General features: G+C 41.7%; 5 protein-coding genes, 2 long non-coding RNA genes and 3 pseudogenes across 23 annotated transcripts; 6 read left to right on the top strand and 4 right to left on the bottom strand.

The window, feature by feature from the left end:
* Nucleotides 1-3,920: 3,920 nt before the first annotated feature.
* On the top strand, nucleotides 3,921-58,418 carry SYN1 (synapsin I). 2 transcript variants are annotated; one of them, XM_019716710.3, is made up of 13 exons: nucleotides 3,921-4,546; nucleotides 15,159-15,216; nucleotides 15,320-15,411; nucleotides 16,855-17,011; nucleotides 17,183-17,272; nucleotides 52,425-52,487; nucleotides 53,254-53,396; nucleotides 53,494-53,568; nucleotides 53,665-53,767; nucleotides 55,012-55,152; nucleotides 55,475-55,562; nucleotides 55,658-56,249; nucleotides 57,317-58,418. In XM_019716710.3, exons 1-13 carry the CDS (start codon nucleotides 4,170-4,172, stop codon nucleotides 57,450-57,452), a joined length of 2,115 nt encoding a protein of 704 aa, XP_019572269.1. In that variant the 5' UTR covers nucleotides 3,921-4,169; the 3' UTR covers nucleotides 57,453-58,418. The 2 variants fall into 2 exon arrangements, with proteins under 2 accessions (XP_019572269.1, XP_019572270.2); XM_019716711.3 differs by having other exon boundaries at nucleotides 3,922-4,546; nucleotides 57,355-58,418.
* Nucleotides 43,446-47,440, bottom strand: TIMP1 (TIMP metallopeptidase inhibitor 1). Its single transcript, XM_019716717.2, has 6 exons — nucleotides 47,282-47,440; nucleotides 46,313-46,441; nucleotides 45,503-45,582; nucleotides 44,878-45,004; nucleotides 44,558-44,682; nucleotides 43,446-43,719 (listed from the first exon to the last, which is right to left on the bottom strand). Exons 1-6 carry the CDS (start codon nucleotides 47,415-47,417, stop codon nucleotides 43,549-43,551), a joined length of 768 nt encoding a protein of 255 aa, XP_019572276.1. The 5' UTR covers nucleotides 47,418-47,440; the 3' UTR covers nucleotides 43,446-43,548.
* On the bottom strand, nucleotides 58,409-69,445 carry ARAF (A-Raf proto-oncogene, serine/threonine kinase). Of its 3 annotated transcripts, none has more exons than XM_074324015.2 (16): nucleotides 69,310-69,445; nucleotides 67,836-67,990; nucleotides 67,576-67,679; nucleotides 66,705-66,807; nucleotides 66,460-66,614; nucleotides 66,250-66,348; nucleotides 64,642-64,798; nucleotides 64,511-64,538; nucleotides 64,286-64,431; nucleotides 63,991-64,193; nucleotides 61,438-61,614; nucleotides 61,292-61,338; nucleotides 60,657-60,775; nucleotides 60,281-60,412; nucleotides 59,187-59,321; nucleotides 58,409-58,984 (listed from the first exon to the last, which is right to left on the bottom strand). In XM_074324015.2, exons 2-16 carry the CDS (start codon nucleotides 67,929-67,931, stop codon nucleotides 58,850-58,852), a joined length of 1,836 nt encoding a protein of 611 aa, XP_074180116.1. In that variant the 5' UTR covers nucleotides 67,932-67,990; nucleotides 69,310-69,445; the 3' UTR covers nucleotides 58,409-58,849. The 3 variants fall into 3 exon arrangements, with proteins under 3 accessions (XP_074180116.1, XP_019572273.1, XP_088651013.1); XM_019716714.3 differs by having other exon boundaries at nucleotides 64,642-64,783; XM_088794887.1 differs by lacking the exon at nucleotides 69,310-69,445 and adding an exon at nucleotides 68,970-68,991.
* An 82-nt stretch (nucleotides 69,446-69,527) lies between these two features.
* LOC141569709 (uncharacterized) lies at nucleotides 69,528-75,856 on the top strand. Of its 2 annotated transcripts, none has more exons than XR_012493471.2 (4): nucleotides 69,528-69,631; nucleotides 70,644-70,815; nucleotides 72,515-72,761; nucleotides 73,203-75,855. It is a non-coding gene; the product is annotated as an uncharacterized LOC141569709 (long non-coding RNA). The 2 variants fall into 2 exon arrangements; XR_012493472.2 differs by lacking the exon at nucleotides 69,528-69,631 and adding an exon at nucleotides 69,638-70,291 and having other exon boundaries at nucleotides 73,203-75,856.
* A 31,609-nt stretch (nucleotides 75,857-107,465) lies between these two features.
* Nucleotides 107,466-136,250, bottom strand: LOC141569711 (uncharacterized). The gene is made up of 4 exons (XR_012493475.2): nucleotides 135,742-136,250; nucleotides 112,072-112,252; nucleotides 111,274-111,496; nucleotides 107,466-110,621 (listed from the first exon to the last, which is right to left on the bottom strand). It is a non-coding gene; the product is annotated as an uncharacterized LOC141569711 (long non-coding RNA).
* On the top strand, nucleotides 135,146-195,814 carry ZNF41 (zinc finger protein 41). Of its 2 annotated transcripts, XM_074324012.2 has the most exons (5): nucleotides 135,316-135,375; nucleotides 159,628-159,873; nucleotides 180,836-180,962; nucleotides 181,228-181,323; nucleotides 189,479-195,814. In XM_074324012.2, the coding sequence occupies exons 2-5, from the start codon at nucleotides 159,802-159,804 to the stop codon at nucleotides 191,524-191,526; spliced, it is 2,343 nt and encodes a 780-aa protein (XP_074180113.2). In that variant the 5' UTR covers nucleotides 135,316-135,375; nucleotides 159,628-159,801; the 3' UTR covers nucleotides 191,527-195,814. The 2 variants fall into 2 exon arrangements, with proteins under 2 accessions (XP_074180114.1, XP_074180113.2); XM_074324013.2 differs by lacking the exon at nucleotides 159,628-159,873 and having other exon boundaries at nucleotides 135,146-135,375.
* LOC109437461 (tRNA-splicing ligase-activating factor archease pseudogene) lies at nucleotides 191,764-195,814 on the top strand (annotated as a pseudogene).
* A 5,758-nt stretch (nucleotides 195,815-201,572) lies between these two features.
* On the bottom strand, nucleotides 201,573-275,128 carry ZNF157 (zinc finger protein 157). 12 transcript variants are annotated; one of them, XM_074324023.2, is made up of 8 exons: nucleotides 238,880-239,246; nucleotides 236,894-237,100; nucleotides 223,126-223,195; nucleotides 216,191-216,317; nucleotides 215,804-215,899; nucleotides 213,726-214,903; nucleotides 212,616-212,786; nucleotides 205,730-211,730 (listed from the first exon to the last, which is right to left on the bottom strand). In XM_074324023.2, the coding sequence occupies exons 2-7, from the start codon at nucleotides 236,953-236,955 to the stop codon at nucleotides 212,655-212,657; spliced, it is 1,665 nt and encodes a 554-aa protein (XP_074180124.2). In that variant the 5' UTR covers nucleotides 236,956-237,100; nucleotides 238,880-239,246; the 3' UTR covers nucleotides 205,730-211,730; nucleotides 212,616-212,654. The 12 variants fall into 12 exon arrangements, with proteins under 12 accessions (XP_074180122.2, XP_074180123.2, XP_074180121.2 ...); XM_074324021.2 differs by lacking the exon at nucleotides 238,880-239,246 and adding an exon at nucleotides 275,001-275,128 and having other exon boundaries at nucleotides 201,573-212,786; XM_074324022.2 differs by lacking the exon at nucleotides 238,880-239,246 and adding an exon at nucleotides 242,980-244,047 and having other exon boundaries at nucleotides 201,573-212,786.
* LOC109437481 (NADH dehydrogenase [ubiquinone] 1 alpha subcomplex subunit 12 pseudogene) lies at nucleotides 223,208-225,265 on the top strand (annotated as a pseudogene).
* On the top strand, nucleotides 229,671-231,283 carry LOC141569705 (UBX domain-containing protein 4 pseudogene; annotated as a pseudogene).
* Nucleotides 275,129-286,122: the final 10,994 nt, after the last annotated feature.

The raw sequence follows: 286,122 nt of genomic DNA, 5'->3' as shown, positions 1-286,122 counted from the left end.
CCCGCCAGAGCCTCTCTGCTGGCGGATTCCATGTCAGTCCTGAGGTGATTGGGGTGGGCGCCTGGCTGCTCCACAAGCACCTGCACCCACCCACTCCCAACAGCCCAGCTCCAACGCTGCAGTTAGCTGGGACAAATAGCTCCAAGGGGCCGGAGTGGGGGCGGTGGCAAGGAAGTGCCTGTGAGAAGCTAGAGTCAGCATCTGCCAAGAGGAGCCCAGACACACCCAGACACAGATTCCTGTTAGCATTTTTTCGTTCATTCAACACTTATTAGTGTCTACTGTATACTAGAGCTAAGTCTGGGCATCTGGGGTGGAGGAGGGCTGGTAGAAGGTGAGGACATCTGAGCGAGGGAATAGACTCAGACTAGGTGATCCTTTCCTTTAAATATTGAACACATCAATGCCTACTACATACTAACAATAGTCTTGGACATCATGAGGGGTAGGGAAGAAGAGTCAGAGTGGTTTGTGTCTCCACAGTGCAGAGAACAAACCCAGACACTAATGCTCTTAGCATTTGGTCATTCGTTTAGCACTTACGAATGCTGGGCTCCTTGTAATGAGACAAAACATAAGAATCATCATAATTATGGTAATAGCTAGTACTTAGTACTTTCTTTGTGCCTGGTAGTGTTTTAAGCCTCCATATCATGAATTTGTTTAATCCACCATGAACCTGTAAGGATCAGTAATGTCCCCATTTACCAAGGAGGAAACAAAAACACGAAAGGTAATAGGCTGGCCGTTTCTGAAGCACCGCATCAGGAGCAGAGTTTAGGACTTCGTGCTGTGAGTGGACGGGCATCACTGTGGGAGAGTTCAGATGGGAGATTTGTGACACCCGGAGTCTGTCAGCGTGGTCACTTCCCTGGGTTGACTTCCCCTTGTGTAAAATGGGCCAGTTGATGGGTTGAGATGAAGACGGGGTTGATGAATATTTGGTCATCTTGGGAGGAATAAGCCAAAGTGAGGGGTTCTGGTTGCTACTACAGAGTACAAGAGAGCGTTTACAAGACAGTGGAAGTTCGTGTGTGCGCATTAGGCAGTGCATATCCTTGTGCATGTGTGATATGCACACCTATGGGTCTGTGCAAGAATTAAGGATGTATTGAGTGTGTGCAGTGTGAAGTTACAACCATGTGTGCACCATAACAATGTGAGTTATGGGGGGGTGCACATCAAGGCAACATGGATATGTGTGTGTGTGTGTTATAAACATAGGTACAATACTGATTACAAACATGACGTGTGGGTTTCACAGTCGTTCACCAGGACACAGCAAAGAAAAGCATTCTTGGAGCCTCTTCTGTACACTCATTCCTGCTGGAGAACATGGAAACAGTGTAGAGGAGCCTTACCTCTGCCTCAAGGAGTTGAGACACTTCTGGGGAGGAATCCTCATTCTTCTGCAAAACAGTCTACAAAAAATTAATCTCTGGAAATTGAGCCACCTGGTGAAAGGGAATGACGCTGAGGTCCACAAGTACTAGGAACCTGGAAATGGGGCCCCTAGGAAGAGGCAGTCTAGCAGCAGATTCCTGAGGAGCCAGAAAAGTCTAGACCTGCAGTAGTTCCTTGCCCTCAGAAAAGGCACCATGGGTCCAGCACAGCTTGTTTGTTTCAGTTACTGAGCAAAAAAACTGGACAGCACATATTGGAATGTTGGGAAATGCCCAATTCGTGGGGAGTTTCCCATATGGGGAATGCTGGGATATGAAATGCCGGAGAGGGTGTTGGGAGAGAGGGGAAAGGAATGGCCAAAGCAAAGGCCTGGAGGTTCGACTGAAGGTGTCGGGGATGGAGGAGGAAGTAGAGGATGGTTTGGAAGTATTTGACTTGACTGGGAGCCTCAGGGAAGAGGGGATGGAATCTGAGTCCTGGGGGAAGGGACTTCCCAGAGACCTTGGTCAAAGATGATCCCTGAGAGGAACAGGACATGCCTGGCAGAAGTCACAGCACTTGCAAGGATAGAGGTGGTCTCCCCCCACCTCCTGCCCGCCTCCACACACATCGCCTTAGAGGTGAGTCAGGTGATCATTTTTAGTTTGAAGGCAGGCACTCTGACTCCAGACCCCACACCATTACTACCTCGTTTAATCAGGCCAATGATTTAATGAATTAAGAGTGGACACGTGAATAAGTGAATGATTCACCTGAAAATCCTGCGGGCAGAAGAGACTCCTAATCCGCCTACTTCTTGCCATATCTTTATCCCCCTCAGTTGGTCTCCCAGCATCGCTCACTATGCCCACAAGGCCCTGCTCAATCCTGTCCCTGCTAGCCTCTGACCCCATCTCCTGCCAAATGCCCTTCTCTCGATTTGCTCCAGCCACACTGGCACCTCGTCTGGCACATTCTTTTTTTTTTAATTTATTTTTTAAATTTATTGGAGTGACAATTGTTAGCAAAGTTACATAGATTTCAGGTGTACAATTCTGTATTACATCCTCTATAAATCCCATTGTGTGTTCACCACCCAGAGTCAGTTCTCCTTCCATCACCATATATTTGATCCCCCTTACCCTCATCTCCCACCCCCCACCCCCCTTACCCTTGGCACATTCTTAAAAGGAAAAAACAATGTGTGGATCACAAATTGAACGTGACCCTCTGGTAATGAATTGGAATTCTCAGGTTCCTTCATCTATAAAACGGAAATGATATTACCCACCCCATATTATTGTTGTGAGGATTGGATGAGACAATACACTTCTCAAAACAGCTCAGTTAAGCATTGGGTACAATCAATCAACAAATAATTATTTTAAAATGAATTTGTGCTTTCATTGTAGTCAGGATCTCACAGGAGCAGACAGAATGACTTTCACGGCCCACCTCTACCTGGACTATAAAAGTCATTTGTTTATGTGGCAAACATTATTTGGCACCAACTGTGTGCATACCATAGGATGGGTCTGCCTCTGCCTGTAGAAAGTTCTCTGGTGCAGGGGGAGACAGCCATGGGCACTGATAATACCAGGTGGTTATCGTGATTTTTGGCAGACGAATGGGGGCGTACAGACCGAGTATGTATGTAGAGGGGGATAGATGGACACACGTCAGGGCTAGAGCTTCAGGGAATGTGCCGGTGTGGCTGATCTATGTTCGTTATCGTCTGTGGGTATGCCTTTTATCTGGTTGTGCATACTCGTGTGAGTTTCCCTGGTTCAGTGTGTTAGTGTGGTGCCCGGGTGCGTGTAGGTGTATACACGTGCATGTATGCATGTATGTCCATGTGTGTTACCCTGGACTTGGGTGTGTATAGATTCCTAGATTGGTGTGTCTTCTCTGTCTGTACATGCCTCCGTGTGTTTCCTTACTTTTGTGTGTGTCATTCCCTGTGCGTCTCCAGCCCCCCAGGGCAAGGGTGTGTACCCCGCCCAAGTGTCCAACTCCGCCTGTCTGTTGCTGTCTACACCACCCCCGCATGCCTCTGCCTAGCTGAGCCTGTGTAGAAGTGGGAAACTGATCACGCTGCGGGGTACTAAGTGTGACCCCCACCCCTCGCCATGAGGGAGTTATTTCTGTACTTTTGTGTCTCTGTGTATGCCTCCATTCCCACCCCCCCATACATGCCTTCTGCGGTGAATATCAACACTGGAAACCAAGTATCTGCGGAGGGTCCTGCGTGTGGATGCGACTGAGTCTGAAGACCAGGATGAAGTGGGGTGGGGGGCTTGACTGACCACCCACCCCTACCCTTCGGACAAGCACCTACCCCCGCCCCCACTCCCCAAATTGCGCATCCCCAATCGGAGGGGGGGAGGGGAACAAGATGCGGCGTGGCGCGTGCGCACTGCCACCTTCAGCACCGCGGACAGCGCCTTCGCCCCCGCCAGCCGGCGCGCGCCACCGCCGCCCCAGCACTGAAGGCGCGCTGACGTCACTCGCCATTCCTCCACAAACTCCCCTTCCCGGTCGCCTTGGTCGCGTCCACGCCGCCGGCGGCCCTGCCGGACTGCACCACGCGAGGCACGAGATAGGGGCGCACGGGCGCGACCATCCGCGCTGCGGCGGCCGCGACTAAGCGCTGCCTCAGTCTGCAGCGGGCAGCGAAAGAGTCGCGTCGTGCCTGAGAGTGCAGCTGTGCTCCTGGGCTCGGCGCGGTCCGCCCCCGCGGCTCCTGACCAGACTGCTCCTAGGACCCCCTGCCCCGCGCTGCAGCCATGAACTACCTGCGGCGCCGCCTGTCGGACAGCAACTTCATGGCCAATCTGCCAAATGGGTACATGACAGACCTGCAACGCCCGCAGCCGACCCCGCCACCACCTGCTGCCCCCAGCCCCGGAGCCACGCCCGGTCCCACGACCGCCACTGCCGAAAGGGCCTCCGCGGGCGCCCCTGTGGCCTCTCCGGCCGCCCCTAGCCCAGGGTCCTCCGGGGGTGGTGGCTTCTTCTCGTCGCTGTCCAACGCTGTCAAGCAGACCACTGCGGCCGCGGCCGCCACCTTTAGCGAGCAGGTGGGCGGCGGCTCTGGGGGCGCAGGCCGTGGGGGCGCCGCCGCTAGGGTGCTGCTGGTCATCGACGAGCCCCACACCGACTGGTAAGCCACTGCCCCATGTCTCTCCATGGGCCTGGGTCCCCAGATGGTTCCGTGACGAGCAATTATCGAGCACCACTTGTGTGCCTAGCACCTGAGCCCCCTCGCCTAGACCCTTTTCCTTTAAATTATTATGCTGGCCACTTCCTGTGTACCCCGCCCTTACCCCACCCCAGATCCCCTCGATCCATACAGGGGGAGGTTATGGGGCACCTGCTGTGTACCTCCTTCCCAAAAGCCTTGGCTTCAATGTGTCATGTGAACATTTGAGAGCAGAATGTTCCCTGCCCCCCCCAACCCTCACACCAAAGGCCTTATTTATCCTCTAATGGATCTCGTGAGCATGTATCAAGTACCTGCAGTGTGCCTCAACAGGAGCCTTTCTCCAAGGCCTTTGGCTTTATGAATTTTGTGATCATTCGTTGAGAGTTTGACATGTGTCTTGTCCCCTGCAACCCTTGCTCTAAGGCCTTCTCTCTAATAGATCTTGTGAGCATGTATCCAGAGTGAGCTGCGTGCCCGACCCCAGCCCTCTCCTCAAGGACCTTTAAAACTAGTCAGTGAACTTCGAGTGCCTGCTGTGTATCCCACCTCAGCTTCTCACCAAAAATGTTGCCTTTAATGGATCCTGTGAGCCTTCATTGAATGCCTTCTGTGTGCCCCAACTCCGGACCCCCTCTCCAAAGGCCTATTTCTCCAAAGAATCTAGAAAGCGTTTATTAAGTGTTTGATGTATGCCCCTTTCTCAAACATATCATTTTCCTCAAATGAACATTTTTTAGCCGTCTGTGTGTGACTCATCCTCAGACTCTCTCCCCAAAATCCTTTTCCTACAATGGCTCTAGAAGGCATTTATCGAGTGCCTCCTTTATCCCCCATTTTCAAGCTACTTCTTCACAGACCTTTCCTTTGATGGACCCACCTAGTACTTATCAACCGCCTACTGTGTGAGCCTTCTCTAAAGACTCTTTTCTCCAGTGTAGTCAGCAAGCTTTAATTGAGTGCCTTCTATTTACCCCATCCCCAAACCCTTTCCCCAGTGCCTTTTCCTCCAGTGGCTTCAGTTTGCATGTATTGAGCACCTTCTGCACGATCCAAACTTAGACCCTCTCCATAAAGGGATTTGCCTCCAATTAATACAGTAATCAGATATCTAGCACTTGCTGTGTGTACTATTTCAATCCCTCTTTCCAAACACCTTTTCTTTTTAATAACTCCTTGGAGCATTTATGGAGCACCTGCTGTGTGCCTGATTCTGTGCCTCCTCCACAAAAGCCTTTCCTCCCATAGATGGAGGATCAAGCTTGCATAGATCAAGTTTCTGCATCCCCACTCCCGTTCCCCAAAAGACTTTTCCTCCAATGGGTCTGGTGATTGTATGCCCATCCCTAGCCCCGCCCCCCCCCAAAGACCTTTTCTCTTAATGGATTCACTATGCATTTATTCCTTATGTGCCAGGTGCTCAATTCTAATCTCCTTCCCCCAAAGGCCCTTCCCTCCAATGGGTTCTGTCAGCATTTATGGAGTGCCTTCTGTGTGCTCTGTGTTCACTCTTCCTCCCCAAAGTCCTTTTCTTGCAGTGGATCCAGTACCTATTGTGTGTAGGGAGTACACCCCACTTCATTACCCCTAGGAGAACTTGCATCAATCATAAAGCCTCTCCCCAGGCTCCTTTACTTTGATAAGTCCAGAGCCCAAATTATAAAGGTTACCCCTTTCCCACTCCCTTCAGTGTCCTTAGGATTCCCTCTCCCAATCTTAAGTCCATACTTCAAAGAGCCTTTCTTCTATTTAAGCTGCTAAACACTTTTTGAGCACCTACTAACTATATAAGAGCCATTCCAAGTCTGGAAGTTCTGCCCCTATCTCAAGAGCTCCCTGCCCAAGGGTCTACTTCAGCCTAAATTTATTGCGAATCAGCTTGTTACTGGTTAGAGAACCCCTCCCCCCCAGGAGCCCTTACCCAGCATCCTTTCTCTCTTTTCAGAGCCAATTATTTATTTTACAGATACTTTTCATGTGTGAGTGTGGGAGGCTTGTGTTAAACACTCCTATATACTAAGACCCCTCCTTCAGTTTTTCTTCCTTCTAATCCTCATCACCAGCTGGATTCTCTATACCTTTTCCTCCATTTAATGTCACAATTGTTTAATGAACACTTATTGTATACTACTAAGAACCCCATATTCAAAGCCTCTTCTCCTCCCCCTCTTGTAGCCCTAATTCCCCCTTCAACAACCTTCACCCTGCCTTCCACACTACACAATCCTAAAAGCTCATAATGTGCACCTACTCTATGCTGGCCAGGTTCCCTCCCCCACTCAGATGGCTATCTTCCCAATGGCTCCTTTCCCCCAATTAACCCAACGAGCATTTATTAATCTCTTAGTGTATTCTGTTCAAACAACCACATTCCCATCCCTGCATCAGATCCTCCAGTCTTTTCTCCATCATTCCACAAAGCATTTACTGAATACATGCTAGGATTCCTTCACCAACACCCACTCGCACAGCTGCCATCTTCCTGACTAAATTTGCTTCACTGAAGTCAACAAACCTTTATGAGTCCCCTCTGAATATTGGTAACCGTCATCCTTCAGATCCCTTCTCCACTCTGACCCTCCAGGCAGGTTCTTTGCTGCTTTTTCCTTTATTCCAACAAGCATTTATTAATTATCTACTGAATACTGACAAGACCCTTCCCCTTCCCATAATCATAACTCCAGTGTTTTCCATTTTTTCTTCTAATTTGTCCAGGAAGAATTTATTGAGAACCTGCTAGATTCAGTGAAAGATTCTTCCTTCCCCTTCTGCATTGCAGAATCAGCCCCCCTCCTTTATCCCAGCAGCTGCTCCAGTCTTTTCTTTCAGTCAATGTAGCAAATATTTATTTAGTGTCTACTATAGGTGGGGTAGGACAGATAAAGGGAGAGAGCTTATATACACCAGCTCAGTGTGGGGACAGAGACCTCTGCGTCACCAACTTGCAGACATTCAGAGCTATGCAAGTTTTAGATATCTCAGCCTGGAAAAAAAAGAGGCGTTGTGCAAACTCTAATAAATTGTACACATAAAGTCTGACGCCTTTCCCACCAAATCTCATTGTCATTCCTTTCTGGGTCTCAAATCCTCTGCGATTGAAAGTTGCAAATTCTGGAGCTGAGGCTCATCTCCCATTTTTAGAGATAATTTAGTCCAGTGTTTTTCAAACTGTGGGCCATCTATTGGCTTGTGACCAGCATTTCATTTTGTTAATGAAGTAGGATGAATGAAAATAGAAAATAACCAAGTATGTTGCACATAATAAATGGAATTATTATTTAGCAAAACTGTTAATCCAATATGAAATATAATCAATAATGTATGCCATATATTATATATGACATATACTAATAATACATTTATTATATAATGGGTTTACAGTATATAATACATACATGTGTGTATATTTTGCTTCATGAAATGGAATAAAATAGAAAAGGAAGTTTCAGACTCTATTGCACATAGTAGGGGTAATTATTTTCTGAAACTTTCATTCTAATTATATATATATATATTTAAATACATTCTACTATACAGTCTAGATACAGCTACACATATGTAATAAACAATATATTGTATGTTATATATCATATAAGACATCCTATATTATCCAACATTGTATTTGCTATATAATATATATGTGTCTTATATAATATATATTATATATGTAGGGTGGGTTCTTATGTAAATATGTATATGGTGGGTTATATAAACTATATTTGTTACTGTGACTTCTTTTCTGAGACTTCCCTGAAAGCAGACCTTGAGACTCTGAGATTTGCATGCAGATTTCTTGGGGAGAGCTCTGGGGAACACCTGTTGTGGGGGAGGAGTGGGGGACGCAAGAGTTGGCAGAAGGAAAGGCTGAGCTCTGATGCAGCCACAACAGAGGTCTCAGCCAATCCTCTGGGGAGCTCTGGAGCTGGGATGACCGTCCAGAGCTATCCCAATGGGGGGGGGTGGCCAGGCTTCTGCATTCCTGCATCAGTCAGTCATGGAGGCCCCCTGAGAGGAGGGACAATCTTGGGGAAGGCAGATCAGAGCTGCAGAGGGCAGTTCCCAGGGCGGGATGGCACTGTGAGCCTCCAGCAGCAGCTACTCCCAGAAGCTGGGGGATAGATGCAAAGGCCTGGGGAGGAGGGTGAGGGTCTGGGTGGAGTACACGGTCCACCCCTTGTACTGCTCAGATTCACTCGCTTCTTAGAGTACATTCACCCGATCTGGGAACAGCATTTCCAGGACTGCAATTGGCCTTGTTTTCTGAGGGAAACTTGAAAGTGCATGGTTAGTGAGACGAACGAGAGCCTCCACTGCTGCAGCTGATAAATGTGGCATAAATAAATAATATGTGTTGTCTCCTTCTACTATACATTCTAGATTCCCCTCACCCTCAGTTGGTACCTGTGTTGGTCTTGGTGGCTCACCTGGTGCATGATCCGTCCCCTCATCCTGAGACCTCCCTGAGCCCTTGGTCCCCATGCTGTCTTCAGGCTGTGGCTGCTCTACTTGTCCATGCGCTCTCAAAGTTGAGCAAGAAGTACCAACATGTGTGCAAGCAGATCACCTGGGTGCCTCCCTGCCCCCCCTGTGTAACAGCAGCCCTGCCTCCTCCTGACGATCAGGGTCATGTGCCAAGACAGTGACTCCTCTTCGTGTCCGTTGGTGTGCGAAACCTTCCGTGTCCGGAGAGCAGTCAAAGCTTAGAATGTAATGGGATGCTTGCTGTGTTCCCTGGTAGCAGTGTTCCCCCTTAAAGAACCAGGACCTCTAACCCTGTAGAGCCCTGAGGGAACAGAAAGCACACATTCCAGACGTGGATCACTGGGATTGGTGGTAAGCTGGGCTACTTCCACTTTCACTTCTGGGTTCCCAGACCCGTGTACACACATTGTACCTATTAGAAACATAGCACGAACGATGGTCATTGATTTAGGGTGTACACTGGGTTTTGGAGGATGGTGCCCCATTCTTGCATGGTATCACCTCCAAGCTGGGGGCTTAGCTGTGGCTACAACAAGTTGTTCCATCACTCTACCAGGCCAGCAGCTTCTGGGTAGTGTGGTATATAATGTCATCGGTTGATTCCATGGTCATGGGCCCACTTTTGCACCTCTTTTGCTGTTTGATGCAATGTTATGTGGGATCCCATACTCGTGGGTCAAATACTGTGTAAGCCCTTGGATAGCAATGCTGGCCAAGGTCCTGCAGTTAAGAAAGGAAAACCCATATATAGACTATTCCATTCAAAATTAGTCATTACCCTTTACGGGATGGAAAGGGCCCGATGTAGTCAGCTTGCCACAGAATAGCTGGTTGGTCTTCATGAGGGACAGTGCCACGTCAGGGACTCAGTATTGGTCTCTGTTGCTTGCAGGTTGGACATTCAGCAATAATTCTGTAGGCCCAACATGTAGCCTCTATGTCTGTTACTCTTACCACTTCATGTGTGTGCCTGTCTCCCAGCACTGGGATGACGGATTCCAGAGGCTGGCTGACGTCATCGGCTAACTCATCTGTCTACCTGGTAGCTTAGTGCCACTTCCATGGCGGATGCTGTCTGGTGGGTGTTAACACACAATACAAAGATCTCTGCTCCTCACTCTACTTCATCTCCATGCCTATATGTCCACCTACATTTTTGTGTCCCAGACCTCCTTGTTCCAGTCTTCCAATCGTTTTTCTTCAAGGCCTCTGACTAATCAGCCAAGCCATTCACCACTGCACATCAGTGAACATATATTCTAATCTTGGGCCACTTCTCTTTCTCCACAAAGTAGGTGAACAGGTATACAGCCCAAAGCTTTGTCCAGTGGGGGCTCTGCCACTATTTTCAAGGCCACTCCGAGTGGGCCGATAGTGCAGCCACTGTCCGCTTTTGGCTTCCAACCACATACCAAGCCAACCCATTTGTGAAGCAAGCTTAGGCTTTTTCTTCTTTCATCTGCTGGTTGTAAGGAATCCCCTTAGGGAGGTGAGGGAGGCATGAGCACAACAGTTTGGCTGACCTGGACATCTGGGCTACCTGCTCAGGCAGCTTGGTTGGTCCTACTTGGGTGCAACTCTGGCTGCTGGACCTGTTTGACTTTATTAGTTGGCAGGCCTGGCACAACCTAGCTTATAATGGGCACTCTGGATGCACACTTACTAGGTGCCCAATGGTCAAGCATTCTGTCTCTATCAGGGCCCAGCACTGCACCAGGATTTGTTTCTCAAAAGGCATGTAATTCTCTGCTGCAGATGGCATGGCCTTGCTCCCGACGCCCAGGGGCCTCCCACTTGAGCTTCGCATAAGCTCCACACTGCATCTTTTCCCACTGTTGACACCTCCACTATCTTAGGATCTGCCGGATCATATGGCCTGAGTGGCAGGACTGCTTGCATCGAGCCCATTTCTGTTCTGGCTCCCACTCAGGGCTGGCAGCCTTACATGTCACCTGAAATATGGCTCAGAGTAGTATTTCCAGATGTGTAATATGCTGCCTCCAGGATCGGAAAAGACATACCAGATGTTGGGTTTTTTCCTCATTGTGGGAGGTGCAAGATGGAATGCATTATCTTATTATTTGGACTGCTGTTCTGGCATGCCTTGGATCCCTAACCATTTTACTAATGTGGCAGGCCCCTGAGTCTTTGTAGGTTTTACCTCCCACCCTCTGGAGTGCATGTGTCTTATCAAGGCAATGTACTAACCACCTCTTGCTTATCTTGCCCAATCAATATGATGCAATCAATATAGTAATCCAGTGTGATTTTCTGTGGGATGCCCAGATGGTCCAGGTCCCTTTGCACTATATGATGACACAGGGTGATAAAGATAACATAGCCCTATGGCAAGACCATGAATGAATGTCATTGTCACTCCCCCTGTGAGTGTAAAACATTTCTGATCCTCTTTTCTGATCAGAAAGGAAAAGAATGCATTCACTAACTCAGTGGCCACCTGCTGTGTCTGAGGTCTTCTTAATCTGTTCTCGCAATGACAGCATGTCCAGTACAGTAGCTTCAACCAGGGCTACTACTTAGTTGAGTTTGCAGTAGTCTACAAACATTCTCCAGGATCCATCCAGCCTCCTCAGGGGCCGAATTGGTTAATTCATTGGAGATATGATGGGACTAACACTGCTGCGTCCTTTAGATCTTTGAGTGGCACTAATTTCCACCATCACCCCTAGAATAGATACAATATTATCTTTGATTTCCTGTTTGGATTGGAGAAGCGGGGTGTAGTTTCAGAGGCATCCATTTAGACTTCCGTACTACAATAGCTCTTACCCACAGGCCAGGCCAAGTAACCCATGTAAGTGTTCTGACAACTACAGATATATGAGTTCCAATTATGCATTTGTGAACTGGGGAAGTGACCACCAGATGGGTCTGTGGACGCAATGGAACCACTGTGCACAGGACCTGGGCCAGGACTTCATTTATTACCTACAACTACTGTGCTCCTCAACATGGCTGGTGCCACTCTCACCAGAATCTTCCTCATTGATTTTGTAAGTTGGGTATATCCTCTGGGCCCTCCCATAGAACATAGTCAACTGGTGAGTTTTCCAGACTTTAGTAGAATATCTACTCTAACATGTCTGCTTCTTTGGCCCTTTGATCCTTTCCTCCACAGTTTACCATAAAGTTACAGTATTTCCGCTTCACTTGATGTGAGCCGTTGTTTTCTCCAAGTTTCCATAAGCCATCCAGCAGTGTATGAGTAACATCTGCTAGAGTCGTTGTCAGGGTTTTAAGTTCTGTGTCCCGGGAGGGTGCCCCACCTTCATGTTCCACCCCCGGGATTCATCATCCTCAGGATCCAGTCTCGTGCAACCTTTCCCAGCTCCTGCCAAAACACATTAGCCAGACTCTTCAGCTTCTGTGTATTTTTGCTTTCCTTCCTTTGCAAGCTTACAACCTCTCCAGTCAGATGCTAGGATTTGACCCTGGTGATTGATCTGGTTGCTGAGAGGGGAAGGAGGAGGGTAGATTCTGAAAGGGGCAAGCAGTGTTTTATGAGACACCTGCTTCATTCGAGGCTTCTGCATTATCTTCAAGGAGAGGGAAGGTCTATATTTTAACAAGGAGGAGTGGGCTACTTCTGCAGGTGAATCTTTAAGTTCAAGGAGTTACATTCATCTTCCCAGGTATCCCCATCCCAAGTCTCAGGGCCCCACTCCTGTCCTATTATGGCCCTGAATATGGCATAGGAGACATCCTGGGTGTGAGAATTCAACCTTCTCTGAAGTTCTACTACACTTGCAATTAAGTCCTAAGCCTGTTCCTCCCCTCTGACTACCCTCTGGTTGCAGAAGCTTGGGATTTCCTTCAATGCAGCCAAGGAGGGGGGGCGGACGGTTAGCTCAGTTGGTTAGAGCGCAGTGCTCTTACAACAAGGTTGCCGGTTTGATCCCCACATGGGCCACTGTGAGCTGCGCCCTCCACAACTAGATTGAAACAACTATTTGACTTGGCGCTGATGGGTCCTGGAAAAACACACTTAAAATAAATAAAAAAAAATTTTAAATGCAGCCAAGGAGGTCCTCTGGCTTTTACATTTTGCTTTGAGTTGGTGATTATTCACCCTGAGCATGTCAGATCTTTCTTCAGCTAATCAATGGTGTTTAGTGAATAGTCACCCAAGTCTGGTTACCATTTCCCTCACACCTTTCAAGTACCAGGGATATTTCACCAGCTACTGTATTCCTCTCCACCAGCATCTCATTACAGCCCACCATCAGTAAAAGTTACTGCTGCTCCAAAACCGCAGGGGCCTGCACTGTCATTTTCCCACTCGGGAGAATAAACTCCACACTATCTTTTCCCACTACTGACACTTCCAGTATCATGGAATCTGCCAGATTTCATGGTTCAAGTGGCGTTTTGCTTGCGTCATAGCCCGAACCTGCTGCAGAGCGCTTTGTGTCACTACAGCATGTCAGGGGCTATCTGTGCTCCACGCCCCAACAAGTGATGGCTCCTCTGCTAGTCTGCTGGCTGCTGGGTGACTCAGCTCTAAAATGGCATTTGTGGTTTGACTTCTCTGGCCCACTGTTTTAGGTTGGACTCTCTGGAAACAGGTTTTGAAACAGTTGCATGTCGGAGGCTTACTGGGGAGTGCCTTTGGTATCAACACCTGTAAGGAGGGCAGGATGGGGCAGGAGAAGCTGCTCCACGATGTGGCTGCATCAGTGGCCACAGCTGTTCCTAGAGGGCGCTCTGGGGCTGGGATGGTCCTTCAGGATCAGCCTAGGTGGAGGCAAAGAGGCTGGCCTTCGTGCTCACTCAGACCAGATATAAGCCATGGACTGCCCGAGGTAGGTGTAACCTTGGCCAAGGCAGTTCCCTGGGACAGAAGCCAATTCCCAGTGGGACACAGCTGTGAGCTGTCACCCTGATATTCAGGTGCATTGGCCCCAAAGAGGACATCTGAACAAAGCCCCACAGTACTCACGACCCTTATGGTCAAAAACGTTTGAAAAATAGTGATACAGTCTACACTCATCTCCATGTTATAAATGAAAAATGCAGTTCTAAGAAAGATTCTTTCCCAACACTTGTGAGGGGTCAGTATCAGTGATGGAGAGAGAGAGAGAGAGAGAGAAAGAGAACTGTGCTTGAGGTCTTTTGGGTATATCAGTCAAGCCAGTAGGGCCCCTTTGTGCTGTGTGTGTGTGTGTGTCCGAGACCCTGATTGTATGCATGAAGGTGACCCCAGGAGTGCCTTCTCCCCTCATCCCCCTTCTATGAGAAAACTGATTGGGGATGAGCTTCTGTCTGTGAAGAAACCTGTCAGGTAGGAATCCTGAGCCTGGGGGAAGATGCCCCTGGAAACCTGGTCCCGCTGGGGATGGGCCCAGGGACAGTGACATAGCAGTTAGTGCTGTGCCTACGGCTGCTCCTCCTCCTCTCCTTCCTATGGCTTCCCCGCCTCCTCAATGCATTCCTCCTCACCTCCATCATTGCTGGCTCCAGCTTCTATAGCACCACCACCAGCCTGTGCCCCTCAGTCTGCTCCTTCTTTTCTGATACCCATGCCCACCCGTGGCTGTTGTGTCCCTCACGGCACAACCACATGTGGTGAATGTGCTCCTCCTTGGGAAAGGGCCAGAGAGCAGAGAGATGCTTCAGGCCACACAAGCGGACTCAGGCCCTGAGACAAATCCAGACAGACTTCATTTGTATGTATTCTTTATGGTTCTTTGACATTTACAAACCTCTGTGCAATTTCAAAGTATGTTACAGTTTACACAGCACCCCTTATTTTCCAAAGCTTTCCAAAAACATTACAATAGCAGTGTGACGAGCAGACCATACTTTGGGAGTTGCCTGATTTCTGAGGTTTAAGGACTTATTTTAAAGCCTGCAATGGTCTTTGACATTTATACACCTCCACGAGGATTACTTTATTGTTTTTTTATTGTTCACAAAGTATTGTTTGAGTTTTTCAAAGTATTTCAACAATCATAAATCACTCTATGGTTTCTCTAGTGGCACCAAAGGGACAAAATGGGCAAAGGACAGGCCTGGGTTCTGTCTTCCTGAGATTTGAGCATTGATGGATGTGCTCTCCTTTTCTCTCCAGGGCGAAATACTTCAAAGGAAAAAAGATCCATGGAGAAATTGACATTAAAGTAGAACAGGTTAGTTGGGGCAGGTGGACTTGGGGGTGAACTGTCCAGATTGCAAACTGAGTGGTCATTTTTGTGCGATGGGAGTGAATCACTGATTTTTTTTCCTTTCCAGGCTGAATTCTCTGATCTCAACCTCGTGGCTCATGCCAATGGTGGATTCTCTGTGGACATGGAAGTTCTTCGGAATGGGGTGAAGGTTGTGCGGTGCGTATAAAAAGGGTAGCTTGGTGTTATGGGAGAGGCCTAAGGCCTCCCTTAGAGCTGAGGCAGAGTCCCCACCTCCCCACCCATCCTTCTGTGAGCAAGAACTTAGGCACAGTGCAATGGAATGTTATTCAGCCACGAGAGAGAAGGAAATCCTGCCATTTGTGATGACATGGGTGGACCTTCAGGACACTGTGTTCAGTGAGATAAGTTAACAGAGAAAGACAAGTGCTGCATGATGTCCCTTATATGTGAAATCGTAAAAAAGTCAAACTCATAAAAACAGAGAGTAGAATGGTGGTGACCAGGGCCTGGGGGATGGAAGAATAGGAGCGATATTGTTTAAGGGCACAAAAATGGTAGATAAATAATCCTAGAGATCTAATGCACAGTATCGTGAATACAGATAGCAACGTTCTATCATAGTGATCAAACGTGCTTACAGGCTAGATCTCAACTATTCCTGTCACAAAAAAGAAATAATAGTTATAAGACATGATAGGCAGTGCTAACTAATGCTACAATGGCAATCACATTACAATATATAAATGTATCAAATGAACATGTCATACACCTTAAACTTACACAGTGTTATCTGTCAAATATATTTCAATTTTAAAAAAAGAGCTTAGGAACAGAATGTGGAAGATAGCTTCTCTTCTGAAGAAAAGCCAAGGATCCCAGAAGACCACAAGCCAAACTTTTCAGTTATTAATTCAACAGACATTTCTTGAGTGTCTACTGTATGCCAGGTGTCACTCTCAGCATTTGACATTCAACAAACATTTATTGAGCACCTGTGGTACTCCAGGAGCTGTTCTACGTGCTGAAGACCTGGCAATGAACAAAACAGACCCCAAAAAAGACCAAAAAAAAACCCCACAAACCCCTCTGCCCTCATGAAACTTACATTCTACCATGGGATACACACAATACACAAATAAATAAAAGAATGCAAAAGTGCTAAGGAAAAATATATAGAAGCAAAGGGATGTAGGGATTTGGGCTGGTGGAGGGGTCTACAATTGGGATAAGGTAGACCTGTAGTGTAACAGACATTTGAGTAGAACTACATGCAGATATCTAGGGGGAAACTGTTTCAGGCAGAAGGAACAGCCCAGGTGGAGGCCCTGAGGCTGGAATTTATTCTGAGCAGCATCTTTTGAGGACAGCTAGTAGTCTGAGAGACCTACTAGGTAAGCTGCAAGCTGACCTTGTTGAGGAGAGGAGCAGGTAGGAAAAGCTTAAGGGGTGGGGGTCACCAGATGGGGAAAGGGTAGGAAGGGTGCTTGTAGGGGAGGGAACCGCTTGTGCGTGTGTGCTGAGGTAAGAAATCACTTTGTAATTTCTAGGAGCTGTGGAGGTTTAGAAACTTGGTCTTTGTTCTGAGGGAGGTGGGAAGCTTCTAGGGGGACCCTCAACACTCCTACCCCTGAACCCCAGGTCTCTGAAGCCAGACTTTGTGCTGATCCGTCAGCACGCCTTCAGCATGGCGCGGAACGGAGACTACCGCAGTTTGGTCATCGGGCTGCAGTATGCTGGAATCCCCAGCGTTAACTCTTTGCATTCTGTCTACAACTTCTGTGACAAGCCCTGGGTGGTAAGTGACAGGAAGGATGCTATTGGCACAGGGAATATCTCATGCATGCAGGTGGGAGCTCAAAATCACTGTGATTTTGGGGGACTGAGGAAGTGTGCAAGCTTGGACTCCCAGTTTGGAGACTTCCCCCAGGTGAAGGACTTGCTGACTTGTCTCTCCTGGCTCTCATAGTTTGCCCAGATGGTTCGGCTGCACAAGAAACTGGGGACACAGGAATTCCCTTTAATCGATCAGACCTTCTACCCCAATCACAAAGAGATGGTGAGTCTGGGGGAAATAGAGTGGGCAGAAGGGAAAAGCATCATGCCTACTGCAATAGTATTGCCAATGGATGTGTTACCAATGGGATGCTATCAGAGAGCACAGCTGGCACGTGCTTGCAGAGGGCGAAGTTGCTTTGGGAGGGTGTATTAATACTGTGAATTTAGTTAAGTGATTACAAGTGTGATTTAAATCATTAATCCTATTATATACAGTATGTATTCTCTTACCAGTATTAAAAATCGACTTCTAATGTAAATTAACAGAACTAATGTAATGAATCAGATTATATTACATATAGAAATCAAATCATTGTTACTAACATTATCAAATATTCCTCTTGATAGAAATGTTACCAATGTCTCAAATTAGGATTGGCAATAAAAATTATCAATAGCAGTGTTAGAAATTAAATTGCTTACAAATGGTAATTAAATTGTAGGCTACTATTATCATAAAATATAATCACTAATATTACAAATTATCACCAATACTACAAATTTATATTCCTGATATAAATTATGAGTACCAATGTTATGAATTAAACTATAGTTCCCAATAGAAATTGAATAATCATGACTAGTATCATCAAATATTATAACTATTATTACAAATTATTATCAACATTACAAATTATAAATTATAAGTCCCTGTTTTGAATTATATTATACTTAATAATAGAAATTGTACTATCATTACTAATATCATCAAATAATCTAACTAACATTACTATTTATTACCAGTGATACAAATTAAGATTATCAATATAAGTGATTAGCACCTATGTTGTAAATTAAGTAATAATTACTAAAAGAAATTAAACTATTAGTAAAACATTGTAAAATGTTGTTAGAAATTATTGCCAGTGTTACAAATTAATATTACTAATATAAATTATGAGCATGTTATGAATTCTTAGTTACTAACAGAAATCATTATTAATATGATTAAATTCCAATTGTTATTATAAATAATTACTAATATTGAAGTTATGATTAGCAATATAAATTATGAGTACCACGGTTATGAATCAAATTTTAGTTACAAATAGAAATTGAATCACCATTATTAATGCCATCAAATTTTACTACTAGTTTAATATTTTTAACAATGTTACAAATTACATTTATATAATTTGTGTCTGAATAATATATAAATAATCATCACCAGTTTTATGAATTAAATTACAATTAAGTATCAATATTGACCCAACATTACCAGCTTACTTAAATAACATTGGTACTAATATTAAAAATTCTTATCTGTATTACAAATCATGGTCACTGATACAAATTTGCAGTGTTATGAATTAAGTTTACTTCCAGATGAAGATCAAGTCATTAGTTTTCAGGAAACCAAATTTGTTTATCATTATTATTATTCCATATTCTTTGAGAGACAGCATAGTTGCTTGTGATTAATAGTGTGGACTCTGTGGCCAGAATTTCTTTATTGGAATCCTAGCTCCACAGCTTATTAACTTTCTAACGTAGGAAGCATCACTTAAATGCTTTGTGCCTTCATGTACTCATTTGCGAAATGTGGGTAAGAGTAGTTCTTGCTCATAGAATTGCTGTGAGATTTAAATTATTTAATGAGTGAAAGTGATTACAGCAGTGCAGCTAGCATATATGACGTTGCTACCTATTCCCTTCTATTCCTAGCTTGTTGAATGTTTTTATCATGAGAGGATGTGGGACTTTGTTAAATGCTTTTTCTATGTTTGATATGATCAAGTAGGTTTTTTCCTTTATTCTATGAATATGGTGTATTACATGAATTGATTTTCATGCAAGTTGAGCCACACTTGCATCCCTGGGCCAGATCCCACTTGGTCTGATGTATAATCTTTTTTATATATTGTGGGATTCAGTTTGTTAGTATTTTGTTGAGAATCATAGTAGGTGTATCTATAATCATAAAGCATATTGTTCTGTAGTTTTCTTACAATGTCTGTCTGGTTTTGGTATCAAGGTAATAGCCTCAGAATGAGACGGACAGTGTGTTGCCTTTTCTTCTATTTTTAGGAAGAGTTTGTGAAAGTTTCGTGTTTATTCTTTTTAAATGTTTGTTCAAATTCACAAGTGAAGTATATTTGATCCGTTAGTATAGCCATTCCACCTCCCTTTTGGTTACTATTTGCATGGTAAATCTTTTTCCATCCATTTACTTTTCTTTTCCCCCCTACTTCCGCCTCCCCCGACACACACACACACACACACACACACACACACACACACTCTGGTATAAGCGTTGTTTCTCAGTCTAGTTGTGTAGGACACAGCTCCTTGGCCCATGCTGGTATTATGCGCCTTGCGCTCCCCCCGGCTGAGGCAGTCGGTCACCAGTCATCCATGGGCCGCTCACGGCAGCTCACGGCAGCTCACGGCAGCTCACGGCAGCTCACGGCAGCTCACGGCAGCTCTCGCTGGCTGCTGGCCTCTCACGGCAGCACTCCGCAGCTTGCTGATCACAGCAGCCCACCTCCAGGAGAGCTGTTGTTCAGAATCTTAGCTGTAGAGGGCGCAGCTCACTGGCCGGTGTGGGAATTGAACCAGCAACCTCGGGCGTAAGGAGCACCACGGAGCTCCAACCACCTGGGCCACCAGACTGGCCCATGCATTTACTTTCAACTTATTTGTGTCTTCGAATCTAGAGTGTGTCTCTTATAGAACAGCATATAATTGGATAATATTTTTCATCCATTATGCCTAGTTCTACCTTTCAATTGGAGTGTTCAATTCATTTACATTTACTGTAATTAGTGATAAGATAGAATTTCTATTTATAATTTTGCTATTGGTGTTCTATATTTCTTACGTCTTTTTCTGTACTCCTCCATTAATGTATACTTTTGAGTTAAATAGTTTTTTTTAATTAAACTTTATTGGGATGACAATTGTTAGTAAAGTTACGTAGATTTCAGGTGTACAACTCTGTATTACATCATCTATAAATGCCATTGTGTGTTCATCACCCAGAGTCAGTTCTCCTTCCATCACCATATATTGATCCCCCTTAACCTCATCTCCCACCCCCCACCCCCCTTACCCTCTGGCAACCACTAAACTATTCTCTGTGTCTATGAGTTTTTGTTTCCTCATTTGTTTGTCTTGTCCTTTTGTTGTTTTCAGTTTTATATACCACATATAAGTGAAATCATATGGTTCTTGACTTTTTCTGTCTGACTTATTTCGCTTAGCATTATAATCTCAAGATCCACCCACGTTGTTGCAAATGGTACTATTTCATCTTTTCTTATGGCAGAATAGTATTCCATTGTGTATATATACCACAACTTCTTTATCCATTCATCTATCGAAGGACATTTTGGTTGTTTCCATGTCTTGGCCACCGTAAATAAAACTACAATGAACATTGGAGCACATATGTCTTTATGGATAAATGTTTTCATATTTTGGGGAGCAGATACCCAGGAGAGGGATTGTTGGGTCATATGGTAATTCTGTTCTTAATTTTTTGATGAACCTCCACACTGCCTTCCACAGTGGCTGTACCAATCTGCATTCCCACCAACAGTGTATGAAGTTTCCTTTTTCTCCACAGCCTCTCCAACATTTGTTACTATTTGTCTTGTTGATGACAGCCATTCTGACTGGGGTGAGGTGATATCTCATTGTGGTTTTGATTTGCATTTCTCTGACGATTAGTGATGTTGAGCATTTTTTCATATGTCTATTGGCCATTTGTATGTCCTCTTTGGAGAAATGTCTCTTCAGGTCCTCGGAGCATTTTTTAATTGTATTGTTTTTTCGTTGTTGTTATTGTATGAGTTCCTTATATATTTTGGATATTAGCCCCTTATTAGAGGCGTTGTTTGCAAAAATCTTCTCCCATTCGGTTGGTTGCCTCTTTACTTTGTCAATGGTTTCTTTTGCTGTGCAGAAGCTTTTTAGTTTGATATAGTCCCATTCATTTATTTTAGCTTCTACTTTGTTGCCTTTGGGGTCAAATTCATAAAATGCTCTTTGAACCCAAGGTCCATAAGTTTAGTACCTATGTTTTCTTCTATGCAGTTTATTGTTTCAAGTCTTATGTTTAAGACTTTGATCCATTTTTAGTTAATTTTGGTACATGGTGACAGCAGTCTAGTTTCATTCTTTTGCACATGGCTTTCCAATTCTCCCAGCACCATTTGTTGAAGAGGCTATCTTTTCTCCATTGTATGTTTTTGGCTTCTTTGTTGAAAATTATCTGTCCATATTTATGTGAGTTTATGTCTGGGTTCTCAATTCTATTCCATTGGTCTGTATGTCTGTTTATCTGCCAATACCACGCTGTTTTGATTATTGTAGCCCTGTAGTACAAGCTGAAGTCAGGGAGTATGATACCTCCAGCCTTATTATTTTTTCTTAGGATTGCTTTAGCTATTTGAGGTCTTTTGTGGTTCCACACAAATCTGATGATTTTTTTGTTCTATTTCTTTAAAAAATGCCATTGGGATTTTTATGGGGGTTGCATTAAATCTGTATATTGCTTTGGGTAATATGGCCATTTTAAGTATGCTAATTCTTCCAATCCATGAACATAGAACCTCTTTCCATTTCTTTGTGTTTTCTTCAATTTCTTTAAAAATGTCTTTTAGTTTTTAGTATATAGGTCTTTCACTTCCTTGTTTAAGTTTATTCCTAGGTATTTTATTCTTTTTGCTGCAATTGCAAAAGGAATTGTTTTTTGTATTTCTTTTTCTGCGATTTCATTGTTAGTATATAGGAAGACAATGGACTTTTGTGCATTGATTTTGTAGCCGGCAACTTTACTGTATTCGTTGATTGTTTCTAATAGCTTTTTGGTGGAGTCTTTAGGGTTTTCTATATATAGCATCATGTCATCTGCAAAGAGTGATAATTTAACTTCTTCATTCCCAATTTGGATGCCTTTTGTTTCTTTCTCTTGCCTGATTGCTCTGGCAAGAACTTCCAACACTATGTTGAAAAGCAGAGGTGATAGGGGACAGCCCTGTCGTGTTCCTGAACGTAGAGCAAAGGGCTTCAGTTTTTCACCATTAATTATGAGATTAGCAGAGGGCTTGTCATATATGGCCTTTATTATGTGAAGGTATTTTCCTTCTATACCTATTTTATTAAGTGTTTTAATCATAAATGAATGTCATATCTTGTCAAACATTTTTTCTGCATCTATTGATATAATTATATGATTTTTGTCCTTTATATTATTTATGTGGTGGATCACATTGATGGATTTGGGTATGTTTGGGTGTGTTCATCCCCCTTGTGCCCCGGGGATGAACCCCACTTGGTCGTGATGAATAATCTTTTTAATGCATTGTTGCATTCGATTTGCTAGAATTTTGTTTAGGATTTTTGCATCTATATTCATCAGAGATACTGGTCTCTAACTTTCTTTTCTTGTGCTGTCCTTACCAGGTTTTGGTATCAAGGTAATGTTGGCCTCATAAAATGAGTTAGGGAGTACTGTCTCTTCTTCAATTTCTTGGAAGAGTTTGAGCAGGATTGGTATTAGATCCTCTTTGAAGGTTTGGTAGAATTCACTAGTGAAGCCATCTGGTCCTGGACTTTTGCTTTTGGGAAGGTTTTGGATGACTGATTCAATTTCGTTACTGGTGATCGGTCTATTTAGATTTTCCAGTTCTTCATGTTTCAGCCTTGGAAGGCTATATGTTTCTAAGAACTTGTCCATTTCTTCTAGGTGATTGAATTTGGTGGCATATAGTCCTTCATAGTATTCTTCGATGATCCTTTGTATTTCTGTGGTGTCCGTGATAACTTCCCCTTTTTCATTTCTGATTTTGTTAATTAGTGTCTTCTCTCTTTTTATCTTAGTGAGTCTAGCCAAGGGTTTGTCAATTTTGTTAACCTTTTCAAAGAACCAGCTCTTTGCCACGTTAGTTTTTTCCATTGTCTTTTTGTTCTCTATTTCATTTAGTTCATCTCTGATTTTTGTTATTTCCTTCCTTCTGCAGACTTTGGTTTTCATTTTATCTTCTTTTTCTAGTTCTTCAAGGTGTAATGCGAGGTTATTTATCTGGGATTTTTCTTGTTTCTTGAGATAGGCCTATAATGTTATAAACTTCCCTCTTAAAACTTCTTTCACTGCATTCTAAAAATTTTGGTAGGATGTATTTTCTTTCTCATTTGTTTCTATGTATCTTTTGATCTCTCCTCTTATTTCTTCTTTGAGACAGTTGTTCTTTAAAAATATATTGTTTAATCTCCACATATTTGTGGGTTTTTTCCTTCTTTCTTTTTGCAGTTGATATGCGATTTCAAAGCCTTGTGATCAGAGAATATGCTTGGTTTGATTTCAATCTTCTTAAATTTGCTGAGGCTAGTTTTATGTCCCAGTATATGGTCTATCAAGCAGATATTTTCTAATGCACCATTTCAGTTATCTTGTTTCTTTTCCATGTCTTTTTTTTAAAATAAATTTTATTGGGGAATATTGGGGAACAATGTGTTTCTCCAGGACCCATTCCATGTCTTTTTAAAAATTATATTCTTAGTAGTTTCCCTGGGGTTTACAATTAACATCTTAATTTATACCACTCTTATTTGAATTGATAATAATTTAATTTCAATAGTATTTTTTAAATTTCTTCTTTATAGCTTCATTTCCTCACCCCTCCTTTGTGCTTTTATTGTCATTATAAATTACATCTTTACACATCATGTACCCATGAATATAGACTTATAATTATTGCTTGATGCCATTGGCTTTTAAATTAGATAGAAGAAAAAAGTGTTACAAACAAAAAAATGCATTCATACTGTCTTTCATATTTACCTATGTGGTTACCTTTATAGGTACTCTTTATTTCTTCATGTGGATTCAAGTTACTAAGTAGTGTCATTTCATTTCAGCCTGAAGGACTCTCACAGTATTTCTTGTAGAAGTATGCTAGTGATGAATTATCTGTTTTTGTTTATTTGTGAATGTCTTAATTTTTGAAATATAGTTTTGAAGGATATAGAATTCTTAATTGACAATCTTTTTCTTTCAGTGCTTTGAATTTGTCCCACTGCCTTCTCGCCTTTAAGGTTTCTGATGAGAATTCAGCTATTAATCTTACCAAGGATCCCTTGAATGTGATGAGTCACTTCTCTCCTACTACTTTCAAGATTCTCTCTTTGTCTTTGGCTTTTATAAGTTTGCTTATGATGCATCTAAATGTAGATCTCTATGAGTTTATCCTGCTTGAATTTCAGTGAGCTTCTTAGATGTATAGATTAATATTTTTCATCAAATTTGGGAGGTTTTTAGCCATTGTTCATTCAAAGATTCTTTATTGCACCTTTCTCTCTCCTCTCTCCTTTTGGGACTCCCGTTATGTGTGCATTGATATGTTTGATGGTGTTCCACAAGCCGCTGAGACTCTGCTCATTTTGTTGATTTTTTTAAATTTCTGTTTCTCAGATTGGATAATCTCAGTTGACCTATCTTCAAATTCACTGATTCTTTTCTCTGACAGTTCAAATCTACGGTTGAGCCCCTCAAGTGAATTTTTCATTTCAGTAGTTGTATGTTTCAATTCCAGAATTCTATTATTTATAATTTCTGTCTCTTTATTGATAGTCTCTATTTTTTAAAACTCTTTCTTATACTTTCATTTAGTTCTTTAAACGATCTTCTTTAGTTCACTGAAACTATTCTAAATGGCTGACTTGTAGTCTATCTATTAATTCCAACATCTGGGCTTCCTCAGGGATAGTGTCTATTGACTGCTTTATTTTTCTGTCTTTGGCTCATATTTTATTGTTTCTTTGCATGTCTCATAAACTTTTGTTGAAAACTTAACATTTTAAATAATATAATGTGGCAACTGTAGACATCATATTCTTCCCCATCCCCAGGGTTTGTTTTTGTTGTTCTTTGTGAGGTATTTTTAGTGATACTCCAGAACTAATTCTGTAAAGTATGTATTCTTTGTCATATATGGCCACTGAAGTCTCTGCTCCAGTAGCTTAGTGGTCAGCTAATGATTAGACAGATATTTCTTTAAACACCTAGAACTAGTAAGTCTCCAAGTCTTTGCTGATGGGTTCAGTGTGTATGTTTGTGCATGCTGTTAATGCTCAGGCAGGCTGTTTACAACTTTGCCTTAACTTTACTTCCAACTTGTGCAGAGCCTTCAAATCAGCCAGAGATCCTTGGCATGCACACAGCCTTATGCATATTTGTGGCTCTCTAGGTTCCTAGGAATATGTCAGAGGTTTTCAAATCCTCCTATGGAGATCTCATTACCCAACTTTTCCTGTTAGGTTTTATTGGTCAGCTTGTTGTTTGTCTTAATTGTAATCACTGCCTCACACACCTGCTATGTTAAACAGCTGCTGCTGATTGTTTCTGAAAAGTACGACCAGGCAAAGCTGTTCACACCAGATGAACTCTGAGTCAGGTCAAATAGACACGTCCTAAGTGGAGTTTTCTAGGAAAGTGTAAGACAGGTCAAATAAAGATAGTTCTCTAAGAATGGAACTTAGGGGGGACTCCAACCCTGTTCTGCCTCCTCCTGTGGTTGCTAGGCTGCTGGTTTTCATCAGGATTGCAAGGTTGTTGATTTTCAAGACTGTTTGTTGAAGTGGGAAGAAGGGGATGGGAACAGGGAAAGTTCAAATGCCACAAAACTCACTGTTCTTACTGAGATTCAACCATTTTTTTAAATTGTTATAGACCTTTAGTCCATTTTTAAAGCTCTGACAAAACTGATTTTGACAATTTTTACCAGTATTCTCATTGCTTTTATGGAGGTTATAGGCCCTTACTCTAGTATTTCCACTGATATCACCTCCAGGCATATCTTGTTCTTTCGCTGCCTCAGCCCTAGGATAATGGTATCTCAAAGCCAAGATCTGGCAGCCAGATGTACTCATTGCTACTAGAATGTCCTTCCTTCTTGGCTCCCTCGCTGTACAGAACCAGAAAAAATACACACACACACACACACACACACACACACACACACACAGTACCAAAAACTGTATACACATTTTAAGAAAGGAAAACTATATTAAAATTGTAATACTCAATATATACTGGGGGTGCCAAAAAATGTATACACATGACTCATCTTTTGTTATCGGTATGTATTCATTTTTTTGTTATCGGTATGTATTCAGTATTACAATTTTAATACAGTTTTTCCTTTCTTAAAATGTGTATATATTTTTGGCACCCTCTGTGTGTGTGTGTGTATAATGTTTTCATACTGATACTTCCAATTATAATTCAACACATTACACAGTTCCTTCTAGCCCTCCTTCATTCTATGTTTATATTTCTCTTCTCTAACAGTGAGAACCCTAACCTCCAACATCATCAATATACTTACTCATTTCTTCAATCCTACAAAACACAGAAAGTATTTTTAGAATTTCAACACCCATACCATTGTGAAAAACAAACCTAGTAACGTAGAGCTTAAGATTTGTTTGCCCTTTTTATGCCTATAGATGAGGATATACCGTCAAAGTACTGCATTCATAAGTTACTTGGTGTAATTCGTGTTATTTCTCATTCACCATGGTTATGTTATTCAGTTTATTACAAATGTAGTTTCTCTCTCTTTGTATTAAATTTTAATTTTTCCCTATCCATGCTGATTTAATTTTATATTTTTTAAATGTAAGACAGCATGATTCCAAGTCAAAATACAAAAAGGCATATACAGATACAATTTAAACCCTAAATAAAATGGATAATTTTCTAGGGAAACACAGTTAACAAAAAATGACCCAATTAGAGTGTAACAGACCAAATAGAGAAAATCATGAAGAAAATATCCCATTAAAAAGCATCAGGCCGGCCGGCCCACTGGCTCAGGTAGTTGGAGCACCGTGCTTCTAATGCCACAGGCCGCCGGTTCGATTCCCACATGGGCCAGTGAGCTGCGCCCTCTACAGCTAAGATTGTGAACAACAGCTCTCCCTGGAGCTGGGCTGCTGTGAGCAGCTGGAGGTTGGCGTGAGCTGCTGTGGGCTGCTGTGTGCTGCCATGAGTGGCCAGCAGCCAGCGTGAGCTGCTGTGTGCTGCCGTGGGCTGCTGTGGGCTATTGTGTGCTGCCATAAGTGGCCGGTGGCCATCATGTGTGGCCGGCAGCTGGCAAGAGCTGCCGTAAGCTGCCATGAGCAGCCAACCAATGACTGGTGACCAACTGCCTCAGCCAGGGGGGCGGGGCGCAAGGCTCATAATACGAGCATAGGCCAGAGCTGTGTCATACACAACTAGACTGAAAAACAACAGCTTGAACTGGAGGGCGGGGTGGCAAAAAAGGGAGGAGGGTGAAAGCATCAGGCCCAGATGGTTTCACAGGGGAATTCTACTAAACTGTTGGAGAGCAGTTAATTTCAATGCCAAACAAGTTGTTCCAGAGAACAGAAAATGAAGAGAAACTTCCACATTATTTTTCTAAAACAATTATAACATTGATAGCACAAAGAAAGAAAATCATAGACCATTTTCACTCATGATGATCAATGCAAAAATCCTAAGTAAAATATTAGTGAATGAATTCACAACTACATTAAGAAAATAATATAGCATGACCAAGTGAGATTACTTCTAGGAATGCAAGGATGGTCTGTTATAGGTAGTTTATTAATATAATACAACATATTAATAGATCTAAGGGAAAACCATATGATCATTTCCATAGTTATTTTAAAAGCCTCTGACAAAATTCAACACCTATTCTGATAAAAATCATTCAAAAATAGAAGTCAACTAATACCATCTTAACATGGTAAAATGTGGATACCTCAGTCCTAAAGTTGTCATCAACTTAATGAGATAACATTGAAGTCATTTCCACTAAGATCAGGAATAAGGCAAAGGGCCCACTGTCTCCACTCATTTTCAGTATTGTATTTGGAGGTATTACACCAATGCAGTTAGACTAGGAAAAGCTATTAGAGATGTAAGAATGGGTTAAAAAGACATAAAAGTGTTTCTATTTATAGATGATATGATAGTACACCTGGAAATCCCCTAAAGAACCAATAATAAAGCTAATTCAAACAATAAAAGAATTCAATAACATAGCAGAATATAAAATCAACATACAAAAATCAATAGTTTTCATGTACACAAGTAGCCAGATAGAATGTATAATGGAAGAGACAGCTCCATTTGTGATTACAGTAGAAAAAGATAAAATACCTTGGGATAAAGTCAACAAGGGGTATGCAAACTTATATGAGGGGAAGTTTAAAACACTCCTAGAAGATACAAAGGTAGGCTTACACAAATGGAAAGTAATTCCTTGTTCTTGGATAGGATGAATTAACATCACAAAGATGTCAGTTCCCCTTCTCAGGTCTTTATTTAATTTATAAGTTTAATGTGGTCCCCCCAAAATATACCTAAAAGCTTTTATCTGCAGCTGGAAAAATTGATAGTAAAGTTCATACAACAGCCAGGAAGACCCTGAAAAAGAAAATCTCAGGTTGGGGTGGGATTAGCCATACCAGTCTATGTACAAGGAGTCTAATGCCTCTGCCAGCAAATATTTTATGAAGCTTTTCTTTTGTAAGTTTTTTTTAATTGAAGTTTATTGGGATGACAATTGTTAGTAAAATTACATAGATTTCAGGTGTACAATTCTGTATTACATCATCTATAAATCCCATTGTGTGTTCACCACCCAGAGTCAGTTCTCCTTCCATCACCATATATTTGATTCCCCATACCCTCATCTCCCACCCCCCACCCCCCTTACCCTCTGGTAACCACCAAACTATTGTCTGTGCCTATGAGATTTTGTTTCTCATTTGTTTGTCTTGTTCTTTTGTTTTTGGTTTATATACCACATATCAGTGAAATCATATGGTTCCCTGCTCTTTCTGTCTGACTTATTTCGCTCAGCATTACTCTCTCAAGATCCATCCATGTTGTCACAAATGTTCCTATACCATCTTTTCTTACCGCCGAATAGTATTCCATTGTGTATATATACCACAACTTCTTAATCCATTAATCTATCGAAGGACATTTTGGTTGTTTCCATGTCTTGGCCACCATAAACAAAGCTGCAATGAACATTGGACCACACGTGTCTTTATGTATAAATGTTTTCAGAATTTTGGGGTAGATACCCAGGAGAGGGATTGCTGGGTCATATGGTAATTCTATTTGTAATTTTTTGAGGAACCTCCACACTGCCTTCCATAAAGCCTGCACCAGTCTGCATTCCCACCAACAGTGTATGAGGGTTCCTTTTTCTCCACAGCCTCTCCAACACTTGCTACTATTTGTCTTGTTGATGATAGTCATTCTGACTGGGGTGAAGTGATATCTCATTGTGGTTTTTATTTGCATTTCTCTGATGATTAGTGATGTTGAGCATTTTTTCATATGTCTATTGGCCATTTGTATGTCCTCTTTGGAAAAATGTCTCTTCAGGTCGTCTGCCCATTTTTCAATTGGGTTGTTTGTTTTTATGTTGTTGAGTTGCATGAGTTCCTTGTATATTTTGGATATTAGCCCCTTATTGGAGGCACTGTTTGCAAAAATCTTCTCCCATTCAGTTGGTGGCCTCTTTATTTTGTCGATGGTTTCTCTTGCTGTGCAGAAACATTTAAGTTTGATAGAGTCCCATTCATTTATTTTAGTTTTTGCTTCCCTTGCCTTTGGAGTCAAATTCACAAAATGTTCTTTGAACCCAAGGTCCATAAGTTTAGTACCTATGTTTTCTTCTACGCAGTTTACTGTTTCAGGTCTTATGCTTAAGTCTTTGATCCATTTTGAATTAAATTTGGTACATGGTGACAGATAGGAGTCCAGTTTCATTCTTTTGAACGTGGCTTTCCAATTCTGCCAGCACTGTTTATTGAAGAGGCTGTCTTTTCTCCATTGTATGTTTTTTGCTTCTTTGTCAAAAATTATCTGTCCATATTTATGGGGGTTTATTTCTGGGTACTCAGTTCTATTCCATTGGTCTACGTGTCTGTTTTTCTGCCAGTACCATGCTGTTTTGATTATTGTTGCCCTGCAGTACAAGCTAAAGTCAGGGAGTGTGATACCTCCAGCATTGTTCTTTTTTCTTAAGATTGCTTTGGCTATTCGTGGTCTTTTGTGGTTCCAAACAACTCTGATGATTTTTTGTTCTATTTCTTTAAAAAATGGCATTGGGATATTGATGGGGATTGCATTAAATCTGTATATTGCTTTGGGTAATATGGCCATTTTAACTATGTTGATTCTTCCAATCCATGAGCACAGAATGTCTTTCCATTTCTTTGTGTCTTCTTCAATTTCTTTTAAAAGTGTCTTGTAGTTTTCAGCATATAGTTCTTCCACATCCTTGGTTAAGTTTATTCCTAGGTATTTTATTCTTTTTGCTGAAATTGCAAAAGGAATTGTTTTTTGTATTTCTTTTTCTGAGATTTCATTGTTAGTATATAGGAATACAATGGACTTTTGTACGTTGATTTTGTAGCCGGCAACTTTACTGTATTCGTTGATTGTTTCTAATAGCTTTTTGGTGGAGTCTTTAGGGTTTTCTATATATAGCATGATGTCATCTGCAAAGAGTGATAATTTAACTTCTTCATTCCCAATTTGGATGCCTTTTATTTCTTTCTCTTGCCTGACTGCTCTGGCAAGGACTTCCAACACTATGTTGAAAAGCAGAGGTGATGGGGACAGCCCTGTCGTGTTCCTGAACGTAGAGCAAAGGGCTTCAGGTTTTCACCATGAATTATGAGATTAGCTGAGGGATTGTCATACATGGCCTTTATTATGTTAAGGTATTTTCCTTCTATACCTATTTTATTAAGTATTTTAATCATAAATGGATGTTGTATCTTGTCAAATGCTTTTTCTGCATCAATCGATATAATCATATGATTTTTGTCCTTTATTTTGTTTATGTGATGTATCACATCTATGGATTTGCAGATGTTGAATCATCCTTGCGCCCCGGGGATGAACCCCACTTGGTTGTTATGAATAATCTTTTTAATGCATTGTTGCATTCGATTTGCTAGAATTTTGTTTAGGATTTTTGCATCTGTATTCATCAGACATATTGGTCTGTAGTTCTCTTTTTTTGTGTTGTCCTTGGCAGGTTTTGGTATCAGGGTAAAGTTGGCCTCATAAAATGAGTTAGGGAGTACTGTCTCTTCTTCAGTTTTTTGGAAGAGTTTGAGCAGGATTGTTATTAGAGCCTCTTTGACGGTTTGGTAGAATTCACTAGTGAAGCCATTTAGTCCCAGACTTTTGCTTTTGGGAAGGTTTTGGATGACTGACTCAATTTCCTTACTGGTGATCGGTCTGTTTAGATTTTCCACTTCTGCATGGTTCAGCCTAGGAAGGCTATATGTTTCTAAGAACTTGTCCATTTCTTCTAGATTATTGAATTTGGTGGCACATAGTCCTTCATAATATTCTTGGATGATCCTTTGTATTTCTGTGGCATCCGTGATAACTTCCCCTTTTTCATTTCTGATTTTGTTTGTTAATGTCTTCTCTCTTTTTATCTTAGTTAGCCTAGCCAAGGGTTTGTCAATTTTGTTAATCTTTTCAAAGAACCAGATCTTTGACACATTAATTTTTTTCTATTGTCTTTTTGTTCTCTATTTCATTTAGTTCTGCTCTGATTTTTATTATTTCCTTTCTTCTGCTGACCTTAGGTTTCATTTGTTCTTCTTTTTCCAGTTCTTTAAGGTGTAACGTGAGGTTATTTATTTGAGATTTTTCTTGTTTCTTGAGATAGCCCTGTAATGATATAAATTTCCCTCTTAAAACTGCTTTCGCTGCATCCCAAAAATTTTTGTAGGATGTATTTTCATTCTCATTTGTTTCTATGTATCTTTTGATCTCTCCTCTAATTCCTTTTTGACCCAGTCGTTTTTTAAAAGTATGTTGTTTAATCTGCATGTATTTGTGTTTTTTTCCTGCTTTCTTTTTGCAGTTGATATCCAATTTCAAAGCCTTGTGATCAGAGAATATGCTTGGTATGATTTCCATCTTCTTAAATTTGCTGAGGTTAGTTTTATGTCCCAGTATATGGTCTATCTTTGAGAATGTTCCATGTACACTAGAAAAGAATGTATAGTCTGATGTTTTAGGTGAAGTGCTCTATATATGTCAATTATGTCTATTTCATCTAATGTGTCATTTAGGGCTGCTATTTTGTTATTTTTTTCTGTTTGGATGATCTATCCATAGCTGTCAATGATGTATTTAGGTCCACTAGTATAATTGTGTTTTGGTCAATTTCTCCCTTTAGTTCTGTTAGTAGTTGCTTGGTATATTTTGGTGCTCCTTTATTGGGGGCATAAATATTGATGACTGTTATGACTTCTTGTTGTATAGTCCCCTTTACCATTATGAAATGTCCATCTTTGTCTCTTGTTATCTTTTTCACCCTGAAGTCTGTTTCATGTGACATCATTATGGCTACACCTGAATTTTTCTGGATACCATTTGCTTGGAGTGTCAATTTCCACCCTTTCGCTTTGAGTCTATGCTTGTCCTTGTAGCTGAGATGTGTCTCTTGGAGGGAGCATATGGTTGGGTTTAGTTTTCGCTCTCTTTTTTTTTTTAATTCTACTTTTTTTAAAAAAATATTTTATTGGGGAAGGGGAACAGAACTTTATTGGGGAACAGTGTGTACTTCCAAGCCTTTTTTCCAAGTCAAGTTGTTGTCCTTTCAATCTTAGTTGTGGAGGGTGCCGTTCAGCTTCAAGTTGTTGTCCTTTCAGTCTTAGTTGTGGAGGGTGCAGCTCAGCTCCAGGTCCAGTTGCCATTTCTAGTTGCAGGGGGCGCAGCCCACCATCCCTTGCGGGACTTGAGGAATTGAACTGGCAACCTTGTGGTTGAGAGCCCGTGCTCCAACCAACTGAGCCATCAGGGAGGCAGCTCAGCTCAAGGTGCCGTGTTCAATCTTAGTTGCAGGGGCGGAGCCCACCATCCCTTGCGGGACTTGAGGAGTTGAACCAGCAACCTTGTGGTTGAGAGCCCACTGACCCATGTGGGAATCGAACCAGCAGCCTTCAGAGTTAGGAGCATAGAGCTCTAACCGCCTGAGCCACCAGGCCGTCCCTGGGTTTAGTTTTTTGATCCAATCTGCTACTCTGTGCCTTTTTATTGGTGAGTTCAGTCCATTTACATTTAGGGTGATTATTGATATGTGAGAATTTCCTGTCATTCTGTCTTTAGTTTTCTGGTAAGATTGTGTCTCTATTGTTTCTTTGCCTTTTTGTTGTTGTCTATTATTTCTGTATGGTGGTATTCTATGATGTTTCCCTCTGTTTCTTCTTTAATTAGAGTATGTATTTCAGTTCTGGATTTTTTCTGAGTGGTTACCATTAAGTTTATGTAAAAGAAAGTTTGATATTTAGAGTATTCCATTTTCTTCAGCATGCCTACTTTCTCCATTCCCATATTCTTGTTCAGGCCTTTACTCTCCTACTTTTTATGTTTTGGTTGCCACAAATTGTCCCTGTTGATGGTGGTCTAATAGCCTCCTTTAGTATTTCTTGTAGTGCAGGTCGTGTATTAGAAAATTCCCTCAGCTTCTTTATGTCTGGAAAGGTCTTTATTCCTCCTTCATGTCTAAAGGAAATCTTTGCTGGATATATTATTCTTGGCTCATAATTTCTCTCTTTCAATAGTTTGAATATTTGGTTCCACTCCCTCCTGGCTTGTAGAGTTTCTGCTGAGAAATCTGATGATAATCTAATGGGCTTTGCTTTGTAGGTTACCATCTTCTTTTCCCTGGCTGCCTTGAGGATTCTTTCTTTGTCATTGATTTTTGACAGCTTCAATACAATGTGCCTTTGAGAAGGCCTGTTGGGATTGAGGTAACTAGGTGTTCTATTTGCTTCTTGGATTCGAGGATCCAGTTCTTTCCACAAGTTTGGAAACTATTTGTTTGAATATACTCTGTTCCCTTCTCTCTTTCTTCTCCTTCTGCTATGCCCATTATTCTTATATTGCTCTTTCTGATGGAGTCAGAAAGTTCTTGTAGAGTTCTTTCATTTCTTTTAAGTCTCAAGTCTCTTTCTCCATCCATCTGTGTCATTTCCAGGTTTCTATCTTCGATGTCACTGATTCTTTCCTCCATCTGGTCAACTCTACTTCCTAAGCTGGCTATTTCATTCTTGATTTCTTCTATTGAGTTCTTAATCTACAGAAATTCTATTTGGTTCTTTTTAAAAATTTCAATCTCTTTGGTAAAATGCTCATGTTGGTCTTTGATTGTGTTTCTGAGTTCATTAAACTGCCTTTCTGTATTTTCTTGCATCTCATTGAGGTTTTTCAGAACTGCAATCTTGAATTCTCTGTCATTTCAATCACATATTTCCATATCTTTAAGTTCCTTTTCTGGAGACTTTTCACTTTCTTTCTGAGCTGTCTTGTTGCCTTGGTTATTCATGGCAATTACTGATTTATTATTTCTCTTCCTAGACATCTATAGGAGTGGCTTCTGTAACAGGTTGATAGGAAGAGGTCTTTCTTTTGTTTTCCAGTACGTGTTGGTAGAATGTTTTATTTTCTCTCCGACTGCAGCCCTTTTTTCTCTCTCACACGGTAGTGCTATGTTTTCTCTGCACTATTCCAGCTTCTCACACAATAGGGGGATTCCCTGGGAGACGGGCTTCTCCTCTGTTAATAGTTCGTCTAGGTCACAGGGCGCAGTGTCCTGGTGGGTATGCGGAGAGCTTTTGATGTTCCAAAGCTCTTCCAGCTCCTGATTCAGAGCCCGTATGTTTCAGAAGTTCTGTTTACTCCTGCAGGGATCCGCCCAGATAGGTAGGGCCTGGGGCGGGGTGAGTTGTGAGAGGTGGCCCAGAGCAATGGCGGCGACCACCACCACAGCCAGTCCTGCTTCCACAGCTCCCTCCCCTTTGGCAGAACTAGTTGGGCTGCGAATCTGTGTCCGCGGTCCACAGTTCTCAGAACAGCAAATATTCTGTTCCTTTGATCTGACATTGCTACTGTTCCGCTTCTAGCACCGGGCAGGTGGGGGTGGGGTGAGCTCTGGGAGGGTAGGGAGGGGGCGGCTAGTCTCAGTGCATAAGGCTTCTGTTCTCTGCTTGGCAGTGAGGGCTTAAACCACCGTTTCCAGCCTCCTTTCCTCAGTCTTTTCTCTGAGGTCTCTGCTGTGAGCGTTGGGTTCAGCCGTGTTATATGCTCTCCCCTCAGCCCTGTGGGAAGCGGAGCCCTAGCAGTCCAAGTTCTGCCCTCTCCCGCAGCTGCGGTAGTTCCGGGATGCAGCGAGCTTGGAGCACTGAGCTAGGTCTGCGTCCTGCGCCCTCGCGGCTCTGTCTCCGCACTTCTCCCTTCCCTCCTCCCCCGCTCGCGCGATTCGCCCACCTGTAGGTGAATTCAGTAATGAGACCCTTCGTCTTGCCTGTCTGCTGTGCAGGGAGTCCTTTATGGAGTTATAGCTATTTAATTTGTTGTAAATTCCAGGGGAGATTTCCAGAGGCTCACCTCACGCTGCCATTTTGATGACGTCCAATCGAAGCTTTTCTAATTTAAACAGTATGATGCAGACACGTGACTAGAGAGTGACAGACTAAAGGAAGAAAAAATGAAAATCCAGATATAGATCCGTGTACATATGGAAATATAGTGGATTATAAAAGTGGCAAGCTTTCTTTTTGACATTTAAAATTTTCATCCATCTGAAATTGATGTTCTTGATTTTAGCACTCTTACAAACATCCTCATTACATGTATTCTTTAACACTTCTCTGCATGCATTACAGAATGGCCCTCACATCCATTCACTTACATAACACTGTTCTCAACATAGCAAGCAAGGAGCTCTCTCACAAATATTTTTTATTTGATGTGTTCATTGAAATTGATTTTCATATGCAGTGTGGTAGGTAGGAATCCAATTTCATCTTTTTCCTTACAGGCAACCCTTTTTCCCCCACTGATCTGGTATGCCACCTGTGTCATATACTAAACTCTCATTTATGTGTGGGGCAGGTTCTGGACTCCCTGCTCTAGTGCACCGGTCACTTTCTCTATACCTGTACCAATGCAGTACTATGTTGAAAACTATATTTTCTCATTAGCTCCTGATATGTAATAGGGCAGTCGCACCTCCCGGCTGTTCTGTAGCTGTGTAGAGTCTATTTTTGTCAGGGACAGAAAGAACAGAATTTCCGAAGCCAGGAAGAAGAAAAAGTTAATGGTGGGTAATGGTGGCGGGTGGTGGCAGAGGCATTAGACTTCCCACAGGCCAGCTTGCCATCCCTATTTCTTCTTTTGTCCCCCACCCCACTGTGCAGCATAGAGGGGCAAAAACTCGGCCTGGATTTGTGGAAGCAGTTTTCCCCCACCCTGTACTTTGAAGCTCTGGTGGGAAGGTTGCCCAGCCTCCATCATGTGGTAGAAGACACATATCGGGACTCTGGCTCTGCTACCCCATCTACTCCCGTCCAGGTTGTAGAGCGTCAGGAATCCTCAGGGCTGCTCAGCTCAGTCTAGGTTAGGGTGCACGGGAGGACTTTGTTAAGCACAGTTTGACTTCTCTGCGGCCCAACTTCCCTAGCCTGGTGATCTGCTTACATCAACCTAATCACGTAGACCTAGGGGTAGGAGGTGCTGTGGGAATAGGGACTTCACCTCCCTTGCCACCTGTACTCCAGGTGATTTGTGGCTCAGCAAATATTTAAAGAGGTTTCACGATGTGACAGGTGGAGTCTGATCCCAAGGTCTCTCTGGATCCAGTCTCTCCAGTGGGCCCAGGATTCATGCTCCCTGTGCAGTAAGGAAAAAGAGGGTGCTTTGGGGTGAGAACCAAGAGGGTCAGGGGTGTGGGGACTATGCAAAAGAGGGAGGGCAGGAGTGAGTTTGGAAGTGAAAGAAGGAGCGGGGAAGATGTGTCATAGGGTGCAGGGTTTTCTTTTGAGGGGCCAATTTCATTGAGATATAACAAGTCCAGAAAAGGGAACATATCAGAGGGAGGCAGCTCATTACATTTTCACAAAGTGAACACACTGCTGTCACCTGCACCCAGATCAAGAAACAGAACATGATCAGATTTCCAGCACAGTTAGCAGTTGATGGTCTTTGGGAGGCTCGAGGGGACGGACAGTTGTGGGAGGTTAGTGAGATTAGGGCGGTTTCGGAGTTTCAGGCAGGTGGAGGGTCCCCTGCTCACTGTGGCTGAGTAGAAGTTTGGACCCAAGGCGGGAGGCTTTTGTACCTGATGATTCAATAGCAGATATTGAGTCACCAGGGAAGGCCACCAAGTTCATGGTTTCATGTGCTTCTTGCCAGTGCTCAGTCAAGCAGATGTCCCTCCATAGACAGTGCTAGGCTGGGGTTCGGGTAGGTGGTTTTGCAGGGCTGGCAGGGAAGCACCTGGAGGTGGTTGGGCAGAGCCCAGTCCCACATGCTTCTCATAATTTGTACTCCTGGAAGAGAAGGGCAGCAATGACTAAGGATGGGCAGAGGGGGCAGGGAATAGCACATGGTGAGACAGAGAGGAGTAGGGAGCAGGGCGGGAAGAAGAGAGCAAGGATGGGAAGCAGGAGGAGGGAAAGTGAGCGGGAACATGGAGAAGGAGCAGGGGACAGGGAAAAGAAGTAAGGACTGGCAAACAGGAGCAGGGAGCAGAAAGAACAGGGGCGAGCTGGCACTGTGGCTGCAGGCATACTTGAGAAGCACACTCAAGGCCTAGTGGCATCCTTTCCTGCAGATGTTCAGGAAGCCTCCCTGATACGCTCCTTCCTGAGCCACTTCCAAAGATACACCAGTCATTTCCTGAAGTGCAGGTTTCCATCCCTCAAGGAGCCTAGAGGGGTCAGACACCATGCCCTGTGACCAGATGTCCCTTGGCTAGGACAGACTGTGACTCCCCTCCCAAGTGGTCAATCCGAAAGATTCAGGACACTATAGGTCAGGGACAGAATGTGTTGTTGTTGGCTGAAATTAGGAAACTCAGTGTCCTGGGGTGGGGGGTACTTTGTGAGAGAGTGTCCCAGGGAGGGGGACACTTTGTTCCCCTCCCTGGGACAGAGGGAGGCCTGAGGATGAGGAGTCCATGTAAGGTGAAGACAGGCTGGCTGAACTGTGATGAGGAATTCCTAAAGGGGAAGCTCTCCTCATAACGTCAGCGCAGCTGTTCTTGATGGGCATGAGACACAACCACATTATCCTTCACATTCAGATACTTCCATGAGCCAGAGGTTCAGGAACCCTTTAGGAACCTTGAATGTCTGTGAGGCAGGAAAGGGACACTGAGGCTGAGGAGCATTTATGGGTTGAGGGGCTGGGATGTGAGTATCACATCAGTAACCTTTGGGTCTCAGAAACCCACCGCATTCCCTCGGCTGGAACAGTCAGGGATTTGTATTTTAGTGGCAAGACAGGTGTGGGGAGGAGATGAGCAGGAGACCCTGGTGATTTGAACTCATAATGCCTCATGGTCTCAGTGAGGAGGATGAGCGCTGGGAATTAAGCCGAGGACTAGAGTTGGGAGAAGTGTGTCAGGGTACCCTTTGGGGTTCAAGCATTCAAGATTTTCTCTATTCCCCAAGACTCCTGAAAACAAAATGAAAAGTTTGCAAAGCACCTCCCTGCCAGCCTCTACCACTTCAGTGGGCTTAAGCCACACTTCTGGAACCTTGCTGTGAGCCCCTGTGCCGGGGGCCTCTCTGAGGCCTGCCCAGACTTACCCCTATCTGAGTTACAATAAACAACATGGGGATGTTGTTGCTAGTACCTGAAGGGCTACCTAAGGATGGTCATGGACAGAGCCAGGAGCAAAGCAGGGACCGGCAGGAAGGTGGGACTCATGGCAGAGCCTGAGGGATACAGGGGTGGGGGGCAGTTAAAACATAACTGTTCCCCAGCCTAGCTCACCCCCAACCAGGAGAGGATCCATCTAAAACTACTGCTTTCTAGGGGGCTGGGTCAGGAGGAGGCCCCCATGCTGCAGTGAGGGAAAAGGACACTGAATCTGGGCCTCTGATACCGATGGTCCCACCTCCACCCGTCAGAGCTGTAGCTCCCCACAACGGTTCAGCAGGAGGCCCAGGTTCAGTGGCGGATGGTCAACAACAGGGAGGTACAGCCTGGGCGTTCCTGCCCACATGAACCTTCTATTTTACTCTTTCAAGAGATCAAAACTTCAGCCTTCTGGGGCGGCCGGATGGCTCAGTTGGTTAGAGCGCTAGCTTTGAACAACAGGGTCGCCGGTTCGATTCCTACATGGGCCAGTGAGCTGTGCCCTCCACAACTAGATTGAAGGACGACTTGGAGCTGATAGGCCCTGGAGACACAAACTGTTCCCCAGTATTCCCCAATAAAAAATTTAGAAAACGAACAAAAAATCAAAACTTCAGCCTTCTATTGGAGTAGGGATTGGTAATTGGAAAGGATGTTTGGAGTTCTAACAGCTTGTTATGCAGACTTTCAATTAATCTTTTTCTTAAGCTCCACCTTCACCTCCACATCCACAAAGAACTTGTGCCATAATCATTTCCTTTGGTGGGGCTCTATAGAGTCATTGGAGTTGGTCCTCAGATTTCACCACTACTGGCATAGCAGGTTTCCAGGGCTGGAGTGAGACATCAGTGTCAGTTACTATTAATAAAAAGAAAGGGTTAGTCTTATAGAAATCTACCTCTTCATTGGTCATGGTGGGGGTTGACATATGGAGTAATATATTGGGAGCTGTTCCAGCAGGGAGATTTTCCAACTGGAAATATCTAAGGATGGGGAAATGTGTCAATGGGGGTCAAGCAATAAGGACTATATGGATGGGTGGAATTTTATGAATGGAAAGAATTTCAAACAGGCTTATCAATGAACTAGATCACAATGATGGATATTTCTGAATGGGAAGATTTACAAGGGGGCTTTTCAATGGGAGTAATTTGGTGAGCATGTATGAATGGGGAAGTAGATTTGCCAGTGGGTCAAGATGTATGAATGTGGAGATTTGTCAATAGAGGTTGTCAGTGGGAGTTATGTCATAGAAAGATATTTATGGTATTTATGAACTGGGCCATCAGTAGGAGATATGCCAATGAATGGATAGTTATGGAGAGAGATATCTGTCACTGGAGTCCATCAGTGCGTGATGGATTGCTGCTGGGTATTTGTGAACAGGGAGATTTGTCAGTGTGGGTCATCAATGGGGATATGTCAGTGGGATATTTATGAATAAGGAGATAGTTCAACAGAGGTATTTGTTAGTGGGGTATTTGTGAAAGAATGGATTTGTACAGTGATAAAAGGGGGATTTTCAAAGGAAAGATTAACCAAAGGCTTAGAGATTTGTCACCTGTAGTTTTGGCGACAGTAGGGATTTATAGACGTGATGGTTTGCCCACAGCAAGGGCAGCATAGTGGGGAACTTTATCCCTGGGGAGTGGGGTTGTCCTTAGAAGTCTGAAAATGTTGGTATTTTTCAGTAGGAGGATTTGCACACTGGGGAGCAGCGTACAAGCATCATAGTAATAGGAAAACAAATGAGCGTATTAGATCTGTGTGACATCTCTGCGGGAGACTAGCAGGATCGCAAGTTAAACTAAGGTTTCCAGGGTGCATTAAATTATTACTACTGATATTATATATTATTTCCACTATTGTAAGTTATCATTCCTGCTATTTAACATTATTTGTAATATTGCAAATAATCATTCCTGATAAGAATTATCACTACGAATGTTATACATTATATTTATCATACTACTAATAACTAATACTCATAAGTGCTATGTGACTAGCACTGTTCCAGGCACTTTACATGTATGACCTCATTTAATGCTCACATTGTGCCTATGTATTAAGCATTTTTCAATCCCTATTTTACAGGTGAGGAAACAGGCAAAAAGAGGTAATGTGATTTCCCCAAGGACACAGAGTTAGTACATGGAAGGGGCACGATTTAAAAGCAAGTGACCTGGCCCCAGCATTCATGCTCTTTCTCACTACACTACCTGTCTAGAAATTAAACCACTGTTAGTCATACTGCACATGAAGTTATTGTTATGAGAACTTCATGTGTTTTGACCTGAAAAAATACCCAAGGGGAGAAGACACCCATGGATCACCCTCCAACCCTAGCCTCTGCTTTGGAAGGATACGGGGTAGGGACTGTGAGGCCCATTTTTCAGGGAGAAGTACTGAGGCTCCAGTGAGGGAAGGGCCAGCCCACAGGCTACCCTCACAGGGCTGTCACCCCCACGTACTTCCTCTCAGGCATCAGTGACTCTCCCAAGCAGAGATTTATCCACAGACACTCCAAATGCTAGGGTGGGGATTAACTCACTTTCCTCACTTTAGTGGATTTTCTAAAAAGAGTGATGGGAAGATACAGTGACCCCAGGACTGCAGATATCCTGCCAGGAACTCCTGCCAGGTTGTGGGGCAGGCGGCCTTGTACGCTGCTCTGGACACTGGAAAGAGCTGCAGTCGGATAGCCCTGGCCATGAAGCACTGATGTATTAATCTGGGGCACCACCTGTAGGTAGGCAGGTTGGCAGGAGAATGGCCTCCACACTGGGCTCCATCCTTTCATTGCCACTTTCTACGTCTCCTTCCTCCCCAGGGTTAAACCAGCTGAGGGCTCAGGGAACTGCCACTGGGGTCAGGGAACCGCCTAAGAGTGCAGACAGCTGTTAGTACTAGGATTCGGTGAAGTGTCAGGAGCTGCCAAACTCTTGCAGGCAACTGAGGCAATAGTGACATGGCCACCAGGGCCAAAGCAGGGCCCGGGCCCTTCGCTTACAGTTATACCTATCAGTGAAGCCTGCCATTTAGCCCTTTTGGCGGACGGGGTTCAGATCCCCCCAGGGCATAACCAAGGAATAGATGTTGATGTAAAACTTGCTGGAGTGAGGTGCTCTGCCCCGGCAGATGAGCACTGGGTGTTCAAAATGCACCCATCCCATCCTAGGACATCCCTTGGGCCCTGGGGGAACCTCTAGGAGTGCAAAAGGAGCAGGCCACAGAGGATACAGGGGCCACTCTGAAGGAGACCTGGGTTTTTATTGGCAGGAGCAGTGGGTAGTCTGATGGGAGGGAATTGAGGCGTCCTTTTCTCCACCAAAGAAGATATTTTGCAGCCTTTTTTCAAGCAGATTCAGAGCAACAGGTCACTGGAGGGTTCCACGGAATGTTTGCACCAATCTGAATTTCTAGTTCCCAGGGCCCTCAGCTGACTGAGGACCTTCAGAGTGTAAAAGGCAAGAGTCAGGGACTGGAGGGGCCTGGGACCAGCTGTGGGAGCAGGAAGGCCTAAGGAAGGGAATGTTGGGTGGGAGGGTCTCTAGCTAAGGTTTTATGGGGGAAGATGAGCCAGAAAGGTGAGGCTTCGATCTAGAGGCCCCAGTTTTGGTGAGGGGACAGCTGTATAAGGGGAGGTGTGTGTGGGGGGGGGTTGGGCTAACGTACCTGGTTGGTTCTGATTTTGAACCCTTATCTGCACTTCACTGCTGTCAAAGTTGGTCAGAGAAGTGAGGGAAGGAGGGGTAGGAGAAGGGGGGAACGGCAGAGATTGGGGATTTCCAGATCATACCTTCTCCCCATCTTTCCTATTCCCCAAACAACCACTTCCAAGGAGTCTCCTGCAGGCCATGGTAGGGGGCCATGCAGGGCCACCCCTTCTTCCAGAGTCCTTGGCTGGGTTATGTGGTTGGGGGGGTCTCAGACCCCTGGGGCTTTTTCCCTTTCACTCAAGTCAGACTCACAGTATAAGACCTAAGGGTGGGGACAGTAACAGCCACAGATTTGGATGGGGCAGAATGCCCTCACTGGATGGCATCAGGACAGTGCCCGAAACAAGAACTGTTAGCCCATTGATGGGGCATTTGTCAATGAGCCTGTGGACCCGAGGGATTTGTGAACAGGGCAATTTGCCAGTGAGGTAGTGATTTGGCAGCAGTGGGTAGTTTATGAACTAGAGTACCTTGTGCAAATAGGAATTATAAATTAATCAGTAAAATGTTTTAAAGTATTGAGTAGAGAGATTATCCAGTAAGCTGTGGTTGATAACACAGGTTAAATTGCTGACATTGCAGATCACGAATGCTAATGCCAATGTGTAGAATTATTACTGATACCTCAAATTTTGTGTAAAATATAAAAAGCCAACATTTTACACCCTTCATCCCCTCAGCATTGGTCCCAGGGTACTCCCACCAGGTCATCACTGACATAAGTTTGTTCCCAGACACTGCACAGGGACACTGCCTGCTGAGTGGTAGGTCTTTATTTCATTGTCTAAAAGAAAGAAAGACAGGAGTGGGAAAGGGGGTGAATACTGTGCAGGTTTGGGCTTCTGCTGGGGGCAGAACTCAGGCGATCCGGGGCCGCAGGGACTGCCAGTTGCACATCCCTGGCTCCTGTGGCAGGCAGGCAAGGTGACGGCTCTGGAAGCCCTTGTCAGAGCCTGTGAGGATCTGGTCTGTCCACAAGCAGTGAGTGTCACTCTGAAGTTTGCAGGGGATTGATGAGCAGGCATACACCTGGAAGAGGGAAGAGACACGCATCTCTGAGGGCTTGTCCTCCTGCCCCGCCCTCCCCGACAGAACAGAACTTCCCCTCCTCAGCTTTCGACATTGAGCTGCTGGAGAGACCTGGTATCACTCCATCTGGGTACAGACTCAAGAACAGTCCCTCCCATTGGGGGAGCAGTCATTGGGTTCGGTGATGTGACAGTAATCTAGCAAAAGGATCTATTTCCTGGTGGTTGGGCACAGACATAGGGGTCAGTCAGGTGGCTCTCCTGAGGAACTGTCCCATGGGATAGGGAACAACTGGCAACAGCAGGGAACAGCTAGCGGGTGGGGAACTTAAGCATAGGAAGGAGCCGTGGAGCTCAGACAGTCACTGGGTCAGCACACATTCAGGGCCATCAGGGAACAGTCCTGGATAGTCAGAGGGCAATGTAACTCGCCCTTGTGTGTGGAACGGTCACAGCTGGAAAGCAACAATCACATGTGCTGGGGAAGAGTCAGTGGGTTGGGGAACAGCACTTTGGGTTCTTGGAGAACATTTTAGAGAACCAAGAAACAATCCCAGGGGGTCAGGAACAGACATCAGGACTATAGAAGAGTAGCAAAGGAGAGTTAGAGGGACAGGAAGCAGCCAGAAAGTCCAGGGAAGCCACGCAAAGGTACAACCAGAATGTTAGGGGAACGGTCTCAGGCCTGGGGGAACAGCAAGAGAGATCAGGGACAGCACAAGGATTTGGGGAGCAGCCAAAGGGACAAGGAATGGCTAGAGGGAGCAAGAAACAAGCCCTGGTTTGGGGAAGAGTCCAAGGAGCACTGTCCAGGTAGTGGGCAGGGCCCAGGCACTCACTGTGCATTCCTCACAGCCAGCAGCATAGATCTTGGTGAAGCCCCGGCGCTGAGCAGAACTCAGACTGTTCCAGGGAGCCACGAAACTGCAGGTGGTGATGTGCAGGTTCCCTTTCCACAGTTGTCCTGCGTGGGGGGGGGGGAGGCAACAGGCAGCTTCTGACTGGCTAGGCCGGGGTCAGGAGGCACGTAATTGGCGTCCCCCCGGGCGGCCCCCATTTCAACTGAGACCCTTCCCTCAGAGCCTAGCCGGGCCCAGGTTGCCCAGCAGCGTCTGAGGAACGGGTGGGTGTGGCCCAGGGCGAGGGGGCGGGGCCTCACCAGCGATGAGAAACTCCTCACTGCGGTTCTCAGACCGGTGGTTGTATCCACAGACGCTCTCCATGGCCGGGGTGTAGACGAACCGGATGTCATGGGCATCCTCCAGGGCATTGAACCCCTTGAACATCTGTCGATGGATGAGGGGAAGAGTCTCTTTTACTGACATAATCCTCCCACTATCTTCTTCATATACCAGCATCCTGAGATCACAGCTAACTTCCTGCTCACCAACCAACAGCCAGAGGCTTTTCTTTTTCTTTCTTTCTCTTTCTTTCTTTCTCTTTCTTTCTTTCTTTCTTTCTTTCTTTCTTTCTTTCTTTCTTTCTTTCTTTCTTTCTTTCTTTCTTTCTTTCTTTCTTTCTTTCTTTCTTTCTTTCTTTCTTTCTTTCTTTCTTTCTTTCTTTCTTTCTTTCTTTCTTTCTTTCTTTCTTTCTTTCTTTCTTTCTTTCTTTCTTTCTTTCTTTCTTTCTTTCTTTCTTTCTTTCTTTCTTTCTTTCTTTCTTTCTCGCTCGCTCTCCACCCCCCTCTCCTCCCTCCCCCTCTCCCCCTCCCTCCCTCCTTTCCTTTTTTTTTTTGACAGGGAGAAAGCTGTTAGGAACTGCTGAGGAAAGGGCCGTAGGGGTACCTTGGTCACTTTGATCTCATACCGCTGGTATAAGGTGGTGTGATTGACTTCTGGGGACCCCACGAACTTGGCCCTGATGACTGCCGGAGAGGAGGGGGTAAAATGAGTCAAATGAACTCCGTGAGCCAATAAAAATAAAACGATCACAACAGTCATACTAACAAAGCACATACTTAGAGATCAATCACTGGATGCCAAACAACACACTAACAGTTCTGTTCATTGATTTACCTATATACTGAGTGCCTACTCTGCCAGGCACTGCTTTAAGCCTTTTTCATGTATTCATCACGTGTTCATTCACTCAACAAATATTCTAGAGTGCCTGCTGTGTGGCAGGCACTGTTCTGGGTGTTAGGGACACAACAGTGAACAAAACGCAGAAATCCCTTCCCTTGTGAAGCTCACATTCTAGCCAGAAGGAGGCAGACTAAACACAAGCAAAATAGATCAGTCTATGGAATGTCAGCAGGTACTAAGTATGACCGGGGACTTCAGAGTTGGGTAAGGGGGATCAGGAGTATTAGGGAACAGGGATTAAAATTTTGAGAAGGTGACTTTTGAGGCAGCCACCCATATGGATACCTGGGGGCAAGGGGGTACCAGGCAGAGGGAGCAGCCAGTGCAAAGGCCGTGAGCTGGGACTGGACCTGGAGTAATCAGGGAACCACGAGGATGCCAGTGTGGCAAAAGCAGAGTCAGGGCAGGGCTGAGTTTGGAACTGTTCTAGAGGTGAGCCTCGTCGTGAACCCCAATGGACTGAGGGGGAAACCAAAGCACAGAGCGTGTGGGCAGAGTAGGGTAACTCACCAAGGTCGGAGCTACAGAAGGCCATCTGTGGGTGGGGTGGGGCACAGGTACATGCCCTGCTGGGGGCTGTCAGCCACAGTAACAACAGGATGCCGGAGGTCAGGGGCGCAAAGGGGGCCATAGTGGGTTCTGCAGAGGTAGGGAGGAGGGGTCAGGGAGGCCTCCCACCCCATCCTGTCCCCCCACCACCACCAAGCAGCCTGGAGGGGGATGAGGTAACTGTACTTGGAATAAGGGGTTGGGGAGTTTGGGGATTTTAAGTGGAGGTGGGGATTTAAGAGTCCACAGTTTAGGGGGTCAGGAGTTTCAGAGTTGTGAAATTTGAGTGATTTAAGGGACTGGGTGAGTGGGGGAGATTATGGGGCTGTGGTGTTTGGGTATTTAGGGGGTTCGGGGAAGTCGGAAAGTTGAGAGCAGTTGGGGTGAGAAATTTGGGGTTTTTGAGCTGGAGGAGTTTGGGGGAGGTTGGGAGTTTCAGAGTTGTGCATATTGAGAGATAGAGGAGGTGGGGGAGTTGAGGGAGGCTGAGGGATTTGGAGGAGGTTGAGGGTTTAGGGAGTTGCGGGACTTGGGGGGTTTAAGAGGGTGGGGGTGCCAGAGGGATTTGGGAGCAGATGAGTCTCCAGGTTTAGGGAGTTGGGGATTTAGGAGTCTGGAGGATTGGGGGGCAATGAGGGAATTCAGGGCAGTTAGTTGGCCGCTTAGGAGGCTTCTGTTGTATTAGGGTTTCATGAGTTTGGGAGAGTGGGGATGGATGTCAGGGGTTTGGAGGAGTTTGGAGTGCCGGGATTGGGGGAGCAGTTCCAGCACCCTCCCCCCCTTTCCCTTGACCAGCCCAGGGTCCTGGTACCCCACTCCACCCCCATCCAGCCTGGCTGAGCAGCCAGGTGTCCGGCAGCCAGCAGCCGAGGCAGGAAAGCTCGAGCTCTGCTTTAAGCCCTGCTGCCACCCAGGCAGGCCCCTGCCTACCTTTGATGTAGCTTCTCTGGGCGCTGGGTCTGCGGTGATGGCGGCAGGGCCAGAGCAGCGGAGGATAAATGTCCACTCGAGGGGCGGGGGTGGCAGTAGTGCGGAAACCACAGGCCTCCAAGCTTCCTGGACGCATTACTCATCCGCCCACCGTCAGTGGAGGCCAAGGGGCGGGCCGAGGGCTGCCGAAAACGGGCTTCAGCCTCCTCTCCCTCCCCCAGGGCCTCGCCTTGGTCATCCCCCTCCCCCATCTCCAAATCGGCCCCAGTCCTTGTAGGCGGCCTCAATGGAGGGCTTAGAGGCAGGATTCCCCCAGTGCAATTCCCTAAAGCTTCCAAACTTTCTCCAAAGTCTATCCAATCACCCACAAACCCACAAACTCCCCATGGCTGAAGCCTGAATTAGTTTGTTCATCGGTGAACATTTCTAGTGCACCTACTGTATGCCAAACATACACAAAAATTCCTCTCTGGAGGGGTGGTCGGGTAGCTCGGTTGGTTAGAGCATGGTGCTGATAACACTAAGGTTGCCGGTTCGATCCCCGCATGGGCCTCCGTGAGCTGCGCCCTCCTTAAAAAAAAAGAAAAAAAAGCAAACATTCCTCTCTGATACACCCGACATTCTGGTGAAGGGTTGGGGAGGCATAGAGGAGGCTAAGAAGAAGTAGTGGAGGGAAATAAAGCAGGTGAATGGAGGAAGAATACAATCTGGGGTAACTGAGGCATGGAGAGATGAAATGACTTAACCAAGATCACAGTTAATAAGGGACAGAACTGGGATTTGAACTCAGGTGGCCTGGAGCCAGAGCCTGGGTCTTAATCCCTCTCAAAAAACACAGGCAAATAGTCAGCATTTACATACCACCAACTGTGTACCAGGCACTCAACATCATTTATCTCACTTAAAGCTCACAATGTTTGTGACATGGGTGGACCTAGTAGAGGGTATTATGCTAAGTGAAATAAATCAGATAGAAAAAGACAAATGCTGCATGATTTTACTTATATGTGGAATCTTAAAAACACAACCAACCAAACCAAACAGAAACAGACTCATAGATAGAGAACAAACTGGTGGTTGTCAGATGGGAGGAGGGATGGGGGGTGGACAAAATAGGTGAAGGGGATTCAGAGGTACAAATTTTCAGTTATGAAATAAATAAGTCAGGGGACTGCAATGTACAGTACAGAGATTACAGTCAATAATATTGTTATAACTTTGTATGGTGACAGATGCTAACTAGATTTATCATGGTGACCATTTCATAATGTATAAAATATCAAATCACTATATTGTACACCTGAAATGAATATAATATTATATGTCAACTATAATTCGTTTTTTTTTAAAGCTCACAATAAGCCTCTGAGATGGGTACCAACATTATTCCCATTTTACAAATGAGGAAATAAGAGGCAGAGAGGGATTGAAGAACTTTCCCAGGATCACAGGGAATGGCTGGGATTTGAACCTAGGCCAACTGGAGCCAGGATCTTAACCCAGGCTTGGCAAGCGGGAAGGTGCTGGTGAATTAATGAGCATTGGGGTGGGGGGAGTTGAATGGTGGTGAAAGAGGCCAGTGAGTCAGGAGAAAACTGATACCCTCCCGTCCTGCCCTGCCCCTTCCCCACCAACCCCCGACCAACGCCCCAGTAGACTAGACAGTGGGGTGAGGCAATCCCTGCCCAACAGCTTCCAGATGCTGCCTGAATCTTCCCTGGGGTCCTGGGAAAGGGCTCTCAGGGCTGATTAACATCCTTCGTTAGTTCAACGAGGACAGACCAATAATAACAATAATGGTAGTTGTTAGCATCACTTATTGAGCACTTACTGTGTACTGTGCCCTGAAGTCTTTGTGTAAATTCTCTCATTCAATCTCCAATACCCCCTTGCTAATTAAGCTGGATTAACTCAGTCAACAACAATACCACCACAATAAAAACTACCACCAGCTCTTGTGGAGTGCTTACTGGTTATCAAGCACGGTTCTATAATCTTAGTATTTTATCTCTCAGTCAATCCTGATTGCCTCCTTGTTAATTAGTATTGGCTTACCAATAATAGTACCCAGCACTATTATAATAATAGTACCCAGCACTTTAGAGGATGCAGATTTCCTGTGTGCCAGGTATTGTGCTGAGCATTTTTCACGACAACTAATTGGCTCTTCACAACATCCCTGTGAGTTAGAGACTGTTCATATTCTCATTATACAGATGAGGAAACTGAGACACACAAAGGATTGAGTGACCTGCCCAGGAATGAGAGTGAAGAAATTACTCTGAAGTGGGGGCAGAAGTAAACCAGGAATTTGGAGAAGCTGATTGTGAAAGTGGCGGAGTGAGAGTGAATGAGACAGGGGGCTGAGTAAGTCAGTGTCGGGACCAACGGGAGAAGTGAAAGAAGGGAAAGTCCTGCTGCAGCACTTCACTGACCCAAAGCTGATTCTGACGCCAGCTTTGTGATTCTGAAACATGAGTCAGCACAGAGTTTCGCCGACTGTCTACACGTGAGGGGTTGTGTGGATCTGGTTTATTGCGCAGGTTTTGAAACTGATAGGGTTTCGTGGAGGGGTGTCCATGTGTGTGACCATCTGGGGAGCTGGGTGGGGGCCATGGGGACCGTGGGACCCACCTGAGTATGCAGAGCAGACACCTGGCAATCCCCAGAGCAGACTAAGTGCTTGTGCCTAATTGTACCCTTTGTACAGATCAGGAAACTGAGGCCCAGAGAGAATTAAGTGACCTGCCTAGGGTCCCCCATGGCCTTAGGAGGAAGAGAGGCCAAGATTCAAAGCTAGGGCTCTCTAGGGCATCCCAGAGTACAGGGCACCCTGCACGCACACATGTGCGGGCACACACAGACAGAAACAGGTGCGGGCACACACACACACATACACACATGCGGGCACACAGACACACGTGCGGGCACACACATACACACGTGTGGACACACACAGACACACATACACACATGCAGACACACACAGACACACAGACACACATGCAGGCACACTGACACACATACACACGTGCGGGCACACAGACACACAGACACACATGTGGGCACACAGACACACAGACACACGTGTGGGCACAGACACACATGCGGGCGCACACAGACACACAGACACACATGCGGGCACACAGACACATACACACGTGCAGGCACACACACGTGCGGGCACACAGACACACATGTGGGCACACACACAGACACACGTGTGGGCACAGACACACATGCGGGCGCACACAGACACACAGACACACATGCGGGCACACACAGACACATATCCACAGTGTTGTGTTCAGGCTCAGGTCCAGAGGAAATAAGGAGGGTTTAGGAAAAGAGGAGCCTAGAAAATTTGGGCTTGTGTGTGTGCATTTGTGCACAGCTCTCTGCTGTGTCTCTGCCTTTGAGAGACGAATGTTTGCTTTAGGTGGTGGTATGTGTGGTGTATTTGTGGACCTGGGTGTGTTGTGTAGCCCTGTATGTTTGTGTTGCTTCTAGGAGTTGTGTGTGCCTCTGTAAAGCCGGTCTAGGTTGCACATATCCTTGTGGATGTGTCACTCCCCTCTGAGCTGAGTGTTGCCTGAATGTTACGTCACACATCAGACGCTGCTTCTGCAGTGTTTCCCTGCAACACTACCTAGACAATCCTCACAAGCCCGTCCCAACATAGTTCCTCTCAGCGCCCCATAATGACGACAGTCATTTGGGAAATGAGGAAGGTGGGAGTGCGGGAAGGAGGGCGGGCAAGGCCTGAAGGTCAATCGGTCACTCTGAGCCTGCGGGCTTCCTGTGCCTGTCGGGAACCGCCACCGCCCTCGCCACCCCTCCGGGAAAACCATCTCTACGCTGTGGGGCAGCAGTCTACACAGCAGAGGGAGGGCACGGCCGGCCCCATGTGCATCCTGTACTGTGTGGGGCTGGGGTCGCCCAAATCAGCTCCCTCTCTCCCGCCCAGGATCAGGGAGACTTGACATATCCCTGTACCTGAATGTGTGAGCAAATGAGTGTGTGTGTGTGTGTGTGTGTGTGTGCATGCATGCACACACCCAAGTGTTGTGTGTATGCTTAGGAGGGATGTGGGTGTCTCTAGCTGTGTGTATGCCTCTCCGTTTGTACATATGGCAAGGCAGGTTGTGTGCATGTCCCTAGATACTCTTTTTGTGTGCCCAGGAGTGTGGTGTGGGTCTCCGTGTGATGGGTCTCGGTGGCTCTGTGAATACCTAGAAGTGTGTGTACCTCTGTATGTGATGTGGGTCCTTCTGTTTGTTGTGAGTTTGCCTAGGAGTGTTGCGTATGTGTCTGTGAGTGTCGACTACGTGTCCAGTTCTGTTGTGTGTGCCTGTCCAAGTTGTGTGTGCCTTTGCGTTCTGTGGCTGTGCCTTGAGGGTTGTCTCTGTATTGCATGGGTAATCCTTCATGTTGTGTGTGTCCCTCTAACTGTTGTGTGGATTTGGGTGATGGGAAGAGGGCTGTGTATGTGTCTGCGCCCAAAAGAGTTGTGTGTGCTGCTGGGCAAGGAGGCTGGCCTGGAGCGCCGGCCCCCGCCCCGCACTCTGAGCGCTGGGCTGAATGACTGGGTGCTGGTGCAGCTGGAGAGCAACGTGGGCTCTGGAGCCTGTGTTGGTTGCAGGTCTCTCCGTCTCATGGGTCTCAACCTGCGTGGGCATCTCTGGGTTTGTTCGTGTAGATCTGAGTTCTAGGGGTTTGTGTGTGTGTCTCTAGGTTGTGTATGCACGTGGACAAGGCTAACGTGCAAGGCCTGGCTGAAGGGTCCAGTTGCTACATGCTCACCACCACAGCCCCAGGCATGCACTCACTTTTCTATCATCCAGTCACTGTATAAACAAACTTTCCCTTTTCCGGAAAAGGCTCCCACCCTTATCCAAGCAGAGGCAGAAAGTCTAGAACTTGGAGGTGGTGGAGGGGGGGCCAGACAGACAGGGCTCTGGGTTTGATTTTGAGTTAGGAGGCGCTGTGTGACCCCCAGCTGCTGTATGCCTGTCTCTGACCTGCCTCTTCTGTGAAATGGCTCCTAATGTGGCTCCCACTGGATGGGCTCCCCTCAGCACCACCCCAGCCCTGGCCATCAGTCGTCCTGCCCTGACCATGCTCTGCCTTTCCATCCTACCAGCTCAGCAGCACAACATACCCCGTGGTTGTGAAGATGGGGCATGCACACTCCGGGATGGGCAAGGTGAGTCCCCAAGTGGGGGGTGTCCATGTGTGTTTGTAAATGGTGTACACTCCTGGCATTGTGCACATGTATGTAGATGTATATTGTATATTCAATGCACATGGGTAATTTTGATTGTGTCCTGTGGTGTTTTTATCTATTTGTATCCTTTCCCTCACATTCTTAGATTTTGTTGGCCCAATTTTGTATCATGCACTCAGCCAAGTTTATGTGTCCTGTTATTTTGTTAGTGTGTATAGCATTCTATCTGTGTATATGCATGCCTCTGTGTTGAACACACACTATGTAATCTTTTACATTCAAGGGTCTTGTGGTACTGTATGCTTTCTATACATCTGATTTTGTCTCGTGTACGTAGAAAGCAGACTTGTAATTTTTATGTTGGAGTGTGTCCATGCTTCTCTGTTTGATATTGTGTGTACAACTGATTTTGTGTCTGTATGCATATATTGTATATACACACAATTTTCACACAGCTTTATTAAGATATACTTCACATGCCATAAAACATACTCACATAAGGTAGACAATTCAGTAGTGTTTATTATGTTCACAGAGTTGTATGCACCCAACTTTGTGTCTATGTGTACATGTAACAACCAGGAGGCCCAGAATTATGCATGTGTGAGCGCCTTGGTGTGCCCACCAAATTTTTCTGTACTCAGCTCACCTGTGCCATTTGTGTGCATGCCCCTGCTTGAGGCAGCCCCACTGCCCACTGCTGTGCTACCCTGCCCAGGCCCTGATCCCCACCCCACTCCCATAGGTCAAGGTGGACAACCAGCATGACTTCCAGGATATCGCAAGTGTCGTGGCACTGACCAAGACATACGCCACTGCCGAGCCCTTCATTGATGCCAAATATGATGTGCGCATCCAGAAGATCGGGCAGAACTACAAGGCCTACATGTGAGTGGAGAGACCGAGGCCCGAGCAGGGGCCCCTGCCCTGCCCTGCGTGGCCCAGGTCCCCTTGAGTCTCTGTCCTCTCTCCTTTTGCCCGCCAGGAGGACATCAGTGTCAGGAAACTGGAAGACCAACACCGGTTCTGCAATGCTCGAGCAGATTGCCATGTCTGACAGGTGGCTGGCCCAAACTCGGCGGGGAGGGGACGTGAGGATGGGGAGCGTGGCTGCCCGGTAAGGCACTGACAGGCTCCTTGCCCTATGTCTTGGCAGGTACAAGCTATGGGTGGATACGTGCTCAGAGATTTTTGGGGGACTGGACATCTGTGCCGTGGAAGCGCTGCATGGCAAGGACGGAAGGGATCACATCATTGAGGTGGGAGCACCCAGAGATTGGTAAGAGGAATAAAGGGAGGAGCAGGTGCACGGCAGAGGACTCCGTGGCCCAGAAGGTCCTCAGCAAATGGCAAAATGTGTAATAAACTGTAAAGTGCCTTGTGAGCTGGGACACGCTGGCAAATGGAAAAATACTTAGTAAACTCTAACCTGCTTTGTGAACTTGGACACCCTTAGTGAATAGCAAAATACTCGTTGAACTATAAAGTGCTCTGTGAACTGAGCCCATTTGGTGAATGGCAGAGCACTTAATAACCTTTAAAGTGTTCTGTGAACTGAGAGGCCCTTGGCAAACAGTAAAGCACTTTGTAAACTATACTTTGTAAAGAGTACTGGCTGATACTAAAGCATTCTGTAACCTGTAACGTACCTTATAAATTAGGATGTGCTTGGTGAACAGCAAGGTGCTTTATAAAACTATAAAAAAGGAGCTCTGTAAACTGGGAAGTCCTTGTTATTGAAGCAAAACACTTTCAAAATTCTAAAGTTCTTTGTAAACAGCTGTGCCCCTGATAAACAGTAAAGCAATTTGTAAACTGTGAAATGCCTTGAAAATTCGGAGTGCTTGGTAAACACTAATGCTTTATATGAGGTAAAGCATTTTGTAATCAATGGTGCGCTCTGCAGAGCACTTTCTAAACTCTAAACATACCATATATTTCACAGTCCTTTGTAAAGGGCAAGGAGCTTTGTAAACTGTAAAGTACCATGTCAACTACAAAGTTCTTTGTAAAGAACAGAGCACCTAGCAAACTATAAAGCAGGGATTAGCAAACACTGTCTGTCAAGGGCCAGACTGTGTATTTTAGGCTTTGCCGCCAAATGGTATCATTGAAGTGATTCAACTCTGCAAAAGCAGCCACAGACAATATGTTAAAAAAATAATGCGCTGTGTTCCGATAAAACTGTATAGACATTGAAATTGAAATTTCATGTAATTTTCATGTCATGAAATCTTTCTTTGATTCAAAAATATATATACAACCCATCCTTAGCTTGGGGCCATACAAAAACAGGTGCTGGGCCAGATTTGGCCCATGGGTCCTAATTTGATGACTCCGTACCTTGCAGATCAGCCTACGCACTGCGCCTCAGTGCCTCTCAAACTGAAGCTCATTTCCGTGGCAGCCACCATTCTTTCTGCCAACTTAAAGTACTTTGTCACTGTCACCCTCACATGCACCTCCTACTTCTCTCCTCACTGGGTCCCTTTTCCTCCCCAAGGTTGTGGGCTCCTCCATGCCACTCATCGGTGACCACCAGGATGAAGACAAGCAGCTCATCGTGGAGCTCGTGGTCAACAAGATGGCTCAGGCCCTGCCCCGGCAGCGGGATGCCTCCCCTGGCAGGGGCTCCCACAGCCAGGTCAGCTAGGGGTGGGCATGCCAGCCTTCGGTCATGCTGTGTCACAGAGCACATCAGCAGGCTAAGGGTGTCGCCATTATGTGTGGTGGCAATGACCAATTGTTTTAAAAATTGATAAATAGCTGCTACCCTGACTTCCCCCGAATGCTTCCCGACCCCTACCCTGGGAAGGAGTCCCCACCCAACAACCTGACATCCCCTCAGCTCAACCACAAACACAGGCAATACCCAGCACACAGGGAACCCGTGTTATTCTGATTGGCTGATGCTCCCCTGGCTGGTAACTATTTTTAACCTCTCCTGCTCCACTCCTCTACCGCAGACGTTGTCCCCAGGGGCCCTGCCCTTGGGCCGCCAGGCCTCCCAGCAGCCTGTGGGGCCCCCTGCTCAGCAACGACCCCCACCACAGGGTAAGTGAGGGGCCAAATTCCTGGGCCCCTACCATCCTGCAGCCCTCCACCCAACTTGCTGGCTTTCACATGTGTACTCTCTCTCTGTCCCTCAGGTGGCCCTCCACAGCCAGGCCCAGGCCCCCAACGCCAGGGACCCCCGTTGCAGCAGCGCCCACCCCCGCAGGGCCAGCAGCACCTTTCCGGCCTTGGACCCCCAGCTGGCAGCCCCCTGCCCCAGCGCCTACCGAGTCCCACATCAGCGGCCCAGCAGCCTGTGTCCCAGGCCCCACCGCTGACCCAGGGTCAAGGCCGCCAATCACGGCCGGTGGCAGGAGGACCCGGGGCACCTCCAGCAGCCCGCCCACCTGCCTCCCCATCTCCCCAGCGACAGGCGGGCCCCCCACAGGCTACCCGTCAGACATCTGTCTCTGGTCAGGCTCCACCAAAGGCCTCAGGGGCTCCACCGGGTGGTCAGCAGCGCCAGGGCCCACCCCAGAAACCACCAGGCCCTTCTGGCCCTACCCGCCAAGCCAGCCAGGCAGGTCCCATGCCCCGCACTGGGCCACCCACCACACAGCAGCCGCGGCCCAGTGGCCCGGGTCCCGCTGGACGCCCCACCAAGCCACAGCTGGCCCAGAAACCTAGCCAGGACGTGCCGCAACCTGCCACCGCTGCTGCCGGGGGACCCCCGCACCCCCAGCTCAAGTAAGGGGACCCCCACAGCAGCCCTTGCCTTGCTGCTCCCAAAACATGCTCCTGCACCAGGAGGGCAGCCCCAGCTCCCAAGCTCCTCAGACCCAGATCCTATCCAGGGGTCCTGAGAGCTCTCTCTCCAGTCTGGGCCAGACCCCTCCAGTCCAGAGAGGCTCCTGCCTTCCATCCCAGGTCCTTTTCCCTCCATCGCAGAGATGCAGCACCAGAATCCCAAAGAAAACCCCTTTCAGTTCAGGCTTCCTAATAGGTCCTGGGAGAGTCCCCTCCCCAGCCCCTCTGGACCCACCGCAAGCACCTTGCTGACCCTCCTTCCGTAGGGCCCAGCCCACTAAGTCCTCCTCCCATCTCACAGCCTTTGCTGCCAGACTCATCCTCTTCCTGCCCAGCCTGACTCCTCCCAGCCAATGCCCCAGACTGCCCCAACCCACCCCACCTCCGGCCCAAATCACAGTCCTCTCATGTCACTTCACACCCTTCCCAGTTGTCCGCATACTTTTCTTCCAATCTAGGCTACTTTCTGCTCCATCCCCAAATTCCTTCTGGTCCATTTCAGTCTCCTCCCAAATCATCCCACCACCCCCTCTGCCTCTTGAGGTCCATTCCTCATCTGCCCCCACCTTAGCTCAAGTCCTCACTGCCCCACCTCACTGCTCCCTGTGGATTTCCCCCACCCCGCCTGTCCTTGCTGGAAACCCCCCACTCCCTCCTGGACTCCTCACCCTTAGCTTGGAAACTGCCCTGCCCCTCTTCACCTTTATATCAAACTTCTCCCAGTCGGAGCCTAGATTTGAGGAGAAAATTCAGCCCAGGTCTCTTCTCATGAATCCCAGACTTCAACTTGGATCCAAGTCCTCCCAGCCTGCCCAGGGCTCCCTGACTACGTCTGAGAATCCATCAGGGTCCAGGCCCATGCTGAGGGGGTGGGAGGGTCGCAGGCACCGCCCCAGGACCACAGGGGCAGGGCTGGGGCCGGGCCTGGGGTAACGTTGTGTTTCTCTCCCCCTCCTCCCTTCCTCTCCCCCCCCCTCCTCCCACGCCTCCACCTTGTCTCTCTCTAGCAAATCCCAGTCTCTGACCAATGCCTTCAACCTTCCAGAGCCAGCCCCGCCCAGGCCCAGCCTTAGCCAGGACGAGGTGAAAGCTGAGACCATCCGCAGCCTGAGGAAGTCTTTCGCCAGCCTCTTCTCCGACTGACACCCCACCCTGAGAACCCCCAAATCCCTGGGCAACCCCTCTCTGGGCCCAGAATCCATTTCTCACTTTTGGAATCTCCAACTGTCCTGGTTCACCAAGATCCCTCTTCTGCTCAGAACGCCCAAGTCCCTCAAGAAACCTCACTCCTGGTCCTAAACCCAGTTCTCACGTTTGGAATTCCCAAGACCTCTGGAAGCCCACTCCCGGTCACCTCAAGACCTACTTCTCAGTTTCAGAACCTCCAAATTCCTAAAGACCTCCACCCCTGGTCCCCCAGAGTACGTTTTCCTTCCCAGAAGCTCCCAAACACCAGGCAACCCATTCTGGCCCCAACACCACTGTGTCCCCTCCTGGAGCCTCCCCTCCTGGAGCCCTGAAATTCCCGGAAAACCCTACTCCTGGTCCCAGATCTCTCAAGCACACTTTGTTCCCCATCAGAATTTCCCAAATCCTTAAGAAAGCCCTACCTTTGAGCCCCCTTCCATGGATCTCCTATTTCTGGAGACCCACCTCCTCAAATGCCACCGCCCAGCCCCACAAGGATTTCCTTTCACCTGCCCCCAACCCTATTCAACACATTGAGAGCTCCTCCCACTGCTAAGATCCCTCAGTTCCCCAGGGACCCCTGCCCCACTTTCCTGCCTCCGACAGCTGTCCTTAAATATGCAAACTCTACCCATCCTCCCAGAATCCTTTGCACACGGAAGGCCAGTGGTCCCCCACTTCCCCACCTTTGCCGTGATGTCTGTGTCTGTGACTGACGTGGCCTCCTCTTGTGCCGTGCTTGGCATATGTGGTCCTCGTTCATCGTGCCGCCTGTGGTGATGCGTGCAGTGGCGCTGTTTGTGTGGTCCGCAACTCCCCCTAACCTCCACTCCTCGCCTGGACTCATCCCAACCCCTCAGCGGCTCTGAACCCCACGAGAAGAGTCGGGAAGCAAAATAAACAAGCAAAGGCCCAGCAGAATTCTGTGCTTCTTGGTGAAGAAAGGAGGGAGTCCTTGAATGGCGGGGGAAACACAGGGGACCCCCAAATCCACATGGGGTGCTGGGGACCCCAAAATCCAGTGGAAGGCACATCAGGCACAAATTCCAAAGAGGTTCTGAGTGGAATCCCTGCCACAAATCCCAGCCATTGGAGATGGAGGAGCTCCCAAATTTAGAAGTATCCCCAAAACCAAGAGGAAACCAAACTATGGAGGAGGCAGGGGTTTCAGTCTTTGGGGGTCCCCCAATTCCAGAAGAACTGGAAAAGCACATGGAGACACCCTCATCTCCCAGGGCAGGGATGGGGGATCCTGAGGCAGTATCAGGGCAGACAGAACATTGATTGGTTGGTGGGCAGGGCTCCTTGGCGTGGCAGGCTGAGATTGGCTCCCTGGTGGCTGGGGGCGGGGCCTAAGGCACAAGGCGGGCTGCGCTGAGTAGGCAGGCGGGTAACTCATCAGCCTGGGTGCGGTGCAAGGAGGGTTCGGAGGCACTCCGCTCAATCTTGGGGAGTGACCGCTGCAGCAGCTCAATCGTGGCCAGGATCTGGGGGCAGGTGCGCATGAGGAGGGGTGTCCAGAGCCACACAAGTGCCCCAACACCACCAGACCCCATTCTTACAGAGAAGCATACACACACATTGCACACCTCTGAGCCCTGAGCACACATGGTTCACACTCACACCTGGGAGTCTTCCTCCTTCTCAGAGTCTCCTCCCCAAGGTGTCTAGCCCTGCTACCCGGCCTACCTGGGGGAAGAGGGGCCGCTCCTCCCGCTGGAACTTGAGGCAGTCAGACAGCAGGCGCCGCATGGCCTTGGGGCAGTTGCTGGAGATTTTGCTGAGGTCCGGAGACAGATAGCCACGGCCCACCATAAAGATAATCTGGGGGTGGGGCACAGGAATGGCTGATCCGGGCTGTAACGCCCAGGGGAATTTGGGGTCTCCAGGGACTTGTGAGGCTCCTTTTGGGGAACTGGGGCATTCTGGGTATTGAGGCTCTGAGGATTGTGGTATCTTGTGAAGCCAAGGATTCTGGGTCTCTGAGGCCTTGGAAGGATTCTCTGCTTGCAGAACACTGGGATTTAAGCTCTGGGCAAGTCAGGGATTGTAGCTGTCTGGGGCCCAGAGGATTATGGATCCACAGATTTCTAGGGGGCTTAGGGACCTGGAAAGTACTGAGTCAGGGGGAAATGTGAACTTCTGGGTCTGGAGGGAGCTAAAGGATTCCAGCCCTCAGGAGCTTGTATTGCTGTGGGGCTCTAGGGCCTGAGGACTATGGGTGCACGTAGCCTGTAGGACTATTGGTATCTGGAGCCTGGAGGATCCAGTGTTTCTGAGGGCCTGGGAAATTCCAGGCCTTGAACCTGGAGAACTGAGAGAGTCTGGGCCCTAGAATATTGTGGGTCCCAGGGCCCCGAAGACTGCCGGACACCCAAGGCCTGAATGATTGTGGGTATCTGTGAGTATTCCAGAAGTACAAAGGGATTCTGTTTCTGGGAGAAATGGGATTCTGGGATTTGGGGATTTGCAGGATTTTGAGTACCTGGGCCAAAGGACTGGCAGTTATCTAGGGGTCCAGAGGGCTTCTGGGTATTTGGGGGCCTAAAGGGATTCTGGGTATAGGGGATTCTGGAGATTCCAGACTTTGAGGACCCAGAGAATTGTGGATGTGGGGGAAGGAGAGGATTCTGGGTATGGGAGACCCAGAAGATTCTGGGAGTTCAAAATTTGGGGTTTGTGGAAGAAGTGTGGCATTTTTGGTCTGTGCAAAGGGGATCTGCGGTTTGGTGGCTAAGGGACTCTCTTAGCCTGGGAAATTGCGGATAAGGTGTGGGGCTCACCTGGTCACGGCTGCCAATGTGGCTATAAGGCAGGGAGCCGGTCATGAGCTCATACAGCACGACCCCATAGGCGTAGACATCTGACTGGAAGCTGTAGGGGTTCGGGTCCTGCATACGGATCACCTCAGCCGCCTTCGATAGGCCAGACCAGGCAGGGGGACCATGGAGGTCAGCAAGTGGCCGGCCCATAGTCCTAGATCCCACTAGCCACACTGGATACAACTCAGAGCCCCCCCGAGGTGACACGTGAGCAGTCCAGACATCCACACCTGGCATCGGCATCCCCATCCCCACTTGGCCCCCCACATCCCAGCCCTGCAGCCCACATCCCTATATACTCCCAGTCCAGCCCCGGGCCCAGCCTGGCCCGACTCACCATCCACAGCACAGAGCCTGATGGCTGCTCCAAGGGCTGAGCCCCGCTCCACCGTGTCTTCACCGTGGCCAGGCCAAAGTCACCGATCTTCACTGTGAGTCCCTCGTGTAAAAAGATGTCCACCGAGGTCAAGGGCCACTACAGAGACTCCCAATAGCCACGCCTCTCACTCTGACCGGGAGGCTGTCATTTACGCCTCCACACCAGGCATGCCTCTGACCCTGACCAGAAGGCCCCCAATGTCACACAAACCCGCCACAACCTTGACTTGAGTGGGGAGGTCCTATGAGTGCCCCCTACACTTGGCCCTGGTCACTCCCTACCAGGAAGTCCCTCTCAGGGCACCCATACCTGCCATGCCTGTGACTGATCAGAAACTGTAATGCCCTCCACAAGGTCACCCCTCAGACTCTCACCAGAGTTCCCAAGGACAGCACCTGAACAAGCCACATCTCTGACTCCTGACCAAGAGACCTCCATTACAGGCTCCCCACGAGCCCCAGCTCTGCCACCTGGCAAAGGCCATGTGACACATGTCCCTCCCTGTTCACTCCCAGAAGCACCCCCCCCACACACAGAGCCATCCATCTAAGTCTTCACCCCACCCCAGTCCTTAGACGGGAACAGGTAGATACTGTTCGACTTGAGATCTCGGTGGATGATGTTCTTGGCATGGAGGTAGCTGTGGGGGTGGAAGCAGGTGCAAATTGGCTGGGTGCTACCTCATCTCCCTCCCCAGGTGCCCCAGCCCCCTCCCTCGTCCCTGGGCTGGGAGGCTCACTCCATGCCCTGGGCCGTCTGCCGGGCCACATCTATGAGCTGGACCATGTCGAAACGTGTGTCGGCAACATGGAGGTGGTGGTAGAGGCTGGAGCCCTCACACCACTGTGTGATGATGGCAAACCCAGGCCGGGTCATGAAGCCCATGAACAGCAAGATGTTGACGTGACGTGTCTTCCTGTAGGCAGGGAGGGCGGTATCAGGGCAGGGGTGTGGGTATGGTGGAAGCAGCAACTGTCACTCACTTTCTGAACATCAGGAATGACACTGCGCAATGCTGACTTCTGTCGTCATGTCCACCCTATCTTTCAGGAGGCTCAAGGCCAGACTATGGCCAGAGTCAATGAATTTGTGCAATGTGTTTGCTGGGCTGACTTGGTGAGGAGGCGTCTGTCCTGAGCTGCCTCATCCGAGTGTCCCAGCAAGAGCAGGACGGATGCATTAGCGCCCCCACACCTCTGCAGTCCAGTAGCACCTTAACCATCAACACCCGCCACACCTGGCCCTGACCAGGACCTGGGCCTGTGACCATTTTACAGACGAGAAGGTGGAATACCAACCTTCTTCACGGTATAGCATCACAATATTGATAAATGCCAGGTAAAAATATCAGTGGTGTGTGATTATATCCTGTTAATCACCATGAGAGGCTCAGAGGTAAAGAGCTTGGGGTTTGGACTCAAGTTAGCGCCTATGTTCCAATCCTGGCTTCACCAGGTACTCACTGTGCAACCTCAGGAGGACGCTTAACCTCACTGTGCCTCATTTTCCTCAACTGTAAAACTGTGGCAGTTATATTAGCTACCTTATGGACGTGTTGGGAGGAGAGAGCAGATAATCTGTAAGGAACTTAGAGCAGCACTGAACACAAGTAAACCCTCTGAAAATTTCACTGTCCTTGTTGTTAGTGCTCCTGGGTACCTGGCTCCCTGTCATGTATGAATAGATCTGCCCTAATTTAGAAGAACCGTCATTCCTTAAAGAAGTATTGACTCCAATTATAGTAACACAAATGCAAATACAGTTGACCCTTGAACAACACGGGTTTCAACTGCACTGGTCCACTTATACACGGATTTTTTTCAATAAATACCTATATTGTTTTCAGTCTGAGGTTGGGGTCCGTGCATGCAGAGCTCCAATGGCATGCACTGATCTACGCTATTTTATATAAGGGACTTGAGCATCTGTGGATTTTGCTATCTGGGGGGGTCCTGGAACTAAGTTTTAGGGGAGTCAAAAGTTATACATGGATTTTCGACTGCGTGGGGAGGTTGGCACCCCTAATCCCTGCAATTATTCAAGGGTCAACTGTACCATCAATGACGCCCTGCCATTTTGTCACGTCAGAGCAGATAATACGGCACATGAGCATTCTTCATAGCAGTCAGATTATGGTTAAAATTGTAATAAAATGCAAATTACCAACATGTTTAAATCATTGCTATTTCACAGAGAGAAAAGAAAAGTTTTCTTCCTGTGGCATCCATTATGAAGATAAATGTTAAAATAGCATGAGGAATGATGATAATATCAACTCTGCAACGTAACTGTGCCCATTTGTCAGAGGGGAAAGCCCATGCTAGCAACCTTAGGAGTGGCAGTAACTAGAGTGGCAAAAAGGGAACACCAGGCTTTCTCAGTGCAAATGAATTAATATAGTGTTAATGCTATATTGAGTAACTATAACCATGAATTAAATAATGATTAAATAATGGTTATGATTACAGTTAATACAGGTGACCTCTGAACAATACAGGGGTTAGGGGCACTGACCCCCACACACACACGCAGTTGAAAATCCACACATAACTTCTGATTCCCCAAAAACTTAACTACTCATAGCCTACTATAGACCAGAAGTCTTAATGAAATGATGACACAAACAGTTGACCAACACATATTTGTACGTTATATGTATTATATACTATGTTCTTACAATAAAGTAAGCTAGAGAAAAGAAAATGTTAAGAAAATCATAAGGAAGAAAAAAATATGTTTACAGTATTTGTTGGGAAAAACATCCATGTATAAGTGGACACATGAAGTTCAAACCCATTGTTGGTCAAGGGTCAACTGTAACACTGTTCTTTAAATGATGGCAGTTTTATAATAAATGACAAGACTGTAACAATAAACATAATACAAATGATGCAGTACAAGCAGAGGGGAAGGAAGGATGCAAGCCTTCCTGGCGATGCAGTTCACTAGCATGATGCTACTAATGTAAGTGCAAGCAAGTGACAGTCATGGGGTCGTACGGCCATACCCATTGCACAGCAGGCCAACGAGAAGACCCACGTTTTGGCGGCAGAGCCACTAATTAATATCAGTATTAACCCAAACACAAACAGTAACATCATCAGAGGTCCTCTAAATATACCCATTTCCCAGAGGGGAAAGGGATGCCCTTGATAACCAACTTACGCTTACGGTTATCACACGACACAAACATGGGTGATGTGCAGAAGCTCCCCGAACACAGCCTTTCCCCGGAGGTGCCAAGGCCGTACCTGCTGCCCTCGCCCCCCTCCACATACATGGGCAATCTCACCTGAGCACCTGCATCTCGTTCTTGAAGGCCTGGGCCTGCTCAGCTGTGGGTTGGGCCACCTTGAGCACCTTCACAGCCACATCGCCATGCCACCGCCCGCGAAACACGGTGCCAAACGAGCCCGTCCCGATCCTCTTCAGCAGCTGCACCTCACTGGGTGGTACCTCCCAGTAATAGCCCGAGTCCCGGTACCCCAGATTCTTCTGTGGGCCATATGGGCGGCATCTCAGGGGCCTGCCCACTCCCCGTATCACTCAGCCTGTGGTGCCCCCCACAGGTTCTCCCTGGAGCTTACCACTTTCTTCTTGTCATCAGCCACGGACTTCCGCTCCCGCTGTTCTGACGGGGATTTGGAATGTGGGGACTTCCTACCCGAGGACACACTGGCTGGACTGGGGCTCCCCCGGGGGGCTCCATCACCACCACCTCTACTGCCAGCAGCTGTGATTGTGGAGAGAATGTCAGTGGACGCAAGTGCAGTGGGGAGGGGGCGCTCAGGATGCAGGCAGTGGGGGCTCACCGTCAGTGTTGAAACTCTGGGTACTGAGCTGGAAGAAGAGGGACAGAGTCAGACAGAGGACGCTGAGGCCAACAGGAAAGGTTCTCCCCTCTGCCCAGTGGTCCCCCGACATTGCCCCCCTTGACACCAACCTGGATGAGGCTAGAGTCCATGGGGGCCGTGGTGCTGACCATATGGACATTGGGGGTGGACGTGGAGCGGATGCGCTGGAGGGGGGCATTAGCCGGGGTAGAGAAGGGGAAGTGCTCAGCGTCACGGTGCTGGGTGCAGGAGCTGCCAGGGGAAAGGCTGTGGAATCACTGTCAAATGAACAGAAGCAGCCACACCACCCTCGCCCCGTCCTAAACATGTGTTTAGCTCACAGAGTATATATCCCGTCATTACTATTATTCATCTGTTCTAGAAACATTTATTGAGTGCCTGCCGTGTGACAGATACATGCTAGGTAGTGGAAATAAAACTGGGGGCAAAAGAAATAAAGGTTCTTGCCCTCATGTGGCAGAATTCCAGAAGGGAGAGAGAGAAACTAAAAAAACAAAATATTTAATCTGTCTGATCGATTCGATAAAGAAAAAAATAAACCAAAATGAGGAGACAGAAAGTGTCAATATGATGTCAGGAAAGGCTTCTTTCTCTAAGGAGGTGTGACATTTGAGCAAAGACCTAAAGAAGGGACAGTGAGCCACACAGTGGGAGAAAGAGTAATATATATCATACTTTATAACAATATGTACTATTCAAATATATTATGTACTATATAATGTATAACATATGCTCTATTTAAAATAGCAATGTTTCAAAATATACGTATTATAATGTTATATGTTATACATACATGTTCTACATATATATAATGTTACAAAAACTTTTTTTTTTAAGGAGGGCACAGCTCACAGTGGCCCATGTGGGGATCGAACCAGCAACCTTGGTGTTATTAGCACCACGCTCTAACTGAGCTAACCGGCCACCCACAAAAACATTTCTTAATGTTCCCTTCCACTATTCTGAAATTCATATTTAACTAATTCAATTACACCCCCAATTGAATATAACATAATACCCTAACTTTACTATTTTATATATTATATAAAAATATATGATGCTCTACATTATATAAAAATATTATAAATATAACACGATACATTAATATATAATATACCGTACAAGTATAAACATTATAAAATATATAATACAGACATAGAAAACACATGTTTTATAAACTTATGATATATTAGAGCAATAATCTTTTTTAATATAGAAATACTATATAGTCTTATAATACTTAACATAAAGGAGAAATAAAAGGGAATTTATGATAAAATATATATATTTCAAAATGGGAAGGCCTGATCATGATTATACTGGAAGAATTAATAAAGTAGTTAGATGCTTTGATATACATATACATACATACATATATATTTATAATTAATAAGGAAAACCTTTATACTCTGTATCAGATCTTGTTCTAAGCACCTGACATGTCTTAACTCACTTAAGTCTCACCAGAACCCTATGTGGCAAAAAGTAACATTATCCCCTCTTTACAGATGAGAAAACTGAGGGCCAGAGAGATTAGGTGACTTGCCCAAGGTCCCACAGCTCCATGCCCCTACTCATACTTGCAGGTGTTCAACAAATGTTTGTCAAGTAAATGAATGAATAAAGAATGGCTTGTGGTCTACAGGGGCCTCCAGATCTCTCTCCCGGCAGCAGCTCTTCAGCTGAGGTATCCTTACCTGGGACCCTGGGGGGTAAGCGGCTCATTCAGGGGGCGGTTCAAGAGAGTCTCGTGCTGTCTGGAGCCTCCGGACAAATCCTGGACACTGTGGTAGAACCTTGAGGACATTAAGGGTATAGAGCAGGGGATAAGGGTCAGCTCTCTGTAAGAACCTTGTGGCTGGGCATCTGTCCTCCCCATCCCCCCATCCACCCCAGGCCAGGCTCACTGTCGGCGGTTGGTACTCATGTCTACACAGACTGTGGGGACCTTGGAGGAACAATGCTGGTGGAACTTGTAGCCACAGGTTTGGCAGCGGAAGCCATGGAACAGAAACTTAAGGCAGAAGTCACAGAACGCCAGGCTGAAGAACGTCTTCCGTACCTGCTGCCACAAAGCAGGGAAGGTTGAGGCCTGGTCAAGGACCCTCCCCACACACCCAGGGTCTGCACCCACTATCCACCCTGCACTCACAAAATTGTGCATGGTTAGTGGGACGTCTTCAAGGACCTCCACAATGAGCTCCTCGCCATCCAGGGGGGCAATGGCAGTGTCCCAGGAAGTGACTGTCTTTCGCCTGCAGGAGGTATGAAAGGAGTGAGTGGGAGGGTGGACAGGGCCTCGGGGAGGCAGGGAACCCCTAAAAGTACCTCCAAGTCTGCATCCACGGAGCAATATCTGCCATGTTTCATTCCCATCACGGCAACCCTAGAACTAGTTACTATCCTTACCCCCATTTTACAGATAAGGAAGCTAAGGCTCAGAAGGATAAAGTGACTTGCCCAAAGCCACAAGGGACTATGAGTAGCAGGACAGTGTGAAGAGGCCATGCTCTCAACCACAAGGTGAGAAGCAAATGAGATGGTGAATAAACAACTAAATTTCCGAAGTGCTAAGGAAGCCCCTGAAAAAACAGCCAATGAGGCAGTAAAACAACAAATACACAGCAATGTGTGAAGTGAATAAAAAAATTAAGGAACCTCAGAACAGAAGAATAAATGGAAGGTCAGCAAGGCCCAACTCAGCAGACAGATAATGGGAAAATGGAGGTAGGACAGAGCCAACAAATTGATGAAAAAGTGAAAGAACAAAAGAGATGAACTCTGGGAGGAGGTGATGGAGCAGGGTGAAGACTTGGGGGTCAAAGAGAGAGTGAGATGTTGACCTTACAGGCCAATGAACTAATGAAGTAATGAAACAAAAGCTGGATGGACTCACGAATTCACTGAACTAAGGCAAGACTAACGGAGACTCCACAACAGAGTGAAGGAGTCGGATGACGCTGAGGAGGGGCTGGGAGGCTGGGCACCCAGTGGGCAGAGGGCGAGGTGTATGCCACACTTACCCCTTGATGAGCCGGTAGACCACGCAGCAATCCTGATTGAGACCCCGCACCTTCAGGGCCTTGTCTAAAGAGTCGTAGACACTCATGCCATCCCGGACAGTCACCTGTGCAGATGTGGGAGATCAGTGCCCAACAGGGGCCCCAACTAACTCTCCCACCCCTCGGCCAAAGCCTCCTCCCAGCCCTAGTTACCCTTTTGACCCACGATTTACAACTGGGTCCATCCACACCCCTACCACGTTTGCTCCCTTCAGACTCACTACTGTGCGTTGCTTGTTGGGCAGGTACACTTTGACAGTGCCCACTGCCCGGGACGGCTCAGCCCCGTTGGCAGGGGGGCCCCGTGGTGGCTCCATGGAGCCTAGGACTTTGTCAAGACGGGCTGAGGCGGGGCTGGGCAGGTGCCATGGGTCTCCTAGAAGACAGAGGAGGAATTCAGAGGTCCAGTAATGATAGTCTGGAAGCACAGTGGCAGGGAACAAAAAGAATTTCAACCTCCAGGCTCCACGTCACCCCCCGTAGCCTAATTTCCACACAGCAGCCCAAGGGAGCCTGTTAACACTTTGAAGCCGATCCAGTTCCTCTGCTCAGCCCAGCCAAGATCTCGGATTCACTGCATGGGGCCAGGTGGGGGTGGGACGACACAACGAGAGACAGCACACACTGTCCTGGAGGGAACAGGAGTACACAAGTCTGTGCTGGGGGCTAATGGGGAAGTCAGCACACGGTGCACTGGGGCGTGTCAGGTACATAATGGACACAAACAGTGTCCCAGCTTTTCAATGGAGAAGGGGGTTACCAGATACTGTGCTGAGGGAGGAGTCACAGACAGAGTGAAGGGGAACGAATGAAAGATCATCAGCTATTGCCCTTAGTTTGGGGAAAATGGGAAATTGTACCAAAGAGTGTTCTTAAGGGTACTGTGGGCATCCCTAAGCCCTGGCCTGCCATAATGATGGCAGGCTCACAACCACTGTTAGATGGCTAATGGGAGTCACCAGACTGTGACGGGAGATCACAAAGCTCAGCCAACATTATGCTGAAGGAAGATGTAATAGAGGTCACTAGAAACTGTAATGGGGAGAAGAATGGATAAGGTGGTCACCGGACACTGTCATGGGGAAAAGGAGGGTAAAGGTGAATCATTAGTCATTGTTGAGGTGAGATGAATGGAGGTAAAGCAGGGAGGCTCCAAAATTCTCGCTGACAACTAAGGGGTGACAGACATATTTCTAGTGATAATGGAAGGAGGCTGGTGAGAGTTAAGGAGGAGTAAGGGGGTAATTCTCAAACATTCTCCTAGTGGCTCAGACACTGATCCAGAAGAAGCATGCAAGTAGTGAGCCGCGTCCCCATGCATTCCCCGTTGTTGGTAAAGAAGGGTCATCAGATACCTTAAGAAGGTTTACAGGGGATCTGGGAACAACACACCACAGCCCAGGCCCCATTCAGCCCTGTCCCGCCTACCGAGTGCCTTCCAACTCTGCGCAGGCGTGCTACCACACGCGGCGGGCGAAACCATCCCCCGCAGCCTTGCACCCCTATTCCTGTCTACCCACCACTACCCCCCGCTGTCGATGATGGTCTCGCCCCGGGTCAAACCACTCCTCCGGTTCCGGGCAGGGGGCGCCGGGGCCCAGGCGCAGCCACCCTGGAGCTAGGCTTTCGGTCCCGGCTCCTTGCCCATGCCCGGCGGTCGCTCCAGAAACCTAACCCTGCGGGGCCCGCCCTCACCTGTCAAGCTGCAACGGCCGCAGCCGCCTCCATCTTGGGCCTGTCTTCTTGTTTCCTCATAGAGTCCGCCTCCACCGCTCCTCGGACTTCCGCCATTGGCTCCACAGGACTCAGCCCTCTATCCTTATTGGATCAGGGTCACGCCTATCAAGGCAGGATAGGCGGAATGTGGGTCTTGTTCCGGATTAGGAGGGGCTGCCTGAAACGTCAGGGTCTCGGGCAAATTCGCACGTCCTGAATCGCGCAGGCGCAGTCAAGAGACCTGCGTGCCAGGGGCTTTAACCCAATCGTACCGTGGCAGAATAAAGCGGGGCTTTTTTCGGTCAGTTGAGTCTGACTTTAGGGCTTCCTGAATCTGGGCGGAGAATCCTTAAATGCCCCTTTTTGTTCCAGTGACCCGGAGGCCTAAGTAGCCGTTTGGGAGTTTCCTGGGTCTCCGTTTTACCGTCTTTGAAATGGGCTGGAATCAGACCAAATATCACCAACGTTTACTAATTCTGAAAGACTGAAGTCCTAGCCTTAGATAACAGCGGGTCTCTAGTGTGGCCGGCCTGGGGGTCTGGCCCTAGGAAGAGCGGCCTGCTGTTCTGAGAGCTCTCCTTTAGGATAGGAATGGGGTTGATAAGGATTTTGTAAGGCTAGTCATAGATGGCCAGGTGAAGAGGGGAGGGAAGTGTGGACCTGGAATGGGGCACAAGTGCAGGAAAATGTGTGGAGGAATTGAGGGGTAAATACAATTTTTTAAAAGATGACTTTTACCTGGTGTCAAAAGTGAAAGAGACTTTCCACCCTCCCTTTTCTTAGAGCATTTCCTTTAGGAAACTTGTAAATTTTTTTGTCCCCTCGAGATGTATGTAAATCTTTTTACAAGCTAAGTAGGCTTCCTGCCAGTTTTACAACCCAAGGATGTTGTTCTTAGGGGCCTTGGAGTCATCTCTTTGAAATGTAAACATCGACAAAGATAGCGCCCCGTCTCTGTCAGGTAGGAATTTGACCTAGGCGTCTGGCGCCAAGTTGTTAGCTGCTTGTCAAAGAGATAGGTGTTTTATTTTTTATTTTGGGTAAAGACAGATGGCTTCCCCAGTTACCAGGTGAATTTGAGATGAACTGTGTAGCAAAAGGTACTGTCAAGTTCTCTTACTTAAGGACAAGTTATTGTCTTTCTTGAGAACATGTATATAATGGCTTGTATCTCCCCAGCCATGTAAAGGATGAGGTTTTACTGTCCTTGCAATCTCTTTAGCGAATTGCTTGTGATGCACATTGCAGTCTGGTTTAACACTTTTTGATAATATAGTGCTATCTCGGTTTTCTAATGTAATCCGTTCCGGAAGACCCTTCGAGTTATGAAACGTTCGAAAACAGCCGACAGCTAGGCGTCGGGATCCTGCACTCAGAGGAAGCCGCGTGATATGTTTGACGTGTTCGAAAACCGAAGCATTTACTTCCGGGGTTACAGCATTTGTAAACCGAAATGTTCGTCAACGGAGACGTTCGAAAACCGAGGTACTACTGTATAACTATTTAATTCTTTTCTACCTCTGTGGGGAGGATTCACCGGTTCGCACGAGATTTCACTATTAATTTTTTGAACAGCCTGTTGTTTGAAGTGACTCCATTCTCCTGTTTGGAGCCTCAGCATCCCTCTGATGAAGTGGGAAGGATCAGAGAAAGGTCATTAGGTGAGGGGGTCTCAGCATACTTCAACTTGTATTTATTAAGTGCTTTCTCTGTCTATAAGAGACAAAAGTTCTGCTTACTAGGCTGTCATATAACCTCTATTTCCCATCGTTTCTTTTCTATTGGGAATCTTCACCATTCAATGGCTAAAATGAAAAAGACTGAGGATAAATACCACACATTTATGAGAATATGGAGCAATAGGAACTTTCATGCATTGCCATTGGGAGTGTAGAATGGTACAACCACTTTGGAAACAGTTTGGCATCTTCATATAAAGTTAGACATACACATACCATGCAATCTTGCAGTCTCATTTTTCAGTATTTACTCCAGAGAAATGAAAACATGTCCCATGGCGTGCTCGTAAATGTTTAACAACCAGCTATCCAAGAAAAAAGCTCTAATTTGTAGTGTTTGCCAACTAAGACATAAACACTCCCACCATGGCTTATTTCAAGCTACTAATATGACACCACTGAACCAGAGTTGAGATTTGCAAAATTGGCTCTGGTGAGCCAGCCACAGCATGCTACTGCAATGTACCCACACAAAAATTTGTACTCCAATATTCATATTAGCTTTATTCATAATAGAAAAACAAAACAAAACTGCAAACAGACCAGGTGTCCGGCAACAAAAGAATTGACAAAGAAACACAAAAATGGGATCCTGGAATACTACTGTTAACCTAAAATTAGAAGGCCAGAGTGAGAGGCAACGAGCATTTATTTGAGATCCAAAGAAGAGCTATTTGGAAAGCACTGATTCAGGCAGAAACCCAAATAGTGTTCCCATTAGGAGGCAAGGCAAGAAGTATTTATGAGAAAGCTATGGGGAACAATTACATCAATAGAAGGAAGGCGGTTCTGTAAGTGGGGATAAGCTAACAGTGATGCTAATGCTAAAGAATGTTTTGAACTTTTCAGTCCATTAGTCATATTATCTGCTTTCTTGTTATCTTTGCAAACAGTTTTTTGGGGATTCCATGCTGCTTTAGGTCCAGTCCAAAGGTTATTTTGCCCAGTTTATGCATCCCATAGGTTTCAGGCGTTAGATGTGCAAGGCAGTTCCTCTGGGATAGCAGCTCTGACTCCATTTTAAAGTGGCTCCATTTATATTATTTTTCACACAACTCAGCAATGAAAGGCAACAATCTATCTTACAGACATAAGATCGAGTGAAAGAAGCCAGACACAAAAGAGAAATACTATATTATTCCATCTGTATGAACATCTAAGCCAGGCAAAATTAATCTATAGTGAAGGAACACAGAGTAGTTGTCTTGCAGGAGAATAACTGAGAAGGGCATGAAGGAACTTTTGGAGGTGACTGGACAGTTCAGTATGCATTTATCAAAATTCATCAAACTCTGTATTGAAAATGGGTACATTTTATTGTATGTAAAATATACCTCAGTTTAAAAGAGCATGGCAAAAAAAGGGGCTTCAAACATAATTTTAAACATGTTGAATTCTTACAAATTCTTAGTGATTTTTTTTTTATTCTCTTTTCTGATTCGAAGCCCTAGAGCCGGCATCCCCATCTCCCAGTGGAGCAGCCCTGGCACCACATGGGGTCAGAAACAACTCCTGTTGGAGCTCAGTGAGGGGCTCCAAAACGCTCTCCAAAAGGAAGAATAATGTCGGGGGTGAGGAGTGCGTTTTAAATTTCATTTCATTTGAATATTATTTAATTTATTTTAGAACTTTAATTTCTAGGCCGTATTTGAAGACAGACTTCTGGCTCCGTTGCACAACGTTTACAAAAAGGTAAGCAAAATTCGACATGCTGTGCCAGAAAGGAGGGATGGAGGGTGGAAGAGGGTCATGGCTCACTCAAGGGCAAAGCTTTCTCCTTCAAGGACTCACTCCAAACCCATCCCAACTGGCACTACTTCAGCCAAGTACTTCACAGGTACTTAACAAGTCATGAAGGCCTTTAAAGTGATGTGGGTTTTTATCATCATCATCATCACCACATTAAAAACCATCAAGCGCACCATATATTAAAACAAAAGTTAAAACCTGAACTAGCTGATTATGGTTTTTCTGACACTCCCCTCGAAATTATCCACCTAGAAATTTTAAAAGATTTTAAAATGGTTGTTGGTTTTTATAATTGTTGATTTTCAATTCTTTGAAACATGTCTGAAAAACATACAAAATCTGAAGTGTTCACCAACCACTGTTGTAACCCTACCCATTTCACAGTTGAGCGAATTGAGGTTCAGGCTGCCCTAACCGGAAGGACAGAGGAGAGAGAACTCCAGCAATTCAAGTTTGGTAAAAAGTGTTTGAACAAGGGTGTAGGCCAGGGGCACGCCCCTCTGTAAGGAATCTTGGATCCATCCCAGCAGTCCAGCGTGCCTGAGGCTCTCCTCTAAACCAGCCACTCCCATTTCCCAACTTCACCACCCTCGCCCGCCCTGCCGCCGCCTGGAGAACGCCACATCCGAGAGCCCATCGCACAGCCTCCCGCTCAGATAGCTACCCGTGTCGGGAGAGATGACCCCGCACAGACCGAGACAAAACTCAGTGCCTCACGCCCAACTGAGCTGCCCCAACTATCCGCTCCGCTAAGCCCCCGCTGCTGTTTAGAGTGAGACACTCAATGCTCCAGGCCCCCGACAGGCAGCGAGGTCACCCAATAGCGATGCAGTGGGGGGCGGGCTTTGGGATGCCACGGGCATTGATAGGCTCTACTTCACCCTAGCATTTAGAACGAGAAGAGACTGGACTTTGAGACTCCGAGGAGCCACTGGCAGACCAATAGCTACGCAGAGGACGTGGGCTTTGGGCCGTCCCAGCCAATGGGAGTAATTGTCCATCTAAAGCAGAGTATGGAAGTTTCCACTTTTGAATTTTCCTTGAAGAGATTTTTAATACACAATCCTGGGGAGTCAAAATGTGGGAAATTTACAAGTGAACCTAAACATTCCTTTTAACAGTCATTATTAAAAAGTCTTTCCTAACAAAATGCATTGAGCAGTAATTTGAATTTGTGATCACTGCGATCCAAATTGGTGAAAGTCACACTATTAAACCAACAGACACGGTTCTTTTGTTTTCGATTAATTTTTTTAACAGTTCATTATATGATATATATGGTATTTCCATGTGTTCATAAAATTAAACAAGTGTGCAGGTTTGTATATTTTCAATTTCCAAACCCAGTGATCAAATGAATAGAAAAAAAATAATTGTCAGTTACCTCTCAATAAAGGGAGGGGAGAAAAACTAATAATTAAACCAAATAACAGTCCTGTAATTTTTTTATTAAAGATTTACTCTGATGAGGAAATTATTTGGTGAGTATGATTATTTCTTATAAATAAAACAAGGCTCAAGTATGAAAATATTTAATAGTCAAGCAAAAGGATCAATATAAACCTACAAACTGAACAGTGAAACCCCCTTTGAGATGCAATGGTCAGTGAAAAACACCACTGGTCCTCCCAGGTAGCCCCTTTGGTAGGGATAATAATCTGATATGGTCCTTGGTAATTTTTAAGTTTTTAATTAATTAATTAAACTGACAGCATTTACCCAAAGGAAGTAATTCTGAAATGTCTACTTTTGGTTTTTATCAGAAATGCATTTGGTACACATTTTCTCAGAGTTAACATATTTATTCCAAGCACATATGGACTGATCCACAGTCCCATCACAGGTGGGAAAAAAAAGTTTAATATCTGTTGGCTTACCTCACACATATTTGATAAATCTCTATTCAATTTATAAAACCACTGTAAATGAGATGTCAGACAAATGTACTCCAAGTAAATTTTCATTATTTCTGGATAAATGACCCACATGTGATCTTTACTTTATATCAGTCTTGACACAATGCACATGTTATATATAATCCTTTGTATATATAAAATAATTCCTTACATATAAAATAATTCCTTATAGTTTTTTTTCACTTTATATATGTTTATTTGTATTTTTAAAAAGCATAATGGGCTCCTCCTCTGTGCCAGGCACTGCCAAGAGATTAAAAAAAGACATGGTCTCTACCCTCAGGGGTTCCTGATCTAATGAGGACTTCAGCCACAGGGAGAAAATTTCTATCTAACAGGCTCTGCTGAAGGGACATTGGATGCTGTGGATCCCTCAAAAGTCTTCCCCTAGGAGGGAGCATTTGCGCAGTCCTGAGTCTACAGCTGCATTGGCGGGTGGGGGTGTCTCTGGCCAGTGGGTACAGATTCTGTTCAGGAGTAAAGTCGCCACCTCTAGCCATGGCACCTGGGACTCAGGGGAAGAGAGGACAGGCCTGAGTCAAGTGGCCTTGGGATGGAGGAACCGCAAGGGGTCAGGCCTAGGAGGCAGGGGAGCATGCATCATTGCCCCTTATCCTCCCCATGGACGCCAGGGCTTCTACTCCCAGGGTGGGGGTGAAACTGGTATCCCAATGTGCTCAGCCAAGGGTCAGGGGTACTCCCAAAAGACAAGCTGGAACCTGGGCCTCCTCACAAGGAGACAGGCTTGAATGACTGTCATTGGGCACATAAAAACCTTGGGCATTGTGTCAGGTCCTGATGGTGGATGTAGTAGCCCTGCCAGTATGCCTGGGGCCAGGCTCCTTGGCAGTTCAGCTCCAATCTCCCCAATTCCAGTTTAGGGTGAGCATGCCAGGCAACTCAGAGTCCCTCTTGCAGGCTCAGGGCAGCATAGCTCCGCGGCGGGACACCCCTTCCACCCTGGGCTGGGGAACGATGCAGAAAGTTCGAGGGAGAGAGGTCCCGCTCTTGTCCGCCCCCCTTTCCATCCTCCCCCCCCCCATCTCCACCAGTATGATCCTGCACCTCGTGGCGCCGTCCCGTTGCTGGGCTCCATCTTTAACCCTCTGACTAATTCCTTATAGTTTTTGTTCCATGTAGATGTTGTGTACCATCATGTGGTATGAGAAAATCAATTCTGAAGTTACCCAGAATGCCTCAGGACTTGACCACTGTCTAGAGTGTGTGAGTATCCCTATGTCCTGCTATGTAACTGTATGACCTTGGATGAGTTGTTTCCCCTCTCTGTGTCTCTGTTTCCCTATCGTTAACATTTTTAAAAAGTACTTCCATCATAGGCTTGTTGTAAGATTCTGTGAACTAATCTATATCAAACTTTACACAATGCCTGATACACAGTGAGTACATGATAATTTTTAGCTGTTTCTGTTATCACTATCATCACCATTAATATTATTAAAGTATCAAAGCAAAGATCTATGTCCCTTGGCAGAACTCGGCTGATCCAAGTTCAAGGATGCTGCCCAGATTACAAGTGATCAGATTACAAGTGATTAAACATCCCTGGTAGAATCCAGTATGAAGGCTAGTTTCATTTCAGAAGGCTCAGTCCCAGCGTTGACAGATGTTTTAGCAATTCTGGCAACCTGCACATACCCAGCTCAGCCAGTCCTGTCTTTGAGGAGGTCTGCTCCTTTCCTTCACTTCCTTCCCGCTCCCTCACCCTCCCTTTAGAAAGTACCCTTTAGAAGGTTTATGAAGTTCCCTTTTATCCTAATTTTCTGGGAATTCTTTTTTTTTTTTAATCAAGAATGAATGTCACATTTGTTTTTGTTTTTTTTAGATTTTTTATTGGGGAAGAGGAACAGGACTTTATTGGGGAACAGTGTGTACTTCTGGGACTTTTTTTTTTCCAAGTCAAGTTGTCCTTTCAATCTTAGCTGTGGAGTGTGCAGCTCAGCTCCAGGTCCAGTTGCCTGTTGCTAGTTGCAGGGGGCACAGCCCACCATCCCTTGCAGGAGTGGAGGAGTCCAACCCGCAACCTTGTGGTTGAGAGCCCCTGCTCCAACCAACTGAGGCATCTGGCCACCCAGGAGCTGAGCCGCAGCTCAGTTGGCCCATGTGGGAATCAAATCAGCAGCCCTGTTGCCCAGAGCACGCGCTCTAACCAACTGAGCTACCCATCCACCCCTGAATGTCAGATTTTGTGAAATGTTTTTCTGCATCTATTTAGATGCTCATATGGTTTTCTTTTTTAGTTTGTTATTGTGGTCATTGTGATGAATTACACTGATTGATTAACAAATGTTAAACCAATTCTGCATCCCTAGGATAAAACCCACTTGGTATAAGGAATTATAATGTATAATATAAAATATTTTTTAAATATGTTATGGAATTCGATTTGCCAAAATTTTGTTTAGAATTTCGCATCTTTGTTTCTGAGGGATATTGGTCTGTCGTTTTCTTTTCTGGTAATGTCGTTGTCTGATTTTGGTATAAGGGTAACACTGGCCCCATAGGATGAGTTGAGAGGTATTTCCACCTCTCCAATTTTGGCAGAAAATTTGTGTAGACGTTATTATTTCCTCCTTAATATTTGGTAGATTCACCAGTGAAGTCACCTGGGCCTGGAGTTTTCTCTGTAAGAACATTTTAAACTACAATTTCAATTTCTTTGGTAGATATAGGGCTACTCAGGTTATCTTCTGGAGTGAGCCTTGGTTGAATTTGCCAATTTCATCCAAACTGTTAAATGTATTGCCATAAAGTAGTTAATAATGTACCCTTATTATCATTTTTAATATCTGAAGAACCTGTCATGTCACCCCTTTCATTCCTGATTTTGGTAAGTGGTGCTTTTTTTCCTCATCAGTGTGACTAGAGGTTTATCAATTTTATTGCTCTCAAAACAGCTTTTGGTTTCATTGGTTTTCTCAATTGTTTTTCAGTTTTCTGTTTCATTGAGCTCTACTTTGATCTTTATTAACTCCTTCCTTCTGCTTACTTTAGGCTTAATTTGCTCCTCGTTTTCTAGTTGCCTAATGGAGAGGCTGAGATCATTATTTGAGATCTTTCTTCTTTCCTAATATAGGTCTATTTCTTAAACATTACTTTAGCAGCAGCCCACAAATTCTGATATGTTATATGTGTGTTTAGATTTTTAAAATTTCCTTTTGATTTCTTCTTTGATCCATGGGTTACTTAGAAGTGTGTTATTTAGTTTCCAAATATTTGGTGATTATCCAAGGATCTTGCTGTTACTGGTTTCTGCCTGCTGGATCTGTCCATTTCTGAGAGAAGGGGTGTTGAAGTCTCCAACTATGATAGTGGATTCATCTGTTATTGATTTCTAACTCGATTTCATTTTGGTCAGTGCACATACTTTGTATGACTTTAATCCTTAATAAATTTATTGAGATTCTTTTATGGTACAAACTATGGTCTATATTGATATATGTTCCATGTGTACTTGGGAAGAACATATTCTGCTATTGTTGGGTGGACTGTTCTATAAATATCAGTCAGGTCAGATTGATTTGTAGTGTTGTTAAAAACTGAATTGTGGGGTGGCCAGTTAGCTCAGTTGGTTAGAACATGGGCTGATAACACCAAGGTTGCTGGTTCAATCCCCACATGGGCCACTGTGAGTTGCACCCTCCTTTAAAAAAAAGCAAAACTGAATTGTGTTCCCCTCAGATTCATACATTGAAGCCTTAACCCCCCAATATGACTATATTTGGCAATAGGGCCTTTAATGAGGTAATTAAGTTTCAATGAGATGATAAGGATGGAGCCCTAATCCAATAGGACTGGCGTCCTTAGAAGAAGAGGAAGAGATACCAGGGATGCACACACAGAGAAAAGGCCATGTAAGGACACAAAGAGACTGTAGCCATGTATAAACCAAGAAGATAGGCCTCAGGAGAAACCAAACCTGCCAACATCTTGATCTTGGACTTGCAGCCTCCAGAACTGTGAGAAAATAAATTCCTGTTGTTTAAGCCACCCAGTCTGTGGTATTTTGTTAATGTAGCTTGAGCCAATTAATACAGTATTATTCTACTACTGTATATCCTTGTTGATTTTCTGTCTACTTATTCTATCAGCTTTTGAAAGAAGGGTATTGAAATCTCTATTTCTTAGACATATGAAAAAATGCTCAACATCACTAATCATCAGAGAAATGCAAATCAAAACCACAATGAGATATCACCTCACCCCAGTCAGAATGGCTATCATCAACAAGACAAATAGTAACAAATGTTGGAGAGGCTGTGGAGAAAAAGGAACCCTCATACACTGTTGGTGGGAACGCAGACTGGTGCAGCCGTTATGGAAGGCAGTGTGGAGGTTCCTCAAAAAATTACGAATAGAATTGATGCAGCAATCCCTCTCCTGGGTATCTACCCAAAAAATCTGAAAACATTTAGAGATAAAGACACGTGTTCTCCAATGTTCATTGCAGCTTTGTTTACAGTGGCCAAGACATGGAAACAACCAAAATGTCCTTCGATAGATGAATGGATAAAGAAGTTGTGGTATATATACACAATGGAATACTATTCGGCGGTAAGAAAAGATGATACAGGAACATTTGTGACAACATGGATGGATCTTGAGAGAGTAATGCTGAGCGAAATAAGTCAGACAAAAAAAGCAGAGAACCATGTGATTTCACTGATATGTGGTATATAAACCAAAAACAACAAAAGAACAAGACAAACAAATGAGAAACAGAAACTCATAGACACAGACAATAGTTTAGTGGTTGCCAGAGGGTAAGGGGGGTGGGGGGTGGGGGGTGGGAGATGAGGGTAAGGGGGATCGAATATATGGTGATGGAAGGAGAACTGACTCTGGGTGATGAACACACAATGGGATTTATAGATGATGTAATACAGAATTGTGCACCTGAAATCTATGTAATTTTACTAACAATTGTCACCCCAATAAATTTAATAAAATAAAAAAATAAAAAGAAATCTCTATTTCTTCTTTCAATTCTATCAGGTTTTGTTTCATATATTTTGAAGCTCTGTCATGAAGTACATGCATGTTTAGAATTGTTATATTCTCTTGATTAATTGACTGCTTTATCACTATGAAATGACCTTGCTTTCTGTGATATATTCTTTGCTCTGAAATCTACATTGTGTGAATTTATATAGCCACACAGTGTTAGTACAGTGTGTCTGTTCCTACTCTTTTACTTTTAACTTATTTCTGTGTGTTTCTTGTAGGCAGCATAGAGTAGTGTCTTGTTTTTGTGTGTTTGTTGTTCGTTTGTTTTTATCCTATCTGACAATCTGTGCCTTTAATTTAGGTGTTTAGACCATTTATGTTCAATGTGATTATTGATATGGTTAGGTTTGAGTCTATCATCTTACTATTCATTTTCTATATGTCCCAGCTGTTATTTGTGCCCCTTTTCTCTTTTTCTGCCATCTTTGGATTGAACATTTTTATGCATTAAAATTAAGGAGGCAATGAAGGAAGGTTACATGAAGGTGGAAGAAAGCAAGGCAGGGATTGGATTACAGGATAGTTAACAAGATTATGTGTTTTCCTGAGGGTGGTTATGCTTATTTCAAAGGTATATTAACCTAGAAGCACAAAAACAGTGACAGGGCTTGCTTAAGGCAAAGATAAACCTTTTACTTTTTACTAAAAAGGTTATATGCCTGGGGCAAGACTACCTTCTGTGACCTGCCCAGTTAGGAATTTATGATTAGATCACCCTGTAAGGTTACATCTGTAGAATCCATTTTTCATTATTATATTATATTATTTACTAATGTATATATCTATATGGGTAGAGCTAGAGAGAGGTATGATGTGTGGATGAAAAAAAGAAGTTCTATGGAAAGTAACCTTGCAAGATGATCTGATCATAAATTCCTAACTGGATAGGTCATGGTGGGTAGTCATGCCCCAGGCTTATAACTTCTTTAGTGAAAGGTTTTAAGCCAGTCCTGTCCACTCTTCTTGTGCATTTAGGTTAACACACTTTTGAAATACCAGCAGAAATACCCCTCAAAGGGTGTATTAACCCTCAAGAGAGCACATAATCTTGTTAACTATCCTGTAATCCAATCCATGCCTTACTTTCTCCCATCTTCTTTAATGCCCTTCTTAATTTCAAATACATAAAAGGAGCTGCAAAACTATTATTCTCGGGAGCATTTGAGATCTTACTCCCTGGCACGTGTCATCAGTTTGGCTCAAATAAGCTCATAAAAATTCTCTACAGGTTTGATGTTTCTTATGTCAACAGATGAAAGAGAGAGAAGGATGAAGCAAATAGTAAAAAATGTTAATAAGTGAGGAATCTGGATGAAGGGTAGACAGGAGTTCTTTGTACTATTCTTGCAATTTTTCTGTTGTTTGAAATCATTTCAAAATAAACATTTAAAAACTGTAAAATAAAATATAGTGGGAAAGACAAGAAATACCCCATCTTTGAACTAGGGAATGCTTACAAACCTACTTATTCTATAAGTACAGTCCACTTATACATACATGGGACTTCCATGTCAGTACGTTTGGCTCTAGAGTTCCCTGACCCTTCTTTCCTCCTGTCACAGTTCAGTGGAAAACATGGTGTCTGCAAAGAGTTTGATGAGGGTGTCCATCCAAAAGTACTGAGGAAGCAAATATGCAAAGGACAAAAGCCAATTGGGTAGGGGGAGATGAGAAGGTGTCCTTGAAGGATAGTTGGACAGCTAAAGAATGAAGGGGTTTAGCCAAGGGACATCTGGGCTTGGGGAGATAGAGAATCTATCTAGAGGGCATGAAGTTAGTAACAGTGCTAGTTTTCTGATAAGAAAGCCCTTTGCGATCTAGATTAGGCAGGCAAGCTTTTTGAGGGAGAGAGGTGGGGGGAGAGTTCATTGTTTGAAAAGTGCCTGGCACATAAAAGGAATCTCTAAATATTTGTGGAATAAATGATTAAATGATCTTTTAATTCAAAATATACTTTAATGGCAGAAAGTCATCAGACAGGGTTTTTTCCTCCCTCCTTGAAATCAAGATAAAAACAACAGCACTTCACGGTGCAGTTTTTAATATTTGTTTCTGGAAAAGAGATCCATAGTTTCTGCACATAAGTGGATTCTTCCACTTCTTTGCTGAAAGGATAAAAATGACTAATTAGATAAAGGCTAAATGAGTCATTTTCACGTACATTATTTTATACTGTTCTAAAAATTCTTTTAATAAAGATTTTTTAATTGGTCCAAATGTTTTGAATCTTTTTGATAAGCATGTATTACTTCCTTTCTCTTTCCTTTTCATTCTTCTATATTTCTCTTTTGGAAAATGAAATATTCAAAACAAAAGAACTGTGCTAACTGTAAGACCTGGGAAATAAAATAATGTAGCAAAATAAGCCATACTATCTTCAGTAATAACCACTGTTTATCATTGTGATGTATTTTTTAATGTATTTTTCCTGAGCATTTATGTTATATGCATATGTCTGTATATCTTTCAAATACATTTTTAAGTCAGAATAGAAATCTAAGGGGAATAAAACTGCAATATAAAATACTTGCATGGTAATTCACATGATGGGGATATTTTCCCAAGCCACTAGTTATTCTTAGAAACCATTTCTTCTGCCTCCTTGATTAAAAGGAAGTGCAGACGCCATCTGTTGTTAGCTGAACAGCTGTGACTGGAACCTGATAGCCCTGTGGGTGGAGTGTGGGAGGTGAGGAGCCCTCATTCCTGATTTCCTAACTGGTGTCTGCGTGTCTTCTATGCATGCCTGATTGTGGGTGGCTCAGAATACAGGGCCCTCTGCTGGGGTATGTGCAAAATTACATCCAGGGAATTTTCTGGAAAAAAATAAGCCATGTCGAATGTAGGAGAAAAAATCTGAGAACCAAAGAAAACAACTAAGTATTCATTTGATTTTGTATACAATTTGGGAACTGCTTGGAAGATACAATATTTAGATCATGAAATTAGAAAGCTCATTGTTCCTCTCCCCTTATTAGCAACAACTGAGATATATTGATGTATTAAGTTTATTTTTTTAAAGTTAATTACTAAAATGAGGCGTTTTTATCATCACTCTGGAAAGCAAAACTATGTAATTTTCAACATCCATAACTTTGTCTTCAGAATCTTAATTACTATTGTTTTATAAAAATGTTAAACTTCATATCCACCTGGAGGTGGGATAAAAAATATGTTCTGTGACTCTGAGCGTTTTTTTTTTTTTTAGAATCACCTATCTCCAGCTACACATTGAAGCAGAGGGGGTCACAAAACCATTGGATTAAATGCTTTAAAACCCTTTGATAAAAATCTCTAGGCATTATAAGTGTTGGTGTAAGTTTACTTTCTGCTCCTCCTATAACCTAGTTAGTTAAGGTACTAACAAAAGAGAAGAAATACAAAAAATTTCCATGTAATGAGATACTTATATATCCATTAAAATGAAGGCACTAATTTGGAAATATGCTGTTATTTTATTGCCAAGTGAATAAGTTGCAGAACAATAAGCATTCATTGATCTCATTTTTATTTTAAAAAAATTATGTTGGTATAAGAACAGCAAAATGTTCAGAAGTACACACAAGCAATTATATTTTTAGGAGGCCTAATTTATCAATGTTTTCTTTTCTTTCATGACATCTGATTTGTCTATTATAAAAATACTCACCCTTGTTTTAATTTAATACTTCCAAGGGGTTTATTTCTTTAGTTGTTTTTTTTTTTCCAACATTTAAAACTTCTATGTAGATGGAATTTCTTTTGGTATAAGGACTAAGATAGATACTGAGTTTTCGTTTTTCCCCCCAAATAACTACTAGATATCCTGGAAATATTTGAAAAGTATGTGGATTTGCAGGAAAATGGCATATAAGGAAAATGGTGAAAACTTTTAATGGAGGAAATTTTTCAGAACCCTTTAAATATCTGCAGTTTTATAAGTAGTGAGATGTAGAGGAAGAAAATGCTATAGAACAGGCAATTAAACTAATCACCACCCAAAATAGAACCATGTCAGGACATTACTTGAATAAGGAAAAGCCACATGGAAATTCTGATACATGCTATTTTAGCATAAAAATCTCCAAGTTGGTAAGGGAGAAAAAGGCTTTCATTGCCTTCATCTTAAGTTTATAAGAGATGAATAGTTTAAAGTAATTAATAATACAAGTAAATTTTGCTCTGTGGCTTTATACCAATAGAATGTAAAGCAGCTAACTGAAATATGTGTTTCCTTTATCCATTTGTTGGGTAAAAAAAATATTGCCAGATATACACCACTCACAAAAATTAACTCAAAATGGATTAAAGACTTAAATTTAAGACCTGAAACCATAAAACTCCTAGAAGAAAACGGGGAAAGTGCCTTGACATTGGTCTTGGCAATGGTTTCCTAGATATGACACTAAAAGCACACACAACAAAAGTTAAAAAGTGGACTACATCAAATTAAAAAGCTTCTGCACAGCAAAGGAAACCATCAACTAAATGAAAAGGCAACCTATGGAATTGGAGAAAATATTTACAGTTATGTATATGATAAGAGGTTAATATCCAAAACATAATAAAGAACTCGTACAACTCAATAGCAAATAAAACAAACAATCTGATTAAAAAATGGGCAGATGAAATTAATAGAGTGTACCAAAGAAGGCATACAACTGGCCAACAGGTATATTAAAAGGTGCTCAACATCAATAATCATCATGGAAATGCAAATCAAAACCACTGTGAGATATCACCTCACAACAGTTAGAATGGCTATCATCAAAAAGATAAGTATTGGCGAGGGTGTGGAGAAAAGGGAGCCCTAGTGTACTCTTGGTGGGAATACAAATTGGTGCAGCCTCCATGGCAAACAGTACAGAAGTTTCTCAAGAAATTAAAAATAAAACTACCAAATAATCCAGCAATCCAACTTCTGCATATTTACCCAAAGAAATTGAAATCAGGATCTTGTAGATATATTTGTACACCCATGTTCATTGCAGCATTATTCACAATAGCCGAGGTAAGGAAGCAATGCAAGTATCCATCAATGGATGAATGGATAAAAAAAGATGTGATATTATTCAGCCATGAGAAAGAAGGAAATCCTGCTAGTAGCGAAAAGTTGGATTGATCTTGAGGGCATTATGCTCAGTGAAATAAGTCAGAAAAAGAAAGACAAATACCGTATGATCTCACTTATATGTAGAATCTAAAAAAAATAAAACAACACAAACAAACTCAGAAAGTAGAGTGGTGGTTACCCGGGGCTGGGAGTGGGGAAAATGGGGAGATATTGGTCAAAGGGTAAAAATTTCCAGTTATAAGATGAACAAGATTGAGGATCTAATGTATAGCATGGTGACTATAGCTAATAATACTGTATTATATACTTAAACGTTGCCTAGAAAGTAGGTCTTAAATATTCTCACTACACACACAAAAATGGTCTCTATGTGATGGGATGGAGGTGGTAGCTAATGCTATGATGGTAATCAGTTTGCAATGTATAATGTATCAAATCAAAACATTGTACACCTGGCTGTTATATAAATGGAATCATACAGTAATATGACGTTTGGCTTTGGCTTTTTTTTACTCAGCACAGTGCCCTGGAGATTTATTCAAGTTGTGTGTAGCAACATTTTGTTCCTTTTCATTGCTGAGTAATATTCCATAGCACGGATGTACTACAGTTTGTTTACCTGATCACCTGTTGAAGGACATCTAGGTTGTCAGTTTTTCACATTACTAAAAGTTGCTATGAACATTCATGTCCAGGTTTCTGTGTGAACATAAGTTTTTATTTCTCTGGGATAAATGCCCTAGAGTACAATTGTTGGGTCATATGGTAATTATATGTTTATAAGAAACTGCCAAACTGTTGTTCAGAGTGCTTGTACCATTTTACGTTCCCACTTACAATGTATGAGTGACACAGTTACTCTGCATACTCACCAGCATTTGGTATTACTATTTTTTATTTTAGTCATTCTGATAGGTGTGTAATAATAACTCATTGTGGTTTTAAGTTTTGTTTTCCTAATGGTTAATGATGTTAAACATCTTTTCATATGCTTATTTGCTATTGTATCTACTGTTCAGTGAAATGTCTCTTCATACCTTTTGCTCACTCTTGGATTTTGTCAAATGCTTAACTCTCTGCAAGTTAGGAATAGAGGGGATTACCTCAAGCTGATAAAGAGCATCTACAACCGTGTTTCCCCCAAAATAAGGCCTTCGTAGCCAGACCATCAGCTCTAATGTGTCTTTTGGAGCAAAAATTAATATAAGACCTGGTCTTATATTGTGTTATATACGGCCCAGTTTTATATTATAGTAAAACAAGACCTGGTATTTTATATTATATTGTATTATATTGTATTATATTATATTATATTATATTATATTATATTATATTATATTATATTATATTATACTAAAGACCTGGTCTTATATTATAGTAAAATAAGACTGGGTCTTATATTAATTTTTGCTCCAAAAGACACATTAGAGCTGATTGTCCAGCTAGGTTTTATTTTTGGGGTAACACGGAAGAAACCTATGGCTAACAACATACTTAGTGGTGAAAGACTGAATTTGTAATTACTTGTTGAAGCAGTTTTATGGTGTCTGCTTTAAAATCCTTGAAAGATAATCTGAACATATGGTTTAGCTCAGTGTCAATTGTCTTTTCTCACTGAAGTTGTTGATTTTCCTGGTTCTAGGTATGACAAATGATTTCTTTTATTGTATTCAGAACATTCTGGATATTATACTATTCAATCTTCTTTTTGGGAAATATTATAGCGTGAGATTTGCCAGTAGTCCCCTGTTGAGGTATGGCATGAGAGGAGTGGGATGGGTATGTAAGTTCAACTTCCAGCTGGGCCGTTCCCATGCAAACCCAACAAAGGTGGAACACTTACCGCACGCTCAATGTGGGTGGGTGGGGTGGAAACTCATTTTCCCGTCCATCTGCTCCCACCTTCCTAGCAAATTTAGGGCACAGATTGGCACCATCTCCTTGTTCTGGTTTGGGGGTATGAGCTCACCTGCCTGCTGGGCCGGCTGGGCCCTGCTGACGCCAGAGGTGAAGAGAATGTGGAATCCTGATTAGACCCAACTGGCATTGCCTTCTTTAGTCTGTTGCTGCCAGTGGGGGTGGAGGCTCAGGTCATTTCCTCCTGCTGAGGGGTGGGGTGGAATATCAGCTCCCTGCTCCCCTGAACCGTGGGATTCGGGTGGGCGGTTGTTCCGTTGGTGTTTGCTTGGTGTAGGGCTTGTATTACTTAAAAGGTTTTCTGTTGTTAGGCCATGCTTTGCTCTGGCCTTTGGCTAAGGGGAACAGGCTTTCCTCGTAGCATTTTTTCTCTTTATTTTTCTCTCTCCTCTCTCTCTTTTTTGGGTTGTAGGCTTTTGGAGCCCCTTGCCCAGAACTTATGGGCGGCAATAAGGAAGCTGAGGAAATTCACTGCTGTGTTATTCCTCAAGTCCCGAGGGCCCTAGTCAGTCTGCCTTCTTCTTTCCATCTTTCAGAGTCTTCCTATGCCTGTTTGTTGTTATGTACAGGGGTTGTTAGTTGTAAGAAGGAGGGCTTGGGAGGAATGGGGAAACTCCATCTCCACCGGAACTGGGAGTCCTGTTATTTACTTTGGTGCTCCAATTGTCCAGATTTGGTGCAGTGAGAGCCTCCTCAAGCTGCATCCTGTATCATTCGGATATGTCTCCATCATTCTCTGAGCTCTTCCTTGCTTTCTGCCACAAGATGTTCCAAGCCCATCTTGTACTTTCCCTGCTCCGACCCTAGAATAAACCGTTTCTCCAAAGAGCCCTTAAGTTGAGATTGGTATTTAGAAACCATGACAGAAGCTGGCAGACACCCTCCTCATCCGTCTGAGGCTCCAACACTTAGCTTTTGTTGATTGAAGCTGTGTGAAGCACAAGATTACATGTGCCTCTAATCAGGGTAAATTCTCTTGCAGCACCTGAGGCCCTGACTAGGCTCTCGGATGACCCTGACGTTGGTCACTAAGAAGGTATTGGCTTGGCTTTGGGGATAAGCTTGCATTTTGCTAACTTAGCAGGAGGGTTCAGGGAGGATCTAAGGGCTGAACAAATGAACGCCTTAGTTTGCTCGGGGGGCCGGGATAGGTTACGTGATGTGCAAGGAGCCTGCTTGCATGATTGGTGCCTTCCTGTTTCGCGCAGTCGGGAGCTCACGTGCCTGTAAGTCATAGCCTGGTGTTGGGCCCAAGGGGTCTGACTTGGAACAGCCGAGAACCTATTCCTGGAACCTGCTCCTGCCTTAGGTGCCACGTAGCCCCCTTCAACATCTCCCCCTCTCTCGTACCCTCTACCATCTCTCTCTCCCACCCTCTCGGGTCTCACCCAGCATCTCCACCGGCTGTTCACGTCCCACCCTACAGCGTCCTTTCCAGGTCTCCCCTAGCCCTCCCCCATTCCCCGCCTCTTCGAGTCTGTGAGCAGCTCTCATTGGTGCCACCTGCGCCGCTGAGACCGGCTGGCGCGCGCCTGATGACTCAGCGCGGGAGGCGCCTTTTGGCGCTTGTGCCCTTGAGGGTTGCAGGGAGCTGCGGAGATGGCGAGTTAGTCCTTATCTCATAGTTAACAAATAGGAAAGTATTAAGGGCTTGCTAAGTGCTAGGTACGCACCATGTAGGCTTCGGATACATGCTCAGTCCTTTAAGACCGCATGAGGTCTCATAATTATCTGGATTTTCTGTTTTTAAAAGCTTTACTGAAGTATAATTAATATACTAAAAATGCGCATATTTAGTGCATACATCTTGATGAGTTTGGACATATGCAATACCAGTGATATCATCACCACAATCAAGATACTAAACATTCTTCACCTCTAAAAATTTCCTTGTGTGCGTCCATCCGTGCGTGCGTGTGTGTGTGTGTGTGTGTGTGTGTGTGTGTTTCGGTGATAAGAACACTTAGTATGAGATCTGTCCTCTTAATAAATTTCAAAAAGTACAATACCTTATTGTTAACTACATAGGGTACATATAATTAATGATATATTGAAAGTATGTTGTGTAGCAGATTTCTAGAACTTCATCATCTTTTTTTTTTTACTACTCTACAACTATACTTAAAATCCTATTCTGTGCTGACATTAAAAAATATAGATGAGCTGTTAGTGATAGGGTTACTGGTGAAGGTGTGGATGACTCAGAGCAATTTTTTAATAGCTTTTGGGGGAAAGAAACCACAAAATAACAGTTTCCATTGGTAAATTAGCTTATAATATGGAGCTTAATATTTATTTTATTTTATTTTATTTTATTTTATTTTTATTGCACCTTATTTTTTTTCAGATTTTTTTTTTAAAGATTTTATTGGGGAAGGGGAACAGGACTTTATTGGGGAACAGTGTGTACTTCCAGGACTTTTTTCCAAGTCAAGTTGTTGTTCCTTCAATCTTAGTTGTGGAGGGTGCAGCTCAGCTCCAGGTCCAGTTGCCGTTGCTAGTTGCAGGGGGCGCGGCCCACCATCCCTTGCAGGAGTCGAGGAGTTGAACCAGCAACCTTGTGGTTGAGGGCACCCTGGCCCATGTGGGAATCGAACCGGCAGCCTTTGGAGTTAGGAGCATGGAGCTCCAACTGCCTGAGCCACCGGGCTGGCCCAAGAATGATATTTTTGATGTGAGCTATGGTAGAGGTGATAGAATCACTCCTGTGGTTCCTGGACACTGAGCTTTTGATTTTTCATACACCTCTCCGAGTAGCTCATTCAGCATTTTATTCATCAAGTAACTATTGGAAAGCTACTCTGTTCCAGGCACTGTTACAGGTAGTTGAGTGCATAGCAGTGAGCAAATCAGAGTCCCCTTTCTTATAGATCAAACATTCTCATAGAAGGTAGCTCCTCCTTGGAATTTTTAATGAACTTCTTATGCTAAGTGCAGTCCTTATACCTGGGGTTCTCTAGCATTCTGTTCTTGACCCTCTGTCTTCTCTCTACCCACTTTCCTTGGGCAATCACCTGCTTGCTCATTATTTTAAACTTTTACTTAACTGCTTCTCACTGCCAAATGTATGTCTGCAGCTCTGATCCTGCTTGACCTATGGGATATTTCAAGCTCAATATATATAGAATGATCTCGTCACCTTACAGTTTGAACCCCCTCTACTCCCCTTCCTCATCCTCCTTCTCTGGTACTAACACCCAAATAACTATGACATGAAAGTATTCCAAACCTGGAAATTGAACTCTCCTTCCCCCACTTTTCATGAAACAGCAAGACTTGTGGATTTTATATTCTCAAATGATTTCTATTCTAGTCCTCCTTTGTGTCTGTTCCTCATGGCTTTAGTTCAAGTCCTAAACTCCTAATTTATTTTCCCTCTTTGTTAGGGGCTGACCTGTGTCCCTGCAAAAACTATATGTTGAAGTCCTAACCCCCAGTACCTCAGAATGTGACCTTGTTGGGCGATAGGGTCTTTACAGAGGTAACCAAATTGAAATGAGGCCATTCGGGTAGGCGCTAATCCAATATGCTTGGTGTCATTATAAAAAGGGGAGATTTGGACACAGAGCAGGCACACAGGGAGGACACAGGTGAAGATGAAGCCAGAGATCAGGGTGATGCTTCTACAAACCAAGGAACGTCAGATTGCCAGCAAGCCACCGGGAGCTGGGTGAGAGGCATGGAACATATTCTCCCTCACAGTCCTGAAAAGGAATCAAGCCTGCCGATACCTGATCTCGGACTTCTACCCTCCAGAAGTGTGAGACAATAAATTTCTTTTGATTAAGTCACCCAGTTTGTGGCACTTTCTTACAGCAGCCCTAGGCCACTAATATGCCCTTGTATTTTGGATCTCTCTCCCACTCACTCTCAACACTGCAGTCAGGGGACTCAAATCTGAAAACAAACATTCCCATATCATTCTCCTGCTAAAAGCCATTCATTCAATAACTCTTCCTTATCTCCAAAAAGTGGTTCCAAACTCCCTGGCGTGCAGTTCAAAGCCATTCCTACTCTAGCCGTTCCTAACCCCCAATGCCTGATTTTTCAAGCCCTTCTGCTCTCCCACTCCAGTCTTACAGATCTGCTGGTGGGCTTTTCACCACCTAGTGCTGTTGTTTCTGCCTGTGAATTCTTCTGTGCTTTCTTCTATTGGTTCATTCTTATTCCTTCAGTATCTTATTCCTCCGCTGCGGTATTTTGTTTCAGAGGAAAGTGTCCCCCTTCCTTGGGCCTGATGCAAACCCCTACCTTACATGGTACTGAAATAAATGTTCTCTTAGGAGCACCACGTTCCCATGAAAAATGTCATCTGAAGGGTAAAACTTGTGTTGGCTTCATCTGTATGTTATAGTGGCCCTGCACAGTTCCTGCAGGACACAAATTAGGGACTCATTAAAAGTTAATTTAACAGGACTAAAAATACCAGGAGATACCCTAAAGACAAAGTGACAAAGGGCCTGAACAAACAAGTATTAAGGTGATTAAAAGCTGTGGGGAATTTTTCATCTTACTAGTGAAAAAAGAAATTAAAATGAACACAACCAGAAAAAAAATCATTTTCAAATATCAAAGTAAAATTAATTAGAAATAATGATACTCAGTGCTGAAGGTGGAGTATAAGTCAGGTTGGGAGTATAAAACAATGTACTTGGAAAGAAAGAAATATTCGCTTGGCAGCTGAATAAGAAATCTTCAGGTGAGTTACACCCTTGGGCCTAGTAATCCTTCTTCTGTGGCCATAGAGCTAAAGGGAAAAATAGAAAAACAGGAAAACCTTTCCACATGAAAGTGATTCGCTTCTACTCCATACTGCAGCGTCAGTGTTCATGTCCTAGCCTGCCCTGCAGCACCCTGACACGCGGCCTTGGGCACATAAAAGCTTAGCTCTTTCTTCCCTGTGATTCTGAGAGCTGGAGGGCAGAGCCCCAGAAGGCAGGCACATACCATTTTCCTGTCACTGAAACCTGAGGCCGGAAGAGCCTGCGCTGGGGGTATAGCAGTGAGACCGTCTTGTCTGAAGGCCGCCAGGAGAACACCTGGGAGTCACACCAAATGTTACATCAGCCTTCTCTGTTGGGTAGTGGATCAGGGAATATATGTGGGATGGTTAGGGGGACCTTTCTTTTTAATTGTGGAGGGCTGAGTAGGGAAGAACCCAGGAGAGAGGCCCAGGATGAAGCAGCTCATGTCGTCACTGCACCAACTTCACTAGTGAGAGTTGGGAGGGGCTCAAGTACCAGCTTGTCCCTAGGCTACGGTGGCTATGGTCTCTCACAGGTGGCCAGCAAAGCCCAGTTACAATGGAGGAGTTCTTGGCAGGGGTGGGGACGTCCAACCCCCGTCTCCTCTAAGCTGTGCTGGGCTATGAACTCTGGGTAAAGCAGTGCCAGAAGCTTCTAGTTGGGCAGGGCTTTCTCCCCTTCCAGCCTGGGACAATCTGCTGGACTATGGGAGAAGGAAGCAACCAATTTATGGGGACTTTCCTCCTCCTTGCAGAGATACCTGGCTTTCAGGAGAGGAATCTCAGAGTGGGCAGGTGCTGACTTTGAGGCTTTAGTTCTCCAGCTTCCCCAGATGGGACCATGCACTTCTCACCTATGTTCTCAGATGGGGACATGACTGCGGGCAGCAAGAGACACTGACTCCATCAGACCATCAGCAGGAGGACAGATCCACTGGACCACCAGCTCCTTGAGGACAGGACCCCTCTTTTTACTGGAATATGCTTCCGGAACAAGTCTCAGTGGACTGCATGCAGTACACACTGAGTACATGATACTAAAGAAATGACTCTGAGATACGCTCCCTCAGCCTTGAACATCCCCTCTCACATTGTAAACCATAATTTTGGAGGGGAAGATGTCCTAGACTGGAAGGTGTGTGTGCGCCGGTGGCGGGGGGAGTATGGTGAGTTTCAGACGGTTCCGTACTCCTGCACTTACACTTCACTGAAGAGATGCTGAGGTTACTGAGGCACGTGGGTGAATCCAGGGAAAGAGCTGCGCCAGAGACCTAAGAACCACCCTCAACCTCCCTCTCCTCCGGCAGAACTCCTGACAGATCTCCCCTCCCTTTGTCTTCCTTCCTCCTTCTCTTGTTCTTCCTCTTCCTCAGCCTTTCTCTTTCCCTCCCTTTCTCTCTCTGCCCCTCTATTTTCTTCATTCCTTTCATACTTTGCCTCTGGACCTCATTCTTTCACATTATCTTTCCTTTCCCCTCCCTCTTTTCTCTCCTCTTTCTCCTCTTCCTCCTTTTCTTCCTCCTCCTCCTCCTCCTCCTTTCTTCTCCTTCTTCTTCATCTTCTTTCTCTCTCTCCCCCTTCCTCTCTCTTTATTCCATCCAAACCTTGTCTCTACACGTCATTCTTTCTCCTTCTTTATCCCTTCTTTTCTCCCATCCATGCTTCTTTGCATTATCCCCCTATTTCCCTCCCTTATTCCTCCTTCCCTCCCTCCCTCCCTCCCTCCCTCCCTCCCTCCCTCCCTCCCTCCCTCCCTCCCTCCTTCCCTCCCTGCCTGTCCGCCTTATGTCCTTTCTAAATGAGGGGACACAGTACTCCTTATGCCCCATAGATAGCTCGAGGTTGCTTTGCTGTATAGAAGACCACAGTCATGTCAAGAAGAGAATGCTTGAGTTATGGGGTATTATAGTCTCTGCCTCCTGTTTCCCAACATCCACTCAACTCCCTGTGTTGTAAAAGCTGAGGCTAGAGTGAGATTTTTTCTGAGAAGAGTACGTGGTTGGATGAATTTGAGATGGACATGTGGTTGGGAAATTACCAAGGTAGGGCAAGGGGCCACTAGGGCAGGATGGTGGGAGTCTGAGAACCTCTCAGAGAGCAGGCAGAGGGCCCCACAGCAACCCCCACCCTTGGACAGAGCCCGTGAATGGCAGAAGACAATGGCATGACTAACTTGAAAGGAAGACTGCTTGGTAAGGGTGTGTCGCCCTGGCTAACTAGGTCACTTCCTGTGCTCCCTTGCTTCCAGAAGCCCTCCCCAGAGCTGACAAGAGCATGGCATCCCTTTGAAACCTTGCCGTAGTATCAGGAGCCAGAATAAGGCCTTCCTCCTGGCCTACACTCACAGAAAGCTTCCATAGGCCTGCTTTCTGACAGAATTTGCCCCAGGGAGGGGAAGGGTGGCAATCTAGCACTTATTTGACACCTACTGTATGCCAGGCTCCATGTTGGCTGTTTTCCTCTAGCTTATCTAATTTCAAGTTCACAGGAAGCTTGCAAACGGCGTGTTATATCTGCCTCACCGCACTTCCTGCCTTAATTCAAGTCTTCATCCCCTGTCACTTAGATTATGATTTTCATTTCCTATGCTGTTCTCTTTGCTTTCAGGCTTTTGTTTCATTTTGTTTATTTGTCTTTATAGGCAAAGTCACAATATTTCAAACTTTATTCAAACACACCAATGGTAGCAAAGAGCACTGACAAGTGACAGGTATGGTACCTAGTATCTGGATCAAAGGCCATGAAGGAGCTTGCGAGTGTCCTTCTTTTTCAACTTGGTACATTCCTTCTCACCTCTCATAGCTTAGTTCTAAAGTAACATCTTGGGAGCCGCATTTTCTGGCCCCTTCCTGACTTCTTCCCAGCTTACCATGCACGTGATCCCTAAACTTAGCTGTAATGCAGTCTTCCTTCCTCCCTCCTCTGTGCTCCTCATTCCCCTTTGCACCCCAACTGCCTGGGAGCTCTACACATATTTGGTGAATGTGTGGATAGAAGAATAAATGGACAAATGTGTGTAGATTCTTAGGCTTTGTGAGGCTCGTTTGTATATCTAAGCTCCAAGATCTATGTTGTGTGAATGAATCAGTGTCTGGGGTGGAATCACTGATGAGTTCTAGTGTTTGTAGTTGTCCTCTTCCTCCTCCAGGCAGCTCTCCTGGTGAACTGGCTCTTCTTGGGAGGTCTATGGGGTCCCTGGGGAAGCAGCTGGCTGGATCCTGGAACCAACCTTCATGTCTGGCTGCTGGGAGTCATGCCCTACCTGGAAACCGTTCCTCGGTGGCTTGGGTCAGGCCATCAGGTACCCAGTCTGGGACAGCAGATAGCCTGGTCCAAACACAAGAGGTGCACAAAAGCACGTAAGTGGGGATTCCGGGTGAGACAGGATGCTAAATGAACCCCAGTTGTGGTAACTTGATACTGGGTTTGTGGAGGGTCACTGAGGTCCCTCCTAGCTCCACATGGAATGACTCAACCTGGGGGCTGGACCAAGGACTGAGTTCCTGAGTTCCCGTTGGGCCATGAATTGAGTTCAGATTTGAGGTTATTCTGAATCAGGGAGGGGAGAGTGTGGATCCGAGGCAGCCTGAGCTTTAGAAATCTGCAAGGGGCATAGGAAGGTGGCTGCTTCCCGTCCCCCACAAGCCCCTCCACCCACTCCCGAACAATTGTCCTGTGGTCTCGAAGTGTCACCAGCAGGCATTTCCAGAGTCCTGGGCCAAGGACTGGTGACAAAGATTCTTTCCTTGATGAAACTCTTCCAGGGCTCCCCTGAACTTCTCAACTAGGCTTTGACTTTTAGACTTCTTTGTTCCTCTCTGCATTGTCCAATTTTAGCAAAAATCCTGAAAAGTCAGTTTAGAGAGAGCCCCCCATCCTCCATATTTGATTGGGTTTCTCATCCTCCACCCCCACCCCCCACCCCAGGTGATGTCTGATCACTGGCCTGCCTTCAGCAAGAATTATTTTAGGTCAGTTTAACCAGAATCTCCTTTAGCCCTTATGTTCCTTCTTAGTAATTTTCCATCTACTGACACCGCCCCCACCCCCCATAAATTCCCACCTGACCATGCTGTATTCAGAACAGAACCGGGTTCCACACTGAGATCCCTTATCCCCTATTTCAATAGTCCTGAATAAAATCTGCTTTTACCACTTTACCCAATGCCTAGCTCTGGGTTTTCTTTAACAACGGCAGTTCCCCACCCCAGAGACCCCAGGCTCTGGGGCCCTCATGTCTCATTTCCTCTGCGCTCTGCTCACAGGAGGGGACTACGAGGGTCCAGGGCTTTGTAGTCTCCTTCGCACCCCAGGTTATGACCTTTCTGGCACCTCCTCCCAGGACCAGAGAGAGCAAGAGATCAGGACAGCAAGGAGGGGGTCCCGGCCCAGGCGGCAAGTGGTCCCGGCTCAAAATTAGCCCCTCTCCGGTCGCAGCCCTGGGAGAGGCCTAGTCGCCGACTGTCCCCCCCCCCGCCCGGCCCCCTCTCGGCCTGCTTATTCCCCTGGGTCTAATGACAGCAGCCAGTTCTGCAAGGAACTCCTCGGGCTGGGACCCCTAAGTTAACAAGCGGACGACTAGAAAGGGACCGGGGAGAGAAGGATGAGAGAAAAGCCGTGAAGCAAAATGGAGGAGGAAGAGGAGCGGGAAAGAGGACTAACAGCAGCCTCCCCTTGCAGCTTTACAGTATTAACGTCAGGGGGCGCCAGAGACCGCCTGAGGCCAAGGCCAAGTGCCACTGCGGCAAGGCGCCCGCCCCGTTCTCCGCAGTATGGAGGGCTGGCCTCCGCCTTCGAATTCAGGGCTTCTCCGCCCAGTTCCGCAGCCATTGCCTGGGTTGGTGACAGTCCTGCTCACGCCATGCTCCGCCCCAGGGACCAGGGTCCTCAAAGTGAAGGAGTAGCTCCCCCTCCCTTATCCCGCGCCTCCCCTCCTCCATTTTCTCTATCCATCTCGTCCACACTCATCTTCTTTTGCTAGATGACAGAGAGAAAGAGAGAGTGTGTTATAAAGATATCCAAGCTTTATTGGTGAAACGGGAAACATTCGAAAGCACAGTTGGAGAATAATAAATTAAGGAAACCGGGGTAGATGTTCTATCTAAAAATATGAAACCATTTATTGTTTATCAAGACCATGTAACATCATGGGAAATGGTTTTAATACAACATTAAGGTGAAAAATGCAAGCTACACAAGGATCTCCAGGTAAAAATGTTACCTACACACAGAAAAGGAAGGGCAACAAAGACTCCCCCCAAATATGAATAATGTTTTTCTACAGGTGTGGCAATGTTTTTCCAGACCTTTCTCATTTATAATGTATAAATTCATACTAAAATAAAGTGCAGGCTTCTCCTTTTACAAGTAAAGGAAGCAAGCTGCATCCGGGGTTCAGGGTTGTGGCTGGGCAGAAGGGGGAGCCTGGGCAGGGCTTGAGTTGCGCAGGAGGACTCCTCAGTAATGCCACTGTCAGCTGTCCCCAGACTCTTGGGTGTAGAATCTACCCATCTCAGAAACCCACAGTTCTCTGCTCCTCTCCCCCTGTGCCCAAGTATTCCTTACCCTTAAGATTACACACACACACACACACACACACACACACACACACACACACACACCAAACCCAAAATCTTATTCCACAGGCTTCTTGAAATAATCTCCTCTTAACATTTCTCTGCTCAGAATATTTAAGAATTTCTCAATTGAGCTAATGAATTGGAAAAAAATCTATCCATCCATGCCTGGCATTAGAAGCATGCACATTTTGGCCCCGATTTACAGTTTCCCGGTAACTGCTATTTTCTCCATAGGTTTACGTATCAGACATAAATGGAGGCAGCATTCCATTCACAAATCCTCACCTCGCTGATGGTGCTCAGGGCAATCCACGTCCCTGAGCCCTGGGCCCTGAGCCCTAATGGGGAGAGCAGAGCACCTGCGTGTGTTGCCTTGGGCCCAGAGGCTTTGGTGTAATAGATGTGATTGAAGTAAAAACACAGAGGTAACATGTGTTAGGTACACATCTGGTGCTCAATACATCTTTGTGGGATACATTAAATGGCCACCAGAAGAAGTTAAAATATTGGCAAAATGACAAGAAAGGTTTTAAAAGACATATTTAATTTCAGAGTATATAGTATACTTTATAGTTATCTTCAGGCACTGCCCAGGCTATGGCCACATAAAGTAAATTCCACTTGAGTGTATTGGGCCCAGGATGGCAGGTAAACAATGCACATTCAGGGCAGCAGGATGGCTCAGTTGGTTAGAGCGCAAGCTCTGAACAACAGGGCTACCGGTTCAATTACCACATGGGCCAGTGAGCTGCGCCCTCCACAACTAGATTGAAGACAACGAACTGCTGAGCTGCCGCTGAGCTGCCAGAGGGGTGGCCGGATGGCTCAGTTGTTTAGAGCGCGAGCTCTACAACAACAAGGTTGCCAGTTCAATTCTCACATGGGATGGTGGGCTGTGCCCCCTGCAACTAAAGATTGAAAACAGGGACTGGACTTGGAGCTGAGCTGCGCCCTCCACAACTAGACTGAAGAACAACGACTTGGAGCTGATGGGCCATGGAGAAATACACTGTTCCCCAATAAAATGTTTTTTAAATGTTTATATTAAAAAAACAAAACAAATTCACATTCAGCCCTGACCCAGTGCTCCCCAGGTGGGTGCAGGAGAACAAGCTTGTCACCTTTTGTCCAAGTTGGAAGGGGTGCTCTGTCTTGGTCCTTCCAACCCACTGGGACAGGCAAAGAGGGGTCTCATGCTGTGTGCAGGACCAGATTTACAGCTCTGGCTACAGGAGGGTGAGACATAGCACCTGACCTAGCTGCTGAAAGAGCCGCATTTTTGCCCAAAACACACCTGCCAGCTGGACCTGGGCTCTTTGGAGGATGGGGCAGAAGCGGCTGCAAAATAAACGGGGGGAGGGGTGGTGAGAAACAGAAGCCACTCCTATTCCAATCCCCTCACTCCCTTTCTGCTTAGTCAGATCCTCTCCTCCTGTATTCTCTGCACCGAATGTGTCCCTTCTCTTTCAACTTGTCAATGTGACTAGAATAAATGGAGGGATGAGTCAGGACCTGGCATTGATGGAGGAGCTGGAAGAGAGGGGATGGGCCTCTGACTCTAACACTTCTTATTACAAATCTGATCCCTACCTTCAGCTGCTAGATAGGTGGCTGGCAAGAGGGCACCCAGTGACCAAGAGTCAACTTTGGTCCTTTTTCCTCCCCCTCCCCAACTGGCTTTTGCTGATATTTCTTTTTCCTTTGTTTTTAAATTATTTTTTTATTAGTTTCAGGTGTACAAAACAATGTAATAGTTAGGCATTTATCATTTATATCCCTCACAAAGTGATAACCCCCCCCCCGGAATCTACTACCCCTCTGACATCACATACAGCCATTACATTTCCACTGTCTCTATTCCTAATGCTGTACTCCACTTTTTGTAAATATATATACATATACATATATATATATAATTGTAGTTAACATTCATTATTGTTCAGCTTCAGCTTCAGGTGTACAGTGCAGTGATCAGGCATCTACATCATCCCTGAGGTGGTCTCCCTAGGAGACAAGTGTCCATCGGATACCCTACAACATCTTTACAACATTATTGATTACATTCCCCAAATTGATTTGTGTATCCCTGTGGCCATCTTGTGGTTACCAACTGTGATTTCTAATCTCCCTTATCCCGCTCTCCCAGGCCGACCTGACACCTCCTCTCACTGTCCCAGCCCCCACCAGGACGTCCATTTCCACCCCATCCACTCTACATCAGAGTCTGAGCCAGAATATTATTAGGATGTAAAACATATGTATCTTGGAATCAAGAACACATGGTACTTTTCTAATTGTCAAAGTTAAGATTGAAATGGCATTTTGAGTCCCATCTGTTTAAGAGAAGGAATCTAACATTTTAAATTCTCTTATTGCCACTTTATAATAAGTAAAAAGAAACAAATGAAAGTATTTTAAAGAATATATTTCATTTGATGAAAACAGAAAGTAGAATGGTGGGTGCCAGGGACTGGGGGAGGGGCATGCCAACATAGTGAGAGAAAAAGAGAATATATTTCACTTAACCAATATGAAAAATAATATAAATGGAGCCACTTTAAACTGGAGTCAGAGCTGCCATCCCAGAACAACTGCCTTGCACAGCTTACTCCTCAAACCTTTGGAATGTTAAAACTGGGCAAAATAACCTTTGGACTGGGCCAAAAGCATCATTATATTCCAAACAACTGTCTGTTATGACTACTGGACTGAAAATTAAAGACATTCTTTAAATTTAACATCACTATGTTAGTTTATCTGCATCTATAGAAATTTCTTCCTTAATAAAATATGCATAGAAATGCCTTCTTTTTATTCATGTAATTGCTCTCCTTTCCTTTTTCATAAATACCCCTTGCCTTCACCTCCTAATTGGAACACTATTTGGGTTTCTGCCTGAACCAATGAGTCCTGAATAGCTATTCTTTTGGATCTTAAATAAACATTTGTTGCCTCTCACTTTGGCCTTATATTTTTTCAGTCAACACCCAGTATGTCCTCAATTATATCATTTCAATGTGTAATCAATCTGAAAATACCACAACCATGCACCACTTAACTAAGGGGATATGTTCTGAGAAATGCATCGTTAGAGGATTTTGTTATGCCAACATCACGGAGTGCACTTGCACAAACCTAGATGGTAGAGCCTACTACACACCTAGGCTGTATGGTCTAGAGCCTGTTGTCACGCAGGGGGAGGAAAAATAATTTTCCCTTTACTCTTATGGGTTCTTAATTGAGACATCCCTGTAATACAAGACAGATTAACAAAAGAAAAACAAAGAAAAGTTTCATAACATGTTTACCTCCTGCATACATGGGAGAGACCTAGGAAAACTGAGTAACTCGCAAAAATGGCTGAAGCCACCACCTTAAATACCATCTTTAGCTGAAGACAAAAGAAGATGTCGGGGGTAGGGAGAAGCCAGTTATGGGAGGTTACAAGAAAAAGCACAGGAGACAAAGATGAGGTTGTTGTGCCATGTAGGTTTTGTCTTCTGCATTGATAAGAGTTTCTAAAGATAAGATCATCTCCCTCTTCAGTGGGATAGCCAAGGGAGACACCCTTACAAATGGCGACTTCCCTAACAAATGTAAATGTCTTTCACAAAGGGTAACCTCTTCTTGGTTTTTAGAGCTTCTATGTCTGCCGTTTCTTAAAACTAACCAGTCTAAAATAATCCTCATGCCAAGTAGACATATTTTGGGGTGGCAAATTTTGTTCCCCTATAGCTCCTAGGCTACAAACCTGTACATCATGTTACTGTATTGGATATTGTGGGCAACTGTAACACAATGGTAAATATTTGTGTAATGCATTAAACAATGACATTAAGATGGCTATGGCATCACTAGATGACAGGAATTTTTCAGCTCCATTACAATCTTATGGGACTACTGTCCTATATGCGGTCTGTCGTTGACCTAAACGTCTTTATGCAGCACATGGCTGTAATGAAATATTGTACATTCTTTTTTCATACTAAATCATTGAAATCCCATATGTACTTTACATGTCTCAGTCCCTGTGGCTAGCGGCTACTGTTCTGGACAGTGCAAGTCTATGAATTCTCCATTCTTTTGTAGGCAAGATGAGGAATCTCGCATTAACCTAATTTGAAGATGAAATACTGACATATCATTTTCAACTATGTCATATTAGAGAATAAGCACTTTTAGTCACCGAGTCAAAATAGTTGCAGTTTTTCTTCATTTCATAGATATGATGTGGTGAAACAAAAAGTACCAGATGTTTATGCACTATGTCAACTATGTCTTATTACTCATCTTAATAATGATGTCCCTTTATTAAGCACTCACGTCTTGTCAGCTCATGTGGGTTTTATGGGACTTCTGGAAGCACATCGTTAAGAACATGGGGCTCTGGAGGCAGACTGTCTGTGGATTAATCGTGATTCAATCTTTTATTAGTTGTGTAACTTTGAATAAGGGCATTGACCACTCTCATCCTGTCTTCTCACTTATAGTATGGGGACAATAATGACGCTCACTGCATGGTTGTTGTGAGCATTCGATGAGGTCATTCTTATCAAGACCATCCTCCATTGCCTGGCTCATGGGAGCCCCTCAATGACAGTTCACCTGGTACTATTTTTGTCCTACTCAGTCCTCATGACAACGTCAGGTAGGTATTATTACTTCTAGTTGAGAGGTGAGGAAACTGGGATTAAGTAGCTTTTCTAAGGTTATAAGAGATGTTAGACAATGAAACTAGTTTTGAAACCTGTTACCCTGACCCAGAATCCAGGGTTTTAACTCCCACAATACCCCCACCTCCATCTCAACTCTCATCACAAGCTACATCAGCAGAGACGTTGGTTACACATGATTTGGGATCCACGCTACACACGTTTCTTACGAAGTTTTAATATGAAAACTGAAGATAAGCAATTGTAAAGCCTTTGGAGAGCAAATGACTCCAGAAATTAAATAGAACAATTATGAATAATTTTTATTGGCAGGACTTTTAGATGCTTTTTTTTAAAAATGTGAATGGCTGTATATCTTTTTCTGTTCATAAATTGATTTTGATTAATTGTAAATATTCAGAGTAAACAGAACAACATAAAACATTTTTAAAAGGCACCTGTATTCCCATTACCCCAATAAAATCACCAGACTTTTTTTCCTAGATATTTGTAGACTGACAGCAGAGAAACAGACCAGTAGAGTGGGTAAATATAGAGATGGAACTGAAGAGATGAAGTGTGTGTGTGTGTGTGTGTGTGTGTGTGTGTGTGTGTGTGTGTGTGTGTAAATATTTAGTGTCAGGGCCAGAGGATTCTGGAAACTGCCCTCCTGCACATCATGATTGACCTGGCACTGACCTGACCAGGTTTGGAGTTAAATCAAGTGGCAAGGAGTGCTCAAACCGAGGGGATTAGCCTGGAGTGGATAGTTGATGGGAAGGGGAACCAGGCTATTGGGAGGGCGGGGCTAGTTTGCATCTGGCTGGGGACCAAGTGGTGCTTGAGGTTACTATGTGTACTTTGCTATCTGGGGACATCAGGTCCTTGTGGAATGACCCGTGCTTCGTGTGTTCACATTCCCAGTTCCTGGCAGGCAGCCGTTGACTCTGTTTCTCTCCACTACCCCCTACAAGCCATAGGCTGATGATCTTTAAGGTCTTGGTTTTCAGACCCAAGGTACTACACACCCTCCGTGGCTTCCCTACCTCTGCCCACACTTTCGCCATTTTCTTAGTTCCCTTGAGTTACCCAGCTTGAGAATGCCAATCTGTTTTCTGCCAAGATCCTGGTTGAAAGGAAAGAAATATCCTAAAAGTATTTTTATTATTCACATTCCCTCCTCATATGCCTTCCACATACCTATTTTGGAATATTGTGTTGTCATGATGCAACGGATTTTTTCAAGTTCTACATTTTCTACTGCATTATTTTAATGTACAAGTCCATAGTTTACTTTGGGGTTCACTCTGTACATTCTATGCATTTGGACAAATGTGTAAAGACACGTATCCAGCATTACAGTATCACACAAAGTAGTTTCACAGCCTTAAAAATCCCCTGTGGACCATCTATTCATCCTTCCCCCTCCTCATGAAACTCTGGCAACCACTGATCTGTTTACTGTCTCTATCATTTTTTAATGCTTTTTATTGTGATAAAACAAACACATAACATAAAAATTACCATCTTAACCATTTTTGAACGTACAGTTCAGTAGTGTTAAGTGTATTCACATTGTTGCATAACAGATCTCAGGAACTTTTTCATCTTGCAAATTGAAACTGTACCCATTAAACAACTCCTCATTCCCCCTTCCCCCCAGCTTCTGGTAACCAATCTTCTACTTTCTGTTTCTATGAATTTGATGACTCTAGGTACTTCATAAAAGTGGAATCACACAGTATTTGTTTTTATAACTGGCTTATTTTACTTAGCATTATGTCCTCAAGGTTCATCCAGGTTGTATCATGTGACAGGGTTTCCTTCTTTTAAGGCTAATAGTATTCCATTGTATGTATACACTACATTTTGATTATCCATTCATCCATCAATGGATGCTTGGGTTGCTTCCACCTCTTGGCTATTATGAACAGTGCTGCTATGAACATAGGTGTACATGTCTCTATTGTTTTGCCTTTTCCAGAATGTCATATAGTTGAAATTATATAGTATATAGTCTTTTCAGATTGGCTTTACTCATTAAAGACAATATGCATTTAAGTTTCCTCCATGTGTTTTTGTGGTTTGATAGCTCATTTCTGTTGCTCCATATTTTCATCAATATTTGGTATTGTCAGTATTTTGGATTTTAGCCATTCTAATAGGTGTGTAATGGTACCCTACTGTTGTTTTAATTTTTAATTTCCAAATGACATGTTATGTTGAGCATCTTTTCATATGCTTATTTACCATGTGTGTGCATTCTTTGGTGTAGTATTCTGTGGGGGATAAATGATGGGAATCTGTTATTAGTGGACATCATAGTTCACTGTGCAAGGTTCTATGCAGTTATTTGCTGTCTGTTGTGTTAGAGGTAGGAGTCCTTGGATGCCAGGTTTTAAGTGTCTGTCGGGTCAATGACTTGAGATCTGTTGATGTCAAGGGTTGGAGTTATGTGAGAGTCAAGAAAATGGACTTCTGTTGCTTAATGCAACTGAAGGCCTATGAGAGTTGTTGATTGGGGGAAATGTGTAGGTGAATGATTGAGAGGCCCACAGAAGTCAGTGATTATGGTTGTCTGCAAGGTAGTGATTGAAGGGAGTCTGGGATGTGGATGCTCTGGGAGTCAATGGTTAGGAGCTGTCTGACTAGTGACTCCAAGGTAGCTTATGGTCTGTGTGGTCTGTTTGGGGCCTCAGTCTTATGGAATCTATTCCTCTTAGTGATTAAGTGTCAGCAATTAAGGGTTTGGGTATCAAGCAAGTAGGTTTCCTGGAAGACATAGATGGAAACAATTCTGGATCAGTGTTTAATAAACACCAGATTCTGGGGTCAGTGTTGCTAGGCATGTGATACAGTGGTCAGGAGGTTTTGGAAATCAGCAGATGAAGTATTCTTGGTGGTCATTGATTGGGTGTGTGGTGAGTCAGTGATTCACAGCCCAACAATGTCAATGACTGCATTCCTAGGAGAAAGCTATTGAGAAATAACGTATATAACCCCCGAACATCTGGCGCAACTTCTTTGTTGTGGGAGACATACTGCGCATTGTAGGCTGTTTAGCAGTATCCCTGGCCACTACCGATTAAATGCCAGTAGCATCATCACTTCCTCATTGTAAAAAACAAAAAGTGTCCCAAACAGTGTTGAATGTCCTGGGGCGGGGGTACAAAATTGCCCCTTGTTGAGAAACACTGGTCTAGAAATAAGGCCAAAGAATTGCACTGCATATAAATGATTAAACTCACATAATAATGATAGAGAATCTCAGATTGGATACAGAAATGAAATACAGCTATATCCTGTCAGCCCAATAAACTTTAATTTTAAAAAAATACAGCTATATTCAACTTAGAGTGGAAACACTTGAAATGGAAAGGCTGACAATAATAAAATGGAAGAAGTTTAGTTGTAAGCATATTGGGTCTGGTTCTGCAGTTCTCTGTTACCCTGCACACGCTAACTGAATTCAGTTCTGAAATACAGAGGAAGATAATGGTGAGGTGTCATATTCAAGAAGAGCGTGTGGTTGAAGGGAAAGTGTGGAGTCTTAATCATGCTGTTAGCAGGCAGTAGGTTTTGTTTTGAGGATGTTTGCGAAGAGACAAGCATCTTTGCCCCTGTGAACTGTCTTGATTTTAATCTGAGGTATTGATTGGGCTGGTGGCGGGTGTGCTGCTTTCTTCCATTATGTTTGCTTGTGTAAAACTTGAAGCGGACTTTTGCTTCTGGCATGATGGAGTAAGGAGGCTGACAAATCCTTTCCCTCAAAAGTAACTCTAAAAGCTGGGGAGAGGGGATCTGTCAAAAACAACAATTTCAGTACTCTGGAATTAGACCAAATGCATACCTCAAACTGAGAAGTGCTTTATTCATCAAAACTGCTCAACTTTGGCTCAGAGCAGTTCAGTTTGTGTTTTTTCTTTTTTTTTTTTTCCAGTGTAGCTCCCATCATTCCTCCAGCACTGTTGGTGCAGTGTTTCAACTAGGGCAGGCCAGGAAAATAGCAAGCTTCCCCGCAGCTGCTGGAGATGGCTAACATAATTTGGAGCATGGCCAGTTTAAGTGACTATCTTTCAGCAGCAAGGAAAGGAAAGGGGGCCAGCAGAGCCATTAGCCAGACTTTACAGCCTTTTGGGGTCTGCAATGGCCTGGTCTGCCAGGAATTTAACGTGGAGATCTGGGAGGTGAGACATTCACAGGGGACCTGATAAACTCTCCCTATGTCTTGGGGAGACTGGAGCCTTTGTGCACATGCACATATAGCAGAGATCAGAAGAGACACAAACCATCCACGTATCTCTGGCTTACTGAGCCTGTGTATGCACAGAGGAGACACAAACAAGCCCAGTGAAAACATAAAGGCCAGGACAGACTTGTAAAAGTCCTGAGGCTTGAATATACCCTCCAGCACTAAAGCAAGTCAAACGTGGCTTGACATGTTTTTGCATAACCTCTGATCAGTCTTTGGCTGAACACTAAGCTGTACAGACATGGGGGTGGCCCCTCAAAAGCAAGCCTTAAATGTATATTTTTAAAAAATGATCTAAGCAGAGACACCAGTAGCTGCACATTGCAGGGGGAGAAAGACTTCACAGATTTAGCTCAGGTGTAAATGCATGGACCAGCTATTTGAGGGCTCTGAAAAGTAAATAGTGGCAGGAGGACTGGGTAAGAAGACCAGAATTTGAAGTTCCAATTACATGGTGTTGAGTTTTCCACTTTTTTCCTTCAGTATTCTCTAGATTGAACTAAATGCAGGTTGAAACCAAAAGTGAACACTGTGGTTCAGACAGAGATCCAGGAGAAGCCCTTTAGTTCTGGCTTGATGAATAAAAAAAAAGAATGCCTAATGCTCCGAGAGTGTGGAAATCCCCCACTACTTTATTGTTATTTTCTCTAGTCTTCCGTGCCCAGGCCCCTAAGCAGTCTCATGATGGAATTGGCAGTGGCCAAAGGAAACCTCACAGGAGCCAAAACTCTGATGGAGAACCTTCCTCTCCAATAGGTGGAACTGTGTTTCCGGGAGGTGAGACCTACCTCTCTTCCTAGAGAAAAGACTTGGTAAAGTAACCCCAAAAAACTGTTTATGAATTCCAAGGGTCAGTAAAGTCTTCCTGTAAATGGCCAAGCAGTAAATATTTTAGAGTTTGGCCACCATACAGTCTCTGTCACAACTACCCAACTCTGCCGTTAGAGCAAGAAAGCAACTCACACAGGAACAAATGAATGTGGCTGGTTCTAATAAAACTTTATTTACAAAAACCGGCAACAGGCCAGTTTTGGCTCATGGACTGTAATTTGCTGGCCTCTGCTATAGAGGAATGAAAACTTATGTGCTCACCAAAACCTATGCACGAATGTCTACAGCACCTCTATTCATAATTTCCAAACTGGAAACAACCCAAATGTCCTTCCATGAGTGAATGTATAAACAAACTGTGATATATTCATACAATAGGCTATACAAACAATGCTGAGTGTCACTGCTCAGCAATAAAAAGGAATGAACCATTAATATATGCATCAGCATAGACGAATCTCAAAATATCATGCTGCATGAAAGAAGCCAGACTCAAAGGTACTGTAACTTGAGCAGATTGAGCAGATTTTCAGATTTTCCTGATGATTCCACTTATATGACATTCTAGTTTATATATATATAAACTATATATATATATATATATATATATATATATATATATATATATGGAGAGAGAGAGAGCAGATGAGTGGTTGCCAGGGATTGGGATGAAGAGGAGGTTTGCTTATGAAAGAGCAGCATGAGGGAGTGTTTTCGGGTTATGAGACTGCTCTGTATACAGATTTTGGTGGTGGTTAAGTTAATCAATTTATGTGTTAAAATTCATTAAAATGCACACTGAAACAAGTCAATTTTATGTATGCAAATTTTAAAATAATAGTCTTGAATAAGGAAAATAAAAAATAGATTCCAGATGGACTAAAATACTGACTATAAAAATGTTAGAAGACAATATAGAACATTACTAAATAATCTCAGATCATAGAAAGCTTTTTATAGTAAGATATAGAATACAAAAATCATGAGAGAGGGCAGCAGGATGGCTCAGTTGGTTAGAGCACGAGCTCTGGACAACAAGGTTGCGGGTTCACTTCCCGCATGGGATGGTGGGCTGCGCCCCCTGCAACTAAAGATTGAAAACGGCAACTGGACTTGGAGCTGAGCTGTGCTCTCGAAAACTAGATTGAAGGACAATGACTTGGAGCTGATGGGCCCTGGAGAAACACACTGTTCCCCAACATTCCCCAATAAAATTTATTTTTTAAAACAACCATGAGAGAAAACATTGACAAATATTACTACATCTAAGTTCAAAATTCCTGAAAAATAAAAGATCATAAGTAACATAGAAAGACAGGCAATTAAAGTAAAATGAAAATTAATATCCAGAATAAAGAATTCTAGCCAACCAATAGGAAAAAGATTTTAAAAACCCAATAAAAAATGGGTAAATTATATGAATAGGCAATTTATAGAAAAAGAAATGTCCAATAAACTTAAGAAATTATGATCAACATTAGAGAAATGCAATAGTGTTTTGAGACATGCAAATTAAAACAAATATATGATTTGGTTTTGCTTGCTCTACAGATTGATAATATCTCACACTGGAAAGAGAATGTACAATTGGCAGGTCATCCACTCATAAACATAAACTGGTTCTGACTTTTGGAGGATAATGTAGGCAGTTTTATTAAAATTAATATTGCCCATTTTTGTCCTAGGAATTCTATTCAAGGTATCCATTCTTCTAATAAAATATTCACATGTGTACCCATAGAATCACATACCAGGGAATTTGCTGAGCATGCCAGTGGAAAAATTAGAAGTGACCCAAAAGTTCATTAACAGGGAAATGGCTAAATAAATAATGGCGACTCCTACTATGGAGTACTGACAATGTAGTGGTTAAAAATGATGATGTAAGATATTTGCTTCTTGTTCCTGCTATAAAAAATTACCACAAAGTTTGTGGCTCAAAACAGTACAAAGTTATTATCTTACAGTTTTGAAGGTGAAAAGTTCTAAATGGGTCTCACTGGGCTAAAATCAAGATATTTTTTGGACTGCATTCCTTCTAGAGGCTCTAAGAAAGAATTCACTTCCTTGCCCTTTTTACCTTCTAAAGGACATCTGTATTCCTTGGCTTATGGCCCCATCTTCCATCTTCAAAGGCATCAGCATAGAATCTTCAAATCTCTGTCTCTGTCTCTCTGTCTCTCTTGCTCTCTCTCTCTCTCTCTCTCTCTCTCTCTCTCTGACTCTGACCCTTCTACTTCTAAGGACCTTGTGATTACATTGGGCCCACCCAGATAAACCAAGATAATCTCCCCCTTTTAAGATAATTAACTTAATTGTATCTGCAAAGTCTTTTTTGCCATGTACGGTCACCTATTCCTAGGCTTCAGGGATTAGAATGTGGATATTTTTGAGGGGGGTCATTATTCTGAGTACTACAGGTAGATTTATATGTATCACTATGGAAATCTCTCTAAGCCATGTTTATTTCAAGCTATTTTTTAATTGGAGAAGCAATACCAATGTTACCAATAAATTTAATTTAAAAAGAATATTCCTATAAAAGGAAAAAATACAAACTATATATTTTCTATGTACAATATATATGTAAGGACATAGAAAGTGGTCTGGAAGGATCCCCAGTAAACTGACCCATAGCAATAACCTCTGGCATGGATTCTAGGACTGGAGTGGGTAGTCAAGTGCAGGACAATCAGTCCTGATTGGAGCAGGTCAGAAAGCTGCAGGAGATATTTCTTCAAGCAGAAAGAATGAGTAGCATACTTTTATTATTTAAAAGAATGGACTCTAGACAGACTATCTGGATTTGAATCCCAGTGCCACCACTTGCTAGCCTGTGGTTTGGGGTGATGTGAGATAATAGAAAATATATATTGGTCTCTGCCTCTGGTTCCTGGTAAAGATCTGCAAAAACTCTTGTAATTTCCTAAGTAATAAGAGCACTAGAAGTAGCTTTTGTTCTAACATTTGGTCTTTGACTCCAGTTCCTGACACAGGGCTCCTGAATCCCTTGTAATTTCCTGGGCGATAGGAGTGTCTTTTGTTCTAATGAGGTGACTCTGGGTGGGTGCCTGGATGGCTACTGGATGGGAGCTGGTCACCAGAAAGACCAAGCCATGATTAGAAGCTTGGAATTTTCAGGTCCCACCCCCATTCTCCAAAAAGGGAAGAAGGGTGGAAATGGAGTTAATGATCGATCATACCAATATGGAAGGGGTGTTCAGGAAGCCTCCATGAAATCCCAATAGTATGGATTTGGGGAGTTTCCAGGTACATGGAGGTGCTGGGAGAGAGAAGGATCTCCTCTCTCTCAGCATTGCTGCAGGGACAGTCGCAAAATGTCAAGACAAATCATCCCTGATGGGCCCAGGACTCTACCAAGTAGCCCCCAAAGACTTACGAGACCCAGTGCCTCCAGCTGACAGGCAAAGCCTGGCACCACAGGTAGTGAGCCCCAGAACCAGGCCCAGCCTAGGCTGTAAGGACCTGTCTTGTCTCAGCTTGGCTGTCCCCATAACCCAGCCCACGCCAAGGTGATGACTCCACAGCCCAAAGTTGGGATGTCAGCATTTCTCACTGGCCTGGATCTTTGACCCCAGAAGGAGCAGGCAGCTGAGAACTGGCCTCCCATCAAGAGGAACCTCCAGAGCCAAGTTTGGATCATCTTCCCAAATATATACCACACTCAGCCGTCATCAGATTTGTGAAACTAAGTGCACTTGTGATTTGTTTGTTCCTGGCTCTGATGCCACACGCCAAGGCCAGGCTTCTGAGGTGGTGGAAATGGTCAGGGTTGGGGCAGGTAGGTCCATCCTCACTCTCCAGCAGTTTCCCCTGTGGGTATGAAAAGGTAGTGTTAGATCTGGGCTTCCTAACTAAAGGTGAAGACCAGTGTAACCACTAGTAGAATACAGAGTCCACCTGCTGCTCTATGAAGCGGGCAGCTGGGGAAGGTGGGTGAGCAGTGCCAGGCTCTGCCCTTTCCACTGAGACCTTGTGCATGTCCCTTTTTCTTGCCCTCCTTGGTTTCCTCAGCTGAAACTGAAATGGAGGAAGCAGATGAGTTCTGGAGCGTTCCCCATCCCCAAACTTGAGCAAATTCACTAGCCTTCCAGCAGCTCCCAGACAGAGCCCAACAAAAGAGAAGCGGTTAATCTTTTTTTTTTTTTTTTTTTAAGTACAATTCCACTAACTTGAAAGTGTGGCCCTTTGAGAGCAGACCCCTCAGGAGGCCAGCTGGTGTTCTGCAAGGGCTGCCATTTCTTCATGCTCCTTCCAGATAGATTTTCAGGTGTAGCTTTAGAGCTGATGAAAACAAGCCATGTCCCTCCCTTGTCCCACCTCACTTCCACACCCTGCTGTTCCCCTGACCGAGCAGGACAGTTGGCAGAATACAGGTCCACCTTTGACAGGTAGATGTGGTGCCAGCAAGTACAACCAAAGCAGGCATTGGACCTGCGTCGTCCCCCCGCCAACCACCACTTACTGGTTCCTTTGATTCAGGGACGGGAGCACAGGAATTTTGGGTTGTGCCCTGGTTAGGGGAGTTGTGCTTGGCCCTGACAGGAGGACTGCAAAGGGGAATGAAGTGTGCCTTCAGCCCCTGAGAAGCTCATGGACCAGTGAGCGAGACAGCCAAGGTGACAGGACAGTGCTGCGATGGGGGCACAGCTGCAGGTTGTACCCAGCCCTGGGATGTGGGAGGGCTCCTGAAGGAAAAAGAACAGAGAACTGGTATCTGCAAGGCAAAGCCTTCCCTTCCACTCACCCCATGCAGGGCCTGCCAGGAGCAGCCCCACCTCACCATTGGTCAGGCTCAGTTGGGCTGTGCCTAGGTGTGGACAGGCTCTCTCATGTGCCACCTTCAAAACCTGGTACAGGTCTGAAGGCCACACCTGGGCGTGGGAACTCAAATCTTGGGGCTTGGGGCTGGGAGGCCCCATGACCTGGTTTCTTAGCTCCTTCCACCTGCTCTTCCTGCTGCCTTCCCATGTGCTAGGAGTGAGTGACTCTCTCTGTTTGGGTGCCTCCATCCTGGGCAGAGGGTGGGGACTGTTACCAGGCTCTCCAAATGGTGCTGGTACTCAGCCCAGGGTAGCGACTGTGAGCCTCGCCCTCATAGGCCCCTGTGAGCAGAACAGAGCTGGACCCCGGGGGAATTAATGCACACAGCAGGGCTTGGGTTTCAATCTTGGCTCTGCCACTTGAGCACTGTGTGAACTCTTCACTGTGCTGACTTCTCTGGGTCTATTTCCCCACATATAAGACGACATAGAACACCTACCTCTTAGGGCTGCCCAGAGGTTGAAACGAGACCATGTGCATGAACCACTTCGCATAGCACCTGGCATTCCCAGGTATGCCTTCAGTGTGTGTTCACGTTACTGCTGTTTGCTGAGACATCTGACTTGGGTCTCTCCTCCCATTCGCAATGACATGGGTCATTTACAGCTTGCCCCTACGATCTGTAACATTTACAAGTATTAAGTTCTCATCTACTCTCAAAAAAAAAAAAAAAGATGCATGGGTGGATAGAGGGCAGAGATGGAGAGATGTAGCAAATATAGCAAAAAGTTATAGAGATAAAGCAAACTATTGATAAAGTAAATGTAGCAAAATGTTAATTATATAATCTAGATGATAGGTATTCACTGTACCACTCTTTGAACTTTTCTGGATGTTTGAAAATTTTCATAATAAAACATTGGGAAAAAACTCTAATAAAAATCATTCATGAAGTATATGGGGAAAAAAACAGCAAGTTTATGATAATTGTTAGAGATGGGTAACAGTTCATAGGAGCTCATTATCCCACTCTTTTATTTTGTGTATGTTTGAAATTTTCCAAATTGCAAGAATTTTTAAAAATTTTACTGGGATGCAACTTGAGGACACTATGCTAACTGAAATAAGCCAGTCACCAAAAGGCAAATACTGTGTGGTTCCAGTTATATGAGGTACCTAGAGATGTCAAATTCATAGACAAGAAAGTAGAATGGTGGTTACCAGGGGCTGAGGGAGGAGGGAAATGGGGAATTTGTGTTTAATGGGGACAGAGTTTCAGACCTGCAAGATGAAAAAGTTATTGGAGATTGGTTGCATAACAATATGAAAATATTTAACACTACTGAACTGTAAGATCAAAAATGGCAAAGATGGTAAATTTTATGTTTTGTGTATTTTATGACAATGAAAAAATGTTTTAATTTTTAAACTTATTGGGCAAATATATTGTGGGGGCACTTGATCTAGGCCACAGTGCTAGGCTTACAGTATACTAAGTTCAGTAAAACAACTCTAGATTTCAGTCATGATGAAATACTGGAAATACCATGAAATTCTGAGTAAAATTAATGAGTTTCAATTCCAGTTCTTCCTCTTTTTAAGTGTGAGAATAGAAAGAAGTTATTTCGTTTTCACTCATTTTATCTTAAAGATGAGTATGAAAATTTCTATCAGTCAATGCAAAGATACTTTAGACAAAGAGTATAGAGAATTTACCATCACTATTCTGGGCTTGAGGAAAATATGCTACAGAATTCTTTAACCTTAGAACAGAGATCTCAAAATAGGAGGAAAACAATATTGAGCCATGACTCTTGCAACATATGTGTAAAATGAAATCTAAATGGATGTTGACTGGGCAGTTAAGATAAATATTCTCTGCTATAAGGGGAAAGCCAAGACTAGCCTAGGACTTGAATATTTTTTATTAAAATATAAAATATAGATGCAGAAAGACATATATCACAAAAGTATAGCTTAATGGGTTATTAGAAGGCAAACCCCCTTGTAACAACTACCGAATTCAAAAAAGAATTTTACCACTCACCCTAGAAACCCCATCCAATTTCAACTTACCAACCATTACCCTAGCTTTATAGCAATTACTTTGTATTTCTTGACCATTATATCACCCAAGTGTATATCCCAAACATGATAGTTTAGTCTTGCCCATTTGAAAAATTGTTAGATTTTCAAGTTTCTTTATTCTCAAGTTTCTCACTCAAGTCTGGATTTTCCACAGCCTAGATTTGGGTGATTTCTATTATTTCACAGTGTATAGAAACCCTACACTACTTCCTCTTGTGTTTCTCCTTTATTCTCACACTACTACCACACTCATAACACCTCTGACACAAGATGTGAGTAGGATTTCCCCACACCAAGCAATTCTCTATAACACCAGCTGGGTGTCCTACAATTCAGTTCAATTCTGATACTGTCTGCCTAGAGATAGCATCAGATTCCACAGGTTAAGGGCTCAGTCCCACAAGACTGCCCTCCCCTACCTCAGATACCAATCGCAAATCCAGGTGACAACCTGTGCTTCTGATTGATGGGTTATAAACCAGAGGTTCCCATGACCCCCGTTCTTGAGTTCAATTAATTTACTAGAGCATCTCACAGGAAACCAGTTTATTTACTGTTTATCAGTTTATTATAACAGAATATGGTAAAAGACATAGGTGAACAGCTAGATGGAAGAGATGTCTAGGGCAAAGTATGTGGGACGGCGCCTTCCCTGCCCTGTCCGAGCACGCCTCTCTTCCAGTACCTTCACAGGTTCACCAACCTGGAAGCTCTCTGAACCCCAAGCTATTGGGATTTCATCTAGGCTTCATCATGTAGACATGATTGATAATTAACTCCATTTCCAATCCTTCTCCCTTCTTAGGAGAATAGGGGTGAAGCTGACAATTCCAAGCTGTTAATCATGGCTTGGTCTTTCTGGTGACCAGCTCCCATCCAGGAGCCCACCCAGAGTCACCTTATTAGAACAAAAGACACTGCTGTCACCCAGAAAATTCCAAAGGATTTAGGAACTCTGTGTCAGGAACTGGGGTCAAGGACCCAATAATTAGAACAAAAGATGCTCCTAGTGCTTTTATAGGAAATTACAAGAATTTTAAGAGTTCTGTGCCAGGAACCAGAGGCAGAAATAGATAATATAGATACAGATATAGATAGTGTCTTTTTCTATTATTTCACAAGCAGTTCAACATATTTCTCTGTACTCCATTTCCTGCAAATTGACAGCTGGATCCAGAGCCCAGATCTGGTTCAGGTTTGATCTCTTTAACAAAACTACAGGTAATGGCATGTCTTCTCATTGGGGGTTACATAACATGCTGTGTCATTTTGTGTGTGTGATGTTAGCAGCTGAGATGCTCAAGGCCTAGATCCATTCGTTGGCAGTTGCAAAATGGTGATATTCAAATCCTAACAATTCTTTTTCATTTACTAATTGCAATACTTTTTTAGAGAACCTTTCACTCATTTATTGTGGTCACACAGCGGCCTAGCCATTTGTCCCCTCCAATCTTTCCTTAGGGAAAGAAGACTCTGCGGGACTGTCCCTCTTTGGGGTTGAGTTCATTTATCCTAAGTCTCCCTATTTGGTCCCTGTAAGCTGGGTCTGCAGTCAAAGACGAGTAATGATTCCTCATGGGAGGAACGGCTTAAGCCAGACGGGACCCCATTGGGACCCCCATGAGTTAACATAATAAAAGTCAGGAGGTAGCCATACCCCTCCTCCTCACCATTATGGGAAGCTGCTGATGCCTGCCCCAGTTGTTGTCCTGCACCCTGCTGTGCAAAGGACTTCTTAGAGTGATAAGATATCGCTCTTCCTGCTTAGCTCATGGGATGGTTTTACCTTGTGAGACTTGCTCCCCCAGAGGGTTGTACACACCCGCCTTAGTCACCTGGGGACAAGGAGCATCGGTTGCTTTGGGACAGATATCTGGGAATTGGAAGAATTTTTATGGTGTGGTGTGAGAATTTCGCAGACCCTGCCTCTAATCATGTGATGCTTATTGTAAGAAATCAATAAATACCCACGATGACCTGATTCGGGGCTCCAGTCCCTTGAGGCTGCGAGTCCCTCGGTCCTCTGTGATTTAACTATATTTGAGTCTCTGTCTCTTTAAGATAGTTTAACCCTCGCTGCCTCCCTTGCCTTCCCAAAGCTTGTGTTGTGCAGGTCGCAACAATTTATCATTTGGTTACTGATGCTCCAGTTCATATAGGAAAGGCATTCGTTTCCCTTTATTTGCCAGTTTTCAGGAAAATGACTCGGTTTCCTATCATCCTCCAAAAGTTGCTAGATCATTGTGAACTCTTTAATTTAAACATATTAGATGGATTCAATCAAGTTGCAATTATTTTCTTGAAGCTCACATTGTCTGATCTGTGGTCAGTGGGAGACTCCTGAAGCTGGCTTTCAGGTCATTTAGCCACGAAGCTAGCAGGGCTTGACAGCTTCCTTACAATCTGTTATGATGATAAGTTTCCAGGGTTATCTTTACATTTCCCATTACAGACCTGGAATCAGTCATTTCTCCAAAATATGCTGCAGTTTTTTATTTTTTTATGTTTCACAAGAAATGGTATTCCAAGGCCACAATCTGGGAGCCAGAGTTGGTCATTTTTTCTAGGCCTCTTCAGCAGATAGGGCTAGAAAGTGCACGCGCACACACATACACATGCACACACACATTCTTTTAAAAAAATAAACTATCTTATGAGATCATACTATTTCAAATTCAGGAATATAGGTTGTTTCTTTTTTGCTTAACCTAGTCTATATTGTCTCTGCATTTTCTTCCACCTCAAAAACACAGATTCTCAAAGATAATAGAGGATGATAAAATTAGACTATCTCATAATTATTCATTTACTTTATCCCACTGTGTTAGGGTTCTCAAGACCATCTCATATTTGGTGACTCAGTAAAAGGAGCAATTGAGCATATATCTGTATTCATAGCTAAGGTTTATTACAACAAATGGATGTGTGATGGAATCTGCCAGGAAAAAAAAACACAGGCAGAGTCTGAAGGATGCCAGGCACAGGCTTCCTCATGTTGTCTCCCTCCCTAGATGAGTCAGGCAGAGCTCACTGTGTCCTAGCAACAAAAATGCAGCAACAAGTGATGTTTCCCGACAAGGGAAGCCATTAGAGATTCAGTGCCCAAGATTTTTATTGGCTGCTGGTTACTAGGCGCTTTCTGCCTAATGTATACCAAAATTCCAGACTATTAGCAGGAAAACAGATGCTCAGCATAAACCACATTGTTTGCACAAACTCTGGGCACAGTGAACCACCTTTATCACCTGCTCTTCCTGCTGCCTTCCCATGTGCTAGGAGTGAGTAACTCTCTCTGCTTGGGTGGCTCCATCCTGGGCAGAGGGTAGGGACAGCAACATAGAGGCGAGGGGATTGGAATCAGGCTCTCGGTTCATTGGTACAAACTGCAAGTAAATTCGAACACAACAAGTCAACAGCAGTGAGACACCTCCCACAGGGAGGGGTGAGTCCCATCTGTGGGGAGTGGGTGAAGGTGTCACGTTCCCTGTGATGTCTTCCCCCCGCTTGCAGCATTCAACAATAACCACAGGTTAGCCACACAATCAGTTTCTGTATCAGAATTATGGAGCCGATCAGCAACTCAATTATAGAGAACAAGCCCTTTCTTGTCGGCATTTGTATGAAATTCAAATATCATATTCGCTCAGCATCCATGATATTTTTACAGTTCATGGCCCCGTGGAGGCTAAGTAGGCAACTGTTTCATAATTTGAGTTCTGTTCCTTGAGATGCACTTTCAGTAGAGAACAGCTCACAGTGAGGCTGAAACAGCTGCAGAAGACAGTTTCAGGTTTCAGCTCAGAGTCAGGCCTGGGCAATTAAGATCTGTGAATCCAGGATTTTTTAAAAGCAAGAGGCTTTTCCTCAATGGATGATTGGATAAAGATGTGGTACATATATACAATGGAATATTGCTTGGCCATAAAAAAGAATGAAATCTTCCCATTTGCAGCAATATGGATGGACCTAGAGGGTATATGTTAAGTGAAATAAGTCAAACAGAGAAAGACAAATGCCATATGATCTCACTTATATGTGGAATCTAAAGAACAAAATAAACGAACAAACAAAAGAGAAACACTCATAGATACAGAGAGCAAACTGATGGTTGCCAGATGAGTGGGGGTTGGGGAGCTGGGTGAGAAAGGTGAAGGGATTAAGACGTACAAATTGGTAGTTACAAAAGAGTCATGGGGATGTAAAGTACAGCATAGAGAATATTGCAATAACTATGTGTAGTGCCGGGTGGGTACTAGACTAATCAGGGATCACTTCGTAAATTACGAGGTCAGACACTTAAGTTCACAAACTCATTCTTGAAAAAGAGCTACATACCTCACTGCTGAATACCACTATGGTCACTCTCAAAGTATTCCCCTTGGGAAGCTATGCACAGACACCAGTGCCTAGTCCACCCTTCAAAGCAATTTTGGAACTCTTTTTCTGGAATGGCCATCAGAGCTGTCATCGTATTACCCTTGGTGTCCTGAATGTCATCCAAATGTCTTCCTTTCAATATTTCCTTTATCTTTGGGTAAAGAAAGAAGTCACTAGGGGCCAGATCAGGTGAGTAGGGAGGGTGTTTCAATACAGTTATTTGTTTACTGGCTTAAAACTCCCTCACAGACAGTGCTGTGTGAGCTGGTACATTGTCGTGATGCAAGAGCCATGACTTGTTGGCGAAAAGCTCAGGTCGTGTAACTTTTTCATGCAGCCTTTTCAGCACTTCCAAATAATAAACTTGGTGAACTGTTTGTCCAGTTGGCACTAATTCATAATAAATAATCCCTCTGATATCAAAAAAGGTTAGCAACATCACTGCAACAAGTTCACAAACTTAATTGTCAGACTTCATATATAAATGTCTAACCACTGTGCTACTCACCTGAAACTAATATAAAGCAATATTGAATATCAATTGTAATTGAAAAATAAAAATATTTTCTTAAAAAGCCAGTGGTTTTCCTTCAGTAGCAGCAAAGCGAAGACTAGGAAGGGCCCGACATCTGTGTTCCAAGCCCAAGTGACAAGCAAAGCTTTCCTAAAAGCTCTTTTTATCTTATCAGTTTTAGAGTCCAAACAGACTCACTCAAAAATATGTATATGTGGATGGAAAACCAGCAGCCTCTACAGGCCAGGCATTTCACTTCAATAAGAGCACATTAGCAAACTAAAAGCTGGGTTTCAGGGGCGCCAATTGGTTAGACCACAGTGCTCTTAACAACAAGGTTGCTGGTTCGATCCCTACATGGGCCACTGTGAGCTGCGACCTCCACAACTAGATTGAAACAACTACTTGACTTGGAGCTGATGGGTCCTGGAAAAACACAAATAAATAAAAGTGTGTTTTTTTTAAAGCTGGGTTTCATATCTCCAAAAGTTCCATTTCTATGTGGAGAGTGCCTCTCTTTCATGTTGTCCCCCTCCTTTCAGATGCTCCAAGAGGCAAAACTCATTTGTCATGGAGTCTTGTTCTGTTTCCAGTACTCAAAGAGTTTAAATTGCAATCTGTCCAAGGCAAAAAGCAAGGGAGATATGATCCACGAACACTTTTGTTTTCCTTTGCAGCTTTCTCTATCAGGATAATCTGTCTAGCACTGATGAAATGAAAAATATAACATTTTACATCAATTTTTATCATACTCCCAGATGCAGTAGCCATAAAATGCAAAGCCTTTCTTATAAGATTTCCCTCTTTTTCCCTCAAACCCCTAGCCCTAAAAGCAGCATTTACAGGGTTAACATTACAGATGCCAGGAGATCCAAGCAACAAAGTAAGGAGGGGCTGCAGTGGAGCTGAGGCAACTAACGTGTTTCCCCGAAAATAAGCCCTAGCTGGACAATCAGCTCTAATGCGTCTTTTGGAGCAAGAATTAATATATGACCCGGTCTTATTTTACTATTTTAATATAAGACTGGGTCTTACATTAATTTTTGCTCCAAAGGATGCATTAGAGTTGATTGTCCAGCTAGATCTTATTTTCGGGGAAACGGGGTACTAAGCTGAGCAGAAGGCTAGAGTGGAATTTTGTGGTTTTCTGTCTTTTTTTTTAGTCTGATTTATTACTTTATAGCTGTGTGTACACACAGGATTTTCCTTTTTTTTTTTTTTTTAATTGGGGAATCTTGGGGAACAGTGTGTTTCTCCAGGGCCCATCAGCTCCAAGTCGTCGTCCTTCAATTTACTTGTGGAGGGTGCAGCTCAACTCCAAGTCCAGTCTCCGTTTTCAATCTTAGTTGCACAGGGTGCAGCCCACTATCCCATGTGGGAATTGAACCCGCAACCTTGTTGTTCAGAGCTTGCGCTCTAACCAACTGAGCCATCCAGCCACCCACATGGTTTTCTTTTTGTAATCCCCTTTGCCCCCCCCCCCTGGTTTATCTAAATCCTTGCTTCAGCCCTGGAAACCAATTTAGCTATTTTCCTTTGACTTGGAGGAGAGAACAACACAATTTTAATAGTTTTAGTCCACTCAAAGCCCGCCTTCAGGAATTTTGGGACCCTTTCCCCTCCTACCTGGAGGTAAAAGCGGCTACAAATCAGTTTTTATTGTCTTTAGCTCATACAAACCTCATTGGGGGGAGCGGAATATTTGGGCCTTTTCTCCTCCCACTTGGAGGCGAGAACAAAAACCAAAGCCATCAGCTGAGCTGCTCTTTTTCCTCCCTTTAGCCAGCACAGCCACGAGCAGCCAGGGCATCCAGCGAGCCAACTTGCCTATGGTTGGATTGATCATTTTCAAATTCCATAGGGAACTGTTACCTCTCACAAGAGATGGCAGCTCAGTTGCTGTTTAACACTGTAGGTAACTCGATAGCCACCCAGATACCAGGCTTTTGTCACCCTCCATCTCTTTTCTTTCTTTTTCCTCAGTAGTGCTGTAGCCATATTCTAGTGAGTCAGGGTTGTTCTTTGCATCCCACCACTGCCACCACATCCAGTGATTCACAAGGACTCACCAGACTCAGCGTATAGTTATCTTTATAACTAAGGTTATAACAGCAAATAGATATGTGATAGAATCAGCAAGGGAAAAAGGCACAGGAGGATGCCTTGCGCAGGTTTCCTTATGCTGTCTCTCCCTCCCACAGGGGGTCACACAGCGCTTGCTGTTCCCCCAGTAACGAAAGCAATAACACATGTGTAATGTTTCTGCCCAGAGAAACCTATTAGAGACTCAGTGTCCAAGGTTTTTATTGGGATTTAGTCGCTAGGCACCCTCTGCTGAGCACATAGCAATAGTCCAGAGCCCCAGAAGGAAGCAGATGTCCAGCATAAATCACACTGATTGCATAATGAGCCACCCTTATCAGGTAGGGAATGGTGGGAACCCTCGTGAAATCCAAGTTCCCAGACTCTAGTTGAGGGCAAACCTTGTGAGCACGCTTGCCCTTTCAAAAGATAGCAGTCTCAGGCCTGCTATGTTAACCCCTTTCTGGGCACCCACGTTATTCAGTCTCAGAACAGCAATACTAATACCACCACCAGTGATATAATTACTAAGAATAGTTTAAAAACGTGAATATATTCTCCCCATTCTTTCCCAATTTTCTTTTCATGATTGTACTATATCTATATTACCCGATCCCTTACATACTAAACCCTTCCTTTGAACTGTTATTTAGTCTTATTTTCAGTTCACTGTTTACCACCAGTTCTTAGGACAAAGACTCTCTAGTCATTTTGGTTTCTGAAGCTTGTTTTTTAAATAGATTTCTTAGGGGGCAGCCAGATGGCTCAGTTGGTTAGAGCGCAAGCTCTTAACAACAAGGTTGCTGGTTCAATTCCCACATGGGATGGTGGGCTGCGCCGCCTGCAACTAGATTGAAAAGGGCAACTGGACTTGGAGCTGAGCTGCGCCCTCCACAACTGGATTGAAGGACAATGACTTGACTTAGAGCTGATGAGCCCTGGAAAAAATACAGTTACCCAATTAAAAAAAATTTTAAAAAATAAAAATAAAATAGATTCCTTAGGAAGGACTTATGAAAACAATATTCTTTGAGTTCTTACGTGATGATAACATTTTGCCCATGTCCTGTATAGTTGAAAGACAGTTTTTCTTGGTATAAATTTCTGGGCTCACATTTTCTTTCCTTGTGTATCTAAATGTTACTTTACTTTATTCTGGCATAAAGAGTTGCTGTCAAAGTCTGACGATGATCTAATTTTCTTACCCTTAGATCACTTGCTCTTTTTTCTAGATTCTCAAAAAATTTTTGTCTTTATTTTTTAAAGTCCAGTAATTTATGAAACTATGACTTGATGGTGGTCGTTCTGGTTAGATATTCTCAGGTACATAGGGTGCTCTTTCAAATATCTTTTCTATCCCTCCCACCTCTCAGAGATACCAACTGCTCATACATATATGTTCGGCAGCTTGAATTTATCCCACAGCTGATACTATGTTCATTTTATCAGTCTTTTTTCCTTCTACATTTCAGTTTGGATCGTTTCTATTGCTATATCTTCACATTCACTAATCTTTTCTTCTGCAACATCTAATCTGCTGTTAATCCCATCCATGCATTTTTCATTTCAGATATTATAGTTTGCATCTCTCAATGTTCTATTTGGGCTTTTAGAAAAGTCTTCTATGTTTCTACTTAATATCCTTAATCTAGGCTTTTGAACATTTGAGATAGAGTTATAATGACTGTTTTAATGTTCTTCACTATTGATTCATAATCTGTGTCATTTCTGGGTCAAGTTGAATTGATTTATTTTTCTCCAAATTATGTGTCATGTTTTCCTGGTTCATTGAATGCCTGGTTATTTTTTACTGGATGACAGATGTTGTGACTATTACCTTGCTTAGGCTGGGTATTTTTGTATTCCTATAAATATTGTTAAGATTTATTCTGGGACATATTTAATTTATCTGGGGGATAGTTTGATTCTTTCAGGTCTTTATTAAGCAGGGCCATAGCCGCAGTTACTCTAAGGCTAATTTTACCCACACTACTGGTCGTCTAAGTACCCTACTAAATTCCCTATGAATTATGAGGTTTTCCACTATATCTAGTGAGATCAGGAACTATTCCTGGCTCTCTGTGAACTTCCAGAATTAGTATCTCTAATCCTAGCTGGTGGCTCTTTGCTTTGCCCAGCCTTGAATAGTGTCCTCACATGCATGAGCTGAGGATTACTCAGCTTTAGATTCAAGCGGGGCCCTCTGCAGATCTCTGGAGCGCTTTCCATCTCTGTGCGGCTCTCTCTTCTCCAGTGCCCTGCCCTGTGAGGTAGCTGCCTTGGTCTTCTTGGACTCCCAGGTCCATCTCCTTAACCCAGGAAGAGCGCTGGGCTCTGCCTGGATTCCCTCTCTCAGCACTGTGACTAGAAACTCTATCCAAGCTGAGGCATTTGCAAGGCTCACTTCATTTTTCCCCAATTTCTCAAGGATCATTGTTCTTTATTGCCTGATGTCCAATGTTTTAAAGACCATTGTTCTACATTTTTTAAAATTTATTGGGGTGACAATTGTTAGTAAAATTACATAGATTTCAGGTGTACAATTCTGTATTACATCATTGTTCTACATTTTTTTAAAAAGATTTTTATTGGGGAAGGAGAACAGGACTTTATTGGGGAACGGTGTATACTTCCAGGACTTTTTTCAAGTCAAGTTGTCCTTTCAGTCTTAGTTGTAGAGGGCGCAGCTCAGCTCCAGGTCCAGCTGCCATTGTTAGTTGCAGGGGGCACAGCCCACCATCCCTTATGGGAGTCGAGGAGCGGAACCGGCAACCTTGTGGTTGAGAGCCCACTGGCCCATGTGGGAATTGAACCGGCAGTTTTGGCCACCGGGCCGTCCCCTGTTCCACATATTTTACCATTATTTTAGTTGTTTCAGGTGGGAGGGTAGATCTGGTCCCTGTTACTCCATCTTGGTCAGAAGCAGAAGGAAGTCTGGTGTGCTCTCTCAGTATGTGGTTTCAATTATTATCATTATTATTATTATTATTATTATTCCAGGAAGTTTTCTTGAACTATAATTTTTAGCATTTGTTTGTTTTCTTGGTCTGCTTTTCTTTTTCAGGGACTCCTATGGTATATGAATTAGATTTTCACTTTCTAACTTTGATATTTGTCATTTGCTCTCAAATATTTTTCTTTATGTCTTTAAAAACATTTTTTCCTCCTCTTTGCCTTCTATTTCTCTTAAGCCATCATGTGCTGTGCTTATTTATTTTGTGTTCCTTGTAGTTTTATCTTCTATTCTGAAATGTTTTTTTCTTTTATTTCCAGAGATCTATCAAGTCATTTCTGAAATTGTCTAGTTCTTATTTATGTTATTCTTTTATCGTCTTGCGTCATTTTCTTAATGTCTTTTACTTTGTTTGAAATAGCCGGCTATAGCTTTGAGCTGTTCTGTGAACATGTGTTTCTGGCATGCTTTCATTGTCTCTAAGGATGATATTCTACTCCTTATGCTTTTATTCTTATAGCAACTTTGTATGGGATTTGCCATCTGTACATTTTTGTTATTCTTCTTTATATGAAATTAGTTTTACTTAACTTTTGGAAGTAGATCATACTTGGGGTAGCTTCTCAAATGTCAGAGCTCCCTCTTCTGTTGTTTTTGCATAGTGCTAAACATTGTGGCAACTTGTTTCTGAGATTTCTTGGCCCTATTTTCCCACTTTTATCTGGACATTCTCTTTCCTTACTGAAGTAGGCTAAATAATGGCTGCCTAAGAGAAATCCATGTCCTAATCCCTGAAACCTGTGAACGTTACCATATGACAAAAAAAGGACTTTTCAACTGTCATTGAGGATTTTTGAGATGAGAAAATTATTCTGAATTATCCAGGTGGGCCGTTACTACACAATAATGAGTATCTTTATAAGGGAGAGGCAAGGGGAGATCACACAAATAGAAGGGAAGGAAATATGACTACAGAGGAAGAGATCAGAGTGATGTGTCCATAAGCCAAGGAATGCTAGCAGCCACCAGAAGCTAGAAGACGCAAGGAATGAATTCTCCCTTAAGCTTCCAGAGGAAGCATGGCCCTGCCAACACTTTGATCTTGGTGTAGTGATTCTGATTTTGAACTTCTGGCCTCTAGAACTGTGACAGAATACATTTCTGTTGTGTTAAGCCACCAAGTTTATGGTAATTTATTATAGCAGCAATAGAAACCTACTATAGAGTTTGTACTGGAAGTGGGGTGCTACTATAACAAATACCTAAAAATATGGTAGTAGTTTTGGACTAAGATAATTGGATAATAGGTAGAGGCTGGAAGAATGTTGAGTAGCATTACAGAAAAAGCCTAGATTGCCTAAAATAGATTGTTCATAGAAATATAGATTTTGAAGGTGCTTCTGATGAGGGCTCAGAAGAAGTGAGGAACATGGTAGAAAAGCCTATATTGTCATATAGAATACATATATCATCATAAACAGAATGTTGGTACAAATTTGAACATTAAAGGTGTGGTTTATTAGAGCTCAGAAGGAAATGTGGAACATGTTATTGGAAACTGGAGGAAAGGTGATCTTTGTCCTATAGTGACAGAAAATGCAGCTTAATTGTGTCCTACAGTTATGTGGAAAGAAGAATTTATAATAAATAAACTTGGATATTTAGCTGAGGAGAGTTCCAAGCAAACTGTTGAAGATGGAACCCGGCTTCTATTTGCTGCTTATAGGAAAATGTGAGAGGAAAGATAAACTGAGGGAAGAATTGTTAAGCAAAAGGAACCGGGACTTGATGACTTGGGAAATTCTCAGATTATCCAGATTGCAAAAAGTGCTAAAATTAGGAGATTAACTGTTAAGAAAGTGTGCTCTGCAGAGAAAGCCAGGAGGTATGGCCACACAACCTTTTGCTAGTACTGAAGAGATTAGGCATGTCATTTTCATGGATCCTCTCAACCTTCATAGCAAAAGCCAGGAATAGAGATGGGATTAATGAGAAAAGATCTGTGGAGGATCCTCTCATCTAATGGTGTGAATTCCTGTGATACATACAGGAATTTGAAAGGTTTTTGAGAATGTTATACCAGCAGAAAACACTGTCATCTTGGACTGAAAAGGACAGACAGGATAAAATGAAGGAAGGCTGTCAGACTCCTAAAATTCTGCAGGCAGAAAACAGGGTTATAAAACTACTCAGCTTCAAACATGTGTTATCCTTCAAGAAAAAACAATAATGACTCCAAGACTGGAGTTTTAGGCCCATAGGGTAGATCCTCAAACTACAGAGGATTGTTCCCAGGCCTTGAAGACTAATAGAATTTGTCCCGCTAGCTTTCCAAATGGCTCAGTAACAATGACTTCTTTTTTTAAAAATAAACTTTATTGAGGAATATTGGGGAACAGTGTTTTTCTCTGGGGCCCATCAGCTCCAAATCGTTGTCCTTCAGTCTAGTTGTGGAGGGCGCAGCCCACTGGTCCATGTGGGAATTGAACCAGCAACCCTGTTGTTCAGAGCTCGCATTCTAATCAACTGAGCTAACCGGCCACCCCACAATGACTTCTTTTTCTTTCCATTTTCTCTCTTTTAGACTAGGAATGTCTATAACTCTTATCCTATGCCTGTCCCACCATTGTATTTTGGGAACAGATAACTTCTATTCTGGTTTTACAAGTCCATAGGTGGAGAGGAATTTTGCCCCTGGATGGCATATTTAATGACACACCCATACCTAATTTACATGTTGAAATTTGGGACTTCTGAGCTAATGATATTTAGATGATTTTGGATGTGATTTGATGATGTAAAATGTTGACACTTTTGAGGGTGTTGTGATAGGGTGAATTTATTTTGTATGTGGGATGGATGTCAATGTTTGGGGACCAGAGGGTGGACTGTGGTAGGTTGTACAATGGCTCCCAAAAAGACATCCATGTGTTTACTCCTGGAATCGTGAGTGCTACCTTAATTTGGCAAAAAATGATTTTGTAGATGTGATTAAGTTAAGGATTTTGGGATAGGGAGATTATTTTGGTTTTTCCAGATGGGCCCTAAATGCAATCACAAATGTTCTTATAAGGGAGAGGCTGAGAGATGACACAGACAGAAGAGAAGACAATGTGACCACAGAGGCAGAGATTGAAGTGATGTAGCTACTACAAGTCTAGGAATGCCAGCATCCTCTACATGGAACACAGGCCTGCTGACACTGATTTTTGCACAGTGATGATTTCAGACTTCTTGCCTCTAGAACTGTGAGAGAATAAATTTCTGTTGTTATAAGTCACCAGTTGTGAGGTATTTTGTTACAGAGGCCATAGCATACAAATATACCTAGTCTTTATTGTCCTGACCTGCTCAATTTTTATTTCACCCCCAGCAGTTTCTCCTCAGTATAGATCTCTGTCCTAGAAGAAAGCCCTGGTGCATCAGTGTATAGTGAAGGATTAACTCAGCAGGTCTGGTTTGTCCAGACCTTGCACATTTCAAAGAAAGTTTTGGCCCTTGCCTAGCTCCTGGGAGACAACCTCTAAGCCCTTGGAATATCCTGCCTGTTAAGATATCTTTGTTTATCTGAGTTGATGAGCTATGCCAGATAGTTTGTTGTAAAACTGTGATTTAGGGTGGGGGCCTTGAGCCATGCAGTATCAGCGTGAACTTTGGAGGGACTGAATAACTAAAGTGAGCCACGCTGATGTGACTGACCTCAAATAAGAATTCTGGATACCAAGGCCCAGGTGAGCTTCCTTGGTTGTTACCCTACATGTTATTAAGAGAATGAAGCACTAGCCAGATGACTCCACTGGGAGAAGAGAACTGAAAACTTGCTCCTGGTCTCTCCTGGACTCTGCCCTATTTGCTCTTTTCCATTGCTGATTTAAATCTCTATCCTTTTGTTACAATAAATTGTAACTGAGTATAACAGCTTTGCTAAATTCTGTGAGTTCCTCTAGTGAATCACTGAACCTGAGGGTGGTCTAGAGGACCCCAAACACAGTCATTCTTAAGAGTTTATATGAATTAGGCTGCTCCAGCCCCCTCAGACCTTACTGCAGACCCCTTATACTCGTTACACATGGAGGGAAATGCCTCTCAGTTTCAGCTGCTGAATTCAAGTTGGCCTGTCATCCCTGTTGAAAGTTTTGTCCTTCTCCTGCTCTCAGGTCTGTCAAATATCCCTTACTTCTCTCTGATTTTTTTCTACACAGGTAAGTATACCATGCAGTTATTGTGGCTGTTGGTGACTTGTCTTTACCCACATGTATTTTGTGATTCATGGATATTTCAGCTATCTATTGCTGTATAAATAAACCACACCAAAACTTAGTGGCTTAGAATAGTAATGATTTCTTTCTCATAATTCTATGGGTCAGGAACTTAGGCAGGGCTTAGCGGGGGTGGCTCAGTTCTTCTCTATATGATGTCTGAGGCAGCTGGGATGGGATTGGAGTATCCAAGACAATTTCATCACAAGATTGGGACCTCGGTGCTAGTCGTCAGCTGAGGCCTTAGTTCTCATACACATGGCCTCTTTTTGAAATGGTGCCTCATCTTTCAGGGCTTCTGTCTTCAGAAGGATAACCATGAACTTTATTACAGGGTGTCTAAAACAGAAGTTCAAGTCCTTTTAAAGCCTGGGCACAGCAGTCCCAGAATGCCATTTCTACTGCATTTTATTGGTGAAACAGAACATAAAACCAGCCCAGACACAAAGAATGAAAAAATATATTCTACATCTTGATGAGAGGAGTGGCAAGCACACGTGGGAATGGAAACATTGTTGGTAGCCATATCTATAGAAAATCTACCATACTGGGGGATATCATGTCCTCCAGTTTCATTATCAAGTTTGTCCATGGGTTTGATTTTGTTATCCAGTGTTTCTGTCTGTTTGTATGTTGGCATGAAAAGATACTTAAAAACTGCTCTGTTGCCACCATGTTCCCAGCATCCCTTCCAGTTTTTTAAAAATTATCTCAGAAAAGAACACAAATTTGGGGTGAGGGTAGAATGAAGAAGTAAAAACATTCTAAATCGTTCATTCTTCTGAAAAATTAGGAGTAAATGCAAATAACCCATTTGTGTGTGTGCATGTGTATTTAATCTACCAATAGAGAAAATCTGAATATGTTACTCATGCTTATAAGTATGGAAGGATAATCACCAACAGAATTGATAAGCAGAGTTGAAATTCCAAATTACTAAAAGATGGAGGAGAATGAACAGAAACGACAGACATCAAATGTAAGAAAATTGAAAAGGAATAAACAACAACAAAGTAGAAAAAGGGAAATAGTTTGATGGAAGACACAAAATCAGGCATATCATTAACAAATGAAATCTCTTATTGGGTTCTCCTACAAGAGACTGTGACATTGGGCTAAAAACAAAAGTTGTGTGCTGTTTACTAAAAGCACATTTAAAATAAAGAGGCAAAACTAAACACTATGTAAGAATATGTCAGGTAAACAATAGGTAACAGAGACATTATGTAATAACGAAGTATACAGTAAATAGATACATATATGTGTATCTATACATATATATAGTGCCAAAAATGTATACACATTTTTAAAAAAGAAAAAACTATTAAAATTTTAATAATATATACCAATAACAAAAGATGAATACAAGTCATGTGTATACATTTTTTGGCACCCCCGGCATATATACATATATATGTTTCCTTTACACAAACACAAATAACACCACCAAAAATTCATAGAAATGTAACAAAACCTTAAAATCATAATTTATAGTGGGAGAATATACCTCTTTCAGAATATGATGTTGGGGCGGCCGGTTGGCTCAGTTGGTTAGAGCACAGTGCTCATAATACCAACGTCACCAGTTTGATTCCCACATGGGCCAGTGAGCTGTGCCCTCCACAACTAGAGTGAAAAACAACAGCTTGACTTGGAGCTGAGCTGCCAGTGGGCGTCCGGTTGGCTCAGTTGGTTACAGCGCAGTGCTCATAACACCCAGGTCGCCTGTTCGATTCCCACATGGGTCAGTGAGCTGCACCCTCCACAACTAGATTGAAAACAATGACTTGACTTGAAGCTGAGCTGCACCCTCCACTACTAGATTGAAAAAAAAACAACGATTTGACTTGGAGCTGATGGGTCCTGGAAAAACACACTGTTCTCCAATATTCCCCAATAAAAATTTAAAAAAAAAGAATATGATGGATCAAGTTAACAAAAACAAAGGTAAAAAAAGATATAAAAATTATAATCAATAGCTATATTTTAATAGACATAAAAAGAACTTTTTGTCTTATAAGCAGATTATTTAATCTCTACTTCTATGTCTTTGCAACATTAAAAAACATTCAGTTGTCTAACTTTGCCTCAGAGAAATGATTGATACATTTTTAAAAGTAGGGCTTTGATAGATCATATTTGATAGAGCCAATAAAAACAGAAATTAAAAATTATCAAATTATCTTAACCAGTTGGAAATCAAGAAACACTTCCCTAAGTAAATCAGGACTAAATGGTCTATGTTATATAAACTCTACCAGTTCATAGAGAAAGATAGAAATTTCTCAGTTTATTTTATAAAAGGAAAATAATCTTAATACCCAAATTAAAATGTTATTCAAAAAAGAAGATAAGAGGGACAATCATCTATGAATGTGGATGAAATTTTCTGAATAAAATATGAGCATATCAAATCCAACCGTGTCTCAAGAAAAAAATACACCACACCATTAAGATAATGCTAGGAAGGCAGATGGGTGGCTCAGTTGGTTAGAGCGCGAGCTCTGGGCAACAGGGCTGCCAGTTTGATTCCCATGTTGGGCCAGCGAGCTGCACCTTCCAATTAGAATGAAGTCAATGAGCTGCCGCTCAGCTCCCGAGTGGCCAGACGACTCAGTTGGTTGCAGCGCTGGCTCTCAACCACAAGGTTGCCGGTTCGACTCCTCGACTCCCGCAAGGGATGGTGGGCTCTGCCCCCAGCAACTAACAACAGCAACTGGAGCTGAGCTGCACCCTTCATAACTAAGATTGAAAGGACAACAACTTGACTTGGAAAATCTCCGGAAGTATACACTGTTCCCCAATAAAGTCCTGTTCCCCTTCCCCAGTAAAATCTTTAAAAAAAAAATGGTAAAAAAAAAAAAGATAATGCTAGGAATGTTAGTGTGGTTTAATATTTGTAAATCAATCAACATAATTCATTATACCGATACTTTAGAAAAGCCACATACTGCTATTAATTAATATAAAAAAGTATATGATATGATTCAGTAGTCATTATATTAATAATAAAAACTCAGAATAGCAATAGAAGGAAACTACTTAAAATTGACAAAACCATTTTCCAAAAATTGCCAGGAAACTTTATATTAAACTATACTAAAAATGTTTAAATCATTTCCATTCAAATTGGCAACAAGATAGGGATGTTCTCTGTCACATCAGTTACTCAACATTATTTTGGAGGCTCTAGCTCACCATTACCCAACTTTCCACAATGATGGGAATGTTTTATATTTAGTGCTGTCCAATACAGTAGCCACTAACCATATGTGGCTATTGAGCTCTTGAAATGTGGCTAGGTGACTAAGAAACCGAATTAAAAATTTTTTTAGATTAAATAAATTAAAAAATTAAATAGCCACATAAGCTTAATGGCTAATCTAGGACAGCTAATACAGTGAAAATAGAAGAAGAAATAATCACATCAAATATTGGATAAAAGAAAGAATATTATTTATATCTGATACGATTGTACAATTAGAAAACTTGACAGACTATACTAAGAAGTCACCAGAATTGGTAGGTAGTTTTGATAAAGAGCTGGATACAAGATATAATTATAAAATAGGGACTTTCTTCCTATACTAGCAATAAGCAGATAGTATTAGCAAAAATAAGTATTAATATTGACAACAAAAATATTATAAATATCTAAGAATAAATTTTACAAGAAAAGATAATGGACTTACAAGAACACTATAAAATATCATGTCAGTATATAACACAAGATATGATTAAATAGAAGCACAGGCTTATTAGAATAAAGGTTTATTATAATAAAAAGCATTAACTCTCCCAAAACTATTGTAATATAATTCAAATCAGAATCACAATAGTTTTGTTTTGTTGGGGTTTTTTGTTGTTGTTTGTTGGTTTGTTTTTTAAATATTTTATTGGGGAAGGGAACAAGACTTTATTGGAGAACAGTGTGTACTTCTAGGACTTTTTTTCCAAGTCAAGTTGTTGTCCTGTTTCAGTCTTAGTTGTGGAGGGTGCCATTCAGCTTCAAGTTGTTGTCCTTTCAGTCTTAGTTGTGGAGGGCGCAGCTCAGCTCCAGTTGCCATTGCTAGTTGCAGGGGGTGCTGCCCACCATCCCTTGCAGGAGTCGAACCGGCAACCTTGTGGTTGAGAGGACGAGCTCCAACCAACTGAGCCATCCGGGAGCTCAGCGGCAGCTCAGCTCAAGGTGCCATATTCAATCATAGTTGCAGGGGGCGCTGCCCACCATCCCTTGCAGGACTCGAGGAATTGAACTGGCAACCTTGTGGTTGAGAGCCCACTGGCCCATGTGGGAATTGAACCGGCAGCCTTCAGAGTTAGAAGCATGGAGCTCTAACCGCCTGAGCCACCGGGCCAGCCCTTGTTGGGGTTTTGAGGGGCCAGAGAATAGCGTTCACTTTGAAACTTGATAAAATGATTTTAAACTTCAGAGTTCCTAGAAAAATAAATTTGCAAGAACAAAAATCCTTTGAAATGAGATTACAGAGACAAAATAGAGTTTAGATGAAGCAAAATATACTTGTGACCTTATATAACAGAAGTGATGTTTAATTCAGTGGATACAGGGCAGTATGTTCCATAAATGGTCCCAGTTGATAATGAATTTTACCTGAGCCCTGTGACCCTGGTAATAGGTGAAGGTTAAGAAATCCCCTTACTCTTTTGTGTGCCAGAAAATGGCTTACTGCAAAGAATCCTCCCTTCCATAGATGCTTAGATAGGACTCATGGATGCCCCCTTGTTTACCTATAAGGTCAGACACAGACCCTCCAAATTCTTATTCTTTGCCTCGTAAACACTGATTAATTGAAATAAAGTGCTTGTTAGCTAAACTTTAGTCAGGCTTCTCTCTTTCCTACAGGCTCCGGAACTCTGATTGCCCCCAAGTCTGAGCAAGAACACACACACACAAAAATTTGGAAGGTGTCCCCCCTTCTCAGCTTCTCCTGAGAATCAGCTGGCCAGTCAGATGCCACTGGTCATTCCCCTGCTTGTGCAGCTCCTCTTACACAGATTCTACTTATCTCAGTTTGCCTCCTCCTTGCCCTATCTATAAAATATAGGCCTTTTTTCTGTTTAGTTATGAGGTGCTTTCAGATTTCTGAGATGGGAGCTTTCTCCCTATTGCAATCATCTTTCTAGTTAGTCTCTTCCTATCTACTTCAGGATTTGTTTTTATTTGACACAGCAAAAACAAAACTTGACCTCGACCTCATGCCATACACCAGAGTAAATTCCAACTAGATTAAAGGTCTAAGTAAAAAATTTAAAACAATAAAAACAAAACAAATGTTAAGACCATCTTTTTAGGACTACCTGGAATGAGGAAGGAGGACCATGCAAGACAGGAGATAACAGCAGCCAGAAAAGAAAGCTTAGACTTTTCTGATGAGAGAATACATTTTTCTAATTGCAGATCAAAGGATACCTATAAAATGCAAAGGACAAAAAAAATTGCGGGTAAATACTACTGCAATGAAACTAAGAAAGGGTTAATATCACTAATATACCAAGAGCTTCTACAAATTGATAAGAAAAAGACAAATTACTCCAAGGAAAATTGGAAATTAGAAAATTTGACAGACTATACTAAGAAGCTTCCAGAACTGGTAGGTAGGAGGATTTGAAGATTGGCAGAAGAGAAAAATCGAAATGGTCAACACACAGAAAAATATCCTCAGTTGCACAAGTAGTCAGGAAAATGCAAATTCAATACTACTAGTGATGTAGGTGATGTTGGATCTGCAGGCAGTTTCTGGGTGTGGGCCGGGATCGTGTCTCATGAAGCCGAAGAATGGAAACACAGACCAGATTGAAGCAAAAAGTTTTAAAAAGAGGATAGTTTATTAGAGGCAGGAGAAGAGGTTGCAGCTCTCGAGCAGGAGGGGTTCCTGAATGGGGGGTGCCCGTGACTGAGGCAATTTCTTACTTTTATACCCTCCCTTGCCTGCTTGGGGAAGGGGAGCTCTTTGAAGAAAGTAACTTGTTTTTGAAAAGGGAACTGGAGCCTTTTAATGAAATTCGACTACCAGGTTTGTTCTGCTTGCCCATCCTAAAGGAATTAGCAAAGTAACCCACTCTTATCTATCAGATCTGCTCCATTTGTCAGGCCAAAATGAATTTTATGATTAACCTCAAGGCCCTGTTACATTATGTCCTGGAGCAAAGGAGTGATTTCAAAACCTGAAGTTTTAGGATATGGCTGTCTTTTGTTTATTCCACCAGGGACCTCCCTGTCTACCTAGGGACATGCTAACTCTCCTGTATCACTAGCCCTCAAATTGGCAAAAATCAAAGAGATCATCAACATCCAGTGCTAGAGATTTGCCTTAATGAAATCATTTTGCTGGTGGGAGTAGGAAATGTTACAGTCTTTTGGGGGAAGTGATTCGGCTGTATCTATTCAACAACAAAATACCCTTACCTGCATTCCATAAGAAAACTTCTAAATATAGGAAGGAAAAATTGACCTGTGTTATGAAAACCTGACTTATCAACAACACAGTGGGAGAATTTCTCTCTCTCAGTAACTCCTAGGACAAGAAAAGAAAATCATCAGGAAGGATACACACATTTTAAACGGCCCAACTAACAAGCTTGAACCAATAAAGACATACACTAAACCCAACAACAGGAAAATATACCATCTTTAAATCAAGACATGAAACAGTTATGAAAACTGGGCCTTTACTTGGGCCTTAAGGCAAGTTTCAACAAATTTCAAAGACTCAACATAATTCAGACAACATTCTCAGACCACAGCACAATTAGGTTAGAAAGCACTAACATCGTATTAACTTTGTGTTTGAGGAAATGAAAAATGGTGTGAGGAAGTGTAAAATTTTCTGCACTGCCTCTTAATTCTTTCTTTGAGTCATTAATTCTGAGAACAGGATGCGACTGAGGCGGGCCAAATCGCAAACCACTCCTTTCCCGGAGCGTTGCAACACCTGCGGATCAAAGCCCACCAAACATGCAGCTGGCTCTCAGCCGCTTTTGTTTCCCGCCCTATAAAACTCCTTACCCATAAAACCCTCCATGCTCCAGGGAATAGTGCACTAGGAAGCAGCCTGAATAAAGTACCGCTTCCCTTGCCCTTTGGGTTTCCGAGAATTTTTGCAAGTTCGACAATGTTCTTCTAATTCATGGGTCAAAAGAAAGTTACAAATAAGCACTTGAAATCGAACACTAATGAAAATAAACCAAAACTTGGATCTTTAGAACTTCAGCCTTAATGCTTATATAAAGAAACAGGAAGGTTAATGACTCGATTTTTAAAAATTGGATGACACGTTCCACTACCGATGTCACAGACCCCCAGTTACTCCTTCCACAGATACTAGGTATCTGGCGCTCCATCACCTCAGCTCCCCGCGCCCAGAGTGGTTAAACTCTCGCTGCGGGCGACTTCCGCTTCCTGGCCTAAATCTGACACGTACTATTCCCCGGTGGCTACGACCCAGGGTCGGTGACAGCAGAGAAGCCGGGCGATGCCCTCAGCGGACTGATGGACAGAGGCGCCGTCAGGTGGGCACGAAGCGGCGCCCTGGGCTCCGCAGCCGCCAGCCGCCCGCGCAAAATGGGGACCGTCGCGGGAGCACAGGGGCCGGGCGGGGGCCGGGGCGGGGGCGGGGGCGGGCCTATTTCTGGACCAGCTGCTGCGAGGAGTCTTTCCAGCCGGGATGGGGTGGGGGGTAGGGACAGGGGAAGCAGCCGTGTCTCCCCAGGGATACGGCTGAGGGCTGGGGCCCCGCGTGCTGGAAGGGACAGCGCTCGGCCTGCGCATCCGTGGCTGCTGGGGACAGTGCGGCGGGAGAAGTCCGGGTGGCATAACTCGTGGGCTGGCCCCATCCGCTACTGGGAAGTCCCACAGTGGGAGATCGGGCAGGGTACCTCCAGCTCCGTGGCAGTAATGACCCCCTTTCCAAGATGGCGACTCCCGGAGAGACACTCCCATGGGGACAGCCATGTTAGTTGCTTGACAAAGTCACTAAGGAAAATTTGAAAGCCCGCCTCTCCTCCGACACACACGCACACGCACTCGCACAAGCACACGCACTAACATGTCGTGAGTGCACCGGGTGTACTTGCAGGCTGAGGACCGCTTCCGAAGCGACACTGAGCATGTGCAGGATGAGGTCCTGAAACCCACGAGTACCTCAGAGGCACTTTCAACACTTAGGGCTCCCTGCCTGAGTTTAACTGAGGTGGCAATTTAGGGCCAGTAAAGCATTGACATAATTATGGGGGTGGTATAACATGGATTTCATACTCAATGATGGTACTCTTTAGGGTCAGCGATGAGGCTTCTCTGGGGTCACTTAGGAGGTGCATAGAGTGAGTGACAGGGCTTGTGGGTGAGTGATGGGGTCAATAGGAAAAGTAATGGGTAATCTATGGGATGAGAGATGGGGGGTTCAGTGAGGTAATTGGTGCTGTTTGTGGTGTGAGTGATGGGGGAACTATGGAGTGAATATTGGACGGTCTGTGGGATCAGTGATACGGGGTCCATAGGGTGACCTATGGGATATCTGTGGTCAGCGATGAGGAGCCTCATAGGTCACTGACTGGGATCCTTAGCGGTCATTGACGGGTTCTGTGGGTTAGGTGATTGGATCTGTGGGCTAAGTGATGGGATCAGTATGCTAAGTGATGGGATAAGTGATCCGTGTAGTGAGTGATAAGGGGTTAGTGGAGTAGGGAATGGTGTGAGTGATAAGGTCTCTGGGGTATGATGGGTGGTCTGTGGGCTTAGTGATGGTCTGTGGGGCGGGGCTAATAATGGAAGATTCTGTGGGGTGAGCGATAGGGTGTAAGTGGGGTAAGTGATGGAGGTCTATAAGATGAATGACGGGGATTCAGTGGGATAAGTGATGGGAGTCTTTGGGGAGAGTAATGGGTGGTCTGTGGAGTGAATGGTGGAGAATCTGTGCGGTGAGTATTGAGGAGTCCGTGAATTAGTGATGAGAACTGTGGGGTGAGTGATGCAGGATCTGGGAGGTGTGTGATGGGGTTTATTGGGTGGGTGGTCAGGGTTTCTGTGGGGTGAGTGATTGGGTTCCATGCGGTGAGTGATGCGTTTATTTGGGATTAGAGGTGGAGGGGCCTACTTAATCATATATTCCTATGCTGCTTCATAGGGTCAGTGGTAGGTGCTCTTTAGGTCTGGATGGGGTTGTTTCCAAAACCTACTTTTGACTTTGTTGGTCCTCCTGTATCTTTGTTTTCTGTGTCATTAATTTCTGCCCTTGATTTCGTTATTTCTTTTCTGTAGTTTTTTTCCTTTCATTCTTATTTTTTAATTCCTAATTGAATGCTTATCTCATTAATATTCAATCACTGTCTTTGATAATATAAGCACTAAGTTCATGAATTTTTCTCTGAGAACGTTTTAGCTCCATGTCCCAAGTTTTGATATGTAACATTTTCGCTGTGGTTCACTTCTGTTTTCTAATTTCTTTTGCGGTTTTCTCTGACCCCTAGGTTATTTAGAAAAAAGATTTTGATTTCTCCAAAAGTTGAAATTTTTGTTATTGATTTCTAAATTATAGTCAGAGACTGTCATCTGAGTGATTATTAGGTGCAGGAATGGATGTTTTTAAGTTCAATGCATATCACAAAATTATTTTCTAAAACTTATAAAATTGGAACTCCCACCAGCAACATATAGAACAGGATTCCAAAATCCGCTCCCACAGTGAATGTTAGTACTTTCTAAATTTTCCCATTCTGAGAATCAAATACAAGAGTATCTAGCCTACTTTGAGGTGCATTTTCCTGACAACTAGACCCCATCTTTTCCTATTTATTGGCTATTGATTGTATTTTTTAAAAATTTCATATCCTTTATTCTTGTTTCGTTTGGGTAGTTTGTCTTTCTTACTAATTTGTGAATATTAACCTTGTGTTCTTTCTTGTAATTACATTCCCTTTGTCTCTTTATATCTTGATTTTTATAAGATGTTTTCAGATATAATTAGAAAGAATAATCACCTGATTAGACATAACTGCCTTTATCCTTTACAGGTTCTGAGTGTCTTGCCTTACCTAGTGAGTTCTCCCCCACTTCATGCTTAAATAAATATATGCCTTAAATTTAACATTTTATGGTTTTAATTTTTAAAGTTAAATTTTAATCCAACTGGAAGTTATTCTGGTGTGTGGTGTTAGATAGAATCAAAGTTTGTATTTTCTATTTGGATAGAAAATTTCCCAGCACCAATCATTAAATGAATACCCTTTTCTAACTCAATTAAATGCCACTTTTGTTACCTAAATTCCCAAGTGATATTGTTCTATTTCTGAACTCTATTTTTCTTCTGATATATGTATCTACTCCCTTTCAAAAAATTGTATTGACTTTAGAAATACTTTTAATATTGAATAGTGCTAGTCCCCTCACTGTTCTTTTTTTCTTTAATAATCTTTAACATTTTTTCTAACATATGACTGTTAAAACCACTTACTTCATTTCAAAAATAACCATTTAAACTATAGATCCAGCACCTTTTTTTAAAAAATGTTCATTCTTAGATATTTTACATTTGTTTTTGTCATCATGGTGAATAGCATATTTTTTTTAATTTCCATTGGAAAAAAAACCTGTCAATTTTACTCTCTCTTCCTTTCAAATATTTGTTCTGATTACCTCATCTTCTATTGCATAAGCTAGAGCTTTCAGAACAATGTTGGATGGCATATATATATTCCCTCCCTCTATTGCCTCCCCCCCCCACCACTCTTGTTCAAGCAGTTGCTTCTCAGTCTAGTTGTGTAGGACACAGCTCCCTGGCCCATGCTGGTATTATGAGCCTTGCTTTCCCCCACCAGCTGAGGCACTGGGTCTGTCAACCTCTGGCTGCTCACAGCAGCCCAGCTCCAGGGAGAGCTGTTGTTCACAATCTTAGCTGTAGAGGGCGCAGCTCACTGACCCATGTGGGAATAGAACTGGCGAGCGCGCCCTTGAATGATATTTGATAAAGAGTATCCCTATCTTGTTGCTAATTTGAAAGTGGAAAGTATCCATTCATTCATTCAACAAACATTTATTGAATACCTTTCTTTGCTATATACTGGGTGTGAAATCTTGCACAGCCACTTCCCTAGCTATATTATTTTTTTCTAACAGCTTTATTTATATAATTCAACTACCATAAACTTCACCCATTTAAAGCTTACAATTCAGTTGTTTTCAGTATATTCATAGAGTTGCACAGCCACCACCACAATCTAATTTTAGAACATTTCATCACCCCAAAAGAAAATATCCTACTTATTCCTTATTCCCACCCCTTAACCTCACCTGCAGGCAACCACTAATTTACTTTCTCTATATATAGATTTGCCTGTTCTAGACTTTTCATATAAATGAAATCATACAATATGTAGTCTTTGTGACTCTCTCATTTCACTTAGCATGATGTTTTCAAGATTCATCTATGCTATAGCATGTATCAATACTTCATTCTTTTTACATTTTTTCAATTAATTTTATTTTTTAAAGATTTTTATTAAAATATAGCTAACATAAATATTATATTAGTTTCAGGTACACCATAGTTATTCAACATTTATATACTTAAAGAAGTGGTCACCATAAGTCCAGCAACCACCTGACACCATACTAAGCTATCACATTATCATTGACTATATTCCCTATGTTGTACATTACATCCCCATGACTTACTTGTTTTATACCTGGAAATTTGGACCTCTTATTCCCTTTACCTTTCCCCTCCTTTTTAAATTTTTCAATTACAGTTGACATTCAGTATTATTTCATATTAATTTCAGCTGTACAGCATCTGGTGAGACGTTTGTACAATTTAAGAAATGATACCCCTGACTACTCTAGTACCCACCTGGCATTATACATAGTTATTACCATAATATTGACTATATTCCCTGTGCTTTACATGCCCATGACCATTTTTTTAACTATCAGTTTCTACTTCTTCTTCTTCTTTTTTTTTTTTAAGATTTTATTGGGGAAGGGGAACAGGACTTTATTGGAGAACAGTGTGTACTTCCAGGATTTTTTTTTTCCAAGTCAAGTTGTTGTCCTTTCAATCTTAGTTGTGGAGGGTGCCATTCAGCTTCAAGTTGTTGTCCTTTCAGTCTTAGTTGTGGAGGGCGCAGCTCAGCTCCAGGTCCAGTTGCTGTTGCTAGTTGCAGGGGATGCTGCCCTCCATCCCTTGCGGGAGTCAAACCAGCAACCTTGTGGTTGAGAGGACATGCTCCAACCAACTGAGCTATCCGGGAGCTCAGCGGCAGCTCAGCTCAAGGTGCCATGTTCAATCTTAGTTGCAGGGGGCGCTGCCCACCATCCCTTGTGGGAGTCGATGAATCGAACTGGCAACCTTGGTTGAGAGCCCACTGGCCCATGTGGGAATCCAACTGGCAGCCTTCGGAGTTAGGAGCACGGAGCTCCAACCACCTGAGCCACCGGGCCGGCCCTTCAGTTTCTACTTCTTAATCCCTTCACCTTTTTCATCCTGTCCCCCAACCCCCTCCAATCTATCACCCCAACAAATCTAGTAGCCATCTGCACCATACATAGTTATTACAATATTATTGACTATAATTCTTATGGTAAACCCTACATCCCCATGATTGCTGTGTAACAACCAATTTGAACTTCTTAATTTCTTTATTCACTCACCCCCAACCCCCCTCCCATCTGGCAACCATCAATGTGTTCTCTGTATCAATGAATTTGTTTCTGTTTTGTTTATTTTGTTCTTTAGAGAAGATGGCGAGAGCCCATTTCCTTCCATGGCCGAGTAATATTCCATTGTAGACATGTACCACCCTCCTCTTTATCCATTCATCCATCAATGGACACCAAGGCTGCCTCCACATCTTGACCATTGTAAACAATGCTGCAATGAACATATGGATGCTCACATCCCCTTGAAGTAGCGTTTGGGTTTCTTCAGATAAATACCCTGAAGTGGGATTACTGGGTCCTTCTTTTTTTCTTGTTATAGCCTTTGTTTTAAAGTCTATTTTGTCTGGAATAAGTATTGCTACCCCAGGTTTGTTTTGCTTTTTTTCCATTTTCATGAAATATCCTTTTCTATCCCTTTACTTTCCGTCAGTGTGTGTCTTTCAATATGAAGTGAGTCTCTTGTAGGCAGCATATGTAAGGGTCCTGTTTTCTTTTAAATATTATTTTTTTAATTGGGGAAGGGGAACAGGACTTTATTGGGGAATGATGTGTACTTCCGGGACTTTTTCCAAGTCAAGTTGTTGTCCTTTCAGTCTTAGTCGTGGAGGATGGAGCTCAGCTCCAGGTCCAGTTGCCGCTGTTAGTCGCAGGTGGCGGAGCCCACTATCCCTTGCAGGAGTCGAACCGGCAACCTTGTGGTTGAGAGCACGTGCTCCAACCAACTGAGCCATCTGGCCACCTGGGAGCTGAGCGGCAGCTCATTGACTTCATTCTAGTTGCAGAGGGCACAGTTCGCTGGCCCATGTGGGAGTCAAACCGGCAGCCCTTTTGCCCAGAGCTCGCACTCTAACCAACTGAGCCACCCATCTGCCCCAAGGGTCCTGTTTTCTTATCCATTCAGCCCTCCTATATCTTTTTTTTTTTTACATTGAAAAAAATTTTATGTTAAGTATTAGCCAGCTGGACTCAGTTTAGATGATCCCAATTTTGTTGGCAACATCCAAAGCATCATAGTCAGGAGCCAGTCGAACATATTCCTTCTCTCCATCAGGCCTGATCAAGGTGTTGACCTTGGCCACGTCCCTTGTGTGGAATTCCAGGAGTGTCCCTTGTGTGGGTTCTCTCTGCCCCCCCCCCATGTCTCTGACATCCCCCAAGTTACTGTCCCTCCGCTGGAGCCGAAGGTCGGTGCCTGGGAGTGAAAGTGTCTGTACGCAGGCCCTTTATGAGGACGCCTGGGTTTCCTGACTCCTTGCATTCCACCTGGACGGTCAGAATCCTCAATGTTTTTCACAGCCAGGTGTTGTGGAGGCTCTTCTTCCCAGCACCAGTACTCTGGGTTGGGAGGCTGGTGTGGGGCTGGGATTTCTTGCTCCTCTCGGGGGAAACTCCATGGCTGAGATATAACTCCCAGTTCTCAACCGCCACATGGAGGTTTGGGGTTAGCCAGTACCACGTCTCTGCCCCTCCTACCAGTCTCGACATGGCTTCTTTATATCCTTAGTTATAAAACTTCTGTTCAGCCAGACTTCCCTTCCGATGGTTCTCCAGGTTGATTTTTCTGTAATTTAGTTGTAATTTTAATTTGTTCACAGAAGGAAGCAGGTTTACTCCCCCATTTAGATCTCTTCCAGTACTTCATTCTTTTTTAAATTACTGAATAATATTCCTTTTCATGGATATACCACATTTTGTTTATCCATTCACCAGTTCAACATTTGGGTTTTTTCTACTGTTTTGGTTACTATGAATAATGCTGTTGTGGACATTTGTGTACAAGTTTCTGTGTGGATCTATGTTTTCATTTTTCTTGGGAGTGGAATTGCTAGATCATATGATACCTCTATGTTTAACATTTTGAAGACCTGTCAAACGGGTTTTCAAAATGGTTACACCATTTTACATTCCACCAACAATGTATGAAGGTTCCAATTTGTCACATTCTCACCAACAATTGTTATTGTCAGTCTTTTTGATTCTAGCCATTATAGTGGGTATGAAGTGGTATCTCATTGTGGTTTTGATTTTTATTTCCTTAATGACTACTGATGTTGGGCATATTTTAATATGTGCAATGGACTGGATGTTTATGTCCCCCCACAAAAAAATTCATATGTTGAAATCCTAATCCCCAATGAGATGGTATTAGGAGATGAGGTATTTGGGAAATAATTAGGTCATGATGCTAGAGCCCTCATGAATGGGATTAATGCCTTTATAAAAGAGACCCCAGAGAGCTCCCTCCCTCATTTTGACATGTGAGTACACAGCGAGAAGATGGCCAACTGTAAACCAAGAAGCAGGTTCTCACCAGACACCAAATCTGCTGGCGCCTTGATCTTGGACTTCCAGAACTGTGAGAAATGAATGCTTATTGTTTAAGCCACCCACTTTATGGTAGTTCATTATAGCAGCCCAAATGGACTAAGACAATGTACTTATTGGCCATTTTCATATCCTCTTTGGAGAAATATCTATTCAGGTCTTTTGCCTATTTTTTAATTGGATGATTTGTCTTTGTATTATTGAATTGTAAGTGCTCTTTATATATTCTGAATGCAAGTCCCTTGTCAGATATATGATTTGCATATATTTTCTCCCATTTTATGGCTGTCTTTTCACTTTCTTGGTGGTGATCTTGTAGCACAAAAGTTTTTAATTTTGATGAAGTCCAATTTATCTATTTTTTTATTTTGTTGCTTGTTCTTTTAATGTCATAGACTTTTCTTTTCCTGTTGAATTGTATTGGAATCCTTATCTAAAATCAATTAACTATAAATGTAACAGTTTATTACTGAGCTCTTAATTTTGTTTCATTCATCTATATGTCTACTCTTATGCCAGTAACACACTGTGTTGATTTGTGTAGCTTTGTAGTAAGTTTTGAATTATGAAAATGTGTGTCTTCCAATTATGTTCTTATTCAGTGTTTTGGCTATTTAGTGTCCCTTGAATTTCCATATGAATTTTAGGATCAGCTACCCTCTGCAAAAATGCCAGCTGGGATTTCCCCCCGCCCCTTCCACCTCCCCTCTCCCCCCTTTCCTCACTCCAGTTCAAGCCTGTTGTTTCTCAATCTAGTTGTGTAGGACACAGCTCCCTGGCCCATGCTGGTATTATGAGCCTTGCTTTCCCCCACCGGCTGAGGCCCTGGGTCTGTCAACCTCTGGCTGCTCACAGCAGCCCAGCTCCAGGGAGAGCTCCAGGGAGAGCTGTTTTTCACAATCTTAGCTGTAGGGGGCACAGCTCACTGGTCCATGTGGGAATCGAACCAGCAACCTCAGCATTAGGAGCACTGCGCTCCAACCACCTGAGCCACTGGGCTAGCCCACCAGCTGGGATTTTTGATACGGATCATATTGATCCTGTACATCATGTGGGGGAATGTTGCCATCTTAATGATATTAAATCTTCTGATCTGGACTTGTTTTTAAACGTATTGTGCTGAGTGTAGTAAGTCAGACAGTGAAAGACGAATGTCATATGATTTCACTTATATGTGGAATCTAAAGTATAAAATAAACAAATGAAACAGAAACAAACTCATAGATACAGAGAACATTTTGATAGTTGGCAGATGGGAGGGGATTGGAGGTAGGAATAAAGGGGAAAAGGGACTTTTAGGGTATAGCATAAGGAATATAGTCAGTAATATTGTAAGAACTATGTATGGTGTTAGATGTGTACTAGATCTTTCAGGGTGATCTAGTGTGGGAGGGGGTTTGGGGGCAGGGTGAAAAAGGTGGAGGGATTAAGAAATACAAATTAGTAGTTACAGAATAGTCATGGGGATGTAAAGCATAGGGAATATAATCAATGATACGGTAATAACTGTGTATAGGGCCAGGTGGGTACTAGATTATTCAGGGGGTCACTTCTTAAATTATGTAAATGTCTAACCACTATGCTGTACACCTGAAACTAATATAAAATAATATTGAATGTCAACTCTAATTGAAAAATTTAAAAAGGGAGGAAAAGATCAAGAAGACTAATAGGCTCAAAGTTCCAGATATAAAACAAATAAGTCTTGCAGATATAACATACAGCACAGGAAATATAGTCAATAATATTGTGATAGCTTGGTACAGTGTCAGATGGTTGCTGGATTTACCATGGTGATCACTTCTTCAGCATAGGGAATATAATCAATGATGTGGTAATAACTCTGTATAGTGCCAGGTGGTTACTGTTGGATAACTATGATGTACACCTGAAACTAATATAACATTGTATGTTAGCTATATTTTAATAAAAATCTTTGCAAAACTAAGTCTGAGTCCAGGCAAAAATGAAATTTTCTATAAATATTGCAATGACTACCAAAATACCACAGAACACGTTAGTTTTTTATGTTCCTGTTTTAATTTGCATTTTTATTAAGAATGGCTCCTGAATTGTGTCAGATGTTTTTTGATAGCCTAAATGGTGTTATTCTCCTTACTGGATTGTTGTAATGAGTTATATTGATATGTTTGTGGACCCATCTTTGCCCTCCTGGAATGATTCTATTTCATCAAGGGGAATTTTTCTTATAGGACATAGTTGGGTTTCAGTTAGTAATATTTTATTCAAAAATTTTGCCACTATAAGAAAACTACTTATAGTTTCCTTGGTTCTGTACTATACTTAACATGTGTTGGTATTAAGGTTATACCAGTTTTTTAAAGGAATACAGGATATTTTTTTTATATGCTAAAATGGCATACAAATTGTCTTTTTTAAAGTTTAGTTATAAACACATTTAGAACTGGTGTCTTTAAAATGGTAAATTTTAATTATTTTCTTTTCTCTGATTACTGGTCTCTACAGATTTTTACTTTGGGAGAGATTAATTTTGGTAGTTTATACTTGCGAGGGATTTTATATTTTCACAGAGTGGCATTAATAATGCTTTAACTAATAATGCTTAGTTAAATTATTTTTATCACTTCTACATCTGTGGTAATAGCTCCTTTTTCATTGCTAAAATTGTGTGAATATATGTGTGAGTGCACACACACACATACACACCCCCACACGCATTCACACACAAGGTGGGACAATTAAGTTCTCAAACTTTTCCACCATGTAAGCAAGCGCACGGTGGAAGGTTCACAAACTTAATTGTCCGATCTCATATGCATGTGTGCGTGCGTGTGTGTATGTGTGTGTGCGTGTGTGTGTATGTGTGTGTATTCCTTCTCTTTTACCTTTATCAGGGTTTCTTATGAATATATTCTTTTTCTAATTTCTTAGATTTAACACTTAGTTCATTTATCTTTGGCTTTTCTTTTTAAATAATAAAAAAAAATTTAGACCAAAACACCCTTTAAATATATAGCTTTAGCTTTGTCTCAAAATTTGGTATGTGGTCTATATTTTATTATTGAATTCATCTTCAATACTGGCATGTTTAGAGAATATTTCTTTTTTCCCCAGCTTTACTGAGATATAATTGACATATAATATTGTATAAGTTGAAGGTATACAATATGTTGATTTGATCCATTTATATATTGCAAAATGATTACCACCATAGTGTTAGTTAATACCTCCATTATGTCACATAATTACCTTTTTTATGTGTGTGTGATGGGAACATTTAAGATCTACTCAGTAACTTTCAAATGTATAATAATATATTAAGAGCTGTAATCACCATGCTGTACAGTAGATCTCCAGAACTTACTCATCTTACAACTGGAAGTTTGCACCCTTTGATCTCCCCATTTTCCCCCATGCCCCAGCCCCTGGTAAATTGCAAACTAGTTTTTGGTTATCGTTTTATTCTTTTTTTATGTCTGATCTTATTTATTTGTTAGTCTTAGAAAATTTCATTTTTGCCAGGACTCAGACTTAGAGGTAGAAGCTCTCAGAGAGGACAACCCATGTCTCTTGGCAGTCTGTTCCTGGCGTTTTTCTTTGGCCTCCTTCATTCTCTTGGCCAAAAGTTTAGCATGTTCTGTAGCCTCCGCCTTATTTTTCTCAGTATGCTGTTTCTTTAGAGCAATACACCAACGTTTGTGTTGCAGGACATGTGAAGTAACAACACGCTAAATCTTGGGTGCTCTGGTCCTAGGTTTTTTACCTTCTTTTTTTAGGGGCTTTCTCACAACGTATTGACGGACATCATCTACTTTAGAGAGATTGAAAAGTTTGCGGATTCTGCTTGCTCTTTTGGGCCCCAAGCAACGAGGCTTGGAGCTGATGGGTCCTGGGAAAAACACACTGTTCCCCAATAAAAAGTCCTGGAAAAACACACTGTTCTCCAATAAAAAGTCCTGGAAATACACACTGTTCCCCAATAAAGTCCTGTTCCCCTTCCCCAATAGCATCTTAAAAATCATAATACAACATAAAAATTTGACGTTGGTGCAATGTGTGTGTATAATTCTTTGTCATTTTTCATGTGTGTAGATTTGTGCAATGACCGCCACAATCAAGATACAGAAATGTTACCCCTTTCATAGTCTACCCCCACCATTATCCTTAATCTCTGGCAAACAGTAATCTGGTTTTCATCTCTATAATTTAGTCATTTCGAGAATGTTATTTAAATGGAACCATACAGTATATGACCTTTTGAGATTTTTTTTTTTTCATTTGGCGTAATGTCCTTGGAAACCACCCAAATTGTTGCGAGTAACAATAGGTCATTTCTTTTTATTACTTAGTAGTATTCCATGTTATAGATGTACTACAGTTTGTTTAACTATTCACCTATTGAGGGACATTTTGGTTGTCTCCAGTTTGGGGTTATTACAAATAAAGCTGCCATGAACAATCTAGTATAGGTTTTTGTATACATAAAATATTTCGTTTCTCTGGAGTGAATGCCCAGAAGTACAATTGCTGAATCATGTGGTATTTGTTTAGTTTTTAAAGAAACTGCCAAACTATTTTCCAGAGTGGCTGTACCACTTACATTCCCACTGGAAATGTATGAAACATCCAGTTCCTCTGCATCTTCCCCAGAATTTGGTATTAGCACCCTTTTGTGTTTTTTTAAATTTCAGCTGTTCTAATAAGTGTGTAGGATTATCTCATCATTGTCTTAATTTGCATGTCCCTAATGGCTAGACATTGAACATCTGTTTTGATTTTTTTAAATTGAAATATATATAATGAGATAATTATAGGTCACATGCAATTGCAAAAACAAATGCAAAGTGATCCCTTGTGCACTTTGGCCAGTTTCCTCTAATGGTAACATTTTAAAAAATTAAAGTATAATATGCCAACCAGAATTTTGACCTTGCTACAATTCCTCCATCTCTTTCAGATTTCCTCAGTTTTACTCATAAGTGTGTATATGTGTGTGTATGAAGTTTTACACAATTTTATCACCTGTGTAGATTTGTGCATCTACCACTATAATCAAAATACTGAACAGTTCCAACATCACAATGATCCGTGGTGTTGTCCTTTTGTAACCACACCCATTTCTTTCCTGCCCCACTAACCCTTGGAAACCACTAATTTGTCCTCCATTTCTAAATTTGGTTATTTCAGAAATGTTATATAAATGGAATCATGCAGTATATAATCTTTTGGGATTGACTTTTTCATTCAACATTATGTTCTTGAAAACTGTCTAAGTTGTTGCAAGTATCGATAATTCATTCCTTGTTATTGATGAGTGACATTCCATGGGTGGGTGTACCACAGTTTATTTAACCAGTCACTTGGTGAAGGACATCCGAACTAATTCCAGTTTGGGGCTATTACCAGTAAAGCTGCTATGAACATTTGAGTACAGGTTTTTGTGTGAACATAAGCTTTCATACCTCTGGGATAAATGCTCAAGAGTGTAATTGCTGGGTTGTATAGTAATTGCATGCTTAGTTTTATAAGAAACTGCCAAACTGTTTCTGAGAGTTGCTATACCATTTCCCACCAGCAGTGTAGGAGAGATCCAGTTTTTCTGCATCCTTATCAGCATTTGGTGTCACTTTTTTATTTTAGCCATTCTCATAGATGTGTAGTAATATCTCATTGTGGTTTTCATTTGCATTTTCCTGATGGCTAATAATATTGAACACCTTTTCATATGTTATCTGCCATCTGTATATCCTGTTTAATGAAATGCCTGTACATGTGTATGTTTTGCCTATTTTCTAACTGACTTGTTTGGGTTTTTTTACTGTTGAATTTTGAGAGTTCTTTACATATTCTAGATACCAGTCTTTTGTCAGATATGTTGTTTGCAAATATTTTTCCCAGTCAGTAGCTTGTCTTGTCATCCTCTTCATTCTTTTCATCCTCTGGTCTTTTTCAAGAGCAAAAGTTTTTTGAAAATTTGGCAAGGTCTGATTTATCAATACTTCCTTTTATGGATTATGCTTTTGGTGTCCAGTCTAAAAACTTTGTGATTCTCTGATTCTCTGATACCAACTGAATGTTTAACAGTTCAGTTCAATTCTGACATTATCTCCCAGGAGATAGCATTGGATCCCACAAATTAAAGGGCTCAGTCTCACAAGACTGGCCCCACTTCAGCTGCCAGTCACAATTTCCGGGTCACCCATACTTCAGATTTACTAGCTATAAATTGGGGGTTACCATGACCTCCTCCTCATGTTTAATAATTTGCTAGAATAGCTCACAGAGCTCAGGAAAACACTTATGTTTACCACTTTATTACAAAGGATTCGACTCAGGAACAGCCAAATGGAAGAGATACATAGAGCAAGACATGAAGGGAGGGGTACAGAGCTTCCATGCCTCCCTCCCAGCACATCTGTATGTTCATCCTGGAAGCTTTCTGAACCTCATCATTTAGGGATTTTTATAGAGGGGTTTGTTTATATGGAGGTTCCATTATGTAAGCATGATTGATTAAATCATTGGCCATTGGTGATTAAACTCAATCTCCAGCCCTTCTTCCCTCCCTGGGAGGAAGGTGGGGGTGCCGGGGGGTGGGGTGGGGGGAGGTGAAAGTTGCAACCCACTAATCCAGCCCTCTAATTACATGATTGCTTCTTTGTCAACCAGCCTCCAACCTGAAGTTATGGAGGAGCCCACCGAGAGTCATTTTCTCAGGGTATACTCAGGCACGGATGAAAAGGGATTACTAGGAATAGCAAACTAACAAAGGACAGTTTTATCACTCAGGAAATTCCAGGGATTATAGGAGATCTGTGCCAGGAACTAGGGACAAAGACCAAATATATATTTCTTATTATACCACACCCTGTCTAGCCCTAGATCCTGAAGATTTTCTCATGTTTTTTTCTTAAAAATTTTAGTTTTACATTTTACCTTTAAGTCGATGACTCATTTTGAGTTAATTTTTTTTGAAAAGGAGTGAGGTTTAGGTTGAGGTTATTTTTTTAAATTTATTTTTTTAATAAGTATGTTGACATACAATATTATGTTTCAGGTGTACAACATAGTGATTTGTCATTTATCTACTTTACAACATAATTACCACAATAAACCTAGTAACCATCTGTTGCCACACAAGGTTATTACAATATTACTATTTTCCTTATGTTGTAGATTAGATCCCCATGGCTAATTTATTTTGTAACTGGAAGTTTGTATCGTATATTCCACTTCAACTTTTTCATCCATACCCCCTAGGGTGAGGGGTTTGGGGTTGTTTTTTGTTGTTGTTGTTGCTTTGCCCATAGATGTGCAATTATTTCAGCACCATTGAATTGCTTTGCACCTTTGTCAAAAACTAGTTGGCTGTATGGCTAATGGGGCTATTTCTGGATCCTCTATTCTGTTCCAATGATCCATGTGTCTATCCCTCTGCCAAAACCTCAGTCTTGATTACTGTACCTGTGCAGTGAGCTTTATAATTGATTAGAGTGATTCTTCCACTTTATTCTTCTTTGTCAAGACTGGTTTAGCTATTCTAGAGGCTGTGCCCTTCTCTATAAATTTTAGAATATGCTTGTCTATGGAGGTTGAACATATTCTTATGTGCTTATTTGCCCTCCACATATCCTCTTTGATGAAATGTCTCTTTGCCTTTTGCCCACTTTCTAATTAGATTGTTTGTTTCTTCAGTGTTGAGTTTTGAGATTTCTTTATATGTTATAGATTAGAATCTTGTCAGATTTGCAAAGGGTTTGTGAATATTTTCTCCCAGTCTGTAGCTTGTCATTTCATTCTCTTAACAGTGTCTTTCAGAGAGTTAGAGTTTTCAGTTTTGATGAAGGCAAATTTATGTATTTTTCTTTTACAGTTCATGTTTTTGGTGTCGTGTCTAAGAACTCTTCACTAAGCCCTAAGTCCTGAAGATTCTCTCCTATGTAGTCTTGTAACCGTTTTATAATTTTACATTTTACATTTAAATTTGTGATCCAGTTTGGGTTATTTTTTATAAAATGTGATATTTAGATCAAGATTCATTTTGGGTTTTGCTTATAAATATACAATTAATTTAGCACCATTTGTTGAAAAAACCATCCTTCATTCATTGAATTGTTTCTGCATCTTTGTAAAAAAAAAATTAGTTGGCTATACTTGTGTGAGGTTTTTCTGGGTCCTCTATTCTGTTCCATTGACCTATGTGTCTGTTCCTTCATCAATACTACATTTTCTTGGTTCCTGTAGCTAAATAAGAAGTCTTGAAATCAGGTAGATTGATTCCTCACATTTTATTCTTGGTCACAATTGTAGCTATTCTAGTTCCTTTGTCTTTCCACATACGTTTCAGAATAATTTTTTTTAAAGATTTTATTGGGGAAGAGTGTGTACTTCCAGGACTTCCTTCCAAGTGAAGTTGTTATCCTTTCAATCTTAGTTGTGGAGGGTGCCATTCAGCTTCAAGTTGTTATCCTTTCAGTCTTAGTTTTGGATGATGCAGCTCAGCTCCAGGTCCAGTTGCCGCTGCTAGGTGCAGGGGGCACAGCCCACCATCCCTTGCGGGACTCGAGGAATTAAACTGGCAACCTTGTGGCTGAGCCCACTGGCCCATGTGGGAATCGAACCGGCAGCCTTCGGAGTTAGGAGCACGGAGCTCCAACCGTCTGAGCCACCAGGCCGTCCCTAGAATAATTTTGCTTGTATCTACAAAAAATTCTTGCTTAGATTTTGATAGGAATTGCATTAAGTCTATATATCAACTTGTGTAAAATTGATATTTTTGCTATGTTGAGGCTACCAAGCTATAAGCACAGTATCTATTCCCATTTATTTAGATCTTTGTTGATTTTTTAATCAACATTTTGTAGTTCTCAGAATACAAGCCCTGTACATGTTTTGTTGCATTTATACCTAAATATTTCATTTTCTGAGTGATGTGAAGTATTGTATTTTCAATTTGTTTTCTCATGTTCACTGCTCGCATATAAAAATACAACTGATTTTTGTGTGTTGTTCTTGTATCCTGTAACCTTGCGGAAGTCACTTATTACTTCTAGAAGTTTTTTATGGCTTCCTTGAGCTTTTCTTTGTAGACTATCACATCATATGCAAATAGGGACAGTTCTATTTTTCCTCAATTTGTATGCCTTTAATTTTGTTTTCTTGCTTCATTGCACTGGCTAGAATTTCCACTACTGTGTTGAATAAGAGTACTGATGGTCAACATCCTTGCCTTATTCCAGATCTTAAGGGAAAACATGGGTCTCTCACTATCAAGTATGATGTTAGTTGTAGGATTTTTGTAGATTTTTAAAACTAAAATTGACAAAGTTTCCCTTTATTCCAAGTTTCTTTGAGTTTTTATCATGAATGGGTGTTGGATTTTGTCAAAAACTTTTTCTGCATCAATCGATATGATCATGTGATTTTCCTTCTTTAGCTTGTTGGTATCGTGGGTTATGTTGATTGATTTTCAAATATTGAACCAGTTTTGCATTCCTGGAATAAACCCCCTTGGTCATGGTATATAATTCTTTTTCTATATTGCTGAATTATGTTTGCTAATAGTTTTTTAAGAATTTTTGCATCTATGTTCATGAGGAATCTTGGTCTCTAGTTTTTCTTTTTCATACTATCTTTGTCTAGTTTTGTTATTAGGCTTCATGGAATGAATTAGGAAAAATACCCTCTTCTATTTCCTGGAAGAGATAGTCAAGGTTTGGTGTTAATTCTTCTTGAAAGATTTGTGGAAATCTCCCAGTGAAACCATCTGGGTATAGAGACTTCTATTTCAGAGTTGTTTTTAAATTGTGAGTTCAATTTCCTTAATAGTTATGAGGCTATTCAAATGAACTATTCCATATTGGAAGAGTTGTGGTAGTTTGTACATTTTGAGGACTTGGTCCATTTCACCTAAGTTGTCAAATTTATGTGTGTAGAGTTGTTCATTGTACTCCCTTATTATTCTTTTGATATCTGTAGGGTCTGTAATGATATACCCTGTTTCATTTCTGATATTGGTGTGTCTTCTCTGATTTTTTTCTTTGTCAGTCTTACTAGAGGTTTTTTTTTTTATTTATTCTACTGTTCTTTTTGGAGAACTAGCTTTTTTTAAAAGGGATTTTAAAGATGATTTAATGGAACTTTACAATGTGCAAAATTAAGACATTTTATGTACAATAATAGTCTGTGTTCTACTTATGAATTACTTCATGTAAATGCTCTTAAACTCAATATAAGAGGACTTTAATTTACACTCTAAGTAATATTAGTCATAAGAAAATTCTAATTATCTAAAATGAAGGAATATTTTCTTTTTCATCAGTTATGCATACACATAATTGAAAGAGCTAAATTTTTCTACAAAGATCATAGAAACTTTATTATGAAAAACAGTACTTTAAGAGAATATATTTATTATTTACTTTTTTTTCCAATACAACTTCTGATGTTTATTTTATTTTATTTTAAATTTATTGGGGTGACAATTGTTAGTAAAATTACATAGATTTCAGGTGTACAATTCTGTATTACATCATCTATAAATACCGTTGTGTGTTCACCACCCAGAGTCAGTTCTCCTTCCATCACCATATATTTGATCCCCCTTACCCTCATCTCCCTGTTATTTACTTTTATATCTCTAAAAAATACATGGTGGTGATGCTACTTTTCCCCCCTGTATTAGCCATCGTCTACTGGGGCTGAGGATGTGGTTCTCTTTCCTGTCCCCATCCCATCATACATACACTTGTTTCCAATCTCTTATCCTTCCACTATAGTTAAAGCACAATTTTAGTTAGATCATTTTTCAGTGTTCACATTAGTATAAATTAGTAAATGCTATTCAAAGCGATGCCATTGAAAAAAACTGTGATTACTTTGCCTTACTACTAATCTTTACATTTTCCCTGGAGTTAACAATTGCCTCGTTTTTTCTTCATTTTAATTTTTAATATATTTATCATAAACTCAAATTCAAACCTTGAACTTTGTGCCAATTGTCTGAATCTCCACTTAAGGGTTCATTCTTTTTTTCCTCTACTTGCCAATTCTTTGTCTTTTTGCTATATTCTCTGGGAGATTTTCTCAACTGTATCTTCTATTAGTTATTTCTCTTACCTACTTTTATATTTTTAATTTCCAAGAGCTCTTGTTTGTCCCGTGTTTGCACTATCTTCTAACCTCCTGAGGATATTAATAATTGTCAAGTTTTCTTCTTGTTGCATAGCCTGTTTCCTCCAAAGTGTTGTTCTTCTTTCTTCTTCTCCTTCTTTTTTTTTTTTTTTCCTTAAGAACCAACTCTTTGTTTCACTGGTTTTCCCTATGGTTTTTCTATTTTCAATTTCATTAATTTCTGCTCCTACTTTTATTATTTCCTTTCTTCTGATGGCTTTAGGTTTATTTCACTCTTTTCTAGTTTCTTGAGATGAGCTTTTAGATGATTGATTTTGAGGCTTTTTCTCTTTTCAAATTTTCCTCACAGCACTGCTTTAGCTTGTCCGTCAGGTACTGTGCACTGGTTATCAATCCCAGGGAACGATTCCAAATACTTCTGCCCACTGCATCTTGGTGTCAGGCTCCCCACTAGACCTCTGCTGATACCACCCTGGCTGGGAGGGGGATAGGTACCCTGTCATTGCTTCCCATGTGATGTCCACTGACACTGTTGGCAGAGGCGCCCTTGTTACTGCTGAGCCTTGGTGAGAGCTCCATAGGCCTCCTCTGACGTCACCTCCACGGGGAGGGTGAAAGGTACTTTTTTATTTATGGGTGAGGATGGAAGCCCAGAATCACCACATGGTCTCCACTGAGGGGTTAGGGGAGGAAGAGGCAGCTGATACAGCCCAGGAGCGAGGAAAGATTCAGCACCCTACTGCACTTTCTCTGGCACCACCCCCGTAGGGGCCAGGAGGCGGGGCACCTCGTTACAGTCTGACAAGGGTGGAAATATATGCGCTCAACTTTGCTGTTCGTCAAGGTGGGTAGGGCTGCAGTGTTTTCTGTGGTGTTTGGCTTGAGCAGAGTGGTCATTGTCTGAAGGTTTTCTATCTTGCCAGACTGCCCCTTTCCCAGTCCTTTGGCTAGAGAGAATGGGCTTTTCTTGGAACAGTTTTTCTCTGCACCTGTTGGCATTTCTGGGTTGCCAGCTTCTCCAGCACCAAGTCTAGGATATATAAGGCTAAAAGGAAACCCAGGGACATCATTTTTTGGTTTTAGGGTCCCTAACCAGTCAGCCTTCTTCATCTTTCCGAATCTTCCTATGTTTCATATATAATGTCCAGAGTTTTTTAGTTGTATTTAGCAAGAATAGGTAAAATTATATCTACTCCATCGCCAGAAGACGAAGTCCCTATAATTATGATTTTTGAGACTTCATATGGTTCCGTGCATTTGTGCTGATTTTATTTGTATATGTTGAATGACCCTAAAGATTTATGCAAGTTAGTACTTCTTTATTTAGTGTATATTTTATTATTAAAAGGTCTGCCCTTTTTATTAATCTGTTAAGCACTTTGGACCTTAAATTCCACCTCAATCATTATATTTCCAGATCTGCTTTCATTTTCTTACATTTGCCTGGTGTATATTTTTTTAAATCTTTATTGAATTACAACATGATACAGAAAAGTGCACACATTATATGCATGTTCAGCTGGATGATTTTTGAACAGACCTGAGCAAACCTGTACAACCCCCACCAAGATCAAGAACATTACTAGCACTCAAGGAGCTCCCACCCTGTGTTCCTTTCTAATCACTAACCTCCTCCCAAGGGTTACCACTATCCTGATTTCTAGCAGCATATATTAGTTTTACCTGTTTTTGAAATCTGTATAAATGTAATCATACAGTATTGATGTATTGCTCTTTTGGTCTGGCTTATTTGGCCAGCACAATGTTCATGAGATGAGACTCATGCATGGTGTGTGTAGCAATGTGTTCATTCTCGTTGCTGTGTAGTATTTCCTTGCGTGAATGTAGCACAGCTTGTTGATCCATTCTAATGTTGATGGGCATTTGCATGTTTTCAGTTTAGAATAAAGCAACTATGAATATCATAGTACCTGTCCTTTGGTAAACATATGTTCACATTTCTCATTTCTTTTGGGTATAAACCTAGGACTGGAATAGCTGGATCATAGAGTATTGCATATTTTCAGGTTTAATAGATACTACCAATCAGTCTTTCAAAGTGTTTGTACTATTTTATGCTCCTAAAAAAACAATTTATGAGTTTGAGTTGCTCCATGTCCTCACCAGCTCTTGGTTCTCTTCCATCTTTTTCATTTTGGCCATTTCTAGTAATATGGCGGAGCATCTTATTGTAGTCTAATCCGTATTTCCTTGCTAACTAATAAAGTTGAGCATCTTTTCTTATGCTTGTTTGCCACTTGGATGTCTTCTTTGTGAAGTGCCTGTTCCTTTTGTTCATTTTCAGTTGCTCTTATTGATTTCTAGAAATTCTTGATTTATTGGAGATATGAATTGTTTGTCAGATACAGTATTGCGGTTATCTTCTCCCACTGTGGTATTTGCCTTTACACTCTTAATTTTGTCTTCTGATGAACAGAAGGCCTTAAATTTGATGTAGTCCAATTTAATAATCTTTTACTCTACCATATATCAAAACTTAATATGAAGTACATTAATTAAGACAAGTCAGGGGGATCGATTCTTAAATTATATAAATGTCTAACCACTATGTTATACACCTGAAATTAATATAAAATAATATTGAAATTTTTAAAAGGGGGGGAAAGGTAAAGGGGAATAAGAAGTTCTAATTTCCAGATATTAAACAAATAACTCATGAGGATGTAATGTACAGCATGGGAAATGTAGTCAATAATATTGTGAAAGCGTTGTATGGTGTCAGATGGTTGCTGGACTTACGGTTATCACTTCTTTAGGTATATAAATGTTGAATAACTATGGTGTACACCTGAAGCTATATAATATTATATGTTAGCTATATTTTAATAAAATCTTTTTTAAAAAAGACAGTGTAGTACTGGTCCAAGAATAGACAAACAGACCAATGGAAATATAGAATTTGGGAATAAACCTCCACATATATATGGTCACAGGGCAACACTGTAGAGCAGTGGAGAAAGGGAAATCTGTTCAATAAGTGGTGCTAGGTCATCTTGATATCCATATGGAAGAAATTAATCTTGTCCCGAAGGCATACCACCCACCAAAATCCTTCCCAGGAAGACCATAGATCTAAATGTGAAAAATAAAGCAATAAAACTTTTGGAAGAAAACATTAAACATCTTTATGACACTGACGTAGGCAAAGATTTCCTAAGACATAATGAGTGCTCACCATAATGGAAAGAAAGATAAATAACATGGCATGTTTCTGTCCAACGCTTTATTTCACGTCTTGCTTTTTTGTTTTAGATGTATGGAGACTACAGTTTCTTTTTTTAACCCAATTCCATAGTCTGTATCTTTTATAGCAGATTTCAGGTTATTCAATTTAGTTGAATTATAATATATTTGATGTTATGCCTCCTATTATTTTATGTTTACTATTTATTTTACTTGGTTGATATTTCCTAACTTTTTCTTTTCCAATTTTTGCTGGTTCAGTCACATTTCTCTTAATTCCCCTCCAGTTATTATTTTAGAATTCTAATATTTGAAATTTTGATTATTTTTATCAATTTCTCCTAATACTTACATTCACCTTCCCTACAAATATGATTGTCTTTATTTTCTTTATTACTAGATCCAAATAATGTCCAGTGTCATTTGGATCAAGTAATAGAGATGCATAATTTCCTTCTCCTCCTCATTTCACTCAGTAGATTTTTCCAGGGTATGTAAATTTTTTTTCCACTTAGTAATAGTAATAATCTTATTTATTCCAAATACCCAATTACATTATTCTTCTCTATTCAGATATAACTGTATATCAATTGCAAGGATCATTTCTCAAAACTGCTTTCCTCTGATTTTGAGGTTTCTGTAACTATTCAGTTTATAATTGTTTAGACTATTCCCTTGAGTATTTTCCTGAGATAGGAATATTGGCATATTATGCCATAAATGCTTTTATGTCTAAAATTGTCTTTTGCTCTCACAGAAGAATGGTATAGGTCAAGGGTGGATTTAAAATTCTTGGCTCTAGATCAATTTCTCTCAATATTTCATAGATGTTTTCTTCTAATATGGCTCCTATTGTTGCAAATAAGCAGTCTAGTGCCATTGTGATACCTTCCCATTGTAAAGAACATTATTTTTCCACCTGGAAGTATTTTAGGTTTTCTTTTTATCCTTTAAATTCAATGGCAAATCAGATTTGGGGTTAATTGGGTTCCTCTGGGAGTCAAGGATTGGGGTTATTTCTGTGAGGAAAGATCAATGAGTTAGGGTCCAATAAGATTAGATAATCCAGGTCCTATAAATGTCATTCATATTGGGGCAGTGACAGTCTTGGGGAATCCTTGAAGGAAAATAATTGGAGACATCTGTGGATAAGTGATTGGGAGCTCTAGAAATTCTTGAAGTTTTAATAAGAGTTGGAGATGTAAGTATCAGAATTCATTGATTGGTCCACGAGAGTTATTGATTGGGACACTGAGGTGGTGAACGATCAATTGCAAGCCTGGGATTGCCAGTCTTTGGGAATGAGTCTTGGGGGCCTCTAGGAGTCATTGATTGGGACCTGTGAACATCGGTAATTGCAGAACTGTGTAAGTGGTTATGTGATGGACCAGAAGGTCTGTTATTGAGGGTTTTATGGGAGTCACTGATTTTATATATGGGCTGTGAGTTATGGGGTCCTATAGTGGTCAGGTTTGGCCCCCAAGGTATGTTAAGCAGATCCATGGTTGATTTTCTCTTGAGGGTGTGTTGCCTATGTTGTTGATTATTTGAGGAGCCTGTGGAAACTAGTTGGTGGCACCACTGTTTTTATCAGACAGTGGCAATTAATGATTTAGGAGTCTGTACATACATGCTGGTGTTCAGGGCCCAGATGGGAATTTGGGGGAGAGGGTCAGGCGATGAGTTTACTTTTCCATCTTTGGCAGAAGAGGTTGGGCTCTATAACTTGCCCAGAATGTATACTGATATATATAGAAGGTGGTTTATGCACATGTGACATGGTCACCCCTCAGCTGGTGCACTTTGAAGGCAGCAGGAAACAGGAATAATGTTTATTGTGTCTCTGCTGTATATAGACTACCATATGGCATAGTAGTTAAGAAAATGCACTTTGGAGCCAGGCATACCTGGGTTTAAATCTCTGTCCTTCCCCCTAATCTGAGTGATCTTGGGGCAAATATGTTAGTATTTCTGAGTGGCTCTATCTGATGGTAAATGGGAATAAGAACAATAATAGTAATACCAAGTTCACAGGATGAATGTGAAAATTAAATGAGGTACTTAGTAAAATATGTCTTGTACCTTTTAATAATAGCAATATTTAATATTAATGGAATGTGTTCTAGGTGCCAAGTAGGAGTGAGTGCTTTAGAAGCATCACTTCATTTAACTGTAACAACCCTATGAGATGGGTATTTTCATACTCAGTTTTAAGATAAAGAAACTCAGGCTAAAGTGACTTCCCCAGATTCTAGCTAGAACTGAGAAGAGCTGGAATTCAAATCCTCATTCATTTTACACCAAATCTCATGGGTTTTTCCCACACTCTATGCTAATACTTGGTGTTGGTTTCCCTGAACTTTTCTCTTCCACAGTATCCATCACAGTGAGCCACCCCTTGGTCCCCAGGGAGCATTTCTGGGGTGAGTGTGGAATGACTGACCATGTGGACATTGTCTTTCCAGGGTTTCTTGGAGCCTCAGCAGAGTCCCTGGACCAGGCCCCATAGTGAAGGCTGCAGGATCTTCCCTCCGGCCCCAGCGGCTCTGGCCGAGTCCCCTGGTGTCTGCTGGCTTCAAGCTCCCAGGAAGAGTGGAGTTGTCAGCAAGAGAGCCCGAGAGCTCAGGCCCAGTGGGAACATGCCAACCAACCAGAGCTCTCCCCAGTGGTCCCCGGCCCTGGATGCAGAGGAACATGGCAGGTTGTGTGAGGTGAGGAGGGAGAGGACTCCAGGGGCAGAAATTCATTCAGTGGGGAGACCACCCCTACTTGTCACCAGGGCCTCAGCGATGAGGCAGGTGGGTCACAGGGGCAGCAGGCTCCAGACTCACTGTCCCTGAGGCAGATCACCATCTTCCTGTTATGTGAGCACCACATGTCTGATGTCCCACATCCAGAGCCTGTGTGTTTCAGTGCAAAATATGATGCAGCTGATAGAGGAAAGGTGGGATGGGAGGATCAGCCGCACACCTGGGGGGGTCAGCTCCCTGCAGGTGGACTGCGGCCGGTATGGATGGGGTCTACCACCGCCCTAGCCGGAGAGACGCTAAGCCCTGACCCCCAGCACAGGCCCTTCACTACCACTGGCTCTGAATTTTAAGATTCTTATATAAAAATATAGCTAGCATACAATATTATATTAGTTTCAGGTGTACAGAATACATATTCAATATTTATATACCTAAAGAAGTGACCACCATGATAAGCCCAGCAACCACCTGACACCGTACCACGCTATCACAATATTACTGACTATATCCCTTATGCTGTACATTACATCCCCATGACTTACTTGTTTTATACCTGGAAATTTGAACCTCTTATTCCCCTTCACCTTCCCCCCCTTTTAAATTTTTCAATTGTAGTTGACATTGAGTATTATTTTATATTAGTTTCAGGTGTACAGCATAGTGGTTAGACATTTATATAATTTATGCAGTGATCCCCCGACCAGTCTAGTACCCACCTGGCACTATACATAGTTAACACCATATTATTGACTATATTCCTTATGCTTTACTTTATATCCCCATGACTATTTTGTAAGTTCCAATTTGTATTTCTTAATCCCTTTCCTTTTTAACCCTGCCCCCAAACCCCCCTTTTGTCTTTCACCCTAATAAATCTAGTACCCATCTGACACCATACATAGTTATTACAATATTATTAACTATATTCATTATGCTATATCCTACATCTCCATGACTACTTTCTAATAACCAATTTGTACTTCTTAATCCCTTCTCATTTTTCACTCATCTCCCCAACCCCCCTCTCATCTGGCAACCATCAAAATGCTCTCTGTATCTATGAGTTTGTTTCTGAATTGTTTGCTTATGTATTTTGTTCTTTAGATTCCACATATAAGCAAAATCACATTTCACCTGTTTTCCTCTGTCTGACTTACTCCACTCAGCACAATACCCTCCAGGTCCATCCATGCCGCTGCAGATGGCAAGAACCCATTCCCTTCCCTGGCCGAACAATATTCTATTGTATAATCATATATGTACCATCACCTCTTTATCCATTCTTCCACCGAGGGACACCCAGGCTGCCTCCACATCCCGGCCATTGTAAACAGTGCTGCAATGAACATATGGGTGCACACATCCCCTTGAAGTAGTGTTTTTGGTTTCTTTGGAGAAATACCCAGAAGTGGGATATTGCTACCCTAGCTTTTATTTTTCATTTCCATTTTCATGAAAGAACTTTTTCCATACTTTACTTTCAATCTGTGTGTGTCTTTCGATCTGAAGTGAGTCTCTCGTAGGAAGCATATGAAAGGGTTTTGTTTTCTATCCTTTCAGCCATCCTGTATTTTTAGTTAGAACATTTAATCCATTTACATTGAAAGTAATTGTTGATTGATATGTAGTGGTTGCCATTTTATTCTTACAACAGGTCCAAGGGCACACAAAAACACACACGACATTAATGAATGCCCCTCAGCAAGACACCACCATGTCGACAGGAACACAGCTGTGAGATACTGATTTACCAAGGTTATGAAACCTTACTGAGCTGTTTGTACAGTGCCGCCAATGTAAGCGCACGGTGGTCAGTTCATGAACTTAATTGTCAGACCTCATATGCTTGGGACTGAGATGACCCTGAAGGAAGACACTGCTGTGTGGTTCACTGGACGCCATGGAGAGCTGGAGTGGGGATCCTCACCTAGCATGAGGAGCTCCTTGTAGGGGTCCTGATGGTGGTAGGGACGCATGTTATTCTCCATGGTAGAAACAGCCCAGATAATCAAATCTTTTCATATGTGGCAGGTGAGGCTGGAATCTGGGTGGCTCTGTGTTAGCAACTTTGTACCCAGATCTCTAGCTCCAAAGTCCTTTTCTGTCACCTCACATACTCGTTTGCCTTCCCAGCCAGGGTGGGGTCCAAAAATTCTGTTTTGGTGGAGAAAGGAATCAAAAAGGGGCTTCTGCGGGCAGTGTATCTTGTCTGTATTCATCTTCCATCTGTTAACGCTCATAATGCCTGGTATGGTCTTTGTATACTTTCCCTGCGAATGTGGTCTTAGTGACTACCAGGGAGGGAGAGACAGGTGAGGGTGGTCTTTTGCTACCAGCTTGGGCTGTCAGCCAACAGGTAGGCAGCAGTAGTTGTTAAAATGTTTAATAATGTCAGGTATTACATATTTTCATTCTTCCATACTGGCTGGTAAATAGCCACTCCTCCCCTGCTCCCTGAGGCTCTTCCCTTGTGTCACCCACACACCTGCTGGTCTGTCCTGGGGTAACTAGTAAGAGAGCAGGGGTCAGGAAGATGGGCAGGCGGAATGAGAGCTTGCCTCAAGCCTGACCCCCAGGGTTCTCCTTGGATGAGCGCCCTTAGGTTATGAAGTGGGAGGACAGGTCAGGTGTTTCTAGGGGCACAGGTGGAGGTCCTGCTCTCAGCAACCCTCAGGGCTGTGCTCAGGAGAGCTGGTGAGTGGAGAAGTGCCGGACATAGCCCAGTGCTTTCAGATCTGCCTCCTCTGGGAGCTGCTAGTAGTGGAGCAGATACTGTGAGTTCCCTGCCTGTTCTACATTCTTGAACACTCACTGACCGGAGGTGAGCAACCAAGGATCCACAAGGCCAAAGGGTCTTTCAATGACTAAAGGGTCCTCATTTCCTCATGGTCAAACCATTAGATCTTTTCTTTGATGCTTAGTGCATTTTTTTTTCTTTTTTAGGAAATCCTCACCTACCTCAAGGCCTAATGAATATTCACCTGTATTTTCTACTAAGAATTTTAAAGTTTTGATTCTTTTTTTTCCAATTACAGTTGAGATACAATATTATATTAGATTCAGGTGTACAGCATAGTGATTATACATTTGTATAACCTATAAAGTGATCACCCTGATAAATCTAGTACCCGTCTGACACCATACATAGTTATTACAATATTATTAACTATATTCCTTATGCTGTACTTACATCCCTGTGACTGTTTTGTGACTTTACATCCCTGAGACCAATTTTTACTTCTTAATCCCTTCCCCTTTTTCACCCACCCAACTCCCCTTTCAGCTGGCAACCAAATGTTCTTTGTATCTATGAGTTTGTTTCTGCATTGTTTGTTCATTTAATTTGTACTTTAGATTCCACATATAAGTGAAATCATATGACATTTGTCTTTCTCTGACTTACTCCACTCAGCACAATACCCTCTAGATCCATCCATCTTGTTGCAGATGGCAAGAGTTCATTCATCTTTTGTTATCAATATATATTGAGTATTGTTACAATTTTAATAGTTTTTTTCTTTTCTTAAAATGTGTATACATTTTTTGGGCATCCTTTGTATGTACCACCTCTTCTTTATCTATTCATCCATTGATGGACCCCCAAGTTGCCTCTATATCTTGGCTATTCTAAATAATGCTGCAATGGATGCAAGTGTCCCTTCAAAGTGGTGTTTTGGGTTTCTTCAGATAAATACCCAGAAGGGGGGTTACTGGGTCCTTCTTTGTCTCTTGTTACAGGCTTTGTTTTAAAGTCTATTTTGTCTGGTATAAGTATTGCTACCCCAGGATTTGTTTGTCTCCATTTTCAGGAGATATCTTTTTCCATCCCTTTACTTGCAATCTGTCTATGTGTCTTTCTATCTGAAGTGTGTCTATTGTAGGCAGCACATGTAAGGGTCTTATATTTTTATCTATTCAGTCACCCTATATTTTTTATTGGAGCATTTAATCCATTTACATTTAAACTAATTGTTGATAAATATGTAGTTCTTGCCATTTTATTATTCATATTTTTTTGTCTCTCCTCTTCTTCTTCTTCTTCCTCTTCTCCTTCTCCTTCTCCTTCTTCTTCTTCAAGAAGTCCCTTTAACACTTCCTCTAATACTGGTTTGTTGGTGATGAACTCCTTTTGCTTTTTCTTGTGTGGGAAGCTCTCTATCTGTCCTTCGATTCTAGATGATAGCTTTACTGAGAAGAATAATCTTGGTTGTAGATCCTTGCTTTTCATCACTTTGAATATTTCCTGCCAATCCCTTCTGGCCTGCAAAGTTTCTGTTGAGAAATCAGCTGACAGTCTTATGGCAGCTACCTTCAAGTTAAATAACTGCTTTTCTCCTGCTGTTTGTAAGATTCTCTCTTTGTCTTTAACCTTTGGCATTTTAGTTATGGTGTGTCTTGTTGTGGGCCTCTTTAGGTTCATCTTATTTGGGATTCTCTGTGCTGCCTGGGCTTGTATGTCTATTTCCTTTGCCAAGTTAAGGAGATTTTCCATCATTATTTCTTCAAACAGGTTTTAAAAAAAATTTTTTTTTTAATTGGGGAATATTGGGGAAGTGTGTTTTTCCAGGACCCATCAGCTCCAAGTCAAGTAGTTGTCCTTCAGTCTAGTTGTGGAGGGCGCAGCTCAGCTCCAAGTCCAGTCACTGTTTTCAATCTTTAGTTGCAGGGGGAGCAGCCCACCATCCCATGCAGGAATTGAACTGGAAACCTTGTTGGTAAGAGCTCACGCTCTAACCAACTGAGCCATCTGGCCGCCCCTTCAAACAGATTTTTAATTCCTTGCTCTGTCGCTTCTCTTTCTGTCTCTTCCCTATGATGTGAATCTTGGTACACTTGATGTTGTCCCAGAGGCCCCTTAAACTATCCTTTTTTGGGGGATTCTTTTTTTCTTTTTGCTGTTCTGATTTGGTGTTTTCTGTTACCTTATCTTCTAAATCACTGCTTCAGTTCTCTGCTTCATCTAATCTACTGTTGATTCCCTGTAATGTACTCTTCATTTCAGTTATTGCATTCTTCATTTCTGACTGGATCTTTTTTATGTTTTCTATCTCAATTTTTATGTTTTCTATCTCTTTGTTGAAGTTCTCCCTGAGATCACTGAGCATCCTTATAACCACTGTTTTGAACTCTTATGTCTGGTAGATTGCTTGTCTCCATTTTGTTTAGTTCTTTTTCTGGTGCTTTGTTCTGTTCTTTCACTTGGGACATGTTTCTTTCTCTCCCCATTTTGGCTACCTCTCTGAATTTGTTTCTATGTATTAGGTAGAGCTGCTATGTCTCCTGGTCTTAGTAGAGTGGCTTTAAGTAGTAGGTGTCCTGTGGGGCCCAGTGGCCCAGTCTCCATGGTCACCTGGGCTGGGTGCTGCAGGTGTGTCCCTTGTGTGGGTTGTGTGTGCTATCCTGTTGTAGTTGAGCCTCAATTGCTGTTTGCACAACAGTGGGAGGGATTGATCTTTAGGCTGATTGATTGTGAGGACTGGCTGTGATCTATAGTGGAGGAGTTGTTATGCAGGGATTGACCCTATAGAGCAAGATTTGCTTTAGCAGGGCTTTAGTGCCTGCACAGTCTGCCCTTTGGGTATATCATTTGTGGAGGTGGTTGGGTGGTGCTCTGGTGTGGTCTGCAGCTGGCCACTGAGTATGTTCGTTCTGGGACATGTTGGGAGGGACTCTATTTCAGGCCAAGGTCAGCCATTGCCTGTGTCCTGCCCAGGGCCACTTGGTATGAGCTATAAAGTGATCTGTAGATGGGTGCCACTTGTGCTGGTCTTGCATGTGCCTGGGAGAGGCTGAGCTCTGAAACGAGGCTGGCTGTCACTGGTACCGGAGTTGGGGCTGCTTAGCAAGAGATACAGGGCACACTGAGGCCAGATGCTGCTTGTTTGGAGTTTGTGAACCTTTGAGAGATTTTAGGAAAGTTCACAGTATGAGTGAAGACAGGCCATTTGCATGGAAAAGCCATTGGAAGCGGTTTGGGTGGGCCTGTAAGTTGGTTTGGGCAGGGTCTCAGGGAATCACCTGGGTGAGGTGAACAGTGTTACCCAGGTTGATGAATACTCAGATTAAGCTTTGATTATTTTGAAACTTTTGATTATTTTAAAATTATCTAAAAACTGATGAGATATTACAAGAATAGGGCTAAGAACTATATACACGTATGTTCTTCATCCAAAATCACCAATTGTTAACATTTTGCCATATTTGCTTTCACTGTCTTCTCAATTTATGTATGTATGTACTCATATGTAAGTGTGTATGTATGTATGAATGTATGTATATACACACAGATATGTTAAAGCTTTATTTTCTGAAACATTTGAGAGTAATTGGCAAACATAATTCCTCTTTACCTCTAAACACATCAATGTGTATCTCTTAAGAACAAGGACATTCTCTTACATAACCACAGTTACAGTTGTCAATATCAAGAAATTTAACATTGACAATTGTCTAATGTACAATATGTAATATATAGTTTCCCTAGTTTTCACAATAATGTCCTTTTTTTAAAATTAAAGTTTATTGGGGTGAAAGTTGTTAGTAAAGTTACATAGATTTCAGGTGTACAATTCTGTAATACATCATCTATAAATCCCATTGTGTGTTCATCACCCAGAGTCAGTTCTTCCATCACCATATATTTGATCCCCCTTACCCTCATCTCCCACCCCCTTCCCTCTTACCCTCTGGTAACCACTAAACTATTGTCTGTGTCTATGAGTTTTTGTTTCTCATTTGTTTGTCTTGTTCTCTTGTTGTTTTTGGTTTATATACCACATATCAGTGAAATCGTATGGTTCTCTGCTTTTTCTGTCTGACTTATTTCACTTAGCATTATAATCTCAAGATCCATCCATGTTGTCACAAATGGTCCTATTTCATCTTTTCTTACCGCTGAATAGTATTCCATTGTGTACATATACTACAACTTGTTTATCCATTCATCTATCGAAGGACATTTTGGTTGTTTCCATGTCTTGGCGACCATAAATAAAGCTGCAATGAACATTGGAGCACACGTGTCTTTATGGATAAATGTTTTCCAATTTTTTTGGTAGATACCCAGGAGAGGGATTGCTGGGTCATATGGTAATTCTATTTGTAATTTTTTGAGGAACCTCCACACTGCCTTCCATAGTGGCTGCACCAGTCTGCATTCCCACCAACAGTGCATGAGGGTTCCTTTTTCTCCACAGCCTCTCCAACACTTGTTACTATTTGTCTTGTTGATGATAGCCATTCTGACTTGGGTGAGGTTATATCTCATTGTGGTTTTTATTTGCATTTCTCTGATGATTAGTGATATTGAGCATTTTTTCATATGTCTATTTGCCATTTGGATGTCCTTTTTGGAGAAATGTCTCTTCAGGTCCTCTGCCCATTTTTCAATTGGGTTGTTTTTTTGTTGTTGAGTTGCATGAGTTCCTTGTATATTTTGGATATTAGCCCCTTATCGGATGCACTGTTTGCAAAAATCTCCTATTCAGTTGGTTGCCTCTTTATTTTGTCGATGGTTTCTTTTGCTGTTCAGAAGCTTTTAAGTTTCATATAGTCCCATTCGTTTATTTTAGCTTTTACTTTTGCCTTTGGAGTCAAATTCATAAATGTTCTTTGAACCCAAGGTCCATAAGTTTAGTACCTATGTTTTCTTCTATGCAGTTTATTGTTTCAGGTCTTATGCTTAAGTCTTTGATGCATTTTGAATTAATTTTGGTACATGGGGACAGATAGCAGTCCAGTTTCATTCTTTTGCACGTGGCTATCCAATTCTGCCAGCACCATTTATTGAAGAGGCTGTCTTTTCTCCATTGTATGTCTTTTGTTTCTTTGTCAAAAATTACCTGTCCATATTTATGTGGTTTTATTTCTGAGTTCTCAGTTCAATTCCATTGGTCTATGTGTCTGTTTTTCTGCCAATACCATGCTGTTTTGATTATTAATAATGTCCTTTATAGTATCCCCCCCCCCCGATCCACGGTCCAATTCAGGTTCATGTATTGTGTTTAGTTGTCATGTCCCTTTAGTCTTTAATCTGGAATAGTTCCTTAGCCTTTCCTTGATTTTCATGACACTGACAGTTTTGAAGAATATCCCTCAATTTGGGTTTGTTTCTTGCTTCCTCATAATTAGATTCAGGTTATTCATTTTTGTTAGGAATATCACAGAAATGATACTTTGTTCTTCTCAGTAGCTCTTGACAAATTGAATATCAATTTGTCTTTTATCGATCATATTAACTTTGATCACCTGGCTAAGATGCTGTCTGTCAGGTACTGTGAAGTTACTGTTTTTCCATTTGTAATTAATAACTCTTTTGTGGGGAGATTCTTTGAGACTAAAGAAATATCCTATTTCTCATTCTTTATTTTTTAATTAAAGTTTATTGGGGTGACAATTGTTAGTAAAGTTACATAGATTTCAGGTGTACAATTCTGTATTACATCATCTATATCTCACATTGTGTGTTCACCACCCAGAGTCAGTTTTCCTTCCATCACCATATATTTGACTATTTCTCATTCTTTTGTCCACTGAGTTTAGCATCCAGTGATGATTCTTGCCTGTAACAATTAATTACTTGCTGTTTCCCTAGCAGTATTTTTCTAATTCCATCATTTCTTCTACATTGATTAGTTGGTATTTTATTGTATGGGAAAACCTTCCTCACTTTGACGAGGAAAGGACAATGATGTACCAAGCACATTAAGCACACTTGATTTGCCATCACTGATAAGAACTAGAGCTTTTTGTTCCTATTAGTGGAGAAATGACTGACTCCAGGGTTAGAACAGAGAAAGTACAAAATGGTCAGGAAGACCTCATTGTGCTGGAAAGTAATGAGGTGCTCAAAAAGATGGGGACAATTTGCCCAAAGTGTACAATTCAATGCGGGTGGGTTTTTTTGTTTTTTGTGTTTTTTGTGTGTTTGTTTTTTGTTTTGTATATTTATAGCTATGTGTAACCGTCGCCACAATCAATTGCAGAACATTTTCATCACCTCGAAATAAACCCCATATCCTTAGTCATTACTCCCCTACCCTGCTTTCCCCCCTTCCTGCCTCCCCCACCCCTACGTAACTTCTAATCTACTTTCTGTCTCTATAAACTTCACTATTCTGGACATTTCATATAAATGGAATCATATAATGTATGGTCTGTGTGTCTGGCTTCTTTCACTCAGCATAATGTTTTCAAGGTTCATTCATGTTGTAGCATGCATCAGTACTTCATTTCTCTTTATGGTTCATTAATATTCCATTGTACAAATATACCACATTTGGTTTATCCATTTGTCAGCTGATATACATTTGGGCTGTTTCCACCTTTTGAATATTATGAGTAATGCTGCTATAAACATTTGTATACACGTTTTTATGTAGACATATATTTTCATTAATCTTCAGTATACATATACCTAGGAGTAGAATTGATGGGTCAAATGATAACTCATGTTTAATCATTTGAAGAACTTCTAGACTGTTTTTCAAAGCAGCTGCACCATTTTACATTCCCACCAGCAGTGTGTGAAGGTTCCAATTTCTCCACATCTTCAACACTTGTTATTATCTGACTTTTTTATTCTAGCCATCTTAGTGGATGTGAGGTGGTATCTCTTTGTAGTTTTGATTTGTATTTCCCTGATAATTAATGATGTCAAGCATCTTTTCATGTGTTTATTAGCCATTACCTCTTCATTTCTGAAGGATAATTTCATCAGATATGGCATTCAAGGTTGACAATTCTTTTCTTTCAGCACTTGAAAAACGTTGTGCCACTTCCTTCTCACCTCCATGATTTCTAATGAGCAATCCTCTGTCACTTTAATTGTTTTTCCTCTGTAGGTAAGGTGTCATTTCTCTCTTGCTGATTTCAAGATTTTTCCTGTCCTTAGTTTTCTGAGGTTTGACTATAGTGTGTTGTAAATTTCTTTTCTTTATCCTTGTGGGGTTTGCTCAGCTTCTTGAATATCTTTAGCTAAATTTGAGAAATTTTCAGTCATAATTTCTTCAAATTCTTTTTCAGCCCCATATTCTTTCTCATCTCCTGGGACTTTGATGACACAAATGCCAGATCATTTGTTATAGTTTCACAGGTCCCTGAGACTCTGCTCATTTTCCCCCCAATTTTGTTTCTGTTGTTCAGATTGGATTACTTCTATTATCAAGTTTTCTGACTCTTTCCTCTGTCCTCTCTATTCTGCTATTGAGCTTATCCAGAGTTTTAAAATTCTCGCTACTGTATTTTTAAATTCTAAAATTTTCATTCAGTTCTTTTTATATCTTCTATTTCTTTGCTGAGACATTCTATTTTTGCATTTCTTTTAAGTATATTGAAGCATTTTTATGATGGCTACTTTTAAAATCTTGTCAGATAATTCTAAAATCTGTGTCATCTCAGTGTTGGTGTCTGTTGATTGTCTTTTCTCATTCAAGTTACGGTTTTCCTGCTTTTCATATGATGCCTGATTTTCAATTATGTCCTGGATATTTTGGGAAGTAGGGGACTCAGGATATTACTTGAATCTTGTGTTTAGCTGGCCTCCTCTGACTCTGTTTTGCTAGAAAAGGAGAACCTCCTCCTTACTACCAGGTAGAGGTGGAAGTTCAGGTTCTCCACTTGGCCTTCTTTGATACCCCAGAGTGGGATGAGCACCTTGTTGCTGCTGACTGATGGTGGAATGTCAGGCTTTCCACCATACTGCTTCTTTCACTACCCTGGTCAGGAGACGGAAGGATATCTTGTCACTGGGTGAGGGTGGAAGATCAAGATCCCCATGTAATCCAAACTGACACGACGGGGAGGGCCCTCATTTCCCTCAGGCAGGGATGAAAATCTAGACTCCCCACTCAGACTTTGCTGATAGAAATGAGGCTGGGAAGCCACAGTTTTTCCTGTGATGCTTGGCTGGAGTAGGGCAGTTATCTAAATTTTTATGTCTTGCTACAGTGCCGCTTTCCTGGTACTTTGGCAAGAGAGAGCAGGCTTTCTTGGGGGAAGTTTTTGTCTGTGCCAATGGCATTCTGGTTTTCCAGCTTCCCCAGTACTAGTCCAGGATATATGGGGCAAAAAGAAAACTCAGGCAAATCACTGCTCTATCATTCCTCATGTTCTGAGGTCCCTAACTAGTTTGCCTTCTTCTCTCCAACTGAGAGTCTTCTTATCTTTGTTTTACATATAACGTCCAGAGTTTGTAGCTGTTCTTAGCAAGTTGGAGCAAGGGAGAATCATGCGTATTCCATTTTGGTCCCATTGGTAATTTTTTTAAAATTTATTTTTCAATTACCATCGGTAATTTTTAACTTAATTTTTTGAATAGGGTAGTACATTCAGTTGGTTCTCTCTCTGAACTCTCCAAGTCTCTCTAGCACAGAAAACCAGTCCTAATTAGTTTGTGGGTGAGTGGGTAGGTGGGGTATATGCTTAGAGATTATGCAAATAGAAACAACTAAAAAATATCCTTAATATTTTTCCACAAAAAAATAGTATATACTGTTACTGTTATACTGGTCACTGATTTTTTTATTTATTAATTTATTATTATTATTTTTTTAAGGAGGGCGCAGCTCACAGTGGCCCATGCAGGAATCGAACTGGCAAACTTGGTGCTACCAGCACCACGTTGTAACTAACTGAGCTAACCAGCCACCCCTGATCAGTGATTTTTTTAATTACTATTAATTTTTACTTTTTATCATGAACTATTACACACATTTTGAATAATGCTGCTGTAAATATTCTTGAACATGACTCCTGCAGCACATGTGCACATATGGCAATTGGGTGTATTTCCATGAGTGGAATCACTGTATCCTAGTGTATGCATGTCTTCAACATTACCAGATAAAGCCAAAATGCTTTCCAATGTGGCTGTACCAATTTACACTGCCATCAGCCATGTGAGAGTTCTCATTGCACCATATTCTCTTCATCACTTGATATTATCAGCCTTTTTCCTTGAAGACATTCAAGGGGTTGTGTAGTAGTATCTAATTGTGGTTTGAATTTGCACTCCCTGGTTACTAAGAAGGTTAAACCCTTTCCATGTGTCTTTTGAAAACTTTGGATCTCTGCTTTTATAAAATGCCTGTTCAAATCCTTTGCCCAATTTTCTACTAGGTGGTCTCTTTTCTTCCTATTGGTTTATAAGAATCATGAGCTCTCTAAATACGAGCCTTTGTCTGTAACAGGTGTTCTAGTATTTTTTATTCTGTGGCTTTCCTTTTTTGTCTTATAATGCTGTCTTTTACATTAACAGAAGTTTTGAACTTTATTGTAGACAGACTTACCAATCTTCTTTATGTTAATTTTTTGCTTCCCGTTTGAGAATTATTTTCCTACTCCAAGATCATGAAGGTATTGTCTGTATTATTTTTAAAGTCTTTATGGTTTTGCTCCCCCCCCCCATTCATTTTCTCCAAATGCCTTTTAGCATCCTTTGTGTCTTCCTATGTTGGTTGTTCTATATTTTATTCAGTTCTATCGCCATTTCCAAGCACATAATCAATCAGTAAATTTATTGTATCTTGTTCCTACATTAAATAGAGGATTTAAACAGAGCCCATCTTAATCTTCATTTTTGGAAAAAGAATGACTGTACTCAAAGTAATCTATAGATGCAGTGCAATCCCTATCAAAATACCAGTGGCATTTTTCACAGAACTAGAACAAATAATCTTAAAATTTACATGGAACCACAAAAGACCCCAAATGGCCACAGCAATATTGAGAAAAAAAGAACAAAATTGGTGGTATCATGCTACCTGATATCAACGTATACTACAAGGCTATAGTAATCAAAACAGCATGGTACTGGCATAAAAACAGACACATAGATCAATGGAACAGAATAGAGAACCCAGAAATAAACAAACACCTATATGGTCATTTAATCTATGACAAAGGAGGCAAGAATATATAATGGAGTAAAGACAATGTATTCAATAAATGGTGTTGGGAAACCTGGACAGACACATGCAAACAAATGAAACTGGACCACCTTCTTACTCCATATACATGAATAAACTCAAAATGGATTAAAGACTTAAATGTAAGACCCGTAACCATAAAACTCCTAGAAAAAAATATAGGCAGTAAACTCTCTGACATTGTCCTTAGTAATATTTTTTTACTGATATATCTCCTTGGGAAATGGAAACAAAATAAAAAATGAACAAATGGAACTACATCAAGCTAAAACGTTTTTGCACAACAAAGAAAACCATCAACAAAATGAAAAGACAGCCTACTAAATGAGAGGCTGTGTTGCCAATGATACATCTGATAACGGGTTACTATACAAAATTTATAAAGAACTCATACAACTCAACACCAAAAAAATAAATAAATAAAAAACAAACAATCCAATTAAAAAATGGGCAGAAAAACTAAATAGACATTTCTCTAAAGAAGACATACAGATGGCCAATAGACATATGAAAAGAGGCTCAACGTCACTAATCATCAGAGAAATGCAAATAAAAACCACAATGAGATATCACCTCACACCTGTCTGGATGTCCATAATCAAAACAAACATGTGTTGGTGAGGATGTGGAGAAAGGGAACCCTCGTGCACTAGGGGTGGGATTGCAGATTGGTGCAGCCACTATGGAAAATGGTTTGGAGGTTCCTCACAAAATTAAAAACAGAGCTACCTTATGACCCAGCAATTCCACTTCTGGGTATTTACTCAAAGAAATTCGAAAAATTAATTCCAAAAAATATGTGCACTCCTATGTTCACTGCAGCATTATTTACAATAGCCAAGATATGGAAGCAGCCCAAGTGCCCATTAACAGACAATTGGAAACATCATCAAAATGGCAGTGTGAGGTGAGCCTCTGGAAATCTCCCCTGGAATTTACAACAAATTGAACAACTATAACTCCACAAAGGACTCCTTGTGCAGCAGACAGGCAAGACGAAGAGTCTCACTACTGAATTCACCTAAAGGTGGGCAAATTCTGCGAGCAGGGGAGGAGAGAAAGGAGAAGTGCGTAGATGGAGCCATGGGGGCGCAGGACGCAGACCTAGCTCAGTGCTCCAAGCTCGCTGCATCCCGGAACTACTGCAGCTGTGGGAGAGGAAAGAACTCGGACTGCTACGGCTCCGTTTATGGCCCACAGGGCTGAGGGAACAGCATATAACACAGCTGAACCCAACGATCATGGCAGAGACCTCGGAGCAAAGACTGAGGGAAGAAGGCTGAAAACAGTGGTGTAAGCCCTCACTGCCGCAGAGAACGGAAGTCTTAGGCACTGAGACTAGCCGCCCCGCCCCCACCTGCCCAGTGCTAGAAGCAGAACAGTAGCAGTATCATATCAAAAGAACAGGATATTTGCAGTTCTGAGAACTGTGGTCCACAGACACAGATGCACAGCCTAACTAGTTCCAGAAATGGGGAGGGAGTTGTGGAAACAGTACTGGCTGTGGTGGTGGTCACTGCCATTGCTCTGGGCCACTTCTCACAACTCACCCCACGGCTTTCTCCACCTATCTGGGCGGATCCCTGCAGGAGTAAACAGAATTGCTGAAACATACGGGCTCTGAATCTGGTGCAGGAAGAGCTTTGGAACTTGAAAAGCTCTCCTCATCCCCACAGGGACGTGGTGCTCTATGATCCAGGCGAACTGTTAACAGAGGAGAAGCCCACTTTCCGGGGAATCCCCACATTGTGTGAGAAGCTGGAATAGTGCAGAGAAAACATAACACTACAGTGTGAGAGACAAAAAAAGACCGCAGTTGGAGAGAAAATAAAACATTCTACCAACACGTACTGGAAAACAAAAGAAAGACCTCTTCCTATCAACCTGTTACAGAAGCCACTCCTGTAGATGTCTAGGAAGAGAAATAATAAATCATTAATTGCCATGAATAACCAAGGCAACAAGACAGCTCAGAAAGAAAGTGAAAAGTCTCCACAAAATGAACTTAATCATATGGAAATATGTGACTTAAATGACAGAGAATTCAAATTGCAGTTTTAAAAAAACTCAGCGAGATGCACGAAAACACAGAAGGGCAATTTAATGAACTCAGAAACACAATCAAAGAACAACATGAACATTTTACCAAAGAGATTGAAATTTTAAAAAAGAACCAAATAGAATTTCTGGAGATTAAAAACTCAACAGAAGAAATGAAGAATGAAATAGCCAGCTTAGGTAGTAGAGTTGACCAGATGGAGGAAAGAATCAGTGGCATCGAAGACAGAAACCTGGAAATGACATGGATGGAAGAAGAAAGAGACTGAGACATAAAAGAAATGAAAGAACTCTACAAAAACTTTCTGACTCCATCAGAAAGAGCAATATAAGAATAATGGGCATACCAGAAGGAGAAGAAAGGGAGAAGAGAACAGAGAGTATATTCAAACAAATTGTTGATGAGAACTTCCCAAACTTGTGGAAAGAACTGGATCCTCGAATCCAAGAAGCAAATAGAACACCTAATTACCTCAACTGCAACAGGCCTTCTCCAAGGCACATTGTATTGAAGGTGTCAAAAATTAACGACAAAGAAAGAATCCTCAAGGCAGCCAAGGAAAAGAAGACAGAAACCTACAAAGGAAAGCCCATTAGATTATCATCAGATTTTTCAGCAGAAACTCTACAAGCCAGGAGGGAGTGGAACCAAATATTCAAACTACTGAAAGAGAGAAACTGTGAGCCAAGAATAATATATCCAGCAAAGATATCCTTTAGATATGAAGGAGGAATAAAGACTTTTCCAGACATACAGAAGCTGAGAGAATTTTCTAATACATGACCTACACTACAAGAAATACTAAAGGAGGCTATTTGACCACCATCAACAGGGACAATTTTTGGCAACCGACACATGAAAAGGAGGAGAGTGAAGGCCTGAACCAGAATATGGAAATGGAGAAAGTAAGCATGCTGAAGAAAATGGAATACTCTAAATATCAAACTTTATTTTACATGAACTTAATGGTAACCACTCAAAAAAAATAAAATCCAGAACTGAAATATATACTGTAATAAAAGAAGAAACAGAGAGAAAAATCATAGAATACCACCACACAGAAATAAAAGACAACAACAAAAAGGCAAAGAAACAATGGAGACACAGTCTTACAACAAAACTAAAGATAGAATGATAGGAAATCCTCACATATCAATAATCACCCTAAATGTAAATGGACTGAACTCACCAATAAAAAGGCACAGAGTAGCAGATGGGATCAAAAAACTAAACCCAACCATATGCTGTCTCCAAGAGACACATCTCAGCTACAAGGACAAGCATAGACTCAAAGTGAAAGGGTGGAAATTGACACTCCAAGCAAGTGGTACCCAGAGAAAATCAGGTGTAGCCATAATGATATCAGATGAAACAGACTTCAAGGTGAAAAGATAACAAGAGCCAAAGATGGACATTTCATAATGGTGAAGCGGACTATACAACAAGAAGACATAACAGTCATCAATAATTATGCCCCCAATCAGGGAGCACCGAAATATACCAAGCAACTACTAATAGAACTAAAGGGAGAAATTGACCAAAACACAATTATACTAGGGGACTTAAATACATAATTGACAGCTATGGATAGATCATCCAAACAGAAAATAAATAACGAAATAGCAGCCCTAAATGACACATTAGATGAAATGGACATAATTGACATTTATAGAGCACTTCGTCCTAAAACATCAGACTATACTTTTTTTTCTAGTGTACATGGAACATTCTCAAGGATAGACCATATAGTGGGACATAAAACCAGCCTCAGCAAATTTAAGAAGATTGAAATCCAATATACCAAGCATATTCTCTGATCACAAGTCTCTGAAATTGGATATCAACTGCAAAAAGAAAGCAGGAAAAACCACAAATACATGGAGATTAAACAACATACTTTTAAAGAATGACTGGGTCAAAGAAGAAATTAGAGGAGAGATTAAAAAATACATAGAAACAAATGAGAATGAAAATACATCCTGCCAAAATTTTGGGATGCAGTAAAAGCAGTTTTAAGGGGGAAATTTGTATCATTACAGACCTATCTCAAAAAACAAAACAAAAAAATCCCAAATAACCTCATGTTACACTTTAAAGAACTAGAAAAAGAAGAACAAGTGAAACCCAAGGTCAGCAGAAGAAAGGAAATAACAAAAATCAGAGCAGAACTAAATGAAATAGAGAACAAAAAGACAATGGAAAAAATTAATGTGACAAAGAGCTGGTTCTTTGAAAAGATTAACAAAATTGACAAACCCTTGGCTAGACTCACTAAGATAAAAAGAGAGAAGACGCTAATTAACAAAATCAGAAACAAAAAAGGGGAAGTTATCACGGACACCACAGAAATACAAAGGATCATCCAAGAATACTATGAAGGACTATATGCCACCAAATTCAATAACCTAGAAGAAATGGACAAGTTCTTAGAAACATATAGCCTTCCTAGGCTGAACCATGAAGAACTGGAAAATCTAAACAGACCGATCACCAGTAACGAAATTGAATCAGTTATTCAAAACCTTCCCAAAAGCAAATGTCCGGGACCAGATGGCTTCACTAGTGAATTCTACCAAACCTTCAAAGAGGATCTAATACCAATCCTGCTCAAACTCTTCCAAAAAACTGAAGAAGAGACAGTACTCGCTAACTCGTTTTATGAGGCCAACATTACCCTGATACCAAAACCTGGTAAGGATAACACACAAAAAGAAAACTACAGACCAATATCTCTGATGAATATAGATGCAAAATCCTAAAAAAAAATTTAGCAAATCGAATGCAACAATGCATTAAAAAGATTATTCATCACGACCAAGTTGGGTCCATCCCAGGGGCACAAGGGTGGTTCAACATCCGCAAATACATCAATATGATACATCACATAAACAAAATAAAGGACAAAAGTCATATGATTATATCAATTGATGCAGAAAAAGCATTTGACAAGATACAACATCCATTTATGATTAAAACACTTAATAAAATAGGTATAGAAGGAAAATACCTTAACATAATAAAGGCCATATGTGACAAACCCTCAGCTAATCTCATAATTAACAATGAAAAACTGGGCCGGCCCGGTGGCTCAGGTAGTTAGAGCTCCATGCTCGTAACTCCGAAGGCTGCCGGTTCGATTCCCACATGGGCCAGTGGGCTGTCAACCACAAGGTTGCCAGTTCAATTCCTCGAGTACCGCCAATGACAAGGTTGCCGGTTCGACTCCCGCAATGGAATGTGGGCTCCGCCCCCTGCAACTAGCAACAGCAACTGGACCTGGAGCTGAGCTGCACCCTCCACAACTAAGATTGAAAGGACAATAACTTGACTTGGAAAAAAGTTCTGGAAGTACACACTGTTCCCAATAAAGTCCTGTTCCCCTTCCCCAATAAAATCTTTAAAAAAAACAACAAAAAAAAACAATGAAAAACTGAAGCCCTTTGCTCTACGTTCAGGGCTTTTTGCAAACAGTGCCTCCAATAAGACTCATAGTGTTGGGAGTCCTTGCTAGAGCAATCAGGCAAGAGAAAGAAATAAAAGGTATCCAAATTGGGAATGAAGAAGTTCAATTGTCACTCTTTGCAGATGACGTGATGCTATATATAGAAAAGCCTACAGACTCCACCAAAAAGCTATTAGAAACAATCAACGAATACAGTAAAGTTGCCGGCTACAAAATCAACGTGCAAAAGTCCGTTGCATTCCTATATACTAACAATGAAATCTCAGAAAAAGAAATTTTAAAAAATCCCTTTTGCAACTGCAGCAAAAACAATAAAATACCTAGGAATAAACTTAACCAAGGATGTAAAACACCTATATGCTGAAAAACATAAGACATTTTTAAAAGAAATTGAAGAAGACACAAAGAAATGGAAAGGCATTCCGTGCTCATGGATTGGAAGAATCAACATAGTTAAAATGGCCATATTACCCAAAGCAATATACAGATTTAATGCAATCCCCATCAAAATCCCAATGGCATTTTAAAAAGAATTCAAAATGCATCAAAGACTTAAGCATAAGACCTGAAACAATAAACTGCATAGAAGAAAACATAGGTACTAAACTTATGGACCTTGGGTTCAAAGAGCATTTTATGAACTTGACTCCAAAGACAAGGGAAGTAAAAGCTAAAATAAACGAATGGACTACATCAAACTCAAAAGCTTCTGCACAGCAAAAGAAACCATCGACAAAATAAAGAGGCAACCAACTGAATAGGAGAAGATTTTTGCAAACAGTGCCTCCGATAAGGGGCTAATATCCAAAATATACAAGGAACTCATGCAACTCAACAACAAAAAAACAAACAACCCAATTGAAAAATGGGCAGAGGTCCTGCAGAGACATTTCTCCAAGGAGGACATTCAAATGGCAAATAGACATATGAAAAAATGCTCAACATCACTAATCATCAGAGAAATGCAAATCAAAACCACAATGAGATATCACCTTACCCCAGTCAGAATGGGTATCTTCAACAAGACAAATAGTAACGAGTATTGGAGAGGCTGCGGAGAAAAAGGAACCCTCATACACTGTTGGTGGGAATGCAGACTGGTGCAGCCGTTATGGAAGGCAGTGTGGAGGTTCCTCAAAAAATTACAAATGGAATTACCATATGACCCAGCAATCCCTCTCCTGGATATCTACCCAAAAAATTGGAAAACATTTATCCATAAAGACACGTGTGCTCCAATGTTCATTGCAGCTTTGTTTACGGTGGCCAAGACATGGAAACAACCAAAATGTCTTTCGATAGATGAATGGATAAAGAAGTTGTGGTATGTATACACAATGGAATAGTATTCAGCAGTAATAAAAGATGAAATAGGACCATTTGTGACATGGATGGATCTTGAGATTATAATGCTAAGCAAAATAAGTCAGACAGAAAGAGCAGAGAACCATATGATTTCACTGATATGTGGTATATAAACCAAAAACAACAACAACAACAAAACAAGAAAAACAAATGAGAAACAGAAACTCGTAGACACTGACAATAATTTAGTGGTTATCAGAGAGTAAGGGGGGTGGGGGATGGGAGATGAGGGTAAGGGGGATCAAATATATGGCGATGGAAAGAGAACTGACTCTGGGTGGTGAACACACAATGTGATACATCGATGATGTAATATAGAATTGTACACCTGAAGTCTATGTAATTTTACTAACAATTGTCACCCCGATAAAGTTAAAAAAAAAAAAGAAGTGTGGTATATATACACAATGGAATACTGTTCAGCTGTAAGAAAAGATGAAATAAGACTATTTGTGACAACATGAATGGGTCTTGAGGTTATAATGCTAAGTGAAATAAGTCAGACCAAGAAAGACAAATACCATATGTTGTCATATGTGAATCTAAAGAACAAAATAAATGAACAAACTGAACAGAAACAGACCCATAGATACAGAGAACAAACTGATGCCAGATGGGAGTGGGGTTGGGGAACTGAGGGTGAAAAAAGTGAAGGGATTAAGAAGTACAAATTGGTAGTTACAAAGTAGTCATGGGGATTAAAGTACAGCATAGAGAATATTGTTATTAATATTGTAACAACTATGTATAATGCCAGGTGGTAGTAGGCTAATTGGGAGATCACTGCATAAATTGTACATATGTCTAACCACTATGTTGTACACCTGAAACTAATATAAAATAATATTGAATGTCAACTATAACTGAAATAAAAATAAATAATTTTTACAAAAATGAATGAATAAATGAATGACTATATTACACAATGAATGTCAAGATACTTCCATAATTTTTCTTTTCTCTCACAAAATAAAATGCAAAATGTAGGTACTGAGGGAAATCCCTGCAGGACACATAACGGTAAAAGTCATTACAAACAACTTCCTATCTGTCTTCTCCCCATCCCCCAGTGCTGACCATGTCACTTTGAACAGGATTATGTTGTTACAGGTCTCAGTGTCACTCGAGGATGTGACTGTAAACTTCAGCAGGGAGGAGTGGCAGCACTTGAAACCTGCTCAGAGGCGCCTGTACCGGGATGTGACACTGGAGAACTACAGCCACCTGCTCTCCCTCGGTAAGCACAGATGCCCTACGCATCTGCCAGGGGCCTCAGTGAGGCTATTTCCATTCTCAGCTGCCGAGTGCTCTGGGACATCTCAAGTGTGTGATGGTGTCGTCCTTGATTTGTCTAGATTCTTCAGTCCCTTTTCAGCACTATTATTATTACTCTATTCCCAGCGAAATATGATTACTTTTTTGAAGAGCAAATGGAAGTGCCATTGAAAGGTCCCTGAAACCCACTGAGCCAGACACAATCCTGTATCATGTCCTGTTAACAGGGTTCCAAGTTCCCAAACCAGAGGTCATCTTCAAGTTGGAGCAAGGAGAGGGGCCATGGATGTTGGAGGGGGAAACCCCACATCAGAGCTGTTCAGGTGAGTAAGTGTATGTGTAACCCAGGCAGATGGGGGACATGGAAGTATATCTCACTTTTGTAGGAGAGAGCAATACTTTTCAAAGGCTATGAAGATAATGTGTCTTGGAAGTTCTAAACTTTTGGACTTGCTTGGAGATGGTTTCCATAAACCCCTCAGATACCTAAATGCCATCTCGAATTATGACCCTTGCCACATCTATTGTCTTCTTCTCTTGGCTTTTTGACAAGTGAGCTGTCTCTAATCTTGTACCCTGGGTCACATACATACCACCCTATCTTATCTAGGAGGTTTTTGTTCTTCCTACTCCATCTTCACCCCCCGCCCCCATCTTAGATTCTTTCCTTGTACATTCAGGTATTTTAAATTTTCTTCTCTTTTATTTCAATTCCCCATATGCACTACATATCCCTCCTCCCATGGACAACTGGTCTAATGTATTTGATCTTTGAATTTGTGTGGTATTCTCTTAAAGCCTGAAGTATTGGTATATGAGTATGTATTTTTAGTATATATAAATGATATTGTACTCTGTGTTTTAATTCTGTTCCCTTTTTAACTCATCCCTGGGGTCTGTCCGTATTGTAGTGTGTTCACCTGGCTTTGTTTCTTCAAATTGTTGCATAGTATTCAACAGTGTGCCAGCACCACATCTTATTTAACCTTTCATCCAGTGGTGGAGACTAGGGTTGTCATTAATTCCCAGCTAATACAAACAACTCTACAATAAATTTCTACATAAATCCTCCCTTATGGAGTATGCGAATGTCTCAGGAATGCGTACAGAGAAGAGGGATTGCCCGATCATTGCATAGTCTCATCCTGAATTTGACTGAGCACTACCACATTATTCTCAATTGGCTGTACTAATCTATATATATTCCCAGCAAAGTGCACAAGGGTTCTTGATTTCCTAGAGTTTCTGCCAAGAATTAGTAGTACCAAAGTTTCTCATTTTTTGGCCAACAATGGAAATAAGGTGGTATCTCATTTTTATTTTGCATTTTTCCAATACCTAGTTTGAGCATTTCATTTTTTTTCCCTTTTCTTCCACCTCCCCCCCCACACTCCAGTTCAAGCCGTTGTTTCTCAGTCTAGTTGTGTAGGACAGCTCCCTGGCCCATGCTGGTATTATGAGCTTTGCGTCCCCCCCCCCCCCAGGTTGAGGTAGTTAGTCAGTCGCTGGTAGTCAGTCAGCTGCTCACAGCAGCCCACGGCAGCCCATGACAGCCCAGCTCCAGGGAGAGCCATTGTTCACAATCTTAGCTGTAGAGGGCACAGCTCACTGGCCCATGTGGGAATCGAACTGGCGACCTTGGCGTCGGAGCAGGGCGCTCCAACCACTTGAGCCATTGGGCTGGCCCAAGCATTTCATTATTGACCTGTTGTTGTCTCTGAGTGTCCCTCTTACCGTGTCTCCCCGAAAATAAGACCTAGCTGGACAATCAGCTCTAATGCGTCTTTTGGAGCAAAAATTAATATAAGACCCGGTCTTATATAAATAATATGAGATATGATATGATATGATATGATATGATATGATATGATATGATATGATATGATATGATATGATATGATACCGGGTCTTATATTAATTTTTGCTCCAAAAGACGCATGAGAGCTGATGGTCCAGCTAGGTCTTATTTTCGAGGAAACACGGTATGAGTGACCTTGTTCATGTTCCCTTTCTTTCAACTGAATTTCCTGTCTGTTTCTTACTGATTTGCATCCAATTTATTATTTGCTCTCTTTCCACCCTTCTCTTCCTCATTATCCCCATAAGTGAGGCATCCCTAGGCACCCTATCTACTGTTCATCAGTCTTTTCTTCATATACATGGAAGGATTCCTCATTTTATCATAACTGAAATTCTCATGATTCTGCTTTTGACATCTCCGGTCTCTGTTTTTCATTGGTACTTTAGTACTAGATTTAGCTACCCAGAAAGTTTCCATGGGAGTTTCTCTTGATCCTCAGTATATCAGAAATGGAATCATCACCTCACATGTCAGGAAACCTTCTCACCTTCTAAATTTTGTCACATTTTGTTTCATAAATCTTTTGGTCATTTTAATTAATCTCTCTATAATTCCTATTGTTTTTCCATTTTTGCAAATATCATTTTCAGTTCATCTTCTCAGTTCCCAATTATATCACATAAAACCAGTTCCATATTTTCTTATGCCTGGGTTATGATTATTCTATTCCTGATTAGATTTGCTGATTCCATTCTTTTTACTAGCTCATTTTAAATGCTAATGACAGATTTCATTGCCTAAAACATTCTATTTATCTTGCCATGAGCTTTATAAAACAAACCTACAATTAGCCCCCATTACCTAGTATGTGGCAATCAAACTATTCTTTCAGAGATATAAACAACATGGCCACGTGTTTCCAATTTAAACTTGTATCTTTATATTTTCCATAACCTCTGCTTAACTCCATTTTTCACATTTTTTATGATTCTGTGAGGTTTATTTATATTAATAATTCTATGAGTTTTGACAAATGCATACAGTCATGTAATCACCACAAACAAGATATAGAACAAAAAATTACCTCAGACCCCTTGGTTATCACTGCTTCCCATAACTTCCAGCCCTGGAAACTACTGCTCTCTCTTATGTGTCTATAGTTTTGCCTTTTCCAGAAGGTCATATAAATAAAATGACATTCTGGAAAAGGCAAAATTATAAAGTTTTTTGAAGCTTTTTGAGCCTGGCTTCTTTTTTTTTTTTTTTTTAAGTAGGAGAAACTTTTTTTTTTCCTTTTCCTTTTTTTTTTTTTAGATTTTATTGGGAAAGGGGAACAGGACTTTATTGGGGAACAGTGTGTACTTCCAGGCCTTTTTTCCAAGTCAAGTTGTCCTTTCAGTCTTAGTTGTGGAGGGCGCAGCTCAGCTTCAGGTCCAGTTGCCGTTTTCTAGTTGCAGGGGGCACAGTCCACCATCACTTGCGGGAGTCGAACTGGCAACCTTGTGGTTGAGAGGACGTGCTCCAACCAACTGAGCCATCTGGGAGCTCAGCGGCAGCTCAGCTCTAGGTGCCGTGTTCAATCTTAGTTGCAGGGGGTGCTGCCCACCGTCCCTTGTGGGACTCGAGGAGTTGAACCAGCAACCTTGTGGTTGAGAGCCCACTAGCCCATGTGGGAATCGAACCGGCAGCCTTCGGAGTTAGGAGCATGGAGCTCTAACCGCCTGAACCACTGGGCGGGCCCGAGCCTGGCTTCTTTTGCATAATGGGTTCAAAACTCATTCATACTGTTGTATGTTTCCAAAGTTTATTTTTTATTTCTGAGTAGTATTCCTTAGTATGGATATACCACAGTTTGTTTATCCATTCATAAGTTGAAGAATATTTAGATGGTTTCCAGTTTCGGTGACTATGAAGAAAGGTGATATAAACATCTGCTTACAGATTTTGTGTGATGATAAGATTTCATTTCTCTAGAGTAAACATTGCTGTGTTGTATGATGAGTGTATATATATATATATACATATTTTTTTTAATTGGGGAATATTGGGGAACACTGTGTTTTTCCAGGATGTCAAGTCGTTGGTTTTCAATCTAGTGGAGGGCACAGCTCACTGGCCCACGTGGGACTCAAACCGGTGACCTTAGTGTTATGAGCACCACGCTCCAACCACTGAGCCAACCGGCCGCCCACTGGCAGCTCAGCTCCAAGCTGAAGCCATTGTTTCCCACTGGCCCATGTGGGAATCGAACTGGCAACCTTGTTGTTAAGAGCTCTTGCTCTAACCAACTGAGCTATCCCGCCGCCCCAATAAGTATATATTTAACTTTGTTAGAAACTACCAAACTGTTTTCCAAGGTGGCTGTACCATTTTATAGTCTAACTAGCTATGTATGAGAGTTAGTTAATCTACATCCTCACCAGCACTTGGAATTGTCCATTAAAAAAAACTTTAGCCATTCTTTTTTTTTTTATCTAAGCAGAAAGTTGTATCAGTTTATTTCTCTTTAAACTAAATTAATAAAATATTTTACTTAAGTTTTTAATACTTAAAACCTAGAACTATCAGAGGTATTTATGTGTTGCTAGAATCTAAGCTACATTAAAGCTCTATTTAGCTCTGGAAGTTTTGACCATTTATTATCTAGAACCACCCAATCTGCTCTGAAGTCTGCTGAGAATGGGAGAGAATTGCATTCCTAGGGTTCAATGTTTGGCCCGAATACCTCTAAAATTTTGGGGTAAGGCAACACATCCTTCCAAAGTAGCACAGGCCTCGCTTTACTTTCCTAAAGATACATTAAATACCCATGAGGCAAGATGTGGGACAGTTTTACTGTGATGATTCTGTTTCACTGGTGACAATGCTGAAGCTGTTCATTGTTTTTCAGTGGGCATTTTGAATCTCCTTCAAATACGATTATTGCTCTCCCAGGAGGCACCTTGTCTTAGTTCCAGCTGCTATAACAAAATGCCATACACTGGGGATTTAGAGGATAGGCATCTATTTCTCACAGTTCTGGAGGCTGGAAAGTCCTAGATCAAGGTGCAAGACGATTCCATTCTTGGTGAGCTGTCTTTCTGGCTTGCAGAATGCTGCTATCTTGCTGTGTGCTCACATGACCTCTTCTTGCACACTGGAGGACAGAGAGTTTAGCCATTCTTATAGTTGAGTAGTGGTATCTTACTGTGTTTTATTTTTTTTTTTTAATTTTTTTGTTTTGTGGGGGGCATATTGGGGAAGAGTTTGTTTTTCCAGGACCCATCAGCTCCAAAATCAAGTCGTTTTTTGTTTTGTTTTGGTTTGGTTTTTTTCAATCTATTGTGGAGGGCGCAGCTCAGCTCCAAGTCAAGCTGTTGTCCTCACTCTAGTTGTGGAGGGTGCAGCTCACTGGCTCATGTGGGAATCGAACCTGTGACCTTGGTGTTATGAGCACTGCGCTCTAACCAAGTGAGCCAACTGGCCACCCCTCTTACTGTGGTTTTAATTAGCATTTCCTTAACATCTAATATCTGACATTCATATATCTTCTTTGGTGGAGCGTTTGTACAAATCTCTTTTTATACCTTTCTTTTGCTCAGTTTTCTATAGAGAATTTTGTTTCCTTTTTTTATGGATTGTGCTCTTGGTGTTGTAGCTAAGAAATTTTTACCTAATCTAAATAGCTTTTATATTTAGTTCTATGATCCATTTTGTGTTAATTTTTGTATGTGATTTAAAGTGTGGATTGAAGTTCATTTTTTGCATGTGACCATATGGTCATTCCAGCATCATTTATTTTGAAAACTGTCCTTTCTTAACAGAATTCCCTTTGTACCTTTATTGAAAATCAGTTATCATTTTGTGTGTGGGTCTCTTTCTGGACTTTTCATTCTGTTCCATTGATCTATTCATCTATCTTTATACCATTCCTATACTGTCTTGATTAGTGTAGCTATATAATAAATTTGAAATGTAGCATTAGTCCTCCAACTTTGTTTTCTTCTCTTTCAAATTGTTTGGGATAGTCTAAGTCCTTTGTATACTCATATGAATTTTAGAATCAGTTTTTTAATTTCTACAAAAGTGAATTTTGATTGGGGTTACATTGACTGAGATCAGTTTGGAGATAATCGAAGTCTTCTTAATATTATTGGGTCTTTCAATTCATGAACAATTATATTCCTCTCAGCAATGTTTTCTACCATTCAGTGTACAGGTCTTATGCATCTTTTATCAGATTTATCCGTAGGTATGCCATATTTTACGCTATTTTTCCCAGCTTTACTAAGATATAATTGACATATAACATTATATTAGTTTAAAGTGTGCAATGTGTTGATTTGATACATTTATAAATTACAACATGATTACCACTGTAGTGTTAGCTCACACCTCCATCCTGTCACATAGTGACCATCTTTTCTGCGGTGAGAACATTTAAGATCTACTCTCTTAGCAACATTCAAGTATATGATACAGTATCATTAGCTATAATCACCTCAGCTCCCCAGAACTTTTTAATCTTATAACTGGAAGTTCGTACCCTTTGATCAGGAGAGAGAAACCATATACGTATTTGAACAGGGAAAGTATAACATAAAGAACCACTAGCTATCGTGGGATCAGAGTAACAAGGGATTGGCTAGTACAAGTAAAGAGAACTCTAAAGAAAACAGGAACAGCGGGAATAAGGAACAGCCAGTACCTCTAGGACTGTACAGGAGCACCCAAGGAAATGCCTCCCCTGCTTCTGAGGGGTGAGATCCAGACTTTGTTGGGAGGGCACAGCTATGGTTCATGGATGGCAGAAGAGTTGCTGTGGTGCCACACTGGCTGAACTTGCTGGAAATCTGCCCTCTCAGGCTTCAGAAAGAGCTAGTCTTGCTGGAGGTATTCCACCACCAATCAGCTGAGAGGGCTGCCAGGGTTAACCACTGGGTGCTGCTGGCTGCGATACACTGCCGGAGCCTGGAGCTGGAGAAGCTACTCGTGCTGCAGGAGCGGGGTCCTGGAGAAGTCACTCATTGCAGGAGCTGAGCTCTAGAGAAGCCACCCTCACTGCAAGAGCTGGCTGCTGGGGAAGTTGCGTGTACATCAGGAGCCAGATGTTGGCAAAGCTACACACGCTGCAGGAGCCTGGTGCTAGACAAGCTGCCCGTGTGGGAAGAGCACGCTGAGTAAGCCCACTAGAACCAGGACGCATTCATAGAAAGCTGAATACTTCAGTTTTTTGAAGCAAAGTGTGGAAAACATTTAGTGAATTAAATGTGTTGAATTTGGAGAGATAGACAGAGGAGAATATTTTGCTTTCTCTCAAAAGGGTTTTTCAAGTGTCTGTTCGGAGGAATTCAAAGGACCATAGGTTATATTTGGGAAGGGAAGACAACTGCATGAAATGGTAACAATTTTAGCCTTCGAGTATTAATTCTTTCTGTTATAACACAAAACTTCCAAATTGAGTGTCAGCATGCGTGGTACCATATCTGCTTTATAAAGTTATAGCAGATACAACCTCCCTAGAGGTATACTGAAATTAGAGTCTGTTTTGAATATGCACAGAGGAGCAAAACAGCAAACTTAATACAAATGTGTATCCTCTCATGTAAGAATTCTGAGGTGAATGGGTCCATTCAACAAGTCCACTCTAATCCTGACGCATCATTCAGGGACCATGTCCCAAAGCATTGCTCTGCCATTTCCTAGGGCATTGTTGTCAGCTGTGTGGTTAATATTGGGTCATTGTTGAGTCCAATGGGAAGGGAAGGAGGAATGGAGAATATTTGCCCACGTTTTAAGGCCTTTCCGAGAAGTGGCACATATCACTTCTGCTCATACTCCACTGGTGAGAACAAAGCGAAGCTGGTCAATGTTTTGCCCAGCTACACTCTGTTACTATAAAAGGAGAGGTCAATAGATTTGGATGGATGGCTTGAAGTTTCTGCCGTAGATGGCTTTCCCTCTCCTATTTTACACTTGGTAAAAGCATATATTCCTGGGCCCAAGGAAGACTTGCAGCTGGCTATGGAGTTGGAGCACAGATACTACTTACTGTTTGTCTTTGTCAAGATGGCTGATGCTGCAACAGTTTTTCCTATTAATATAGAGGAACTGATGTGTGAGACACATATATTAAATATTTATGCTCATAATGGCTCAGAGGGAAAAGCAAGAGGAAGCAGAGATTAGTAAGGTTTTAGAGCACATATGAAATAAGGACATGCAATCTGAAATCTTTCTTGTATGCCAGGCTTCCCTTTAACAGATTGCAGTTCCTTCTTCTGGTTACTCTACTCACTATCCAGACCTCCTAGTAGTGGATATGGGTTCAAATCCCATCTCTCTCACTTATTTAGTTACTTGATACTCACCAAGTTACATGACTTCTCTGCTTCTGTTTCCTCATCTGTGAAACATGATTGATAATGATAGTTACCTTTTAGAGTTTAGTGAGGATTAAATGAGCTATTATGTATAAAGCACTTGGAACAGTACCTGGTGCATCACAAATGGTACATGATTGTTTTGCATATAGTAAGTGTTTTAGAAGAGTTTTGTATTACTGCATTATTACTATTTTCATTATCGTCATATGAAGTCTTCTATTTCTCTGTGTTCATCCTGTCTCAACTACATGTACCCTCTATCCTCTGCTAATTGTTCTTTGAGACATTTTCATTTTTCCTTTTTCTTTTTAGATGAGGACATTGAGCAAACCCAACAACAGAGAATTTCTGAAGAAGTTTCATTCCACTGTGAGAAATTTGGTCAATCCATAGAAGAGTCATTGTGTTCCATTTTAGAAGAATTATGGCAAGATAATGCCCAGCTAGACAGATATCAAGAAAACCAAAATAACCCTTTAAATCATGTGAAAGTATTCATTAAAGAGAGGGGCTATGGGTGTAAAAATATTGAAAGAATAATTCATGTGAGTACCAAGCTTGTTCCTTCAATAAAAAGACACCATAACTGTGAAACATTTGGAAAGAGTTTGAAGCACACTTTGAACTTACATAATCATAATAAAAGCAATGCAACAACAAACCTTGATAAGATTTTTGAAAATGGCAACAACTTTGCCCATAACTCTTCCTCTAAGAATAAGAATGCTAACACAGGAGCAAGTACTTGTGAACATAATCAATGTGAAAAGCATGTTGGCCACAAACAAGTTCTCATCCACCATCAGAAAATTCATACTGGGGGAAAACTTTACGTATGTACTGAATATGTAAAGAGCTTCACCCAGAAGTCACATCTCTTTGAGCATCAGAGAATTCGTGCTGGAGAAAAATCCCATGAATGCAACAAGCGTGAGAAAGTCTTCACTCAGAACCCACAAATTGATGTAGCTCAGAGTGTTTATACAAGAGAGAAACCCTATATATGTACTCAATGTGGAAAGGCCTTTACTCTCAAGTCAAACCTCATTACACATCAGAAGATTCATACTGGGCAGAAACCCTATAAATGCAGTGAATGTGGAAAAGCTTTTTTCCACAGGTCATATCTCTTTAGACATATGAGAATTCATACAGGAGAAAAACCTTATGAATGCAGTGAATGTGGAAGAGGCTTTTCCCAGAATTCAGACCTCAATATACATCAGAAAACTCATACTGGAGAGAAACTCTATGCATGCAATGAATGTGGGAAAGCCTTCACAAGAAAATCAGCACTCAGGATGCATCAGAGAATTCACACAGGAGAGAAACCCTATGTATGCACTGAATGTGGGAAGGCCTTCATCCAGAAATCACATTTCAATACACATCAGCGAATTCATACTGGAGAGAAACCTTATGAATGCGGTGACTGTGGAAAATCATTCACTAAGAAGTCACAACTCCATGTGCATCGAAGAATTCACACAGGAGAAAAACCCTATATATGTACAGAATGTGGAAAGGTCTTCACTCATAGAACAAATCTCACTACGCACCAAAAAACTCACACTGGAGAGAAACCCTATATGTGTGCTGAATGTGGGAAGGCTTTCAGTGATCAGTCAAATCTCATTAAACACCAGAAAACTCATACTGGAGAGAAACCCTATAAATGCAACGGTTGTGGAAAAGCCTTCATCTGGAAGTCACGCCTCAAAATACATCAGAAATCTCATATTGGAGAGAGACACTATGAATGCAATGAATGTGGGAAAGCCTTTATCCAAAAATCAACATTAAGTGTGCATCAGAGAATCCATACAGGAGAGAAACCCTATGTCTGTCCTGAATGTGGAAAGGCCTTCATCCAGAAATCACACTTCATTGCACATCATAGAATTCATACTGGAGAGAAACCTTATGAATGCAGTGACTGTGGGAAATGCTTCACTAAGAAGTCACAACTGCGTGTGCATCAGAAAATTCACACAGGAGAGAAACCCAATATATGTGCTGAATGTGGAAAGGCCTTTACTGACAGGTCAAATCTCATAACACACCAGAAAATCCATACTAGAGAGAAACCGTACAAATGCAGTGACTGTGGAAAAACCTTCACTTGGAAGTCACGCCTCACTATCCATCAGAAATCGCATACTGGAGAGAGGCACTATGAATGTAGTAAATGTGGGAAAGCTTTCATCCAGAAAGCAACACTAAGTATGCATCAGATAATTCATACAGGAAAGAAACCCTATGCCTGCACAGAATGTCAGAAGGCCTTCACTGACAGATCAAATCTCATTAAACATCAGAAAACTCATAGTGTAGAAAAACTTTATAAAGGCAGTGACTGAAAAAGCCTTCATCAGAAAATTACAACTCGGCATGCATCAGATGTCTCATAGTAGGGAAGAGGAGCGCCCAATACTGCAGTCATTGTGCAGGGGAAGGAGATATGACAAACTTCAGTGAACAGAAGACAAAGCCAAGTATCCTTCAAATACCAGTAACTGCATCACCACAGTTGGTATGCAATTATATGCACAGGGAGACTTTGATAAAGCATTTGAGCAATAGTCCTATTTGGGTTCATGATTCTTATAGTGACTCTCAAGCTCCTGCAAATGGTAGAAATAGAGACCCCAGGAGATAACATGTGGTCTCTTATATTTCACTTTTTGGATAAAGGACTTTGTAAATTTAGCACTGATTAGTTTTTCATACCCTGGGATGTAAAAGTATTCAATACTGGCCCAAAATTTTTTCAAAGTTCTAGGGTGGGGAGAAGAGTTTTCATTGTCCAGATACTTGCAGGGCACTGAAGTCAAGGCAAAAACCTATTTGGGGGTGCAGATCTGCGAGTCAAAGCCAGAAGTTTTTGCAATCATTGACATTGAAGACACAGAAAAGGCTGCCATGAAGAGTTGTTCTTTCTCTTCCATTTGAGAAGTCACCATGGTATATGTATATTTTTTAATGAAATAGAATTTTTAAAGTCTTACTTTATTCACTGACACATTAGGCAAAAGTCTAGCCTATGTTACAAGAATATAGTTATTAAATGTTGCACACATTTCAAGGTGGCGATTGTTCCCTCATGAATTCCATGCTGTGGCAGCAGGTGATGATTCACACTCAAAACACACTATCTATACCTTCTAACCTGTACCCCAAAAGCTATCATTTATGTAAGTTGCAGACCACAAACTTCTTATCCCCTTAGTAACTGACCCTGAGCCACAGGACATTAGACTTCCAGTTTCATCCATTGAACCTTCTACTTTCTTTGGGATTCTTGATTGAAAAAGAATGATTGAGAAATTGGATTTCAATAAGTAAAATTTTAATTGTGTTTTCCTTTCAATTTTGTTAAGATATATTCATTTTCTATGTGCATAGTAAGAGTAGTTTTGTGTAGATTGCTATGGGATAAAGTCATTTTGCATTATTGTTGGTTAGTTTAAGATATAACTATAGTTTATTACAGTTGAATAACTGGAAGACTTCTCTAGAAAGAGCACTGCTTTTTTTGAGCACTGATATATAGACACTTGCTCATTTTCCCTTGTGTTTTTATGGTACTTATAAGAAAAGGGGTTTTCTTTCTAGCATTCAATTTTATTTTATTTTAGACCTTTTGATTAAAGTATAATGCATATAGGAAATGCATATGTCAAAGCATAGAGTTCAATTCTCAGAAATTGAACATACTCAGATCAAGAAACAGAACATGACCACACCCCAGAAGCACTCCCTTTGCTCCCTCGTAGTCCTTACCACTGCTCCCCCAAGAGTAAACGCTGTCCTGACTTCTAACAGCATAGCTTCGTTTTGTCTGTCTGATATTTTATATAAATTGAGTCAATTATATTTCATATTTCAGTGTTGATCTTCTTTCATTCACATTATGAATGTGAGATTCATCTATATTTTTAATATAGTTATAGATAATTCATTCTCATTGTCATATTACCTTCCATTGTGTGAATATGCTACAATATATTTATCTATTCTACTGTTGACGGACATTTGGGTTGTTTGCAGCTTGGGGCTGTTAGGAATATTGCTGTTATAAATATTTTGGTCCCTATCTATTGGTGAACATATTTATGGATTTCTGTTAGGTATATATCTAGAAGTTGAACTGTGAGGTCATGGAGTATCCATATAGTCAGTTTTAGCTTATAAAACTGGTGTTTGAAAGTGGCTATACCAACATACACTCCCACCAGCACCGTATACAAATTCTAGTCGCTCCACAACCTTGTCAACACTTGGTATTTTCCATCTTTTTTAGTTTAGCCATTATGGTGGATGTATAGTGATAGCTCTGTGTGGTTTTAGTTTTTATTTCCTTGTCCTCCAATCCCACCATAGTATCTCAAGACAGCTGACTGATATCAGAGATCTGAGACCCAGGCCTGGGCCTCACATAAACATATAAATATAAGCACTTAGTAAGTTTAAATCTTACACACACACACACACGCACACACAAGCACACACACATGCAAAAGCCTAAAGCCAGATATTGTAATTAGTTAATTGCATTAAACATTTATGGGAAAAATAATGTCAATACTGCACAAAATCTTTCAGAAAATAGAGGAGAAAGAAACACTCTCTAACACCATGAGGCCAGTATTACCCTGATTCTTAAGCCATACAAACACATCACAAGAAAACTACAGACCATTATTTCTCATGAATGTAGATGTAAAAATCTTCAACAAAATATCAACAAATTGAATTCAGCAACATATAAAAGGATTATACATCATGATCAAGTGGGGTTTATTCCAGTGATGAAAGCCTGCTTCAAAATTCAAAATCATTCAATATAATCTATCATATTAACAAGCTAAAGAAAAATCACATGATCTACAGATTTAATACTTTATCTAATTTCCAGCAGGCTTTCTTCCTCAGAAATTGATAAGCTAATCCTAAAATTTATATAGAAATAAAAAAGACCAAGAATAGCAAAAATGAATTTGCCAAAGAACAAAGTGGGAGGACATTCACCTCCCAATTTCAAAATTATTCTAAAACTACAGTAATCATGACAGTATGGTACTGGCATGGGGATAGAGACCTAGATCAATGGAGCAGAATAGAGTCCAAGAATAAACCCTCATACTTATGGTAAACATATTTTTTTTTACAAATGTGTGAAGGAAATTCAATGTGGAAAGTTTTTCAACATTTGGTGCAGGGATAATCGGGTATCCACACACAAAAAAATGAATTTAAATCTTACTTCACACCATACTAAAAATTGACTGAAAAATGGATCAGAGATGAAAATATAAAAGCTAAAATTATAAAAGTTTTAGCAGAAAACATAGGAGAAAATCTCTCTGACCTTGTGTTAGGCAAGGAATTCTTAGGACACCAAGAGCATGAGCCATAATGAAAAAAAAATGATACATTGGACTTCATCAAAACCAAAAAGATCTGTGCTTCAAAGGACACCATTAAAAAAAAAAAGAAAAGGTATTCTAAATCATGTATCTGATAAAGACCTTGTATCCAGAATATATAAAGAACTCCTACAACTCAATAAAAATAAGACAAATAACCCAGTTTAAAAATGGGCAAAAGATTTGAAGAGACATCTCACCAAATAAAATATGCAAATAAGCACTGGAAGAGATGCCCAAAATCATTAGTCATCAGAGAAATTCTAATTAAAACTACAATGAAATACTGTAGTACATGTACTAAAATGGCTATAATAAAAAAGACAATTACAACAAGTGTTGGCAAGGATATGGGGAATCAGAAACTGTCATACATTTCTGGTGTGGATACATTAAAATGGTGTAGCCACTTTATAAAAGTTTGGCAGTTTCTTTAAAAGTTGATTATAAATTTACCGTAGAACCCAGCAACGCCACTCCTATTACGTACCCAAAAGATATGGAACGTGTTCACACAAACACTTGTCCTTGAATATTCATAACAGCATTATTCATATGAGGCAAAAAGTAGAGAAAATCTAAATATCCATCAACTGGTGAATAGATAAACAAAATGTGGTATATTCCACAACAAAAAGGAACAAACACTAACAGAGGCATACCTCCTTTTATTGTGCTCCACAGGTGTTGCTTTTTTTACAAACTGAAGGCAATACCCTCCACCAGCAAAAAGATTACAACTCACTTTATTGCGATACTCTCTTTATTACAATGGTCTGGAACCAAACCTGCAATATCTCCACAAGGTATGCCTGTAAATACTGCAACATGGATGAACCTCAAAAGTATTGTGCTAAGTGAGAGAAGTGAGACACAAAAGATCTAATATTGTATTTGTATATTAATGAAATGTCTGTTAAGTCAAATCTATAGAGAGCTGTACATTAGGGTTTGTCTGGTGGGGTGAGAATGGGGATGGTCATTAACTGTAAATTAGTACAAGGGATCTTATTGGGGTGATGTAAATGTTCTAGAATTTGTGGTGACAATTGCACAACTAGGTAAATTTAATAAAGGTCATTGAGGTGATCCTTAACTCCATTCCTGTTTAAACATCTGGATTCCCTGCCATAACACCTGTTGCCACCTATAGCTAGAATAAGGTGTTGTCTTGGAGCCTGTTGTACATTTAAGAATAAAGTTTCATTTACAAAATTAAGGTTGTTGAATGGTACAATTTCTTTTTTTATTTTTCAATTACAGTTGACATTCAGTATCATTTCGTATTAATTTCAGGGGTACAGCATAGTGGTTAGACATTTACATAATTTATGAAGTGATCCCCTGATTAGTGTACTGCCCATCTGACACCCTACATAGTTATTACAATATTATTGGCTATACTCCCCCATACTATGCTTTACTTCCCCATGACTATTTTGTAACTATCAGTTTAAATATGGAATGTAAGTTATACCTCAACAAAGTTTTTTTTCCCCCCAGAGTTGTTTTAGCTACTAGGTCCTTTGTTTATTTATTTATTTATTTACTTACTTACTTACTTACTTATTTATGAATGTTTATGGGTTTGAGCCAAACTGATGACATATGCCAGGGAGCAATATCTCAAGTGCTCCATAGGTCCTTTACATTTCCATATGAATTGTAGAACAAGTTTGTCCCTTTCAACAACAACAACGACAAAAAGCAGTTGTGATTTTTATTGAGATTGGTTTGAATCTATAGATCAATTTGGAGAAAATTGAAATCTTAACCATACTGAGCTCCCTGACCCATAAATAAGGTATAGCTCTCTATTTCTTTAAGTACTCTTCAATTTCTCTCAGCAATATTTTGTAGTGTTCAGCTCTTTCACATCTTCTGACAAAGTTTTCCCTAAGTATTTCATATTTTTATGCTATTTTACTTGGTGTTGTCTTACTTCCACTTTATTGTGTGGTACTGGTTTTTCATTTCACTTTCTTGTTAATTACTAGTATATAGCAAATCAACTGATGTTTGTATGTTTATCTTGTACAGAAATAAGAGGAAACAGTCCCCACACAAAACTGCTCACTTCTGACACCAATTGCAGGGTCTCCAAGACCACCCTCAGGTTCAATAATTCACTAGATGGCTTCATAGAACTCACTGAAAATTATTATACTCGTAGTTACATTTTATTACAGCTAAAGGATAGAAATTAAAATCAGCCAAGGAGAAAAACACATATGGCAGAGTCCAGGAAGGTAACAAATGCAGAGCTGCCAGTTATCATCTCCCCCACAGAATCAAGGTAGCATTACTCTCCTGGCATCGATTGCAATAGCATGGAGTACTGCCAACCAGGGAAACGCACCCAAGCCTTTTGTTCAGAACCTTCAATGGGGCTCCATCATGTAGGCACAGTTGACTGCTCACATGGCTGGTCTCAGTTTCCAACCCTCAGGAGGCCAAGTTTCAAGACCCAAAGCCCCTTCAACAACATGATGAAGGCTGTTGTTGATGTGGCTCTGAGCCTCCATGCTAAATCAGATAGCTGCTATCTGAATGGCACAAGGCCCCCAGGTAAACAAAGACACGCCTGTCAGGCCTGACTTTTCAAGGGCCTAGAGATCATCTTCCAGAAGCCGAGGGCAAAGACCAGACATCCCTTTGGGTAAGGTTAAATACTTCACTACGCAGGCTATCCCTAGCCTTTGGCCCAGGCTCTTTCACAGCAAAATATATTTGGGCATCTAGTTTTAGTATAGCATTTATATGACATACAATAATAGTAAAAAATGAACTCATCCTATAAAACTATTATATGCATTTTTATGTTTTTATATTAATTTGATTATTCTTTCCCTTTGATCTACTTCTATTTGTAGCTTATGATAAACTTGTGCAGCATAGAAATTAGCTGATGGTTAGCTGACTCCACTTCTTCCTCAAGCCAGTCATTTTCCATCACCTGTATTATATCCTGAAAAATCTTTAACCCAATTTTCTGATATATTTGACCATCAGTATAAATATAATCTTAGCAACAATGCCAGTGTTCCACCATATCGTAGTGTGTAGATGTAAACTGCACACTACACTGTACCTACAGTCAACAATAATATACTGTACATTTAAATTTTTGTTAAGAGGGTAGATCTCCTAAGTGTTCTTTCCAAAATAAAATAAAATAAAACAAAAGAAATAATAAAATAAAATAGTCAAAAGACGCTGGCACATTACTAGAGTCCCACTCAGTCATCAACAATTGGTCCAGTTCATCTCCCAAAGCAACTCAGGTTTGCAGGCTTCCGTTCCAATTTGTCAGTAGGAGGGGTCTTAGCAACATATGGCTTCATTCTTTCAGGCATCCGGTATGACTAAGAGACAATCTCATATCTTGCTCTGAGCCTCCCAGGGCACCAATGTAATGGATTTTCCTTGTTGCATAACACATTTATTCATTCTTTTACTCTCAGCTTATTGCTTCTCTCCATTTATTAATGAATTTGACACAAACGTTTCCACCTTTGGAAGGGACAACTGGTTTGGCCACTGTGTGAGAAAGGAAGTCACGCTTCCTGCATGGTCCCTATTGATGCCACATATGGGAGAGCTTGTTACTATTCCTTGGGGACAAAAGTCTTGACTCCATAATCATTTTTTTCTGACACCACCTTGGCAGGGGTTTGGCATGACTTTTAGAGCCTGTTGAGGGTAAAAATATAAGCTCCCCACTTGGCATGTATTAGTGTGGGTGGGCGTTGGGCTACATTTTTTGTCTATACTGTTTGGATGCAATAAAGCAACTATTTTCTAAAAGTTTCCTGGTTCTTTGACTAGAGAAAGCAGGGTCTTCTTTCTTGTCTGGGCTCATTGGCATTCCCAGGTTGCCAGGTTCTCTAGCATAGTCTCAGATACATGAGGCAGAAAGAAAACTCATGGAACTCACCAGTGTGCGCTTTTTGGGGTCCTGAGGTCCCTAGCCAATCTGCCTTCTACACGCCACCTTTCAGAGTCATCTTGTTTGTTTAAGGAGGGCACAGCTCACAGTGGCCCATGCGGTAACCTTGGTGCTACCAGCACTGTGCTCTAACCAACTGAGCTTGTTTTATAAATATCATTTCCAGGTTGTTGTTGTGTTATTGTTGTTGTTGTTGTTGTTGTACTTAATGACAGGAGTAGGGAAACGTGCATCTACTCCATTTTCCCTGAAGTGGAAGTCCTGTATTTGGGCCTTTTTTATGTTTTCCATGTCTCGACTAGCTTCCTGAGCATGTGGAATACATTTATAATAAGTTTTTAAATATCCTTGTCTGCTAATTCTAATATTTGTATAGGTTCTGGGTTGGTTGATCACATGATCATTCTCATTATGTGTTCTGTTTTCCTACCTATTTGCATGCCTGGTAATATTTGATTGATTGTAAATTTAACTTTGTTGGGTACTGGATATTTATGCATTTATATAAATTATCTTGAATTTTGTTCTGGGAAACAACTGAGTTACTTGGAAACAGTTTGATTCTTACAGGTCTTGCTTCCAAAATCCTTCTAGGTGTATCTAATTATTCCCCACTAGTGAGGCAATAGCTTCCTGAATTCTCTACCCAATGCCCTATTTTTCCAGTCTGGCTGGTGAGAACAGGCATGATTCCCAACCCCGTGTGAGCATCAGACATCATTTCCTCTTATCCTTTCAGATGGTTCTCTCCCTGGCTTCAGTTAGTTTCCTCACACACGTGCTGATGGGTACTCTATTAAATACTCAAGGAGGACCCTAGGCAAATTACCAAGGTCTTCTCTCTGTGCAGTTTTCTCCACTCTGGTGGTGTGTCCTATGAATTCTAGCTGCCTTGTTCTCCCTAGACTCACAGTATCCTCTCAACTCAGGGAATTCCCCAGTCTTTTCCTCAGTTCCCCCTCTCTGTGTAGTGCCCTGGAAACTCTCTCAAGGAAGTATGCTGACCAATCACAGGGTTAACTTCATTTGCTTCCCTGTTCTCAGGGATCACTGTTCTTCACTGCCTGATATCCAATGTCTTAAAGCCCATTTAAAAATATATTTTGTCTGTTTTTTGCTTTGTCTGTTTCAGGCATAAGGGTAAATCCAGTCCCTATGACTCCATTTTGGCTGCAAAAGTCACAGGAACAAATTTATAAATGTGGAGATTTGTCAGTGGAGTAACAGACATATTCGAGTAGCTGTGATTTTTATGAGTGGGAAATATTATAACCTGGGTTTGAGACAAGTACGCCAATGAACTTGTATCTATGAATGGGGAACTTGTATTTATTAAATGCTCATCAGTGTAACATATATTGAGAAGTATTTAAGAAAGGGGAGATATGTCAATGTAAGCTGTCAATGAAAGATATTCTCCAGTAGGTAAAAATTGTATGAATATGTTCGACTGAGATTTTCAATGTAAAAATTTCCAATAGTCAGGTATTTGCAAATCAGATCTGTAAATTGGGTTGTGAATGAGAAACGTGCCCTTGTTGAGTATTTAAGACTAAAGAGATTTGTCTCCTGTCATCATCAGTGGAGTTCTACCTGGGGGCAGGTGGTTATGAATGTAGATCCTGGTAAATGTGGAGCTGTGAAACAGAGATATATTGATAGGTGTATATGAGTGGGGAGATATACAATAGGTAATGCCAATGGGGTATATACCAACAAGGGTGTTTATGATGGGTGTATTTGTAAAATGAGCTGGGCAACAGAACATATGCCAATAAGCAGATGTTTAAAATGTAAGGCAATTTGTCACCAAAAGGCATAAATGAGTTGTACCATCAGATGGATATTTAAGAATATAGAGGTTTATAATGGTGGTCACTTTAGAATAAGGAACATAATCATTAACATGGTAATAACTACGTATAGTGCCAGGTGGGTACTGTTGAATAACTATGACCTACACTTGAAACTAATATAATACAGTATGTTAGCTATGTTTTAATAAAAATCTTTTCTAAGGAAAGCCTATAGAGATATTTCAATCACCAAGAAACAATGAAATACATATTATAGGGGTTACTTATAAAAAGAGAGATTTTCAACAGGGGTTATAAATAAGAAATATGCCAATGGGTATTTATGAATAAGATTTTCCGATGGCAGACATCAACAGGTGATATGTCAAAGGTTTTTATTTCTCAGTGAGAAGATTTGTCAAAGGGACTCACAAATGGAGATATTTTAATGGGCACTTTTGATTGGGGTGATTTTTTTCCCAACAGGTTAATGAATGAAAGATTTGCCAATGGGAAGGTATTTATGAAAGGAGATTTGCCAGTGGGATCATTAATGGAAATATGCCAGTGGGATATTTTTTAATAAGAAGATCATACAAAATTGGTTACAGTAGGCAGAATTCTAAGAATGATCTCCAGTATCCCTCTCATCTTTATATAAACTTCTCCCCTTAAATGTGGGTGGAACCTGTGAATATGATGAAATATAACTCCATGATTATAACAAAAGGGATGTTGCAAATGTAATTAAGGTTGCTAATCTGTTGACCTTAAAATAGGGACATTATCCAAGTGAGCCTAATCTAATTGAGGTCATGAGCCCTTCAAAAATGTCAAGGTTTCTCCTCCTGGTGGCAGAGGAGGACGTCAGAGAAACTGGAAGCATGAGAACCTTTGGCTCTACCTAATTGGCTTCAAAGACAGGCCCACATGGTGAGGCACGCAGTTGACCTCTAGAAGCAGAGAAGCACTGGCTGTCAGCCAGCAAAGAAATGGGAAGCCCAGTGCTACAACTGCAAGGAACTGAATTGCCAATAACCTGAATAAGCTTGGAAATGGATTCTTCCTGAGAGCCTCCAGGTAAGAGTCCAGTGTGGCAACACTCTGACTTTGGTTTTGTGCGATTATTAAGCAGAGAACCCAGCCAAGCTCACTTGGACTTCTGATGTACAGAACTGTGAGATAATAAATGGATGTTGCTTTAGATTGCTAAGTTGTAGTCATTTGTTACACAGCAATCGAAAACTAATACGGTACTTGCCAGCTGGGAATTTGTGAAAGAGGGGATATGCCACACAGAAGACAGGGGACTTTTCAAGAAAATAATTTACAAAGAGCTTGGGGATTTCTCATCTGTAATCGTGGCAACAGTAGAGATTTATAAACATGGGGATTTGTCCACAGTGAGGACCACATAATGGGGAACTGTTATGGGTTGAATTGTGTCCTCCAAGAAGATACATTGAAGTCCTAACCCTCATCACCTCAAAATGTGACCTTACTTGGAAATAGGAACAAGAACATTATCACTTTGGGGATGGTTGTCCTCATACGCCTTTGAAAACATTGGTATTTATCAGTGGAATTTTCACACTACAAATTAGTGTATAAGCATCATCATCAGAAGAAGAAAAACATTACAATGAGCATATTGAATATTTGTATTGTCTTTGGGAGACAGTGTCAAAATCATGAGTTAAAGTGCCAAGGTGCAAGAAATTATTACTATTATTATACATTATTTCCAATATTGTAAATTATCATTCCTAATAAAACATTATTTGCAGTATTGTAAGCAATCATTAGTAGGAGTTATCACTACTGAGTTATAAATTAAATTATATTTACCATTACTATTACTAGCAATGCAGACAGCTGTGTGCCAATCACTGTTTTAAGCACTTTACATATATAGCTTAATTTAATATTCACTCTATCCCTATGAGTTAATAAGCATTATTTTATCCCCATTTTACAGATGGAGAAACTGAGGCATAGATAATATGATTTCCCCAAAGACACACAGCTAGGACAAGGAAAAGGCAAGATGTCTTTTTTTCTCAAAATGCAAGCAGGCACTAATCAAAATTTTTTTCTTCATGACCTCGTTAAATTTTTTAAAATATTTTTTTTAACTTTATTGAGATGCAATTCACCTACAGTAAAATGTATCCATTTAATGTGACGATGAAATTAATTTTAGTATATTCACAGAGTTGTGCAACTTCAGAGTATTTTCATCATCCCCAAAAGAAATCCCACACCCATAAGCAGTCATTCTCCATTTCTCCCACTTCGTCCTACCCCAGCCCTAGACAACCACTAATCTACTTTCTGTCTCCATAGTTTTGCCTATTCTGGACATTTCATATAAATGGAATCATACAATATGTGGCCTTTTGTCACTGGTTTCTCTCAAGTAACATATTTTCAAAATTAATCCATGTTGTAGCGTGTCAGAATTTCCTTCCTTCTTAAGCCTGAATAATATTCCATCATATGGATATACCACATTTTCATTATCCATTCAGCAGTTGATGAACATTTGGGTTGTTTCCACTTTGGGGCTACTGTGAATAATGTTGCTGTGAACATTTGTGCGTAAGTTTTTGTGTGGACATATATTTTCATTTCCTTGGGTGGATACCCAGGAGTGAAATTTCTGGATCATGTGGTAACTATGTTTAACATTTTGAGAAACTTCCAAACTGCTTTCCAAAACAGGTACACCACTTTAAATTCCACCAGTAATGTAAGATGGGTCTAGTTTTTACACATGCTCATCACTTCTTACTGTCTTTTTTATTCTAGCCATACTAGTAAGTGTGAAGTGGTATCTCATGGTTTTGATTTGCATTTCCCTGATGCCTAATGATACTGAGCAGCTTTTCACATGCTTGGGCCATTTGTACGTCTCATTTGGAGAAATATTTATTCAGATCCCTTGCCCATTTTTAAGTTGAGTTAATCCATTTTTATTATTGAGTTATAAGAATTCTTTATATATTCTGGATACAAATCCCTTAGCAGATATATGATTTGCAAATATTTTCTTCCAGTCTGTGGAGTGACTTCTTACTTTCTTGATAATATCATTTGTAGCATAAAAGCTTTTAATTTTGATGAAATCCAATTTACCTCCCTTTTTTGTATTATAGTGTGTGCTTTTGATGTTGCCTGTCTAGAAATTAAATCACTGTTAGTAATATTACACATGAAGTTATTATGAATTTTGTGTTTTGACTTAAAAAATATCCAAGGGGCAAATACAGCTATGGAGCATCCTCCAACCCAGCACAGACCTCAGAAGGATTTGGGGTAGGGACTGTGAGGCCCATTTTTTAGGGAGAAATACTGACGCTCGGGTGAAGGAAGGGCCAGCCCCCAGGCTACCCTCACAGGACTGTCACCCCCACCTGCTTCCTCAGCCATCAGAGTCTCTCCCAAGCAAAGAGTCACACACAGACACATCAAATGCTGGATCAGGGGAAACTTACTTTAGTCACTTTAATGAATTTTCTAGAAGGATAATGGGAGGAAATGTAGTGACTCTAGATATCCTGCCAGGAGCCACACCAGGACTCTGAAGAAGGCAGCTTCTCTGTAGGGTCTACTCCTCCATGACAGCCACAACTAAAGGGATCTACCTGGAGGGAAGGTGCTCCCGCTGCAGGCTGAGACTCCCACTTGCTATTTAATGCTCCCGGCCACATCCAGTGCATATAACAGTCCTTGGTGTTGAGAAACAATTGGAGAAACCAGAAAATAGGCAGAAGGAAGAACTGTGAACATATGCACAATTGAGGTAACAACTGGGAGGGTGAGGTAACCTATTTCAGGTATTGGGGAACAGCTAGAAGCAGCAGCAACAGTCTGTGCTTCCAGACAATAGGCCAGGGCTGAGGAAACATCCCAGGACACTAGAAAGTAGCCATACGGGGCAGCCAGTTAGCTCAGTTGGTAGCTCAGTTGGTTAGAGCATTGTGCTAATTACACCAAGGTTGCCTGTTCGATCCCCTTATGGGCCACTGTGAGCTGCACCCTCCTTAAAAAAAAATGAAAGAAAAAAAGTAGCCATACGGACCAAGGAACATTCACTGAAGTGATGTGAACAATCAGAGAGCTTATCAAAAAGCCAGAAGGCCAGAGAATAGTCCTCGTACTTAATGGACAGCCAGAGAGAGTCTAGAACAGCTAAATGGAAGAGGAAACCGTCACTAAATGTCATGCAATAGCCAGAAACACCTACGTAGGACACAGCCAGAGAGATAAGGGAACAATCTCAAGCTGAGGGAACACCGAGAGAAACAAAGAAACAACTGGAGGGACAAGGGGACAGTTTCTGGGCTTGAGGAATAGCGGGATTGTCAAACATCTGGAGAGACCACAAAACAGTCCTGGCATTTGGAAGCTGGAGAGGGACTACAAAACAGCCAGAGCAACAGAGGATAGACCCTGAGGATCAGGCCACAGCCCAAAAGACAAAGAACTAGTCTCTGAAGTGCAGGCAAAAGAAAAACAAGAAAGCAGTCTGAAGGCCTGGGAACCACCAGAATCCAAGGAATAATTGCAGGGATTGAAAGAACAGCCAACAAACCAACGTACAGAGATCAGGGAACAATAACTGTTCCTAATATAGGGTCATCAGAAACTGTGGGGAGTAATCACAAAGATCAAAGACACTATACTGATGACTAACAGGAATTCAACAGACACAATCATTGAAGCTAATATAGTGCCAGCAGAAATGGCTCTAAGGCAATCAGGCAAGAGAAAAAAATAAAAGGCATCCAAATTGGGAATGAAAAAGTAAAATTGTCACTCTTTGCAGATGACATGATGCTATATATAGAAAACCCTAAAGACTCCACCAAAAAGCTATTAGAAACAATCAACAAATACAGTAAAGTTGCCGGCTACAAAATCAACGTACAAAAGTCCATTGCATTCCTATATACTAATAATGAAATCTCAGAAAGAGAAATAAGAAAAAACAATTCCTTTTGCAATTGCAGCAAAAAGAACAAAATACCTAGAAATAAACTTTAAGGATGTGAAAGACCTATATGCTGAAAAGTATAAGACATTTTAAAAAGAAATTGAAGAAGACAAAGAAATGGAAAGACATTCCGTGCTCATGGATTGGAAGAATCAGCATAGTTAAAATGGCCATATTACCCAAAGCAATATACAGATTTAATGCAATCCCCATCAAAATCCCAATGGCATATTTTAAAGAAATAGAACAAAAAATCATCAGACTTGTTTGGAACCACAAAAGACCCCGAATAGCCAAAGCAATCTTAAGAAAAAAGAACAATGCTGGAGGTATCACACTCCCTGACTTTGGCTTGTACTACAGGGCTACAATAATCAAAACAGCATGGTATTGGCAGAAAAACAGACACATAGACCAGTGGAATAGAATTGAGAACCCAGAAATAAAACCACATAAATATGGACAGATAATTTTTGACAAAGAAGCAAAAAACATGCAATGGAGGAAAGACAGCCTCTTCAATAAACGGTGCTGGGAGAATTGGATAGCCACGTGCAAAAGAATGAAACTGGACTGCTATCTGTCACCATGTACCAAAATTAATACAAAATGCATCAAAGACTTAAGCATGAGACCTGACACAATAAACTGCATAGAAGAAAACATAGGTACTAAACTTATGGACCTTGGATTCAAAGAGCATTTTATGAATTTGACTCCAAAGACAAGGGAAGTAAAAGCTAAAATAAACGAATGGGACTACATGAAACTTAAAAGCTTCTGCACAGCAAAAGAAACCATCGACAAAATAAAGAGGAAAGCAACTGAATGGGAGATTTTTGCAAACAGTGCCTCCGATAAGGGGCTAATATCCAAAATATATAAGGAACTCATGCAACTCAACAACAAAAAAACAAACAACCCAATTGAAAAATGGGCAGAGGACCTGAAGAGACATTTCTCCAAAGAGGACATACAAATGGCAAATAGACATATGAAAAAATGCTCAACATCATTAATCATCAGAGAAATGCAAATAAAAATCACAATGAGATATCACCTCACCCCAGTCAGAATGGCTATCATCAACAAGACAAATAGTAGCAAGTGTTGGAGAGGCTGTGGAGAAAAAGGAACCCTCATACACTGTTGGTGGGAATGCAGACTGGTGCAGCGCTATGGAAGGCAGTGTGGAGGTTCCTCAAAAAATTACGAATAGAATTACCATATGACCCAGCAATCCCTCTCCTGGGTATCTACCCAAAAAATCTGAAAACATTTATCCATAAAGACACATGTGCTCCAATGTTCATTGCAGCTTTGTTTACGGTGACCAAGACATGGAAACAACCAAAATGTCCTTCGATAGATGAATGGATAAAGAAGTTGTGGTATATATACACAATGGAATACTATTCAGCGGTAAGAAAACATAAAATAGGACCATTTGTGACAACATGGATGGATCTTGAGAGTATAATGCTAAGCGAAATAAGTCAGACAGAAAAAGCAGAGAGCCATATGATTTCACTGATATGTGGTATATCAAACTGAAAACAACAAAAGAACGAGACAAATAATTGAAGAAACAAAAACTCATAGACACAGACAATAGTTTAGTGGTCACCAGAGGGTAAGGGGGGAGGGAGTGGTAGATGAGGGTAAAGGGGATCAAATATATGGTGATGGAAGGAGAACTGACTCTGGGTGGTTGTCATGCAGGGCCGCCTGCGGGGTCTCAGCTCCCGCTCCCCACATAAGAACTCAGAATGTGACTAGGCCAAAAAGGAACACCCACGGAGCCATAGATAGGGGAGTCATACCACTATACTCTCAACGGCAGCTGGGTTGGAGACACAGGAGGCAGGAGCCACACGATCCGCCACCCTCATTGCATTGCTTGCAGGCTCAGCCACCATCTTCTTGCAAGCCCCCATTTTTCTGCTAGCGTAGCCACAGCCGTTATATTAGTGGCCAATGGCTCACTGGTTACAGCTGACGGCCAACTAGCCACAGCTGATGGCCATCCAATCACAGTTGATGGCCATTTACTACCTGAGCCAGCACCTTTCTATGTGAGGCTGAGAGCCTAGAAACTGCTTTCTGGGGCTCTGCCCCCACACTCCACCCCTACAGGCTCTTGCCTCACAATCTACGCGACAAGCGTCTTCCGCGAGGGGCCCTGTGCGAGGAGCCTGAAGGTGAATGCAATATCCTGGACACAGCCAGGCTCTCTGGGCACAGCCAGGATTTCTCAGGGCACCACCAGTACTTCTAGGCACAGCCAGACTTCCTGGACTTCTTAGGGTACCACTAGTTTCCCCGGGCACAGCTAGGGTTTCTCAGGGCACCGCCACTCTCTCTGGGCACAGCCAGACTTCCTGGACACAGTGTACCCTGCTTGCTGCGCCATGTGTCGTGCAGGGTGTAATGCGGGGTCTCGGCTCCCACTCCCCGCACGACACCTGTGTTACTGTGCAGGGAGAGAGAGCAGAGACCCCGCATGACACCCTGTATGACAGTGGTGAACACACAATGGGATTTATACATGATGTAATACAGAATCGTACACCTGAAATCTATGTAACTTTACTAACAATTGTCACCCCAACAAACTTTAATTTTAAAAAAAGAAATGACTCTAAGGACTCATTGGGGTGCAAGACACTGTACTGGTGATTAATACAGCATCATCTGAAACCATAAAGGGCTCTAATGTAGGGTAGGCTCTAATGAAACCCAGGCATTATTCTGGGGCTCACGAGGTCAATATATTGTACTAGTTAGTGGATAATGAAGGACCAACATCTACAAGGATGGGGATTGTGCATAGGCTGATGCTGGGATGGAGAAAACCACTTTAGTGGTGGCTAATGGCTAATCAGCAGAGTGATAACGTAGGGTCAGCAGACACGACTGATTTTTTATGAAGATCAAAGACACTACTTGTGACCAAGAGTACAAACACCATGATGACACTAATTCACGTAGGGTCAGCAACAGCTATCATGACTGAGACACATGAGGTAAAGACTACACTAATGGCTGGTAGATAGCAGTCAGTGTTGAGGTTAATAGAGGGTTGGCATACACAGTGATGGGCTCTAAGGTATGGTCAGTAAGCACTGATCTGGGCCATCACAGCATTCAGACACTATATTAGTGGCTAATGGGGGATCAACAAGCACGGTGATGAGGCACAGGGAGCAGGGTCAGCAACACTGTGATTGACTTATGAGAGTCAAGGACACTGTACTCATGACTAACAGGTGGTCAGCAAGGGGAGCTTAAAGTGGAATCAGCAGATACTAGGCTGGAAGCTCCCAGAGGTGTCTCTGCTCTTGCGGATAACTGGGGATCGGCAGAGTGATGGCAGCTAAGGTAGGTTCAGCAAATACATGCTGGAGTCACACAGATGTCAAAGAAATGATACTGTTGGCTAATGGAGGATCAACAGATAACATAATGGGGGCTAATGTGGGGTCAGCAGGCTCCACTCAGGCCTCAATGGGTCAAAGACACAGAACTAGTGGCTAAAGGGGGTGATTCCACAGATATAATAATTCGACAATGATAAGGACCAAAAACATAGTGATGGGCTCTCAAGGAGTTCACACTCTGTACTGGTGACTAATGAATCAGAAGACATTAATGTGTGGTCAGCAGATACATTGAGAGGCCATAATATAAGGTCAGAAGACACAGTTATGGGGACTGTTTTAAAGAAAGCAGACACTGCTGGATCCTCAGGTTAAAAAAACTTGAAGCTCGGTAAATGGCAGATCAGAAGATAGCCTGACAAGGTCTTGTGAGTTCTGCAGACATTACGATGGGGCTCAGGAGGATCAAAGTCATCATACTGGTGGCAAATTGTGGAATAGCAAATATTGGTGCAATTGTGCTGTGCTATGGGTTTATGGGGGTCAAAGACACTGTACTGGTGACTAATAAAAAATCAGCAGACACAGCGATGGGATCTAATGGAAGATGAGCAGAGACTGTGATTAAAACTTGTTGGGTTAAACATATTGTACGGTGGTAGCCAATGGGGGATCAACAGACAAAATGGTGAGGACCAACCAACATGGGGTCAGACAGACACTACACTAGGTCTAAAGGAAGGTGATAAGACACATCGCTGTGAACTAATGGGAGGTCAGTGGTCACCATGCTGAGTCTGAAGGAGGGCAAAAAGGCATGATACTGAGTTAATGGAGGGAGAATCATCAGTCACTAAGCTGGAGGCTAAAGGAGTGAAAAGACACTATGCTGTCAGCAAAAATTGCAACGGGTCTCAGACTTATCGGGGTGATCATTTCCTAAGTTATAGAAATGTCTAATCACTATATTGTATAGCTGAAACTAATGTAATACTGTATGCCAACCATAATTGAAAAATAAAAAAATTTAAAAACTAATGAACTGGACACTTCAAAATGGTTCAAACTGTGAATCTTACGTGCATTTTATATCAATTTTGTCTCAGCACAAAACTGTAAAACCAAAACAATTTAATGGCAGCTAAAAGGGGTAGTGAGACATGATGCTATGAGCATCATAATGGAGGGGGCTCAGCAGATTCTGCTGGAGCAAAAGGTTGCGGTGAGACAAGCTGTTGTGAGCTACTGGTAGATCAGCAGTGTGCTCTAGGCTAAAGGAGGTGATATGAATTGCCGTAAGCTCATGGGGTGTTAGTAGACACTGCTGACATGTCAGGGGGGTAAAAACTACAGGCAGGACTGTGCTTAGGCTATTGGGAGTCAAATACACACAGTAATGTTGACCGGGGGTGATCACCATGTAAGGGATGGTAGCTACCAGCACAACCCGCCATTTCTAAAGGTTTGGGAGGACTAAGTCTCCCATTGCCAATGTGTTTCATCTGATCTAGTGGTCAAGATTCCTGACTTTCTTCCAGGCAGCTCCTCGTGTGGGAACAGGGATCTTTTCACTTTTGTTTTTAAATTTTGAGATATAATTTACACACAATGAGATACACAGATCTTAAGTTTACTCATTTGATGACCATTGTACACACCCATTAACACACACTCCAATCAAGATACAGAATAGGGGCCGGCCCGGTGGCTCAGGCTGTTGGAGCTCCGTGCTCCTAACTCCGAAGGCTGCCAGTTCGATTCCCACATGGGCCAGTGGGCTCTCAACCACAAAGTTGCCAGTTCAACTCCTCGAGTCCCACAAGGGATGGTGGGCTCTGCCCCCTGCAACTAAGATTGAACACGGCACCTTGAGCTGAGCTGCCTCCCGGATGGCTCAGTTGGTTGGAGCGCATCCTCTCAATCACAAGGTTGGCAGTTTCGACTTCCACAAGGGATGGTGGGCTGTGCCCCCTGCAACTAGCAACTGGACCTGGAGCTGAGCTGCACCCTCCACAACTAAGACTGAAAGGACAACAACTTGACTTGGAAAAGTCCTGGAAGTACACACTGTTCCCCAATAAAGTCCTGTTCCCCTTCCCCCCAAAAAAAAAAAGATACAGAATAGTTCCATCACCCCTCTTACCCCTTATGAGTTAATTCACACCCCAGAGGCAATCACTGATCTGCTTTATATCACTATAGATTACCTTTATTTATGCTTGACACTTTCCATAATAATTTTAGAATATCACATTTAATGTTTTAAATAGATGGGCTGAGGATTGGAAGAATAGATGAGATGGCATCTTGATAAACTTAATTAATACTTAGTAAATGGGGGTGAGGGCATGCTATATACAAAATGCAGAAAGTATAATATGTATATTCAAGTGTGTGCTGTATTAGGGGCGTCTGATGATTAATTCAAATACCCTGAGTCATAATCATTATGGAATATTCAGGGGATAAAGCAAAACATGTATTTAATTTAGCATCAATTTACTATGGCATAGTGCTACCAAATACTAAAGGTAAAGGATTCACTTTTGCTTATCAAAAAATGTGCAACAGAAAAACATTCTCAGACAAAGTTGAGGTTTGCCACTAATAGACCTCCACTAAAGAAAACTCTCCAGGGGCAGACGGATTGCTCAGTTGGTTAAAGCGCGAGCTCTGGGCAACGGGGCTGCTGGTTCGATTCCCACGTGGGCCAGCAAGCTGCGCCCTCTGCAATTAGAATGAAGTCAATGAGCTTCCACTCAGCTCCCAGGTGGCCAGATGGCTCAGTTGGTTGGAGCGAGGGCTCTCCACAAGGTTGCCGGTTTGACGCCTCAACTCCCGCAAGGGATGGTGGGCTGCACCCCCTGCAACTCACAACAGGCAACTGGACTTGAAGCTGAACGGCACCCTCCACAACTAAGATTGAAAGGACAACAACTTGACTTGGAAAAAGTCCTGGAAGTACACACTGTTCCCCAATAAAGTCCTCTTCTGCTTCCCCAGTAAAAAATCTAAAAAAAAAGAAAAGAAAAGAAAACTCTACAGGCTATTTTTCAGGCAAAGAAGAAAATGGTGCTGGAAGGAATGCAGAAAGGAATAAAAACCAACCAATGTCATGAATATGTGGGTAAAATGAAATGCATGAGGAGGTGTAGATGTGTGTGTGTGTGTGTGTACATACAGAGATATTACATATACATATGTATGTAAATCCCATTAATACATCACTATATTTTGAAATATAGATGCATATACATGTATCTGAGCAAAGCTTCTTAAAAAGATTAACTTCCAAAGACAATATGTTGGAGAAAACCATAAAATACTATTGAAGGTCAAAAAAGATACATTAAAAAATAAAAAGACAAACCACATTCATGGATGGAAAGGCTTAAAGTCATTTTACAGCTTTCAGATTGGCAACAATTTCAAAGACTGATAGTTAAGTCCTAGTGACTATGTGGGAAAATGTAAACTTTTTCTCAAACTGTTCATGAGAGTGTAAATTAGTACACTTTGGAGGAGGAAAAAATCAATTATTTAATAGAGTTGAAAAACTTCTGTGTTAATCAGAACCCAGCAAGGAGACAGAAACCATATCAGTTATTTTAACAGAGAGAACTTATTATAAAGAATTCTTTTGTGTGTTGTGTGTGTGTGTGTGTGTGTGTGTGTAACAATGCATTTTATTCAAGAATTCTTAACTTGTTATAGTTATCAATCACATAAATGAAAAGACAAAAAGAGAACATTAAAATTATCATGGAGGTAGCAGCTGCAAAAAGCAGCCAGGCAAGGGTAACAAGGGGAAATTAATTAGAAGCCAGGCAAGGGTAACAAGGGAAATTAAAAATTAGAAGGTTGGAGGAGGGGTCTCATATGGCTGGGACTCATACCTCTAAGGAGGTGGCACCAGCCAACTGCTGGTAATGTCTCTAGGGGGTTGCGGTACCATTAGGCTGGAAAACTGCAAACTGGATTAAACTGTTGCTACCACGAGGAACTGCTGCTGCCCCAGTGAAGAAGTAACGCTGGACAGATGAACATGGAGGCCCAACAGGGAGACACTGGCAAGACAGAAATGTGTTTATTGTAGAGTCATGGCCCCAGCCAGTATCACAAAGCACAGTACAGAAAGGGTGGGTACAGAACCGGGGTGCAATAGCTTAATAACTGGCACACTGCTTACACCTCATGACCCATCAGTTCCACTTCTAGATTCAGACACTAAACACAGAAATAATACAAATGTCTTTCACTAGGGAATGGAGACATAAATGAATAAACCAGACCTATATTTATCGACATGGACAGACCTTGGAAAGGTAACATTTCATGAGAAAAGCAAGCTGTAGAAGTTTAAACATAGCGTTATACCTTAAAGTTTTTAAAAGCAATATAGTATTATACATTGCAGAATCCATACTATATTCAAAAAACTCGAGGTAGATTAAAATTCTAAACGTTGAAAGGAAAACCTTAACTTTGGAGGAAAGTAAAGGAGAATACTTTCACCTTGAAACTGACCATATTAAAACATAAAACCTGAGCAGAAGAAAAGAGTTAATAAAATTAAAGAACCAGCCACAGTCTGGAAGAAGGTATTTGTAACACAGATGACTGAAAGGGGATTTTTTATAGTCTCATATATTAAAAAACAACACTTCAACCAAGAGGTAAAACATAAATAGCCCATTAGAAAACAATGAGCAAAAGGATATGAACAGTCAATGCACAGAAGAAAAAACCCAAGTGGGCAATCAACAGAGAGGAAGATGTTTAACCTCACCACTAATTAGGGAAATCCAAATGAAGGGAAAACAACAATGAGCTATCCCCTAAGGGATCAGGACATATTTTCACACCAATGTAGTTAGGAGCCAAATTGTTACAGGTGCACTCTCTGTGCCCTGGTGATCAGATGGTCCAAAGGGCTTGATCAAATATGGTGAGAAGAGTCTTCACCGAGAAGCTTTCTCCATAGTACAAGGCAAGGGCCAGCTTACGTGAGTTCTCTGATGTTCTGTGAGGTGTGCTTTCCGGCAGAAGGCTTTCCCACATTCTTGACATTCAAAAGGTCTCTCTCCTGTGTGAATTCGCTGATGTTCAATGAGGCGTACTTTCAAATAAAAGGCATTTCCGCATTCGCTACATTCATAAGGTTTCTCTCCTGTGTGAGTTTTCTGGTGTTGACGAAGAGATTTCTTCATACTAAAGATTTTTCCACATTCACTGCATTCATAGGGTTTCTCTCCTGAATGCATTCTCTGATGTTCAATGAGGCGTGCTTTGACATAGAAGGCATTACCACATTTATTACATTCATAAGGTTTCTCTCCTGTGTGAATTCGCTGATGTATCCCAAGAGATGAATGCACCCTGAAAGACTTCCCACATTCATTACATTGATAGGGTTTTTCACCTGTGTGAGTTCTCTGGTGATTATTGAGAGTCGTCTTCATTCTGAAGAATTTCCCGCACTCCTCACATTTATAGGGTTTCTCACCTGTATGAGTTCTCTGGTGTTGATTTAGGGATTTCTTTGCACGGAAGTTTTTCCCACAGTCACCACATTCATAGGGTTTCTCCCCAGTGTGAGTTCTCTGGTGTTGGGTAAGGGATATCTTAACGCAAAATTTTCTCCCACATTCACTACATTCATAGGGCTTCTCCCCTGTGTGAGTTCTCTGATGAATTGTGAGGGTTGCCTTCTCAGAAAAGGTTTTTCTACATTCAGTACATTCATAGGGTCTCTCTCCGGTGTGTGTTCTCTGATGGAGGATGAGTTGTGACTTCCTGCCAAAAGATTTCCCACATTCATTACATTCAAAAGGCTTCTCCCCTGTGTGAGTTTTATGATGAGCAATGAGGTATGATCTTGCACTAAAGGTTTTTGCACATTCACCACATTTATAGGGTCTCTCCCCCGTGTGTATTCGCAGATGTTCAGTAAGGTTTGATTTCCTGCAGTAAATTTTCCCACATTCGTGACATTCAAAGTTTTTGTCTCCTGTGTGTGCTCTTTTATGTTCAACAAAGCCCATCTTCTTGTAGAGGACTTTCCCATACCCGTTATATTCAAGAGTTTGATCTGCAGTTTGAATCTTCTGATGCTGAAGGTCGTTATCATGCCTGAGGGCACTACCCCCAACAGAACTGTTGCCACACAGCAGTGAGAGGGAGCCTTTAAAAACAAATCAGATCAGATCATTCTTTCACTCAAAACCCAACAATGGCTTTCCTTGTCACGATATAAAATTAAAGTGCTTAACATAGCCTATAGAACTCTACATAATTTGGAGCCCAGCTAACTTTCTGATATCACCTCTTCACATTCACACCACCCACCCTTAAGCCACACTGGCTTCGTTGCTATTACTGGCATATAACCCTCAGAATAGGCTTGCCACTTACTGATCTCTCTGCCCAGAATATTCAAAATCTGCATGGCTTCATCTCTTTCACGTCACTGATGTGGGAGTCGCAATGTTAATCTCACCAAACAAACTTTCCTGACCACATTCCCTAAAAGCACACATCTCATCACTCTCTAGCCTTCTTATCTTACATTGATTTTTCTTTTCACCATGAAACATTATGTCTCTTTCCATCATTTAGACTTGCAAGCTCCAGGAGAACAGAGATATTAGTTTAGTCACTGCTGGCTCCCCACACCTAGAACATGACCAACATATAGTTGACACTCATCTAAGACTTGGTGGATCATTAAATGAAAGCCTGGCAATAGAAGGCATCCAAGGCAATGGAGAGAAGGATGGCAATTGAGAATACTAAAGAGAGAGAGACTAGCTAAGAATAAATGTCTAAGATAAGGCAGGCGGGGATAGATAAGAGTGGTAAATAATCACAAAAATCAAGATAAAATAGGAGCCAGCACTTAGGTGTGTGTATGATATTGCAATGTATGATTTAGACATCTGAAGCATACAGACCTTCTGTCCTCCAGTTTTCAAAGAGCAAGGACCTCTAAATAAAGCCTGAAAAACACTGCCCAAAGATAACCCTAGATATGAATTCCTGGGCTCTTTCTCCCATTTTCCATGTCCGGTTCTTGCTCACTCACCTGTGTAACCATGGCCTGAGGATTCCTCCTCTAGTACCCACAGCTCTTCTCCTCGCTCCAACTTGAAGATCATCTCCGGTTTGGCCACGCAGAGGCCTGTTAATGGGAAATGGCACAGGACGTGGGCCAAGTTGTCTGAGCTTTAGGGCCTCTGATGGAGGAGAAAGGTGCATCTTCATGAGCTGCACAAGGAAGGGGGCCCATTTAAACCTTTCATCGGGGGAAGTGACAACAAACATACCCTTCCTGGTGCCCCAAACTGATCAATCATCTGTGACCTTGAATCTAAAACTAAAGTATCATTAAACCCTAGAAAGGGTGTACACGTTACAGCAATCAAGAAAGGAAACACATGCAAGCAGGAGTTACATAGACAACAATCCTCACCCACAGACGCCAAGTTGCTGTAGTTCTCCAGCATCACATCCTTGTGCATGGTCCTCTGAGCAGGGTCCAGTCTGTGCCACTCCTGTCGGGTAAAATCCACAGCCACATCCTCGAATGACACAGATTCCTGTAACAACAATCTGCAATGATCAGAATGGGACGCATGGAAAAGACGTGTGGGGACTAAGTCTTTCAACAGAGAACTATGGGGAAGTAATAAGAAAAACTACATCAGACACCTGGCTTTGTCTTGTTGGATATTACACTTTGCAGTGGGGAAACCCAGAACAGGCCTGCTTCTGTGTTACTTTATCAATTCATGAAGAAAAGACGACGTCCTTCTGAGTTAAAACACTGTGTGCCTGGACCTGTCCCTGTTGCTGGGGAACAAAAAGGAAAAAGATGGAGTGCCTGCTCTCAAGGAGCTCACATCCCAGTAAGGTTAACACAGCCTTGTGATGAGGTGCTACAGGAGCTTTGCTGGACGTGGGGACATCGGTACAGGGTGCAATGGGCTTTCACAAGGGAGGGAACCAGATTCCACTTTGGGTTATCAGGTTGAACTTCACTTGAAGAGATAGTGCTTTGAATTTATAAACAAGAATATCATTTCCCTCATGAATATGGGGCAATAACACAAGAAAAGGCAGGAAGACACGAAACACACATGGTGAGTTAGAGAACCACATACAGTACAGTGTGACGGGAAAATGGTGCTTCAGGCTATGATAAGATAAAGGTCTGTAGAGATGGTCAGGGGCTAGACAGTGAAGGGATTTTCAACTTTTGTTTCTATAGCTCATCAGTCTCTAAAATACTTGACTCCTTATACCATCAGGATATTTTATGACCTCCCCACAATATATTTATATTTATAAATTATACAGAAGTAGTGTCAAATGGGCGAAAGGGAGAGAATATTACTCCCAGGATAAGAGCATGAACAGCTGGGTTGAGGCTTGTGCCATATATTGATTAGCAGGACAGAAAAGACAATGGGTTGGCAGAAGGAGAAATTGAAATAAATCTTGGACCTGAGCTGGGATGTCTGTGGCACATACCAATAGAGACGTCCAGCTGGCAGGTGAGTCTGGAGCTCAGGAGAGAAGGCTAGGATAAGCCAAGGACTGGGAGCAATAGCATTTCAGCACTAGATGAAGCCACAAGAATAAACTAGACAGCTAACAGGTAACGGACCTTGAGAGAAGCACCAAGTACAGAGGCGGCGGGAACACCAATATGACATAAAGTTTGGGGGGTGGGGGAAGCTCTGTGAGGCAGAGAAAATGGGAGAGATCCTTTTGTTCTGATACAGTCCTGCCCCAAAGTAAGCCCCAGTGCCCAAGCTGCAACCATGCAGCAGCAGGCACCTCAAACTCTAAGGGAGAAAAATCCTTTTCTTTGGCCAGAGGAATAGAGTGTGGGAAGGATCCCCACTGCGTTCTTTCTAACCTCCCACCACTTAGCCCCAAAGACAAACCGGCTTACAGAAAGTGAGTGCCAGAGTGGAGAGACTAAAGCCCCAACTGTCCAGCCAGAGGACAAAGAAGGGGGATCCCTGGGAGTAGCAGTGTGGGAAAGATTAACCTAATAATATAGCTTCAAACTATGTGAAGCAAAAATGAAAGGAGAAATGGGCAAATCTACAATTCTAGCTGCCAACTTTCAATACCTCTTAGTAATAAAAGTAACTAGTAAACAGAAAATCAACAAGGATATAGAAAAACTGAACACCACTTGGGCCGGCCCGGTGGCTCAGGCAGTTGGAGCTCCATGCTCCTAACTCCAAAGGCTGCCGGTTCGATTCCCACATGGGCCAGTGGGCTCTCAAACACAAGGTTGCCGGTTCGATTCCTCGAGTCCCGCAAGGGATGGTGGGCTCTGCCCCCTGCAACTAAGATTGAACACGGCACCTTGAGCTGAGCTGCCGCTGAGCTCCCAGATGGCTCAGTTGGTTGGAGAGCGTCCTCTCAACCACAAGGTTGCCGGTTTGACTCCCACAAGGGATGGTGGGCTGTGCCCCCTGCAACTAGAAAATGGCAACTGGACCTGGAGCTGAGCTGTGCCCTCCACAACTAAGACTAAAAGGACAACAACTTGAAGCTGAATGGCACCCTCCACAACTAAGATTGAAAGGACAACAACTTGACTTGGAAAAAAGGCCTGGAAGTACACACTGTTCCCCAATAAAGTCCTGTTCCCCTTCCCAAATAAAATCTTTAAAAAAAAAGATATATATATTATATACACACACAATTTTTGTAAATAAATAAGTAAATAAAAAGAAAGAAAAAAAAGGTTAACTATGGGTACTATACAAAGTATTAACACAATGGAGCGGCCAGTTAGCTCAGTTGGATAGACCACGGTGCTCTTAACAACAAGGTTGCTGGTTCAATCCCCACATGGGCCACTGTGAGCTGTGCCCTCCACAACTAGATTGAAACAACTACTTGACGTGGAGCTGATGGGTCCTGGAAAAACGCACTTAAAATAAAATAAAAGTTTTTTTTTTTTAAAGTATTAACACAAAGGTAACTCCCAGCATAAAAATATAAACCTTCCTAATTACCAAAAAATTTAGAAGAAACACTCAATAGAGAAATACAATAAACTTAACAAATACACATAGTAATTACAACATAATTTAAAATGAGAATTGAGACAAAACATATTTGCATTATTTGTATTACCAAATAGTAATACAAATAAATGTGTATGGGCTTACCTTACCTATTAAAAAGAGAAAAGTTTTAACGTTGCCTCATAAAGCAGAAACCAACATAATGCTATATACAAGAGACATGCTTAAAACAAAGTCATTCAAAAAGGCTAAAATTAAAGAAATGGACAAAGGTTTATCAATTGAAAATATAAAGGCAGGGATTAAAATCCTGATACCAGACAGAATAAAATCTAAAAGCAATTATATGAGACAAAGTAGGACACTTTACAAAGCCCTGTCCACAATGAAGATATAACAATAAAGAAATGTGTAAATACCTATGCACAAAGTAACACAGCAAAAGCCTCTATGAAACTACAGGAATGCAAGAAGAAATAGAAACATTCTCTAACGGGAGGTTTTTAACATACCACTCACAGAATTAGACAGATTTAGTGAACAAAAATATAAATAAAAGGGCCGGTCCAGTGGTTCAGGCAGTTGGAGCTCCATGCTCCTAACGCCCAAAGGCTGCCAGTTCGATTCCCAAATAGGCCAGTGCCAGATGGCTCAGTTGGTTGGAGCACAGGCTCTCAACCACAAGGTTGCCAGTTGGACTCCCGCAAGGGATGATGGGCTGTGCCCCCTGCAAATAACAACAGCAACTGAACCTGGAGCTGAGCTGCGCCCTCCACAACTACGATTGAAACGACAGCAACTTGACTTGGAAAAGTCCCAGAAGTACACACTGTTCCCCAATAAAGTTCTGTTCCCCTTCTCCAATAAAAAAATCTTATATATATATATATATATATATATATATATATATATATATAAAATATATTATATATATATATATATATATATATATATATATATATATATATATATATATATAATGAGGGGTGGCCAGAAGGCTCAGTTGGTTAGACCGCAAGCTCTCAACAACAAGGTTGCTGGTTCAATTCCCACGTGGGATGGTGGGCTGTGCCTCCTGCAACTAAGATTGAAAACGGCAACTGTACTTGGAGCTGAGCTGCGCCCTCCACAACTAGATCGAAGGGCCACAACTTAGAGCTGATGGGCCCTGGAGAAACACACTGTTCCCCAATATTCCCCAATAAAAATAAAAAAATTATATATATATATATATATATATATATATATATATATATATATATATATATAATGATATAAAAGAACTAAACAACATAATCAATAATGTGGAACTTTCAGATATATATAGACAACACTGCACCCAGGTCATACAGAATATACTTTTTCTCAAGTGCACATGGAACATTCACAAAAATTGAGCATATACTAGGGCACAAAGAAAACAATCTCAGTAGGTTCCTTAAAATAAAAATATTACAGGCCTGCCCGGTGGCGCAGGCAATTGGAGCTCCGTGCTCCAGCTCCGAAGGCTGCCGGTTAGATTCCCATATAGGCCAGTGGGCTCTCAACCACAAGGTTGCTGGTTTGACTCCTCGACTCCCGCAAAGGATGGTGGGCTGCGCCCCCTACAACTCACAATGGCAACTGGACCTGGAGCTGAGCTGCGCCCTCCACAACTACGACTGAAAGGACAACAACTTGACTTGGAAAAAAAATCCTGGAAGTACACACTATTTCCCAGTAAAGTCCTGTTCCCCTTCCCTCACCAAAACAAAAACTTAAAAAAATAAAAAACAAAATAAAAATAAAAATATTACAAACAACACTGATCACAATCAATTAAGAAATTTGAAAATTAGAAATTGACAAGCTGATTATAAAATGCATATGGAAATTAAAAGGACCTAGAATAGCCAAAGCACTTTTGAAAAAGGGAAAAAGAGTTACATTACCTAATTTCGAGACTCATAAAAGTTACAGTTCTCAAGACAGTGTGGTATTTTTGTAAAGATATGTATGAGACAAAATAGTTTAGAAAGACCTACACATATATGGCCAATTGAAGTCTGACAAGGTGTCAAAGATATTCAGTGGGGAAAGGATACTCTTTTCAATAAATGGATCTGGAACAATTGGATAGTCATAGCCAAAAAGACTTCAGAGTTCTGGAAGAATAATTACTGAACTGTTAAACCTAAGATGATCTCCAGAAGGCGAGATTATAAGGAATTTTCAAATTAAAAATTTTATGTTTCTGATCATTTAGTTAAGGTAGTGTCTATCAGTTTTCTCCATTATAAAATTTCCAATTTTACCTATGTAATTAATGAGTAATCTGTGGGGACATACCTTGAGACTACATAAATATTTTGTTCCTCATTAAACTTTCAACCAATAGCTTTGGCATCCACTAATGATTCTTGCTTGGCTCAATTATTATTACAATGGTTGCAAAATGGTTATTTTTCTATCTCTATCATTCTTTACACATTAGTAATTGTCATTAGACCTTAAGGAAGAGTTTTCCCTTCTTTCTTGTTCATTTATTTATTATGGACTCATGATTTTTCTTAGTCTCTAACCAGGCTCAACATCCATCTGGGGACCCAAGGCCATACGCACATGCGTGGGTAAAATGGCCGGGGATAGAGAAGAAAATTTTCTGGGACTCTTTGACACCAAAGAATAATGCACTGTGATTCCCAAATCTGTTGGTGAAGTCCTAACAGGGGCCATGGTTAGATTGGTAGGATATAGCGATGCAACAGCTGACAGAATTAAAGTGAGAGTTGGATGAAAATGGGAATGTTTGAATGGACTTTATGTGAAATGGTTACATCTCCTTCACGTAAATGTATTCCTGAGATGGATATTATGTCTAACTGGAGAACACTTCTCCAATCTAGTTTTGTAAAACAGAAGGAATATAAATTCACCCTTTCACCAGTGTTAATTGTGCATGATAAATGAGAATCTTTAGAATTGCCCAAGCCCGTGCACGTTATTTTGAAGCAGTATAGAATATATGGTGGACAAAAAGAGATTACCACTTTAATTAATGACATGTTAGATGCTGGAGTTCAGGTCCAACAATTTCTCTTAGAATAGCCCCGTGTGGCCCATGAAAAAGGTGGGTGGCGCAGGGAGACTAACGAGGCTTAAATAAATTAGTTTTGCCTGTAGCATCAGTAGTTCCTGATATGGTTCAACAGTGAAAAAAATACAGGAAGCTAAAGGAGACTGGTTCTCAGCACTGATCTAGCAAATGCTTTGTTCTCTATCTCAATATTGGAAAACAGTCAACTGCAGTTTGCTTTCACGTGGGACGAATCCCAATTTACATTTCCTGTACTGCCACGGTGTGATGTGAATTCACCAGCTGTCATAATTCAACTGTCATAATTTGGTTAGAAGGGATTTGGACTTGATGCAGGTCCAAAGTATAGTAATACACTACATTGATGGTATCATGATAATATCAGAAACTGAAGCTCAAGCTAGGCTGACTTAAATGCAATAGTGACACACATGATCAATAGAGGCTAGGCGATAAATTCAACAAAAATCCAGGGGCCCACTCAAATGGTGAATTCGTAAGAATACCCTGTGCAGGAGCCACCCATGACACTCCAAACACAACAAAAAATGAATTGCTGTTGTTACCTACCTCTGGTACTAAGCAAGAAACAGCACCGGGTCAGGTTACTTGGATTATGCAGGATGCATATTCCACATCTACCGCTACTGCTACTGCTAGCTCCTCTTCATAAAACTACATGAAAGAAGGCCATATTTGAATAAGGCCCTGAAAAAAAGTAAGCTATGTCTGAACTGCAAAAAGCAATAGTTCTCTTGATGCCTTGAGCCCTTATGATCCACACTTAGGTATCATTTTCAAAGTGTGTGCAACTTGTACTAACGAAGATGTGAGCCTGGTAGGCTCATGACCAAAATGACCATGGTAACAGTGGAGGTTATGTACGGACTCAACAACATGGACTTTCTGTCACCAAGGGTGACCTGGCTACAGCCACAGCAGAGGGCCCATTGTGCCAGCAGCAAAGACCAACACTGATATGCCACCATTCCCCAGAGTGACCAGCCAGCTATCGGGTGGCAGGTTGATTCCACTGGACAGCTTCCATCACAGAAGGGGCAGCAAATTGTTCTTACAGGAATAGACAGTTACTCTGGGTATGGATTTGCCTTCCTTACGTACAATGCTTCCACCAAACCTATTATCTGCGGCCTTACAGAATGCCTTATCCACCATCACGGTATTCCACACTGCATTGCTTCTGATCAAGGAACTCACTTCACAACAAATGAAATGCAGCAATGGGTCCATGCTCATGAAATTCACTTGTCTTACCATGTTCCCCAACATCCTGAAGCAGCTGGCTTGACAGAATGGTGAAATGGCCTTCTGAAGACTGTTAGGCCTGTGGGACAAGATGGAGTTACTGCAGGTCCTGAAGCACGGGCTGCAGCAGGTCAGAGGCCACGGTGGCTTCCGCGACTATATACAAATCTTCTTCAGGGCAAATCCTGTTGGTACATTAGTGGGAGGAAGACCAATATGGAAACAAATACTATGAAGACAACAAACAGTTTTTTGGCTGTCACTGATGGGCTATACACATACCGTGTTTCCCTGAAAATAAGACGGGGTCTTATATTAATTTTTGCTCCAAAAGACGCATTAGGGCTTATGTTCAGGGGATGTCCTCCTGAAAAAGCATGCTAGGGCTTATTTTCTGGTTAGGTCTTATTTTCGGGGAAACATGGTAGTGTTTTCGGGGAAACATGGTAGGGTTTTCAGGGAAACATATCCCCTCTTCTCCGCAGGGGATATGTTCCAACACCCCCAGTGGATGCCTGAAACCATGAATAATACCAAATCCTATATGTACTGTTTTTTCCTATAATACATACCTATGATAAAGTTTGATTTATAAATTAGACACAATAAGAGTTAATAACAATAATAAAATAGAACAATTATAACAATATACTGTATGTAATCAAAGTTATGTGAATGTGGTCTCTCTCAACATATTGTACTGTACTCTCACCTTTTCATTCAGAGGAAGCACTTCACGACTTCTCTTTGGCATATCTGAATTGCCAGCACTTTGGGCCATTATTAAGTAAAATAAGGGTGAACTGAACACAAGTGTGATAACGATACTGGGATAGTTAATCTGATGGCTACTAAGTGACTAACGCGTGGAAGCACATACAGCGTGGAGACGTCTCAGGTGGGATGGAGCAAAACGGCAAGAGATTTCATCCCGCTGCTCAGAATGGTGCACAATTTATAACTTATGAATTGTTTACTGCTGGAATTTTCTCTTTTATATTTTCAGAGTGCTGTTGATGATAGGGAACTGAAACTGCAGAGAGGGAAATCGCGGATAAGGGGACACAACTGAAAAACCGAAATGAATGGCACAGACACATTCTGGGATGTGGATGGAAGCGTGTTGCCCCCTGAATGGCACTGTTGGCTTCACTTTATGTCCGATGACTCCTCCAACGACCAAACCACCTACTGCTCATAAATTCATTTGGACAAACCATAAATTCAATATGAGTGCCGCTCCAGAACAATATGTACCTTATTCCACCACCAGGAAGAAGATTCAGGAGTGGGTCCCACCTCAAACTTCTTGTAAGCAAAGACAATGGAAAACAACTTAAACGTAAAATATGGGGTTTTTCATGTAATTGCACTTTTACTGCTTACTACCAACTTGATTAAAATTGTTTGATTAAGCAAAAAAAAAAAAAAAAAAAAAAAAAAGACTTGGTTACAGTGCCAGCTAGATGTTACCGTGTTTCCCCGAAAATAAGACCTAGCTGGACAATCAGCTCTAATGTGTCTTTTGAAGCAAAAGTTAATATAAGACCCGGTCTTATTTTACTATAATGTAAGACTGGGTCATAACATAACATAACATAACATAACATAACATAACATAACATAACATAACACTGGGTCTTACATTAATTGTTGCAGAGCTGATTGTCCAGCTAGGTCCTATTTTCGGGGAAACATGGTAGTATCTTGCAGGACTGGAGCAATGTCCTCCAGGGTGCTATACAGCCACTGAATCAGCATCTAATATATGGTGCTGCTTCTCCCATAGACAGGAGTCACGGGTCCAGAATTCAAGGGGTGGAAACGGGAATGGCACCACTTACTATTACCCCTAATGATCAACTAGCAAAGTTTTTACTTCCCATCTCTGTGACCTCATGCTCTGCTGGTGTAGAGGTCTTAGTTCCAACGAGAGGAATGCTTCCACCAGGAGACATAATAGCAATTCCACTGAACTGGAAGCTAAGGCTGCCACCCAGCCACTTTGGGCTCCTCATGCTTTTAAAAAAATTTTTATAAGAGTTTATTTGAACCAAACTGCCTGGAAGCAATATCTCTAATGCTCTGTGGCTCCTCATACCTTTAAATCCATAGGCAAAAAGGGGAGTTAACATACTGGCTGGGGCGGTTATCCTGACTACTAACGGGAGATTGGGCTGCTGCCACACAATGCAGGTAAGGGAGTATATTCCTGGAATATTTACAAGGTCCGTTAAGGCATACTCCCGTGCCCTGTGATTAAAGTAAATGGAAAACTACAACAACCCAACTCAGGCAGGACTATTAATAGCCCAGACCCTGCAAGAATGAAGGTTTGGGTCATCCCACTATGTAAAGAACCACAACCAGCTGAGGTGCTTGCAAAGGGAATATGGAATGCGCAGTAGAAGAAAGTACTTATAAATACCAGCTATGACCACATAACCAGTTGCAGACATGAGAACTGTAATTTTGCGTCTTTCTTCCTTATTTTATTATGAATGTGTACATAACAAATATTTTTGTTTTGTTCCCTCTCTCATCCTCTTATCATCTAACAAAATCTATTAATAAGAGTTAACTTTAAGTCACCGTATTTAAGTGTATCAAGGAGAAGAGTGAACATCACTCAATGACTTTACATCCTCTTCTGTGGAAAGAGCCCGTTTTCGGTTGTACACATTGTAGTTGTATCATGTTAGGCAGAAGGGTAACCTTGTTATTGTCTCTACTAGGAGATTAAGTATGACTTAAGAAGATGCGTGTGGGTGCCAAGTTGAGAAGGGGTAGACTGTGATGTGTCAAGTGAGCTACTTACAGTCCCTGGTTAATCAAACATTAATCTAATTATTGCTGTGAAGGTGTTTTGTAGATGGGACTAACATATACCATTAGTTGACTTTAGTAGATTATCCTTGATCATCTCGGTGGGTCTCATGCGATCAGTTAAAAGGCCTTAAGAGCAATGGGATTCCACCTACGGATGGCAACGTCAAATCCTGCCTGAAAGTTTCCAGCCTGCCCTTCCTGATAGCCTGCCCTATGGATTCTGGATTTACTTGACAGCTCGCACAATCACGTAATCTAATTATTTGCAATAGGTCTCTTAATGTGTGTGTATATACATATATCCCCTACTGGCTCTACTTCTCTGGTAGAACCCTGACTGATATAGAGTACCCAGTGGAGCTTTAATCCAATGATAAGTGTCCTTATAAGACATAGATACGGAAGACAGACACAGAGAAGAGGATCGTGTGAAGACAGAGGCAGAGATGGTAGTAATGTAGTCACAAGCCAAGGAACACCTTGAACGACTAGAAGTTAGAAGAGGCAAGAAGGGATTCTCCCCTAGAGCCTTCAGAGGGACCATGGCTCTGCCAAAACCTCACTCTCCAACTTCTATCCTCTAGAACTATGAGAAAACAAACTTTTGTTGCTTAAAGTCACCACGTTTTTGGTCATTAGTTATGGCAGACCTGGAAACTAACACAAATTTTACTGGGAAGTGAAGTAATACTATAATAAATACCTAAAAATGTGGAAGTGGCTTTGGCTTGGGATAATGTGTAGAATCTGGGAGAATTTTGAGGCATGTGACAGAAAAGGCCTAAATTGCCTTGAAGAGACTATTGGAAGAAGGATGGACATGAGAGGCACTGTTGCAGCTCGAAAGGAAGTGAGGAAGAGAGTAGGGGAAGCTTCTGTCATCTTAGAGGGTATGTGTATCATCATGAGCATAGAAATATGAACATTACAGGTGCTTCTGGTGAGATTCCAGATGAAAATAAGGAACATGTTATTGGAAAGTGGAGGAAAAACTATCCTTGTTATATCGTAGCAAAAAACTTGATAGTATTGTGTTCTACAGTTGTGAGGAAAGTAGAACTTGTAAGGAATGAACTTGGCTACTTAGCTGAGAGATTTTCAAGCAAAGTGTTGAAGATGTGGCCTGGTTTTGTCTTGCTGCTTATAGTAAACGGTGAGACAAAAGAAACATATTGAATAAGGAGCTATTAAGCAAAAAGGAACCAATACTTGACGATTTCAGAGATTCTCAGCCTACCCACATTGTAAAGAATGCTTAAAATTAGAAAATTCACTGTTCAGAACTAGTGCTATGGAGAGAAAGCCAAGAGTTTGGCTAGACAATGTTTCCTGAAGGGTTAGGTGTGTGACTCATGGATCCACTGAACCATTTCAGCAGAATCTAGGAACAGGGATGAGATTATCCAGTAAAGATCTATAAGGTTCCTCTTGTCTAATGGGGGCCGACACAGGAGAACCACAAGGCTTTTGAGAATGTTATATGTGTAGAAACACTGCAAACTTGAACTGAGAAGGATGGATACAAGACAAAATAAGAAAAGGCTATTAGGCTTCTAAAATTTTACAGGTAGAAAATTGTCTGGTAGAACGACCTAGCTATGAACATATGTTACCTTGCAAGAAAAAGGAAGAATGACTTCAAGGGCAGAGTCTTGGGTACAAAGTCAGAGGGGGGAGGTGCAGGCCCAGAGGCAGAAGCCAATGGAGCAGTAGGCAGTGCAGGGGTGGAATGTGTTGCCACAGGTCACAAAGATGGAGCCACCACAGGCCAAGAGGGCAGAGACACAGAGAATTATTTTCAGGCCTTGAATAAGGATGTAACTGTGAACAAAACTAACTCCATCTTTGCGTCACTGATTTCTTTTCTATTCAAGTGTTTTGCGCTGTTAACTTGGACCAACCTCACTGTTCTCAGCCAGCATACCAAAGCCTTATAGTTAATGATTACCAGTGTTCTTTAAACCTACACAATGCAGCTGTACAGGTTTTTTTCAGTAACAGCCAGAAAGGCATGACAACCGAGATAAATATCAAACTGGTGCTAGCATCAATTCTAAAAAGTCATCTATCACAAGACCACCAGGAGGTAAGGTTCCTGGCACACAATACATTCTTTGTCCCTTTGTCTTGTCAATCATTAATACCTAAGCTATACTATAAAACATGTATTGTAACAGCAGTCTGATAGCAGAGAATATTTGTGCAGACAGCTGAGTCATCTGTTCGCTCCAACCCTATTCCTGTAAGTAACTTACCTTATAATAAACTCTTTTTTTTTTTTAAATTAAGCACCTTATTCTTTTTTTTTTAAAGATTTTATTGGGGAAGGGGAACAGGACTTTATTGGGGAACAGTGTGTACTTCCAGGACTTTTTCCCAAGTCAAGTTGTTGTCCTTTCAATCTTAGTTGTGGAGGGTGCAGCTCAGCTCCAGGTCCAGTTGCCATTGCTAGTTGCAGGGGGGGGGAGCCCATCATCCCTTGCAGGAATCGAGGAATTGAACTGGCAACATTGTGGTTGGGAGCCCACTGGCCCATGTGGGAATCGAACCAGCAGCCTTCGGAGTTAGGAGCATGAAGCTCTAACTGCCTGAGCCACCGGGCCAGCCCCATAAACTCTTGTTATGATCTATGGAGTTGCCTGCATTGTTTTTCAGTCTCCAGAAACCCTCTCATTAACAGCAGCCACTACACCAGTGCTCCATGCTGACACCTTCAAACCTAATGGAATTGCCATGCTGAATTTTAAACTTGCTTGGAACCAATGACCCCTGTATTCCTTCCAATTTCTCCCTTTTTGAATGGGAATGTCTATCTTATACCTGCTCCACCATTGTAGTTTAGAACCAGATAACTTGTTTTCTACTTTCACAGATTCACAGATGGAAAGAGAGTTTGCCCCAGGATGGATCATTCCTAGAGTCTCACTCCATTCATACCTGACTTAGATTATTTAAATAATAAGATTTAGGGCTTTCTGAGCTGATGATACTTAGATGAGATTTGGGACTTAGAATTGATGCTATAATGGGTTAAGATTTGGAAGGATGTTGGAATGTGATGAATTTATTTTGCACATGGGACAAACATGAATTTGGGGACCAGAGGATGGGCTGTAATGCGTTGAATGGTGGTCCCTAAAAAATATGTCCAGGGCGGCCAGATGGCTCAATTGGTTAGAGTGCAAGTTCTGAACACCAGGGTTGCCAGTTTGATTCCCACATGGGCCACTGAGCTGCACCCTCCACAACCAGATCGAAGACAACAAGCTGCCGCTGAGCTTCCAAAGGGGCAGCCGGATGGCTCAGCTGGTTAGAGCGCAAGCTCTCAACAACAAGGTTGTTGGTTCAATTCCCTCATGGGATGGTGGGCTGAGCCCCCAGCAACTAAAGATTGAAAATGGCGACTGGACTTGGAGCTGAGCTGCGCCCTCCTCAACTAGACTGAAGGTCAACGACCTGGAACTGATGGGCCCTGGAGAAACACACTGTTCCCCAATATTCCCCAATAAATTAAAAAAAAAACACTGTTTTCTTAGAAAAAAATATATATATATGTCCACATGTTAACACCCAGACTCTGTGAATGTTACCTTATTTGGGAAAAGGATCTTTGCATATGTTGTTAAGGATCTTGAATTGAGATCATCCTGAATTACCTGGGTGAACCCTAAATCCAATGACAATTGTCCGTCCTTATAACAGACAGAAGAGGAGAGGGGAGTGAGATGTGGTTCCCAGGCACCATTCAGGTCGCCATCACATTGGCCAAGAGGAGCAGCATGGTCTTCATGGTGTTCATGGCAGGTGATGGTGAGCAGTCTACACAGATGGCTGCAAGTTGGGAAGATAACAAAGTGACAGAAGCATCCTCAAACAGTTCTGTTGCTATTAAAATCAATACCAAAAGATGCACTCACTAAAAGTTGAAACATCAGTTGCAAATGGGAACCAGTCAGAAAGTTTAGTCTGTTTCAGCCCTCATTTGAACCCAATAGCACTTCTAAAAACTCTCAGTCCAGAGTTTGTGATACACCACTCACCTTTCCTGATACAAAGTCGTACGCTTAAACAGAAAGAGGAAGTTCAGGACATGTCACTCTCTCAGAAGCCTAGTTGATGTTCAAATCAGAGACCTACCCAGAACCTCAGTGACACAGAGAAAAAAAAAAACATTTAAAGAAAAGTGAAAGAACAAAGAAAGGTTAAGAAGGAAATTGAGGAGGAAAATTGAAAAAGAAATGTTGGATATTAAAAAAAAGCAAGAAATGTTGACAAACAGAATGTAAGAAGAGCAAAGAAACAGAAAAGGCAGAAGACAGGGCAGCTCAAGGCCATATAAAACAGCAGACTGCATTGAACCATGCAGAGAGTGCGGCTTGTTTTACAAAGACAGAGGAAAAAGTAGAAGGTACCAAAGCTGTTGCTCTGCTGAAAACAGGCAAAAATAGAATTTAAGAGGGAACCTAATGCAAGAGAAACCTTCTTGATGGGTCTTCCTTCACAAATCAGTTCCCTATATATGCTTAAGAAAAAGCACGGCGGTTTGCTACACGGAAGGAAGACCAATCACGCGTACATCCATGATGCACTCTTCCAGTGGAAACATATGGACACTTTTGGGGACAGAACTTTATCCAGGCCTTGTCATTTGGATATTGGTTAGCAGTTTCTTAATTAGTAATGCTCTTCCTGCACAGACTTCTTTGATAACAGCAACAGAACTCGCAAATTGTGCACCAGCTAAGCAACTCAGAAAAAAAGAGAACCAGCCAGAAGAGTACTGGAAAAGCATGGGGAAGACTTCAAAAGGGAAAAGAAGGTAGATTAAGGACTCAAGATGATTGAGAAGATAAATTCTATTCCACAGATATAGTGAGACTACTACAATATGTGCAATAATCATTACTTCTTTTATGATTTAATTCAACAAAAATTCTACGGGGGAAGTAGGACTGCTTTATGTTTTCTAACTAATCTATATTTTAAAGTGTCTCTTTAATCCTGCTTAGGGGGTGTAGATTAAAACTGTACCTCAGAAAGGTCAAAAGATAAAGTAAATGGCTGGGAAGTACTTGCATGTGGCAACCACCTGCTAGAAGCTTCAAGAGTCTAAAGGTCTGACACGACTTCCCTCCATTAGCGTTTTATGCCGTATTTCATGTAACTCATTATCCCTATGCTCTCAGGTGGCATGTTTTCTTAAAACTCTTAAGCCCACACAAAGTAACTAGCATATCACAGTAATCTGACTCTGGGTCAGATGTATTAATTAACCAGTCAGATGATAATTTATATTTAGTCTTTCTCTTATCACTTGACTGCAAGCAAAATCTTATAGTAGTTATAATATTTTCACAGAGAAAAATGGCCACCGACGTGTACAGTAGCACTTACGATAGGCTGTAATTGAAGACATTGTTTCCAACATCCTTATTAAGATCTATCGAAAGATTTGTTTTTCAAAGTTTATTTTTCAGTTTTCTTTTCAACTTTTATTTATTTAAGTGTGTTTTTCCAGGACCCATCAGCTCCAAGTCAAGTAGTTGTTTTAATCTAGTTGCAGGGGGCACAGCTCACAATGGCCCATGTGGGGATCGAACAGGCAACCTTGTTGTTAAGAGCACCGTGCTGTAACCCACTGAGCTAACCGGCCGTCCCCTACCAAAAGATTTCTTGACCCTCAAGTAACAGGAAACCTTTGCTACAGAGGAATTATTGGTTTCTCTGTGGTTGCATTGTAACTCACATGTCCGATTGCACTTCTTACTCTGTTATGTCTTCTCAGACATCAGAGATAAATCTAGACTTCAATGTTTCTAGCTACTAGGAATGTTGACCAGCATGCTTCTAAAACTTGTGTTGATATTTTATTTTTTGTACTTCCTTTTATCCTAATATTTATCTACTTATACTTAAAAACTTCCTAAAAACCACGGGAAAACAAAGGCAACATGCAAATAAATGCAAAATAAAAACTGACTGGGGATGTGGGCATTTCTAACTCATCTTTGGAGTCTCTGGGAAGCAAGAGTTGGGGAGGGGTAGAGTACTGATAATAAGGAAAAAGGTGCCATGCATGGCTCGGAATCATCAGCCTCCAAACACTATTACCGTGTAGACAGTGAAAAGGAACAATTTTCACTGTCATCCACTGAATTCCTTATACTTTAGTGATCCGTCTCCTGTGACACAAAAATTCAATTTCTAGAAAAATATCTTTAACAGATAATCATGGATGTGCCAGGGGTGGCCAATGGCTCAGTTGGTTAGAGCGCGAGCTCTGAACAAAAGGGTTGCCGGTTCGATTCCCACATGGGTGAGTGAGCTGCACCCTCCACAACTAGATTGAAGAATAACTACTTGGAGCTGATGGGCGCTGGAGAAACACACTGTCCCCCAATATTCCCCAATAAAATTTATAAAATAAAAGAAAAACAATAATAACCACCTTACTTAAGCCAAGCATCATGGAAAAAACTGTGGGTCCCAACTCCATCCCATGAACAAAAGCCAAGTGAGGACCATACACTTTCACTCTGGTCTGGCTGTAACATGATGCTAAACTTTACACAACACTGGGGTGATATCTCAAAAGACTGAGGAGCTAAGGCTTATCCCTTCTGGGCAGTAATGAGGCTCCTCACTTAGTGCTGACAGTGGAGAAACCATGGGGAGCCTGGACTTCCACCCCAAATCAGCAGCAATGAGGCATCTGTCCTCCATCATGCTGGAGTCGTGTCAGAGGAGGCATGCAGGAGTCAGAACTTTCACCACCGCCAAGGAGTAGCAAGGCTAAGCCCCCAACCCCGCATGGTGTCAGTGGAGGTAATGGGGAGCAGTAATTAGGCACTCCTACTGTTCCCACCCAGGGAGGACTCAAGGGAGACATAGTGAAAAGCTGGAATTCCGCCTGTGCCCAGAAGTAGTGAGCTCTCCACAATGGATGTCAAGGAAAGCCAAATGGGAAACCTGGACTTCTTTCCCCACCTACCATGTTTCCCCGAAAATAAGACCTAGCCGGACAATCAACTCTAATGTGTCTTTTGGAGCAAAAATTAATTAAGACACCCCCCCAGTCTTATACTAATTTTTGCTCCAAAAGACGCATTAGAGTTCATTGTCCGGCTAGGTCTTATTTTGGGGGAAACATAGTATTAGTAATGAAGTGGTGCCCTACCTTCCCCAGCTGCAGTGAAGTCAGAGGAAACCAACTAAAATCGCTTTAAATAAGAACCAGATTCTCATAACTTAATACTAAAAATGTCTAGGTTTCAATTGAGAATCAGTCATATCAAGAACCAGAAAAATCTCAAACTCAATGAATAAAAAAGGTACCGAGACTGAGATGATAGATATAATTATCCAACAAAGATTTTGAATCAGCCATCACCAAAATGCTTCAACAAGCATGTCTCAGCAAAAAGACATAGACAGGGTTGGCCCCGTGGCTCAGGCGGTTAGAGCTCCACGCTCCTAACTCTGAAGGCTGCCGGTTCGATTCCCACATGGGCCAGTGGGCTCTCAACCACAAGGTTGCCAGTTCAACTCCTCGAGTCCCGCAAGGGATGGTGGGCCGCGCCCCCTACAACTAAGATTGAACACGGCACCTTGAGCTGAGCTGCCTCCCGGATGGCTCAGTTGGTTGGAGCGCGTCTTCTCAACCACAAGGTGGCCGGTTCGATTCCCGTAAGGGATGGTGGGCTGTGCCCCCTGCAACTAGCAACAGCAACTTGACCTGGAGCTGAGCTGCGCCCTCCACAACTAAGACTGAAAAGACAACAACTTGAAGCTGAACAGCACCCTCCACAACTAAGATTGAAAGGACAACAACTTGACTTGGAAAAAAGTCCTGGAAGTACACACTGTTCCCCAATAAAGTCCTGTTCCCCTTCCCCAATAAAAGACATAGACAATACAAAGATGACCCAAATGGAAATTTCAGATATGAAAAATACAATAACCAAAATAAAAAACTCAATGGATGGCCTCAACAACAGAACACAGGGGACAGAGGAAAGAATCAGTGAAATGGAACACAGAAGAATAGAAGTTACCCAATCAAAATAACATAGACAAAATTGACTGGAAAAAAGGTGCCTCAGGGACCTGTGGGACTCTAACAAAAGAACCAATATTCCTGTCATCAGAAAACAGGAAGCAGAGAAGAGGATGGAATAATGGAATGTTATTCAGCCATAAAAAAGAAGGCAATCCTGCCATTTGCGACATTATGGATGGATCTTGAGGGCATTATGCTAATTGAAAAAAATCAAAGACAACCACCATATGATCTCACTTATATGTGGAATCTAAAACAAAAACGCCAAACACATAGATATAGAGAACAGCAGATTGGTGGTGAGAGGGCAAAATGAGTGAGCAGGATCAAAAGGTACAAACTCTCAGTCATAAAATAACTAAGTCATGGGGATGTAATGTAAAGCATGGTCATTATAGTTAATAATATTGTATTGTATATTTGAAAGTTGCCGAGAGAGTAAATCTTAAAAGTTCTCATCACAAGAAAAAAAAGTTCTGCAAATATATGGTGATGGAAGGAGAACTGACTCTGGGTGGTGAACACACAATGTGATTTATAGATGATGTAATACAGAATTGTATACCTGAAATTTATGTAACTTTACTAACAATTGTCACCCCAATAAACTTGAATTTAAAAAAAAAGAAAAGAAAAGAAAAGAAAAAAAGTTCTGTAACTATGTATGGTAACAGATGTTAACAAGACAGTAATGTGGTGATCATTACACAATATATACAAATATCGAATCATTATGTTCTACACCAGAAACTAATATAATGTTGTAAGTCAATTATACCTCAGTTTTTAAAAAGACAGAATGGTATTGGTGAAAGAATAGACAAATATATCAATGGAACAAAAAGAGAGCCAAGATATAGACCCACTCAAATATAGTCAACTGATCTTTGACAAAGGAGCAAAAGCAACTCAATGGAGAAAGGATAGCCTTTTTAACAAAGGGTGATGAACAATTGGACAACTGTATGCAAAGAAAAAAGTCTAAATACAGTCCTTATACCTTTTACAAAACTTACCTCTAAATAGATCTTAGACCTATATGTAATGTGCAGAAGTATAAAACTTCTGCAATATAACAGGAGAAAATCTAAGTGACCTTGTGTTTGGTGATGTTTTAAAATACAACACTGAGAGTATGATTCATGAAAGAAAAATTGACACATTGGCTTTTATTAAAATTTAAAAATTCTGCTCTGTGAATGACACTATTAAGAGAATAAAGAGACAAGCCACAGAATGGGAGAAAATGTTTGCAAAACACATATCTGATAAAAGATTTGTGTTTAAAATATACAAAGAACTTTTAAAATTCAACAATAAGAAAACAATCCAATTGAAAAATGGGCAAAAGATCTGAATAGATACTTCACTAAAGAAGATATACAGATGGCAAATAAGCATGGAAAACTATGTTCAACATCGTTTTTCATTACGGAATTGCAAATTAAAACAACAGTGGGCTACCACTACACGCCTATTAAAATGGTTAAAATCCAAAGCAAATATTGACAAGGATGTAGAGCAACAGGAATGGAGTATTGGAAGACAGTTTGGCAGTTTCTTACAAAGCTAAATAGTTTTGCCATGTGACCTAGCAATTGCCTTCTTAGTTACTCAAAAAATTGAAAACTTACGTCCACACAAAAACCTGTACATAAATGTTTATAGCAGTTTTATTCATAATCGTGAAAAACTGGGAACAACCAAGATGTCCTCCAATAGGTGAATGATAAGTAAGCTGTGGTACATCCATTCAATGGAATATTATTCAGTGATAAAAATAAATGGGTCATCGAGCCATGAAAACACATGGTGGAACCTTAAATGCAAACTGCTAAGTGAAAGAAGCCAATCTGAAAAGACTACAGACTGTATGATTCCAACTATACGACATTTCAGAAAAGGTAAAACTATAGAGACGGTGAAAAAAAGCAGTGTTTGCCAGAGGCTCAGGCAAAGGCAAAGGAAGGATGAATAGCTGAAGCACAGATGAAACTGTTCTGTATGAAACTGTACTCGTGTATATACACCATTATGCACTTGTCAAAACCCAAAAAATGTACAACACAGTGAACCTTACTGTATAGACTATAAGAATAATGTATTAATATTGTTTAATTATAACAAATGTACCTCACTAATGCAAGATATAAATAATAGGGGAAACTGTGTCAAAAGAGAAGGGGGCAAGAATGGTATATAGAACTACATGTACTATCTTCTCAATTATTCTGGAAATCTAAAACTATACTAAAAAACTAAGTCAATTAATAGTTTTAAATGCACTTAGCATACAATCCTGCAATTGCACTCATGTGCATTCATCCCATACAAAAACCTTACACAATCACAGCATCTTTCTTCAAAACCAAAAACTCGAAACAACCAAGATGTCCTTCAACTAGTGACTAGTTAAGCAAAGTGTGGTACATCCATGCCATGGAATACTATTTAGCAATAAAAAGGAATGAACTATTCATATATGCAACAGTCTGAATGAATCTCTGGAGAATTATGCTGTTAGATAAAACCAGTTCCAAAAGGTTACATACTGTACGATTCCATTTATATAACATTCTTGAAATGAAAAATTATAGAACTGGAGCACAGATTAGTGGTTGCGAGGACTTAAGGAGGGAGTCGGGGGAGGAGGGAAGTGGTTGTGGCTATTAAAGGGCAACATGAGGGATCCCTGTGGTGATGGAAGTTTTTCTGTATGTAAATATCCCGGTTGTGATAGCGCATCAGGGTTCTGCACAGTATTACCATTGCGGGAAACTGGGTAAACAGTGCATACATAATATTTGAATCCACAGTTATCTCAAAATTAAAATTTATCTACAAAAAAATAAAAGAAAAAGTAGGAAAAAATAGGCTCCTCCTCCTTACCTTAAATGATCTGACAGGTTGTCCTGGAACCAAGGCAGGGAAACTCTGGGGTGATTTCCCATTAGTTGGCATGTTCATCCTGGGTCTCAACCCACCTTCCGAAGCTGGAGGGGTGTCTGTATGTGGGCTGCAGTCAGAATGAATGGAAGAACCTGCCACCTCCAGTAAGGAGAAAGCTCAACAGCTCCGCAGAGACACCAAGAAATCCTAAAAGGACAGTATCCATGTCATCAGTGTCATTCCACATTCACCCTACAAAGTTCAGCAATTCCCACTCTAAGTGTTGGGTGGATTATAGAAACAATCATGATGTTTGGAATGAAATTAATGAGCTCAGAGTCCCTTATTCTTGGGTGGCTCCACAGGAGGCTTCGCACCTTACCCACCCAGCCCATCCCTCAATTCCAGGTTCAAGGCAGATCTGGATTTGGGAGAAAGGAGAAACTGGAGCAGTGAATGGAGTGGGCAGGGGAAGGATTTGTCCATGGGAACCTGGTGGGTAACTATGGAGAAACGTGGAAACCTGGTCATCTGAAATGAAAGGGATCTCTTCTACCATCTTGAATTATTTTGCCATTTTAGATTGAAAAATCCCCCTTAAATTCTATGGAAAGCATTTAGTCTCTTCTTTCCAGATGAAAATGGTTCAACATTAACATTATTTATTAAAGCAACAAATTGGGTGTGGGCAGCTATTAGCTTACACCAAAAAAGCATTTGACAGAATTCAGCAGTCATTACCAATAAAAACTCAAACTAAAATTAGAGAAGCAAATCACTTAAATATCACAAAAATCTTTTACAAAACATAGTCATGGAATATTATGCTAAAAAGTAAAATGATGAAGCTATTGCCATTAAAATTAGCAACAAGATAGGGATGTCTGACACAACTCAAAATTGTTTTTCCAGCTCATGCAATAGATGAAACAATCAGAATAAATATTGAAAAAAAAATGTAGCTTATTTTTACCAAGATGTGATTTTATACGTAGAAAACGTACCAGACTATAGAATTCATAGGGTAACTTCATAAGGGACTGGATACAAGATAAAATAATAAGAGCAGATAGTTTTTCCTCTATAACAGCAATGATCAAATCAAAATGGGGGAAAAAAACATTAGTAATGATAGCAAGAAATATATAAAATAAACTTTTTAAGGAGCTGGCCCTATACGATTAAAAATGTTTTTTTTAATTGACAAATATAAAATAGGCACACAGACCTACCATATCCCTGGATATGGTCTAATAAAAATGTCAATCCTCCCAAAAGCATTAATATTAATGTAAAGAATAAATTTTAAAAGAAAAATTAAACACAAAGCTCAATAATAAGATGGTGTATGTAAAATTTTGTGGAATGCAGCTGAAGAGAGTTGTAAAGGAAAATTCACATTCTTAATTTTTTTTTAAACAAAGAAAGGCTGAACATTAATGAATTAACATTGAATTTTATGTTAGATTTTTTTTAAAAAAAGTTAAAGAGAAAATAGCACAAGGAAGAGCAGAAATTAAAGAAATAGAAAACAAAGGTATATCAGAGAGGATCAACAAGCCCAAAAGTTGGTTCTTTGGAAAGACTAATAAAATTAGCAAACCTCTGGGAAGACTGATGAAGGACACACACTATTAAGACTTGACAACAAGACGCAGCAAGGAATCTAAAAACTGACTATCCCAGAAGCCCCCATCCCTGACCCGCATAGACTCCCATTCATTAGATTCTTTAATTCCTCCACCAATTGACCCCACAAACTGACAGTGTATCATTCCCAAAAGCCAACAAAGCCAACACTTCAAAATCACCTCAGTAACTATCACGCCATAAACCCTCGTCCACTCGCTTTAGCGCAACGCGACAAGACTTAAAAGGGCTCTGAGGCCCACTACCATTTCCTGTCATCACCCCTGCCATTGCCCCTTCTGGGGGCTGTTGGTTTCGCACACGATCCTAAGGGATGTGAGGCTGTGGTCTACTCACTCTGAACCAGGTGCAGTTATGGATCGGCCCAGACTTTGTCCAGGAGTGACGTTGTCGGGCAAGAAACATGGCTGCGTCCAGGCGGCCCATGAGGGCCGCCATCTTACCGTCCATTCCGTACAGTGGGCTGTTCCACAGAAGGAGGGGGAGGAGGGCGTTGTTCAAGGGTAGAAACCTTCTGAGGGCAAGATTACGGGAGCAGCTGGTCTTTGGAACTGTGTTGTAAAGGTCTGTGCAAAGTTTAAAGAAGCAGAGGTGGCAGCCCTCATTCATGGGGATAGGGGAGATATGTCCAGATCTTCAAGGGAGATACCACTGGGGGAGGGGGGAAAAGTCAGGATTACAGCTTCCTCCTGGGAGATATCACTAGGAAGAAAGGAGAAGTTGGGATGGTACAGTCCCCTCCCAGCAGATATCACTGGGCAAGAGAGGGAAGGAGTCAGGGTGGTACAATCCTCTCCTTGAAGATACCATTGGGAGGAGGGGTGGGAAAGTCGGCTCCCTCTTGGGCGATACCACTAGAGAAGAAGGGGGAGGAGTCAGGGTGGTACAGTCTCCTTTTGATGTGCTGGAATTGGTACTCAAGGAGAGTTGAATCCCCCTAAATCTCCATTACCTCCATTACCCCCACTAAAATAGTAGCTAGGAATAATAATTATAATACTAGCCTTCTATGTGGACAACTAATGTTTTTCAGAAAATTGTCAATAGAAAAATATTTAGAAAACATTATGAGCGTACTTTCGATGAAAATGCATCTCCAAGACATGCCCGACTTCTGCTATCAACCAGGTTGCAGCTGCTTAGCCTCTCTTATATAGAAATTCAGGAGCTGCTACTGTCTCGGGAGAGAAGAGAGAGCGCTGGGTGTTCTTCACCTCTGAACTACACTTTCTTCAAAACCTAGTCCACATATACCCTCCTGCAGGAAGCCTCTGACAAGAGGTAGAGAAGGTTCTTCTGCTGTAAACCCAACAACATAGGTAGGTGCTAGGTAAGCTTGGGTGTGGATTGCTGGGTACCCCAAAGACATTCAGATGTCTCTGAGCCTCAGCTCAAAATTCAGGAGAGTTAGATACTCCCAGAGTCTCATTTTCTCTGTCTTCCCTGCAGTATTTGTGAATTGAGTGGGAGACAGAATGGCAAATGTGAGAACGTTGCTGTAACACTCACACTTCTACAGAAATTTCCAAACCTTCTTATTGTTGTGACTTCTGGTCAATCTCAAATGCTGGACTCTGCTAACTTCCACCATCAATGGCTCCTGGGCTGATCTCAGACTTGGGCCTTTCTTAACTCTACCTACACCTACTATGTTGCACCCTTCTGATCTGGATTCATGTCCTCTATTAATGATTCCATTATCAATGTCCCTGTATTTTGACCCTGAATCTAAACTGCTGCTAACCCTTCTACCCTTTATAGACTGAGAGACTAGGCATATGTTAATTTTCCACTCTCAGTGTCTCTCTGGTTTAGATCTCAACTATTAGACCATGGTTAACTTTTCAACCATCAATGTCCTTTTGATTATACCTCCAAAAACAGACCTCTGTTATAGATGCCTGGTTTTAAGTTCAAACCAGAGGGGAAATGATGTTTCTAAAGTAACAGAGGCCCAAGTTCAAGAACTGGACCTGAGGACCATTGAAGGTAGAAGTTCACTCATGGTAGAAGATTGCTTATAGGCTTGGGCTTATGGCCTATAAAACAAGATGGTGATTTCTGGCAAAATTATTAACTGACATTTTTAGATCAATCCAGGGAAACAGATGATGGAAAAGTTAATATTTTCCTAGGATATAGACATGGAATAGTTAATGGAGGCCCAGGGATCAAGGTCAGAAGTGATGGTTTGTCACTTCAGAGATTAGATCATAAAAGACTTTGGTTGCCATTCTGTGTGTTCATTCTCTCTCCCTCCCTCCTTCATATCACTCACTCTGGGATAAGCCAGCTGCTGTGTCACAATGGTACTCAAGCAGCCTTTGGAGATACCCATGTGCCAAACACTCCTGCTAATAGCCAGTGAACAACTGAGGCCTCTAGCCTGTAGCCACATAAATGAGCCATCTTGGAAGTAAAACTTCCAGCCTCGGCTGACTGAAACCCCAGTTGACAACTGCAACATTAGGAGAGACCCTGAGACAGAACCACTCAGCCAAGCCACTCCCCAGTTCTTGATCACACAGACACTGAGATAATAAATGTTTGTTGTTTTAAGCTTTTATGTTTAAGGGAAATTTGTTATGCAGCAATAGATAACTAATACAGGAGTTTAAAGTTTTGGTATTTTGTTCATCATGGATTTTTGCATTAATTTTGACTTTTGAAAATACTGCACTAAAACATTATTTATGTTGTTTACTGAGTTTTTTGGTGCCTCTTTAAATTTTGTACTTTGAGGTGCAAAATTTGCCTCACCCTAGTCTCTGCCCTGCCTCACCCTAGTCTCTGCCCTGCTGAGAAACCTTGTTTTCTAAAGTCAGAAACTTTGCTATTTGAAATTATATCAGTAATAATAAAGCATCCCACTCTTGCCGAGAATATCTAAGCCACACAAAGAAGCAGCCGCGATTTCCAACCCAGGTTCAGAGCTTCAAATAAGGGGCATCTGGAACAAACATGTCACATCTATTTTTGCTTTAGTGTTTCTGAATTAAAAGGTTCCTGGGTCCACTTCGAAGTCTGGAGGTGACATTGACTCTTTCACACACCAACCTGCTTTGTTTTGTGCTAATCACAACATTGCTTCATTTAAAATTTAAGCTCTGGGCTTCAAAAGAACCCTATAGTAATCCCTCTTTTTTTTTTAATTTGGTGAGACTAGTGACCAACTATCCCTGTTTGCTCAGGACTGAGAGGTTTACTGGGATTAGGGACATTCACCGCTAAAATCAGGAAAGTCCCAGGCAATCTGGAACAAGTTGGCCACCATAAATGAGATCCCTCACAGTTCCTATGGTGTGTGGTCTCCATTGCTGCACCAAGTTACCAAACCCACTTCTGTAAGAGTATGGATATGACCCTGGTGGTCTTTATCAGATGGGCTTTATTAAGGTCCTTAATGTTGGAAGGGTTCACAGAGGTTGAGTTTGAGATTAGCCCTTGTACGCATACATTGATGATGGTGAAATTAACAGGGCTGAGTTCAAGCTCCAGATCAGAGGGGCATTGACGGAAGAATAGTTAATTGAAGGCTGAATGCTAAACCAAACCAGATAAACATTGGTGGTGAAAGAGTTATCAGTGCTCTAGATTAGAGGTCAGACTAGAGCAATACTGATAGAGTTAGAAATCGGTCCAGAGTTGGTGGAAATTTTAACAGGGGTGTGGATTTTAGATTTTGACAAGAGCCATTGGTAGTGGATTAGATAACAAATGACTAATTTCAAGAGCCAGCCAGATGAGCAGTGGTGGTGGAAGAGTTAATAGAATATTGCAATTTGAGCTCTCTTGTCTAGACCAAGTCTGAGGGATTGTAGATAGATGGTGCAGCTGGCTAATGGCTGTGTATGAGAAGTGGGATCTGGTTTCTGGTGGCCAATGGGATGAAGCAGCCGCCTGTTACTAGGGAGAAGGCTCTGTTGCTATGTGCACAGTGGGAGAGGCAGGGTCTAGCCTGAGTTGCTACAGCCAATGACTGCAGGAAAAGTTGGCTTTAGCCTCTTCAGCCTACGCTAAAGTGTTACTAGGCAGTAACCCCCACTTCATGTGAAATGAAGCAGCCAAAGTATCTCCTGAGAGGATGTAAGCACAAGGCACAGTTAGCAAGTGGCTGAGAGTAAGAACTGGGCTCTGGCCTCCCCAGTCATATGAGGCAGTGTCTGTAAATCAGCAGACGTCCCCATTGTCCAGCGCGGGGAGGGGGCCAGGCATAGGCTGAAGGGATGCAGATAGATGACAAGGCCCTGTGAGGGAAGTGTAAGTGGGTGGGGTGAGGCCTGAGGTTGCTTTGGGTAGGTGATGCAGCTGGCCAATGGCTGTGTGTGGGAGACAGGTTTTAGTCTCCATGGCCACCAAATGCAAACATCCCTGTTGCTATGCAACAATACCTTGGCTGTTCCAAATTATATCAGTAAGAATGAAACCTCTCTTGCCTGGAGAATCTAAGTCACTTTGACGCAGAACAGCAGCCTCAATTTCCAACTCAGGTGGATGAGGAGGAGGAAACGTAGCATGAGGGGCTCCACACAGATGACACATTAAAAAGAAAAAGAAACAAATGAAATTTAATAGTGTATTCTATTTAAACTGCATATCCAATACATTATCATTTCAACATGTAATCAATTTTTTAAGTTATTAATGAGATTTGGCATTCTTTTTGTTGTAATAAGCTGTAAAATCAGGTGTGTATTATACACTTACATCTCAATTTGAATGCTAAATTTTCATTGAAAATACTTGATCTGCATTCAGATTTCCTAAAATTTACAGTTGAAAACAGATTAACATCACAAATTGTTCCAAACATACTTCAAAAGTTTTCCAATAACTGAATTGAATATTTTAAATGTTGAATTAGTTAAATAAAATTTAAAATTCAATTCTCAGTCTCATAGCCTCATTTCCAGTGCTCCCTAGCCACATGTGGCTAATGTCTCTGTCTTATCAGATAGTACAGCACTGCACAACATGCCATTGATCCATGGAGTTGAAAGAGGCATGGATTTGAGTTGTCAGCCAGAGGGGCATGAATGGTGGAAGAGTTCATAGAAGCCAAGTTTGAAGAATCATAAAAGACGGACACTGGTGGTTTGGTGACTTGTTGGCAGAAGCCCACATGCAAGGCCAGACCAGAGTAGGACTGACTGGAAGAGTTAACAGAGGCTTGGGTTTGAGGCAGACCTGACAGGCATTGATAGTGTAGGGTTGGAAAAGTTTTCCTTCTACCCTTCTAGGCTCGCTGGCTGGTCTAATAAATCAATTGACATCAGGCAGACAGAAAGGAGAAAAACAAACAAAAGTTTAGTGTCACGTATTAAACAACCATTTTTAAATTTTTAAAAGAAAGAGTTTATTAGGACATAGCTAGCAGAAAATAAAAATAAAAACCTGGTCTAGGGTCATGGACTCTAAACCACAAGCAGCATGACTAGGTAAAAAAGACGTCCCTCGTCCCAGATTTTTGCAAGCATTCTTTACACATCAAGTAGTGGAAAGAAAGACGTAAGCCATTCTGAAAGGCTTTACATTAGCTATAGACAAAGGGAACAGGAGAAGGTGAAGCCGGGTTGGTTCTGGGATGGCAGCAGAGGCCTCAGCAGAATCCGTAAAGCTCATGTGTAAACAAGAAGCGGAGGCTCCTGGGGTTCACTATTCTCTTTTTAGATAATCTCGGAAATAGCCACGGAGTGTGATCAGTCTTTACTTTTGCATTGCAGTTAACTGATTAACCCCTTCTTGTCTCTTCCTTCCACCCACTGGCCTGCTATAATTTAATTTGGGACATCTCAGAATTTTCTTGTCAATTCAAATACTCTTTTGGCCTCCCTGTCTTTCTCTTATCCTCCTGGACTTCTATGATATGAATGCTGGGTCTTTTGTTATTGTCTCACGGGTCTACGAAGCTCTGTTCAATATTTTCAGTCCATTTTCTCTCTGTTCAAATTAGGTGAATTCTACTGATCTGTCTTTAACTGTAGTCATTCCATCTGCTGTCATCTCCACTCTACTGTTTAACCCTACACTAATGTTTTTATTTCTTTTATTGTATTTTTCAGTTCTTTTAATTTCCTTTTTTTTTAACTCCTATTTTGTTGCTGAGATTTTTCTCATTTTTCATTTGTTCCAAGACAATCTGTAAAATTTGTAGTTGACTGTTGGAACACTTTTGTGATGGCTGCTTTGAAATTCTCATCAGACAATTTGAACATCTGAGTCATCTCAGTGTCGGTGTCTGTTGATTATTTTTTCTCATTCAGGTTGTGATTTTCTTAGTTCTTGGAATGATAGATAATTTTTATTGTAACCTAGGCATTTGTCTATGATCTTAGGAGACTCTGAGTTGTATTAACACGTTGCGTACGGCGGGATTTAAATCCCTCATACCCCTCTGTTCCGGCAGGTTTTTAAAAGAAACTACTTTAAAATGCACTCTTCTCTTTAAAGCGTAAATGCTTCTATGTCATTTATTATTTTCCTATGGAACTTTTTAGGATTTACTCACCTATGATGTTAGTAATCCCTCCTGGTGTGATACTGCAGAAAGCAGCTTCCTTTGTTATTAACGAAACACAAATAATTCAATAAAATGTGCAAAGTAAAAAGAGTCAACAGTAAAAACGAGAATTCTCGTTATCCGTCCTTAACGCATGGCTCAGAAAAAAACAAAGATTCTCGTGATCCGTACGCAACGTGTTAAAATCTTTCATTTCAGCAGTCAGTCACCCTGTTTAGGTTTAGCATGAATGTTTTGGCCTATTTTTTGTGTTACAGTTCCAATAGCAGTTTAATTTTCAGAGGCATTATGGTATTATTTTCATCTGCTTGGTCTATGTGGTGCCTCTGGGGCTCCACTTGAATTTGCTCCAGTTGCCTGAGGGCTTGGTAAGGATTAAGGCAGGCCTCCTGTGTTTCTTGGTGGTAGTGGGATGTGATGGGCTGCCGTTTAGTGCCTTTTAGCTACCCAGGTGTCTCTCTGCAGGGAAGGGGAACCTTAGACCTGCAAAGTCAAAGTAGCATCCTATGGTAGGATGCTTGTTGTGACTGGGTCTCTCTTGCTGGTTCTTCCTGCCTACCCCAGTGCCTTTGAGTAGAGAAGGGGTTTTCCAACTCTGGCTGCCTGGTTGGGTCCTTCCTGCCAGTTTCACCCACCAGCCTCATGCCACCTGTGGGGAACGGGAATCTCAGGTATTTGAGGTCTTCAAGGTAAAAGAAGTTTTCAGTCTTGGCCTCTTGCTGTAGAGCCATACCTCCTGCAGGTTCCCCCTGCCTGCCCCAGGGTGCTGGTACGGAAAGGGAGTCTTGGGCCCAGTGGAGAAAGAGAGCACTTCTCATGGTCACTTATGTTTTTTTGTTTGTTTGTTTGTTTTTAATTGGAGAAGGGGAACAGGACTTTATTGGGAAACAGTGTGTACTTCCGGGACTTTTTCAAGTCAAGTTGTTGTCCTTTCAATCTTAGTTGTAGAGGGCTCAGCTCAGCTCAAGGTCCAGTTGCCATTGTTAGTTGCAGGGGCCGCAGCCCACCCTCCCTTGCGGAAGTCGAACTGGCAACTTTGTGGTTGAGAGCCCGCGCTCCAACCAGCTGAGCCATCTGGCCACCCAGGAGCTGAGCGGCAGCTCACTGACTTCATTCTAGTTGCGGAGGGCGCAGCTTGCTGGCCCATGTGGAAATCGAACCGGCAGCCCTGTTGCCCAGAGCTCACACTCTAACCAACCGAGCCACCCGTCCGCCCCTCATGGTCACTTATGTTATGTGTGGCTCCCAATACATTCTTTTGTTGGAGTGAGGCTTGCCTCACATTATCAGAGGGACTTTCATTTGACCCAGGGAAGGAAGGAACCTACTTGATCTGTCTTTTGTTGCTAGGTTGGGCATCGAGAAATGCTGAGCCTAAGTTGCCTCCTTCTGTTGGATAAGGGGACATAAGAAGCCCTGCAGTTGTGCTATTCCTGCAGCCCCGGGATCCTAACCGAGTTCATCTTTTTACCACCTTTCATGGTTTTCCTTTGTCTTGTTTTATTTCCAGGGTTGGTATTTGTGCAGAAAAGAATAGAGAGAAATGGGTCTATGCTATCTTGTCTGGACTGGAAACCTCTTTTAAAACTATTGTAGGGGAGCAGAATTGTCCACCCCAAAATTTGGCTCTTTTGGCATGCGGATTATTTTAGGCAGGTTATTTTTTAAGAAACATCAGACTTGGGAAAAACTCTGAAAATCAAGTAGAAGTTACCCTTTGTGAAAGCCATTTACATTTGTTAGGGAAATCTCCATTTGTAAGGGTGTCTCCCCAGCTGTACCTGGAAGGGGTAGGGGTGACTCAATCTTTAGAAACTCTTATCAATGGATAAAGGCCTGGACTTAAATCTGCATAACAACTTTACCCTTGTTTACTGTGACTTTCCTGGTCACCTCCCATAACTGACTCCCCACCTCCACCATCTTCTTTTGTTTTCAGCTGAAGAGCACATTTAAGGTGACGATGGCTTCAACCCTTTCAGAGAATTTACTCTGTTTTCCTGATCTCTTCCATATATGCAGGAAGTATGCACATAACAAGGAGAATTCTTAAATGTTCTAAATTAAATTACAGCCGGCCAGAGGGTAAAAGAGACAAAAAGGGGTTTATCAGTTAACATCTGCAGTGCAAAACTAACAAAAGACTGCTTACACACCTTAGTTAAATTAACTTCCAGGTGGCTATTTCCGAGATTATCTAAAAAGAGAATAGCCTGGCGCCATCGGACCCCAGGAGCCTCCGCTTCTTGTTTACACATGAGCTTTACGGATTCTGCTGAGGCCTCTGCTGCCACCCCAGAACCAGCCCGGCTTCACCTTCTCTTGTTCCCTTTGTCTATAGCTAATGTAAAGCCTTTCAGAATGGCTTACGTCTTTCTTTCCACTACTTGATGTGTAAAGAATGCTTGCAAAAATCTGGGACGACGGACTTGTCTCTTTTCTATCTAGCCATGTGGCTCGTTGTTTAGACACCATGCCCCAAGACTAGTCTTTTTTTGTAATGAGTCTAGTAAACTCTTTCTTTGTAAAAGACTTTCAGCCGTAAAAGTAAAAATTTCTGTTTAACAGAATAAATAATTGATGAAATGTCCCAAATTTGGCAAAAGACTCAAACCTATAGATCTAAGAAGCTGAGGGAATCTCAACAGGACAAACCCAAAGAAATTCATGTCAAGATGTATCATAATTAAGCTTTTAAACACTAAAGACAATGAAAATAACTTGAAAGCAGCCAGAGAGAAACAAAGCATTACCTCTAGCAGCATGCCAGTTTAAATGACAGCAGACTGGATGGGGGAATTGGGGAGGTGTTATTAAAAGGTACAAACTTGCCACTAGTAGGTAAATAAGTCCTGCAGATCTAATGCACAGCATGGCGACTATAGCTAATGATACTGCATATAATTGAATGCTGCTGTGGGGGAGAAAGAAACTTTCCTCTACCCTCAAGGTTCTTCTGGCTGGTGTTGCCATACAGGTGGGTCAAAAAAAGATTAAAACTAAAAAAATAAAACTAATAATTTATTATGGGCAAGCCACCTAGTTCAAGCTCTTTGGTAGTTAAGGAGCAGAAGTTTCTCTTGAACCTGAAGCTAAAATTGCCTTTAGCTCAAAGTAATCTGCCTACCACTGAGGCACATCTTGGGATGGCTTGTTCTGAACCCCCACATTTCCTAGAGAGTAGATTTTAAATTTTCTCACTGCAGAAAAGGAATGGTAGTTATGTGACAAGATGGAGGTGGTAGCTAACACTATGTTGGTAATTATCTTGCAATAAATAAATGTATGAAGTCAACACGTTGTACGCCCTAAACTTACACAACGTTATATGCAATTAGATTCCAATTTTAAAAATGCAAATTTTTTTTTTAAAAAAACAGACTTTAAAAAAATGATAGCAGATTTCTCATGGAGGCCAAAAGGAAGTGGCATAACAGTTTTCAAAGTGCTGAGAGAAAAGACTTTTCAACTGCAGATTCTCTATCTGGTAAACTATCCTTCAGGTAAGAAGGGAAAAGAAAGAGTTTCTGGGTTGGTGGACATATGGAGATTTGGGGAGAATAACATACACCTGGAGAGGGCATGAAAGTGCCACACCCCTTCCTACATAGCTTGTCCTGTGCATCTCTGCCATCTGGCTGTTGCTCAGTTATATCCTTTTATAATAAACTGGTGATCTAGTACCATGTTTCCCCGAAAATAAGACCTAACCGGAAAATAAGCCCTAGCATGATTTTTCAGGATGACATCCCCTGAACGTAAGCCCTAATGTATCTTTTGGAACAAAAAATTCATATAAGACCTGGTCTTATTTTGGGGGAAACACTGTAAGTAAAATGTTTCTCTGAGTTCTGTGAACCACTCTAGCAAAGTAATCTAACCCAAGGAGGCGGTCGTGCAAACCTCTGGTTTACAGTCAGTCAGAAATACAGGTTTGCAACTGGTATCTGAAGTAGTGGAGGAGGGACAGTCTTGTAGGACTGAACCCTTAATCTGTGGAATGGCCATTTGAATGGCATTTACCACCTTGCTATTGCACATTATAATTGAAGCTACCTCTATGAATGAAGGACACAAAGTGATCTTAAAACAACTGAAATACCCACAATGTCTAGGACGATGCCGGAGAAGTGCCCTAATGACATTGGCAGTGTCCAGGAGAGTGGCCTAATAATGTGGAAATGGTTTATACAGGATCATGCTGCTAGGGGAACGCTATGAGGAGATACTCAACACGCAGAGAGCCTTTTTTCCCTAGGACAGACCCTGAACTGAGGAGCAGCTGGTTTCTATTGTCACTTGGACAGTGCCTTCTAAATAGTTCTCAACTGATGGACAAAGTGCTGCTTGGTTTGTGCTGGCTGATCCACAGTGAATGGATAACATCCTGTTTGAAAGGCCACCACGATGACGAAAGAAGGTAAAACCAAGTCAGCTCAGTGGTCTGAAGGGCATGCTGTTTTCCCATCAGTTATGGAAGACCTGTACAGTGGTAAAAGTCCCTATGTTTGGGTTTTCACTGACTCCTGGACAGTAGCCAGTGGCCCGGCCCTATGGTCAGGCAGGAGAACAATGAAAACCTGGCCTATTAAAGGGACAACCTCGTGGAAATTTGAGGGGTGCATTAAAGTAGGACACGTTGAAGCCCATCGGAAGAATTCCTGCCACGTTTGGAAGGTGATTAGACTCAATAAGCAGATATCGCCCTGTACTTGCTTAAAGTGGCCACCTAGGTCCATGAGATGTGTGTACATGGGGATCTGCAGCAATGCAGAGATGGGCTGAATATAGACACTGTCCTCTTGCACCCTCTGAGGCACAAAATGCCAATAACAGCTGTCTACCAACAAGAAAGACGGAGAGTGCAGATGGCTGTGTGGCAGACTCCCTGGGGGGAAGGCCCAGAACATAGCTGGCAAGTTAGACAGATGCTGGTAGCCGTGGGGAGGGGCTACAAATGGATCCTGCCAGGAATAGACACGGACCCTAGACTGGGCTTTGCTTAGCCAGTGGTAAATGCAAATGCTCTGAGAGCTATAAAAGACCTGAACAGAAGGTACTGCACCAATTTGGACGGCTACCATCATTTCTTCACACCAAGGAATTACACTTTGCAGCCCATAATGTCCAACAATGGGCAGCAATAGCTTCCTCTGAGTAATAGTTTGATAGAGAATTGGAATGGGGAAATAGAACAGTGGGTGTCTAAAACGGAGATAAAGCATGAAGGGCTGGCTTACACGCCTTCATGAGTGTATGCTCACACTCAACATGAACATGAGTGGGGCTGAAACAGCGTTTCTTCTAGACAGGAGACATGCTGGTATTCTTTCTTCCCCTCATCACATCAAATTTCCCCCCGACTTGATGAAGTGGTAGCAGGACAAAGGCTGCAACTACAAGGACTGAAAACAGGGATGATTCCTAAGCAGAAACTGTGACTGTTTTTCACCTTTATGTCAGAATTCCTAAGAGCCTGATGGGGCAGGATGTGCCCTCACTCCTTCTGACAAAATTAGGATTAACAGTGAATGCAGTTTTATTGCTTGATGGTAAAGATAGTCCACTGGTTCTGCACTTGTGTGACCTTCCCCTACGTGAACAGCAGTGCACCGAGAAGGAGGCACTTGCTAGACTAGTACTGCTTGCTGCCTGCAATCTAGAACAGCATAGTGGTCAAACCTAATGTCCCTTCCAGAGGTGGAAAAGTTTGGGTATAAATGGAGAAAAGGAAAAATAGTAACTGAGACTAAGGGAGTGAATAAAAGGATTATGTTATGTAATGAGGGAAATCCAATATTATATTAACCCCTTGAAAGAGGCTAAGAGCAAGAGATGATACTGTCTCTTAGTTCCATTATACCAGATGCCTGAAAAGGTGAAGCCATATGTTTGCTGACACTACTCCTGCTTTGGGAACCTCACGAGATAGAATAGAAGTGTGCAAACCTGAGTGGTCTCACCCTGGGAGACATTTTCATTATGATATCATGATGGACTGGATAGTTATTAATGACTGAATGAGATTCTAGTTATGTGCCAGTATCTTTTACTTTTATGATTGTTTTTCTATAAAAGATCCATGTTCAAAGGCCAGGGGGTGGCCTGTCATACGGTAATTTATAATAAATATATATTTGGTCTTCATCTCTGTTTCTGGCACAAAGCTACTAAAAAACCTTAAAGTTTCCTAAGTGATGAGAGCAAGAAAGTTGTATTTTGTTATGTTAATGAGGTGACTTTTGGGACTCACCTGAGGATGGGGCAATTCTCCCTTTGACTATTACCTTTGCCCCAAGTCACCCCAAACTTTTATGATCACATTTTACTATATAAACCAGGTGCTCCCTGAAATCTCTGGGACCTTTTTGAGGCATTTGAAGCAGAATGTAAAGAGTGGGCTCATCTCCTTTCTTAATCTTCCCGGTGGTTGGGATGTTCCAATTATATCATAAATTTTTTTTCTCTTACTGATGTGTTCCATTGTTTTAAAATGTGAACTTGTGTGTAAATGTGCAGACTCAATGTCCTTGGGATTAGAGGGTTGGAACTTTCAGTCTCATCCCCCTGATTACTGGGGAGGCCCAGGAGACTGAGTTCAATCATCAATGGCCAATAATTTAATCAGTCGTGCCTATGTAATGCAACCTCCATAAAACCCCAAAAGGACAGAGTTTGGAGAGCTTCTGGGTTGGTGAACCCGAGGAGATCTGGGAAGAGTGACATGCCTGGAGAAGGCATGGAAGCTCCACTCTTTTTTCCCCAAACCTTGCCCTATGCATCTCTTCCATGTGGCTGTTCCTGAGTTACATCCTTTTATTTTTATTTATTTTATTTGGGGAATACTGGGGAACAGTGTATTTCTCCAGGCCCCATCAGCTCCAAGTCATTGTCCTTCAATCTAGTTGTGGAAGGCACAGCTCAGCTCCAAGTCCAGTCGCCATTTTCAATCTTTAGTTGCAGAGGGCACAGCCCACCATCCCATGTGGGAATTGAACCTGCAACATTGTTGTTGAGGGCTCGCGCTCTAACCAACTGAGCCATACGGCCACCCCCGAGTTATATCCTTTTAGAGTACACTGGTGATCTAATAAGTAAAAAATAAATTAATTAAAATTTTTAAATAAGGGAAAATAAAGATGTACTCAGACAAAGGAAAATTCAACGAACTTGTTGGTAGCAGACTTATACTTAACAAGTGGCTAAGGTAGTTCTTCAAAAAACAGAAACTGAGAAACGAAAGAATCATGGAGCATCAGGAAGGAAAAAGACTCATGGAGAGGAGCGGGAATATATGTGTATACACAGACTACCCTTTTCCTGAGTTGTCAATATCACATTTGATGATTCAAACAAAAATGGGGAAGATAAGGGGCCTAAATGGAAGTGAATTTTCCACATTTCACTAAAAGTGGTAAAATGTTAGTACTAGTATTTTTTTAAATAGAAGGATTTTGTTTTTGTTGATGCTTTTTAATTCAGGTATAGTGAGGCCAACAGATCAGGAGACAACTGCCAATGGAAAGAGTTTGTTACACTCATAGGTTCCGAGAAGAGGGGGCATGCCACGCCGTAAGGGGTCACACCAGGAAGCACCAGGGTCAATAAAGAGACAGAGGAAGCAAGGAGAAAGCATGGGTGTTGTGGACTGAATGTTTGTGTGTCCCCCACCCCACCAGAATTCACATGTTGAAGCTTTAACTCACCAGTGTGGATGTATTTGAATATGGGGCCTCAGAGGAAGTAATTAAAGTTAAATGAGGTCATAAGAGTGGAGTCCTGATCTGATGGGATTGGAGTCCTTATAAGAACAGATATCATAGACAACAATATTGTATTATAATCATCAAACTTGCTAAGAGACTAGATCTTAATTATTTACACCACACAAAAAAAGAAATGACAATTATGTGACATGATAGAGGTGCTAGCTATTGCTCCAATGGCAATCATAACAATATTGTAATGTATTATATCAACACGTTGTTCACCTCAAATTTACACAATGTTTTATGTTCAAATATATTTCAATAAAAAATAAAATTAAAAAGCACTTCCTTGGACTTTTAAATTATAAATTCGATTTAATTGTTGTATAACTACTCAGATCATCAAACTTCATCTTATTTGAGTTTTGGGTATTTGTGGTTTTTGAGGAATTGGTCCATTTCTTCCCAGTTGTCAAATTTATGAGCATAAGATGTTTTGTAGGGTCCCCCCCCTTTTTTTTAAGGAGGGCACAGCTCTCAGTGGCCCATGCGGGGGATTGAACCTGCATCCTTGGTGCTAGCAGCACCACACTAACCAACTGAGCTAAAAGGCCACCCTAGATCATTTATATTTAAGGTAATTATTGATGTGTTAACACTTCAGTCTTCCAATTTATTGTTTTCTGTTTTCTGTTTGTATAGGTCTTGGTCCTCTGTTTCTTTTTGATTCTTGGTCTCTTAAGTGCTGCGTGACTGTGCTTACATTTACTGGTTTACTGCAAAGGGTACAACTCAGGAACAGCCAGATGGAAGAGATGCATAGAGCAAGGTAAAGTGGGGGGAGGAGCTTCCACATGCTCTCAAGGGCCACCACACTCCCAGCACTTCAATGTGTTCATCAACCTGGAAACTCTTCAAATCTCCCTGTTCAAGAGTTTGTAAATTTAGAGTTTAATCTCCAGCCTCCTTCCCCTCCCTGAAGGTTAGTAGGTGGTGGTGCTGAAAATTTCAACCCTCTAATTACTTGGTCTTTCCGGTGACCAGCCCTGAAACGATGACCTTTACCTTCTATTTTCAGATTTAAACCTCTGATATAATTCGATTTGACAGTGGCTTGGCTTGGCAGTTTTTGAAAGTTTTTTTCCTTTCTTTGTTTCACTTCTCTCCCCCCAAACCTTGATGACTGTGTTTACTGTATATTTATTGTGCATACCAGTTCCAGTGCTTCTGTTTACGTGGGGCTCTGCCTAGCCCGGTGACTTGAGAGAGATTTTTGTATTTGTATGGAATCTACTTCTTACTCAAAGGCAGACTAGCCCCTGGGAAGCGTGTTTTGTCCTGGACCTGCCTGGCCAACTTTTTTCTTTGTTCTGGCTCTCATTGCATGCCGATGAAACCTTTTAGTGGTATTAAGAGCAGGAAGGCAATCTTTGTGTTAAGGAGTCCACTGTCTTCCCTTAATGCTTTTCTTCCCACCAACCACGCCTCGTGAGCAGCTGGAACTTTTGCATGCATGCTAACAGCCCCATCCTGATGCTGTCTATGGGGCTCCCCCTAAGTCATCCATTAACATAAACTCAAGTGTGATGAAAGGGGCTCCTTATGAATAATGAAGGACATTCCTGTTACTCACAAAATTCCAAGGGTTTTAGGAACTCTGTGCCAGGAACTGAAGACAAAAACAAAATACATATAGGTATTTCTTATTATACCATAAAACCTAAAGAAGAAAAATCATACAATCATATTAATTCATGGGGGAAAAGTATTTGACAAAAGTCCAACACCCATTCTTGATTAAAAAAACAAACAAAACCAAACTTCTCAGCATGTTAGAAATAGAGGACTATTACCTCAACTTGATAAAAGGCATCTACAAAAAATCTACAGCCAACATTATATTATTGGTGAAAGACTGAATTATTTCCCCCTAAAATAGGGGACAGGGCAAGAATATCTACTTTCACCATTGGTATTCAACATAGTACTAGAAGTTTTAATAACCACAATAACACAAGAAAAAGAATACTAGCATGCGGGTTGTAAAGGGGTAAAAAACTGTTCCTATTTGCAAGTGACATGATTGCCTATGTAAAATATCCCAAGAAATCTTCCCCAAAACCTCCTTGAATTAACCAGGGAGTTCAGCGAGGTTGCTGGATACAAGATCAACATGCAAAAACAATCCGTTTCTATATAGTCACAGTGAACACACAGAAACTGAAATTTTAAATATAATGTGATTTACAATCAATCCTAAGAAAACGAAATACTTGGGTATATGCACTTAACAAAATATGTAAAGGAGACTCACATGATCTACAGATTACAAAATTCTGATAATATAAATAACTTCAATAAATGGAGAGGCTTAGTGTATTCATGGATTGGAAGGTGCCACAGTAAAGATGCCAATTTTTTCTAAATCAATGTATAGGTTTAATGCAATCTCTATGAAAATCCTAGTGTTTTTTGTAGCTACACATAATAATTTTCTGAGATTTATATGGAAAGCCAAAAAAATTAGAATAGCTAAAACTCTTTTGAGAAAAAAAATAAGAAAATGGGAGGAATCACTCTACTCAATATTAGTGCTTATTATATAGCAACATTTATCAAGACAGCCTGGTATTGGTGGAAGCACAGACACATAGACCAATGGAACAGAATAGAGAGCCCAGAAAAACCCACAAACAAGTATGGCCAATTTATTTTTGACAAAGTTGCAAAAGTGATTCAATGGAGGATAGCCTTTTCAACAAATGGTGTTGGAGCAAGTGGGCATCTGTAGGCTAAATAAATAAATAAATAAATAAGCAAGCCTCAAATATTATACAAAAATTAATGCAAAAATGTGAAATGTAAAACTGTAAAGCTTGTAGAAAAAAGCATAGGAGAAAATTTTTAGAATCCAGGGATAAGCAAAGAGTTCTTCAACTAGACACCAAAAGCATGATCCATAAAAGGAAAACTTGATCAAAATTAAAAACTTTATTCTGTGAAATCCCTTGTGAAGATGAAAGATGAAAAGACAAGTCACAAATTGGGAGGAAATATTGGCAAACTACGTATCTGACAAAGAGCTAGTTTTCTAGAATATACAAAGAACTCTTAAACTCAAGAGTATACCAGAGCTGTGTCGTACCGTACCATACTTTGGGCCCTCCGCTGGAAAAATACAATCAAATCTGAAATAATGCCTTTTTAATTGTATCCTTCAGTATTATAGATGTAGGACAGTACTGTATCATACTCTGTGAATGTAAAATATCCTGTACCTGCTTTAGGATACGTAGTTGTGACTGTGCTTTATCAGAGCTGTTTTCAATGACGTTATTCTAGAATGTTTTCTTTCCAGATGATGATTGAGAAGCTAATTAAAAAAAAATGTTGCTAGGTACCACGACAGAACTTTGCTGTTTTCTGAGGTTTTGTTTTTTACCTTTTTTTTTTTTAATGGAGTATGCTGGATGTCTCTATAATTTTGTCCAGGTGACTGCAGAGCCTGGAAAAGCTGTTGCTGCTATTGATGCATAATATACTGCTATTGGTCTTTATATATACATTCAAATTACACACACACACACACATATATATATATATATATATATATATATATATATATATATATAATTTGAATTTTTGGAAATTTTAGCTGTGCTGTCAACTTTGGAAAAAGTATCCCAGTTGTACCATGTTGGGTTGGCATTGTACAGAAATTAACAGCCATACTGGTCTAGAAATGTTAAACATATTTTTTTTCATTTGTACAAGGGTAATGCACTGTATTAAATATGTAAGGTCTTATCTACATGGGTTTGATTACAGAACTAATAAAATATTCTCCAAATAAAAAAAAAAAGGTATAAAAACAACCTAATTATAAAAGATATTTCACCAAGGAGGACATACCGATGGCATATAAGTAATGAAAAGATGTTTGACAACATTAGACATCAGTGAAATAAATATTTAGACCACTATGAGATATCAGTATACACGCCAGAATGGCTGAAATAAAATAGAGCGACACTAATGCTGACAAGGATATGGAGACACTTGGTCATTCATAAAATGGTACAGCTACTCTGGAAAATAATTTGGCAGTTTCTCATAAACTAAACATATACTCCAGCAATTGCATTCTTGGACATTTATCCCAGAGAATATACCGGGGGTGCCAAAAAAACATATATACATGACTTGTGTATATTGAGTATTACAATTTTAATACCGTTTTTTCCTTTCTTAAAATGTGTATACTTTTTCTTTGGCATCCTCTGTATATGTAATATGAATTTTTAAAAATAAAATGTGGGCTTTTTTAAAAGATAGTTTTTTCATAAGCCTTAAAAAGTAATTTCTGCATATTACAAAAGGTTAGTTAGGTAGAAACGACGGCATGAGGTGAGCCTCTTGAAATCTCCCCTGGAATTTACAACTAATCGAACAAAAATAACTCCACAAAGGACTCCCTGCACAGCATACAGGCAAGACTGAGGCGTGCAACTGAAATCATCTAAAGGTGGGCAAATTAGGCGAGTGGGGGAGGAGCAAAGAGGACGGAGATGCGGGCTGGGTAGGTGCAGGATGCAGACCTAGCTCAGAGCTCCCGAGTTCCCTGCATTCCAGAGCAACCACAGCCGGGGAGAGGGAAGAATTCAGACTGCTAGCACTGCCCTTATGGCCCACAGTCCGGCCTGAGGGACCAGCATATAATATGGCTGAACCCAACGCTCACAGCAGACACCTCGGAACAAAGACTAAGGGAAAAAGGGTGAAAACGGTGGTTTAAGCCCTCACTGCCAAGCAGAGGACGGAAGGCTTAGGCACAGAGCCTAGCCGACCCCCCCCCCAACACTTCAGAACTCAAACCTCACCCCCACCCCCTAGTGCTAGAAGCAGACCTATAACAATGTCAGATCAAAAGAACAGAATATTTGCAGTTCTAAGAACTGTGGCCTTGCAGCCATGGACTCCCCGCCCAACTAGTTCCAGGCCCAACTAGTTCCAGGAAAACGGAAGGAGCCCTGGGGGCTGTGGTGGTGGTTGCTGCCATTGCTCTGGGCCACCTTTCATAACCTAACCCCGCCCCTGGCCCCACCTATCTGGGCAGATCCCTGCAGGGGTAAACAGAGCCACTGAAACACACAGGCCCTGAATCTGGTACAGGAAGAGCTTCGGAATTTCAGAAGCTCTCCACATCCCCCAATGGAGGCTGTGCCCTGAGACCCAGGCAACCTACTCACAGAGGAGAAGCCCGCCTGCCAAGGAATCTCCCTATTGTGTGAGAAGCCAGAACAGTGCAGAGAAAATATAACACTACAACATGAGAGAGAATTAAAGGCTGCAGCTGGAAAGAAAATAAAGCATTCCACCAACACGTACTGGAAAGCAAAGGAAACACCTCTTCCTATCAAGCTGTTGCAGGACCCACTCCTGTAGATGCCTAGGAAGAGAAATAATAATTTAATAATTGCCATGAATAACCAAGGTAACAAGGCAGCTCAGAAAGAAAATGAAAAGTCTCCAGAAAACGAAATAAAAGACATGGAAATATGTGATTTAAATGACAGCAAATTCAAAATTGCAGTTCTGAAAAAACTCAATGAGATGCAAGAAAACACAGACAGGCAGTTTAATGAACTCAGAAACGCAATCAGAAAACAAAATGAACATTTTACCAGAGATTGAAATTTTAAAATAGAACCAAATAGAATTTCTGGGGATTAAGAACTCAATAGAAGAAATTAAGAATGAAATAACCAGCTTAGGTAGTAGAGTTGACCAGATGGAGGATAGAATCAGTGACATCAAAGATAGAAATCTGGAAATTACACAGATGGAAGAAGAGAGAGACTTGAGAGTTAAAAGAAATGAAAAAACTCTACAAGAACTTTCTGACTCCATCAGAAAGAGCAATATAAGAATAATGGGCATACCAGAAGAAGAAGAAAGGGAGAAGGGAACAGAGAGTATATTCAACCAAATAGTCGACAAAAACTTCCCAAACTAGTGGAAAGAACTGGATCCTCAAATCCAAGAAGCAAATAGAACGCCTAATTACCTCAACTCCAACAGGCCTTCCCCAAGGAACATTGTATAGAAGCTGTCAAAAATTAATGATAAAGAAAATCCTCAAAGCAGCCAGGGGAAAAAAGACGGTAACCTACAAAGGAAAGCCCATTAGGTTATCATCGGAATTTTCAGCAGAAACTCTACAAGCCAGGAGGGAGTGGAACCAAATATTCAAACTATTGAAAGAGAGAAATGATGAGCCAAGAATAATTTATCCAGCAAAGATATCCTTTAGATATGAAGGAGGAATAAAGACCTTTCCAGACATACAGAAACAGAGGGAATTTTCTAACACACAACCTGCACTACAAGGAATACAGAAGAAAGCTATTCAAACAGCATAAATAAGGATAATTTGTGGCAACAAAGACATAAAAGAGGGGAGAGTAAAGGTCTGAACTGGCATAAGGGAATGGAGAAAGTAAGCGTGCTGAAGAAAATGGAACACTTTAAATATGAAACTTTCTTTTACATAAACTTAATGGTAACCACTCAAAAAAAAATCTAGAACTGAAATATATATCATAATAAAAGAAGAAACAGAGGGGAAAATCATATAATGCCAAGACACTGAAATAATAGACAGCAACAAAAAGGCAAAGAAACAATGGAGACATCATCCTACCAGAAAACCAGAGATAGAATGACAAAAAATCCTTATATATCAATAATCATCCTAAATATAAATGGACTGAACTCACCAATAAAAATGCATAGAGTAAGAGATTGGATTAAAAAACTAAACCCAACCATATGCTGTCTCCAAGAGACACATCTCAGCTACAATGACAAATATAGTCTCAAAGTGAAAGGATGGAAATTGACACTCCAAGCAAATGGTACCCAGAGAAAATCAGGCGTACCCATACTGATATACGATGAAACAGATTTCAGGATGAAAAAGGTAAGAAGAGACAAAGTTGGACATTTCACAATGATAAAGGGGACTATACAACAAGAAGACAAAGCAGTCATCACTGTTTATGCCCCCAATCAGGGAGCACCGAAATATACCAAGCAACTACTAACAGAACTAAAGGGAGAGTTTGACCAAAACACAATTATACTAGGAGACCTAAATACATCATTGACAGCTATGGAGAGATCATCCAAACAGAAAATAAGTAAAGAAATATCAGCCCTATTTGACACATTAGATGAAATGGACATAAGTGACATATATAGAGCACTTCATCCTAGAACATCAGACTATACATTCTTTTCCAGTGTACATGGAACATTCTCAAGGATAGACCATATATTGGGACATAAAACTAGCCTCAGCAAATTTAAGAAGATTGAAATCATACTAAACATATTCTCTGATCACTAGGCTTTAAAATTGGATATCAACTGCAAAAAGAAAGCACGAAAAACCACAAATATGTGGAGATTAAAGAACCTACTTTCAAAGAATGACTGGGTCAAAGAAGAAATAAGAGGAGTGGCGCTGGCCCCGTGGCTCAGGCGGTTGGAGCTCCGTGCTCCTAACTCCGAAGGCTGCCGGTTCGATTCCCACATGGGCCAGTGGGCTCTCAACCACAAGGTTGCTAGTTCAACTCCCACAAGGGATGGTAGGCTCTGTCCCCTGCAACTAAGATTGAACACGGCACCTTGAGCTGAGCTGCCGCTGAGCTCCAGGATGGCTCAGTTGGTAGGAGTGAGTCCTCTCAACCACAAGGTTGCCGGTTCGACTCCTGCAAGGGATGGTGGGCAACACCCCCTGCAAATAGCAATGGCAACTGGAGCTGAGCTGAGCCCTCCACAACTAAGACTGAAAGGACAACAACTTGAAGCTGAACAGCACCCTCCACAACTAAGATTGAAAGGACAACAACTTGACTTGGAAAAAAGGCCTGGAAGTACACACTGTTCCCCAATAAAGTCCTGTTCCCCTTCCCCAAAAAAATTTAAAAAAGAAAAGAGGAGAGATCAAAAGATACATAGAAACAAATGCAAATTAAAATACATCCTACCACAATTTTTGGGATGCAGCGAAAGCAATTTTAAGAGGGAAATTTATATCACTATAGGCCTATCTCAAGAAACAAGAAAAATCCCAGATAAATAACCTCATATTACACCTTAAAGAACTAGAAAAAGAACATAAAATGAAACCCAAGGTCAACAGAAGAAAGGAAATAATAAAAATCAGAGCAGAACTAAATGAAACAGAGAACAAAAAGACGATAGAAAAATTTAATGCAACAAAGAGCTGGTTCATTGAGAAAGATTAATAAAATCGACAAACCCTTGGCTAGACTCACTAAGATAAAAAGAGAAAAAACACAAGTAAACAAAATCAGAAATGAAAGAGGGGAAGTTATCACGGATGCCACAGAAATACAAAGGATCATCGAAGAATACTATGAAGGACTATATGCCACCAAATTCAGTAATCAAGAAGAAATGGACAAGTTCTTAGAAACATATAGCGTTCCTAGGCTGAACCATGAAGAACTGGAAAATCTAAACAAACCAATCACCAGGAAGGAAATTGAATCAGTCATCCAAAACCTTCCGAAAAGCAAAATTCCGGGACCAGAAGGCTTCACTAGTGAATTCTACCAAACCTTCAAAGAGGATCTAATACCAATCCTGCTCAAACTCTTCCAAAAAATTGAAGAAGACAGTACTCCTTAAATCATTTTATGAAGCCAACATTATCCTGATACCAAAACCAGGTAAGGACAACACACACACACAAAAAAAAAACTACAGACATTAAATTGTCACTTTTTGCAGATGACATAATGCTATATATAGAAAACCCTAAGGACTCCACCAGAAAGCTATTAGAATCAATCAACAAATACAGTAAAGTTGCCGGCTACAAAATCAACGTACAAAAGTCCATTGCCTTCCTATATACTAACAATGAAACCTCAGAAAAAGAAATTACAAAAAAACAATTCCTTTTGCAATTACAACAAAAAGAATAAAATACCTAGGAATAAACTTAACCAAGGATGTGACAGACCTATATACTGAAAAACATAAGACATTTTTAAAAGAAATTGAAGAAGACACAAAGAAATGGAAAGACATTCCATTTTCCTGGATTGGAAGAATCAACATAGTTAAAATGGCCACATTACTCAAAGCAATATACAGATTTAATGCAATTCCCATCAAAATCCCAATGGCATTTTTTGAAGAACTAGAACAAAAAAATCATCAGATTTGTATGGAATCACAAAAGACCCCGAATGGCCAAAGTAATCCTATGAAAAAAGAACAATGCTAGAGGTATCACACTCCCTGACTTTAGCTTGTACTACAGGGCTACAATAATCAAAACAGTATGGTGTTGGCAGAAAAACACACACACAGACCAATGGAATAGAATTGAGAACCCAGAAATAAACCCACATAAATACAGACAGATAATTTGTGACAAGGTAGCCAAAACATACAATGGAGAAAAGACAGCCTCTTCAATAAATGGTGCTGGGAGAATTGGAAAGCCACTTGCAAAAGAATGAAACTATACTGCTGTCTGTCACCATGTACCAAAATTAACTCAAAATGGATCAAAGACCTAAACATAAAATCTGAAACAATAAACTGCATAGAAGAAAACATAGGTAGTAAACTTATGGACCTTGGGTTCAAAGAGGATTTTATGAATTTGACCCCAAAAGCAAGGGAAGTAAAGGGTAAAATAAATGAATGGGACTATATGAAACTTAAAAGCTTCTGCACAGCAAATGAAACCATCAACAAAATAAAAGGCAACCTACCGAATGGGAGAAGATTTTTGCAAACAACACCTCCGATAAGGGGTTAATATCCAAAACATATAAGGAACTCATGCAACTCAACAACAACAAAAAAACAACCAAAGGATCCAATTAAAAAATGGGCAGACATATGACCCAGCAATCCCTCTTCTGGGTATCTACCCAAAAAATCTGAAAACATTTAGAGATAAAGACACGTGTGCTCCAATGTTCATTGCAGCTTTGTTTACGGTGGCCAAGACATGGAAACAACCAAAATGTCCTTCGATAGATGAATGGATAAAGAAGTTGTGGTATATATACACAATGGAATACTATTCGGCAGTAAGAAAAGATGATATAGGAACATTTGTGACAACATGGATGGATCTTGAGAGAGTAATGCTGAGCGAAACAAGTCAGACAGAAAAAGCAGAGAACCATGTGATTTCACTGATATGTGGTATATAAACCAAGAACAACAAAAGAACAAGACAAACAAATGAGAAACAGAAACTCATAGACACAGACAATAGTTTAGTGGTTGCCAGAGGGTAAGGGGGGTGGGGGGTGGGGGGTGGGAGATGAGGGTAAGGGGGATCGAATATATGGTGATGGAAAGAGAACTGACTCTGGGTGGTGAACACACAATGGGATTTATAGATGATGTAATACAGAATTGTACACCTGAAATCTATGTAATTTTACTAACAATTGTCACCCCAATAAATTTAATTAAAAAAAAAAAATGGGCAGACAACCTGAAGAGACATTTCTCCAAAGAGGACACATACAGATGGCCAATAGACATATGACAAAAATGCTCAACATTGGTAATCATCAAAAAAATGCAAATAAAAACCACAATGAGATATCACCTCACCTCAGTCAGAATGGCTATCATCAACAAGACAAATAGTAACAAGTGTTGGAGAGGCTGTGGAGAAAAAGGAACCCTCATACACTGTTGGTGGGAATGCAGACTGGTGCAGCCACTATGGAAGGCAGTGTGGAGGTTCTTCAAAATATTAAGAATAGAATTACCATTTGACCCAGCAATCCCTCTTCTGGGTATCTACCCAAAAAAAATTGAAAACATTTATCCATAAAGACACATGTGCTCCAATGTTCATTGTAGCTTTATTTACGGTGGCCAAGACATGGAAACAACCAAAGTGTCCTTCAGTAGATGAATGGATAAAGAAGATGTGGTATATATGCACAATGGAATACTATTTAGTGGTAAGAAAAGATGAAATAGGACCATTTGTGACAACATAGATGGATCTTGGGATTATAATGCTAAGCGAAATAAGTCAGACAGAAAAAGCAGAGAACCATATAATTTCACTGATATGTGGTATATAAACCAAAAATAACAAAAGAACAAGAGATACAAATGAGAAGCAAAAACTCATAGACACAAACAATAGTTTAGTGGTTACCAGAGGGTAAGGGAGGAGGGGGGCTGGTAGAAGAGGTAAGGGGGGTGGGGGGTGGGAGATGAGAGTAAGGGGGATCAAATATATGGTGATGGAAGGAGAACTGACTCTGGGTGGTGAACACACAATGTGATATATAGATGATGTATTACAGAAATGTACACCTGAAATCTATGTAACTTTACTAACAATTGTCACCCTAATAAACTTTAATTTAAAAAAAAAAGGTTAGTTAAAACTATTTAATAGGAACAATCTTGAAGAAGCAGACATAAGTTTGATTTGGAGGATCATAGCAAAATGCAACTGGGCAGGACTTCTCTGGGAAGTTCAGACTGGATAATCTGTACCTCCTCTAGAGATTTTGAATCAAAAAGAGAACTGATGGGACATTCTGCCCTCTTTCAAGGCACGAGCCACTTCTGAGAACTGTCAGCTTGCCACGCAGGCTATGAGATATTTATTTATATTTAAAAATAGCTTTTCTTCTTCAGTGTAGTGGAAATGCCCAGAGACCAGTCACTGAAATCCCTCCCTCACACAGGTGCAGAATAGCTTTATTGACCTCTGGATTTATCCATCATTCCAAATGTCATTTAGGTGGTTATCGAAATCCACGACCATTCCTAGGACCGACTATCCAGGAGTGATGCCGAGATCCTCTGGGCCATTGGCCAGTCTTCACAGTGATCACAATGGGTCTCCGTACTGCCAGTTGTTGTCATGGTTCCTACATGTGGGTCATAGGTACCACACAGTCTATTGTAAAGTTAGTGTTGTCTACCAAGATTATATTTATAATTATATATGTGTGTGTAACATAAATATTTGTTATAAATAAAATACATATGAATATGCATATATCAAAATATACAGAACAAGATAGACATATCTTTTATATGTATATCTTATATAGACTATATAAATATATAGAATAAGATTATATAGATAGATAGATATGTATAGATATAGATATATGGGCATCTTTCTAAATCTTAAGATGAAGACAGTGATCATAAAATGACTTACTTGCATAATGGTGAAGTGTAGTGGCTGATTTGCTTTATGTACAAATATGAACTGATAGAGATACATACACTTCTATACAGCTCCAAACAGTGGACACAATGCTTTAAGGAGTGTTCATGGAGATGGAGTAAAAGTAAAGAGGTAAAGGAAAAAAAATACACATAAAAAAGTAAATTTTACAAATCGATCAAATATATGGTGATGGAAAGAGAACTGACGCTGGGTGGTGAACACACAATGTGATATATAGATGATGTATTACAGATTTGTACACCTGAAATCTATGTAACTTTACTAACAATTGTCACCCCAATAAACTTGAATTAAAAAAAAAAAGCGAGAAGAGGCATGTTTATCATTATTACAGTTCTCAAAATGACCTTTTAAAAGTTTTTATTATCGAAATTTAAACACACTGACAGAGGGTAATAAGAAGTATAATGGTCTGGCATGTAACCATCACAAGTTTCAACAATTTTTCATGAAAACTATTTAAACCCCACATAAATCACATAGATATAACATCTTTATACCTATATGATTAACTTAATCTATGTAGTTTTATGTTTTTTGCTTTTGGATTTATAGCATCTATTACTTTGGAAAAATTACTTGAATTGAGAGATAGTTTCCATAGGATAGCATGCATCCATTTTGGTGATTAGTAGGTGTATTTTGACAGAAGTTTACCCGTGTAATCACCACCATGATCAAGAGACAGAGGATTTCATCACCTTGGAGAGCTCCTTCCTACCTCATTGTGTCCCCACTTTATTATTATTATTATTATTATTATTATTATTACTAGTTTCAGGTGTACAAAACAACATAGTGATTAGACATTTACACCCCTCACAAAGTGATAACCCCAGCAAGTTTACTACCCCTCTGACACCGTACATAGCTATTATAATACCATTGACTATATTCCCTATGCTGTACTTTAAATTCTGTGACCATATATTTCTTAAAATTACAGTTGACACTCAGTATTATTTTATATTGGTTTCAGGTGTACAGTGCAGTGGCTAGGCATTTATATAATTTATGGAGTGATCCCCCTGATACATCTAGTACCCATTTGACACTCTACGTACTTTTTACATTATTGACTATACTCCCCACACTGTATTTCACATCCCCGTGACTATTTTGTAAATACCAATTTGTACTTTCTAATCCCTTCACCTTTCTCACCTACTGCCCAACCCCCTGCCATCTAGCAACCATCAGTTTGTTCTCTGTATCTGTGAGCCTATTTCTGTTTTGTTTGTTTGTTTATTCTGCTCTTCAGTTTCCCCTAGTTTTATGTTTTTACATCTATATTTAACTACATAAGCAAGAAGAGAGATTTCTCCAAATTTACACTCTGAGCTGCAGTTCCAAAACCCCTAAAAACTGACCCCTGTCTTGCCTCCCCATCCTAGGACACAAAGACCAGCCACCAGAGAGGGGCCAGCTCCTCTGCCATGAGCACAGGACGTGCCCTTTCGACTTGCTGTCTGGTGGCCATGGGCAAGCTGTGACTTCACAGCTGCTAATGAGGATGCCTGTCCCACGGCAAATAGGCAAGAAAAAGAGGACAGATAAAAAGCAGAAGGGATCTAAGTTACAGCAACTCACCAAGACACTGGCTTTTATCAAGAATGGCAACTTCCATTAGTGATGGTGGCTAGGGTTCAGGAGGCCAAGTTATGAAGCTCTGTGGGTTCAGGAATGGAGAGTCTGTGGGGTGAGTGATGACAGATGAGTAGGTGAGTGATGGGCTATCTGTGGGATGAATGATTGGATGTTTAGGTCACTGATAAAGTTTTATTATTTCTTTGGCTTCTTTTGCCATATTATGTTATAAAGTATTTCTAGTTGAAATCTGGCTGTCTTTTCCTTTATAGAGAATAGCGTGGCAAGAGCCCTGTCCCCAAATTTATATAACTATCATTGTAAATTTCCTTTTAAGGTTTGACATTTAGTTTTCTTCATGTTTTCCATCTTTTTTTTAAACTTTTTAAAAAATTTTATTTTTAAGGGTGTTTCTCTAGGACCCATCAGCTCCAAGTCAAGTAGTTGTTTCAATCTAGTTGTGGAGGGCACAGCTCACAGTGGCTCACGTGGGGATTGAACCAGCAACCTTGTTGTTAAGAGCACCGCACTCTAACCAACTGAGCTCTAACCAACAAGCTTGTTGTTAAGAGCACCACCGTGCTCTAACCACCCCTCATGTTTTCCATCTTTAACAGCTTGAATTTATTCTGCATTTCGGTATGTGCTGGCAAGAACTTCCAATGATATGCTGAATTAGAGTGATGAAAGCAGACATCCTTACTTTGTTCTCAATTTTAGGAGGAAATCATTTAGTCTTTCACCATTAAATATGTCAGCTGTAGGGCTTTTATTTTTATTGAGGTCAGAAAGTTCCCTTCTATTCCTAGTTTGCTGATAGCTTTTGTCATAAAGGGTATTAGATTTTGCCAAATGGTTTTTTGATATTAATTGCTACTTTTCTTCTTTAGCCTTTTGATATGGTGGATTATGTTGACAGATTTTTGAATACTGAGCCACCCTTGTATATCTGGAATAAATCTCACTGGCTCGTGGCATATAATTCCTTTTCTACATTGCTTGATTCAATTTGCTAATAGTCTGTTAAGGATTTTTGTGTCTTAGTTCATGAGAGATACTGGTCTTTGCTTTTCTTTTATTGTAATGTCTCTGTCTAGTTTTGCTATCAGGGTAATACTGGCTTCATAAAATGCATTGGGAAGTATTCTTTCCCCTCCCATGAGCTCACTGTGATACCTCGGATTGTATACCAGCACCACAGGGTTTATTTTCGTTTCCTTCCTGTACCTATTTGTAACTGCCTTCTCTCATAGTCAGGGACCTGGTTCCCAATATCTTTAATATAGTTGCTATGGAAGGTAACCAATCTCCTGGTACACTGCTCTCCCCCACCTGACCTTGGTTAAGCACCACACTCAGTGCTGGCAGGCTCCTCCTCTCAGCTCTGATACCTCAAACTGGCAACAAGCACTTTCTAAGGTGGATACTTCCCCATCCCCCACCTCCGCCTCCTCAGGCTCTGACATCCTGTGCCTCCCCGCATCCTCCACCCCCACCCCACATTCCACCCCACCCCCACCCTGCACAGGCACACCTAGCCTGCTAAGCCCCATCTAATGTCCCTTGTACTGAATTATTCAAGGGAAGAGGAAAAGGAAGGAGGAACTATCGTTTTCTTTTTTCCCCTAGATATTCTGTATTTCTATTTTTTAGATATTCTGCAGTTTTGGTTAGAATTATCTCTTTGAGCTTAAGGTTCTTTAAGAGAGAGTTGTTTTATTTCTCAGAGCACTTTAGTTATTCGTTCCTTATTTTATTACATTATAATTAGTTAATATTTTCTGTACATTTTTTATACTTAAAAAAATATTTAGGTGTTCCTTGGTAATACTTGTGAATGTTTTATAGTAACTGGCAATAAGATGTATTTTCAGTTTTTAGCTTACAGAGTAATATATACTGGGGGTGCCAAAAAATGTATACAAGTGGACACTTTGGTCAACGTTGTCCAAGCAGTAGTTTGCCATAATCAGAAGTGTCTGGACGCTGATGGTAACCACTTTGAGCACCTCTTGTAGTTGCAGAAGTCAAACGTGACTTGTATTCGTCTTTTGTTATCGGTATATATTGAGCATTACAATTTAAATACAGCTTCCTTTCTTAAAATGTGTATACGTTTTTTGGCACCCCCTGCGTATTCATGGGATGTAAAGTACAGCATAGGGAATAGAGTCAATGGTATTGTAACAGCTATATGCCCCCGTCAGAGAGGTAGTCGATTTGGGGGTTATCACTTTGTGAGGGGTGTAAATGTCTAACTAGTACATTTCTTTGTACACCTGAAACTAATAATAAGGAAGAAAGAAAGAAAGAAAGAAAGAAAGAAAGAAAGAAAGAAAGAAAGAAAGAAAGAAAGAAAGAAAGAAAGAAAGAAAAGAAAGAAAGAAAGAGGAAAAGAAAGAACCACCTGAAACACAGCTGTTGGTGGTGCTACCTCCAAGCCTCCACAGCCTTGAAAGATGGGTGTCGTTATTCTTTTTTCAGAGCTTGGAAAACAAAGGTATGGGGAATAAGTCACCCAAAGCTCCTCACCTTGGTAAGAGCGAGGGAGAGAGAGCACTGACACTTGACCCCTGGTTGGCCTCCCAGTGAAGCCACCATGAAGCCCTCCTCCCACAGTGCAGTCGCCACATTTAAAGAGTCTGCAAGGAATGCGTGGTTTTGAATAAATATTCTAGTTCATCTGGAATTGCTATGTTAAGAGGACAGGGGTTATTCATGTTCCAAAAGTAAAAGATGATTAAGGTTAAGATCACAGCAAAACAGTTTGATGTCTTTTTTGCTTCACAGGGTATCTCAGTTTTTCAGGGCCTGATGAATGTCAGTTAGCATTATAATAATATAATCTAATACCAGCCAAGAGATGGCTCAGCGTTTTAAAATATTTTTATTGTAGGAGTCTATTTTAGTCTCTAAAGTCTTTGCTTTGTGCTTTTAAACTTAAGCCAAATAGAAAGATAGCTGCAGAATAGTTTCAACGTAGTCATTACCAAGATAGAGGCACTAGAATTAAATAATCATGTATGAAAAAAAAGATTCTTTTTTTTTAAAATAAAGTTTATTGGGGTGATAATTGTTAGTAAAGTTACATAGATTTCAGGTGTACAATTCTGTATTACATCATCTATAAATCACATTTTGTACCAGAGGGTAAGGGGGGTGGGGGGTGGGAGATGAGGGTAAGGGGGATCAAATATATGGTGATGGAAGGAGAATTGACTCTGGGTGGTGAACACACAATGGGATTTATAGATGATGTAATACAGAATTGTACACCTGAATTCTATGTAATTTTACTAACAATTGTCACCCCAATAAATTTAAAAAATAAAAAAAAATTTAAAAATAAATAAAAAAGAAAAATCACATTTTGTGTTCACTACCCAGAGTCAGTTCTCCTTCCATCACCATATATTTGATCCCCTTTACCCTCATCTACCACCCCCATCCCCCCGAAAAAAAAAGATTCTTAAAGATTAGTTATCCTAACGTTTTTCAGAAATAGCAAAGTCTAAAAAATTGGTATATTCCTCCCCAAAACACAAAGAAATGAAACCTCTTTCGTCTTCCCTTTTACCTGTCTTTTCTTTTCTCATTCTTCCTACTTACTTCCATAGCTTTTACCTTCCCTCTGCTTTCTAATGTGTCATCATAAGAAAATTTCACTTTATGAAAATGTTACCAGCAACACAGTTTTTTTTAAACAAATTTAATTTAAACCTGAGAAGAGTCTGAATTTACTCTGCCATAGAAGAATATAGAAGTAAGCAGGTAACCATGTGTTAAAAGAAATTTAAATGTTTGGATAGTAATATTGATTTAAATATACGTCTCTGGGGGCGGAGGGGTGGCTCAGTTGGTTAGAGTGCAAGCTCTGGGCAACAAGGCTGCCAGTTTGATTCCCACGTGGGCCAGTGAGCTGTGCCCTCCACAACTAGAATGAAGTCAATGAGCTGTCGCTGAGCTCCCAGGTGGCCAGATAGCTCAGTCGGTTGGAGTGCGTCCTCTCAACCACAAGGCTGCCGGTTGGACTCCCACAAGGGATGGTGGGCTCCGCCCCCTGCAACTAACAGCAGCAACTGGACCTGGAGCTCAGCCGCTCCCTCCACAACTAAGACTGAAAGGACAACAACTTGACTTGGATGGAGCTGATGAGTCCTGGGAAAAACACACTATTGTTCCCCAATAAAAAGTCCTGGAAATACACACTGTTCCCCAATAAAGTCCTGTTCCCCTTCCCCAACAAAATCTTTATATATATATACATAGCAACAGAAAGCTGTTTTACTTACACCACTTGAGGTGTCACAAAAAGTGACTATGAATATGCAGCAACTATATAAAGGATAAATGTCAGAATGCAAAGGACCTTTAAATTTAAATGTTTAAGATTGTTCTATCCAAAAGCATAAAGACTTAACCTTACACTTATCCTTTTATAATACTGGAGCTCAATGTGGAGCCCTTATTTTGCTTATACATATTCCAATTTGATCTATTTGCTTCTACATTTTTATTAGGGGAATTCCAAAGTTGTAATAATGGCATATGACTAATAGAAAAACATTTGTTTTTGTGTTCTAATATTTTAAGCAAAATATTTTCTATATGAACCACATTAACCAAGATTTAATAAGAAACTTACAGCGAATGGTACCACTTAAAATTCTGTATTCACTAGTCATTCACGTTTGGACTGTCATTTTCTATAAAATGCTAATAAGTTTCTAAGCTCCAAGGCCTGCATGTTCATATGTAAACTGAAGGCAAAAGCCTCCCACAGGTGCCCTGGCCACATTGCTTTTCTCCACATAGGTCGTGTAGTCAAGGCTTGACCCCAATCACCTGAGTCCTGGCAGAACACCCTGCAATTCTCCTTTGGAACATGGGCGTCTTGTAAGAAGCTGTCACAAGGCCACCATATCTCCCAGAAGCCTTGCTGTCTTGTTGGAGTCTTCCACAAAGCCATTTCTCACTTGTCGCCCTTGGTTCAAGAGAGGCATGGGACTTTCTGCTTTGATTCCTCCCTTAGGGTACAGCTGCAGGCTTCTGTGTAAGTTTATAAAACTGCTTGTCTGTAGTTTAGAGAAGGGTTCTCAATGACAGTGACCCACCACACATGTTTTCTGTCGTCCGCCCCTATGGTTCAGTATGATCCTGTAGGGACTAGGCACATGGGGAGTGACACACTACAGACCTTGCTTTTACTGTCTGTGTAAATAATAAATCCTTATGGTTCATTGTTTCCTTACCAGCTGACTCTATAGAAACATGACAAGCCAACTGAACTGCACTACTGCTTAGGGACTGCTTAACCACTTGACAAATTGGCACCCCACGTGGGGCCAGTATAGCCACAATGCCTTTTTGGAGAAAACATAGGGACCATGCAGGCCAAGTTAGGGGATATGAGGAGAACCCCTGTGACCTGGCAGTGCATGCTCTTATTCTTTTCAGGGCACTGCCATCTATAAAGAACACTCATGGGGAACAGTCTCCCACACAATTTGTCACCAGTGGATAAGTCAAGATTTAGCGCAAGTACCTCTACCTTCTGATGTCCAAAGCTTTCACTATAGACATGATGCCCTGTTGGTTGGCAAGTCAAAAGCCTTAGTCTCAGCAGCCCTGACTATGGTGTCATGAGGAAGGAAAATAATTTTTCCTTCTATTCTTTTCAAGTTCTGGCTGGACCGATAATCAAATTAACATGAGACAGATTAACAGTGGAAATGACCCAATTTAATATGTAAGTACACACAGCAGTGCCACAAGAATATGGGATCTGAGGACAGATCAGGCAGTTAAGGCTTAAATGCCATCTTTCACTAAGGGGTGGGGGGTTTGGGACTTCAAAGGGCAGGAAGACAATTCACCTGGAGATGGAAAAGCAAATGTTTGATAAATAAATGTTTGCTGGGCCACCTTTAACAATGGGACACAGAGGGACTTTGATCAAATGGGGCTTGCTAGGTTCCTCCCTGTCCATTACCTTTGGTTCATATTAAACTATAGTTATCTACAGTGATAGCTCCCTTCCTGGAGCAGGTCCTCTATCTAAATTCCTTTTAGGCAGTTAGGGGCAAGGGGAAAAGATTTTTCTGAGTCTTTCATTTCTTAAAAATAACCAGAATCAATATCCCAAAAGGTATATTTTGGGGTGGCAAAAGGGTACCTCTTAATGTCTGACCAGCCCCAGCAAAATCCAGAGTCCTGATTGCCAAGTGTTTTTTTGGTTTTTTTTGGACCTACGTGGGTGGATTTACAATATCCAGTCCCTCTGGAAGCCAAGGAGCAAAACCTACTGCCGCCTACAAAGTACAGAACTCTATGTTTCTCATACAGAAACCATCACTGCATACCAGACTATCACTTCTGGCAAAGGCTTGTGATTAAAGGGTCCCCATTACACTGGGCATTGGCTGCACCTGCTCCTAGTAGAGTGACATCAGACATGTGACACCCTTTCAGGTTATCAGCTGTGCCTCACCACAGTTGATATATGTTGAAATTGTGTAATGTTTTACTTGATGGACACACATCCAAATGATTGTAACGGATGTTGTTACAAGCACTGGGATAACAGTTTTAAGTACACATAATACTTCTTCTAATTGTGTGGGATGTTTCCAGCGGAGAAATTCTCTAATTAAAACAGTAGCAGTGGGATAAGACAACCAGGAGTCCACCTGGCTTTCCCAACCCACTATTTGGTGTCACTAAAATAACACAAGAAGGGGATGGTTGGCTGATCATTGAATTAAACACCTAATGGAGGTGGCAGTACTTTTTGAAAACATCCAACAGATTGCCCTCCCACTTAGGCCAGTCAGGCCTAGTGAGCCTTTAGAAATACAAGTGTCAGTGACTGACAATTATGCAGACTGGAGCCTGTGGCAATAAGAAGTTGCCACTAGGCCACAGTCTCCCTGTGGTTTCACACATGGCACTTGCCTTGATACATTAAGGTTCTTCAGGATAACTGGACCTAATTCAAGCACAGATAAGTTAAGTTAAAGTCTGATGGGGCACCATGGGCCACTTCCAGCAGTGCAACCACCAAGAAAAACCTATTTAAAATTTGCATGAAGCATGCAGACCCAGAGAAGGAAGCTGCTCCGCTGAGGGCAGCACGAGCACAGGTGGAGCAGGAGGCACTGGGAAAGTGAAAAAAAGTGCACCCATCTCCCAATCCACGTCTCCCATCCCACACCCACAGGCACGGTACGGGACCAGGGAAACACATACATCTCTGGCACTGGCAAAGACTGAGATGGTGCTTCATTTGGCACCAGGCAAACAAAGCAGACAAGAATGACATTGCAAGGTCTCTGAAAACTAAATTGTCATTGGAACCACAGCCCAAAAAGATCAGGACCCACATACTAAATCTAAACAGGATGACTGACTGCTAAGACAGATTTAAATAAAAGCCGGAGCCTCCTAACATAATAGAGAAAATGTCCAGGATACAATAAAAATCTGGTGTCATACGAAAACCCCCAAAATTACAATGTGAATGAAAAACAATCAACAAAAGCCAATACCAAGATTAATCAGATGTTGGAATTACCTGACAAGGATTTTAAAGTAGTTATCATAAAAATGATTCAGTAAGAAATTACAAATCAGCTTGAAACAAATGAAGTAGAAATTGTCACCAAATATAAGATATTAAAAAAAAACCAAATGGAAATGATAGGACTGAAAAATACAAGTGAAATTTTAAACTCATTAAAAGGATCAATGGCAGAATGAATTTGACAGAGAAATGATATTTTTCTTTTCTTTTTGTAAATAAATGGAGAGCTGTATCATGTTATGGATTGGAACAGTCAACCTCGTAAAAAAAAAAAAAAAGTCAATTCTCCTGCAATTACTATGAAAATACTAGCAAAAGTTTTTCATAGATATAGACAAGCTTTTTCTAAAATGAACATAGAAAAGCAAAGACTAAAATAGCTAAAACCATTTTGGAAAACAAAGAAACAAGCAGGAGGAACTACTCAACTTCATATTACATCTTATTATATAGCTACAGGAATTAAGAGAGTGGGGCATTTGCAGAGTGATAGACGCACAGACCCATGGAACAGAACACATAACACAGAAATATATGCTCAACTGAATTTTGTCAAGGGAGCAAAAATAATTCAATGGAAGAAGGTCAGCCTACTGTATCGATAATCAATAATATCGATTGCCGTGCACGGACTACTTGAGAGGGGCTCGATACGCAAGACACACCACCACAAGCCGAATGTAGAAATTGAGAGGTTTATTACAAACCGAAAGTGACAGTAGAAAAGGAGAGAACGAGAGGATAGTGCATCATACCACCAGGGCCCAGTCAATTGGAGTCGCAGAAGCAGCACCGGCCCTTCATCAGCACCAGCGAAATATCTTGCAGCAGCAGAGGCGGCCCGGGGAACAACCGTGCCTGCCCCTGTTCTTCTGGGGTTTTAAGGACTTCACTAACAACAGTGGCAAGGAGCCAACAAGCATACGTGTCAGCAACACAAGGACCTGGTCCCGGATCTGGCTAGGAGCCGGGGCCAGTCCTTGGTATGAGATTAGATGTGTTGGAGCTCGGCCCAGTTACGCTAAGGCGAAGGCCAGGCTCCACATCCTGTTGTTTTCTTTGTCCTTGGGAGGGTAGCCAATCCTCCCAAGGCCAAGCACGTATCCAAGTCACTGTAACAGTTTACATCCCCAAATGTCCCCAGACAGACCTTCATATATTCTATTCTTTACACCTACTCAAGAAATAGTGCTGGAACAACAGGACATCAATGGGAAAAAAGAGTGAACCTGGACTAAATGTTACACCTTGTATGAAATTAACTCAAAGTGGATCACAGACTTAAATGTAAAATGTAAAAACTTTAAAACTTTTAAAACAGGAGAAAATCTGCAGGACATCAGGTTAAACAAAAAGTTCTTTTCATGGCACCAAAAGCACAATCCATGATAGGGAAATGTGACTAACTAATTGGACTTTGTCAAAACTAAAAATGTTTGTTCTAGGAGAGACTCTTAAGAAAATGAAAAGACAAGCTACAGACTGGGAGAAAACATTTGCAAAACATGTATCCGACCAAGGATGTATATCTAAAACATATAAAGAATTGTGCTCTAATCGGTAACCACAAGATTGCCACGGGGATACGAAAGCCAATTTGGGGAATGTGATATGTTGTAAAGATTTTGTAGGGTATCCGATGGACACTTGTCTCATTAGGGAGACCACCTCAGGGATGGTGCAGATGCCTGATCACTGCACTGTGCACCTGAAGCTGAAGCTGAACAATAATGAATGTCAACTACATATTTATATATATATACATATATATACATATATATATATATATATATATATATATATATATATATATATTTATTTATTTATTTATTTATTACATATATACTTACAAGAAGCGGAGTACAACATTAGGAATAGAGGCAGTGGAAATGTAATGGCTGTGTGCGATGTCAGAGGGGTCGCATACAGCCATTACATTTCTACTGCCAAAAACTGGAATCAGCCCAGACATGTTTCAGTGAATGAATGGTTAAACAGATGGTGGTACATCCATATGATGAAGTATACTTGATGATAAAAAGGAACAAGCTATTGATAAATACTAACTTAGTTGGGTCTCAAAGAAATCATGGTGTGTGAAAAAAGCCAGTCTCAAAAGGTTTTATAGTGTATGATTCCATTTATGTAACATTCTTTTTTTGCATTATTACAAAATAAATTTATTTGAAGACAAACTGTTTTATGAAAGGTCAGAAGCAATTTGAGATCCCATTATGTAACATTCTTGAAATAACAAATTACAGAGATGGAGAACCGATTCGTGGTTGCCAAGGGGACAGGGATGGAGGGAAGGCGACTATGAAGGCATAGCAGGGCTCTTTGTGCTCACCGAACAGTTCAGTGTCTTGACTGCAGTGGTTGTTACGTGAATCTACACATGTGGTAGAAGTGCATAGCACTACACACACACGTGCATGTAAAGGCAATGAATAAAGTTGGTAGATTGTCCCAGTGTCAATTTCCTCATTTTGATGTTGTACTATAGTTATGCAAAAGCTGAGTAAAGGATATATGGGATCCCTTTGCATTACTTTTTGGCACCTTCATGTGAGTTTATTATTATTTCAAAATTAAAAGTTAAAAAAAAAACACTGCATGGAGAGGGGAACTGTGCTCAATGGGCAGAATTGCCGGCTGTGGAGCTTGCCCTGGATCCATGGACAATAGTCTGGCAGCAAGTATCAGCCTCTATGGGAACAAGCATTATGGCAGCAGATTGCACAAGACCCACACACCCCGGTTTGTGGCTCATATGGACTGATGCTTATGGGATAGGACCTTTTCAGGATGCCCATCAACAATCAACAAGCTGGTTAGCCCTGCACTGCCTGGGGAAGGACCATGGACACCTGGACACAGTACCGCACAGGGTACGGTAACCTAGCTGCGATTCAGGGCTGGGCCCCGGAACAAGGTCTAGTGATTTCAGCACACGAAGCCAAGGAAACCTGGTAAATGTACTGAGACTGCCAGTTACATAGTCAGGTGACAAAGAAAGCTTCAGGACACATACCCAGGGCATTGGACCTGTCCAGTCCTGACAACAGACCCTCTAGGCTCTTTCCCTTCCTTCCTCTTGAGGTCGGTGGGCACTGACCACAGTAGGTGCCTTCAGGGCATGGCACTGCTACCCTATCTGCACAGCTGGTGGGAACTTGGTGTCCAAGGACGCCTAAGTGGAGTGGGCTACATTTTGAATTCCCTGAACACATCTAATCATCACCAAGTGGTGCTGCCTTTTACCAAAAATTACTAGGCAGGGGGCCATTCGCTGGCCATTTCTTGCACTATATCACCTCCAAGTGCAAATGCTATTACAAAATAAAATGGGCTCGTGAAAGAAAAAAACTAAAAAAAAAAAAAGGTAAGTGGTCCGTCAGGGCTCAGCTCCTAGTGGGCACACATTTACAACAGGCAATATGGGCTGTAGATGTGGAAATTCTCCACATTTGAGGACAATGTTCTTTTTGAAGTTGGGGGGAAGGGGAAGAGGCCCACACTGGCCGTAAGAGACCCTGACCACACAGGGAGGCCCTTTCACTCTGCCTTTCCTCCTTCCATGCCTACCTGCAGGAAGCTGAGAGACTGGACATGGTAAGTGGCTGAGAAGAGATGGGAGTTAGGAGACGCTAATCTGGTGTTTCTCTTCCTGCCTGGTTAGGCGGCTGGTCTGGGCGGTTATGGAGACTGATGACAATGATGATAGGTATAAGGTGACAATTTCTAAATTGGTCGTGGAGTGGTGCACACCTCTAGGGGTGGGAGATGGTCTAGGAAGGCACAAGATATACAAAGAAGAAACCACTGTATTAGTCTAGACACACAGTGTGGTATAGATGTGGGGGAGATTAGAAGACATGGGTGCTCCGGAGACTGGACATAAAATCACATGGCCACCGAAGAAGAGTGAAACCTGGGTGGGTGGGGAAGGAACACCATAGACCCAGGGGTTTAACATAGTGAGGTGGGTGGGGGGCCATTAGGCTCTCTTGCCTCTTGCCTGCAGGACACCTAACCTGTCTTGTCACTTCAGAATGCTGTGGTAACCTTGTCCTAGACCTCAAGTCAACAAAATGCTCCTGCTGAAGTTGCTACAAACCTATTAGCAAAATCCAGTCCCCGCTGAGCAGGTGGCGGCAGGGGCCAGGCTAGTGAGGGTAGCCTGAGTATTCCCTTCAGAACCACTTCAGCTTGCTTTGTGGGAACGGCTTAACTCCACTCAAAGAGTTTGTCTCTCATGACGGATGCAAATTGGTTTATTCCTGTAGTAATAAATGATTCCAGTCCTGCTGCAGTTCATGCCCTAAGGGGGCCCACTTCTAACACGGACACCAGAGCTGTACTTGCCTGCCACACACAAACCAGTCTAAACTCTCTAGTGTGACTGAAGATGGGCAATTCCATTGCCCTAGTCTCCGTGCCAGCCAGCCAAGGCAGGGTGCGTGCAGGGGCCAATACCTCTTGCTGCACCTGGATTAATGACATATGTAGCTGGCTTGGTGTCAGACCAGGAGCCGCGCTGTGGTCTGTCCTCCAGGTGGGTCTGATCATTCTACTGGGGGTCATAACCATGGTCATTCCCACGTGATGTCACTCAAGACAAATACAGACATACCTCGTCTTATGCTACTTCACTTTATTGTGCTTCACAGATGTTGCATTTTTTGTTTGTTTTACAAATTGAAGGCAAGACCCTCCATCATCCAAAAATTACAACTTGCTTTATTGTGATACTCACTTTATTGTGGTGGTCAAGAACCAAGCCAGCTCTCTCTCTCTGAAGTTTGCCTAAGAGAGGACTTCATCTAAGTCCCTATCAGTACAATTCCGTGTACTGACAGGGTCCAAGTACTGACAGGGTCCAAGTACTGACAGGGTCCAAGTACCGACAGGGTCCAAGTACTGATAGGGTACCAATGGGGTAGTTGTGCTTCTGAAAAATATTCTTAGCTAGTAGATACATGACAGGTCAGGCAGAGAAGTTATAGCAGAACAGCTCTGCTTGGCACCATGGTGACCTTGAACGTCTCCATGCAGACCACACAGACTTGACTGAAGTCTGACACGAGTCTTGGCAGAAGGTCCTGTGATTTTCCCCGGGACATGGTAGGACAAGCAGGTTGATGAGGAGCCACCATGAGGCAGTTTCTCATCCATCTCCCCAGCTCTGGTGTGGCTGGGACTTCCCACTTGACCACACTCAGGGTACAGCTGCAGGCTCCCATGTAAATCTACACGACTGCTTGGCTGTAGTTGAGAGTTGGCTCTTCAGTGACAGAGTGACCTACCACCTGTGCTGCCTGTCATCAGGCCCCTCTTGTTCAGTGTCATCCTGTGGGACTAGGGACGTGAGGGCTGATACCATGCTGGTCTTACTTGTGCTGTCTCTGTAAGTAATATGCATTGTGAATGCATTTGGGCTCATGGTCTCTTTTCTGGCTGAATCCATGGACATGTGACAAGCTAGCCTAGCAGCTGCCACCACACTGCTGCTTAAAAACTGCTTGAGTGAGTGACATATATGTGCAGAAATGCGAGGGAGGGTATGATTCTCACACTTTTGGCATTTGATGAAGCATCTTCCCAATGTCACCTCATCTTACAGTTGCCCACGTCTGCTCACACTGCCCTGATGCGTGGCCACCTGTGAGGAGTGTGGAACTCTGCAGGGCATTAGCCATTGTGAACCCACAGGAGCTAGGATATGGAGAGTTACCGAGGAGATTCTAAAAGGGAAGACAGGAGACCATAACTGTAATTTTCTAGAAAAAATCCCAATGAAACAAAATGAGTTCATCTGTGCAATCTTAAAACACAGATCACAGACCTTTTACAGTTCAAAAGCATATTTGGAGATCAGTTACATCAACAACAGCAAACATCAAATGGGTACCTATCAGTGTACCTGTCTTACAGGTCAGCAAATGGCAACAGTAAACTGGAAGGTGGCCTGCCCAAAATCTCTGGCATGGAGTTGGGACTGACAGTGTCCCTTTCTTCCACCTCAAGTTGGGCTGCTTACACAAGCTATAGGAACTGGAGCAAACACCAACAACTACGACACAGAACATGTTCTTATTCTTTAGTTTGCAATTCTTTTCCCCTTTCAAAAGTTAAAGCATAGTGTTACATTAAACAAAATCTTAAAGCATAAAAATAGATGAAAATGTTCACCCTTATGGAAAATGCATACCTTACAAATGAGACTGAATGGAGGGCTCTGGCAACATCACCAACACGAATCGATAGCACCGGTAGTGTTTGTAGTGCAAGGATTGGTGTGCAAGCCACAGTCTTTTCACAGGGCACATAAAGGACACCCTTTGCCTGAACACTGGTGCTCCTGCATTTGGAGTGACTTCTGTACCTGGCTGCCCTGGCACTCCCACTGTCTGTTCTGAGGCTCTCACCCCACCCCCACCTGTTGCATATTCAGATGTATGTTTGGATTCAAAAGCTTATTTTGTTTGCAGTTTTTGATTATACATATTAATCAAACTTATAATTGCAGTATACGTAGTTACATAGCAAATTATAGGTAGTTATGTAACATCTCAATATTGAAGTAAGAAGCAAAATACTAGAAAGATCTGGCTTTTTTACCTGACATTCCTATTTCCTTTCTGAGTTCTACTGTGGCTATTTGAAAAATCCCAGAGGTGGCTGGTTAGCTCAGTTGGTTAGAACGCAGTGCTAATAACACCAAGGTTGCCGCTTTGATTCCTGCGTGGGCCACTGTGAGCTGTGTCCTCTCTAAAAAACTAAAATTAAAATTAAAAATCCCTACAATCTCATTGTGAAGTGTTTTGATTAAATTAAAGTAGTAGTTACGTGCTAACTTCTAACATGTTCACTTATGTCTTTTTAAATCAAATTCATGTAACTATTTATTTATTTATTTATTTATTTATAAAATTTTAATTGTGGAACAGTGTGTTTCTCCAGGCCCCATCAGCTCCAAGTCAAGTCGTTGTCCTTCAGTCTAGTTGAGGAGGGCGCAGCTCAGCTCCAAGTTCAGTCGCCCTTTTCAATCTTTAGTTGCAGGGGGCGCAGCCCACCATCCCATGTGGGAATTGAGCTGGCGACCTTGGTGAGCGATTCATCGTGCTCTAACCAACTGAGCCATCTGACCGCCTCAATAATTTATGTTCTTAAAGGAGAAGGTTTATGTGATCACAAAACGTTTTGTCTAAGTTATTGCTTGTCCCCCTATATATACTGGGGTCAGTACAACAAAAACAAAATAACGTTACTGAATTTTAGCTAAACCCTACTAAGCTAAAGTAGAATTTGGTGGAGGCTCTGGGCCTGAAACCCGCTCTTCTATTGTCAAAAGTTCCAACTTGAAAAAGTAGAGGGGGGAAAAAAAAAAGAAAGAGAGACGAACAAAGTTCCAACCTGAGACCTTCTACCTGTGATACACACAGCGGCTGAAAGAGCCTGGGGAAGGTGCCCTCTCCCTGCCCTTGGTTCACTCTCATTTACTGCTGTGCCCATCGTTGCCACCAGTGGTAAGTGTACCCTGCACTTAAGACTGAGCACCATTTTATTTAAAGTTTGAAATATGCATTAATTTAAACATATTAAGAACGTTCATTTGGTACATGGATATGGCAAAAGTAGTGACAGTTGTAAATGAATTACTGAAGTTTGCATATGTTTTATATGTGTGTGTCATATGTATGCCATATGTGTCATATTAAAACTCTGGAAATTATGAAGAAAGTATCAGTCTCTGGATTTATTTTTTTCTTCCAAATATTCCAGTTACAGCTAAAATCTTTAGGGCACAGTGAATTGAGGAGAAGTCAACAGGAGAATCAGGCTATAAATTAACACATCACACACCAACTTCAGAGAATTGGCTTCCATGGCCCTTTGCTCCCTGCTGTGTTTGAAGCACCACCTAGATAGTAAGCTGGGACTCAAACCAGTTCTCTTGACTCCAGTGCTCAAGTGGATTACACTATGCTAACTAAGTGCATAGTAACTGGAAAAACCATCAATGAAAAGAAAAATAGATGGTGATAGCAACAGAAATTGATTTAGTCCATAGTGTTCACACAACGTAAACATAAAAGGAAAGACTTATTCTGAACATGTTTCCACCGTTACATAACTGTACACTGTTATGGGTAACATTGCCATTATGGGAACTTTCAATTAAAAATATCACCCTGTAGTGTCAAAAATGGGGTGGTGGTGGTGGTGGTGGTGGATATTTACTCCATAGAGTTTAACGTAGATCAATCCTATAAATCAAACCATGTTACTATGTTCTATGAAATCCAAATGTTCCAAAAGCTAACCTTAAAATTTATAAAAATGTTACAACTGTACTTTAACACCCATTACATAGAAACATTCACTGACTGTTTGCTCAAAACCCAGCAAAAGAGGGCTGTCACCCAATAGGTTACACCACCTCTCAGAGCAGCCAAGTCACCCAATCTCTCTATCTGGCAAAGTAGTCATTAAAAAACAACAAGTATGTTCACAAATTCCTCCAACTCATCTTTCAACTTTTTACTTGAAGAAAACAAAAATGTTGCAATTCACATGTTTAGACAACTTTATCATTAGTGCTCAGAGGAAAAACCTATTTTGGTTTAGCAGAATTCTATAGAAAGCTCTTGTATTCGGTAAAGTGGAGAATATTGGGACCTGGCAGCCCACTAATCTGATTAATAATAAAATGCTACACTTCATACCACACTTGGATTATTTTTTCAAGGAATTTGAATGAAAAAATATAACACTAAATATGAATATAATTTAAGCTTTATCTCACAACTAAGAAAGTAAGGTACAATCTCGTTGAGCTGCAGGTGTCCATTCTGTGTCACTTTGTGGCTATTTCACAACCTTTGTTGGAGACATTAAGGCTTTTTGGGTGACAAAAAGAAAGTTTTGGTCTTTTTAAATCACTATGGCCTTTAAAAGAGTAGCAAGTTCCAAAAAGTTGGCTGGGAATACAATATAGCAGAACAACAGCTGAAAATCATTTTCAAGGACTAAGGAATGTATGGTACATGTTACATGTTATCTGCTAAAGTAACCAACAGTGGTGAAATATCTTTGAGGGGGAAAGAGAAATTTTTACAAATGAAGAAGAAAATGTTACCTCTCTGGGCCTGAGTACAGTCATAAGAACAGGGAAAATTATGTCAGAACAAACAAAAAAAATCTGGTTGTGTGTCTTGAGAATCAAAACCTCCTATTGATTCTCACTAAGAGAATTATCGTGAATACGAAGCTGAGTTTAACAGAAGTGTGAAAAACAGAAACTGAATAAGAAAAGGCAGGAAAACACATTTGAATAGCCACAGGTATGGCTTTACCATGGGCATGGTGTCAGGATTTCAGGAGTAACAGAAAAAGCAGGCAGATGGATGGCAGAGATATTTGCTGGAAACCTCAGCCATAAGGAAGAATCTTGAATATGTTATCCTTGCTTTTGAACACTTCAGTGACCATAGTTGTCTGGGAGGAAAAGCTCTGCTAGCCTTTGAGACTGATGAAGACATGTTGCCCTGCTCGGGGAAGTATGGGAGATTTAAAATGGAAACAGCTAGGGTTTCTTGATGAGAAGAAATCTGTGCTGGGGCATTCAAACCCAAAGCATCATTTAAAACAAAATATTTTTGGAGAGTAGCTAATTAGCATTTTCTTCATGATTGTTCAGATGATATAAGAAAAGAGCCTCCGGCCGGCCCGGTGGCTCAGGCGGTTGGAGCTCTGTGCTTCTAACTCCAAAGGCTGCCAGTTCGATTCCCACATGGGCCAGTGGGCTCCTAACCACAAGGTTGCCGGTTCAATTCCTCGAGTCCCTCAAGGGATGGTGGGCTGCGCCCCCTGCAACTAGCAACGGCAACTGGATCTGGAGCTGAATGGCACGTGCCCCTCCACAACTAAGACTGAAAAGACAACAACTTGACTTGGAAAAAACGCCCTGTGCCCCTTTCCCAATAAAATCTTTAAAAAGAAAGAAAGAAAGCCTCTAAGAAACACCACCTTCTGTGACAACAGTTCAGGCCACTCAACTGTTAACTTAAGCCCTGGTCCATAGCAATACAAAAACAAAATAAAATCATGCTTCCTGGGACCCACATGGATCACAGACTCCTGTCTTATTCTGGACCCTTCTTTTTTCTAAATTTATTTTTCAATCACAGTTGACACACAATATTGTTATATTAGTTTCAGGTGTACAATATAGTGATTAGACATTTATGTACCTTTGCAAAGTGACCACCTTCATGATCTGACACCATACGTAATTATTACAATATTGACTATATTCCCTGTGCTGTACTTTATATCCTCGTGACTATTTTTATAACTGGCAGTTTGTAGTTCTTAATCCCTTACCCCTTTTTCACCTAGTCCCCCAACCCCCTTCCATCTGGTGAGCACCAATTTGTTCTCTGTGTCTATGAGTTTCTGTTTCATTTGTTCTTTTTTTTTTTTTTTTAAGATTCTACATATAAGTGAAATCATGGTGTTTGTCTTGTGGATCCTTCTTTTAATATGCATTTTCACAGCTCACAAAAGAGATGACAGTGAAGCTGGCAAATTCATCAGGAAATATTGGTACATTTCTAATACCATAATGAAAACTGTCAGAAGGCCACAGAGAGAAGTGATTTATCAACTGCATCTGCCTTGAAGATGTCATGGTCTGAATATATAACTGGCTCTCTTAGTAATGACCCTGAGAAGCCTCCAGTTCGCCGTGTTACAGTTAGTTTGTTCAGCCATTTCATCTAATAAAGCCAATGGAGATGGTCTGTAGTAGTTCTTAAATCCTCATGATGAGACTTTAGCAAGTGAGGACCTCAAAGAGCTGTCCTCACATGCATAAGACAACCAAGCATCTCTGCTGAAGTGATTCCCCCAGACTCACTTAAATGCAAAGTGCTCTAAAGTCTACATAGCACTTGAAAAGAAACCCCAGCCTGACAGCAGTGGTTGAAGGTCAAAGTCAATGCAGAAAGGCACTTTATACACCAGTGGGAAAGGTTTTTGGGAGTGTGTGTGTGTGTGTGTGTGTGTGTGTGTGTGTGTGGCTGGTGGGGGAGTAGATAGTAGCTAGCATCATCTTTTTCTGAAGTAATCACTTGTTTGTTCCAGCAAAGATTAAAATGAGTCATCTCTCTCTCTGTGTCTCCTCCATCCACCTCCTCCACAGCTTTTAAGATTCTAGAGTAGAAACAATAGTCAATAATCACTACCATCAAAAGCAAATGATGGTCACAAATGCATGATGGTGAACATAAAATCATTTATATTTTAAAATATGAATTACCAAAATTAGTAAAATATGCATACATATAGTTAATGGAGGTTACCATAGAGATGGTCAGCCATATATATTGTTCCCAGTTTTATTGTTTATTATTATTTGGGAATGCATCCACCATAATTATATCCTTCCTAGAATACTGACAGAGAGAGAGAGAGAGAGAGAGAGAGAGAGAGAGAGAGAGAGAGAGAGAGAAAGAGAGAGAGAGAGAGAGAAGCAACACATACCTACACTTTAGTTTATGCTGTTATTTCATCTGTGCTCTTGGAACCATGGAAACTCAGAGCAGCAAAGCTGTGTTTAGAGCATCATCCAACATACTGTATTTGCACATGTAGAGAACAAGTTCAAAGCCCGAGATGGGAGTTAGGAGGGGGCTTCTGACTAGACCCCTAGTGTGCTCCATGTCCTTAAAGTAAGATGGCATGGGAGAGCTCCCTGGAAAATCCTAGCTGTTGGTGAAGGGAGCACCCTTGACATTGGAGAATAATGTCTATCCTACCCAAAGCACTATTTTGAGGACATTACCAAGCTGTGGAATGCGAATTATT

This window comes from Rhinolophus sinicus, chromosome 18 (assembly GCF_057876585.1).
Source record: "Rhinolophus sinicus isolate RSI-liver-muscle chromosome 18, RSI-T2T, whole genome shotgun sequence".
Classification (NCBI taxonomy): Eukaryota; Metazoa; Chordata; class Mammalia; order Chiroptera; family Rhinolophidae; genus Rhinolophus; species Rhinolophus sinicus.
The sequence above is the reverse complement of the archived record's forward strand: the minus strand, read 5'-3'. Positions and strand labels throughout refer to the sequence as shown.

Excerpts from the sequence above, each read along its gene's own strand:
- SYN1 (XM_019716710.3), top strand. The coding sequence starts at position 4,170 with ATGAACTACCTGCGGCGCCGCCTGTCGGACAGCAACTTCATGGCCAAT. Across the intron at positions 15,412-16,854 it reads AATGGGGTGAAGGTTGTGCG|GTCTCTGAAGCCAGACTTTG; the intron begins GTGCGTATAAAA and ends CCTGAACCCCAG. Across the intron at positions 53,397-53,493 it reads CAGAACTACAAGGCCTACAT|GAGGACATCAGTGTCAGGAA; the intron begins GTGAGTGGAGAG and ends TTTGCCCGCCAG.
- TIMP1 (XM_019716717.2), bottom strand. The coding sequence starts at position 47,417 with ATGCGTCCAGGAAGCTTGGAGGCCTGTGGTTTCCGCACTACTGCCACC. Across the intron at positions 46,442-47,281 it reads CCAGAGAAGCTACATCAAAG|AACCCACTATGGCCCCCTTT; the intron begins GTAGGCAGGGGC and ends CTACCTCTGCAG. Across the intron at positions 45,005-45,502 it reads ATGAGATCAAAGTGACCAAG|ATGTTCAAGGGGTTCAATGC; the intron begins GTACCCCTACGG and ends ATCCATCGACAG.
- ARAF (XM_074324015.2), bottom strand. The coding sequence starts at position 67,931 with ATGGAGCCACCACGGGGCCCCCCTGCCAACGGGGCTGAGCCGTCCCGG. Across the intron at positions 64,799-66,249 it reads CTTACCCCCCAGGGTCCCAG|CCTTTCCCCTGGCAGCTCCT; the intron begins GTAAGGATACCT and ends GTGATTCCACAG. Across the intron at positions 60,776-61,291 it reads CCGAGATCTCAAGTCGAACA|ACATCTTTTTACACGAGGGA; the intron begins GTATCTACCTGT and ends TGACCTCGGTGG.
- ZNF41 (XM_074324012.2), top strand. The coding sequence starts at position 159,802 with ATGCCAACCAACCAGAGCTCTCCCCAGTGGTCCCCGGCCCTGGATGCA. Across the intron at positions 159,874-180,835 it reads AACATGGCAGGTTGTGTGAG|GTCTCAGTGTCACTCGAGGA; the intron begins GTGAGGAGGGAG and ends ATGTTGTTACAG. Across the intron at positions 180,963-181,227 it reads CAGCCACCTGCTCTCCCTCG|GGTTCCAAGTTCCCAAACCA; the intron begins GTAAGCACAGAT and ends TCCTGTTAACAG.
- ZNF157 (XM_074324021.2), bottom strand. The coding sequence starts at position 236,955 with ATGGGAAATCACCCCAGAGTTTCCCTGCCTTGGTTCCAGGACAACCTG. Across the intron at positions 214,904-215,803 it reads CTCAGGCCATGGTTACACAG|GCTCCCTCTCACTGCTGTGT; the intron begins GTGAGTGAGCAA and ends TTGTTTTTAAAG. Across the intron at positions 212,787-213,725 it reads CAGAACATCAGAGAACTCAC|TGTCTCCCTGTTGGGCCTCC; the intron begins GTAAGCTGGCCC and ends CTGTCTTGCCAG.